General features: G+C 32.5%; 3 protein-coding genes and 1 long non-coding RNA gene across 4 annotated transcripts; 1 reads left to right on the top strand and 3 right to left on the bottom strand.

Moving 5' to 3' along the window:
* Nucleotides 1-73607: 73607 nt before the first annotated feature.
* LOC135958588 (serine--tRNA ligase, mitochondrial-like) lies at nucleotides 73608-77349 on the bottom strand. Its single transcript, XM_065509484.1, has 3 exons — nucleotides 77198-77349; nucleotides 73998-74409; nucleotides 73608-73936 (listed from the first exon to the last, which is right to left on the bottom strand). Exons 1-3 carry the CDS (start codon nucleotides 77347-77349, stop codon nucleotides 73808-73810), a joined length of 693 nt encoding a protein of 230 aa, XP_065365556.1. The 3' UTR covers nucleotides 73608-73807.
* A 9051-nt stretch (nucleotides 77350-86400) lies between these two features.
* On the bottom strand, nucleotides 86401-228465 carry LOC135958094 (serine--tRNA ligase, mitochondrial-like). The gene is made up of 4 exons (XM_065508959.1): nucleotides 228076-228465; nucleotides 155045-155217; nucleotides 86787-87156; nucleotides 86401-86725 (listed from the first exon to the last, which is right to left on the bottom strand). The coding sequence occupies exons 1-4, from the start codon at nucleotides 228298-228300 to the stop codon at nucleotides 86597-86599; spliced, it is 897 nt and encodes a 298-aa protein (XP_065365031.1). The 5' UTR covers nucleotides 228301-228465; the 3' UTR covers nucleotides 86401-86596.
* Nucleotides 176261-178688, top strand: LOC135958095 (uncharacterized). Its single transcript, XR_010576448.1, has 3 exons — nucleotides 176261-176506; nucleotides 176592-176716; nucleotides 178384-178688. It is a non-coding gene; the product is annotated as an uncharacterized LOC135958095 (long non-coding RNA).
* Nucleotides 228466-235540: 7075 nt separating the features above from the next.
* Nucleotides 235541-236377, bottom strand: RpL35 (Ribosomal protein L35). The gene is made up of 3 exons (XM_065508865.1): nucleotides 236237-236377; nucleotides 235941-236077; nucleotides 235541-235877 (listed from the first exon to the last, which is right to left on the bottom strand). Exons 1-3 carry the CDS (start codon nucleotides 236237-236239, stop codon nucleotides 235646-235648), a joined length of 372 nt encoding a protein of 123 aa, XP_065364937.1. The 5' UTR covers nucleotides 236240-236377; the 3' UTR covers nucleotides 235541-235645.
* Between the last annotated feature and the right edge of the window lie 51981 nt (nucleotides 236378-288358).

The raw sequence follows: 288358 nt of genomic DNA, 5'->3' as shown, positions 1-288358 counted from the left end.
TACGAAGCAATTGTCACCCACTTCTTGAAAAATGGGAAGAGTCGTTAAGACTTATCCAGGAAGCGATAATCACGTACGCGTCGCGGACATACGTACAGAAAACGGGATAATAAAGCGACCAATTACAAAACTGGTTGTTTTAACCAGTGAAACTGTTTAAAAATGGTTTTGTTAACCTTCACTGTTTCCTAGTATTATGGATCCTCTTACTCACTTGCCGGAAGAAGCTTTGCTTGAGGATTACGATGAGACAATGGAGGTGGACTCAGCTGCCACGACTACTACTACAGGTTCTACCAGCCAGTCTGAAGTTGTCGCTGTCATCGAGAGCTCAACAGCCATCGTGGTCACTGACCAAGAGGTCCCTTTGATCTCACCTGAGCCGGTACCTGCCCCTGCAGTGGTACCGGCTCCTGACGCCAACATAACTACAAATCCTGACCCAGTATCAGGTGCCGTGGAAGCCTCTGGTTCGAATCCGGTCGGGAATTCGCGAAACGTTGCTAAAAATTGTCGCATTTGTGATCGCAAGCATCAACTGTCTTCATGTCGTAAATTCATAAATATGACTTGTGAAAAGAGAATTAGGATGGTGTTACTACACCATTATTGCTCTCGTTGTTTTTCCGCATATCATATTTCCCGCAAATCATATTTCCCGCGATTGCTCAAGTCAAGGATGTTGTAAAACATGTAAAGGAAAGCATCACTCAATGTTACACTATGACAATAACGTCGCAGCGAAACAAATGAAATCTAAAAAACGCTCGCGAACTAGCGATCCTCGACCTGCTGTTTCGAATCAACTTCCGTCAATGCCATTGTTTCACCCCGTGTCATTTTCTCCAACGGCTACTGTTTTGCTGCTCATTTCGAACAAGAGCATTCGGGTACGGGCAGTTTTAGACCATTGCTGTAGCATGAGCTATATTTGCTCAAGTTTAGTGGCAAACCTAAAGCTGCCCGTCTCCACCGTTAATGAAGAAAAATTTTGCAAAGTCAATATATGTTCTCTTTATGAGACATCGCGACAAATTTCGTTGACGGTAAAGGTAAAAACAATGCATGGCATAAAAACTCTTGTAGAGACGGTTTCGGACACTATAAAAGATCATTTTGAGGGTCCGAGATCTGAGTTATAATATGTCCGGAAAAGTCGCGCTCGTGATTGGTCCTGAGGTAGCACCGCAAATTATGAGAGGTAAAATCTATTCGAACCCGGAACTTCCTATGGCTCAATACACCATTTTTGGTTGGGTCATTTCTGGCCAAGGCCCTCGTTAAGGGCGCAGTTCATGGTCTGATTCAAAACCATACTCTCTTGAGTGCAGTATGTAGTCTGTGTCAAACTACATCCCATAGACCTTGTTCTATGGGAACCTTTTTATTATATATATATATATATATATATATATATATATATATATATATATATATATATATATATATATATATATATATATATATATATATATGGGGCATTTCACGTCAAGTGAACCAACTTTTGAAATCGATGTCTTCCGATCGATGAAATTTGCACCAATGTTAGTTCTATTGGATAGTAATTCGGACACCATTTTTCAACAAGATCGGTCAAGAACTCTCTGAGTTATAGGAGGTCAAAATTTGACATGTTGGCCAAACAGGTGTTTTTTTTATCCATATAACTTATTACCTATTGTTCTTAGCAAAATGTGTCCCAAATAGTTTAGATAGCTATTTATGCAATCTTTCGAAAAAAAAAAAATTTAATAAAATATTTTTGATTTTTTTTTTAAATCAAAAATATTTTTGACTTTTTTTTTCAAAATGAGCCCTTTTTATTTTTTTTAAGAAAGCTTAGGACTTTTCCTAAGCGACCTATATGGTCGCTTAGTGGGATGCGAGTGGGATATCTATAAAAAAAAATATTTTGTAACTCAAGATTTAAAATTTTTGATTTTTTTTGCAAAATCAAAAACTTTGTTGACTTTTTTTAAAAAAATGGACCAATTTTTTAATTTTTTTTTGCTCAGAAGAAAGCTTATGTGTTTTCCTTTAACACCCTTTTTGTCGCTTAGTGGGATGCGAGTGGGATATCTATAAAAAAAATGTTTTGTAACTCAAGACATACAATTTTTTACTTTTTTTTGAAAAATCAAAAACCCTTTTGACTTTTTTTTTTTTCAAAAATGGACTCTTTTTTTATTAATTTTTTTTTCTCAAAAGAAAGCTTAGGTCTTTTCCTTTAAAACCTTTTTGGTCGCTTAGTGGGATGCGAGTGGGATATCTATCAAAATAAATGTTTTGTAACTCAAGACAAAGGTTTTTAAATTTGCACTATTTTAATTTTTTTCATATTTGTGTGTAAACCTTAAAAATTAAACTTACGCAGAGAAACTAGCCTTTCCGATGGTATGTAACATACCCAACTAAAATTTCATAGCCTCGATACTGTAATACCCATAATATGTTAACCTCAGGAATAAAAATCACTTTTTTTCTATGGAAATGTTGAATAATTTAATTTTGTTATTTATTTGTAATAATAATTAATTTAATATATAATAATAATAATAATAATAAAAAGATGAATAATTTAGTAAAATTTAATCTTAATCACAATAATCAATTTATATAATAACTATTTTTACACTTAATTTATGAAGTTTTTAAATTTTCAAATATCCATACTTTTATCCTCCTTATTTGTCACCTTTATTAGCTGCTTTTTTTTGTCAATCCTTTCTTGGCGTTATTAGATTCAGCTACTGATTTCGCTGCTGGCTGCTTTTTTGGCTTTGGAAAGAAATCGCATTGAGTAGATGCAGAAAACTTTTTTAATTTGAGTCTTCCATCGACAAGCGGTATGAAAGCATGGTATTGAGCAGTGCCATCGATTGTTACCGCAGCATCGAATCTGCTCTTTAGTATTTTCAATGTTTCCTCATGATCCTCTTTGCTACTAAAAACTATTTTAGTTTCTTTACAATAATTCTTTGCCCAATGGAATAAAGCAGTCGCATCTAAGATGCGATCTTGATGAGAGCACTGGAGGCTATACTTCGCTGCATTTCTTTTGAGGTTTGCTCCAATACCATCACATGCTCCTTTACCATGAGCAGTAGGATGAAAATGCCACTCAGCTGGCATTCCAAAATCTTTTTCATGAGCTGTAAGATTTGCGAAGCTACTTTTGTTTTTAAAATGTTGACGAGCTCCGTCCGAAACGTAGTATACCTTTTCTACTGTAAATTTTGATTTTAGACAATTTAGTATTATCTTCTGGTACTCATAAACTGCAACGATGTCATGTTGCCATACTTTTGTGTTCCAGGTTTTCTTCTTTCATGTAGTAAATAACTACTGTGAATATAGTTGCTTGGTCGTTATTGAAGTGGAATGCTTGTATGGAATCCTGAAGAACATATTTATAGTTCTCTGCGAAATCAAATGAAATAATTAATTCACCAGACTTTAAATGTGTTTTCAAGTCCTTGAAGAATGACCACTGCTCTTTGACTAAAAAGTCATGGGTTCTCAAATTTAGCAATCCTCTACACAGTTCTTCCACAAAATCATCCACATTTAAAATTATGGTTTTCAGTGTGCATCTTTCAGTCTGAAGCCAAGATTCAAATTTTAACTCCTCAATACATTCTCGATCAAAAGAGTTGATTAAATTTTCTTTGATGGATGTGGTTTCCGGGCAATTCGAACATTCACCTAAGTGGCAAGAAGTTGTAGCATTAGGGCACATAGTCAATTTAAGGCAATCGCGGTAATGGTGTAAATCTTCTGATGAATCATCTTTTAAGTAATTTAAGTTGATTTCCTTCAACATAAATTTAACATTTTCATGGTAAATACAAACACATACTGTGTGAGTTCCACTGCTTCCTGCCAAAACGCAATGTTTTGGCCTCAGTTGTGTAAATTTTGTGAATCCAATTTTGACATCCTCGTATTCAGATTCAAATGTTGCGAATAATTCATTCAGGTTACAGAGAACCATTCTCTTCTGCATTTGAACTTTCTTGCCATCGATTCGTACAGACATCCAGTCTTTCATCCCTGGCATCAGGCGACTCATATCATCTCGCTGATAAAACTGAGTTATTAGAGATTTAGTATCGCACTCCAAAGTTTTTCCCTTCTTTTTGTTTGGGAGTGTGAGAATCCCATGCTCAGCAACCAATTGTTTAGCAATTCTTGCTTTTCGTTGAGACGTTCCAAACTCAGTCATTGTTTTTGCAGAACTCCATGTTCTTGGAGCAAGCGTGAGAAGTTGAATTCTTTCAGCTTCATTCTCTGTCACGTTTTGTATTTCTCTTTTATTTGTTCAATAACTTCTACTGCATCCTTATGGTATTGGTTTCGACACTCATTCGTTGAATTTGAAAAGTTAGAATAACCATCATCATCAACAGTTCTGTCTTCATTCTCGGAATTACTTTTGTCTTCATCTGGAATAACTTCAACGCAAGGCTCATTACTATTCAAATTCGGTAATTCGTTCAACTTTCCGAGCTCTTTCCTGCATGATCCACAAATTTTCAATCGTTTTGACAGCGTAGGGAATTTTTTTAATAAGCCGTCGGAAATATTTCGCATATCTGATGATCTGTGCTTCATTTTGTTAAAGGGATTAAAACAAAAAGACGAATAAATTTCATTTTTAGAAGTCGTAGACATTTTGAATTTTGTAAGTATTTATATAAATAACACACGTCTTAACTTTAACGCTGTTTCTAAAAAACTGATTTCCGTATGTCTTAAGAATGACAATAAATAGTTTTTTATGATCATATAGGTAGTACGTTTTAATGAATGAGTCTAAAATCTTTTATTAGGGTCAAGAAGGGCTTACATACTAAAGTACCTAGTTTAACCAAATGTTACAAATAATAATAAAAATAAACCACCATATAAATAACCTACCTGTCAACTTCTACCTCTCCACCCACTTCTTAAAGTCAAATGTCATAAAATAATAAATAAACTGGTACTTCGGAGAAGGCCCATAAAATATTTCCACTTGATTCCAAAAATTTGTTTCTGGGGCACCTGATATTTTAACAATGAAAATCACGTGCGCTGAAAACTACCTCTAGGATTGACTAAAAAAGCCGCAAGATACAAAACTCAGACAAATTTTGGGGGTGGAAAATTAATAGCGGTCGGCCTCATATTGCACCCCTCCAGTGGCTATTATCGGTCAGTTGTTGTGGTTTTTATTTTTAAGGTTTTAGAAACACTTACACACAAATATGAAAAAAATCAATTTAAAAACATTTGTCTTGAGTTACAAAACATTTATTTTGATAGATATCCCACTCGCATCCCACTAAGCGACCAAAAAGGTTTTAAAGGAAAAGACCTAAGCTTTCTTTTGAGAAAAAAAAATTAATAAAAAAAGAGTCCATTTTGGAAAAAAAAGTCAAAAAGGTTTTTGATTTTTCAAAAAAAAAGTAAAAAATTGTATGTCTTGAGTTACAAAACATTTTTTTTATAGATATCCCACTCGCATCCCACTAAGCGACAAAAAGGGTGTAAAAGGAAAACACATAAGCTTTCTTCTGAGCAAAAAAAAAAAAATTAAAAAATGGGTCCATTTTTTTAAAAAAAGTCAACAAAGTTTTTGATTTTGCAAAAAAATTCAAAATTTTTAAATCTTGAGTTACAAAATATTTTTTTTGATAGATATCCCACTCGCATCCCACTAAGCGACCATATAGGTCGCTTAGGAAAAGACCTAAGCTTTCTTTAAAAAAATAAAAAAAAAAAATAAAAAGGGCCCATTTTGAAAAAAAAAGTCAAAAATATTTTTGATTTAAAAAAAAAATCAAAAATATTTTATTAAATTTTTTTTTCGAAAGATTGCATAAATAGCTATCTAAACTATTTGTGACACATTTTGCTAAGAACAATAGGTAATAAGTTATATGGATAAAAAAACACCTGTTTGGCCAAAATGTCAAATTTTGACCTCCTATAACTCAGAGAGTTCTTGACCTACCTTGTTGAAAAATGGTGTCCGAATTACTATCCAATAGAACTAACATTGGTGCAAATTTCATCGCGATCGGAAGACATCGATTTCAAAAGTTGGTTCACTTGACGTGAAATGCCCCATATATATATATATATATATATATATATCTACATATATACCAGCTGGTCTGGCCTGGTCGTAAGACCAACTTGTTATTTGAAAAAATAAATGAATTGAAAAAAAAAAAATTATATGATTTAAGTTTACATTTTTTATTATTATTACCTATTTAATTTAAGATTTGTTGCAACGTTTTTTGTTGTTGCAAGGTGGCCGGCAATGTTTAAGTTAGTTTTTTTGTATGTGTATACTCCCTTTTGTTCACCCTTGGGTGGGGATATTTTTTTCTAAATTGTAACGAGTAAAACCGTTAACGGTACTTTTCTTAAGCATTGTTCGCCACTTTGTTTTGCATATAATAATCTAATCGTAGCTTGATCGCTAAGACCCATACAACGTATTCTCACACATAAAGGTAATATAATAAAGAAAACGGAACTCATTTTGATGTACATATAGAAATATCCGAAAATATTCGAATCGTGAGAGGCGTTATGTTTTCTACATTAAACGAAATATTTTCCTTTACAATCCGTCATATTTAAATAAAAACAATTTTTGGATGATTTTATAATAAATAAAATTTAATATCGTACGTGACATACCGTACGTGACAAGATTTTTCTCTTATAATAAAACAATATATATTCTGTAAATATATGTATGCAAAAACTAAGAACGTGAATAGAAAATATACATTCGGTTTCAATAAACAATTCGACAATAGCAAAAAAACAATCAGAATCAAATTCATTTCATACTACAAACTAAGTGGGAGCCTAGTTTTCGCCGCAATTTTAGCCTAAAACATTAAATATAATCAGTTTAAACTATTATTTTTGTCTTTATAATGTTGTAATATGGTATAAATACTTTCACATAGTAACATTTCATTATTTCCTTCTATTCAAATCATCTTGAAAAATGTTTCAAGGGTTTTTGTGTTTTCAGTCGTGGTAGCGATTCTCGTGGAATTGCCCATATATAATAAAAATAATTGAAATTTCGTCTAATTTACAAAAAATATAAATATGAAGTTCCACCGGATATGACGAGGAAGTGACTAGGCAGATTACTAACAGTAACCAGTAGCCAGTTTCTGTATTTCTCGAATCGAAAAACTTTCCGCATGAGACGATTGAATTGCAACAAAAACAGTGTAAAATGAAACAAAATATGTTTTTTCTCGCACAAGTGTTTCTGTATCTTGACTTTGCGAGAATTATGTAATTTAAATAATTTTCCAGCAATCAGAATACGGAAATAAACAAATCGAAACGTTTGCTATCGTTTTGTTCTTTGCAGTGAGTAAAACAAAAACCAAACATAAACAATGAGAATGATTGTCCCATTTTGTTTTGTATTGTTTTTGCTCATGAGCGCAAAATGTACATTAATATAAACTACGCAGTTAGAAAAGAAAAGTGTAAGAACAATATTGAAACATTTTGATAAAAAACGTTTAACAAACGTTTGGTAATTGATTTACTCATTATAATAGAGAACACAGTACAAAAAAAAAACGAATAAAAATACGTTTCTCTATCTGTTTTGTACTCAAATCTACGATTGTAACGGTAAATTAAATAATGTAGATGAGTTAATCATTTAAAAAAAGTATTTACACCGAACACATCAAACGAAGCAATTGAGTTGCCACCTGTTGCACCCTATTTTGGAGCAGCCGTACCCCTACGTTTTGAGATTCGAGAGATCGAAAATGCTATTGCTGATTTAAATCCCAAGAAAGCGCCTGGTATGGATAAGATCAGCAACAAGATGCTTATGGAGCTACCCCGGATAGCAATAAAAATAATTCTTTTTATTTTTAATGCTATATTACGACTTGAATATTATCCTCCAGAATGGAAGGTTTCACTGGTTTCACTGGTTACCATGATACCCAAGCCGGGAAAAGATCACACAAAAGTAGAATCATACAGACCCATCAGCCTATTGTCTAATATATCAAAGCTATTTGAGAAGATACTTATGAACAAGTTGTACCCGATGTTAACTGAAAACAATTGTATTCCGAATCATCAATTTGGATTTAGAAGAAAACACAGTACTATCGAACAAACCCATAGACTTGTAAATATGGTGAGAAAAGCGTTTGAAGAAAATAAATACTGTTCTGCACTCTTCATCGACATCTCTCAAGCGTTTGATAAGGTATGGCATGCTGGATTAATATACAAATTGAGTCAAAATTTACCGGCAAACACACATAAGCTGTTGGAAAGCTATTTAACTGGTCGAACATTTAAGGTTAAAGAGGGAAACTTTTTAAGTACTGCACAACCCATTGAAGCTGGAGTCCCCCAAGGCAGTATCCTGGGACCTTTTTTATATTTGATATATTCGTCTGATATGCCAACTAACAATCGCACTCATACATCAACATTTGCTGATGATACTGCTATTCTAAGCATTCATGAAAACCCTCAAGAAGCGTCTCGTTACTTACAAAACCACATATTTGAATTAGAAAAATGGTTAAAACAATGGAAAATTAAAGTCAACGAGCAAAAATGTACACACATTACATTTACATTGCGTAGAGAATCATGCCCCCCTATTCATATCAATAACCAAACAATAATTCAACAATCGGAAGTGAAATACCTCGGAATACATCTCGATCGTCGCCTTACATGGAAAAGTCATATAGATGCAAAGTTGACTCAAATGAAATTGAAATCAATTCAAATTAATTGGCTTATTGGCAGAAACTCCACGCTTAGTTTAGATTGTAAACTTCTACTTTATAACATGATCATAAAACCGATATGGTGTTATGGCATACAGTTATGGGGCACGGCCTCAGCGTCAAATGTAGAAAAGATCCAAAGACGCCAAAACAAGTTTCTAAGAATGATCACAGTTGCCCCCTGGTATATCAAAAACGCGAATATACACAAAGATCTAAACGTGCCCATTGTAAAAACTGAAATATCGAAAAACGTACAAAAATATTTAAAAAAAACTTGAAGTTCACCCAAACCCGCTGGCCCGCAACATATTAGATAACCGTGGCCACACTCGATTAAGAAGGAGGGACACAGCAGACCTAATCTAGAAGGAAGAATGCCAATTTAACCAAAACAACCATGAACACAAAATTTTTTCGTCCGGCACTGGCTGGACTAATTAAATAATAATATTAGATATAAGATTTGAACCACTTATTGTTAGTTCATTAAATAATGAAGATACAATAAATAAATGATGAAAAAAAAAAAAAAAAAAAAAAAAGATGAGTGAAAAGCTAATCGTTTCGTTTTCTCTCTTTGTTACTTGAAAAGTTTTTGTTTTGTTTTTGCTCATGTACAATACAATATAATAATTTTGATTTGTTTTGTACATTTTGCAAACGTTTGCGAAATGTTTTGTTTGTTTTCATACTCTGCCAGCAATTATTGGAAGGATGTGAGAAAAAGTGTTTCTGTAACAATATTTTGCGAAAAGTTTCTCTCAAGAACTGTCAAAACAAGTCACATTTGAAATTGGTGTGAAAAAAACTAAATTTTAATATACAGTTTGTCAAAAATATCTTTGCACAGTAAACAATTTTTTAAAACTTTATTTTCATTTAAGAATAAATTCATTATATTTTTGTTTTTTTTTTACACATTCCGTTATTGGACCTCTTACGACTATCTGACTCCACCAACACATTTAAAATTGACAAACGCGTTACAACACCAACAACAAAACTATATGTTTTTTCAATATGAATGGTGTCAAAAAAATCTTTGCATACTGAGTGAAGAAAACAAAAAATTGGTTAAATATACTGGAATTTTGTGCAAATAGGCCTTTTTATGAATGTTATCGCATTTGAAAGAGGTTGCATAGGTTCTACAAGTGACTTTATATTTAAATAAAAATAATGGCAGGAAATCGCATTTCGAAAAGTTACTTTTTGTATTTTAATTATTATAAAGGAAAATCTGCAAGTGGAAAATGATTATGGGCTAAGAGTATCACATGAAACACTCCGAAATGTGCTACTAAAACACAAATATTCTTCAGGAATGGCTAGGAAAAAACCCCTGCTCTAAATCAAAAATATTGAGAAACGATTAAGATTTTCTATAGAGCACATTTCACTCCCTCCAGAGTGCTGGAACAACTAAATTTTTTCTGATGAGACAAAAATAATGTTGTACTGTCATGATGGAATCCAAAAAGTTTGGCAAAAACCTCTGACAGCTCTAGAAAACAAAAATTTAATTCCTATAGTTAAGTTTGGAAAGCTTTCAGTTATGGTATGGGGTTGTATATCCAATCAGGATTTTGGATAAAATATTGACGAAATAAGTTTATCTTGATGTTTTAAAAAACGATTTAACCGCTATCATTCTGAAATTCGGTTTTGTTGTCCCGGTAAATTCAAACAAGTTTTAATACAAATATTACTAGACAATGATCCCAAACATAGCTCTTATTTATTTGGTCGTGGTTACTATATATCTGTACAAAAGTTATTGATACCCCTGCCCGTAGTCCTGATATTAACCATATCGAAAATTTGTGGGTACATTTAAAGAAAAAAGTGGGAAAAATATCGCCAAAGAATCAAAACGAATAAATTAAAGAAGAATGGACAAAATACCCTTGGAATATGATATCCCTAAGCTAATTAACTCAATGGGCAGCCGTAATTGATGCTCAAGTTGGATGCTCAGTTACTAACACACTGTACGTGTGTTAGTAACTGAACTCCTCCTTAACGGCTGGGCCGATTTCGATGAAATTTGTTGTGTGTGTTTGAGTGAGTCCCTGGATGGTTTAGATTCACAATTGACCTATATAGGTACAATGGGCATGGCACCTCCCATACAAAGTAAAAATTTATTAATGCATATCTGGGGTACTATTATAGTGGGAGTCTTCAAACTTTGTGGGAGCTATGGCAGAACAACGTTGCCGGGACAGCTAGTCTATTATATTAATAAACATATGTTTATAAAAGTTATGTTCAATAACTAAAAGTTGTTACTAGTTAGTAACAATTGTTACTGGAAAAGCGTTCATTAACTCCAAAAACTTGCAAGTAGAGAAAAAATCAAATTTTAGAGAATGTTCTCTCGTTGCAAACTATTACAAGTTCTATTTTGAACTCGTAATAGTTAGCATTATTTACAATTTTATTTTTGTGGTGAAAGAATGTAAAAAAAAAGAATTTTCAATAAAATTGAAGAAAATGTGAGTATATATACATTTTAAAAGGAATAAAATAAGAAAATTCTGTGTATAAAACAATTGTTACTGGAAAATCGTTCATTTACTTTTTACTATTTTTGAGAATTTAAGAGAGTAATTTTGTAAATTTTGATTTTATTCTCTCGTTGCAAGTATTTACTGGGAAAGTAAATGAACAGACCTAAAAAGTGTGTTGAAAATAATAAAGAAGTTGATTATTTATATTAGTAATCAATGTTTTCTTTGAAATTTTGTTATTTTTTCTCTATGTGCAAAGAATTTTTTGACAAACTGTAGATATTGTTACGTTTTAACATTTTCAAAACGTTTGTTTATTTCCTTTAAATAAACCGGATTCTTTTGATTGCAAATAAAAGTCGTTTATTGTTTAAAAATTGTAATAACTCTTTATTTACTTAAAAATGTACAACAACCACAGAACTAAATAGTCACTCAATGTTTTTTTATACACGTTTATAAATTTGCAGAAATACAGACACACTTTATAATGTACACGAATTCACTTTTAAATACAGCACACTTTAAGGCAGTGATGTTCACGCCATACAACAATTGTTCAAAAAATTTACACACATTTGTTACGCTCTTTTAAAAACTCTTGTTCATTCATCGTTTAGCAAGCGATGTAAACACATGCGACGGACTATCGTCATTTTTTTCAGAAATTTGTTAAGCATTGTTGTTGGTTGTTATTGAACGAAGCATAGCAAACACACGCGTTTCAATTACAATTGAACACAAAACAACAAAGTCAGAAATAAATAAAAAATTTTAGAGAATTTCGGCCGTATAATGTGTATTCTTTTATTTCCTTAAAATTTAAATTACATTAATTTAATAAATTGGTTATATCTGGCAAAAATTCTAAATCTAAACATTCTTTATTTTGTTCTTATTTTAAGTGTTTGACATTATGTTTGCTGGGTAGCTCTCTCACCAATACATCTTCATTTTTATTTTTGAACATCACTGCTTTAAGGCACTCAGTTGATGTTTCTTCCAATAGCGTCTCTGATAAACTGACTAACGCTGCAACCTCTGCCACAATTTATAACACACAGAAAAGAGAAATTCATAATTGGAATGAATTTTGTAATAAATATTATTAATCGAACATGACTTTTTTTCCCAAACTTTTTCATTCAGAATAAGAACATGTTCATAAATATTATAAAATTGTTCATGACGGAAATTTTAGAATTTTTTGGCATAAATTTAATAATATTTTATAATAAATTGCATTATCTAATGAATTAATTCATAACTTTTTGCATAATAGCCATATATTGGCCAATATTCTATATTGAACAATATCTGAAAAATATCATTTAATATAATAAAATATCCATAACCCTTTCAGACCCAGCTATATCAATTGTGAGATCTGGCTTTTTTTAGTTAAAATTACAAGAAAAAAATATTTTTTGTCTGTTAACCTGAAAGCAATGGTTGTGTGTAGTTATTTTCTCTCTAAAAACAAAAGAAATAAAAAAGGTGAAGAATCAAATTATTTGTTTTGACTTCAGCTTGATTGTGTCTTTAAGTAAGTGTAAGCATGCGTCATTCAAATATATTAAAAATTTCACTGGTGGTAACTGTACGTTGATATTGTGCAACTATTCTGTTGTTTTTAAGTAAAAAATTACAATGTTACTATAAATTATGGTGAAAGGAAATACAGATATCACAATTGTGTCGGAATCACATTACGAAGATGTTGTAAAATACACTAAAATGTATGTAATGGGTAAGCGTAGTGAGGAAGTTCGTTATGTACCAGCAGACATTAAAAGATTCTACGGATGTTCAATTATAATGGGCTGCCTTGGTTACCCAGCCATAAGAATGTACTGGTCAAATGAATGCAAGATTCCTGCCATTTTCAACTCTATGTCCCGAGACAAATTCCTGCAACTTCGATCAGACATACATTTTCAAGACTACTCTGCACCAAACCCAACAAACAAACTTTGGAGAGTTCAATCATTCATCGATACGGTAAGAAAGCGGTGTAATGAACTAGCTACTGATATAACAAACTATTCAATTGACGAACAAATGATACCGTTTACGGGAATATGCCCTGCTCGTCAGGTAATTAGATCTAAACCACGACCTGTTGGATTAAAAAATCTAGTATGTGCAACTTCCCGTGGAGTTGTAGTAGATTTTGAAGTATTTCAAGGAGCAGGAACATTTGAAGATTGTGGTCTTGGACATGGACCTTCAATAGTTATTAGATTAGTGAAAAACTTACCAAAAGAGAGTCATGTATATTTCGACAGATTTTTTACTACAATCCCACTCATAGAAGCCTTACATCAAATGGGTTTTCTAGCAACAGGAACAATTATGGCTAATAGAATACCTAAAAGTGTTAAATTTCCTTTAGACAAAGATAGGAAACGAAGTGACATTTGTCAATTTACAAATTCTAAGAATGTAGCCGTTGTGAAGCTGTAATTGTTGCTTCCAGTGCAACCGGAAAAGATCCTATAGGTGAAATGTGGAGAAATTTCAACTGCCAAATGATTTCTATGGTACTAAATATCGCCCCCATGACGCACCTGATGACATAAGATATATGATATGACAGATTTGATCATTGGCCAACACTTTCTGACGATCCGCCAAGAATATGTCGCAATAATTGTGGAAGTCGATCAAGAGGACGATGCCAAAAATGCAAAGTAACGCTTTGTTTAGCAAAAAATAAAGACTGTTTCGAAAAATACCATTCTAAATAATGATTTAAGTATATGAATTATTATTTTAGCTTATTTATTTTTATTTTTGTTTATTGAATTTAATACGAATTGATTTCTTTGTATGTTCCTTATTATTACCAAAGTTATTTTTTTAATGCAATGAAGTACCTGCATAGTTTAAGTTAATTTATAAATAAAAATAGTTTAAAACACACATAGTTTTTGGAAAATTATTTCTGATCTTATAACCTAGACCGCACAATTGTGCGATGTCCTTGATGTGAAAAAGGACATCGTGGCAATATTTTATAGGTATAATTTATGCTAAATAAATCATTTTTTTTACAATTCAGAAAACTGTACACATTTTACAAGTAAAATAAAGCATAGGTCTGAAAGGGATAAACATTGAGCATATCATCGCCTTAAACAAATCTAATCAATTTCGCGCATATTTTCTCATTTTGTAGCTGAAAATCATAAAAATAAATAAAAAATTTTCCAAGAAAATTTCAAACATTTTTCAACAACATAAAAATATAAATGAAAATTTATATTATATTTTTCAAGCCTTCTAGATTTAATTTGAAACATAAAATATGAAAAAATCTTAATATTTAGGAAATTATTTATAAATGTGATGAATTGAAATCAATGAAATCAAATCATAATATTTATGTTGAAACTTTTTTCTGTGCACTGCCATCTGCACTCTAGATTGCTCTTTAACTGTCAAAGCTCGTATATTCTAGAGCTTTCTAATACATACGCCATCTGTGGTGTACTTTCTACAATGTTCTTTAACTGAATATTCGAATATACGGTCGCAGCAAACAGAGTTGACATACTTACGATCAATGGTCAACTGAAAGCTTTTATTCAATGTTAATAATGCCCACAGATATGTTACAGTTTGAGAGGCACTGCTATTTGAAAGCATTATGCAACTTTTAAATCAGCCGTTAAAATCGTTATATTTGAATTAAAGTACAATTTCGTGTTTGATTGAAATTGGAAGTGTTTTATTTTTACTCCGAGTTAATTTGTTATTTTAAATGATTCTTTCGGAAAATAAATATAAATTACACCTGTTTATTAATTACGCGAAAGGACGCTTTTAATTTAATAATATTATTAAATAAAAAAAAAAATCAAAACAAAAACTAAAAGACTAAAAGTGAAAATTTTTTATTTTTTTCTTTGAACCTTGTGCATTAACTAATAAATATACATCAAGAGTGTTAACTAAAGTATTTACAACTACTCTTTAATGAGTCTCTTTAACGAAAACAGTGAGCGAAGGTTAAGTGTAAACGGCAGAAATGCATACGTTACAGTTAATGCAGATGAAAAAAAACATAAACAAAACAAACAGAAGAATAGATGACAGCTTGTTTTTAACCACCAAGCCTGTTAACCGTGCTCGTTCTTGTTCCCCCGCATTGTCAACAACTAATGATTGTCAAACAAAAGAAAACCCAACAGCTGTTAATCTGGAGTTACCAAAAAATACAAATACTTTATTTACGCCTGAAAGTATGCTAGCAATATCAGCTTCAAAAACGAAATCCACCACACCGACTACAATTATAATTAACCCATTAAGCGGCGCTATACCCAAGATTAGTCAACCATTAAATAAAGATAATAAATCCCAAATACAGGTTGGAATGGACCGGTATTTTACAGTATTAAAACGGGCACGAAGTCCCAAGTCTTCGAAAGCGGCACCCTTGGCCAAATTATATGAGGATAGTGAACCTGCTAGACTACACAATGAAAATCGTTTTTCTATTCTGGAATGTGAAACAGATGAACCAGTAAATAAAATTACCTCTACAAACCACCCCCTATTTACTTGAGAGAAAATAATTCAAATTCACTGGTTCAGAGCCTGATCTCATTAATAGGAGAGAACTCTTTCTACGTTATCCCAATCAAGAAAGGCACGATTCATGAAACTCAAATACAGGTCAATAGTTTTAAACCTGAAAAAAAATGAAACACATCCTATATATAACCCGAAGTATTTATTGCATCGTAAAATTACGGTAGAAGAACCACATAAACGATTTAGCCCCGTCCAATGTATGAATTGCCAAGAATATGGACACACCAAGGCATATAGCAAACCAGTATGTGTTATTTGCGGGGAGTTGCATAACACATCCCAATGTAACAAATCCAAAGATGATCCTAAAATAAAAAAAAATGCAGCAATTGCGGAGGTAACCACACAGCAAACTACAGGGGTTGTCCTGCCTACTCAATTGTTAAAAAATCACAAAGCCAGAAACCGAAGATTTTCCCCGCTCAGCCATTAAAAAACATCAATTTGAACTACCCCCCGTTCCAACATACATACGAAAACAAAGAAACATATGCAAATGTACTAAGAAACAACCAAACTCAGACGCAAGTCCGTCAACCACATAACCAAAATATGAACCCAGAGGTAAGAGAGCAAACGCCAATTTTCAATTTTACCCGACTAGAATCTACAATAGAAACTCTTGTGCAATCGGTAAATAACTTTACAAACTCAATGATGCAAGAAATGCTTAAGATGCAATCAATGTTATTGCAGGCTGTGCTTAACAGACCATGAACTGCCTAAGAATATGTTTTTGGAACGCTAACGGCATACGCCAACATAAAAACGAACTCGAGTATTTTCTTAAAAGTCATGAAGTTGATATAATGTTAGTTTCGGAAACCCATTTGACGTCTAGAAGTTTTTTTTAAGATAAATGGATATTGTTACGAAATTGTACTTGAATTCAAATATAACGATTTTAAGGGCTGATTTAAAAGTAGCATAATGATTTCAAATAACAGTGCTGTAATAGCAAACTGTAACATTTATTTATTTTATATATTATTAACAATATAATTACAAATTATATGCTAATATTAAATGAGCAATGGCATCGTAGGGCTTCAGCTCAACAAATAACTTAAATTTAATGTTTTATCAAATAAGTAGCATTTCTTTTGAAATTGATTAATTATTTGGATATTATTTGGAGAAGGATTGGATTGATATAATTTTGGATCTGTATTTTGAAAAATGTACATTCGTGTGGTACTAAATTTTGGACAATCTAAAAGAAAATGGGATGGATTGGTTAGATTTGCAGTACAATTACAATATTGTTACGAAATTGTACTTGAATTCAAATATAACGATTTTAAGGGCTGATTTAAAAGTAGCATAATGCAGACTGTAGCATAATGGCAGACTGTAGCATATCTGTGGGCATTATTAAATAAAAGCTTTCAGTTGATTTGATCGTAAGTTTGCAACGCTGTATTCGAATATTCAGTTAAAGAACATTGTATACAGTACACCACAGATGGCGTATGTATTAGTAAGATCTAGAATATTCGAATTTTGACAGTTAAAGAGCAATCTAGAATGCAGATGACAGTGTTATAAATAGTGTCAGAGGTTGCAGTCGTGAGCAGTTTATCAGAGACGATTTTCGAATAAACATTATCTGAGTGCCTTAAAGTGTTGTGTTTTTCAAGTTGTTACCATTTTCAAACTACTAAACGGCTTTTATTTGCAATCAAAAGTATCCGGTTTATTTAAAGGAAATAAACCAAGCGTTTTGAAAAGGTTAAAACGTAACAATTGGTGTCAGAAGTGGGATTGCATAATAAGCATGAAGTTTGAGGAACTAAAAGTTGAACAACTCAAGAAAGAACTGAGTAAGTTGGAGTTACCAACAGCAGGTAATAAGGCGGAATTGCAGAAGAGGCTCGTAGATGAATTTAAGCGCAGTGATATTGACATCGGTGCTTACGAATTCGAGTATAAGGAAGAAATGGAAGTTTCTACACGTTCAACAACAAGCAGCTTAGATTTAAGCACAATGTTCGCGGCTATGATGGACAAAATGGAAACAGCCAACGAGAAACTTCTGTCTGAAGTTAAAGAAGTTCAAGAAACTTCTAAAGTAAACAACGAGAACCTGGAAGCGAAAATGAACGAAAATTCGAAACAGCTTGCGAAGGTTAAAACTGAACTTCTAGCTGAAGTCAAAGAAGAATTTCAAGAAACTTCTAGAGTCAACAATGAAAAATTATTAGCTGAAGTTCAAGTCGACAACGAGAAACTCCTAGCTGAAATGGAAGCGAAATTTCAAGAATCATCTAGAGTCACAGACAAGAAAATTCAGGAAATGTCTGAGGTTATTAACAGCAGAGTGGATGTCGTTGACAAAAAGGTGTCTGAATTAGAGAGCGACCTAGAAAAACAATCCCAAGATGTTGATAATAAATTTCTCGATCTGGAAATGAAAATTAATAATCTTCAATGCCAAGGCGGACCGGTGCGAATTATTTCAGAAACATCGAGTAGAATAAAGGCTAGTTTTGATGGCACCACACCATTTAATGTGTTCAAGTTCCAGTTTGATACAGTTGCCATTAGAAACATGTGGAACAATGAAGAAAAGCTATATAATTGATATTGGCCTTAATAGGGAATGCAGCAGTAGTTCTTGAAAGCGTGCCAGCAAGCAACAGAAATTGTTATGATGACATAATGGAGGCGCTACAACGTAAGTACGTTGGCTAACATAAAAAAGAATTATACCGAATGGAATTGCGTGGTAGAGTGAAGAATGCCAATGAGACGCTACAAGATTTTGCGATGGAAATCGAGCGTTTGCTACAGCTTATTTATCCAGGGGAGAACCATCCGATTTTGGAGCATTTGAAGATAGAGGCATTTGTGAATGGTATTCGCTATCCAGAGATAAAATATGCGGTATGTGCCACACCAAAGTCATCATTCTTTGAAACCGTCTCATTCGCGCTGGTACAAGAAACAGCAAATATTATTTCAAAGCCCCAGGTGTGTAATGTGCGGAAGATCGAGGTTGTCGCTGAAAATGATAGAAGTATGGTCAACGAATTAAAGGAATTAATAGAGGCAGTTTTAAAGGCTTTAAGTAAGAGACAAACTAAAGCCAAAGTTAAATGTTATAACTGTGGAAAAATGGGTCACATTCAGCGAAACTGCAGAGCACCAATAAAGCGAATCAGATATGTTTCAGCATCAAGAAATAACCATCATCAAGCATTACAGGAGCCACCTTTAAAGCGAGCTTGCACTGAGGGACAGGATCTGACACCCACACCTGATGGCCCTACCATCTCCATATTTTTTTTTTTTTTGTGGTATTTTATTTTTTTCGGACATTTAATATTTATTTATTTAATTAAATTCATATACATTTTAAACCTTTCGAAGCCGTTGAGGCTTGTCTACAGGTGATTGTGCGCTATGAAAGTTTAAGTAATGTTAAATGTAATAGTAAAGAGCATTCATTGCTGATTAATAAAAAAGTTTTTAATTAATTTTTTCCTTTTGTTAAGACTCGTTGTACCATTCAGGATTTCAATTGGAATTTGATTGAAGATTGTTGGTAGGGCGACTGATAGAGTACATTTCCCGTAGTTATTATTGTATTTCAGTACACTGTATCTTCCTTCAGAATTCATACGGGTTTGGTATCTGTGACTTATTTGCCATAGTTGTGTAAAAAACGATTCTGACGTCGAGGATTTGCAGATCTTTGGCTTGATTGTAGGGTCGGATGATTATGTTGTTGTTTGTAGTAGTATTAGTTGCTGGGGTTAAGTTAGTCGTATTGTTGCAAGTGGTGATGTTGAGTGTATTTTGAAGTTGTTGTTTGTAGTATCTGGAGTAGTTATGTTATTTTCTGTGTCTACATCGCCTATGTTATCTGTAGAGTTATAGTTGTTAATATTTGGTCTGGTTGTGACATTTTTGTTTCGATGTTTGATAAGTATTTTTAGCAGCTGGTTTTGACTTTTTTGTAGTTTTTTACATTCTAGTGAATTTCCCCAAGCAGTTATCCCGTGACGGATGTGAGACTCAACTAATGAAAATAGGCTTGTCTCAGCAAGGTTGCCAACTCTTCAGCTCAGAAAATGGCTAGATTTTGAATTAAAAATGGCTAGAAATGGCTAAAACCCAAAAATAACTGAATACAAATTCATAAATATTACATTTCTTATGTGTTACATTTACACTGACAGTTTTCAAAAATAATTTTTACCGACTTCGTGTTAATGGGGTTTAGCATTTTCTCAATCTCCGGTTATCGTTTTTCGTAACGATATACTTCCAGTTAATAGAATTTTTGTATGAGAACTGTCAGTATATCGTCACCATAAAAAATAACCAGAGATTGAGAAAATGGGGATAAGGATTAATATGCCTGATATGTTTGCTTTGGAAACAATTTCGAAGCCTGTTTTCATAAAATCAATAATATTCTCATCAAATCATTACTAGACGAATTTGTTTAAAAAGTTTCTTTGTCATTTGATAAAAAATATTGTTTTATTTTTAAAAAATTCCAAAAATGTTTAAGAAAATTATAAAATAAAAATGGCTAAAGGCTCCATTAGTCTTTGCGTTCTGTAATGTTTCTGTTCTGTGCCGTTCTGAATGCTGTTATATTGTAGTTAGTTTTTCCGTAAGATCGTATCAGCTGTTTTTAAAATAATAACCAAAACACCATCTTGGTGATTTTGTTACTATTTTTAGTGTTTTTTGTATTTAGACCTTCAACATATTATTGTGAACATTTTTATAAATACATGCATATATTTTTTGTTAATGATTTAATTTAAACTAATATTTTTACATACATAGTACATACATTAAAAGAAATTTATATTTATTTTATTAAATTTCCATGTTTTTTTGAAAATATTATATTTTTTATTCTTTTGTTAATAATAAAAATTTTCCTTTCACAAATGTTGGCACCACTGCTTTCATATTGGTGGCATTTTTGTGTATATATGATATCAGCTGTTTTAGCTGTCACTTAACGTTGCGGACAAAATTCAGTTTTTAACAGATTCATCCGCAACAGAACGGCAACGTTACAGAAAAACTAACGACATACACAACTTTCCCTATGCTAAAAACAAAACAGCTGATTCGGAACGGAACGTACAAACTAACTAGGCCTTAAGACAAAATAAAATGGCTAGATCTTCCGGCTAGATTAAATCTAGCCATTTTTTTATGGCTAAATGAAAATAAAATCGCTAGAACTAGCCGGAAAATGGCTAAATTGGCAACCTTGTGTCTCAGCACCATGTTTGTAGAGCAATAGCTTAGGTGGTGTAACATATATGCAGCTTTTCTTAATTTCTTACGAACTTCTTCTATATGTACTTTCCATTTGAAATTTTGATCGACATATACTCCTAGATATTTGTATGTGCTTACGATTTCTATTGTGGTAGAGCATTGATCTGATTCGTAATTAATATTCGTAACTTCATTATTATGGAGACAATCGGCGGAGTGAAATATTATTTTTATTTCAGTATATAAGAAGTGTCGTGGTTTAATGTGCATGATTTTCGTCTTGGATGCATTAATTATCAAACCGTGATCATGGCACCATTTAATTGCGATGTCGAATTCACATTGTAATATTTTTGTAGCTATATTTACATCTTTATGAGCAACTACAATAGCTGTATTATCCGCATATGCAAATGTTTTAGATGTTTTTAACGCATTAATTAGTTCGTTAGAATATATCAAGTACAAAATGGGACCTAATTTTGAGCCTTGTGGCACACCAAATTCAGTTGCAGTTTCTTCGCTCAATGTGTTGCTAACTTTCACAAAATATTTTCTTAGATTGACGTAGTTCTTAAATAGTTCCAGCGAATTTCCCCGAATTCCTATTCTTTCAAGCATTTGTAGAAGTTTTGCATGTGAAAGGGTATCAAATGCTTTGCTGAAGTCGATGAACATTGTTAGACAATGGTGATTTTTGCTCAGTTGTTCGTTGATGTAGTTCGCAAAGCTTCCCAGTAGCTTGTTAATGTTTTTCCCTTGTTGGAATCCGAATTGATTTGTATTTATTATTTTATATTTGTTTATGTAATTGTTTAGTCTTTTACATACTATTTCTTCCATAACTTTTTCGATAGCAGGTAAAATCGATATTGGCCGATAATTATTGAATTCAGTTTTGTTACCGTTTTTATAAATTGGACGAACATACGAGACTTTGAGCATTTCTGGTATAATAGATGTGTTTATCATAATGTTTATTAATTTTGTAATAATCGGTGTTATTGTACTTGCACAATTTTTTAAATCTATCGGTCTGATACCATCGAATCCCGCACTTTTCTTAACGTTAAGATTACTTAAAATACAAAAAATGTCTTCTTCGTTTGTGTTGCTGAGGTATAGAGAGTTTTGTAATACTCTCGGAAAGTGATTTATTGTTCTAATTTCACAGTTGTGTAGTATATTTTTCACATTTTGTTTAAAATTTGTTGCAAAGTTGTTGCATATATCTGTTAAATTCATATTTTGAAAGTTTTTTAATATTGTATCGTCTACATTATTTGATTTTTTGTCTAATATGTCGTTTATTATTTGCCACATTACGCGCATATTGTTTCTATTTTCGAATAATTTGTTTTTATAATACGAATTTTTAGCATAATTTAACTGTTTGTTTAATATATTTCTAAATTTCTTGTATTGGTATTCATTTGATTTATTACTTTTATTTGTTAAATATTTTTTGTAAAGTTTATCCCTGATTTCACAATTTTTTATTAAAGTATTATTCATCCATGGATTTGGTTCTCTATTTTTCCTCTTTTGCACATTTTTCTTTGAATTATTATAAATGTTTTTAAATTTTTCATAAATTGAATTATACATATCATTTGGATTTGTAATATTTTCTAATTCATGCCAATTGGTTGTACGTATTTGATTTATTACTTTATCATTACAAATTTTTGTATATTGGGTTGCTTTGTTATTGTTTTCATTTACAGCCGGGATCGGCAACTCCTATGCACAGTGCATTGTGGGCGTTACTAAATTTACACAGACTACTCACACGCATAGAAAACACAATTCAGTCTCTTATTAGTTGTCATTGAAGAAGGTTGTGTTGTCGCTCGTTTCTTGGTTTAGCACATGAATGTTTATGAATAAATGTTAAAGCAGAGGTGGATAATTCATTTTATTTTTGTACCTTTTTTAGCATCTACACTACATCTTAACTTGTTTTTAGAATTATAAACTATTTTAAATGTTTTTTCTCTCACCTTTAGATGCTTAAATGGGTTTTTAGAAGTTTCTTGTAAATTATTATTTTTTAATATACAATAATTGCTAGACAAATAGGTTAGTTAACATGTTAAGTTTTCCATGTCTGTCTTGTAGTGAAGATGAGAGTGCAACTATTTCTCATTTCTTGTTTTTTCGCTCTTACACTTATACAAGTGCAAAATGTAGTAGTAAGGAGTGAGATCGAAAAATTCTTAACACACGTTTTTCATTACATTTTTTAACCCAAGTATTATTTGAATTTTTTTTTTGATCAAGTTACCTTTGAAAAACATGTCAGTTATTATGTGTAATGTCAATTATATTAATTTTTTTGTTAATCTGATTAAAATGAGTGACCAGAAAAAAGTGCGTACTGAAATTATTAAATATTTTCAACAAAACCCAACTTGGTCTTACAAAAAGTTGGCCAAGCATACAAAGGTCTGCCGTCAAACTGTTTCCAATGTTATTAAACAGTACCGGGAGAACTTGTCAGTTGATAGAAAACCTGGTTCAGGTAGAAGGAATGGTCCACATGATGTTTCTAAAGCCAAAAAAATAGAACGCATTTTCAAAAGAGCTCCCAACACATCCGGTAGGAAAGCAGCCCGGTTAGCTCAGTGCTCGGACTATTTGGTACGAAAAGTTAAAGCTAATGCAGGTTTAAAAACATACAAGGCTCAAAAAGTTCCTGACAGGAACGCTACTATAAATTTAGAGGCCAAAAACAGAGCACGGAAATTGAAGTCAAGTTTTATAAAAAAATATTCTTGCTGCATAATGGATGACGAAACGTATGTTCTGGCAGATTTTTCGCAACTTCCAGGTCAAAAATTTTATGTTGCTGATGCTCGAGGGAATGTTGAAGAAAAGTTTAGGACCCAAAAGCAGACAAAATTTCCCAGAAAGTTCTTGGTATGGCAAGCAATATGCAGTTGCGGCAAAAGAAGCCACTCATTTGTTACAACGGGCTCTATAAATACCGAAATTTACATCAAGGAATGTTTACAAAAAAGGCTGCTTCCATTCATAAGTCCACTTATTTTTGGCCTGACTTGGCATCCTGTCACTATGGCAAACAAGCCCTTGAGTGGTACAAGAACAATAATGTGGTATTTGTACCAAGAGAGGCAAATCCTCCAAACTGCCCGGAGCTAAGGCCAGTGGAGAGATATTGGGCTCTTGTTAAAAGAGAATTGAAGAGTACAAAAAAGGTGTCCAAAAGTGTGGTAGATTTTAAACGGAGATGGACTACATGTTCGAGCAAAGTGACAGAAAGCACTATAAAAACGTTAATGGAAGGGTTTCCGAAAAAGGTTCAAAATTTCATCACTAGTGATTAAAACTATAAAAATAATTTTTTTTGTAAATTGTAATAATAATTTCAATCAAATAAAAAAAAAATTAAAGCTGTAAGTTTAGTGGTTTCTTTTTTATAAACATATATGTATGTTAAGAATTTTTCGATCTCACTCCTTATATGTCTGCCGATCCCGGATTTACACTGTAAATTTTACAGCAGTAATGCGCAGCCCATACCACAATTGTGGAAAATAAAATCACACGTATTCTTATGCTCTTACATTTTAGTAGTCGTTGTCCACTCAACGAGACAACTAGGAATACGCATGAGCACTGGTGTATGACTTTTTCTTTATTTTTTCAGTTTTTGTATTTGTGTGTTTGTAGGTGCACCAGTGTTGCCACTTCATGTGTAATTACACATATTGTGTGTAATTTTAACTTGGATGTGTAGCCCATGTGTAATTGAGTGAATGTGTAATTCATGTGTAATTTTAAATTCCAATTATATCCAAAATATATTGTCAATGTATATCTTTTATCTATATTTTAGATTTTAATTGAATGAATGAATTATGGATTGTTCAGATTTCCAAACCGATTGAAATAAATATGTACATTTATATGAGGGATAGTAGCAATATCGTCTATTTAAGTTGATAAATAAAAATCCAGTATCTCTAAATGTATTCATATTGTTACGTTTTAACATTTTCAAAACGTTGGTTTATTTCCTTTAAATAAACCGGATACTTTTGATTGCAAATAAAAGCCGTTTATAGTTTAAAAATTGTAACAACTCTTTATTTATTTAAAATGTTCAACAACAGAATTAAATAGTCACTCAATGGTTTTTTTATACACGTTTATAAATTCGCAGAAATACAGACACACTAATGTACACGACTTCACTTGAAAAACACAGCACTCAGTTGATGTTTATTCGAAAAGCGTCTCTGATAAACTCACTCACTACTGCAACCTCTGCCACCATAGAGAACATAGAGCGGAAACTCGAAAAAAACTCAAACAATAAAATTACTCAAAAAAGTTACACATACGAGTGTTGTTTTTGTTTTCACATAGTTTTTTACTAATACATTCTCACCACTTAGGTTTTTGACAACTGAATTAGGTCTTTGACAGGAGAGTTTCCGCTCTATTTGTTTTCTCTATGTATGCCACTATTTATAACACTGCCATCTGCACTCTAGATTGCTCTTTAACTGTCAAAGTTCGTATATTCTAGAGCTTTCTAATCAGTGTTGCCAATTCATGGTGAACAAAAAGGGCTAAATACTTAGAAAAAAAAGGCTAAAAAAGGGCTAAAAAAAGGCTAAAAAGGGCTAACATTTTTAATTAAAAAAATACATACATTTGACACAAAAAACAACTTAGAATGTTACATTTGGCTATGCCGAATAGACAAACAAAAATGTATGAATATAACACACGTTCAAATGCAAGAAAATAAGAATATTTATTCCTGTATGTTGATCCTTAACTTTAAAATAACTTAATATGGGGCCACACGTATATCATATGCCGATGTTTTTAAAGCCTCGTATTTATCACCTGGCCTGCAAAATGCTCCTATGCAAATTTATTAATATGACAAATTATGTATAAAGTAATCCTTTGTGATAACTTCGATGGAGAATATTTTGATAAGTGAATATATGGCAAATATGCCTCTCATGTAATGCAGAAAAAAAATATTCTAAAAATTATTCACGTCGCCGGACAGAATTGATTTTCATTGGCAAAAACATAAATTATGCCATTAGTTAGTAAACATATCAAAACTAAGGTAGCCAAAATATGTAAACATAAATATTTAATTTAAATTTAGAAAAAGTTAATTTTCTATATTTGATCAGATAAAAATGATCATACCTAAATTATTATCGATAATGAACTTTTTTTCTAAATTGGTTGGATTGTAGTCTTTGAAAACGGTATACTACATGTCATGTATTATAAAATATTTGTTAAAGTACTATATTTACGTCAATACATCGCCCAGATAAAGTTAAAAGTATTCTCTTTAACCCTATATATGATTTTATAAACGCCCGGACTCGCGCGTAAAACATTAACATATTTATTAACAATTTTTATTTAAATAACGTACATTTTCTCTATATTAGTTATGGCATGTTTTTAATGTATGGAAGGTCCAACCATTTGTATGTGCTTAAATTGTTTACTGGTTCAACATTTTTAGTTAATTTTTGACATAATATCCCTGCCAATTTTTTTGAACTGATTTTACTAATTTTCAACAGCAAAAATTTCAGATCATTAGAGTAAATATATAATTTTCATTAGAGTAAATATATATGGCTAAATGAAAATAAAAAAGGCTAGAAAAAAGGCTAAATTAATTTTTTTGTGGCTAAACAAGATTGAAAAGGGCTAAATTTAGCCCAAAAAGGGCTAAATTGGCAACACTGTATCTAATAAATACGCCATCTGTGGTGTACTTTCTACAATGTTCTTTAACTGAATATTCGAATTCGAATATACGGTCGCATCAAACAGCGTTGCCAACTTACGATCAATGGTCAACTGAAAGCTTTTATTCAATGTTAATAATGCCCACAGATATGTTACAGTTTGCTTTTACAGCACTGTTATTTAAAAGTATTCTGCTACTTTTAAATCTGCCGTTAAAATCGTTACATTTGAATTCACGTACAATTTCGTAACAATATTTATTATATTGTACTCGTTTGTTACTCAGTATAATGGAACTATATGTACTAGGATCGCCCGTGGCCGAAAAATAGGTTTGCAGAAAAATACGATAAGTAATTTGGAGATTGCTATGTTTGGTTTTCCAAGTGGACATTTCGCCGTTTGTGATAGTTTTGTTTGCGTAATATTGGTAATAGAAACTAAATTTTAGTTTATACACATATAAGACTTTTAATTTCAACATAAAAAAATACAAATACTATACAATAACTATACATTTTTACAAGTTATTACAAATTGATATTGGAAAAACGTTAATTTTCAAGATAACCCAAAATCGAAAATTTGTATTTTTATAATTTTAAATTGTTTATAGAATAAAGGTAATATCGGTAGCGGTAATTGCAGTTATTTCGGGGTAACGTTAGCCAATCTTAAGAAAAAAAAACAAGAACGTAGGAATTTGTGGGAGAAAAATTTATTTACAAATTGTTACTAGTTATTTTTTATACCTGTAAGAACTATTTTGTATTTATGCTATTGTCTGTCTGGTTTCCGGTTTGTGTTTTAAATAATAAACAATAAAACTGACTTACTATTTTGGAAGCTTTATTTCAAATTTATAACTACAAATTTTAAAAATATAAACGTTACAAGATTTTACTGGTAAAGTATTTACTGGGAAGAAAAATGATCAGAGCTATAATTTTTAAACAAATAGTAAAAAATATTTATCTTTGAAACTGAAAACAAAACTGATTTCAAAGCACTTAATATAAATTAGGAATAAATTAAAATTCGTAAGCAAACAGTGTGCTATTTTTTAAATATTGTTAAATTTTTAATAGAAATGTAATAATTTCCAATGGAACAATCTCCGAATGGACATTGATTAATATTTGTTAAATGCGTATTTGGGATTGACATATTTGACTGATCTCAAGAATTCATTAAATTATAAAAGTTCACTAAAAAAAGACATTGCTAACCTTGATTTAATACCCCTCATATATCCAATTCCTGGTTAAATTAAAATCACCGCAAGTGAAAATTGTCCATTGACAATAAAGTGATCGTATTTGGTCCAAACATCCCAGAGTCCACTGTGACAAACCTTTTATATTCATGACAATTTTAGACCATTTCTCCTATTGAAATCACGAAAATTTATTTACACGTGTAATTTTTTCCCGTATGTGTAATTTAGGCATGAGGCATGTGTAGTTTATAATTTTATTGGTGGCAACACTGAGGTGCACTGAATAAAATAAAGAATTGAATGTATTGGTGAGAGTAAGTGTATTGGTGAGAGGATTTATTTTTGCGAACCTCTGATTTACAGCATCGTTTTCACTGAGACAACATAAGAGAGTGTAATGGTCAGAGATGTTTGTTTTGATAACATACGTAGTTATTGGTGTGTGTAAATGCATGTTCGTGAGTTTCTATTTATGTCTTCTCTTGTACATTCGTTAATCGTGCATTGTAAGCCATTGGATGATAACATATCTAGATAATGAGTCGCGCTTAGATTTTTGCTTAAAATATCAATGTTAATATCACCCACTACTATAGCATGTTGTTGTTTATTTATTTTATGCAATACATTATCAAGCTCTGCTATGAATGTACTTACATGAAGGGATGGGGGACGGTAAACAGCAAAGAGAGAAATACAGTGAGTGTCACTCAAAATCGTACAACATATTTTTTTTTTTTTTTAAATATTTTGAAATTATACAGGCAATAATAGGTGATTATATAAAAAATTAAAAGTCATTTTATTAATTGGAACAAAAAATATGTATTTCAACAAAAAAGTTAACAAAACCTCAATTCGTTAAAAAAATATTGATGAAAATTAAAGAACATCACAAAATTCATATTTCACTTAAATTCGTACACTTATATTAAATTATAATTAAAACTTTAAAAATTAAAACAAATGTTAATATTAAATAATCCTAATACTTTTAGGGTATCATTTGCTATTTTTTAGTGCCTTTACGATTTTAAATTTTCTGATAGGTAATAGCACACACAATATAAAAATAGCATTTTAAAATATTTCCAAAACATCAACTTTCTAAAACTAATGAATAAAATTTGACTACGATGGTGTACGATTTTAAGTGACATTCACTGTATGTTCGGTTGTGTGTATATTTATTTGTATTAATTCAAAGGATGTTGTTGGTATTGATATGTTTGTGTAAATAATATTATCTTTGATGTATACTGCTACACCTCCCCCACCACGATCTCCTCTGTTCAAGAAAATAGAATTATATCCTTGTATACTGTAAAAGGGAGTTTCTTCGTCTTTTATATTGGTTTCAGCAAGTACGATTATTTTTATACGATTTATTACACCATGTATTGAAGCCAAAAAAGAAAAAAGTTTGTACGCAATGACCGAATATTTAAGAAAATTATTGAAAAGGGATAACTTATATGTTCCACATTTATTTGACTAAAGTTATCAACTGATTGAGAAATTATATTCAGGTATGTTCTGCAAATCACATTTTATAAAAGTGGTTTGAAATCACATAAATGGTGTTCTGAGCACATAATTTTGTGATTTTAAAACGTTCAACAAAGTCACTAATGTTTTCAAATCACTTGGTTATTTCTGCGGCTATTGAATGGAAAATATTAAAATAAATTATTTAAATAAATTAAACAATATGTCCTTTATTAATTTTCTTATAGAATTACTTGTTTTATTAAAAAAACACCTACAATTTAATAAAAATCTAGAGACACCTTTTCTGCTGTAATAAGTTTATTTGCTTTTGTGATTTCTTTTGTGGTTTCAGGTTTGTTTTCAGTTGTCAGCTGTTTATGATTTTCGAAAATACATGGAAGCTTGCCGGACTAAAATTTTTTAATGTTTGTCTAAAATATGTTCAATATCTTTAAATTAATTATAGAATTCGTCATAAAATTTATAATATTTGTTAGATTATATTATAAGTTATCAATATGCGTTAAGTTTTTTGCGCAAATTGGAAAAAAAATGCAACAAAGTTGAAGCAAGTGGTAACCAAAAGCAATTGTGTACTGTGGCAGCTTTACTGTTTTGTTTTCTTTTTGACATAGTGGTTGAGCTTGCGCCATAGTTTTTGCAAATTTTTTATAAAATGTAGTTCTATTCTTTTTAATTACATTAAAGATATAACACAAGCTCCAGGCATTTTTTTATTTTCACTTTAATATTTCTACAAAATTATTAGCAAAACAAAACATTTAAAATAAACGAATCAGCTGTTTTCTTGTGCTTTCGAAAATTTAAAATCACACCGAAAAATATAATAACAGTGTGATTTACAGAACAGGCACAAATCACATGTGTGATTTTAAAACGGTATGTGATTTGAAATCACGTGGATTACAGAACATACCTGATAATTCGAAAAAAATTTGTTTCCAAAAAATTAAAAAACAAAAAATAAAATTCCAAAAAATAACTTATTTTTTAAGCAGAAAATAAAACTCAGAGTTGAGTTTAGTTGAGTTTTTTAAGCAAATACAGTTAAATTCGGCTAAAGGAAGTCCGTCCAACAAGGATCATGTTGGTGTACTCCTTATAGACGTTCCATTTCTCTTTCAGTATGATTTTTATAGTTGTGATTCGAAAAATAATCATTAAACGAGTTAAAAGAGAAGTTGAATCTCAAATTAAAACAGATGTTTAAAAAAATTTGAAAACTGAATTTTTATTTTTTTTTTTGGTCACACAAATTTGCAAATTAAATTTTTTAAAACATTGTAATTTACAAAGTATTTGACGTTAACTTACACGAAATTTATATTATTCTCAGGGGGGTTACTCTCTATTGCGAAAGGTAAATGCGATAAGAGTACAATTTGGTACTCTGTATCGTCTACGCCAGCGCTTTCGCAAAATAAGTTGAAAATGAAGCAACACTGGCACCACAAAGTAAACAGTAGCGAAGAATGACAAAATGAAATGTCAAAACTTGTAAATAAAAACATTTAAAACAATTTTCTATTTTAATTCTAGCTTTTCTGGAGCTTGTATTTTTTTTCAAATTCAAATTTATTTTTGCAAAATGATAGCTTTTTTTCCTTTAATTCAAATTTTTTTCTATTATATCTTACTAATTCCTTCAAGGAATCCCGAACCTCACTCAAAACTTTAGTATATTCATTGTGAAATATTCCTTGGTTTTCTACTTGAGTTTTTAGCAGAATATCACGGTCGTTTTGGATTGACAGCCGAAGATTTATGGTTTGTTCCTCCATAGATGACAGTGGGCAATATTGTGAGACACCACCACCCGTGCTGGTAATGCTAATTTTATTCTTGCGCATCTTAACCTTCGTGTGAGTTTTTAAGTCAGACCAAACCTATATGCACAAATATACATATTAACACTGTGTTAGTTTCACGTTTTATACAAAAATATAATAATACATTACTTTTTTCCAACCAGCTACATCCCTTAAAGGAGGTCCATTAGAATTAAGGTCGTCTGCTAGTTTTGTCCACAAATTGTTGGCGCGTTGTTTGGCATTTCCGCACTGCAACTGTCCCTTTGCCAAATCGCTGTGTTGCTCCATAAAATCCACTAGGATTTCGAACTGCCGTTGCTGAGTCTGCAACTTTTTCGGCTTTTTCCTAAAAAATAACAATTTTGATATAAATATAAACATTTATTTGTGCTTACTTACATGATTCGTCTCCTTTGCGTTTGATATTTTGTAAGCGCAAGTTATTTTAGCTTTACGAACGATTTTGACATACGCTTTCGTATTACAGAATGAGGTGATGCCAGATTTGCGAATTAGATGCGAAAGGAAAATACGAAAACGCCATAAAGGGTACCAATTGTTCAATTAGGTACCATTTTTATTTCGCATCGCAATAGAGAGTAACCCCCCAGGTATTTTATTTAAAAATTCTAAAACGGTAGGTTTTTTTGGAATATTGCGTTCTCCCTGAGAAACAACTGGGTATACCGTATATAGCTTTGATATCAACTCCTTCCCAGCTTTCTCCCATCATGTCCAAACCCCGTTCCGGTCTGTCCTAAATGGCCCCTATAACGCTTTGAACATTAATGTTAAAAAAAGTAATTGAACAAATTGCACCCCTAGTAGCGCCCTCCCTGAGAAACAACTTTGTATACCCAATATAGTTTTGATATATACTCCCTTCCAGCTTTTACCCACCATGTCCAAACCCCATTCAGCACTGTCCTAAATGGCCCCTATAACACTTTGAACATTAATGTTAAAAAAGTAATTGAACAATATCCACCCCTCGTAGCGCCCTCCCTGAGAAACAACTGGTTGTACCGTATATAGCTTTGATATCAACTCCTTCCCAGCTTTCACCCACCATGTCCAAACCCCATTCCGGTCTGTCCTAAATGGCCCCTATAACGCTTTGAACATTAATGTTAAAAAAGTAATTGAACAAATTGCACCCCTAGTAGCGACCTTCCTGAGAAACAACTGTATATGCCCTATATAATTTTGACATCTACTCCCTCCCAGCTTTTACCCAGTATGTCGAAACCTCATTCAGGTCTGTCCTAAGTGGCCTGCCAATGAACTTGAAATTTACTTTATTTAACAGTGCTATGTTAAGTAGTTAACATATATGTGGGACGTATTTAACTTACGAATTTAACTTCACACCCTTAATAGAATTAGTATTTGAAAAGGAAAAGCCTTTTCTAAATAGGAGGAAAACCTGGGATGATCATAGGCGGATCCTTTATGGTTTACTTCCCTCACCCCCTCTCATAGGTGACACCAGGGACATTGAAAGCGTTGTGGAAAAGCTCACACTTTCTCTCAGTGAGGCCACAAGACGTACATGCACTCCCTCTGCACACAGAGGAAAGGTAAGACCTACATGGTGGTCTTTAGACATAGCGGACACTAGGCGTAGTTGTCGTAAACTATTCAACGAGGCGAAAAGATCAGGCAACTAGTCAATGTATAAGTCTATGTTGAACAAATTTAAGAATCAGGTCAGAAGCGCGAAACGCAAGTCCTGGAGGAATTTCTGCAGCGGCGTCGAAAGTTCCTCTGAGACAAATCGTCTATGCAAGATCTTGTCGAAAACAAGGTTATATTCAGGAACAGGATGGTAGGTGGACTACTGATGGACGTGAGACACTAGAAGTACTCATGGACACTCATTTTACGGGGACTTGCCTCCAAACATCGCTAGTGCATCCCAACCGAACAATCGGACAACTCCGTCAATTATAATTGACGAACATTTGATAAAATGGGCCATACGGAGTTTTGACTCTTACAAGTCTCCGGGCCCAGATGGCATAATACCCGCTGATCTACAGAATAATATAGATCTAGTCACTCCTTGGCTGATAACTATTTATCATGCCTGTCTTACATGGTCGTACATACCAAAACGGTGGACCGAATGCACTGTGACAATCATTCCGAAAGGAGGGAAAGTGTCACACACCAAGGCAAAAGATTACAGACCAATAAGTGTATCATCATTCTTGCTGAAAACCCTTGAAATAATCATCGACATCCACATACGAGTGTCTTTGAAACAAGGTTCATTATCTCCTTCTCAACAGGCCTACATGAAAGGCAAATCTGTTGAGACAGCACTTCACTCCTTAGTGGGATATATTGAGAAATCCCTTGAATTTGGTAATTTCTCATTAGTGGCCTTTCTGGATATAGAAGGGGCCTTCAATAACATAGAATCTGCAACTATTGTTTCAGCTCTACAGGATCTTGGTCTAGACCAATCAACTGTAAGGTTCATCACGAACCTTCTACGATACAAAATCCTTCGTTCCGAAAAGGGAACGGCAGTGATCACGAGAATGGCCACTAGGGGTACGCCACAGGGAGGCGTCTTATCACCTCTTCTGTGGAATCTGGCCATAAATTGTCTGCTCAGGAAATTGGATCTCATGGGTTATAAAACTGTCGCCTACGCGGATGACGTCGCGGTGGCAGTCTCTGGGATCCACTTGGACACGATATCACAATGCCTGGAACACGCACTCAGTATACTAAGTCCGTGGAGCACGGACAGTGGATTGAGTGTTAACCCAAGCAAAACTGAACTTGTGCTGTTCACAAGAAGGTACAAGATTCCTCATTTCTCGCTTCCCCGATTAAATGGTATTGAACTAAAACTATCGGACAATGCAAAATACTTAGGAGTTATTCTGGATAGTAAACTATCCTGGAAACCCAATACCCTTTCAAGGACGTCAAAAGCCTTGACGGCTATGTATGTCTGTAAGAAGACGATAGGTACGCAGTGGGGTATTAAACCCCAGTTCGTTAACTGGCTATGTGATACGGTCATTAAGCCGACACTATTTTATGGAGTTTCTGTCTGGTGGAAGGCATTAGACAGTGGCTCGACGTGCATGCTATTCGAGAGAGTCTTAAGAAGAATGGCAATCCTGATAACAGGAGCTCTAAGAACGACCGCAATAAAGTCGCTCTTTACTATATTGAACTGGATCCCTGTGGATCTAATGGCAAGAAAAATGGCATTTACTTCTGCCTTTAGGCTAAACGCGATTGGGGCGTGGAAATATGCTCCATACGGTCACGCCAGCATAATAGGTAGTATTCAGCCTCTTCCGGAGAATATTGATTACTGCATTTCATGGCCCTTCATAGCGAGGAATTTCGATTTCTCAATTCCGTGCGGTACGGAAGCAATGAACGGGCCCTTACATGACACATGTGGTCTCTCAGTCTATACGGACGGTTCTGTGAAGGGAGATCGAGTTGGCGTAGGTGTATACATTCGGGAATTCGACATTAGGTTATCTTTTAAACTTCCAAATGAATGTAGCATTATTCAGGCTGAAATATCAGCCATCAAAAGGGCGGCTAATTGGCTTAGTTATAACAACTGACAGTCGGGCCGCTATAAAATCTCTAACAGGTGTATACACAACATCTAATTTAGTCCAGGAATGCCGGGCATCCTTAAATAGGATGGCGAGACATTCAACAGTCGTACTCGAGTGAGTACGGGGATACTACGGGCAACTATGTTGCTGATGATCTGGAGAAAAAAGGCGCCATGTTACCTGACGGAGACATAGATTTCCTATGTGGGATTCCGTTATCTAAATGCAAGCTACACATTAGTAACTTCTACTATGAGCTCGCTCAGACAAGATGGAGTTGTGAACCCACATGCACTATAACCAGGACGATATGGCCCCGACTGAATCGGGGACGAACAACATATCTTCTTGGCCTTACACGCTCACAATTGAGTGGTGTAGTGGCGGTCATAACTGGACACTGCACCTTTGGTAACCACGCTTGGAGACTTGGTTTGCCATACCACGACTTCTGCAGAAGCTGTCAAAACGAGGAGGAGGATGAGACTATTTTTCATCTTCTTTGTCACTGTCCAGCATTAGGAGATCTACTCCTAAGGTTTCTGGGACATCGTTGCCTAAATAGTCTTTCTGAGCTCTCGAATATGAGGCTTGAGGGCATTAATGCCTTTATAAGAAGTAGTAATTGGTTAAAAAGACCAGGAATGGGCTGTAGTTTTAGAAAAAACAAGAAAACGAAAATAGATAAATGCTACTGCTACCGTTTGAAGCAGTAGTTTTAGCAATTGTTAAAAATTTAGTTATCGTAGCTTTATAAACACTGAACACAATACGCACTTTTGAAATTTCATAATGACATCGTTCGTCATCTGCGCGAAAAATCATGTACTGTGGCCATATCTCTTGATATTGAGAAGGCCTTTGATACTGCCTTTCATAGGGTTATTTTATACAAATTGATTGTGCTGTAAGTTGACCCATTCTTGATAAAATTATTCCAAAATTATTTCTCGAACCGTTCATTCAGAGTTCAGATAAAAAACTGCCTGTCCGACTACAGATGTTTGAAAAGTGGAGTCCCTCTGGGGAGCGTCTTGGCGCATATGTTATTTAATCTGTTTCTTTATGATTTTCCCCAACTAACAAATAATTCAACTGCAATACTATATGCTGACGATTGCCTGTTATAATCTCCGCACCGCCCACTGCTTAAAGCTGCCTCTCACCTGGAGGAGATATGTAACTACTATAAAAAATGGGGTATGAAGATAAATGCATCCAAATATGAGGCCATCTGTATTCGAAATGCCTCTGTAAAATGTGCGAGATTTGTGGTCCCGGAAAGCAAGCTTCTATATCTTTCTATGGATGACATTGAAATACAATTTATCTATAATCTATATATATATAAAAGATATAATCTATATATGGGGCGTTTCATGTCAAGTGAACCAACTTTTGAAATCGATGTCTTCCGATCGGGATGAAATTTGCACCAAGGTTAGCTCTATTGGGTAGTAACTCAGACACAATTTTTCAACAACATCGGTCGAGAACTCTCTGAGTTATAGGGGGTAAAATTTTGACAATTTGGTCAAACAGGGGTTTTTTCTTATCCATGTAACTTATTACCTATTGTTCTTAGCAACATGTGTCCCAAATAGTATAGATAGCTATTTCTTCGATCTTTCGAAAAAAAAATATTAAAAAAAAAAATAAAAAATTTTTAATATTTTTTTTCCGAAATCAAAAACTTTTTTGACTTTTTTTTAAAATGGGTCCTTTTTTTTTTTTTTTTTTTTTCTTAAAATAAAGTTTAGATATTTTCCTTGAACACCTACTTGGTCGCTTAGTGGGATGCGAGTGGGATATCTATCAAAATAAATATTTTGTAACTCAAAACATAAAATTTTTGACTTTTTTTGCAACATCAAAAACTTTGTTGACTTTTTTTTTCAAAATGGACCCTTTTTTAATCTTTTTTTTTAGGTCAAACAAAAGCTTAGATATTATCCTTGAAGACCCTTTTGGTCGCTTAGTGGGATGCGAGTGGGATATCTATCAAAATAAATATTTTTTAACTCAAGACTTACAATTTTTGACTTTTTTTTTTTGCAAATACGATTTTTTTTCCAAATGGGCCCTTTTTTTTTAAAAAAAAAAAAAAAGGACCCATTTTAAAAAAAAAAAAAAAAAGTTTTTGATTTCGGAAAAAAAATATTAAAAATTTTTTATTTTTTTTTTTTAAATATTTTTTTTCGAAAGATCGAAGAAATAGCTATCTATACTATTTGGGACACATTTTGCTAAGAACAATAGGTAATAAGTTACATGGATAAGAAAAAACCCCTGTTTGTCCAAATTGTCAAAATTTTACCCCCTATAACTCAGAGAGTTCTCGACCGATGTTGTTGAAAAATTGTGTCTGAGTTACTATCCAATAGAGCTAACCTTGGTGCAAATTTCGTCCCGATCGGAAGACATCGATTTCAAAAGTTGGTTCACTTGACATGAAATGCCCCATATATAAACGAGTAACGTGACTGACTGACTGATTCATTCATCATCGCACAGGCCAAACCGCTAAAGCTAAAATCTTGAAATTCGGGTAATGCGTTGCTTTTACAATATGTAGATCCACTAAGAAGGGATTTTTGGAAATTCGGTCGTTAAGGGGGACAAATGGGGCAAAAACGGGTAAAACCTGTACCTGTATATCTCCAAAACAAATAAACTTAGATATAATATTTTAAATGCGTCCGCCTTTAATAAAAAAAAGAGCCGACAGGTGTCTGGTACTTTTTTGAAATTCGAAATTCAAGTGGCCATATGGGGTAAAAATAGTCCCCGTAGAACCTTCTGTTAACATGTATATCTCCTACATAAATAAACATAGAAAATGCATCTGGCTAAGATCAATAAAAACTAGAAATCTTTTTGGTACTTTTTTGAAATTCGAATTCCTAAGGCCTAAAAATTGTATTCTTTTTTGGTACTTTTTTATCAAAATGTATTTTCTCACTAAAAATTCCATGAACTATTACTTTCAAATACTACGTATTACTGATAATTAATAGGTACTTTTTTGAAAATTATTTCTTCACGAGGGACAAAAAACGGGTAAAAACGGAGATTTGATATTATTTATTCAATTTAAAAATAAAAAAAAGATAAAATATTCTTACAACCACACAAAAAAGAACCCACAACATGCTATTCGGAACTCAAATACAAAGGGGTAAAAAGGGCCAAATTTCACTTTTTGAAATTCATTTCTACTATTCTATTCAATTTAAAGTAGTTTTATTTTATTTTTTTTTTTTTTTAATAAAATTTTTTTGCCTCCACTGAGATTTGAACCCATGTAGTTCGGCTACAGTTCAGTAGTCTAAACCCCTAGCCTACACCAGAATGTTTATTTTCATGTTTAGAATACTAATTTTATTTTAAAATATATATATTCACCATTAGTTGAATTTTAATGGCGTTGAAAATTCCAATAGTACAGACACAAACCTTAACCTTTTTTGTAAAAATTATTATTTTCACCTTATTCAATAAATTTAAAATTTATTCATGCTTATATGAAATGTATATGGGAATTTATGAGGGAAAATATTAATAACCGTGTTGTAAATATAGTTGGTTTAATGCTATTTGAAATGTTATAATAGTTTTATTTGATTAAAAACAACAATACAAATGAGAAATAAACAAATTATTTTGTTGAAATGTATAATAAAAAAATCACCCCTATCGGCAATAACATGTTCCCATGAAATATTTTGTTCCCATGAAATATTCATTTCCCTCGAAGGGAAAATTGCTATCGGGAATATCATGATGAACTTTACATTCACAATAGTTGATTTTGTTTGTAACAGCTGTTTATTGTTTACAAAATTCCATCTAAAAATTTCACAACAAGGGAAATTTTTTCACGTGAACAAAGTTGATGAACGAAAAAGGGAAAAGGGAAAATATTGCATGTGAAATGTTGATTCGTGATAGGGGTGAATATATTCATTAAAGCATTTCACAAAAAAAATTCACGTGTTTATTTCTATTCGTTGAAATAAGAATTCTGTTCTCGCAACATTTAATAACAATTTCATTAAATTAAGGTCCTCATTTTATAAAACAAAACGTTTGAAAGCGTAAAACTTGAATATTTTCCATAGAATTTTATTTTGACGTTTGTGGTTTCGTTTTATAAAATTAGACCCAAAAAAATAAAAATGTAAAGCACTATGTGTATCTATGAGTAAATCATTATTCATACTCTATTTATCAAAAGTTTATAAAATCAACTTATATCTCTCAAATGTAGTATTAGAAACTTTTTATAAATTTAAAAAACATAATTATCGCACTATGTGCGGCATTTTCTAATGAACTATTGAACACAACTATTGGGTGTATGACTTAAAAATTATGGATTTACAATAGATGGCGTATCTTTTGAACGTTTTTTTTTGGTTTTAATAACTTATATCTCACTCAAATTTAGTATAAGAAACTTTTTATAAATTTAAAAAAACAATTTACACACATTGTGTATCTATGATTAAAACCTTATTCATATTCAATTTATCAAAAGATTATAAAACAAATTTAGGACCTCATTTTATAAAACGCAACGACAAACGTTAAACAAATTTTGTTTAACAGTGCGAGTTCTCATAGAGAAATTTAAACTTTTCTAAAATTGAAATTTTTTGGAGGATGAATCTAAATTCTTGCTGGAATTTATAGCCAAGGTGTTTTTCTATCATAACCCATGGTCATAACCCTTAACACTGCGAGTTCTGATAGGGAAATTTAAATTTTTCGAAAATTTTATTTTTTTGTAGAATGAATCTAAATTTCTTGGAAATGGGAGAAGATGGGCGGATGAATCTTGCTGGAATATTCAGAATGGGTGTTGGTCTATCATGGTCCGTGGTCATAACAGTGCGAGTTCAGATAGAGAAATTTAATTTTTCGAAAATTGAAATTTTTTTTGGAGGATGAATCTAAATTTCTTGGAAATGAGAGAAGATGGAATTTATATTCATCCTCCAAAAAAATTCCAATTTTCGAAAATTTCTCTATCAGAACTCGCACTGTTAAAGGTTATGGCCACGGACCATGATAGACCAACACCCTATCTAAATATTCCAGCAAAGGTTAAAGGTTATGACCATGGATTACGATAGAAAAACACCTTGGCTATAAATTCCAGCAAGTTCCATCAGTCTATCTTCTCCCGTTATCCAGGAATTTAGATTCATCCTCCAAAAAATTTCAATTTTAGAAAAGTTTAAATTTCTCCAGCAGAACTCGCACTGTTAAAGGTTATGACCACGGACCATGATAGACCAACACCCTACCTAAATATTTCAGCAAAATTCATCCGCTCATCTTCTCCCATTTCCAAGAAATTCAGATTCATCATCCCAAGAAATTTAAATTTCCGAAAAATTGTAATTTCTCTAGCAAAACTCGCACTGTTAAGGGTTATGACAGAAAAACACCTTGGTTATAAATTCTTGCAAGTTCCATCTGCCGATCTTCTCCCGTTTTCCATGAATTTAGATTCGTCCATTCATTATAATAAAATTTTAAAAATTCAGAAAAAATATAAAACTATGTGTGACATTAATGATTTGACTTAGTTTTTGGGAAAAACGGGAGATTAGTTCCCGTTTCCATCATTAGTGGTTCATTGGTACAACCGTGTGGTTATTATTCCATTTTGAATACACTTTCCCTATTTTACAATGTTTAACAGTGCTATGTAAACTTTTAAACAGAACTCTGTTAACTCAACTGGTTTGTGTCTAGGGTTATAAATTTCGAAATTTAACTTCACACACATTATTAAATTAGTATATCTTTATCTATCTACTATTAATATTTGCAATTATTATTATGAATTTTCAATTACGCAAGCAGTTTTGAGATTTTTTAATACTTCAAAATATCATGGACTACAAACAATTTGTAATGTGTATTTACTTTACATAATAATTAAAATTTCTATAATAAACATTTTAAAATAATTTATGTAGTAGTTTTGTTATTTCCACATTTTTTTCGCTAACGAAGTAGCGGGTTGCATGCTAGTAATCTATAAAATCACCCCCATTATGTATGTCGTTGTCGACGTCGACATCACTTTGTAGTCGTTGTCACTTCGAGTCGACATCGACATCAACTCGACGCTAAATTGGTATTTACTAACAATGTTGTGTTGATGTCGACTCGTTATCGATAATCTAAAAGAAATAAGTATCATCCCTATGCATTTCGTGACAGCTGTTGAATTTTATTTATTATTCGTATAAAAAAATCCTTTTTCTATTGGATTCCAGTGAAAAAAACAAATCCTTAAGCTTCAATATAATGAAAAGAAGCTATGATTTGAATATTTCGAACACCGGCTTCGCTAGTAAATATTTCATATACACTATGGTAGTACGTGGCAGGACAAACTTTTTTTATTTTGTTTACAATATACATATAACTCCGCTAATAGCTAAATTTTTAAGTGATTTGAAAAGTGTCAATAGAATTGACTTAAGCCGGAGTTCATCCCTACCATCTTTAAAATTAATTGAAATAAAAAAAAAATAATTAAAAGAATAAATAAAAATAAATTGCAGCTCTAAGTTCTGCCATTACGGTTTCAAATTGCTTCCCATTGTTGATTTTATTTTTTTTAATTTCTCTAATCGCAACTATTTTTAATTTTTATATGAGTCGTTGTCAAATATCGTGTCGACAGAAAATACTCGTTTTCAGTCAATGTCGACTTTAACGCGCCTTAGAAAATTGCAAATTGCTGTCAATAGTTAACAATTGTTATCGATATTGACTTCGCAAATACCATTTTAGTGCCGTCGACGTGACTTAATGTCGACAACGACATACATAATAGGGGTGAATACCTGGGTGTTAGTTTTGATAAACTACACAAATTTAACAATCACGCCAGAACTATTCTTACGAAAGCCAAACGAATTGCTTGTATGTTCTCCATTCTGTTCAATAGTAAATATCTTCCTATTAATACATTATTATTATTATATAAAGTTACAATCAGGTCCGCCTTGGTATTTGCTTTTCCAATCTGGTTTACTATTTTGCCAATAGTGGCAAGGGAATTGGAAGTATTCGAAAGAAAATGTATAACCAGAATTATGCAAATCGTACGAAGCGTTACTCCAACTCATATATCTATGGGAAATCAGCTGCGGTGCCTTTTTGTAATTATGCAATGTCTCTCCAGAGGAGATTTGTGGATAATATGGCCGCACATGACAACATTCAACATTGTGGCAAACCCTAAAATATGGTTTCAATATTTATATTTAAAATGTACTTGTGTTTCCATTTATGTTTTCATTATTTTAAAATTTTATTAACTTAGTAACCTTTGGTTATATTTTTCTTTACTGTGAGATTATTTTCTTTATAATAAATTAATATCTATTAAACTTTTATATATCGTCGACGTGTTCTCTTTATAAAAGACAAGAATTAGTCTTTTAGATCCGAGGTGGGATTGGAATCAAATTATAAACGACATAAATATTTATATCAACGTATTAAAGATGAAAAAGCTTTCAACATTGAAAGTGGACGAGCTAAAACAGCTACTACGTGAACGAGAATTACCAACTTCGGGTTCAAAAACGGAACTTGTTCTACGTCTCTCAAGTTATCTTGGTACTGACGAAATTGGTGATAACGGTGAGGATGGTGATGTTTTTGAAGAATCAACCTCATCAATGCACAGTGGTTTAGAAACTTTTTTTTTGGAAATAATTCGGTATCTCGGGAACTATTGGAGATATTATTACAAAATTTCACATGGTTAGAGCTGAGGTGTTTTTGAGTTGAATTACATTTGTTCAGCTTCCTAGGGGTATTACGGGCCAGTTTGTGCCCCCTCAAAGTTGGTCACCTCGGGTCTCAAAATTTTTAAAAAAATCCCCAAAAATTCATTTATGATTCGAATGAGCTGAAATTTAAAATATAAATAGTCCTTGAGAAGATCTACAAAAAATACGCTTACATGTGTAGGTTATCTCCTTCAGTTGAAGAGATATTTAGGTTTATTTATTTTTTTTTTAATTTTGCTCGATTTTGTTTGTTTTTTAGATATGGCGGCCCTACGGAGGGTCGAATTTTTTTCAAAATATCAGCTATATTGGCAATAAAATTCTAAATAAAATAAAAAAAAACTTGGTAACAGTTATCTCGTCCGTGTAAAAAGTTACACGCATCCAAAGTTGGAACATGTAAAATGGGCCTAATTTTTTACGATTTTTCCTAAAAAAGTCCCTATATTTTTTCTTTTGTAGAAACAAATTTTCTTTGGGACTATATACAATTTTTATATGTTCCGGAAAGAAAACTTAATGCAAAAGCATGTAAAGTAAAATTGGGCTCACTTAAGCGGACACAGTATCCCCCAGACCTATCCAAACTTGGACAATTTTAAAAAAAATATTTAGGTTTCAGTAAAAAATTCTAAAAAGGCAAAGCACCGATCCTCGAAAAAGTTCCGTATTTGTAAATAGCGTCACAGTAGGCACTTTTCTAAAAAAACTCAGTTTTTGGAACACATTTTCCCGTTTTAGGAATTTCGGTATTTGAAAATAAAAAATGTCAAAAATTATAATGTCATTAATTTAAGGACATTTGGATCTAAATTAGTTCCCAATTTTGTTATGATATCTTTAACCGTTAAAATTTTACATTAAATCAAATTTTATATTTTTCTTCATGGAAAATCACCATATTATAATTTTTTTAGTTTTTAAGGTAAATGACGTTCAAAAAATTAATTAAATTCTTTAATTTTATTAAAATATGAATCTACAAGTCCTAAGGTTTTTACCAATATCAAATACTTATATAAAAAGCATATATCTACTACTCAGAAGCTCCACAATCCTTGCCGCCTTTGAAAAATTTAAACGTTTTTTCATATATTACATGCAAAATGTGTATACTTACATATTAAATGTAACTAATGAATTCAAACGTATACTGACCTTAAAGAAAAGTTGGTATAATGCATTTTTCGCAGTAAAAACAAATAATATTTATTTTCGTGTAGGTTAATCTTCATTTAGATATATATTATTTGAACATTTTTACCTTATATTGTAGGCCTAATATGGGTCCTACCATAAATTAGCAGTAATTGGGCCGGTTTGAATTCTATGTAATGGTTTGCATACGATATTAATTAGAGACACAATTTTTTTATTTTTAAATATGTTTTTTTTTATTTTATTTCAACAATATATTCATTTACATCGAATAGATCTAGTACTTCTTTGAGCTCTTCGTTTTCATATGATAAATTTCTGTCCCTGCTCCATTTCTTTCTAATTGAAGATAGTACAGGATCAGAAGACAACATAAGTTAATTTATGAGATCTTCGTTTTGCGACTGCCTGGAACACTTTCTTGTATTAAAAAACAGTATGTGTTTAAAATCGGAATTTCTCGCTTCCTGTGCCTCTTCAGTTAGTTCACCTAGTGGGAGAAGATTCGATTCTATAATCTCACGACCATGTCGAAGAACTTTGTGCACAGTAGGAGTAAGTTCTCTCCATTCATACAAGGAACGTAAAAGGTTAAAGGTTTCTTTGGCATAGGATTCAAATTTATCTCCATTTATATTATTTTTACTGTTTATTGCCGACAGTATAACATGACATCTTCGAAGAAGTTCCTCATTAATTCCAGTTATTGTCGATGTTATTTCATTTGTACTGCCGTATCCAATAAGTGGTTTGTCTATATTTAAGCCAGTTATCTCTTTAAACTCTTCTTGAATTCTCCGTTTGCTCTCATTTCCATGAGTTCTTTGTTATTTCTAACCATCTTCGTTTGGTTTCCAGGTATGCTTCTGTATTTTAGATCATATGCAATGTGAAGCATGTGTTCTAAAAAGCGTATCCGTGCATGTAGGGGAGATATTCCGAATTGAAGTACATCTTTGTTAATTGATGTCGTACTTGGGGTATCGTCAGAAATTTTAGAAAATTCAGATTTTTCATTCCGCATAAAAAGCATTTCCACGCGGAATCTGTTTCCGTTATTGCATTACATACTTTTCCATCAATCATCGTTAGTTGAAGCTCGAACTGTATGTTAATATAGTAACCATGGATTTCAATACAAAGGGGATGCAAATTTTCTATTAAGCGATTAATGCTATCAACCCAGTCTTTTGTAACTGACTTATTTTCTTTGAGATATTGAAATCTTATTGGTCTACAGAAAGCTTTAGATCCAGGCAACAATTGAATCATTCCTAAGGCGCAGTGGAACCAGTGATGCCATAAAGACACTTTTGTAGTCAGAAGTATGATGTGTTCCAGATACTTGTTTGTATTCCGGCAATGTTGATAAGCCCCATTTGCATATTAGTGTTAAATTGGATTTATTAAGTTCCTTCGCTTGGTTTCTCGAAAATGTTGCAAGAAGTCTTATAGCTGTATTTTCCAGGATTGCAGGCAATTCAACTATTGCTCCATCATTAGTTACTTCAACTGGCGATGGTATAATAGTCTTCTTCGTATCCCATAATGCATTATATCCTGGTAGAATCGAACATCCCTTATCAGATAATGCCTTCCTTAGTTTAATGTATTTATTTTTACTGAGTCCTAGTTCCAGCATAAGGGCAATAGCTTCATCTTCAGAAAATTCTGACTCTGGAGAAGGTGTTGGAATACTTTTAACTATTCGCTTTAGACGTTTCGGTGATGCATCAGGAAGAATGTCTGCTATTTGTGTTGCTTCTGCAGGTTGTTTATTTCTTCTCAGCAATTCTTTAAAAGAATCCTTGACTTCAGCATCCGAATGGGTAGATAATATATCTGATAGCCTCATTTTTTTAGATTTGTCTCCCAGGTCTTCGTATGATTTACAGGGTTTTTATTTCAATAAAACATTCTAACCAAGTAGCAAATTTGGATTGAAATCTTCGTATATTGTAGTTAACAGACTTCATCTTCAACTCAAATAGCTTGATGAAATTATTTACTTTATCTACTTCGGTATTAATAATTTTCGATTGGTTTTCAATTTCAACATATTGAATTATCGTTTATATTTTTTCGGCTCTCAAGGTTTTCGGAGTCTCCCACAAAACGCAGCAAAGTACTTTATGTTGCAATGTTAAAGCCATGGCGGTTAAAAAATAATGATGAATATTTTAAAAAATATTAATTTATATATTAAAAAATATTCACATAGGTAGAATAAATAATAATATTTTCTTCTATATTTATAATTCATTCATATGTTAAATCTACAGGTAAAACAGAAAATCATATAACTAAATAGGGAATTGTAGGGGCATAATGTGTAGCCTACCTAACACCTAAAAGTGCCCACTGTGACACCTCACACCTGTAGTTTATGTAATAAATGCAACCTTTATTCTACCTAATAAACTAATTTATTGTAGGTAAAAAATAGGTTCCATTACTACTCACTGTAAATTTTAGAAATTATGATAGGTACATTTAAAAAAATAAAAATCGTGTTCAATACACACTGGCCCAAATACTATATTATGGTCTACAATATAAGGATAAAAATGTTCAAATAATATATATCTAAATGAAGATTAACCTACACGAAAATAAATATTATTTGTTTTTACTGCGAAAAATGCATTATACCAACTTTTCTTTAAGGTCAGTATACGTTTGAATTCATTAGTTACATTTAATATGTAAGTATACACATTTTGCATGCAATATATGAAAAAACGTTCAAATTTTTCAAAGGCGGCAAGGTTTGTGGAGCTTCTGAGTAGTAGATATATGCTTTTTATATAAGTATTTGATATTGGTAAAAACCTTAGGACTTGTAGATCCCTATTTTAATAAAATTAAAGAATTTAATTAATTTTTTGAACGTCATTTACCTTAAAAACTAAAAAAAATATAATATGGTGATTTTCCATGAAGAAAAATATAAAATTTGATTTAATGTAAAATTTTAACGGTTAAAGATATCATAACAAAATTGGGAACTAATTTAGATCCAAATGTGCTTAAATTAATGACATTATAATTTTTGACATTTTTTATTTTCAAATACCGAAATTCCTAAAACGGGGAAAATGTGTTCCAAAAACTGAGTTTTTTTTAGAAAAGTGCCTACTGTGACGCTATTTACCGTGTGATAGTAAAACAACTTTCTAAGTATTTAAACAACATATAGGGTTATACAAATACAGAACTTTTTCGAGGATCGGTGCCTTGCCTTTTTAGAATTTTTTACTGAAACCTAAATATTTTTTTTAAAATTGTCCAAGTTTGGATAGGTCTGGGGGATACTGTGTCCGCTTAAGTGAGCCCAATTTTACTTTACATGCTTTTGCATTAAGTTTTCTTTCCGGAACATATAAAAATTGTATATAGTCCCAAAGAAAATTTATTTCTACAAAAGAAAAAATATTAAAAATTAGGCCCATTTTACATGTTCCAACTTTGGATGCGTGTAACTTTTTACACGGACGAGATAACTGTTACCAAGTTTTTTTTATTTTATTTAGAATTTTATTGCCAATATAGCTGATATTTTGAAAAAAAATTCGACCCTCCGTAGGGCCGCCATATCTAAAAACAACCAAAAATCGAGCAAAATAAAAAAAAAATAAATAAACCTAAATATCTCTTCAACTGAAGGAGAGCTCATTCGGATCATAAATGAATTTTTGGGGATTTTTTTAAAAATTTTGAGACCCGAGGTGACCAACTTTGAGGGGGCACAAACTGGCCCGTATTACCCCTAGGAAGCTGAACAAATGTAATTTTTTTTTTGTAATGATATCTCCAATAGTTCCCGAGATACCGAATTATTTCCAAAAAAAGTTTCTAAACCACTGTGCAATGTTGCCCAACATAACGATAATGTCATGGACTTGCACCGGCAGGTTGATGAGTTGAAGAAAATATTGGAAAACGCTATGAGTGTTATTCAAACGCAAACACAAATGAATTTACAAACGCAAACACAAATGAATTTAAATGCAACGTCAAACGCACAACATACAGATGGAATGCAACGTCAAAATGTTATTGGTGGAAGCAATAATATACCATCCAATGTTTACCCAAGCTCACGAATAAATAATAATTGTTCTGTACGAGAAATTGCTGAAACAATCCCCGAATTCGATCCAACAAATGAACAATTCGTGGAACGAGTAGAAAGTGCAATACAAGCATACCAATGGGAAGAAAAATGTTTACTACTTGCCGTATACAGCAGAATGAAAGGTGCTGCCCGTTTATGGTTAGACTGTCTTCCAATTTTACATTCAAACTGGAATGATTTTGCCAGAGAACTAAAGAAAGAATTTTCTTTATCTCAAGACGAAGCAGAAATACATTTTAAAATGATAAGTGCGGTACGAAAGAATGATGAAAAAGTGACGGATTATTGTTTTCGAATATGCGCGTTAGGCAAACGGTACAAATTGAGTGAAAAGGCAATTTTTAAGTACACTAGAGAAGGACTACAAAATCGCGAAATTCAATTAGCAATCGCCGCTCAGAAAATCGATTCGGTTAAACAATTAAGTGAAATTCTGTGTGTGTATGAAAGAAATGTGCCCGATAAACATGTAATAAAATCGATTGATACAAAAAGTAAAACTGATGCTGTGAATAAAAGTGTCAATTACAACAATCAAAGAAAAGAAACGTCAACCAAATCGGGAAAAGAAATTAAGTGTTATAACTGTAATGAAATGGGACACATTTCTACCAATTGCTCAAAACCTCAAAAACGTCCCCGTTGTGAAAAATGTAATAAAGTTCATTAGAAAAATGAAACTGAGTGCAAAGAGAATGTTACGGTACGAAATATGTTTTGTTGCAATGACGATACTTTTAAAGTAAATGTAAAAATAAATGACAATACCTTAAATGTTTTTGTTGATACTGGAAGTCAGTGCAGTTTAGTAAAAAAATCGGTTTGTGAACAAATTAACTCGGAACGAATTAAATGCAATATGAGAATTTCCGGTATTTGGTGTGGTATACGTGTTGCCAACGAAAAAATGTTCGCAAATTTATTAATGAATAATATCGAAATGCTAATTACATAATATCTAGTCGAAGATGAACTTTTGTTGACAGATATTTTACTCGGACAAGATATTTTTGCTAACGGTAATATAATATTGTCAGTGTAGTGTGCACATGAAGTACTTGAAATACAAATGTTCATGGTGCAACACTTGAACATGCGTGTTGTGTGTGTGGTCCCATTTTGCTTGTTGGGAAATTGAATAGCGCGGCTGATCAAGAATTAGATCAACTGTTTGGCGTTAAAATAGAATTGTGTATTGAACAAAGGGTTTAATCACTCAAGACATTTATTGAACAGTCAGCATATTTGACAATATGCTTTGTTCCAAGCACACTCAAAAACACAGACAGGCATGAGTCAATACACCAATGTGTAGAATGTAAACAATGCAAATTGTTACATTGAGTAGAATCTAAGAACCAATAGAAAATAAGATATTGAGTAGATTTAGGAATCACTCAAAAGTAGTGTTTAAGAATTTTAGGCTGAAACCAATTATTAATCTGAAACCAAGAAGACAAATCATTACATGGCGATCCTGCCGACACCGATTACTGGATGGGGGAAATCAAAAGATCCTGCCAAATTGAAAAGCCTAGATATGGAAGGAAGCTAGAACAAATGACTACCTCCGGAATAAAAACAAAAGCAAGATGTAAGAAAACAAAGAAGTAAAAAAAAAAATAATAGAATAAGTGAAAAACAAAAAAATGTTTAATAAGATAAAACCAGTAATAATTGAGCTATTTGACCAGAAAATGCATTGGCATGTTTGGCAAATATTAAAATAATAAAAATATTCAAACTATAATTAATTAATTTATCTATGTTTGACTAGAAAGTGCATTGGCATGTCTGGCAAATGATGAATTAAGAAAATAAACTAAATTTAAGTAAAAACAAAAAGGGAAAAGATTTTTTTTTTAAAATGCGGAAAATGCCTAATAGCTTGTCCAGCATACCAGAGAAGAAAATTTTCCAAAAATAAAAATTATTAATAAATTTTTTTGAATGAAACAAAAAAAAAAGATTAATGAAGTTGTAGGAGCTTCTACAAGTTCACCAAAAGCCGTAAGCGTTAGCATGGAAGTGATCATACTGATGAGCACAGTAATGACATTGATTGTAATAGTGAAATATCTAAAGAAGTATATAAAAAAAATAAATTAGACGTCAAACCGTTAGAGCTGGCGTATTACACAAATAAAAAAAAAAAATTAATTAGTAAAAGAAAAACCATTATTATGTAAACGTATTTTAATAAATATTCGAAATCATGAATTCTATTATATATTTAAGAACAATATAAATTTAAACTTATATTAATTTACAAATTGTACCTACATTTCATAATGGACGAAAGAAGAAAAGTTAGGAAGTAAATAAGATATAACAATAGAATAGATACAAAATTTTTTTAATGGATAAAATATATGAAAGAATAAATGCAATAATATCATTAAGTAAAACATACACGACAAAAACAATACAAGATAAAATAAAGGAAATTAAAGATTTGGAAAAAACTGCTATAAGCATTTTAAATGACAGTAAATTGACGTCAAAAGAAAAACAAGTACATATTAACAAGTTTAGTGAATTGCGGAAAGACGCATTAAATATTTTAAAATTGCATGAAGATAAATCCATGCAATCCAGTAGTACTGCAGTGATGACAGAGAAAAAAGAAACTATAGACAAAATGACGGAAGAGAGTCTTAACGCTGCCGAATTGGCATCTATTTCTAAACTGATAACATCTTTCAGTGGAACAAAGGAAGAATTAAATCCATTTATAGCAAATTTGGAGATTCTGAGGGACACGTTCCCACAAAGTAAAAGAAACTCATTTTTCAACTTTGTATACAAAACAAAGTTAACACTTAAAGTACAAAATAGACTCAGACAGACAGAGGTACCAACCTCTATAGACACTTTAATTTCAACATTAAAGGAAACGTATAAACCAAAAAAGTCACCAAATATAATTCTAAATGAATTGACAATATTAACACAAACGGACACAATAAGAAGGTTCTCAGACAGAATAGAGCAATTAACAATGGAATTAAATGAAATTCAAATAAGTAATTTGGGAGAAGAAAACAGAAACGTAATAAGTGAAACAAATGCAGTTATAGCATTTAACACATTCAAAAACGGATTAAAAAACAATGACATTGTTAGAACCATAGAAGCAAGCAGGGTGAAGAAGCTTAGCGAGGCTATCGAAATAGCAATAGAAGCTTCAACTGATATGAGACAGAACCAAGTAATGTTCCAGTCTATGAAACCAAGGAACAATTTTAGAAATTTTAATAATAACAACATAAGTAACTTTAACTCTAATTGTTCCCGAAATGGAAGTAACTACAATAATAATAACAACATGAATAGGAACACTAATAATAATAACAACAGATTTAACAATAACAATCAAAATAGAAGCGGATACAGTGACAGAGTAAACCGTGGTGGAATGAATAACAACAATAGAAATAATTATAGAAGAAATGAGAACAATAACAGAAACAATAACAACAACTATAACGATAACAGAAACAATAACAACAACTACAATAATAACAGAAATAATAATAACTATCGTAATAACAATAATTATCGTAATAACCAATACAGAGGTCGAAGTGCATATCATGTACAAGAACAGGGAAACTCGCAAGATCCGGAGACCATACGACAACACGGATCTCCGGAGCAGAGCGAATAAATTCAAACAGAGTATTTACCATTTCATCTGATCTTAAAAACTATATCAAATTAAATGTGCTAAACACACATCGTACACTAACTTTCCTAATTGACACAGGAGCCGATGTCTCTTTGTGCAAGGAAGATTTATTACCAAAATACGATGAAGATCCAGATGATTACTGCTGTCTAACAGGAATCACAAGGGAAGAAATAAGATCATTAGGTTCCTCAGAAATATCAATACAAATTGATGAAACAATATTCAAGCATAAAATACATATGGTAAAAGAAGACTTTCCCATTTACACTGACGGTATACTAGGACGAGATTTTCTGTTAAAATACAATTGCAACATAGACTATGAAACATTTATACTAACTATTAATGTTGAAAAAGACATTTTGACATTACCAATACATAATAACACATTCAATATAACAACAGTAAGGATACCACCAAGAAGTGAAATTATAGTACCATTTAAATTGAACATTGAAGAAGATGGAGTAATATGCAATCGAGAAATTGCAGAAGGTGTATTTCTGGCAAATGCCATAATCCCAAAAACAGGAAATAAACATATAAAACTATTGAATGTAACAGATAGAACTATAATAATAGAGAATTTGAAAGTGGAAACTACTCCACTAAAAAACTATGAAATATTTAGAACTAGCGATGTGAAAACTAAGTGTAACAGAGAACGATTCAATAGATTATTGAAAGAACTAAACGTAGACAACAATGATGATGTGGCGAAAAGGGAATTATTAAAAATACTTGAGAAATATCAGTCAATATTTCATTTAGACGGTGAGAATTTGACAACAAATAATTTCTATAATCAAACCATTCACTTGAATGACGCAAATCCAGTTTACATAAAGAACTATCGTTTACCGCAAACGCATACAGAAGAAATTAATAACCAAGTAAAAGGACTATTAAAACAAAAGATAATAGAACCGTCTATAAGCCCATACAATGCTCCACTATTGTTAGTTCCTAAAAAGGGACAGAACGATCTAAAAAAATGGAGATTGGTCGTTGATTTCAGGAAGTTAAATAACAAAATAGTAAATGATAAATTTCCTTTGACGAGATTAGACGATGTTTTGGATAGACTGGGTAGAGCAAAATATTTTTCTACATTGGATATGACAAGTTCATTCCATCAAATTGAGCTTGACCAAGAATCAAGACCTTTCACAGCTTTTTCAACTCCGAATGGTCATTACCAATACACCAGGTTACCTTTTGGATTAAAGATATCTTCAAATAGTTTCCAGAGGATGTTAACCATAGCATTATCGGGACTAGAGTCTGAAGCATTTTTGTATGTGGATGACATAATAGTTTTTGGATGTAGCTTAAAACATCACAACAGCAACTTGATTAGTGTTTTCGACAGATTGTCAAGATATAATCTAAAACTGAATGCAAGCAAATGTTGTTTCTTAAAACCGGAAGTTATATATTTGGGACATTTGATAACATCAAATGGTATCAAACCAGACCCGAGTAAGCATGAAGCAATTTTGAAATATCCAATGCCCAAGAATGCTGATGATGTGAGAAGATTCGTAGCATTTTGTAACTATTATAGAAGATTTATAAAAAATTTTGCAAATATTGCAAATTGTTTAAACAGATTACTAAAAAAAGGCACAACATTCGAATGGTCACAAGAATGCCAAATAGCATTCGAAACTTTAAAGAACAAATTAATTAGTCCACCAATTTTACAATACCCAAATTATGACGAAACTTTCGTTCTGACAACAGATGCATCAGATTTTGCACTAGGTGCAATTTTATCTCAGGGTACGATAGGTGAGGATTTACCAATATCCTATGCAAGTAGATCTCTAAATAAACATGAAAGAAACAAACCAGTAATTGAAAAAGAATTACTAGGAATTTATTGGGGTATACAATTTTACAGACCATATTTATATGGAAGAAAATTTACAGTTGTCACTGACCACAGACCATTAGTCTCGTTATTTTCACATAAAAATCCTAGTTCAAAGCTAACAAGAATAAGATTAGAGCTTTCAGAGTATGATTTTGAAATAATATACAAAAAAGGGGTAAATAATACAAATGCAGATGCATTATCCAGAATACAAATTGATTCTGAGATGTTAAGAAATATGATACCATCAGAAAATGATGATAAAATAAAGAAAACGCTAGTAGTAACAAGAGGTATGAGCAAAAAGTCATCAGAAAATAATATCATAAGCGGAACCCAAAAGGAGACTGATCAACTCTATATGTGGGACTGCACATCGATCAATGATATAAAGCGCGCAACTAAATTAAAATTTATATTAGAGAAAAGGCCTATAGAAAATAAAGAAAAGTTATATGAATATATAATTGAAAATTATAAAGATAAAAATGAAACACGTGTTAGATGTAGCGATAATCCAAGACACTTAGGTACTCTTATGGAGAAGCTATCATCTTATTTGAAGAGTTTAAAGAATATGAGTAATAAGAAATTTGCAATCGACATTAATGATGCAATATTTGATATAATTCCTGCAGATGAATTTAAGGCCAAATACAATAGAAATTGTAAAATAAATAAAGATGATGTAATAATATTGTTATATAGAAAACCTCAAAATATACTAGACGATGAGAGAAAATTAGAATTGATAAAATTATACCATGATACACCCCAAGGAGGACATTTCGGAGTAAGAAAAACTCTGTTAAAATTAAAACAAAAATACATGTGGAAAGGCATGAACAAAACTGTAAAAAATTATGTATCGAAATGTGAATTGTGTCAGAAGAATAAACAAATCAGACACACAAAAGAACCACTAAATGTGACAGATACACCGGCAAATAGTTTTAATACTATAGTGATTGACACTGTTGGTCCATTACGTCCAACAAATAACTTCAGATATATACTAACAATGCAATGCGAATTAACAAAGTATGTAGTTGCTTGTCCAATGGAGACAAAAGAGGCAAAATCAATAGCAAAAGCATTAGTAGAAAACGTAATTCTTAAATATGGACTATTTAGCGTACTCAAATCGGACAGAGGGACGGAATTTACAAATGAATTGATGAGAGAGATATGCAAATTATTGAAAATAGAACAAAAATTTTCAACTCCGTACCACCATGAGACATTGGGAACTGTTGAAAGAAATCACAGGGTACTTAATGAGTATTTTCTATCTTTTGTAGAGGATGATAATTGGGAACAATGGATTCCTTATTATACATTTGCATACAATATAACTCCTCATGTGGATACTGAGTACTCACCATTTGAACTGATTTTCGGAAAATTACCAAGTTTACCAGGGGATGAAGTCATGAATCATCTAAAGGTTTACAATTTTGAAAATTATGCAAATGAACTAAAGACAAGACTAAGATATTCCTTAGACAACGCAAAGAAAATGATAGAAAAAATAAAAAACAAAAGACAATTAGATTCATATAAGAAAATAAATAGAATAGAATTAGACATAGGAGACTTAGTGTTAGTTAAAGTAGAAAATAGGAAAAAGAATGAACCACCATATAAAGGTCCATATGAAATAATTAATATTGATGATTTAAATGTAACTGTAAAGATAAGTAATAAAACAAAAACTTTTCATAAAAATTTGTTAAAAAATACAAAAATGAACCAAATGAGTAATAAAATATTGTCATTATATGAAATTTAAACGTCAGCTAATTTATAACTAATCCATACCAAATAATAATCCACTTATGAAATTTGTAAACAAAAGAAAACAAAAATTTAATAAACAAACTATCACTATACATATAAGCTATAAATAAGTACATATTACCCAAATTTAAAAATAATTAATAAACTATTTAACTTTAAGTAAACATTTGGTCAATTATAAGATTAAGAAAACAAAACCAAAAATAAGCAACATTAATGTTATTTTAAGAATATTAAATTTCAATAAATAATTTGTAAACAATAACAATATGAAAACCAAAAAACACTTAAAAATTATCCAATTTCAGTAAACAAAAATTGTAACATTTTTTCTGAAGGGTGAGGGTGTAGTGTGCACATGAAGTACTTGAAATACAAATGTTCATGGTGCAACACTTGAACATGCGTGTTGTGTGTGTGGTCCCATTTTGCTTGTTGGGAAATTGAATAGCGCGGCTGATCAAGAATTAGATCAACTGTTTGGCGTTAAAATAGAATTGTGTATTGAACAAAGGGTTTAATCACTCAAGACATTTATTGAACAGTCAGCATATTTGACAATATGCTTTGTTCCAAGCACACTCAAAAACACAGACAGGCATGAGTCAATACACCAATGTGTAGAATGTAAACAATGCAAATTGTTACATTGAGTAGAATCTAAGAACCAATAGAAAATAAGATATTGAGTAGATTTAGGAATCACTCAAAAGTAGTGTTTAAGAATTTTAGGCTTAAGAAAAGAATTTTTAAAATAAAGAATCAATTATTAATCTGAAACCAAGAAGACAAATCATTACATCAGTTCAAAACGGTAAAATAATAACTGATAATAAAACTGATACAAAAGTGAGAATCGTTGATAATGTTATTGAAATTGATGAAAACAAAAACATTGAAATTGACGATAAATTTATAAAATGTGAATTAGACGACGAAAATACAAAAGCTAAATTAAATAAATTGATTCAAGAAAATAAAAATGTGTTTTCAAATAGTTTACAAAATCTCGGAAAAACTGATTTAGTTGAAATGAAAATAAATTTGACGAATTCAAGTTGTGACACAGGCTCCATACCGTGTTTCAGAACCAAAGAAGGCGATAATTGCAAATATGGTTCAAGAGCTTTTAGATAACGATATAATCACTTATTCAAATTCGGAATACGCAAGTCCAATTGTACTTCAAAAAAAGAAAAATGGTAGCGAGCGACTTTGCATCGATTACAGGCAATTGAATCAGTTAATGGTAAAAGAAAATTTTCCAACGCCAAATATTGAAGAGTGTTTACAAGAAGCCAAGAAATATAAATATTTTACAACGCACAGTGGTATGAGAATAAAAAAAGAGGGAAATAAATCTGTAACTTCTAAACCCTTACGCCGATTTGAATGAGGAAGTGTAGTCGCAAAGAGGAAGTGTAGTCGAGTTTAAGTTTTGAATTTGGACCTCATGACCCCACCAGGAGCGGGGTTCCCAAATTAGGACACCTCGGGTATGTTCAATTTTTAAAATTATCCTATTTCTTCGTTTGTGTTCTCATACCACTGTGCAACGTTAGATCTCAATAGTGAATATTATCAAATTTTAATCGAACCTGATAATCGAAAATATACTGCTTTCATTACCACTAATGGTCTCTTCGAATTTAAACGTGTGCCTTTCGGACTGAAAAATGCGCCTATGGTTTTCCAACGATTAATGGCAAAAATTCAAGAACGGTGTGGTAAAAAGAACATGATACACTACATGGATGACATTCTAATCGGCATTAACACGGAAGATGAAATGTTTGATAAAATCAAAATAGTTTTAAAAGTTCTACAAGATGCAAATTCAACATTCAAAAATGAGAATTCTTAAAAACTACGATTGAATTTTTAGGTCATCAGTTGACTCCTGAAGGCATTTGTCCTGGTAAAGTAAAATCTGCAGCAATAGAAACATTTAAACGTCCTGAAAATGTACACGAAATACGAAATTTTCTAGGCTTGAGTGGATATTTTCGCAAATTTATTCCAAAATATTCGATAATATCAGAACCTCTCACAAAATTACTTCGAAAAGATCAACAATTTGTTTGGGCAAATCAACAAGAAACGTCATTTAACGAATTAAAAACAAAATTGTCGAATTCAAAATTTTGATGAGTTTAGAACACCGAAAAGGTCAATGTATGGAACATGTTGATGCTTAAAGCCGAATGTCAAACGAGCCTCCTAATGACATAGATGTCGCTACTCTTAAAATTGATAAAATTAATGGCTATCTATTATGCAAATTCAAGATCAATCTATAAAAGAAATTATTATAAAACTTCAAAATAAATATAAGACCCTGTCAAAAGATTACTATTTGGAGAACGGAAGACTGAGTTATGTATGGTTTTCAAGAATGAGAAACTTTGTAAAGTCTTATATAAAAGCATGTGTTGAATGTACTTACAATAAAAACAAAGGTGGTCGAATAGAAGGTGAATACCATTTTAACCTTCGCTTTACCAATACCCACCCGGGTGACCACATCGTTTTTATTGGTTTAATATTTTTTTTAATTTTGTTTCGATTTAAATGAAATTTATACTCACTGATCAAATTTTAGTGTTCTATAGAATTTAATAGAAACATTTTAAACTTTTTATAAGGTTTTTTCAATTTTTTAAAATTTCGTTCGTCGCATATATTTATAGAAGTGTAGTGTCACCCGGGTGGGTATTGGTAAACCATGTACATAAAAAACCTTTGGTAAAGCGAAGGTTAATGATATAGAACCTGTACCATTTCACACAATTCACTTGGATCATTTGGGACCGTTCCCAAAATCAAATAAACGCAATGAACACATTTTAGTGGTGGTTGATTCCTTTACTAAATTTACTCTTATTAGAGCTGTGAAGAGTACAGCAACGAAATATGTTGTAAATGTTTTGAACGAATTTTCAAGTTACTTCGGAGTTCCAACACGCATAGTTACTGACAGAGGGACATCCTTTACATCTAATGAGTTCAAGAAATATTGTACAGATAATGACATAAAACATGTATTAAACGCGGTTAGAACACCAAGAGCTAATGGTCATGGTGAAAGAACAAATGGAACATTACTTTCAATGCTTTTACCTACAACACAAAATGATAAACCTACATTTGATGAAGACATTGCTTATGATTCTCAAGATGATGAAAGCGAGGACGCTTTGAATGCAGGATAACCGACTGTGGGAAACCCTAAAACATGGCTTCAATATTTATATTTAAAATGTATGTACATGTGTTTCCATTTATGTTTACATTATTTTAAAATTGTATTAACTTAGTAACCTTTGGTTATATTTTTCTTTACAAGAATTAGTCTTTTAAAATTGACACTTTTTTTCTGTTTAAGCCAAATTCGGCTTAAACTAATTCGGATACGCTGAATTCAGTGGTGCTAACCGTTTTTTTAGGTTAGCTCGTATTTTCGATATAATAAAATATTTGTCAGAAAATTTTCGAAATTTTTGGTTTTTAAAACGGCATTAAAATTTTAAAACGAAGTTCCAAATATAACAAGCTGTAAATAATTAAAATCTGTCTAAAACTTTTAATTTTATTCATAAAAAATAATACAAATATCCCCTAATATTTTATCAAAATACATAACTCGTAGCTACTAGGGTGATCGATTATTCGACATTTTTTAGAAACCGGATTTCGGTTTCTTCAAAAAATTGCAATTAAAATAAACCGGTTTGGATGTTTTGAAAAATATTAAAACGCCTAGAAATAAGAAGAAAAAAGTTTTATTTATTAAAATAATAGTGATTAAAACAATTTTGATTACTTCTTCTATCCCATTTGACACATTTTGAAATTAATATTTAATTTTTTCTAAAAATGAGTGGTTGATATTTCATGAATTTTATTTAATTTCAAACGTCAACAACTACGTTAGGTTTTTTAGAAAAACAAATTGGCAAAAAACTATCTATTAACTTGTTTGGACTTAAGGTCTTTTGTTACGCACAATTAAGTTACATTTTTTCAGAGCTTTGGTAGCACTACAATATATCTTTGGTAGCTCTAATATATATCTGTCTGTTTTCATCATACTTGCTGAACTACTGTTTTTCTTATCCTTCATAAGGTCTTCGGGTAAAATTTTACCCATTTTGAAATTAAAATTGAATTTTTTCTACAAATGAGTGGTTGATATTTTATGACTTTAATTTCAAGCGTCAGCAACTACGTTAGGTTTTTTTTAAAAAAATCTATTTTCTATTTAAGTCAAATTTGACCCGAAGATCGTTAACGTCAGTAAATTTGAAGACCTTATGAAGGTAAAATAATCTCTTAGGAATAAGTAAAACGCAGTTTAAATGCTTTGGAGTATATCGATTTTTTTTTGTTTTTATAAAACTAGACATCTTTTACTCGGTGTATTTGTAGGACATATAGAAAACAAAGCATTGAGTAAGTTTTCAGGCTACCAGATCACTTGTGACATTTTCTGAATATAAAAAGTCTTCTAAAATAGTTGAAGTATTTGTTTTAATTTTTTTTTTTGGGATTTTGAATATTTTTTAAAGTTTTTAATACACTAAAACTCATAAAAACACACTTGTAGAAAAAACCGGCTATTCGAGTAGAAAAACCCGGTTTCTTCGATATTCGAAATGTGAGCTTTTCAAAAAATCCGGTTATAACCGGTTAATAAAAACCGGTCCGATCACCCTATTAGCGTGCAGTGCACGGTGGTATAGAAAAAATAGAGGGAAATAAATCTAAACCCTTAGTCCGATTTGAATGAAATTTGACATGTGCAAAGAAGAATTGTTGTCGAGTTTAAGGTGCGGCCAGGGGACCCCAAACTAGGACACCTCGGGTATGTTCAATTTTTAAAACGATCCTATTTCTTCGTCTGAGTTCTGATTTCAAAAAACTTACACATATAGAATCTCCTCACCGAGCACTACAAAAAACCTATCAGCTATCAATTATCTCTTATAACTTAGGAGATATACACATTTGAAAATTAAATTTTCAACATTTTTACCCACTGTTTCGGCGTATATCCGTTTCAAATCAATAAAAACAAAAACACAAGAATTATTAAATGATTAAATTGAAAATAAAAGCAGAATCTCTTTCCTTTATTAAAAATAAAATTTTACCTTTTTTCTATGTATTAAGCACGAAGGCTTCCAAAAGACGATTGAAGCATAAACTTATTTCTAAGTAGTTGGTGACAAACAAAGTTTAAATACCGTTAACAGTTTACTCGTTGAAAATAGTTTTCCAACAATGATGTAATCTAAAGTAGTAAACCACTAGGATTTACACTTAGCAAAAAAATAACGAAAATAGCTTTGTACTTAAACATTGCCGGCCACCTTGCAACACATAAGAGTGTTGTAATTAAATAATAAATAATTTAAGCCATTAAGGACTCCTGTTGAAAAAAATTCGACGATTGAGCCATTAAGGACTCCTGTGGACTGTAATAAAATATATACAGTGACGGACAATACAATAGAATCACTACATATGAATTCGATTAAAGCTGTAAAACTACAAAATTTGATTTCAAAATTTAAAATTTGTTCATTATATATTAATGCTCATAACGTAAACAATAAATAGAAAAAAATAAAATAAAAAAATAACACATTCTTCAATTATTATCAATTATTTCTAATAACAGCATCAAATCTTTTGGGGATTGAATTTAACAAAGTTTCGCATGTAGATCGGGAAATTGCATACCATATTTCCTGAATTTTCTGACAAGTTCTTCCTTGTTTTTCAAGTCCGAGTTTGTCTTTTACTATTTTCCATTGGATTTAAGTCTGGTTATTGAGACGGCCATTCGATAACATGAATTTTGTTATATAAAAGCCATTTTTTGGCAAGACCTGACGTGTGCTTTGCGTCATTATCTTGCTGGAAGAGCCATTTCAAGGGCATATTCCATTCTGCATGTGGCTTTATAACATTCTCCAAAATATTTACATACAAGTGCTTATCCATATTTTCTTTAATCCAATAAATTGGACCAACGTAATACCAAGAAAAGCAACCCCATATTATAATATTTCCCCAACCATGTTTAAACGTTTTTGGTTTTTGCCATTTTTTGGACGTCTAACCCATGTCTTATCATCACTACCAGTTAAATTAATGGTCGTTTCGTCCGTCCACAACACATTTTGCCACTTTTTTATATTTTCTGGCCCACACCAATCCTTATGATTGCTCCTGGTTTTAAATGAAATATTGGTAGTGATTCTATTGTAATGTCCGTCACTGTATATATATATTTTTTTTTCAAATAAATGTGAGTCATTAAGGACTCCTGTTGTTTTATTAAATTTTGAGCCATTAAGGACTCCTGTTGAGATAAAAGCGACCCTTACATAAATTAATATGGGGATAATCCCGAAATAATCCATCCAAAAATGGTGTATTGAGCAAGTGGAAGCCCAGGGCTCGTATGTATTTTCCCTTTTAAAATATGCGGAGCAACTTATATAGAGGAACTCATTATCATCAATCTTAATCACTGGTAAGTGAAGTTTGGCTATCATTTCAGCATATATGTAGCTGTTTTGACAACATAAGTCTAAAACAGAACGTAATACAACTTTAGATTTTTCCAAACATAGCTTGACTTGCAAAGTCGGCGAAAATGAAACGGCCTGACGTATTGGGATCTGATTTAAATGGGAAATCGCCTTTGAGTCTTCGAGGTGTTATGAGTATGGAGTAAAAAGTTATGATTCTTTTTGCAATATTAGCAGGAGGCAATACTCTTGCAATTTTGAATTGTATGTCCACTTGACAAACAGCGAGAACAAAGTCTATGAAAAGCTACAGTGCGTAGCTTGCGTTCCATACTCATATCCCTGAATTTGTAGCAAAATCGAAGAGGGTGGTTCCTATTACAAATGGGACATATACGATTTGTTCGATTACTTATAGAACCTTGACCGGCCGAATTCGGGCCCGACGCTTCCACCTGTTCAACAGTGGGATGGTTTGGCGGTGGAACTATAGATGGTTCCATTGCAACTATTATAGTTGGCGTATTGATATCAATCACAGGTGTGACGTTTGCTTCCGAAATGGACGGAGCTGGCACAGGCTTTGTGTTATCTATCGTTGCTACTTTTATTGAATCGATGTTCGGAATCGATGCGGTATTGACGACATCCATCGCATCATCGTAGTCCAAAAGACCATCATCAAACAAATCGGTAGCAACATCCATAGGTTTAGTAGCAGCGTCCATTTTCTAGTAAAAAGAAAGGTTAGTAAAAGAAAATTTATTTAAAAGTGATAAGTGAATTAAGCATACAAAACAACAAGTTTGGTTATTGGTAGATAAACGACACCATTTGATGTGCGAACGCGACCATCAGTACCAGTATAAACATTCACAACAATGCATAACATCCACGCAGTTGCCGGTAATTGTTCATTTCTGATGACGACCAGATCATTTATAGCAATATCTTTTTGTGGATCTTGCCACTTATATCCTTTATGCAAATTCACTAAATATTCTTCTTTCCATCTTTTACAAAATTGATGAATGAATGTCTTATGTTAACGATAACGATTTCTGTTCAAATTATCCTCGGAAAGGGTGACCGTTGTTGAAAAAACATTAACAGACTTTTTTCGCGAAACATCAATAGGTCCCGTGGCTCAAATACAGTCTTCTGAGCCATTAAATTTCCAATTATATTTTTCTGAACTTCGCCAAATATTAGATGCGGGTATAAATCAGCTCCGAGTAGAATATCAACTGCCCTGCTTTGATAAAATTTACTATTTGCTAATTACAAATTAGGTAATTCACTTCTTATATCCGAAGGACAATTAAAAGAAGGCAAATTACCTGATATTGAAGGTAAAACGATAACAGAAGTCTCCAAATCAATACTTCTATCTAAAGGAGATCCAACACGAATAGTAGAAAGCTTTCTCGACGTTGCACAATAGTTCAAAATATAACTTTTTCCGTGCGAAATTCAAATTTCGAAGTTGTCATTATTCAATATTTTTTGTTGTCAACCTGTTGCTAAAACTCCAATGCAATCAAATTCGCAATTGGTGTTTGTAAAATACAAAATACGGCTTGACAGTACAGTTTCAAAGTCAAAATTTCGATACATTTTTAAAAATTTGTGAATAGTATCAACATTATAATGTAACTTTTAACCGTTAATTGTGGAAAGTGTGTGACTAATTCAAATAATGTTTAAAATGGAAAACAACGAGACGTGTAAGTACTTAATTTTTCTTTCATAAATATTTGGAAACTATTTCCCTTTTATTAAAAATTACAATTTTTAAACATATCCTTAAAGTAATTTCTTTTGATTACAAAACTTTAACTTTATAGAAGCTTTTAAAAAAATGTTAACATTTGTTAAACATGAAATAAAAAGAAATAAATATATTTAAATGTTGTGAATTCATTTCACTTTATTTCATATTGCGCATTTTTGCTCTTTCTGAGTAATTTAATTTTTTCTAGGTTACTGTGCTATAAAAAAATTAACTTTTTGAAATTTGGCTAAAAGAACACCCAAAATACACAAAGTATGATGCTATTTATGATATTAAGGCCCTAATTTTGTAAATCACGTCACCAAAGTGATATTTATGTGGAAAGCAAAAACAAAATTTCAAAAATTTTAAAAATTTGTTTTTGTTTTATATACAAAATTTTCAAATTATGAAAGGCAAATCAACGCTTGAATTTTGGTGCGTTTGTTCTGTTCAGAATTTGTACATAAAACAAAAACAAATTTTTAAAATTTTTGAAATTTTGTTTTTGCTTTCAACATAAATATCACTTGGTGACGTGATTTACAAAATTAGGGCCTAAATATATTGTGTAGAAAATTAGTGCTCCTGTTATTCCTAAGGGTTGAAAGAAATTATTGGATGCAAAAGTCCGCCTTTTTGTGTACAATTACTTAAAAGTAAAATGTCAAAAATGCGGAATAAAGGAAGATAATTTTCGAAATGAAAACACTATATGGCTTAATGGTGATATATGCTTTCAGGTTTGTATCTTTGGTTACCAATGGAATACACAGTACACAAGGTATTAATACATTCGAAGCAGATGATAGAAAACACAGACGAATAAATAGGATCGTTTTCAAAATTGAACATACACGAGGTGTCCTACAATGGGGACCGCTGGCCGCACCCCTGGTGAGCCTATGCGGTCAAAATTTAAACTCGACAACATTTTTTCTTTGCGCATGTCAAATTTCATTCAAATCGGACTAAGGATTTAGAAATTACAGATTTATTTCCTTCTTTTGTTTCTATACCACTGTGCGAAGTTTTATCTGATATTTCAATTAATATTTTGAATCAAATGTGTTTACAAAATGAATTACTGATTCAACTAATTTGACTGAAAACTAATATGAAATAAATTTGTTCTAATCAAAAGCAATGAGTTTACTTTATTTTACTCCTGATGGGTTAATGGTCGACAAAGGGTTAATTTTTTTTTAAAATTTGTTGAAAATATAGGTATTTCTACCTATGGTACAATTTTGGTATCAAACAGTAGAATACTTTAATAGTTATTAATTTCGCACGGAAAAAGTGATACTTTGAACTATAGTGCGTTGTAGAAGCTTCCTCATGAACACCGGAAATCGTTACATTCGTAGAATGTGACGGATACTTTGTTGATACTTTGTTCCCAAAGTGTAACTGTCTGAGAGGGTATTCGCTGTATACAAATAAAAACTATTATCGGATCCCAATTTTGAGTGGAAATCTCATAAACTGACATAGCAGTTAAGAAGCCATTTATTCCGCGCTGTAACTTTTTGAGTGAAGAACTAGTTTCTGTAGTTACCACATCCAAACCAAACAAACACTTCAATTGATTAACTAATATTCGTGGAATTTCGTACACCTCCCTTAAATTTCTCCATGCGATATCGAAACCTGCATTAGTCAACGGACATTTAGATACAACCTCTCTTGCCGCATCATCAGTTCTGTAGGATTGGGACAGTTAAGGACAAGACAGACAGACAAGGGTTAATAGACAGAAACAGAGAGACGGACAAACACTCATTTATCTATGGGAGAGAATGAGCTTAATATGTTTACATAGTGAACAACGGACAGACAGGGAAAGGTAGTGAGTTTAGTTTTATTGTGACGTTCGAACAAGGAAGTTCTAAAATATTAGTTTTGACGTGTTGACCGTGATGAACAAACGCGGCTGTTTATTTTAATTTCTTTTAGTTTCATACATATTTTTATTTTTACCGCCTAAGCCATTTACTTTAAATAAAATGAATTAAATTTAATATTCAAAGTGTTTTATTTAATAAAAAGAAGGAATCAACAAATTCCTACAAAATTGGGGGCTCGACCGGAATGGCCCTGGCGGAAAAGTGAATCTGTGAACTTGATTAAAAAGTGATGAAATTATGAAAAACTGTGTAAGAAACGAATAACTGCCCGAAAAGAACAACAAAAGAAAAAACGTAGTCAAACTATTTTTCTGTTGAAGTGATGTGCTGTATGTATATGAGAACAACAACAACGTGAATAAGTGCCGTATGTAAAAGGAAAAAAAAATTGTGTTGCATGAAAAGACAAAACTTCTAGAAGCCAAAAGTCGTTACTATTGAAGTGAGTGCGCGTGAAAGAGAAATTGTGAACTTTACCACTCAACTATATTCGAAAAAAAAAACTTTGAAGGTGGCAACAAGAACGATCATACAAATGTTATGTTAAGAAGGAAAGACGTTACAAAGAGATTAAATGAAAAAAAAAAAACTTTTCGAAGAACTTATGGACATAGTAACAAATAAAAAACATGAATTGATGTTGTTGTGTAGATGTTTGAACATAAGTAGTGTGTTATTATTGTTGAGACAATAAACAAATGAAGAAGAATCAATGAGAGACATATAATAGAATAATATAATAAAGCTCAACGTATTTACAAGAACAACACAGTGTGAATATGAAAACAACCCTTATTTTGAAATCAAATGAACAAGTGCTTTTGAGTGAGATGATCGGAGAATAAAGAAGCTGTTTTTTGCATTGTGAAGGAGATAAAGCGTTGTAGATGACGAAATTGGTTGCTGTAATTGTTTGAGCAGTAAACGCAGTTGCTGAGCAGTCGCAGCCGTGAAGATTTTTGTTATTGCTGTTGATGTCAACCAAGGCGTGTATTAGTAGTAATAAAGATAAGTGTGTATGTATGTAATTAGAATATTTTATGTGGAGAGGTTAATATTGTGAGGCTGAGTAAATTAGATGTTAATGGACGTTGAAGTTTTGAATTTTGAGTGCTTTGGACGTATGCATTCATTTATGACGTATAGATGTTAGTATTTTATACTAAATTTGAACTTGATGTTTTGAGTGAATTTTGTGATGTAAGAGGAAGATGGAAGATATTTGATTTTGAAATTGCATACATAGTGTGACGATAATTGGTGTTATTTGATGATAATAATTTGAGTATTTTGATTAATTAAATTGGATGTGAATTTTGATTGGATGTTTAAATTCTTTGAGGATAATTAATGTAATTTGGACTATTTTGATTGATTTTAATTAATTTGAATACGGAGTTTAATGATTAATTTTTAATGTTTAGATTATTCGATGATAATTGATGAAATTTATAATATTGTAATTAACTTTGGCGAAATTATTCCATCGAGATTTTATACGTGGATAATATTTTGGATAATACTGTATTGATATTGAATATTTTAATTGTAATAATTATTTAATTTTTATAATAATATTTAATTCTGAATTTATAAGCCGCTGACGTACAAGATGGACAGAGACGAAATTTTGGGTTTGAATTTAGAGGGCTTGAGGGCCAAATTGGACGAATTAGGACTTTCTAGGACGGGTAATAAGAATGTTTTGCAGGATAGACTTTTAGATCATTTTGGTGTCGATGTTGTGGATGATGTTTCTGATTATGGTGAAGCTACTTCTATAGTTGCCGGCAATGTTGCGACATTACCCCATAGTAGTTTTACTTTAAGGGACGTCCAGGATTCGGTTTCGGCTTTTTCAGGCGATGGTTTGCCGGAAATTGAACAATGGTTAGAAGAATTCGAAGACTGTTCATGTGCTGTGAAATGGAACGACCTTCAAAAGTACATATACGCAAAACAATTGTTGACGGGTGCTGCGAAGACTTTTGCTAGAAGCGAATCTGGTATTAAGGATTGGTGTTCCCTAAAGCAGGCTTTGAAGAAAGAATTCGGAAGAAAGCTGTCATCGTTGGAAATTCATAGAACATTGAGAAATCGGAAGAAGAAGTCGGGTGAAACATTACGCGAATATCTTTATGGTCTACGAGAGATTGGAAATCCTATTAGATTGGACGAACAGAGCTTAATTGAATACTTCATAGATGGGATAAGCGACTATAAGTCAAACAAGGCTATTTTGTACCAGTCAAGGAACTTAGACGAACTTAAGGAGAATATCGCAATTTATGAGAAGATTAGTGCATCGGACTCATCAGGGTCAAAGGGGGCACGACCCAAGAGTTTTTTGAAGAATGTGACGGAAACCAAGGATGAAAGACGATGTTTCAAGTGTGGTGATAAGGGACATTTGTCTAGTGCGTGTGCAAGTGCCCAGGTAAAATGCTTTAAGTGTCATGGTTTTGGACATAAGTCATTTGAGTGCGGACAGGAGGTCAAGAAGGAGAAGAACGAGGATAAAAAAGGAAGTGGAGGCGGAGGAAATGGCAAGAGCACCAATAATGTTCATACGTTGTCTGACGATATAATTATTCCATCAAGAAGAATATTTAAGGACATCTCGATTTTGGATAGGACAATTTCTGCTTTCGTCGATACTGGTAGCGATATTTGTGCTATTCGTTGCGATAGCCTATTGAGTTTAGGTGAGTTTGATCTCAAACCGGATGTGAGGACTTTGGTCGGAATAGGTGGAAGGAAGATTACTACGATGGGTAATTTTACTGTTAAGGTCGGTATGGATGAGGTTGAAATGGATGTAACATTCCATGTTTGTAAGGAGGGTGATATTTTGTATTCCGTTGTGTTAGGGAATGATATTTTTGATGAGGTTGATTTGGTTATTGATTCGGATGGAGCTAAATTTCGATATAAGGGGCGATCCGCGAAAGTTGAGGAAGTGAATGATACTGGGAATGACAGTTTGATGGCTGAGCTGCAGAGCGAGTGTGGTGATAAATTGGACGCTCAACACTTGGTGAAAAATATTGAATTGGAGAATTTAATTGGGACGTATGAACCAACTAGAGCTGAAGATTGCTCGATGAAGATGATGTTAAATGATGAGATTCCCGCGGCACAGATGCCGAGAAGAATGTCATATACGGATCCAATTTTGGTAGACGAACAATTGGTAGAGTTGTTTAAGGAGGGCGTAAATAAGCCGAGCTCTTCGGAATATGCTGCACCAATGGTATTAGCTGCAAAAATAGACGGAACCAAACGACTATGCTGCGATTATCGTAGACTTGATGGGACGAAGGTAAGGGACGATTTTAAAGTGGTTGTAACTGATGATGTTATACGGTGTTCGAGGGGTGTAGAGGCATTTAGGAGGTTAGAATTTGATTACATTTCTTCGGTTTTTAGAGAATTGGTGACTGAGGGATCGATGATGATTGACACGAATGATCGAGTACTTCTCTCAGGGAATGAGGAGAAGGAAATTGGGATGTTACGAGGAGTATTGAAGGTCTCGGAGCTAAACGGACTGGATATTGAATGGATGGAGTGTCAGTTTTTGAGAGGGAAGATTGATTTTCGTGGTTGTATTGTGGAGTTTTTAACGGCTAGACTTTTGGATGGATCGATGATTTATGTATTGAGTTTGAGGTTCAGGGCGATGACATATTGTGCTTCTTTCGCATTAACGATGAGGGAACAAAATGTTCTGCCGAGGATGTCTAGGAGTGATCTATTTTTACTGGAAATTTACTACGAGACGGAAAATAGTATTGTTTCGGGGATGAGATGTGTGGATGTATGGAGTCGAGCGCAATGCCCTATGATTGGGAATTCTTTCAGGTACCGTAGTGTGAGGAGGGCACGACCCCAGGATGAGCGGATAAGGGAGGTTCCAATGATTTTAAACAATGTTTTGAATATGAGGATTTGCGATGATTTTGATGTTGGAAGTTTGTTAGGTGAACTAATTCTACGAAGGTTGCATGAATTACGGATTCGGAAGGAGGAAAGGTGGATATTTGATAGGGGAAGGGTTCCGATAACAGCATATGACGGTGGTGGATTGGTCGCCATTAAGCGCACACAATTTGGTGCTGGAATGAAGTTGGAACCGAAGTTTCTTGGTCCTTATGGGGTGGTGAAGGAGCTTGACCATGGTCGTTACGAGGTGGGGAAGGTGGGGAGTTCGCAGGGAACTAGGAGATGTACGACGGTGTCGGGGTACATGAGGAGGTGGGGACAACATTCGGGACGAATGTGTGGTCAGGAATGGCCGGATGTAGGATTGGGACAGTTAAGGACAAGACAGACAGACAAGGGTTAATAGACAGAAACAGAGAGACGGACAAACACTCATTTATCTATGGGAGAGAATGAGCTTAATATGTTTACATAGTGAACAACGGACAGACAGGGAAAGGTAGTGAGTTTAGTTTTATTGTGACGTTCGAACAAGGAAGTTCTAAAATATTAGTTTTGACGTGTTGACCGTGATGAACAAACGCGGCTGTTTATTTTAATTTCTTTTAGTTTCATACATATTTTTATTTTTACCGCCTAAGCCATTTACTTTAAATAAAATGAATTAAATTTAATATTCAAAGTGTTTTATTTAATAAAAAGAAGGAATCAACAAATTCCTACAGTTCTTTTTACCAAATAACATAATATCTCAATATTACTGAGGCGGCTGTTGTTAATATACAAAGCAGTAAAAATATCCCTAAATGTAGGCCATGAAAGATAATCACCACTGAAGATGTCCGTATCACACGGCGGAAGCGGTAATTTATAACAGACGTTATCGAATTTTAATTCACTATTTTCGGCAGAGGAATCTTTGGGTTTCGACTTAGCCTCTAACTCATCAATCTTGATCTTCATTGTCTTAAGGGTACTCTGATATTTACTTTCAGCCGCTTGAATATCCTCTGGCTCTGCGGCATCAGATGATTCAAGATCATCAAAACACTTTTCGGAAGTAATCTTCACTTTTTCCCATAGTAATTTCAATTCACTATATAACACTTCTATATAGTAGACGTGATGTTCCTCTTCGCGAATTGTACTAAAATTTGCCTCAAATTCAAACAGCGTCTGATGCGCGTATAAAATGTTCAAGAGGTGTCAATGGCATTTTCAAATTCTCAAATAGAATATCAGTAAAAGATTCAACAAACACACAAACGATGAAGTGAAGTTTAAAATTTACAAAAAAAAAAGCAAAACTATATTGACCTTATAATAAAAATAATCGTAATAGTCAAATCGACCGACCGTAGAGTGACTATTGATGTATTAGCAAAAAAGGAAGAAGAAGATATGAAGCTCACAAAGCAATTACCGACACAAAAAATAATATTAATAAAATTCAAGAATATCACCGTAAAGTACAACAAACTAATATGCTCTAAAGAAATAATAAATTTTAAATTAATGAAATAAAGATAGATATGTATTTTGCAATAAATAATATCAAAATAATTTAAATTATGTGCATATAACCACTTGCCGTAATAGCATAATATATTTATCCACTTCTAACACCCACCTTAAAGTATACCGATCGACTTAGAATCACTTTCTGAGTCGATTAAGCTATTTCGATCAAATTTGGTACATATTATTTTTTCGGCTCAAGGACCAAGCCTATTGAAACTGGCTGAAATCGGTCTACTATTTCACCTAGCCCCCATTCAAATGTCCTCCCGAAATTGGACTTTATCGGTCATAAATGTTTAATTTATATATGTATCTCCACAAATTCCGCTCCAAATAAGTTTTATATACACAAAATTCATGTCACCAAATTTTGTTACGATCGGTCCATAATTAGTCATAGCTCCCATATAGACCCGCTTCCGAAAATCACTTTAACGTGCATAAATCGCTTAAAAATGTTGGTAAACACACAAAATTCAACATAGTTAACTTTAATATAGACATAAATCACACGACCTAATTTCATGGTGATCGGTCCATAATTGGTCATAGCCCCCATATAACCCCACTTCCGAAAATCACTCAAAAACATAAATTATTGAAATTTTAAAAGAAATTTTTTTTTTGCTATTTTACTTAGTGTAGGGTTTTATATGGTCGGGCTTGACCGACCATACTTTCTTACTTGTTTTTTATTTAAACTGCGGGAAGTTTTATTAATTTGTTTATTTAATTTAGTTTGTAAATGCATAACAAATTTAATTAATAATTATGGCTGTCCGTCCAAGTAAACAAACTCAGCCTTGATCAAAATGGTATCGGTCGCAAAATGTCAAAAAGTACTGTATAAATGAATACACTTTTTGGAAAAAATTAATTAATTCACAATAGTTGTGTTCGCGTACTTGATAATTTGTAATAATTTGTACAAATTATCACTGGAAGTTACGGGATTCCATTCGTTTACTTTTAAAAACTTGTAACGAGAGAGCAAGAGAGTGTTAAAAGTAACAGTTCGTAGATAGAGAAGATGATATTTTTTACTGAACATTTTTTGTCCAGTAAAAAATATCAACATAAAAAATATGTTTAAACATATTGTTGCAAATGTAAACAAAACAAAAAAGTGGAAAATTATGATAATTTATAAGTTTTGCAAAGAAAATAAGTAAAATAACACAAAACAAACGTTTTAAATTGATTTATAATAAAATACAACTTATTTTTACAAATTGTTGTTCGCGTACTTTTTTGGATATTTTTTTCAGATTGAGAGTAAATGTTTGAGTTAAATGTTAATTAAAGTTACTGGATAATTTTTACTGGAAAGTAAGCGAACACACTTAATGTAATAAATTTCCTTTTTATTTTGACAATAACTACTTTATTCTTTTTGGCAAACACACACACACACATTTCTGTATGCTTATTAGTTTCTTTATTTTGAACACTATCACTTTATTCAATTTACTAACCTTTATTTTTCAAAAGCTGGTTCTATAAATTCCAAATAAAGGGTACAAAAATTCCTTGGCAAGGAGACTTCCTTTTTTTGGTTGGAGGATGAAATTCTTTTGTGTTTTATCCGTGGGAGAAGGACCAATGTTTTGGCGTATATCCGTTTCAAATCAATAAAAATAAAAACACAAGAATTATTAAATGATTAAATTGAAAATAAAAGAGCAGAATCTCTTTCCTTTATTAAAAATCAAATTTTACCTTTTTTCTATGTATTAAGCACGAAGAGCAATAAAAGGCTTGATAAACAAAGTTTAAATACCGTTAACGGTTTACTCGTTGAAAATAGTTTTCCAACAATGATGTAAACTAATGTAGTAAACCACTAGGATTTACACTTAGCAAAAAAATAACGAAAATAATAGCTTTGTACTTAAACACCAACCCTACTCCAGTTATTTGATAACAGCGGGTCCAAATATTTCCCGATTTTTCTTTTATTAGACTAACAACGAATGTATATGTCAAATAAAAAAAAATTGTTTAAAAATCGTTACTGACTCAAAAGTTATATGCATTTGAATTTAACAATTAAGAGCGTATATGCATTTTCCAATTTTTAATGCCGTTTTAAGAACTAAAAATTTCGACTTTTCTGACTGATATTTCATTTCGAATATGGATAAGATGGGAATCTTCAACACACCAACTTAAAATTTCAAATGTTGCTACATCTTTCTTTCTACAAGCATATGTGTCCTGAATTGGCTCTTGAATCAAATATATTTTTTTATCACTTAGTGCTTCATACACATCAATTTTACTTACGCAGGGCTTGAGCTTAAAGAAGAGATAGAGGTAGAAAATGTGGAAAATCTTTTCAATCTCATCTCCTTTTTAATGAGCTTGAGTTCAGATTTATATAAACAATATTTATTTAATTGTGTAGCATATTCAGCAACAATTAACAATATATTAACACAATGTTTTTAAATAAATCGATAAACAATTTTCAAAATAAAAAAATTTTAAATAGTACAATATTTACAAACATTCACACAGTTATAGTTTTGAATTAGACTTAATATGTTTTACTAATTTAATCTCTGGAATACTTTTTTCTTTACCAACTTCGGATTTTCTTAAATAATTTAAGAGAATATTGGGCAATTTCACAGTGTTTTTATCTATCTACAAGTTGAGAAAAAATGTAAGTGAAATATTAAAAAAAAAGTAAATAATTTGTATATACCTGATTAGATTCGACCAGACTAATCAATAACCTAGGTATAGCTGATGCAGTCCCATTTACAGTATGTGCGTAAAGTACATCACCGCTATTTGCAATGTATTTTATATTAAGGCGTTTAGATTGGTAGTCTGTACAGTTACTGCAACTTGAAATTTCACCCCACAATTTCCTTCCGGGCATCCATGTTTCAATATCATATTTTTGATAAGCAGAAGCTCCTAGCTCTGTCGGTGGCATATCTAAAAGTCTAAAATTTAGATCTAGCTTTTTGAATAAATCCATTTCTAAATCTTTGAAGCTTTCCAACATATCTTCGGATTGATTTTGAGAACAGACAGAAAACATTTCGACTTTGGTGAACTGGTGAACTCTACAAAGAAAAGTAATTAAATATATATAATTTTTTTTAATTCTTTTTCAGTCTTATCTTATTTTCTAAATTTTTTGTGCTCTAAATTTTGAACATCGGTCAGTCAAAAGCAGAGTTTAAAATTACTACTATATTAGTCAAAAAATTGCAAAAAAATTCATAATTTTACATGAAAACTGCAACAAATATTTAACAAGATAATATTTCATTGTATACATACTAAAAATATAAATACTATTTACGAATTCCATATATGCACAAGCTTCATGGTAGAAATATTTGTCGCAGTTTTTCCAAAAATATTTTGCCTTACACAATATTTTACGTTGCAGCTAGAAACAAAATGAAAATTTTTCATTTTTAAAACATTTGCTGCCTAAATATATGTATATTTTTGGTTAGCAAAAACAAATGAAATTACTTGTGTATAATATACAAAAAAATTACTACAAAAACATCATACATGCAAACAAATTGCAGCGTGAAAACCATAAACTGCAAACGATATGCGCAGTGAAAAATTCAAACAATGAAAATATGGAAGATGCTAAAAGTAGACTGCCAAACCATACGAAGTTGAAAACTGTAAAATACGAAATTGTGCAAAGTTAAAAATGTTTAAAGCGAAAATGTTTATTTTTAAAATATTTCCGCCGCATATATGGTTTTGTTTTGCCGCATATAGTCATTGAGTAGAAAAATGTGAAAAAAACTATGAAGTTGATTTGGGTGTACAAAATAAAAAAATGTATTGAAATGTGTGTTAATAAAGAATTTTAGTGCAATAAAATAGAAGTTTTATTTTTTGAGGTATGTAATTGTATGTATTGTGAAAGATAGCAATGCAGTGAAAATTAAATTAAATAAGATTCTGGACAAAGGATAGCTAACGGAGGATATTATTATTGAATTTTTTGATTGATTGGCTTTTTTAATACGAATTCAAATGTATTTATGCTGGTGGTAATAGGAGTCCAGAAAAATTAGTAAGAAAAAAAATAATTTTGTATGTAAAGCGGTTAAAAAAGGATATATAATGCAACAACAAAATGTGAGAAAAACAAAATACCATAAATAACAGGATCAGTCATTTTATGAATAAAATCTTGTACATTCAAATGTTTCCTTTCGTAAAATTTGTAACAGGAGAACAAACAAAAAAATAAGCAGCATAGAAAATAATTGTGGAAGAACAATTTTATGTGTAAGATATAATGCAAAAAAGGCACAGGTATAAGTACAACCGGAGCAAAACGAAATTAACTGCAACAACATCAACTTATACACACAAGTAGGTAATTATGATATAAAATTGCTGTTTGTGTGTACATACAACAACAATTTATGCAAAAATCATAAACAAATACATAAATAGGTTCAATCGTGATCGTGAGTGATTTTGTAGCAGGAGAAAAAAGGATAAAGAGGAATGATAGAAAATGTAAGCATCAACAAAAGAAATGAAAAGAGTTAAAAAGGGATAGAAAATGCAACAACCTGTTCACCAAAAATGTTTAACCGCTTTACATACAAAATTATTTTTTTCTTACTAATTTTTCTGGACTCCTATTACCACCAGCATAAATACATTTGAATTCGTATTAAAAAAGCCAATCAATCAAAAAATTCAATAATAATATCCTCCGCTAGCTATCCTTTGTCCAGAATCTTATTTAATTTAATTTTCACTGCATTGCTATCTTTCACAATACATACAATTACATACCTCAAAAAATAAAACTTCTATTTTATTGCACTAAAATTCTTTATTAGGTTAGGTTAGGTTTAGAAGGGTGTACACAAAGTGTACTTCCACCCAGAGACCTTGAGGTCCATTGTGATTCCCTTCGATAGAGATAGAAAAAAGATAAAGATAATAGCATTAGAATAAGCAAAAAAGAAGTCCAAAATTCCGTCTGATAAGAAGAAGAAGAAAGAAAGGAAAAATTAGTCTTTTCACGGATTTGGACCTGCCGTAGAACGTCCCTTAAATAGCCACCCTATTCCCTTAATGAAACCTAGTATGTTGCTTAGTTTGCAGCCAGCAACATTACCAAGTTCATCCAGAAATCTATTTCCTAGCCATTTAAGTCTATGACCCTGTAGCATAGGGCAGTTGCACATAATGTGCTCTACTGTCTCTATCTCCTCTGCATCCCCACATACTCTACAGAAGTCCTGTGTGTCGGTATCCCACTTTCCCTTAAAGGCTCCAATTGAGCAGTGACCGGTTATCACTCCTACTAGAATCCTGAGATTGTACCTATCCAACTCTAACAGTGTCCCAGTCGCGTTCGCATTCAGTCTTGGCCATAAGGCCCTGGACACTTTGCAATCTGTTCTACTGCACCAGGATCGATTCGTGCAGTCCCGGAATCTTTCGTAGATTACCCTGTAGTAGTGACAAATGGGTGGTCTAACAGCCCGTTCCCTAGTGTCATGGTCCAAATCGGAACCATGTCTAGCAAGTTCATCTGCTACCTCGTTACCCTGTATATCACAGTGCCCTGGCACCCAACACAATCTCACTGAGTAATGTGCCAATAGCTCCTCCAGAGCTCTCCTACAGTCCTCTACTAGGTTGGAGTGTATTAAATGACATTCCAAGGCCTTCAGTGCTGCCTGACTGTCTACATATATTGTCACTGAAGACCCCCTATTTATGTGTGTCCCTATCAACTCTGTGGCTTTCCAGATCGCGAAGATCTCTGCCTGGAAGACGCTACACTCGTTAGGGAGTCTATATGAGCGCTTGATGTCTTGGTCGACCAAATATACCCCGGCCCCCGTACCAGAATCCATTTTGGAACCGTCTGTGAAAACTGCGCACCCATCAAACAGTTGATCGGATCCAGCCCACTTATCCCTGGTGGGGAATTCTACTGGGGGTGAAGCACCAAAGCTGAAGGTTGCGACCTTATAGTCAGAGATTCCAGATGGAGTAATGCCCTGACTAACAAGACCTGCTTCATACAGTATCATAGTGTGTCCCATCCGCAAGGATGTGTGGATCCACTGCATCATACGGCATATACACCGAAGCCAAAGTCAGCGTCCGCTCACCCCTGGTTTCCCTATTCACAACAGTGATGTCACCGCCCCTAAAAGAATGAGAAATTATTAGTTTGAGTTCTCTCCTTGCCAGGATACACGTTCTTACCTTGTCCTCAGTGGACGGGATAAATAACGTGTATCCCGCTATCCCTAACCCGCAAACCTTATTTTGGTTAATCCAAGGTTCTTGGATCAGGGCCACATCGGTCTGGGATTTGGTGAGAAAGTTTGCCAATTCTGTTGAGGCCGCTTCACAATGATGCAGGTTTATCTGCACCACCAGCAGCCTCTTTGGTAGTGTCATGTTTCGAATACCGAAACCTGACAGTGCCAAAACCAAAATTGACAACCCCTTTCACCTTGTCCAAAATCTCGAGGGATTTACGATCCACTGCGAACCGGAAATCCCTCCCGTTGTTCTCCTTACACACCATGGAGGCTACCGCCTTCCATTGGTCTATAGGGAGATCAACATTCTGTTTTTTCAACAGTGCCAATATGGTTTCCACCGGTCTTACGGGTGGAGGAATCCATACTGTCACTATTGACCTTAATGGTAACTCTGAAGCGCGTATCACTTCAAGTTTTAAGGCTGGATTAAGGTCGCCAAGTTTCCCAACTACGGTCCTTAAAAATTCAAATGAATTTTTATTTCCGCAGTTTATGACCTTGACTCCCTTAGCCCAGTCAGCACCTTTAAAAGATACGTCTTCAGAGCTACCACTATGGGAAGCCATCTCATCCAAGAGTCTAGCCTCAAGCAGCTGCCATTGATCGGTACTGATCTTCCCATCCGGATCATTCCGATCAATAATCGCTGCCTGAAGATATACGTCCTGACTCAGGGACTTCTTTAGCTTCTTTGTTGACGAGGAAGGCTGGTCGTCCCCAGATCTAGCCCTCTTAATGGTCTCCTTTTGGTTACCCTTAAGAGTGCTAGATGGGGTTACACCAGCATTCCCCGAAGCCTTGCTGCATCCTGGTGCCTTCGATGACGAGGTTTGAGGACCACCGGATCCGTTTCCCTTAATGTTACCCATACGGGCACCCTTAAGAGAATCGGCCGGAGGATTCTTCATTCCCTTCGCACCTGACCCCATTATGGGAGGCTTCTTGTTACCATCCACAGTTCTAGCCGAAGCACCGATTTGTAGGATGGTAGAAGAGCCCCCCTCCTTAGTTGTTACCGCACTGCTAGTGGTTGGAGCTGTCGACCTTATACCCTTTTGGGTGTCAGCCAGATCGACAGCAGCTACCACTTGCTGCTCAACAGGAGAAGACTCTCCCAAGAGTACACTAACAGGGCCGTAGATTCTTTCAAATCTAGCGACGTCCTGTCTGTGCTTCTTGAGAAGGTACTTCTCCTTTGCAGTTAATGACCCAGGATCTCTCTTTCCCATCTTTGCCAGAAAGGCAAGAGATTTCCTAGTGCCATTTTTTGCCCTATCCTCTTTCGTTCGGCCTGGCTTATCAGTGTCTCGTGGAGTGGCATTAGGCAACTCCTCCACGGCGGCCTGCCGAACAAGATTGGCGACCTTAGCGCCATGTGGATCATCTTCTGCCGAACGGCTCCTTTGGTTATCCTTGTCACTAGCAGTGGGAGGGGATGTTTCCGTTATCTGATTCTGAGCAGCAATCATAGTGATCTCATGCTCATCATCAGATAACAGAGCCAACTCCTCCAACCTCTGAGTGGCACTAGTTTCCCCAAAGGAGTCTTTCGACAGTCCCAAAAGACCATCCACATCCAGTTCACTCACCTGTCCTTCATGCTCTAGAATCCGAGCATGTACGTCTGTCAGGGTTAATTCACCCTCTAGGGTGCTGTCCGAAACCCCCCCTTCCGATTCCCTAGTTTCCCTGAAATCGGAAGTCTCCTCTGTAGTTGTATTTGAATTTTTAGGATCTATTTTGTTCCCACGAGTAGGCACGTAAAGACGGACCATCCACGCAGTGACGGCGTGCGTGGACTGGGCAACTACATTACAACAGCGTATTACCCTGACGCTGAGGGGAGCTGTTAGCGGTTAGTTTCTTTATACACTAACTAACCATCCAGGTCCTCGGCACTGCTACCACTCACCTTGACCTTAAGAGTGTATATGTTTCGTGACCCCCCAGGTAAAGCCTCTACTATACAAGTGGCGAACTCAAGCGTGGATATCACGAGACGATATATGTCATAATAATTGACGCGACAGCTACTGGACACACTATCGCCCCAATATCTTGACAAGATGAGTAACCTTTGGTTAATACGCTCCTTTGAAGTCGCGACCTCCTTTGCGAAAGTGCCAGGAAAACATGCTCAATCGCAGAGGAGGTCTAGACCACAGAGTGTATATAAGCCCTCGCATCGCTTCAAGATCGTTACCCAGGCGAAGGAAATTCTTTATTAACACACATTTCAATAAAATTTTTTATTTTGTACACCCAAATCAACTTCATAGTTTTTTTCACATTTTTCTACTCAATGACTATATGCGGCAAAACAAAACCATATATGCGGCGGAAATATTTTAAAAATAAACATTTTCGCTTTAAACATTTTTAACTTTGCACAATTTCGTATTTTACATTTTTCAACTTCGTATGGTTTGGCAGTCTACTTTTAGCATCTTCCATATTTTCATTGTTTGAATTTTTCACTGCGCATATCGTTTGCAGTTTATGGTTTTCACGCTGCAATTTGTTTGCATGTATGATGTTTTTGTAGTAATTTTTTTGTATATTATACACAAGCAATTTCATTTGTTTTTGCTAACCAAAAATATACATATATTTAGGCAACAAATGTTTTAAAAATGAAAAATTTTCATTTTGTCTTCTAGCTGCAACGTAAAATATTTTGTAAGGCAAAATATTTTTGGAAAAACTGCGACAAATATTTCTACCATGAAGCTTGTGCATATATGGCATTGATTTATAGTTTGTATATTTTCAGTATTTGTGCACATTAATATGAAAACGATTCATATTTATTGCGCAGTCGGTAGTCAAATGTAAAAAACGTTTAACTAATTTTAAACCCTGGTCAAAAGTAACTACTCTTTGAATAGTCTAATATTTCTATCGAATTATTAAATCTTTAAAACACGCTTACAAATACAAATAATAACAAACAATACGAAAATTTTTCTAAGATTAATGATAACACAGGTCAACAGCAAAAAAAGGCTTTAATAACCACTATATAGATTTGATGTACCTGACCACCTACCTAACTAATTAATTAAAATTATAAATTTAATTAAATTAATGATTAGTACGATATCATTAAAACAAATCATGAAAAATCGAAAACGGCAGATCATAAATATTGATTGACTATTTTGGATTTTTTTTCACAATTAAGTTGAGTAAAAATGTGGGAGAAATTGTTCTTATTACTTATCGCAAAGCCACATGTAATAGGAACAAAATAAGATATCGATCATAAATATCGATTGATTATTTTGGAATTTATTCACAATTAAGTGAATTCGTTCATTTTCACAAAATTTTAGTTTTTTGTTTGATATACATAAAATTGAGTACATAGTTAATGTTCTTCTTTCGATTGATTAAATTTTGAAAACATTTCCCCCATGTTGTGTACACATTTTCACATCGAAATTCATTTAATTTTTACGATTGCGATAGCAATCTAATAAACGCATGCACGCTGAATTGCTATTCTTTTAACTACAGCAAAATTAAAGTGCATTCGGATAAATATAAACCGTGCCGGAAATCGATTGAAAGTTGTAAAATTGGGTAAATAATGGTATTTTTTCGATATCTTAAAAAAATGTCCTATTTAAATAAAATTTTCTAAACATTTGAAGTAAATCTAAACTTTTAGTGAAAATTGTCTTTCTATCAAGGTATAAAACATGAATATCGAGTGAAAAATAACCAAGTTATTAGCATCTCCTAACTTTTACATGCAAACTCAATGTTTTGCATGTAAAAGTTATGTAAACAACTATGTTCTACACATAAATGCGAGTAAAATATGCGTAAACTAGTACTTTTTGCTCAATATATGGTCAGAGAAAACTCGTATAACTCGTAAATAGAATTAACTAAAAAAAACTTTTGTAATTAAGAATGTAATATTAATGTATTATTACACAAAAATGTACTGTTATACAAACGGCCTATATAACCTTACTGTGTTGTGGCCTTCCAAAACTTTTTTTCTTTATTTATTCCACTTGGGACATAGGGCTTCTACATTGAAGTTGCAACTAATTTTATCATTACAAATCACTGCTTCACAAATGCGTCGCAGTGCGCAGCTGCATAGACACCTCAACAGCATATTGAAAGACTACCTACTTTTTCCGACACTGTATATTAAAATCGAGATGCAATATAAAACAGGTGTTTTCTAAAGGCCAGCAAAGCGGACCGGGTTCAGCTTGTATTTCATAAAAATGGATGTGTGTATGTATGTTCCGTATGGACTCAAAAATGGCTGGACCGATTTTGATGAAATTTTCACGGAATCTTTAGAGAAGTCTTTTGGGTAAGTCAGTTTTTTTTTTTTATTTTCGGTCTGTGATAAACAATTTTGTTTACTCTTGTATATAAGGTGCACGAATAAGAAATTTCCTTATGAAATCTACTTTAATAAAACAAAAACGTAAAAAATACGGCCCTTTTTACAAGTTCCAACTTTGGATTCGTATAACTTTTTATAAGGAAGAGATAACTGTTAGCAAGTTTTTTTATTTTATTTATAATTTTATAGCCAATATAGCTGATATTTTAAAAATAAATTACGACCCTCCGTAGGCCCGCCATATCTAAAAAAACATAAAAAGATCGAGTACTTGTAAGCGTATTTTTAGTAGAACTTCTCAAGGACTATTTATATTTAAAATTTCAGCTCATTCGGAGCATAAATGGATTTTTGGAGGTTTTTTTTTAAAAAAAATTGAGACCCGAGGTGACCAACTTTGAGGCGCTACGCACTGGCCCCCAATATCGCTAGGAAGCTGAACAAACGTAAATCAACACATAATCACCTCAGCTCAAACTACGTGAAATTTCATAACAATATCTCCAAAGTTCCCAAGATACCGAATTGCGCGAAAATATAAGTAAATTTAGCTTAACACCCTTGCATGAATTTTATTTCAATTTTTGAAAAACAAAATAAAATTTTTCTTAAAACTATAAGTGCCATTTTTTGACTTCGTATTTAAATATGAATTATATTTAAGTTCAATTTAAATACGTAAAGTGTTTTTTTAGGTGATACTTAAATGGACATTTAGGCCCTAATTTTGTAAATCACGTCACCAAAGTGATAGTTATGTGCAAAGCAAAAACAACAATTCACACATTTCAAAAATTTGTTTGTGTGGCGCTATATTTTTTTTACAGCGCACAGTGGTATGAGAAAACAAGTAAGAAAGTATGGTCGGTCAAGCCCGACCATATAATACCCTACACCAAGTAAATGAGTAAAAATATTTTTCTTTTAAAATATCAATAATTTATATTCGTGAGTGATTTTCGGAAGTGGGCCTTATATGGGAGCTATGACCAATTATGGACCGATCACCATGAAATTAGGTCGTGTGATTTATGTCTATATTAAAGTTAACTGTGTTGAATTGTGTGTGTATACCAACATTTTTAAGCGATTTATGTACGTTATGACTAATTATTAGCTATGACTAATTATGGACCGATCGTAACAAAATTTGGTGACATGAATTTTGTATATATAAAACTTATGTGCAGCGAAATTTGTGTAGATACATAGATAAATTAAACATTTATGACCGATAAAGTCCAATTTCGAGGGGACATTTGTATGGGGGCTAGGTGAAATAATGGACAGATTTCAGCCAGTTTCAATAGGCTTGGTCCTTGGGCCGAAAAAATAATATGTACCAAATTTGATCGAAATATCTTCAAAATTGCGACCTGCACAAGGTTTACATGGACAGCCAGCCAACCAGACGGATGAACATCGTTTAATCGACTCAGAAAGTGATTCTAAGTCGATCGGTATACTTTAAGGTGAGTGTTAGACTAATATTTTTGGGCGTTACAAACATCTGCACAAATGCATAATACCCTCCCCACTATGGTGGTGTAGAGTATAAAAAAGAGAGAGAACATGCGCAAAGAAGAAATGTCGACTTTAAGTTTTGAATTTTGACCGCATGGGCCTACCAGGGATGCGGCCATTGTTCCCCAAAGTAGGACACCTCGGGTATGTTCAATTTTTAAAACGATCCTATTTCTTTGTCTGAGTTCTGATTTCAAAAAACTTACACATATAGAATCTTCTCATCGAGCACTACAAAAAAACTCGTCGAAGCTATCAATTATCTCTTATCGCATTTGAAAATTAAATTTTCAACATTTTTAACCACCCTACTCAAGTTATTTGAGTTATTTGAGATGAAGTGAAGTTTAAAATTTACAAAAAAAAAAGCAAAACTATATTGACCTTATAATAAAAATAATCGTAATAGTCAAATCGACCGACCGTAGAGTGACTATTGATGTATTAGCAAAAAAGGAAGAAGAAGATATGAAGCTCACAAAGCAATTACCGACACAAAAAATAATATTAATAAAATTCAAGAATATCACCGTAAAGTACAACAAACTAATATGCTCTAAAGAAATAATAAATTTTAAATTAATGAAATAAAGATAGATATGTATTTTGCAATAAATAATATCAAAATAATTTAAATTATGTGCATATAACCACTTGCCGTAATAGCATAATATATTTATCCACTTCTAACACCCACCTTAAAGTATACCGATCGACTTAGAATCACTTTCTGAGTCGATTAAGCTATTTCGATCAAATTTGGTACATATTATTTTTTCGGCTCAAGGACCAAGCCTATTGAAACTGGCTGAAATCGGTCTACTATTTCACCTAGCCCCCATTCAAATGTCCTCCCGAAATTGGACTTTATCGGTCATAAATGTTTAATTTATATATGTATCTCCACAAATTCCGCTCCAAATAAGTTTTATATACACAAAATTCATGTCACCAAATTTTGTTACGATCGGTCCATAATTAGTCATAGCTCCCATATAGACCCGCTTCCGAAAATCACTTTAACGTGCATAAATCGCTTAAAAATGTTGGTAAACACACAAAATTCAACATAGTTAACTTTAATATAGACATAAATCACACGACCTAATTTCATGGTGATCGGTCCATAATTGGTCATAGCCCCCATATAACCCCACTTCCGAAAATCACTCAAAAACATAAATTATTGAAATTTTAAAAGAAATTTTTTTTTTGCTATTTTACTTAGTGTAGGGTTTTATATGGTCGGGCTTGACCGACCATACTTTCTTACTTGTTTTTTATTTAAACTGCGGGAAGTTTTATTAATTTGTTTATTTAATTTAGTTTGTAAATGCATAACAAATTTAATTAATAATTATGGCTGTCCGTCCAAGTAAACAAACTCAGCCTTGATCAAAATGGTATCGGTCGCAAAATGTCAAAAAGTACTGTATAAATGAATACACTTTTTGGAAAAAATTAATTAATTCACAATAGTTGTGTTCGCGTACTTGATAATTTGTAATAATTTGTACAAATTATCACTGGAAGTTACGGGATTCCGTTCGTTTACTTTTAAAAACTTGTAACGAGAGAGCAAGAGTGTTAAAAGTAACAGTTCGTAGATAGAGAAGATGATATTTTTTACTGAACATTTTTTGTCCAGTAAAAAATATCAACATAAAAAATATGTTTAAACATATTGTTGCAAATGTAAACAAAACAAAAAAGTGGAAAATTATGATAATTTATAAGTTTTGCAAAGAAAATAAGTAAAATAACACAAAACAAACGTTTTAAATTGATTTATAATAAAATACAACTTATTTTTACAAATTGTTGTTCGCGTACTTTTTTGGATATTTTTTTCAGATTGAGAGTAAATGTTTGAGTTAAATGTTAATTAAAGTTACTGGATAATTTTTACTGGAAAGTAAGCGAACACACTTAATGTAATAAATTTCCTTTTTATTTTGACAATAACTACTTTATTCTTTTTGGCAAACACACACACACACATTTCTGTATGCTTATTAGTTTCTTTATTTTGAACACTATCACTTTATTCAATTTACTAACCTTTATTTTTCAAAAGCTGGTTCTATAAATTCCAAATAAAGGGTACAAAAATTCCTTGGCAAGGAGACTTCCTTTTTTTGGTTGGAGGATGAAATTCTTTTGTGTTTTATCCGTGGGAGAAGGACCAATGTTTTGGCGTATATCCGTTTCAAATCAATAAAAATAAAAACACAAGAATTATTAAATGATTAAATTGAAAATAAAAGAGTAGAATCTCTTTCCTTTATTAAAAATCAAATTTTACCTTTTTTCTATGTATTAAGCACGAAGAGCAATAAAAGGCTTGATAAACAAAGTTTAAATACCGTTAACGGTTTACTCGTTGAAAATAGTTTTCCAACAATGATGTAAACTAATGTAGTAAACCACTAGGATTTACACTTAGCAAAAAAATAACGAAAATAATAGCTTTGTACTTAAACACCAACCCTACTCCAGTTATTTGATAACAGCGGGTCCAAATATTTCCCGATTTTTCTTTTATTAGACTAACAACGAATGTATATGTCAAATAAAAAAAAATTGTTTAAAAATCGTTACTGACTCAAAAGTTATATGCATTTGAATTTAACAATTAAGAGCGTATATGCATTTTCCAATTTTTAATGCCGTTTTAAGAACTAAAAATTTCGACTTTTCTGACTGATATTTCATTTCGAATATGGATAAGATGGGAATCTTCAACACACCAACTTAAAATTTCAAATGTTGCTACATCTTTCTTTCTACAAGCATATGTGTCCTGAATTGGCTCTTGAATCAAATATATTTTTTTATCACTTAGTGCTTCATACACATCAATTTTACTTACGCAGGGCTTGAGCTTAAAGAAGAGATAGAGGTAGAAAATGTGGAAAATCTTTTCAATCTCATCTCCTTTTTAATGAGCTTGAGTTCAGATTTATATAAACAATATTTATTTAATTGTGTAGCATATTCAGCAACAATTAACAATATATTAACACAATGTTTTTAAATAAATCGATAAACAATTTTCAAAATAAAAAAATTTTAAATAGTACAATATTTACATTCACACAGTTATAGTTTTGAATTAGACTTAATATGTTTTACTAATTTAATCTCTGGAATACTTTTTTCTTTACCAACTTCGGATTTTCTTAAATAATTTAAGAGAATATTGGGCAATTTCACAGTGTTTTTATCTATCTACAAGTTGAGAAAAAATGTAAGTGAAATATTAAAAAAAAAGTAAATAATTTGTATATACCTGATTAGATTCGACCAGACTAATCAATAACCTAGGTATAGCTGATGCAGTCCCATTTACAGTATGTGCGTAAAGTACATCACCGCTATTTGCAATGTATTTTATATTAAGGCGTTTAGATTGGTAGTCTGTACAGTTACTGCAACTTGAAATTTCACCCCACAATTTCCTTCCGGGCATCCATGTTTCAATATCATATTTTTGATAAGCAGAAGCTCCTAGCTCTGTCGGTGGCATATCTAAAAGTCTAAAATTTAGATCTAGCTTTTTGAATAAATCCATTTCTAAATCTTTGAAGCTTTCCAACATATCTTCGGATTGATTTTGAGAACAGACAGAAAACATTTCGACTTTGGTGAACTGGTGAACTCTACAAAGAAAAGTAATTAAATATATATAATTTTTTTTAATTCTTTTTCAGTCTTATCTTATTTTCTAAATTTTTTGTGCTCTAAATTTTGAACATCGGTCAGTCAAAAGCAGAGTTTAAAATTACTACTATATTAGTCAAAAAATTGCAAAAAAATTCATAATTTTACATGAAAACTGAAACAAATATTTAACAAGATAATATTTCATTGTATACATACTAAAAATATAAATACTATTTACGAATTCCATATATGCACAAGCTTCATGGTAGAAATATTTGTCGCAGTTTTTCCAAAAATATTTTGCCTTACACAATATTTTACGTTGCAGCTAGAAACAAAATGAAAATTTTTCATTTTTAAAACATTTGCTGCCTAAATATATGTATATTTTTGGTTAGCAAAAACAAATGAAATTACTTGTGTATAATATACAAAAAAATTACTACAAAAACATCATACATGCAAACAAATTGCAGCGTGAAAACCATAAACTGCAAACGATATGCGCAGTGAAAAATTCAAACAATGAAAATATGGAAGATGCTAAAAGTAGACTGCCAAACCATACGAAGTTGAAAACTGTAAAATACGAAATTGTGCAAAGTTAAAAATGTTTAAAGCGAAAATGTTTATTTTTAAAATATTTCCGCCGCATATATGGTTTTGTTTTGCCGCATATAGTCATTGAGTAGAAAAATGTGAAAAAAACTATGAAGTTGATTTGGGTGTACAAAATAAAAAAATGTATTGAAATGTGTGTTAATAAAGAATTTTAGTGCAATAAAATAGAAGTTTTATTTTTTGAGGTATGTAATTGTATGTATTGTGAAAGATAGCAATGCAGTGAAAATTAAATTAAATAAGATTCTGGACAAAGGATAGCTAACGGAGGATATTATTATTGAATTTTTTGATTGATTGGCTTTTTTAATACGAATTCAAATGTATTTATGCTGGTGGTAATAGGAGTCCAGAAAAATTAGTAAGAAAAAAAATAATTTTGTATGTAAAGCGGTTAAAAAAGGATATATAATGCAACAACAAAATGTGAGAAAAACAAAATACCATAAATAACAGGATCAGTCATTTTATGAATAAAATCTTGTACATTCAAATGTTTCCTTTCGTAAAATTTGTAACAGGAGAACAAACAAAAAAATAAGCAGCATAGAAAATAATTGTGGAAGAACAATTTTATGTGTAAGATATAATGCAAAAAAGGCACAGGTATAAGTACAACCGGAGCAAAACGAAATTAACTGCAACAACATCAACTTATACACACAAGTAGGTAATTATGATATAAAATTGCTGTTTGTGTGTACATACAACAACAATTTATGCAAAAATCATAAACAAATACATAAATAGGTTCAATCGTGATCGTGAGTGATTTTGTAGCAGGAGAAAAAAGGATAAAGAGGAATGATAGAAAATGTAAGCATCAACAAAAGAAATGAAAAGAGTTAAAAAGGGATAGAAAATGCAACAACCTGTTCTCCAAAAATGTTCTCCTGTTACAAATTTTACGAAAGGAAACATTTGAATGTACAAGATTTTATTCATAAAATGACTGATCCTGTTATTTATGGTATTTTGTTTTTCTCACATTTTGTTGTTGCATTATATATCCTTTTTTAACCGCTTTACATACAAAATTATTTTTTTCTTACTAATTTTTCTGGACTCCTATTACCACCAGCATAAATACATTTGAATTCGTATTAAAAAAGCCAATCAATCAAAAAATTCAATAATAATATCCTCCGCTAGCTATCCTTTGTCCAGAATCTTATTTAATTTAATTTTCACTGCATTGCTATCTTTCACAATACATACAATTACATACCTCAAAAAATAAAACTTCTATTTTATTGCACTAAAATTCTTTATTAACACACATTTCAATAAAATTTTTTATTTTGTACACCCAAATCAACTTCATAGTTTTTTTCACATTTTTCTACTCAATGACTATATGCGGCAAAACAAAACCATATATGCGGCGGAAATATTTTAAAAATAAACATTTTCGCTTTAAACATTTTTAACTTTGCACAATTTCGTATTTTACATTTTTCAACTTCGTATGGTTTGGCAGTCTACTTTTAGCATCTTCCATATTTTCATTGTTTGAATTTTTCACTGCGCATATCGTTTGCAGTTTATGGTTTTCACGCTGCAATTTGTTTGCATGTATGATGTTTTTGTAGTAATTTTTTTGTATATTATACACAAGCAATTTCATTTGTTTTTGCTAACCAAAAATATACATATATTTAGGCAACAAATGTTTTAAAAATGAAAAATTTTCATTTTGTCTTCTAGCTGCAACGTAAAATATTTTGTAAGGCAAAATATTTTTGGAAAAACTGCGACAAATATTTCTACCATGAAGCTTGTGCATATATGGCATTGATTTATAGTTTGTATATTTTCAGTATTTGTGCACATTAATATGAAAACGATTCATATTTATTGCGCAGTCGGTAGTCAAATGTAAAAAACGTTTAACTAATTTTAAACCCTGGTCAAAAGTAACTACTCTTTGAATAGTCTAATATTTCTATCGAATTATTAAATCTTTAAAACACGCTTACAAATACAAATAATAACAAACAATACGAAAATTTTTCTAAGATTAATGATAACACAGGTCAACAGCAAAAAAAGGCTTTAATAACCACTATATAGATTTGATGTACCTGACCACCTACCTAACTAATTAATTAAAATTATAAATTTAATTAAATTAATGATTAGTACGATATCATTAAAACAAATCATGAAAAATCGAAAACGGCAGATCATAAATATTGATTGACTATTTTGGATTTTTTTTCACAATTAAGTTGAGTAAAAATGTGGGAGAAATTGTTCTTATTACTTATCGCAAAGCCACATGTAATAGGAACAAAATAAGATATCGATCATAAATATCGATTGATTATTTTGGAATTTATTCACAATTAAGTGAATTCGTTCATTTTCACAAAATTTTAGTTTTTTGTTTGATATACATAAAATTGAGTACATAGTTAATGTTCTTCTTTCGATTGATTAAATTTTGAAAACATTTCCCCCATGTTGTGTACACATTTTCACATCGAAATTCATTTAATTTTTACGATTGCGATAGCAATCTAATAAACGCATGCACGCTGAATTGCTATTCTTTTAACTACAGCAAAATTAAAGTGCATTCGGATAAATATAAACCGTGCCGGAAATCGATTGAAAGTTGTAAAATTGGGTAAATAATGGTATTTTTTCGATATCTTAAAAAAATGTCCTATTTAAATAAAATTTTCTAAACATTTGAAGTAAATCTAAACTTTTAGTGAAAATTGTCTTTCTATCAAGGTATAAAACATGAATATCGAGTGAAAAATAACCAAGTTATTAGCATCTCCTAACTTTTACATGCAAACTCAATGTTTTGCATGTAAAAGTTATGTAAACAACTATGTTCTACACATAAATGCGAGTAAAATATGCGTAAACTAGTACTTTTTGCTCAATATATGGTCAGAGAAAACTCGTATAACTCGTAAATAGAATTAACTAAAAAAAACTTTTGTAATTAAGAATGTAATATTAATGTATTATTACACAAAAATGTACTGTTATACAAACGGCCTATATAACCTTACTGTGTTGTGGCCTTCCAAAACTTTTTTTCTTTATTTATTCCACTTGGGACATAGGGCTTCTACATTGAAGTTGCAACTAATTTTATCATTACAAATCACTGCTTCACAAATGCGTCGCAGTGCGCAGCTGCATAGACACCTCAACAGCATATTGAAAGACTACCTACTTTTTCCGACACTGTATATTAAAATCGAGATGCAATATAAAACAGGTGTTTTCTAAAGGCCAGCAAAGCGGACCGGGTTCAGCTTGTATTTCATAAAAATGGATGTGTGTATGTATGTTCCGTATGGACTCAAAAATGGCTGGACCGATTTTGATGAAATTTTCACGGAATCTTTAGAGAAGTCTTTTGGGTAAGTCAGTTTTTTTTTTTTATTTTCGGTCTGTGATAAACAATTTTGTTTACTCTTGTATATAAGGTGCACGAATAAGAAATTTCCTTATGAAATCTACTTTAATAAAACAAAAACGTAAAAAATACGGCCCTTTTTACAAGTTCCAACTTTGGATTCGTATAACTTTTTATAAGGAAGAGATAACTGTTAGCAAGTTTTTTTATTTTATTTATAATTTTATAGCCAATATAGCTGATATTTTAAAAATAAATTACGACCCTCCGTAGGCCCGCCATATCTAAAAAAACATAAAAAGATCGAGTACTTGTAAGCGTATTTTTAGTAGAACTTCTCAAGGACTATTTATATTTAAAATTACAGCTCATTCGGAGCATAAATGGATTTTTGGAGGTTTTTTTTTAAAAAAAATTGAGACCCGAGGTGACCAACTTTGAGGCGCTACGCACTGGCCCCCAATATCGCTAGGAAGCTGAACAAACGTAAATCAACACATAATCACCTCAGCTCAAACTACGTGAAATTTCATAACAATATCTCCAAAGTTCCCAAGATACCGAATTGCGCGAAAATATAAGTAAATTTAGCTTAACACCCTTGCATGAATTTTATTTCAATTTTTGAAAAACAAAATAAAATTTTTCTTAAAACTATAAGTGCCATTTTTTGACTTCGTATTTAAATATGAATTATATTTAAGTTCAATTTAAATACGTAAAGTGTTTTTTTAGGTGATACTTAAATGGACATTTAGGCCCTAATTTTGTAAATCACGTCACCAAAGTGATAGTTATGTGCAAAGCAAAAACAACAATTCACACATTTCAAAAATTTGTTTGTGTGGCGCTATATTTTTTTTACAGCGCACAGTGGTATGAGAAAACAAGTAAGAAAGTATGGTCGGTCAAGCCCGACCATATAATACCCTACACCAAGTAAATGAGTAAAAATATTTTTCTTTTAAAATATCAATAATTTATATTCGTGAGTGATTTTCGGAAGTGGGCCTTATATGGGAGCTATGACCAATTATGGACCGATCACCATGAAATTAGGTCGTGTGATTTATGTCTATATTAAAGTTAACTGTGTTGAATTGTGTGTGTATACCAACATTTTTAAGCGATTTATGTACGTTATGACTAATTATGGACCGATCGTAACAAAATTTGGTGACATGAATTTTGTATATATAAAACTTATGTGCAGCGAAATTTGTGTAGATACATAGATAAATTAAACATTTATGACCGATAAAGTCCAATTTCGAGGGGACATTTGTATGGGGGCTAGGTGAAATAATGGACAGATTTCAGCCAGTTTCAATAGGCTTGGTCCTTGGGCCGAAAAAATAATATGTACCAAATTTGATCGAAATATCTTCAAAATTGCGACCTGCACAAGGTTTACATGGACAGCCAGCCAACCAGACGGATGAACATCGTTTAATCGACTCAGAAAGTGATTCTAAGTCGATCGGTATACTTTAAGGTGAGTGTTAGACTAATATTTTTGGGCGTTACAAACATCTGCACAAATGCATAATACCCTCCCCACTATGGTGGTGTAGGGTATAAAAAAGAGAGAGAACATGCGCAAAGAAGAAATGTCGACTTTAAGTTTTGAATTTTGACCGCATGGGCCTACCAGGGATGCGGCCATTGTTCCCCAAAGTAGGACACCTCGGGTATGTTCAATTTTTAAAACGATCCTATTTCTTTGTCTGAGTTCTGATTTCAAAAAACTTACACATATAGAATCTTCTCATCGAGCACTACAAAAAAACTCGTCGAAGCTATCAATTATCTCTTATCGCATTTGAAAATTAAATTTTCAACATTTTTAACCACCCTACTCAAGTTATTTGAGTTTTTTTGTAGTGCTCGATGAGAAGATTCTATATGTGTAAGTTTTTTGAAATCAGAAATTAGAGAGCTCGCTCTTGTTCCCCCGCTCTTCAATTATATGATGCAAATAATATGCAATCAATATCACCGAAAAGTGATTGTATAGAATATAGCACAAAAGAGAATACAAAAAATTCCAATATAAAGAACAATACGCCTGTGTTAAACACAACAACAACATCAGAGTTAAACATGTATACACAAGCTTTAAATAAACCACAGAAAACAAATTCTAGTGAGAGCGCAAGTGTAATTAACACTAATAAAACCGTAAGTAGTAACAATGGTGCATCGAAGGGTGCCATTCCAAAGGATGTAAGAAATATAACCACAACAAAACCAGCAGTATTACCAGGTATGCTTAGATACATAAGTATTAATAAAAGAATTTTAAGTCCACAAAAAAAGGAGACACCTTTTAAAAAGCAGAGACTAACTACAAGTCCCTTGAATAATAATCGTTTCGCGCTTTTGAGTGAAGATGACAATATTAAGTCTGTTAAAAATGGTAATTCTAATCAGAAACCATTAAAGCCACCACCAATCTTCCTTCGGGAACCTAGTTCTAGTAATTTGGTAAAAATATTAATTGATCTTGTTGGAAAAAATAATTTCCACATCGTCCCAATAAGAAAAGGTGGTGTGCATGAAACGAAAATAGTCATATACACTTAGGAGGATTATAGAAAAATCTCTCAATACTTAAACGACGGCAAGAAGAATTTCTACACATATCAGCTGAAAAGTAGTAAAGGGCTTATAGTGGTCATAAAGGGTATAGAGTCCAGTGTAGAACCTAACGAAATCAAGGAGGCCCTGGAAGAATTGGGCTATAAAACGAAAGTGGTAATAAATATATTTAACAGAGACAAAACTCCTCAACCAATGTTTAGAGTAGAGTTAGATCCAGATGATAAAAAACTAAAAGGGAATGAAACTCACCCAATATACTCTCTTCGTTATTTACTGAATCGTAGAATAACTATTGAGGAACCTCTCAAGCGAAATCGACCCGTCCAGTGTGGTAACTGTCAAGAGTTTGGACATACGAGAAATTATTGTACTCTACGCACTGTATGTGTTGCATGCGGAGACTTGCATTCTTCATCACAATGTGATATTATCCAAAAGGGTCTCAAAAAGAAATGTGGAAACTGTGGTGGCGACCATACGGCGAATTATCGGGGATGCCCAGTTTACAAAGAATTATTAAAAAGATTGAGAGAGAGGCGTCAACCAAAGAGAGATGACTTTTTTGTTCCATCTGCGGGTAACATAGATTTTCCTACACCAGTAAATTCAGTAGCCCGTAATAATGAAAATAAGAACTCTACGACAATGAATGCAAATTTCACACAATTAAACACGGCTAAATCTGGAACCAACTCTTACGCTGGTGTTTTGAAGTCAGAAAATAAGCAGCCTAATATACCCCAAAATACGGGAGGGTTAGAAAACCTGTTACAAGCGCTTACACAAAATATTACCTCTCTTAATGAAAACATGACTAACATAATGTCAACCATGCAAAACACAATACAAGAGCTTTTGAGAGCGCAGAACCAAATGCTTCAAATCCTCCTATCAAAAAAATGAGTTTCTTGAAAGTTTGTTTTTGGAATGCAAATGGTTTGAACCAACATAAATCTGAGGTTTATAATTTTATGATAAGTAAAGACGTCGATGTGATGTTAATTTCTGAGACACACCTTACAAATAGATACAACTTTAATATTCCAGGATTTTCATTCCATAACACAAATCATCCCGACGGAAAAGCTCATGGTGGTACTGGTATCTTGATTAAAAGCCGTTTAAAACATTATGCCCTAGATGAATTTTCAAAAGAATATATGCAAGCAACTTCCATACGACTGGAATGTTCATTTGGAAATCTTACAGTGAGTTCCATATATTGCCCCCCACGATTTTCGATGACTAAGGACAAATTTGAAGAATTCTTTGAAACTCTAGGAGATCGTTTCCTGGCATGTGGTGATTACAATGCGAAACACACATACTGGGGTTCACGGCTAATTAACCCTAGAGGAAGACAGCTCTACAAAGCCCTAGTTGACAGTAGGAATTGCCTGGATGTCATATCCCCTGGCCAACCAACATACTGGCCTACTGATCCTAGGAAAATTCCTGACCTTATAGACTTTGCCATATCCAGAAATGTAGATCGAAATTCAATATCTACGGAAATATCTTTTGATTTATCTTCCGACCATTCACCCGTAATAGTCACCTATTATGGGAAAAATATACCAAAATCTCCTGAAAATATTCCGTTTTACAAAACAAATTGGCTTAAATACAGAAAGTTTATCAGTAGCCATATCCACACAAATCCAAATATACAGTGTGAGGGAGAGATAAACGAATGCGTCAATGACTTCACGTCATTAATTATTTCGGCTCTGGATCATTCAAGGATCGAGATCTCTAGAAAGCCAAAAATGCATATTTCCAATTCAGATATTGAACGATTGCTTCTCGAAAAGAGAAAGCTTAGAAGAGAATGGCAACAAAATAGATCACCTGCTGCAAAGCAGAGGCTGTCCATCGCTACTAGAAGACTGAAGAGAGCCCTTTGTTTAGAAGAGGATCGCAGAAACGAAAGATACATTGAGAGTTTGACGAATACTACACATACGAACTTTTCTCTTTGGAAAGCCACACGTAACATCAAACCACCGGTAGAGGGAAAAACTCCGTTGAGAAAATCTGACGGTAATTGGGCAAGAAATGATAAGGACAAAGCATTAATTTTTGCCGAGCACCTACGTAATGTATTTAAGCCAAATCCACCCAACAATGATTTTGTACTGGAAAATCCTCCTGTTCACGAGACAGCGGATGATCATATCAGAGTAAGTCCCGAGGACGTTCGAAAAGTTATCAAAAATAACACAAATACAAAAAAATGTCCAGGATATGACAAAATTACGCCATCCATGATTAAAAACCTACCGAATATAGCTATAATCGTGCTATCTGTATTGTTTTCTGCGATCATTAGACTAGGCGTTTTCCCAACTAATTGGAAAATTGCTCAGATCATAATGATACCTAAACCAGGAAAAGATTTAACAATGCCGTCTTCATACAGACCTATAAGTCTACTGCCATGCATATCAAAGTTATTTGAGAAAGTATTGCAATGTAAAATTATTCCATACTTAAATAACCAAAATATTATCCCAGTTCATCAATTTGGTTTTCGTGAACAACATGGAACCATTGAACAAGTTAATCGATTGACTGGAGAGATCAGAAAATCTTTTGAAAATAAAAAATACTGCTGTGCTATCTTTTTGGACATCGCCCAGGCCTTCGACAAGGTGTGGCATAAGGGGTTAATTCACAAAATTAAGTGTCTACTGCCACCAAGTACGCATCGATTGCTGGAGTCATACATATCAGACCGAGTTTTTAGAGTGAAATATTGCGATTATGTAACAGGAAATTATGAAATTAAAGCTGGTGTTCCACAGGGAAGTGTTCTCGGACCAACACTTTATTTGATATATACTTCTGACTTGCCTGTGTGTGATAGACTTACCATATCAACTTTCGCTGATGATACGGCTCACATGCAGATCCGCAGGTAGCTTCTACGAAATTGGCAAATTATCTGAGACTCGTGGAGATATGGTTGAATAACTGGAGAATACGAGTAAATGAACTCAAAAGTAAACACATCACATTTACTCTCAGAAGGGGTGATTGTCCACCTATCACACTAAATAACATAAACATTCCACAGACAGATACTGTTACATACCTTGGTATTCACTTGGATAGACGACTTACTTGGCGTCGTCATATAGAAGCCAAGAGACTTCACATGAAGTTAAGAGCATCTAGCCTTCACTGGTTACTCAATCACCAATCAAAATTAAGCCTTGACTATAAAGTCATCCTGTATAAATGTGTTTTAAAACCAATCTGGACATATGGAATCCAATTGTGGGGAACGGCCAGTAATTCCAGTATTGAACTTATACAGAGGGCCCAATCGAGAATTCTTAGGATAATGACAGGTGCACCTTGGTACATAAGAAATGAGAACATCCATAGAGACCTACAAGTACCGTTGGTTAAAGACGAATTCAAGAATGTCCGTGAGAAATACATCATGAAATTGTGGAACCACCCGAACCCGCTTGCAAGACATCTCACACAGACCCAAACAAGATCAAGGCTTCGTAGAGCCGATCTACCACCCCGCTAAGATGTGGCCCTTATGAACATCAACGCTCCCGTCAGAGAGCATTTAGTTTTAATTTTAGTTATAAGATTTTATTACTTATTGTCAGGCCTAAGTAAGGCAGATTCGATAAATAAATAAACGTTAAAAAAAAAAAAAAAAAAAGAAATCAGAACTCAGACGAAGAAATAGGATCGCACCCCATGCGGTCAAAATTCAAAACTTAAAGTCGGCAACACTTCTTCTTTTTTGGGCATGCCTTATTTGGAATTTATTCACAATTAAGTGAATTCGTTCATTTTCACAAAATTTTAGTTTTTTGTTTGATATACATACATAAAATTGAGTACATAGTTAATGTTCTTCTTTCGATTGATTCAATTTTGAAAACATTTCCTCCATGTTATGTACACATTTTCACATCGAAATTCATTCATTGCACGCTGAATTGCTATTCTTTTAACTACAGCAAAATTAAAGTGCATTCGGATAAATATAAACCGTGCCGGAAATCGATTGAAAGTTGTAAAATTGGGTAAATAATGGTATTTTTTCGATATCTTAAAAAAATGTCCTATTTAAATAAAATTTTCTAAACATTTGAAGTAAATCTAAACTTTTAGTGAAAATTGTCTTTCTATCAAGGTATAAAACATGAATATCGAGTGAAAAATAACCAAGTTATTAGCATCTCCTAACTTTTACATGCAAACTCAATGTTTTGCATGTAAAAGTTATGTAAACAACTATGTTCTACACATAAATGTGAGTAAAATATGCGTAAACTAGTACTTTTTGCTCAATATATGGTCAGAGAAAACTCGTATAACTCGTAAATAGAATTAACTAAAAAAAACTTTTGTAATTAAGAATGTAATATTAATGTATTATTACACAAAAATGTACTGTTATACAAACGGCCTATATAACCTTACTGTGTTGGGGCCTTCCAAAACTTTTTTTCTTTATTTATTCCACTTGGGACATAGGGCTTCTACATTGAAGTTGCAACTAATTTTATCATTACAAATCACTGCTTCACAAATGCGTCGCAGTGCGCAGCTGCATAGACACCTCAACAGCATATTGAAAGACTACCTACTTTTTCCGACACTGTATATTAAAATCGAGATGCAATATAAAACAGGTGTTTTCTAAAGGCCAGCAAAGCGGACCGGGTTCAGCTTGTATTTCATAAAAATGGATGTGTGTATGTATGTTCCGTATGGACTCAAAAATGGCTGGACCGATTTTGATGAAATTTTCACGGAATCTTTAGAGAAGTCTTTTGGGTAAGTAAGTTTTTTTTTTTTTATTTTCGGTCTGTGATAAAAAATTTTGTTTACTCTTGCATATAAGGTGCACGAATAAGAAATTTCCTTATGAAATCTACTTTAATAAAACAAAAACGTAAAAAATACGGCCCTTTTTACAAGTTCCAACTTTGGATTCGTATAACTTTTTATAAGGAAGAGATAACTGTTAGCAAGTTTTTTTATTTTATTTATAATTTTATAGCCAATATAGCTGATATTTTAAAAATAAATTACGACCCTCCGTAGGCCCGCCATATCTAAAAAAACATAAAAAGATCGAGTACTTGTAAGCGTATTTTTAGTAGAACTTCTCAAGGACTATTTATATTTAAAATTTCAGCTCGTTCGGAGCATAAATGGATTTTTGGAGGTTTTTTTTTAAAAAAAATTGATACCCGAGGTGACCAACTTTGAGGCGCTACGCACTGGCCCCCAATATCGCTAGGAAGCTGAACAAACGTAAATCAACACATAATCACCTCAGCTCAAACTACGTGAAATTTCATAACAATATCTCCAAAGTTCCCAAGATACCGAATTGCGCGAAAATATAAGTAAATTTAGCTTAACATCCTTGCATGAATTTTATTTCAATTTTTCAAAAACAAAATAAAATTTTTCTTAAAACTATAAGTGCCATTTTTTGACTTCGTATTTAAATATGAATTATATTTAAGTTCAATTTAAATACGTAAAGTGTTTTTTTAGGTGATACTTAAATGGACATTTAGGCCCTAATTTTGTAAATCACGTCACCAAAGTGATGTGCAAAGCAAAAACAACAATTCACACATTTCAAAAATTTGTTTGTGTGGCGCTGTATTTTTTTTACAGCGCACAGTGGTATGAGAAAACAAGTAAGAAAGTATGATCGGTCAAGCCCGACCATATAATACCCTACACCAAGTAAATGAGTAAAAATATTTTTCTTTTAAAATATCAATAATTTATATTCGTGAGTGATTTTCGGAAGTGGGCCTTATATGGGAGCTATGACCAATTATGGACCGATCACCATGAAATTAGGTCGTGTGATTTATGTCTATATTAAAGTTAACTGTGTTGAATTGTGTGTGTATACAAACATTTTTAAGCGATTTATGCACGTTATGACTAATTATTAGCTATGACTAATTATGGACCGATCGTAACAAAATTTGGTGACATGAATTTTGTATATGGTGCATTTCATGTCAAGTGAACCAACTTTTGAAATCGATGTCTTCCGATCGGGATGAAATTTGCACCAAGGTTAGCTCTATTGGATAGTAACTCAGACACAATTTTTCAACAACATCGGTCGAGAACTCTCTGAGTTATAGGGGGTAAAATTTTGACAATTTGGTCAAACAGGGGTTTTTTCTTATCCATGTAACTTATTACCTATTGTTCTTAGCAAAATGTGTCCCAAATAGTATAGATAGCTATTTCTTCGATCTTTCGAAAAAAAATATTTAAAAAAAAAAATAAAAAATTTTTAATATTTTTTTTCCGAAATCAAAAACTTTTTTGACTTTTTTTAAAATGGGTCCTTTTTTTTTTTTTCTTAAAATAAAGTTTAGATATTTTCCTTGAACACCTACTTGGTCGCTTAGTGGGATGCGAGTGGGATATCTATCAAAATAAATATTTTGTAACTCAAAACATAAAATTTTTGACTTTTTTTGCAAAATCAAAAACTTTGTTGACTTTTTTTTCAAAATGGACCCTTTTTTAATCTTTTTTTTTAGGTCAAACAAAAGCTTAGATATTATCCTTGAAGACCCTTTTGGTCGCTTAGTGGGATGCGAGTGGGATATCTATCAAAATAAATATTTTTTAACTCAAGACTTACAATTTTTGACTTTTTTTTTGCAAATACGATTTTTTTTCCAAATGGGCCCTTTTTTAAAAATTTTTTTTGTAGTCAAAAGAAAGCTTAGGTCCATTCCTTTAAGATATTTTTAGTCCCTTAGTGGGATGCGAGTGGGATATCTATCAAAATAAATATTTTGTAACGCAAGACATACAATTTTTTAATTTTTTTTTTGCAAAATCAAAATTTTTTCCAATATGGGCCCTTTTTTAATTTTTTTTTTTGCTCAAAAGAAAGCCTAGGTCCATTCCTTTAAGATATTTTTAGTCCCTTAGTGGGATGCGAGTGGGATATCTATCAAAATAAATGTTTTAACACAAAAATTGTATGTCTTGAGTTACAAAACATTTATTTTGATATATATCCCACTCGCATCCCACTAAGCGATCAAAACCATCTTAAAGGAATAGGCCTAAGCTTTCTTTATAGCAAAAAAAAAAATTACAAAAAGGGCCCATTTTAAAAAAAAGTCAAAAAAGTTTTTGATTTTGCCAAAAAATCAAAAATTGTATATCTTGAGTTACAAAATATTTATTTTGATAGATATCCCACTCGTATCCCACTAAGGGACCTAAAATATCTTAAAGGAATGGACCTAAGCTTTCTTTTGACTAAAAAAAAATTTTTAAAAAAGGGCCCATTTTGAAAAAAAATTCGAATTTGCAAAAAAAAAGTCAATAATTGAATGTCTTGAGTTACAACATTTTTATTTTAATAGATATCCTACTCACATCTTCCTGAGTGGCAAAATAGGTCTTAAAGGAAAAGACCTAAGCTTTCTTTTGAGCAAAAAAAATTTTTAAAAAAAAAGTCCCATATTGGAAAAAAATTTCGATTTTGCAAAAAAAAAATTAAAAAATTGTTACAAAATATTTATTTTGATAGATATCCCACTCACATCCCACTAAGGGACTAAAAATATCTTAAAGGAATGGACCTAGGCTTTCTTTTGAGCAAAAAAAAAAATTAAAAAAGGGCCCATATTGGAAAAAAATTTTGATTTTGCAAAAAAAAATTAAAAAATTGTATGTCTTGCGTTACAAAATATTTATTTTGATAGATATCCCACTCGCATCCCACTAAGGGACTAAAAATATCTTAAAGGAATGGACCTAAGCTTTCTTTTGACTACAAAAAAAAATTTTAAAAAAAGGGCCCATTTGGAAAAAAAATCGTATTTGCAAAAAAAAAAGTCAAAAATTGTAAGTCTTGAGTTAAAAAATATTTATTTTGATAGATATCCCACTCGCATCCCACTAAGCGACCAAAAGGGTCTTCAAGGATAATATCTAAGCTTTTGTTTGACCTAAAAAAAAAGATTAAAAAAGGGTCCATTTTGAAAAAAAAAAGTCAACAAAGTTTTTGATTTTGCAAAAAAAGTCAAAAATTTTATGTTTTGAGTTACAAAATATTTATTTTGATAGATATCCCACTCGCATCCCACTAAGCGACCAAGTAGGTGTTCAAGGAAAATATCTAAACTTTATTTTAAGAAAAAAAAAAAAAAAAAAGGACCCATTTTAAAAAAAAGTTTTTGATTTCGGAAAAAAAATATTAAAAATTTTTTATTTTTTTTTTAAATATTTTTTTTCGAAAGATCGAAGAAATAGCTATCTATACTATTTGGGACACATTTTGCTAAGAACAATAGGTAATAAGTTACATGGATAAGAAAAAACCCCTGTTTGACCAAATTGTCAAAATTTTACCCCCTATAACTCAGAGAGTTCTCCACCGATGTTGTTGAAAAATTGTGTCTGAGTTACTATCCAATAGAGCTAACCTTGGTGCAAATTTCATCCCGATCGGAAGACATCGATTTCAAAAGTTGGTTCACTTGACATGAAATGCCCCATATATAAAACTTATGTGCAGCGAAATTTGTGTAGATACATAGATAAATTAAACATTTATGACCGATAAAGTCCAATTTCGAGGGGACATTTGTATGGGGGCTAGGTGAAATAATGGACAGATTTCAGCCAGTTTCAATAGGCTTGGTCCTTGGGCCGAAAAAATAATATGTACCAAATTTGATCGAAATATCTTCAAAATTGCGACCTGCACAAGGTTTACATGGACAGCCAGCCAACCAGACGGATGAACATCGTTTAATCGACTCAGAAAGTGATTCTAAGTCGATCGGTATACTTTAAGGTGAGTGTTAGACTAATATTTTTGGGCGTTACAAACATCTGCACAAACGCATAATACCCTCCCCACTATGGTGGTGTAGGGTATAAAAAAGAGAGAGAACATGCGCAAAGAAGAAATGTCGACTTTAAGTTTTGAATTTTGACCGCATGGGCCTACCAGGGATGCGGCCATTGTTCCCCAAAGTAGGACACCTCGGGTATGTTCAATTTTTAAAACGATCCTATTTCTTTGTCTGAGTTCTGATTTCAAAAAACTTACACATATAGAATCTTCTCATCGAGCACTACAAAAAAACTCGTCGAAGCTATCAATTATCTCTTATCGCATTTGAAAATTAAATTTTCAACATTTTTAACCACCCTACTCAAGTTATTTGAGTTTTTTTGTAGAGTTTTTGACTTCGTATTTAAATATGAATTATATTTAAGTTCTATTTAAATACGAAAATGAGTTTCTCAGTGCTTTTTTAAATGATACTTAAATGGCCATTTAAATTATATTTAAGTTTCATAAACTACCATATGTTTTTGACAGCTGACTTTTGTTGTTTGGTTTTTTTTTCACTCTATTGTAGTGAAAAAAAACCAAACTGTAAAGCTGTTTTAAGTTATTATGAATTAGACCATAGGTCAAAAACTGGGCATTATGCCCATTCCATCTTTAAACAATTCTCTACAAAACTGCATAATTTGATTTTTGAAATTAAGTGGTCGAAAAATATGGTTTTCGACCCCAAATCACTGTACGTCGTGGTGATGCTAATTGGCCGCTACGATCATGACATTTGACACCGTTTGACTGTTCTTTGCGGAAATTTAAAAGAAAAACAGTACGTCAATAAGCCAGGAACAATTCAAGAGCTAAATGATGAGATAATTCGGCACATTGAGACATAATTGAGGTTCAATGTCTGTTTAAGTTAGTTTTTTTGTATGTGTATACTACCTTTTGTTCACCCTTGGGTGGGGATATTTTTTTCTAAATTGTAACGAGTAAAACCGTTAACGGTACTTTTCTTAAGCTTTGTTCGCCACTTTGTTTTGCATATAATAATCTAATCGTAGCTTGATCGCTAAGACCCATACAACGTATTCTCACACATAAAGGTAATATAATAAAGAAAATAATTTTTTAATATAAACAAAATATCAACTGCGGGTTTGTTTACGTGGACGGACAGAATTATAGAAACTAAATTTATTTTGATAATTTGCTCATTTTTTGTGACAAAATAAAGATCTTTCGCGTTTTAAACGAAAAGAAATTTAATTAAAATTAATATTATTAATTGTGCTTATTAATAAATAACAAGTGGTGGAAATAGTGTTGTGTTTTTTTGTTGATATTAAATAAATACATAGACATTAGTGTTTGCTTTTTCTTCTTCTTCATATAAAAGTGGTCACTCTACTGTCGGTCAGTTTGACTATTATTGCGTTTGAATAAATTTGACAAAATGAATTTTGTGTAATTTAATTTATTAAAATTATTTGAAAAAATCAGTTAGATTTTTTTTTAATTTTAAAAGTAAAAAATTTTGGAAATTATTAATCAATAATAAATTAAAGTTGTTATTTTTAAACTTGTAATTTATATAAAAGAAAAAGTAATAAACATGTCTATTACACCACTTGACCGTTTTATTAGAGCTTCGGATGCTCTTATCCGTTTTGAAGCCGAATTTAATAATACTCGCGAAGAAGCACATACTGCGTTCACAATAGGGTTTCAGAGAGATGAATTGAATAAGTTGTGGGACCTTGTTAAATCCACACATGAACAATGTCTTGATTATTTGACGACCTCTGAGGACACTGAACCTGATGATACTGAGGTGACTAGCTCGAAATATCAGAATACGTATAGATCGTTTATGAACTGTTCGGGTAAAATTGCTGAGAAAATTCATCAGTTAGCTTCAGTGACTAAGTCAACTGATTCGCCAACAGTGAATTAGAATATTTGTGTAGGTCATAATAATTTAACTTTACCGCCTTGTGACGTAGATATGTTTGAGGGTAATTATCTTTCATGGCCTGCCTTAGGGATTTGTTTACGGCCTTATATAAAAATAGTTCGCGTCTTACAAATATTGAAAGATTATGCCACTTACTGCATAAGACTAGTGGCGACGCGAAGGAAATTGTTTCGAAAAGTCCGCTTTCTGATATAGGGTTTGAAATGGCATGGCGAAATTTAAAAGACGCCTATGAGAATCCGCGTATGTTGGTTAATAATCAACTAAAGACGCTTTTTAATATTCCAATACTAGAAAAAGAGTCTTTTACCGGCCTCAAAAATTTGCAAAGACGAATTAATAGTTGTCTTGCCGCGTTGTCGGTGTATAAAGTTCCGACAGAGAATTGGGATCCGATTCTAGTCTTTTTATGTGTACAGCGACTTCCTGACTGCTCTGTAACTTTATGGGAACAGAGCATGAAGGATAAATTTGCGTTATCATGTTGGAAAGACATGGATGCTTTTCTAACAGAAAGGATTCAAACTTTGGAATGTCTTCGTGATATTCGGGAAACGCCGCAGACAAAAGTACCATCGGTACAAAATGCTAATTCTGCATCAAATTCTCATTTTTGCGTTTTATGTAAGAATCAAAGCCATTTCCTACGCGATTGTAAGCGTTTCAAGAATCTTTCAGTTTTGGAAAGATTTTCTACAATTAAGAGACACCATTGTTGCGTCAATTGTTTATCAAGAACACATGAGGTTAGAAATTGCACAAGTGTTCATAGCTGTTCAACTTGTCAGAAGAGACATCACACTTTGCTGCATAGAAGTACTTCATCCTCAGACGATTCGACTGAAAATTAAAATACAGGAGCAAGTTCTGTCGTGGCATCTCCACCAACAAACTCTAGGCCTGTGGAATCTTCAGCGTCTACTTCTAGAAAAAATAACCCAGGTCCCTCAAATCGACAGGTGTTCCACTTGTCCAATAATCGGACTGTACTTTTAGGGACTGCTATGGTGAATATACGTCACCAAGGTATGACATACCCGGCTCGAGCCCTCATTGACCCTGGTTCGGAAACGTCGTTTATTTCTGAACGCGTGCAGAATCGTTTAAAGATTTCGGCGCATTTGACAAATGCTCAAATCTCCGGTGTCAACCAGACGATTACTGCAACCTCTACTAAACTTTGCTCGATCGAAATAGGCTCTCCTTTGGACACGTCGATTAATTTAAGGACTACAGCTCTTGTTTTACCAAATATATCGGGTAATTTACCATCGTTTGTTATGTCGGATGAACTTTGTGGGAATTTACCGAATCTACAATTGGCTGATTCTCAGTTTTTCAATTGCAGACCGGTTGATCTGCTTCTAGGTGCAGATTTGTATCCTCTAATTATATTAAGGGAAATTCGTACAAACTTTTTAGGGTCGTTATTAGCTCAAAACACGATATTCGGTTGGATTATTACTGGTCATGTGCCATCATCTTCTGTTCAGGTGTTTAATACCAGAGTTGAGTTTTCCGAAGAAGACAATTTAAACAGCAGCTTACTCCGCTTTTGGGAACTAGAGGAGGCGCCGAAAAGGAAAATAATGTCCCTTTATGATAGGTTTTGTGAAGAGAACTACAAGCGCACAACTCGCAGAGGAACTGATGGACGATATATAGTGACACTTCCTTTCAAGCCTGAATTTCCGGAAAAGCTTTCGTTAGGTTCTTCAAAACAAAATGTTAGGGCGCAATTTTTGAGAACGGAAGCTTCACTATTGAGGAAACCACAAATTAAAGAAATGTATGACGAAGTAGTTAAAGAATATTTGGTTTTGGGTCACATGCGGCCAATACTGGAGACATCGTCTTCCATTTCTTCATGTTATTTGCCACATCATCCTGTAATAAAACTTGATCGTAAAACTACTAAATTGAGAGTAGTTTTTATTGCGTCAAATAAAACTTCGAGTGGACTTAGTCTTAACGATTGTTTGTTTGTCGGTCCTACCCTTCAGGCAGATTTAGTCCTACTGATTTTACGTTGGAGATTTTTTCGCTATGTTTTTAATTGTGATATTACTCAAATGTATAGACAGATAAGGCTTGACCAGTCTCATACTCCTTTTCAGCGTATTTTGTTTCGCGATTCTCCTACAGAGGATTTAAAACAGTGTGAATTACAGACTGTGACCTTTGGCGTCAATTGTGCACCTTATCTGGCCATCTGTACTTTATTACAGTTGGCAGATGATTCTGAGAGTCAATATCCACTCGCATCGAAAATTCTTCGTAAAGGTATGTACGTTGACGACGTACTCACGGGGACTCATGATGTTGAAACCGCTTTGATCGCTCGTGATCAACTTGTAGCGGCATTATCATCTGCAGGGTTTAATCTTCGAAAATGGACTTCGAACGATAAGGCAATTTTAGCCGGTTTTCCCCAGAATATTTGATAGATGAGAAACTTTTGGTTTTTGTCGAATCAAGTAGTTCGAAAACGCTGGGACTCCAATGGAATGCTCATTTGGACGTTTTCTATTTTAGGGTGAATCCTATAGCGCGACGTTCGCACTACACTAAGAGGGAAGTTCTGTCAACAATCGCGAAATTATTTGACCCGGTAGGTTGGTTAGGTCCAGTTTTAGTAGTAGCAAAAATGCTAATGCAAAAAGTTTGGCAGGATCAGATAGATTGGGATGAGGATATAAAAATGTCAACACAAACCGAATGGGAGAAATTTGTGGCTTCGTATCATGAAGTCAATTGTATACAAATTCATCGATGGGTCCATTATGAACCAGAATCCTCAGTAGAGCTTCATGTTTTTTCTGATGCCTCGGAAAAGGCATATGCGGGGGTAATATATATTCGGGTGGAAACACCTAGAGGAGAAATTTTCACACATTTGCTAACATGCCGTGCTAACACGAAAGTGGCCCCTATTAAATCGGTTACTTTACCTCGTCTTGAACTTTGTGGTGCTGTATTAGCGGCAGACCTTTTGAAGGCCGTGTTGTGTGAAATTGACATTCCATTGCACCAGGTTTATTGTTGGACTGATTCTACGATCGTCCTTTCCTGGTTAAGAAAAGACCCCTGTTCTTGGGCAACCTTTGTTGCAAATCGAGTTTGCAAGATACAAGAAATTGTAGGCAAACATAATTGGCATCATGTCAGATCTGAGGAAAATCCAGCGGATTTAGGAAGTATAGGAGTTACACCTTCTCTTTTAGCTCAGAGCTCTCTTTGGTGGAATGGTCCACATTGGCTTCGGGACAAAAAGTCTACTTGGAATCTGAAAAATTTATCCATGCTTGATACCGATCTTGAGGTTCGAAATGTAAAATCTCATTTCTCTTTTTTCACGAATTACGAGGACGTTTTGGAGAGATTTTCGTTCGTAAACGCGCTTGCACTCAACTAATGGCTGCCTTACCCCCAGAACGGACGAACTTTGATCGACCGTTTACAACAACAGGAGTTAATTTCGCTGGTCCCTTCGACATGAAAAATTTGAACGGTAGGTCGCGTCAGATCTTAAAAGCATATGTCTGTATTTTTGTATGTTTCGCCACCAAAGCCGTACCCTTAGAAGTAACTTCAGATTTATCAACAGATAAATTTTTAGCGGCATTTAATCGATTTATTTCGAGACGCAGTTGTCCACGTACGATCTTTTCGGATAACGGGACGAATTTTGTAGGTGCTTCTCGAGAGTTGGAGAGAATTTAAAACCTTTTTATTGGAAAGTAGGGCTAGGATGTGTTCGACGTTTGGCATCAACGGACTTTCATGGCGTTTTATTCCTGCTGGTGCTCCCCATATGGGAGGTTTGTGGGAAGCGGGAGTTCGAAGTTTCAAACTGCACTTTCGTAAAGATGCACATTCCGGTAAATATACCTTTGAGGAACTTTCTACTGTCCTCGCTAGAATTGAGGCATGTCTAAATTCTCGACCATTATGCGCTATGAATGATAATCCTAATGAGATAGTGGCTCTTACACCAGGTCATTTCTTAATAGGGTCGCCTATACTAGCTCCACCTGAACCGTCAATTTATGACTCGCCGCTTAGTCTTCTTAATCGTTATAGGAAAGTTAAAGCACTGACTCATCACTTTTGTCGTAGATGGAAAGAAGAGTACTTGTCAGGTCTTCACAAACGATATAAGTGGAAATATCCAGAAAGAGATATAGCAGACGGAGACTTAGTTGTCATACGAAATGAGCAATTGTCACCCACTTCTTGGAAAATGGGAAGAGTCGTTAGGACTTATCCAGGAAGCGATAATCACGTACGCGTCGCGGACATACGTACAGAAAACGGGATAATAAAGCGACCAATTACAAAACTGGTTGTTTTAACCAGTGAAACTGTTTAAAAATTGTTTTGTCAACCTTCACTGTTTCCTAGTATCATGGATCCTCTTACTCACTTGTCGGAAGAAGCTTTGCTTGAGGATTACGATGAGACAATGGAGGTGGACTCAGCTGCCACGACTACTACTACAGGTTCTACCAGCCAGTCTGAAGTTGTCTCTGTCATCGAGAGCTCAACAGCCATCGTGGTCACTGACCAAGAGGTCCCTTTGACCTCACCTGAAAATTCCTCTGCCTCTGCAGTGGTACCGGCTCCTGACGCCAACATAACTACAAATCCTGACCCAGTATCAGGTGCCGTGGAAGCCTGTGGTTCGAATCCGGTCGGGAATTCGCGAAACGTTGCTAAAAATTGTCGCATTTGTGATCGCAAGCATCAATTGTCTTCGTGTCGTAAATTCATAAATATGACTTGTGAAAAGAGAATTAGGATGGTGCTACTACACCATTATTGCTCTCGTTGTTTTTCCGCAAATCATATTTCCCGCGATTGCTCAAGTCAAGGATGTTGTAAAACATGTAAAGGAAAACATCATTCATGTTACGCTATGACAATAACGTCGCAGCGAAACAAATGAAATCTAAAAAACGCTCGCGAACTAGCGATCCTCGACCTGCTGTTTCGAATCAACTTCCGTCAATGCCATTGTTTCACCCCGTGTCATTTTCTCCAACGGCTATTGTTTTGCTGCTCATTTCGAACAAGAGCATTCGGGTACGGGCAGTTTTAGACCTTTGCTGTAGCATGAGCTATATTTGCTCAAGTTTAGTGGCAAACCTAAAGCTGCCCGTCTCCACCGTTAATGAAGAAAAATTTTGCAAAGTCAATATATGTTCTATTTATGAGGCATCGCGACAAATTTCGTTGACGGTAAAGGTAAAAACAATGCATGGCATAAAAACTCCTGTAGAGACGGTTTCGGACACTATAAAAGATCATTTTGAGGGTATGCAATTGGCAGATCCGAGTTTTAATATGTCCGGAAAAGTCGCGCTCGTAATTGGTCCTGAGGTAGCACCGAAAATTATGAGAGGTAAAATCTATTCGAACCCGGGACTTCCTATGGCTCAATACACCATTTTTGGTTGGGTCATTTCTGGCCAAGCCCCTCGTTAAGGGCCCAGTTCATGGTCTGATTCAAAACCATACTCTCTTGAGTGCAGTATGTAGTCTGTGTCAAACTACATCCCATAGACCTTGTTCTATGGGAACCTTTTTATTTATATATACATATATCTACATATATACCAGCTGGTCTGGCCTGGTCGTATGACCAACTTATTTGAAAAAATAAATGAATTGAAAAAAAAAAAAAAATTGTATATAATTTAAGTTTACATTTTTTATTATTACCTATTTAATTTAAGATTTGTTGCAACGTTCTTTGTTGTTGCAAGGTGGCCGGCAATGTTTAAGTTAGTTTTTTTGTATGTGTATACTCCCTTTTGTTCACCCTTGGGTGGGGATATTTTTTTCTAAATTGTAACGAGTAAAACCGTTAACGGTACTTTTCTTATGCATTGTTCGCCACTTTGTTTTGCATATAATAATCTAATCGTAGCTTGATCGCTAAGACCCATACAACGTATTCTCACACATAAAGGTAATATAATAAAGAAAATAATTTTTTAATATAAACAAAATAAAAACACAATTTCTTTTTTTTATTTCACGCACAAACAATGTCGTTAATGTGCCGAGTCATTGAAAATATGGACCATCGGATAGAGGTATGCCACCGAAGCCTTTTTCAAATTCGTCGAGCTCCTTGCTAACTCGTTCTGTTAACGCATTTTCACGCAATTGCAATGTAACCGTGTAATTAGGTATACACCCAATTTTCTGGTCAAAAAACAGACGCAAATTCGGTCACTAAATCTTCGATTTGTTCCGAATCAGTAATAGAATTGGTCACAACAATGTTTAACTTTCTTTGATCCAATAGGCGACGTATCCATGTTCTACTTATTAGAGCCATGCAGCCACTCGGTACAACGTAAATGTCGTCAAAGATCGAAACGCTATTGAATTTGATATGCACACGAACTTTACCTTCTGGATTAAATGTATTTTGTGTATAGGAGCGGAAAACTATATTTGTTGATGTTACTAAATTAAGAAAAAAATTAAATTTTATCAATATCGTCCACGCGCAACGCCCACTGCCCATGCAATCCAAATAGATTTGTTCGCATTAAATTGTTTATATCCAAGCAAAAGTCTAGAAATTTGGTAATACATTTTTTGAAACAAAAAAAGTACACATGCCAAAATGTGCAAAAATTATAAGGAGTGGTCGTAGAGCATTGAAATTTGGCACCGAGAATTATATGGACTAAATTAAGAAAAAAATAAATTTTTATCAAAATTTCATTGTTAATATCCAAGCAAAAGTCTAGAAATTTGGTACATTCATTTGGTCGTAGAGCATTGAAATTTGGCACCGAGAATTATATGGACTAAATTAAGAAAAAAATAAATTTTTATCAAAATTTCATTGTTAATATCCAAGCAAAAGTCTAGAAATTTGGTACATTCATTTTTTGAAACAAAAAAAGAACGCATGCCGATAATAAAAATCGGTCACGACCACCGCAAGGGTTGCCAGATAACAAAAGTTAAATAACTGGACCAAAAGAAAAATTTACCTGAATTTTTAAAAAATAATTGGACAATTTAAAATTGAACTTATAGTTTAAAAAAGTTAAATTTAAGTTAAGTTTTTTTTTTACAAAAATAAATAACAAAAAATAAAGAAACGTTAAATTCAGTCCACATATATATCGCCAGCTAAAATGCAAAATAACGTATCATCAAAAAATTCGAAGTTGTTTTTATTATTTACTACCATCATATTACATATGTGTAAACAATTTTAAACTTTACTTTCAAAAATTTTCTTAAACAAAATAAAGTTTACGCTTTGAATAATTAATTAATAAATAGTATTTTACTCTATTGTAGGTAGTTTCCTTATATTTGTTAATAAATTTGTTGCAATAGAATTTTTTTGACAATATTTATGAAAATTTAATAAAGTACATTTTTTTTAATTAAGATGTTTTTTCATACAAATTTATATTGATGATTCGTTATTTTGGTTTTAGAAAACACCAATTCAAAAGATGCATATATATTATAAAGTGTACTTTGAAAAGAGTACTTTTTTATAAAATATATTTATAGTTTTATTGTAATCCAAATTTGAAAATTTTGTTTCAATATCACAAGTAGTTTTAATTTTATATCGTTTTTTGCTTCTTCTATAAACTTGTAAAAAGGTATGTTACGTTATTTTGAATTTTAGGTGAAGATACAGTAGCCCAAGAAAGTCTACATACAGGAAAAATTATTATGTTACTTTAATTTAAAGCATTTTTTTAAAAAATTTTTTATGAGATATATAATAATATATGTCTTAGGTCGATTTTAGCAAAAAAAAATTCAAATAACGCCCAAAAGTTCACCGTTATTAGAGTTATTGATTCTGAGTAAAATAACGAAAAAAATATTCTCGGCCACGCCTACTTTTGGGTGGGCGGGGCTATTAAGTTTCATAATATTTTGAACATTAAAGTCCAAAAAACCAAAAAAAAAATCGTTATTTGACTCAGAATCAAAAATTCTAATAACAGTGAAATTTTGGACGTGATAGGAAATGTTGCTAAACCCGACTTAAGTGATGTTGTTTTAATTTTTTTAGTGTGAATTTATTTTCTTAACAAATATATTTCATTACTTTTAACTTACAAGTACAGCTTTCAACGAAAGAAATTTAATTTGAATTCCTGTATGTAGACTTTATTGGGCTACTGTAGTATATTAATTTGAAATACATTAAAAAGTAGAACTATTTTATGTGCTACATATATTTTGTATATTTATTTACTAACAGTCTTATGCAAAAAAAAAACATATTGTAGATTTAAAACACAATTTTGTTAACGAACACTTAGCTTTAAAACCCATTTATAAAAGTATTGTATTCAAAAACGTTTGTTAAAGGCACAATAACTAATGTACTGATTTTTGTCTAAGCTGGCAATGCTTTTTCCCCTTTTCGTTGTTAGTGTTGCTTTCAATTAGGATAAAATATTCGTTAATTTTATTTTTTTCATTGATTGTTTTTAGTAATAATACATTTTTGAAGATAACAACTAATTTTTAGAGAAAAAATGTATATCTGATTCTAGTAAATTTATATTAAGCTAAAATGTATTAATGTACAAACTTTTTTATATAGTTCAATTCAATTATTATTAAAAGTATTCGAATGACGAATATTCTGTGATAAAATAAACATCACTGTTTTATAATTTATTTTATTAATTTATTTTTATTGACATTTTGTTAAATTTTAACAAACTTTAATGAATTTCTATGTGGAAACACACAGTTATAATTCCGGAGTGGGTATATTAGATTGTGTGGACCTTCTTCCACAATGTTTACACATTTTATTACTATATAGCGTTGCAGGTTAAAAGTAAATGACAAAAATGCCAATCAAACTCACTTGTGAACCTCATGTAGTTCACTGCCGGAGGAATATCAAACAAAATCATATGCTATTAAAATGGAACTTATTCTCCAGCGTAGTGGAAATTGTGTTTAGCAATTGCAATAGTATCGTCTATTATTTCAAATTTATCTTTAAAATCCTCTTTTTTAAGATAAAAAGTAAAAAGAATTCCTTAAAATAGGTTTAAAGTAGGGTTGAACCATTATTAATTTCATATATTTATCAATGGTTTACTACAAAGAATACTAACAAGAAGTGAAACGCTGTCAAAAAAAACCTAAGTCGGTTGTCATAAAAAACCTAACTCTATGCATGTATTGATAACATTTTGTTTATATGTATTAGTTTTCAAACCACTTAAAGCGACCTTAAAAATTATAACAAAATTTTATTACAATTAAATTTAAAAAAATCAAACAATTCTCAAATTATTTAATGTATATTTGACCTGTAAAGATATATAATTAGATTTTTATTCCATAATTTCTGCAAAAATTAAATCTATTTAATTTTATTATTAATTTTCAATACCAAATTTTACAAGTATGTTTTTTTCAGTTTTAATTTCAACACCCAAAAATTGAAAGTCAAAATAATTAAAAAAAAATATTTTTCGTTTGTGCAAAATATACATGTTTCGGTTATTTTAATGGTTTAATGTGTGGAAAAAATAAAAGAATATTATGTGTCTGTGATAAAGTGTTTTAGCATTGAAATTTTATTGCAATATTCAAGAAAAACTTTTGAAGTCAAATCTCTCTCTCAAGTGTGTTGAATTCACATACTACTTGTATGTGAGAAGAGAGAGAAGTTGTTGTTGTAGAAAAATTGAGAGGCTTCCCTTCTTGTTATTCTTTGGATTACTACATGTGTTTTAAGCTAATTTTCGTTTTTGGATATACTTTTATCGAATTAAGCTTACTAGCTTCTTTTACTCTTTTGCTTTAAAACATTGGTCTCCAGCAGTACAGCAGCTAGCACCGTCTATGTGTAAGTTTCTTATATATGTGAAACCGAAATTAAAAAACGAACATGAGTTATTTTACAAGTGTTGCCAGTGAAGGATATTTTCCAGGGTTTAAAATTAGTTAAACGTTTTTTACATTTGACTACCGACTGCGCAATAAATATGAATCGTTTTCATATTAATGTGCACAAATACTGAAAATATACAAACTATAAACCAATGCCATATATGCACAAGCTTCATGGTAGAAATATTTGTCGCAGTTTTTCCAAAAATATTTTGCCTTACAAAATATTTTACGTTGCAGCTAGAAGACAAAATGAAAATTTTTCATTTTTAAAACTTTTGCTGCCTAAATATATGTATATTTTTGGTTAGCAAAAACAAATGAAATTGCTTGTTACAAAAAATTTACTACAAAAACACCATACATGCAAACAAATTGCAGCGTGAAAAGCATAAACTGCAAACGATATGCGCAGTGAAAAATTCAAACAATAAAAATATGGAAGATGCTAAAAGTAGACTGCCAAACCATACGAAGTTGAAAAATGTAAAATACGAAATTGTGCAAAGTTAAAAATGTTTAAAGCGAAAATGATTATTTTTAAAATATTTCCGACACATATGTATATGGTTTTGTTTTGCCGCATATAGAGTAACTTCGGGTAATGTGGACTACCGTTTTGTTTTTTCTAAATTTTGGCCACAATATATATGGATATTAAAAGAGTTGTGAAGCAATAAATTAGCTAATGTATTCTCTAATGGTTTTTGCAGTTGAAAATTTTTTCCGTTAAAGGATAAAAAATTTATGTGAAAATATTATAAGGAACCCAAAAATCAGCATTAAAAAAATTGGAGGGTAATATGGACCACTATATGAGGGTAATGTGGACTAGTATTTAATACATAAAATTCATGAACCAGCTAATCATGAATGATTAAAAAATTTTATTTCAATATATTTTTATTAATACAAACTAAAAAGTCGCGTTCTTGGCTTAGATAGATTGCTTACAAAGTACATAGTTATTGTCGGGTAATATGGACCAGTAGTACATAATCAAGTAATTTAAGTGGTCCACATTACACGAACTTGGGTTACAGTGGTAAAAAGTTATTTTTACCTAATAATCTAAATGTGCTTAAATTCTTACCAAATATATGCAAAACTATGTGTCCACTTTAACTATATAAAACAACCAAACATTAAATTCTACCAAGTAACTGTACCAATTTTGTTTCTTACTTGAGCCGAAAAAAATGTTGAGCAGGCGCATTAATTTCAATACAAGAATAAAAAGTCAACATATCAATAACTCATGAAAGCAAATGTGCAATTGTCGTTTCAAACAAATTGTAAAATGTACGACAAATCAGTTTTATCATACCTTCAATAGTTTCTGAAAAAAGACACTGGTCCACATTAGACGCATAGTCCACAATACCCGAAGTTACTCTAGTCATTGAGTAGAAAAATGTGAAAAAAACTATGAAGTTGATTTGGGTGTACAAAATAAAAAATTGTATTGAAATGTGTGTTAATAAAGAATTTTAGTGCAATAAAATAGAAGTTTTATTTTTTGAGGTATGTAATTGTATGTATTGTGGACAAAGGATAGCTAGCGGAGGATATTATTATTGAATTTTTTGATTGATGGCTTTTTTAATACGAATTCAAATGTATTCATGCTGGTGGTAATAGGAGTCCAGAAAAATTAGTAAGAAAAAATAATAATTTTGTATGTAAAGCGGTTAAAAAAGGATATATAATGCAACAACAAAATGTGACAACAACAGCCATATACCATAAATAATATGAATAAAATCTATCATAAAGTGTTGTACATTCAAATGTTTCCTTTCGTAAAATTTGTAACAGGAGAACAAACAAAAAAAATAAGCAGCATAGAAAATAATTGTGCAAGAACAATTTTAAGTGTAAGATATATGTAAATGCAAAAAAGGCACAGGTATAAGTGCAACAGGAGCATAAGGAAATTAACTGCAACAACATCAACTTATACACACAAGTAGGTAATTATGATATAAAATTGCTGTATGTGTGTACATACAACAACAATTTATGCAAAAATCATAAACAAATACATACATAGGTTCAATCGTGATCGTGAGTGATTTTGTAGCAGGAGAAAAAAGGATTAAGGGGAATGATAGGAAATGCAAGCATCAACAAAAGAAAGGAAAAGAGTTAAAAAGGGATAGAAAATGCAACAACCAGATTATGGAAGGACACATGCATGAAAGCAAGAATAATTTATCACTACAAATGAATACAAAGAGGTTATAAATAACAGGAGATACGAAATTTAAGAAAGTTCCTGAAAATATAATTCTGCAATGAAGAAAATTTTACTTTTTAAATGCTCATTCATATGTATCCATTCGTAGTATTTCTAACAGGAGAACAAAAAACAAATAAGCAACAGAGAACAAATTATGCAACGAAGGCACAACAAATTTTTTACATAGGCACGAGTGCAGCAGGAGAAAAAGGAAATACAACAACTACTTAACTACTACCTCAAGTAATTTTGAAATACAACTGTTGTATGTGTGTCCTCTAGCTGCATAAAGCAACATCAACACATTCAAAAAATAGGAACAAATACAAAGCAAAGGAATTTCTAGACATGTGGTGGAGTACCGCAATTAATTGCATTTTGTTGTTTCTTTACTGTTAATGTAGAAAATTAAAAAGTCAACAACAACTTGTGCAATCTGAAATGCAAATGAGTATGATTGGCTGAGCGTTTGTAACAGGAGTAAAATAAAAAAAGTATAGAATGCTAAAAAAAATATGTATTGTGAAGGATACAAATGCATTGAAAGTACATTCAAGAAGGTTATGGGCAAAGGATAGCGGATGATATTATTATTTCATTGTTTGTGTAGAACTGATTTTTGTTGAATACCGTTACAGATCATTTTTTATTACGCATTACACAATGACAAGTGTAAAAATAATAAAAAACAAATACGCACAAAAATCCTTTACAAAAAACAACAACTCAGTGCACATGACAAAAATTCCTCGATCTAAAAATAAACCAAAATTTCACTGCATTCCTATCCTTCACAATACATATTTTTTTTAGCATGCTTTCATGCATGTGTCCTTCCATAATCTGGTTGTTGCATTTACTATCCCTTTTTAACTCTTTTCCTTTCTTTTGTTGATGCTTACATTTTCTATCATTCCCCTTTATCCTTTTTTCTCCTGCTACAAAATCACTCACGATCACGATTGAACCTATTTATGTATTTGTTTATGATTTTTGCATAAATTGTTGTTGTATGTACACACATACAGCAATTTTATATCATAATTACCTACTTGTGTGTATAAGTTGATGTTGTTGCAGTTAATTTCCTTATGCTCCTGTTGCACTTATACCTGTGCCTTTTTTGCATTTACATATATCTTACACATAAAATTGTTCTTGCACAATTATTTTCTATGCTGCTTATTTTTTTGTTTATTCTATTGTTACAAATTTTACGAAAGGAAACATTTGAATGTACAACACTTTATGATAGATTTTATTCATATTATTTATGGGATATGGCTGTTGTTGTCACATTTTGTTATTGAATTATATATCCTTTTTTAACCGCTTTACATACAAAATTATTTTTTTTCTGGACTCCTATTACCACCAGCATGAATACATTTGAATTCGTATTAAAAAAGCCATCAATCAAAAAATTCAATAATAATATCCTCCGCTAGCTATCCTTTGTCCAGAATCTTATTTAATTTAATTTTCACTGCATTGCTATCTTTCACAATACATACAATTACATACCTCAAAAAAAACTTTTATTGCACTAAAATTCTTTATTAACACATATTTCAATACAATTTTTTATTTTGTACACCCAAATCAACTTCATAGTTTTTTTTCGCATTTTTCTACTCAATGACTATATGCATATCGTTTGCAGTTTATGGTTTTCACGCTGCAATTTGTTTGCATGTATGATGTTTTTGTAGTAAATTGTTTGTATATTATACACAAGCAATTTCATTTGTTTTTGCTAACCAAAAATATACATATATTTAGGCAGCAAAAGTTTTAAAAATGAAAAATTTTCATTTTGTCTTCTAGCTGCAACGTAAAATATTTTGTAAGGCAAAATATTTTTGGAAAAACTGCGACAAATATTTCTACCATGAAGCTTGTGCATATATGGAATTCGTAAATAGTATTTATATGTTTAGTACCGGGATCGGCAACTCCTATGCACTGTGCATTGTGGGCGTTACTAAATTTACACAGACTACTCACACGCATAGAAAACACAATTCAGTCTCATATGAGTTGTCACAGAAGAAGGTTGTGTTGTCGCTAGTTTCTTGTTTTTGTTTATGAATAAATGTTAATGCAGAGGTGGATAATTCATATTATTGTTGTACCTTTTTTAGCATCTACACTACATATTAAGTAGTTTTTAGAATTATAAACTATTTTAAATGTTTTTTCTCTCACCTTTAGATGCTTAATTGGGTTTTTAGAAGTTTCTTGTAAATTATTATTTTTTAATACACAATAATTGCTATACAAATAGGTTAGTTAACATGTTCAGTTGTCCATGCCTGTTTTGTAGTGAAGATGAGAGTACAACTATTTCTCATTTCTTGTTTTTTCGCTCTTACACTTACACAAGTGCAAAATGTAGTAGTATATGTCTGCCGATCCCGGGTTTAGTATATATACCAGCGAGCTGCAGTGAGCTCTCAAATGAGCTCTCTTGTTTTTATTTTCACATGTACGCAAGCACACACATTGTATAAAAACAGTCAGTCTCGCATGAGCATTGATAGAAGCAGGTTGTGTTACGCTTTTATGTTTGTTTATTTCATTATTTCAGCTATTTGTTTTTGTTTTTGCCAGAGAATAATTATCAACTCATACAACTACAATATCTAAAAACTGTAGTGGTGTGAGTTTGCATTTCGCTGATGTATACAATGAAATATTATCTTGTTAAATATTTGTTGCAGTTTTTATGTAAAATTATGATTTTTTTTTGCAATTTTTTGACTAATATAGTAGTAATTTTAAACTCTGATATTTTCATAAGAAATTTGGTTCAGTGTACACACATCGTAACACTAGAATACGAAGCAAATCTATTGTTGTGAGAGTTTGGTTAACAATGCTTCAAAATGGTTGCAATTTTCATCAAAATTTAGCCTTATTCAAATTTTAGCCTTTATTATGTCGAAAAACATCATATTCCTTTCTTATGAGTATAGATTATTTAAAATACTCATAATTCTTTCAATCCTTTATATGGATTGTGTAAGTTATTTTTATGGCATTTTTGAAAAAAAATGGACCATATCATATCAATTGGAATATCTTGTGGCAAATTTTTAAAGGCTTCTCGCAGACAGCAAAAATCATTGTACAAGATGTCGTCAATTATATTTGACATTTCTAAAACTTTGGAAGCTCTGATAAGTTATCCCACGATAAAAAAGATTGTTTTAAATTTAAAAACAAGTAACAGAGCTATATTCGGCTGTGCCGAATCTTATATACCCTCACCAAAGTATACCTTAATATAAATACTAAATACAAGACCTACAGTGATGAAGGTTTGTGTATTGAAAAAAAAAACAACAACAAACAAATCTATATATATAAAAGAGTAACCTTACTGACTGACTGAATGACTGACTGATTCATCATCGCACAGCCCAAACGGCTGAAGCTAGAATCACGAAATTTTAACTGTGGGTTCCTCCCTCTCCAAAACGATCCGATAAGAAGGGATTTTTGGAAATTCGAACGTTTAGGGGGTAAAAAGGGTAAAAACGGGTAAATTCGGTTACCTTATATCTTCAAAACTAATAAAGATACAAAAAAACTTAAAATAGCATGTTACTCCATTTAAAAAATAAGCTGACAGGTGTTTCGTACTTTTTGGAAATTCGAAACTTTGCACCCTATGTATCTTTTAAACCAATAAACAAGTTTTAAATCGTATTCTTTAATTAACAAAAAATAAAAAATATAAGTTTGGTACTTTTTGGAAATTCGAACCCTTAAGGGATAAAAATTGTGTTTATTTTTGGTACTTTTTCATAAAATATGTTTTTCTATAATTTGACATAGACATACGAATATTTTATTATGAGCTCCCACCACTATACAGAAATTTATTTGAATTAAATTTTACCAAAGCAATGGGGATAAAAAAGGTACCAAAAAGGGGATAAATCGGGAAAATACATTTTATTGAAATTATTAAGCCAATTTTGATAATTTTTTAACATTGGTTCCTGGATTCGTACAAAAATTAACTAACAGGGTGTTATTTGGAACTCGAGTGCCAAGGTGTATATTGGGCCAAATCCGGGTAAACAGTTTGGTACTTTTTTTAAAACATATTTTTTCTTGGGCACATTAACACAGATTTTAATATTTTGAGACATGTCTGTAGCATAAAAAATTTTGGCAAAATGGAATATTTTTAAAGTTCGAACTTGATTGTTTCAAGGAAGAAAAGGGAAATTGGTACTTTTCTCCTAATGGTACTTTTTTTAATATTTTAAATTATTTCACTTATCGACATTAAAGTTAGCTGATATGTATGAGTGAAGTTTGTGTTAGGAATAGGGTACAATATTTAGGTACCAAAATGTGAGAACTGAACTATAGGTACTTTTTTATTCATCTAATGGTACTTTTTTAATTTTATATGACAATGGACTTAGAAACATGAAATTAAGCATATATGGTCCTAAGTGAGTGTAAATTTTAGGGGTAGACTTTTTGGTACTTTTTCTTTAATCGAATGGTACTTTTTGTAATTTCTTCACCAATGGACCTAGAAACATGAAATAAAGCTTACATGGGCCAGAGTGGGTGGGAATCCACAAGTGTCTGCTTTTTGGTACTTTTTCTATATTATATTGGTACTTTTTGAATTTTCTATAATAATGGACCTAGAAACATGAAATTAAGCGTATATGGTCCTATGTGAGTGAAAATTCAAGCGGATACTTCTTGGTACTTTTTATACCCTACACCACCATAGTGGGGAGGGTATTATGCGTTTGTGCAGATGTTTGTAACGCCCAAAAATATTAGTCTAACACCCACCTTAAAGTATACCGATCGACTTAGAATCTCTTTCTGAGTCGATTAAACGATGTCCGTCCGTCCGTCCGTCCGTCTGGTTGGCTGGCTGGCTGGCTGTCCATGTAAACCTTGTGCGCAGAGTACAGGTCGCAATTTTGAAGATATTTCGATCAAATTTGGTACATATTACTTTTTCGGCCCAAGGACCAAGCCTATTGAAACTGGCTGAAATCGGTCCATTATTTCACCTAGCCCCCATACAAATGTCCCCTCGAAATTGGACTTTATCGGTCATAAATGTTTAATTTATCTATGTATCTACACAAATTTCGCTCCAAATAAGTTTTATATATACAAAATTCATGTCACCAAATTTTGTTACGATCGGTCCATAATTAGTCATAGCTCCCATATAGACCCGCTTCCGAAAATCACTTTAAAGTGCATAAATCGCTTAAAAATGTTGGTATACACACAAAATTCAACATAGTTAACTTTAATATAGACATATAACATAACACGACCTAATTTTATGGTGATCGGTCCATAATTGGTCATAGCTCCCATATAAGGCCCACTTCCAAAAATCACTCAAAAATATAAATTATTGATATTTTAAAAGAAAAATATTTTTACTCATTTACTTGGTGTAGGGTATTATATGGTCGGGCTTGACCGACCATACTTTCTTACTTGTTTTTATTATAATGGTACTTTTTGTAATTTCTTCACCAATGAACCTAGAAACATGAAATAAAGCTTATATGGACCGGAGTGAGTTTGAATCCACAAGTGCCTGATTTTTGGTACTTTTTATATATTGTAGCGGTACTTTTTTGAATTTTCTGTAATAATGGACATAAAAATATGAAATGAATCGTATATGTTCTAAAGAGAGTGAGAATTCTAGGGGGAGACTTTTTGGTACTTTTTCTTTATTCTAATGGTACTTTTTTGAATTTTCTATAACAATGAACTTAGAAACATGATATTTAGCATATATGGTCCTAAGTGAGTGAGAATTCTAGAGATAGACTTTTTGGTACTTTTTCTTTATTCGACTTTTTGTAATTTCTTCACCAATTAACCTAAAACCATGGTACTTTTTGAATTTTCTGCAATAATGGACATAGAAATATGAAATTAGGCGTCTATGGTCCCAAGTGAGTGAAAATTCAAGGCCATACTTCTTGGTACTTTTTCTTTGTTCTCATAGGTACTTTTTTGATTTTACTATAATAATGGACCTAAAGATTCCAAAAAACCGAAGAATTTCAAAACCGTGGTTTCGTTTTTTTTCGGTTTTGTGATAATTTTTAAATATTAATTGTTATAGAAACAAAATTAGTTGATAATATAGGAAAGGCTATACAAATTTAAAATTCAAACTTGACGGGTTATGGTTTAGTGAGTGCGAATTCAAAAGTGATAATCAATGGTACTATTTGTTTATTGCAATGATACTTTTTGAATATTTTATAATAATAAACCTAAAAATTTAAAATTAGGCACACATGATTCTGAATGAATTTGAATTCACAAAAGGTGACTTTAGTGGTAACTTTATTTTACATTTTCTATAATAATGGACCCAGAAATATGAAATTAGACATTTACAATCAGATTCACAAAGGGAGACTTAATAGTACTATTTCACTCTTCTAATTGGGGTGGCGAAGCGCACCGGGCCAGCTAGTGTATTTATATATATATATATACGTCTTTACTCATGCAAAACTAAACAAATAAACAAAACAAGACTTGCACAATTGTATGTTGAAAAAAAAATAACAACAAAAAAAAAATAAACCAAACGCACTCAAATACATACAAATTATGCACGCGTGTGTTTGATTTGTAATTCTCATTTCATTCCACGTTGTAGAATGTTCTTATTGAGTGTTTGTGCTGTTTACGTATGATAGAGTTGCTCATATGAGAACTCATAAACAACTCTCTCTATTTTGTTAGAGAATAAGATTTACAAAGAAACAAAATAGAATTGGTGCCCAGCGGGAAAAATATGCAGTAAAGAGGCCTTCCTAAATGCCTCATATTGCAGACACAAGGACTTCTAGCCGCATGGCAAAATCATTTCAAATTTACACGGCGTGTCATTGCGAGCCAAGGCCTTGCGTACTCGCTGCTGTTAGAGGGCTGAGAGAAGGCCTATTTATGATGGGCTACTGGTAGCCCACAAGCAATTTATTGTTGAAAATTTGCAAAGAGATGCAGAGTATTTTATTTTTTGATATAGATTATTTTCATTTACTCACTTGTTATTTGAAGGGGATTCATAGGGCTTCTGGAATACCTTCTAAGAGCAGACAGAGTGGAATGAGTATCGGATCTTTTAGAATGAGTAAGTATGCCTTTTAGAAGGCCTACAAACTGAAGTTCTATCATTTTTTCCCGCTGGGTGAATATACTCAATGTGTATTACACAACTACATACATATATACACACAACTAAACATTTGTTTTCTTTTTATTATGCTATTATATATGTACATGATTTCATGAAACACTAACAAAATACATGGGTTTTTGGGTTTTTTGCTTATATCTCGGTCATTTGTGGACCAATTTTTTTTAAATAGCAACCAAGCTGGAAGAATACCGGAGATTTTGATGTATCAATCATGTTTGTAAGTTATTTAGGGGATTTGGAAAGTTGATTTCAACACACAGACGGACAGACGGACAGACGGAATATATATACTTTATGGGGTCGCAAATGAAAAATGTAGAAATTACAAATGGAATAACAAACTTATATATACCCTTGCCACTCATGGTGAAGGGTATAATTAAATTTTGCTCTAAGTACGTAATATCAATTTTTAAAAATTGATTTGGTTCTAATTTTAAAGTTTTTGTTTCGAGAGATGAAATCTTTTTTAAAATAGTTACAACTTTGCTTCCATATTTTAATCAATTCAAAAGATTACTTACTATACAGTAGGGTGGGTCAACATTTTTTTTTTTAAATTTTTTGAAAGGCTCAGCGATAAAAATGTGCCAAATGGTGTAGCTAATATTTATCTAAAAATTTTATTGCATTATTTTAAGTTTTACTGCCTCCGGATCGCGATTGAATTTTTGGAAAGAGTAAATTTTTTATATCACATTAATAACACATTTTTATGCGAAATAATATTAACTACCGATACCAATATAAAATTTTATCATTCAAATCCGGATTCTTACTGTTATATTTCAGCAGAACATATTACTTTTTTTATACAAATACCCTAAAAATCAAGTTTTCTACATATTTCGATAGATTAGGGGAAAATATTTATTTGGTTTTCATAATCTGAGAAGTGGAATAGTTGGAAGTGTCCCTTATTTTGGTGTTTTGTGTGATTTAAAAAATAATATATTGCCAACCTATGCAGATCTTATTAAATTTTATGAGTGGACCATACTTAGCATTAAATATGAGAGGGAAACTAAAAAAGACCCAACATATAAAGAAATAGAAGCCATCATTATTGGAAAACTGATATAAATATGGGAGAAATAGACAATACCTTCAGTATCTGTTAGACGAATGAAGGTTATGATACCAACATATCATTTAAAATGTAAAAATCTTTTAAAGTCTCACCCGAAAATTCTTAAAGAAAAGTTGGAAAAGATCCTTTGTGAAAGCAAGACTATGTTTGATATTTCGGCATGTAAGTGCAAAGATTTTCTGAAATGCACTTGCATTAAAAAAAAAAAATACCTGCAATAGAACGAATTTTGATAACATACCAGAGAACGGTTACACAAATGGCTATAAGTAGCCAGATACTTATATTGAGCAGTGCATCTGAATTGAATATGATCAGTCAGATTGTGAAGAAACAGAACAATTACAATTACTGCCATTAAAATATTTTTCTTGCGTAAGGGTGTATCACTAAATTTTTTAATTGTATATTCGTTTATTAGAAAAAAGATTTGTATGTTGCTTATGAATGAACTATCATTCAGACACCTGTTTCAACATATTGATGGTGGAACATCAAGACCACAAACATTTTTAGGAGAAATTGGCAAAGAACTTGAAAACTTTAAAAAAGGCCAATAGTGAAGTTTCAACCAATTCCCACGAACTTACCAGAGCTTTGCGTTGAAGGTATAAGTGCAGACCTTCATCTATATACTTCAGTTGAGAACAAACCTAATAACTCTTGCAATATATATTGTAAAGGTTTACGCTCCAGTGTGGTTTTCTATAAAAACTCTTCCCAGCTGTAAAGACGGGCCTCGACACCTTTTTGAACTAATCAAACTTAGCAGATATTTACCAACAACTTTGAAGGTTTGTCGGCCCAGTGATTCAAAGAAACAGTTATTTAGCACATCTCGAAAACTTATTAATTGTAATGTTGACATATCCCCAACAACATATTCGTGAATTAGCTGTCAATCGAATTTTTAAAAGTAGATTCACATTCGTCAAATAAATTATGGCTGTTTCAGATACCAACGATAAATTTTAATGCTACGTCATACTATGATCTTTTGAAATGGGATGAAAATATTACTGAATCACCTATATTAAAATCTGAAGATGAAAAAAATCGTCTTCTGTTTATTGAAGAAGGAAAAAAACGGAGGAATTGAGCTATTTCAGCCCCTGTCATACTCAAGCGGTAAAGAGAGCAGTCAAAGCAGAGTAAAGCGACATCAACTTTGTGCAACAAAACAACAAGAGAAAGATTCATCAAAGCTCATATAGAATCAAGAAAAGCAGCCAAACTTGGTCACATAAAAATATTTATAATTTGGCACATTTTTGTCACCGTGCCCATAAAAATATTTTAAAAAAATTTTTCTTCATACACGGGTGACCCACCCTACTGTACAGTTCTATAATAGTACAGGATTCACTTTCTAGTGCTAAATTCATGCATGAATTTATGCCTCTGACAAACCTTCATCCATATATTCTTCATCATCATTATAACAAATTCCCATGTAACTTTTCGACAAGCGTTTTGAAGAGGTATTTTTACCTTATTACTGATTGCCAAGAATATATTAATCCATCGTTTGCAGGCGGACTATACATTTGCAATCACAATTGTATAACTATACAATTTTTTTCTGTACAAAATATTAATGAATAAAAAATATATTTTCCAAATGAAAAACAATTTTTTTAACTGGACAAATTGTATTTTAGCTGCAAACTGGACAAGACACAAAAAACTTTACAGTAAAAAACAGAGAAGACTGTTAAACAAAATTAAAATTAAATAAAACAAAACTGTAAACAATATTGTCAAACAGTGAACATCGATATCACAGATTCTCTTCATAACTAATAACGAAATGTATTCACATACATTGTATGTGAAAACAAAATTCAAAACATAAAAACGGAATTTACAAAATTCAAGGTCATGATTAAACAGTTAAAGTAAAAAAAAACAGGTCAAAAAACGAAAGTACAAAATAATTCAAATATTAAAATAAATCAGTGAATCATATACAAAAATATGTGTCATCATTGCTGATGTCCTTAGAAGCCATTGCTCAAAAATATCTAACTCTATAGTAATCTTATTATTATGTAGTCATTAAATAAATAGATAAAAAATAAATAATGTGTCATCAGCCCCTATGGGGGCTGATGTATGGCCTTACAATAGAAATTCGGCAGTGTGAATGGATAGGGGTCGGTATTCAAGAGATACTTATATCTTGTCCAGTCCGTGGACTTCTCATTCTCATAGATGTCATTCATCAGGGCATTGTCATGAAGACCAAGATTCTCCACAAATTTCCTTTGGAGGTCGAAGGCATACCTGCACAAAGGTTTGACCCCCGACTGAGTATATATATACGAGTTGGAGTATCTCTTAGTCAAGGTCTGAAAATTTCTCCCAATGCATCTTCGTAATATTCCCCTCTCACATATTTCCAATTCCCTTGCGACCATAGGTGAAATAGAAAACCAGATTGGAAATGCATATATAAGGGCTGATCTGATGGCAACTTTGTACAGAAGGATCTTTGTGTGCTGGTGAATATATGGACTATTGAATAAACTGGAAAACATACCAGTTATACGTTTAGCTTTGGTAAGAAATATTCTTCCATGATTATTAAATTTTATCAGCTTATCAAAGTTGACGCCAAGGTACTTTATTCCAGATTTGAATGGAATTTCAACTCCGTTGAGAGAAAGATTCAGAAGTTTACTTTCTGGAACCACGTGATAAGGACATTTACCTGACGCATTTCTTAAGCAAATGGCCTCCGATTTTGCAGTATTTATTCTGACACCCCACATTCCATAATAATCATTGATTGTGTCAAGGTGAAGTTTTGCGTTATGTAATGCCTGTATTGGGGATGCATGGTGTGAATATATTAGGCAGTCATCCGCATATAAGATGGCCTTTGTGTTTCCTACACAGCACAGTGGTTTCCTTTATATGAACAAGCGGTCAATAATCAATATCTTCAAAACTAAAAAGGGTAGGGTCTTCAAAATTTATCACCTCATAGCATGCCCGAAGAACTTAAAGTCCGCAAATTTTTTAGAAAAAACATTAACAACTGTAGCCACAGTAGCCCTTTGATTTTTCAAGGGTTAATTGGCTTTTAGATTTGTTTTATGAATTTTTGAAATAAAATATTTCAGTATGAAAATTCGTTTGTTTTAAACAATTTTAGTTAATTTTTATTCCATTTTAATTCATTTGAATTATACACTGAAAAAAAAACTAAATTAAAAAGTTATACAAAGTTATATGCGCGATATTTTTCGGGTATGTTGCAATCTAAACTGTTTTATATGCTTATTTTTCGCTTCAGCATCTTCCTCCGACAATTCACCTATTGACACTACTACATGCTTGCTTACCTCAGCTCCATGGATCAGATTTTTATGTACGGATGCAAAAATAAGACGGCGCACAGAGGGATTTTGGTGTCAAAAAGTCAATTTTTCAAACACTTAATTTCAACAATCAAATGATGCAGTTTTGTAGAGAAATGTTTAAAGATGAAATGTACACTTATAGTTTTAAGAAAAAATTTATTTTATTTTTAAAAAAGTCCATGCTAGTAAAGTCCTCAAGGGTGTTAAGCAAAAATTTACTTACATTTTCACGCAATTCAGTGGTTTATATACCATTTACATTTAACATATTTGAAAAATATAACATTTCCACATCAATAAAAAAAATTATGGGGATACCATAAACAGTTAAAAAGATATGCCCAAATCTATAAGTCTCTAATAATTATTGTATTTTTGATTTTCCATGGAGAAAAAAAATGTAGCCCGACTTTCCCCCAAGCTCTTTTTTTAATAAAATGAAAGGTGGGAGTGTCTTGTTTCGATTAAAAAAAAATAATTGTTTTCGGAAGTTTTCGGGACAGGATGAAAACTAAAAATTTTTTGTCGAATAATAAACGAAATATCCAAAAAATTCTAATCTATGAATGAGTTTCGTGGGCGGTGGGCGTGACCGATTTTATTGAAATTCAGCATGAGTTCCTTTTTGGTTTCAATAAATGTATGTACCAAATTTCTAGACTTTTGCTTGGATATAAACAATTTTATGCGAAAAAATCAATTTGGATTGGGCGTGGACGATTTTGATAAAATTTCATTTTTTTCTTAACTTAGTCCATATAATTCTCTGTGCCAAATTTCAGCGCTCTACGACCACAGCTTATAATTTTTGCAAAAAAAATGTATGAAGCCATCCCTCTGTGGGGCGAGTTAGTATATTAAAGATTACACGCCCATCCGCAAATTTCCGCAACTAACTTCAGCACTTTTATTATCTTAAGAATCTGATAAATACAATGAAAAAAACCCTACGGGGGAATATTGGGGGAACACATCTAAAACTTTAAGTAAACATAATGAAGTTATACAAAAAAGTAACAAATATATAGGTTAACTAAAACATTAATTTCACAAGAATTACAACACAAGTTAGTTTTATTATTTTCTAAAGATAAAATAAATACCTTTAACTTCAAAATTCATCGAAAATAATTTAATTTTGTAGACTACAGCCATTGCAAGACCGTTTTGAAGTGCACGTTTGCAAATCCAGCGTTCAGCTGCGCTTTGCAAATGAATATTTGCTCATGCTTTTAATTTTATTTTTAAAAAGTCCCGTTAGATTTCCAGCAAAAACCGGTTTGCCATTTAAAAGATTGGATATCTAAGAGACAATTTTTATGCATTTTGTCTAAATATTTTGTCATCGTTTTATTTATTTTTGGCCTATGGGCGGATCCACTGTGCACAGTGAGAAAAATCGTTTAGAAAAAGATTAAACAAGTATGGTGCTAGTACATTCCCTTGGGGTACACCGCTTTTTATATTGTCAAAACCAGAAGTTGAATCGTTGATTTGTACACAAAACCTGCGATTTGTGAAATAACTTTCAAACATCTTCACAAGGAAAGGATCAACATCAAGCTCAATTAGTTTGTCGAGAATTCCCGCATGCCAAGCTGAATCAAAGGCTTTTTCAATGTCTAGGGAAATGGCGACGGTACATATCCTTTCTCTCAGGTTTTGGATGACATCATTGTGGAATTTCAAAAGAGCATGTTGTGTAGAATAATGTTTTTTAAACCCAAATTGGAATGTTGACACAGGGCCAATCACAAAACCATTTTCGAGTTTATTCTTGAGAATGTGTTCAAATACTTTTCCGATATTTGACAGCAGTGATATTGGACGAAAGTCTGCAGGGTTGTGACTGTTCTCCTTCTTCTTTATTGGCAAAATCTTAGCTGATTTCCATGCTGTAGGAAAATAATAATTGTTAAGGCAATTGTTAAATGTTATGGTTAATAATTTTAACGAAGTGTCAGGGAGCTTTTTTAATATAAAATTGGAGATTCCATCGATGCCGTAAGATTTTTTGTTATGTACTTTCTTTACAATTTGTTTAACTTCATCAAGATTGGTGAAATGGTAAGTGTCAGGATTTAATGAGTTTGAGGTTATGTCAAAAGAATAAATATATTTTTTTTTGTATCATTATTTATTTATTGTATCTTCATTATTTAATGAACTAACAATAAGTGGTTCAAATCTTATATCTAATAACACTATGGAACAAATGAAGACTTTTGGAAAAACACAAGTGACACGTTTAGAATGCATTGATATGTTCTCAAGAGTTGTTCAACTTTACCGTAGCTACAAATTTGCTAAACATTGTTAGTGAAAAATTAGGAGGCCCTGGAAATTATTCTAAAAAAAGTAAAAAAAAATGTTTCTTCCTATATTTTTTCAACAAAAGTGCACGAAAAAGCTGTTTTTTTGGGAAAACAATTTTAACAAAATTGATTTGGCAGATTCTTAGCTGATGACACCTTTTTTAGAGGCCCCACTGATTTTCAGAAACTTTAGGGGCCCATAAAAAAAATCGGTCACCAAAATGGACAAACTGAATATAGGGTTTTACTACCCTTTGGTAGTAGAGTCGAACCTATACAGTCATGAATGTGTTTTTTTCACTGTTGCACTGTGTAATTATTATTTAATTAGTCCAGCCAGTGCCGGACGAAAAAATTTTGTATTCATGGTTGTTTTGGTTAAATTGGCATTCTTCCTTCTAGATTAGGTCTGCTGTGTCCCTCCTTCTTAATCGAGTTTGGGTGAGATTTCAGTTTTTACAATGGGCACGTTTAGATCTTTGTGTATATTCGCGTTTTTGATATACCAGGGGGCAACTGTGATCATTCTTAGAAACTTGTTTGGCGTCTTTGGATCTTTTCTACATTTGACGCTGAGACCGTGTCCCATAACTGTATGCCATAACACCATATCGGTTTTATTATCAACCGAGGTATTTCACTTCCGATTGTTGAATTATTGTTTGGTTATTGATATGAATAGGGGGGGATGATTCTTTACGCAATGTAAATGTTATGTGTGTACATTTTTGCTCGTTGACTTTAATTTTCCATTGTTTTAACCATTTTTCTAATTCAAATATGTGGTTTTGTAAGTAACGAGACGCTTCTTGAGGGTTTTCATGAATGCTTAGAATAGCAGTATCATCAGCAAATGTTGATGTATGAGTGCGATTGTTAGTTGGCATATCAGACGAATATATCAAATATAAAAAAGGTCCCAGGATACTGCCTTGGGGGACTCCAGCTTCAATGGGTTGTGCAGTACTTAAAAAGTTTCCCTCTTTAACCTTAAATGTTCGACCAGTTAAATAGCTTTCCCACAGCTTATGTGTTTGCGGGTAAATTTTGACTCAATTTGTGTATTAATCCAGCATACCATACCTTATCAAACGCTTGAGAGATGTCGATGAAGAGTGCGGAACAGTATTTCTTTTCTTCAAACGCTTTTCTCACCATATTTACAAGTCTATGGGTTTGTTCGATAGTACTGTGTTTTCTTCTAAATCCAAATTGATGATTCGGAATACAAATGTTTTCAGTTAACATCGGGTACAACTTGTTCATAAGTATCTTCTCAAATAGCTTTGATATATTAGACAATAGGCTGTATGATTCTACAAAAGTAGAATCATTCAGACCGGCTTGGGTATCGTGGTAACCAGTGAAACCTTCCATTCTGGAGGATAATATTCAAGTCGTAAAATAGCATTAAAATTAAAAAGAATTATTTTTATTGCTATCCGGGGTAGCTCCATAAGCATCTTGTTGCTGATCTTGTCCATACCAGGCGATTTCTTGGTATTAGGGTTTTTAATTTCCCGGCCTTTTTTGATTCCCGGGAATCGGGAAATTTTTTTCTACATTCCCGGGTACCCGGCGATTCCCGAAATATATAATGATACTGTAAATTAGTAATATTGAGGGGTAATTTTTTTTTTTTACGTTTATTTATTTATCGAATCTGCCTTACTTAGGCCTGACAATAAGTAATAAAATCTTATAACTAAAATTAAAACTAAATGCTCTCTGACGGGAGCGTTGATGTTCATATGGGCCACATCTTAGCGGGGTGGTAGATCGGCGCTACGAAGCCTTGATCTTGTTTGGGTCTGTGTGAGATGTCTTGCAAGCGGGTTCGGGTGGTTCCACAATTTCATGATGTATTTCTCACGGACATTCTTGAATTCATCTTTAACTAACGGTACTTGTAGGTCTCTATGGATGTACTCATTTCTTATGTACCAAGGTGCACCTGTCATTATCCTAAGAATTCTCGATTGGGCCCTCTGTATAAGTTCAATACTGGAATTACTGGCCGTTCCCCACAATTGGATTCCATATGTCCAGATTGGTTTTAAAACACATTTATACAGGATGACTTTATAGTCAAGGCTTAATTTTGATTGGTGATTGAGTAACCAGTGAAGGCTAGAGGCTCTTAACTTCATGTGAAGTCTCTTGGCTTCTATATGACGACGCCAAGTAAGTCATCTATCCAAGTGAATACCAAGGTAACAGTATCTGTCTGTGGAATGTTTATGTTATTTAGTGTGATAGGTGGACAGTCACCCCTTCTGAGAGTAAATGTGATGTGTTTACTTTTGAGTTCATTTACTCGTATTCTCCAGTTATTCAACCATATCTCCACGAGTCTCAGATAATTGGCCAATTTCGTAGATGCTACCTGCGGATCTGCATGTGAGCTAAGTATTGCCGTATCATTAGCGAATGTTGATATGGTAAGTTTATCACACACAGGCAAGTCAGAAGTATATATCAAATAAAGTGTTGGTCCGAGAACACTTCCCTGTGGAACACCAGCTTTAATTTCATAATTTCCTGTTACATAATCGCAATATTTCACTCTAAAAACTCGGTCCGATATGTATGACTCCAGCAATCGATGCGTACTTGATGGCAGTAGACACTTAATTTTGTGAATTAACCGATGTCCAAAAAGATAGCACAGCAGTATTTTTTATTTTCAAAAGATTTTCTGATCTCTCCAGTCAATCGATTAACTTGTTCAATGGTTCCATGTTGTTCACGAAAACCAAATTGATGAACTGGGATAATATTTTGGTTATTTAAGTATGGAGTAATTTTACATTGCAATACTTTCTCAAATAACTTTGATATGTATGGCAGTAGACTTATAGGTCTCGTGAACAGGAGGATTTTCCAGTACAAAATCATTGTTGGGTGGATTTGGCTCAAATACACTACGTAGGTGCTCGGCAAAAATTAATGCTTTGTCCTTATCATTTCTTGCCCAATTACCGTCAGATTTTCTCAACGGAGTTTTTCCCTCTACCGGTGGTTTGATGTTACGTATGGCTTTCCAAAGAGAAAAGTTCGTATGTTTAGTATTCGTCAAACTCTCAATGTATCTTTCGTTTCTGCGATCCTCTTCTAAACAAAGGGCTCTCTTCAGTCTTCTAGTAGCGATGGACAGCCTCTGCTTTGCAGCAGGTGATCTATTTTGTTGCCATTCTCTTCTAAGCTTTCTCTTTTCGAGAAGCAATCGTTCAATATCTGAATTGGAAATATGCATTTTTGGCTTTCTAGAGATCTCGATCCTTGAATGATCCAGAGCCGAAATAATTAATGACGTGAAGTCATTGACGCATTCGTTTATCTCTCCCTCACACTGTATATTTGGATTTGTGTGGATATGGCTACTGATAAACTTTTTGTATTTAAGCCAATTTGTTTTGTAAAACGGAATATTTTCAGGAGATTTCGGTATATTTTTCCCATAATAGGTGACTATTACGGGTGAATGGTCGGAAGATAAATCAAAAGATATTTCCGTAGATATTGAATTTCGATTTACATTTCTGGATATGGCAAAGTCTATAAGGTCAGGAATTTTCTTAAGATCAGTAGGCCAGTATGTTGGTTGGCCAGGGGATATGACATCCAGGCAATTTTTACTGTCAACTAGGGCTTTGTAGAGCTGTCTTCCTCTAGGGTTAATTAGCCGTGAACCCCAGTATGTGTGTTTCGCATTGTAATCACCACATGCCAGGAAACGATCTCCTAGAGTTTCAAAGAATTCTTCAAATTTGTCCTTAGTCATCGAAAATCGTGGGGGGCAATATATGGAACTCACTGTAAGATTTCCAAATGAACATTCCAGTCGTATGGAAGTTGCTTGCATATATTCTTTTGAAAATTCATCTAGGACATAATGTTTTAAACGGCTTTTAATCAAGATACCAGTACCACCATGAGCTTTTCCGTCGGGATGATTTGTGTTATGGAATGAAAATCCTGGAATATTAAAGTTGTATCTATTTGTAAGGTGTGTCTCAGAAATTAACACCACATCGACGTCTTTACTCATCATAAAATTATAAACCTCAGATTTATGTTGGTTCAAACCATTTGCATTCCAAAAACAAACTTTCAAGAAACTCATTTTTTGATAGGAGGATTTGAAGCATTTGGTTCTGCGCTCTCAAAAGTTCTTGTATTGTGTTTTGCATGGTAGACATTATGGTAGTCATGTTTTCATTAAGAGAGGTAATATTTTGTGTAAGCGCTTGTAACAGGTTTTCTAACCCTCCCGTATTTTGGGGTATATTAGGCTGCTTATTTTCTGACTTCAAAACACCAGCGTAAGAGTTGGTTCCAGATTTAGCCATGTTTAATTGTGTGAAATTTGCATTCATTGTCGTAGAGTTCTTATTTTCATTATTACGGGCCACTGAATTTACTGATGTAGGAAAATCTATGTTACCCGCAGATGGAACAAAAAAGTCATCTCTCTTTGGTTGACGCCTCTCTCTCAATCTTTTTAATAATTCTTTGTACAATAATTTCTCGTATGTCCAAACTCTTGACAGTTACCACACTGGACGGGTCGATTTCGCTTGAGAGGTTCCTCAATAGTTATTCTACGATTCAGAAAATAACGAAGAGAGTATATTGGGTGAGTTTCATTCCCTTTTAATTTTTTATCATCTGGATCTAACTCTACTCTAAACATTGGTTGAGGAGTTTTGTCTCTGTTAAATATATTTATTACTACTTTCGTTTTATAGCCCAATTCTTCCAGGGCCTCCTTGATTTCGTTAGGTTCTACACTGGACTCTATACCCTTTATGACCACTATAAGGCCCTTACTACTTTTCAGCTGATATGTGTAGAAATTCTTCTTGCCGTCGTTTAAGTATTGAGAGATTTTTCTATAATCCTCCTCAGTGTATATGACTATTTTCGTTTCATGCACACCACCCTTTCTTATTGGGACGATGTGGAAATTATTTTTTCCAACAAGATCAATTAATATTTTTACCAAATTATTAGAACTAGGTTCCCGAAGGAAAATTCACAAATAGAATAAAATACGTCCGACTCAAATAGTTTCAAAATTAACAATCATAAAATTTTATTTAAGGAAAAATAATTATTAAAATAAAAATCAAAAGTTACTAAACAAATTTAAAAAGTTAAGAACAAAGTATAAAATTTAAATATGTGTTACAGTAAGTGCCACAATATTACAGCCAAATTTCATATGAAAACTTAGTGTTATAATCTATATATATAAAAGAGTAACGTGACTGACTGACTGATTCATTCATCATCGCACAGCCCAAACCGCTAAAGCTAGAAACTTGTAATTCGGGTTATGCGTTGCTTTTGCAATATGTAGATCCACTAAGAAGGGTTTTTGGAAATTCGGTCGTTAAGGGGGACAAATGGGGCAAAAACGGGTAAAACCTGTACCTCTATATCTCCAAAACAAATAAACTTAGATATAATATTTTAAATGCCTCCGCGTTTAATCAAAAAAAGAGGCGACAAGTGTCTAGTACTTTTTTGAAATTCGAAATTCAAGTGGCCATATGGGGTAAAAATAGTCCCCGTAGAACCCTCTGTTAACATGTATATCTCCTACATAAATAAACATAGAAATATTACATTAAATGCATCTGGCTCAGATCAATAAAAACTAGAAATCTTTTTGGTACTTTTTTGAAATTCGAATTCCTAAGGCCTAAAAATTGTATTCTTTTTTGGTACTTCTTTATCAAAATGTATTTTCTCACTGAAAATTCCATGAACTATTATTTTCAAATACTACGTATTACTGATAATTAATAGGTACTTTTTTGAAAATTATTTCTTCACGAGGGACAAAAAAGGGCCAAAAAACGGGGTAAAAACGGAGATTTGATATTATTTATTCAATTTAAAAATAAAAAAAAGATAAAATATTCTTACAACCACACAAAAAAGAACCCACAACATGCTATTCGGAACTCAAATACAAAGGGGTAAAAAGGGCCAAATTTCAGTACACTTATATTGGTACTTTTTTGAAATTCATTTCTACTATTCTATTCAATTTTAAGTAGTTTTATTTTATTTTTTTTCAATAAAATTTTCTTGCCTCCACTGAGATTCGAACCCATGTAGTTCGGCTACAGTTCAGTAGTCTAAACCCTTAGCCTACACCAGATTGTTTATTTTCATGTTTAGAATACTAATTTTATTTTAAAATATATAGTTTTTTACCCTATTCACCATTAGTTGAATTCTAATGTTGTTGAAAATTCCAATAGTACACACACAAACCTTAACCTTTTTTGTAAAAATTATTATTTTCACCTTATTCAATAAATTTAAAATTTATTCAACATAAAGTGCTTATATGAAATGTATATGGGAATTTATGAGGGAAAATATTAATAACAGTGTTGTAATGCTATTTGAAATGTTACAATAGTTTTATTTGATTTCATTTAATAACAATTTCAGTAAATTAAGGTCCTCATTTTATAAAACAAAACGTTTGAAAGCGTAAAACTTGAATATTTTCCATAGAATTTTATTTTAACGTTTGTTGTTTCGTTTTATAAAATTAGACCCAAAAAATAAAAATGTAAAGCACTATGTGTATCTATGAGTAAATCATTATTCATACTCTATTTATCAAAAGTTTATAAAATCAACTTATATCTCTCTCAAATGTACACACAAAAAAATAATCGAGGCTATATTAACTAAATAGTTAATTTCTTTTTATATGAAAATTAAAAATTAAGTTTTATTATCTATGCTAATAGGTAATTCAAACAATACACTTTACCTAAAAACTATGTTAATATAACTATTGGAATTAGTTATATGATGTTTGGTATCTTTTTCGATGTTGTTTTTGTTTATTTTATTGTCAATTGAAAATATTTTTGGTGCAAAAGGGTATGTATGAAATTATCTAAAATTTTAGTTATATTAACTAAGAAACTTTGTAAATGTCATTCTACCCTTGCGCTTAGTTAAATTTATACTCTATTCTTAGGAAATATAACCTATGGATGTTTTTGTGTGTAGTATTAGAAACTTTTTATAAATTTAAAAAACATAATTATCGCACTATGTGCGGCATTTTCTAATGAACTACTGAACACAACTATTGGGTGTATGACTTAAAAATGATGAATTTACAATAGATGGCGTATCTTTTTTTGGTTTTAATAACTTATATCTCACTCAAATTTAGTATAAGAAACTTTTTATAAATTTAAAAAAACATAATTTACACACTATGTGTATCTATGATTAAAACCATATTCATATTCAATTTATCAAAAGATTATAAAACAAATTTAGGGTCTCATTTTATAAAACGCAACGACAAACGTTAAACAAATTTTGTATGGAAAAAAATTCAAGTTTAAAACCTTATTCCCAGTATTTTTCATACAAATTGCCTACGTTTCTGAACGCTTCGTTTTATAAAATGAGGACCTTAGTATTATAAATTTTTTTTTATAAATTTAAAAAAAAACATTTTTTTAGCTAATAACAAATAAATTTTATGCAATCCCTAAATAATTTTTGGCTTAAATAAAATCGTTTATTCACACAAACATTTATTTAAATAATTTTTATTTCGATGAATAGACAACACTATTTACATATAACCTTCAACTCATTTGAAAAAATATTTGTGTGTTGTGTAATAATAAGTGCTCAAATTTTAAACAAAAAATTTTATAAATTCAATTAAAAGAAAAAATTCTACGTTAATTAGAAATGAAATTTTTTTTTATTTCATATATACATACATACAATTTAAGACAAAAATTGTTTGCTAAATTCCACGTGGTTGTTAATTATTTTTTCAAATATTTCCACAAATATGTATGCATGAGGACTGTTTTAACACACAAGTGTGTTTTATTCGACTGTGTCAATTCATACATATTCACCACGAACACATAAAATTTTTGTACAACTTGACCAAAAAATTTTTTTTTTAAATAGACATATTTTCTCACATTTATATCATTATATTTTTATTATTATAAAATATTCGGGCCAAATTTCGTATTTTTAGTTCCATTAGTTTCGGTCATATCATGTTATTAACAGCGGATGTTCGCTGAGGTGGGTCAACGTATTTCCACATATCTTTGTTCATATATGTTTTACCGATTTTTCCAAACATTTTTCAGAAACTAGAAACATTAATAATAAATTTCATACCCTTAGAGGTCCTTTTATTTTGGCTCTATCGCACTTAAAATTCAGTTGATGAAAAAAATTCAAGTATTTGTCTTAAATTGGTGGCCACCACTGTATATTAATCACCATTAAGTTTTATTTCGTTTTTATCGTGTAAATTATATACATATGTATGTATATGTACATTAGGGTGGGTCGATTGTTTTCACGAAAAATCATATAGCAGAAACGCATTCTATGGAAAATTCTAAGAAATTTTCCCCAAGAAACAATAGGTCTAAAATCAAATCCTATCTTACGCATTACGACTTTAATCAAAAAAAAAACTATTAAAAAAATATATATACTGAAATACATATCATTGAATAAAAGTCGAAATGCGCAAGATAGGATTTCATTTTAGACCTATGGTTTCTTGAGGAAACTTTCTTAGAATTTTCCGTAGATTGCGTTTCTGCTATACGATTTTTTACTTTTTTATCGCCCATACAATTCGACCCGGCCTAATGTACATACATTCTCACCACAATGTTTAAAATTTTAACAATTGGGGGATTCAAATGATCTGCTATTAGGTCATATTGTCATAATGTCCTAATATATGATAGTTTAAAAAATGTTTGTTGTGTTTCAAACAATAAGACTTTTTGAAATATGTTTATTGTTTTGTAATAAAATAATACTTTTTTTTGAAGCACAACAATTTGTTTAAACTATCATAATATATTAGTACAATCAGACCGTTGGAATCCCCAAATATGTTGAAAGTGTGTTTAAAAAATATTTTTACTGAAATTTGATGTCAACTATAGTGTATATGACTTAAAAATGTGGGATTTGCAATAGGTGGCGTATTTTTTGAACGCGTTTTTTGTTTTTAATAACTTATATATCACTCTGAAGGGTATATATCTGTCATTCATCCTCGCTTAGTTATTGAACAATATATTGTAAACAACAAAGTTTTTTTTGTCGAATTTTGTGCCAATAAAGCGTTATATGCGGAAAGTTTTGCTTTACTTCTTTCATTTGAAAAAAGTGCTGCAGAAGTACACCTATAGATCACCAAAGCTTATGGTGAACGTGTTCCATCGGTTTCAACGTGCAAGAGATGATTTGTGCATGTTCAGAAGTGGTGATTTTGAAACGGAAGACAAAAGGGAGAACCAAACAATTTGAAGACCAAGATTTGGAGGCATTAATCCGTGAATGTTGTTGTCAAACTCAACAAGAGCTTGCAAAATCATTGGGAGATATAAAATTTGGTACGGGAAAAATCAATAATATTAGTCGAAACGACTAACAGTGGGCATGCAAGGTGAAAAATAACTTGGGACTTCCGATTTAATAACTACAGTTAAATAAATGGTTGATGATTTTAGCAACAATAAAAATATAGCTGATAATGTCAACTCACCTCACGTTTAAACTTAACCCTTTATAGCCCACGATCTTAAAATTGTGTGCAATTTTTAAATAAGATGCATTTAGGTGAATAGTAAAATAATTAATTTTTAAAAGATTTTAAAAATGTATCCTTATTTATTAAGGAGTGTGCCATTTCTGTAACATTGAGTTAAAAGTTAAAAATAAATTATGTGATATGAAACTATTTGAAGCTATTATTTTGTTAGTTGTAGCATAATAATTCGCCACATTTTTCACAAATAGTTTGTGAATCGCCAGTACATTTTGGAAATTTGAAGTGTATTCGTTTTTCTACCCAAAACGGCCAGTGTCCTACTTGATCCAGGCGTAGGCTTGCCTTTATGTTTTGTAATATTTCGATATATTTTTTTGTCTTCACATAAAATTTCCGACCAATCTTACAATGAGTTTCACTCACTTCAAGTCGGAAATCTGCAGAAGACATATTTTTATGAATGATATTTTTACTTTCCTTACTATCCGGTATAGCAGCCAAGAATTTGCCGTTGTCAGATCTAATAGGTGGTAAAACATTCGTTCATCTTTTGCATCTTATATGTATTTCATATAGCGATTGTTTTCTCCAACAATGTATGGGCCACTACGTTCTCAGCTCCTGTTTCGGGTTCGATATTATAACCCGAAACTCCACTAAGGACATACATCTTATAACCCCACTTATAACGTTTATTTGGGTTGTATCTTTTCAAGTCATTTCAAGCTTTAGTTGAACAAATCTTCTCATCAACACAAAGGTATTCCTCCATTGGAATCCTACTAAAAGTAACGTTTAGTGTCTCTATAATAGGCCTAATTTTATAAAGTGTATCTACATTTGGAGCATTGCGTGGAGGCAAATGGAAATTATCGTTGAAATGAAAGAATTGTCAAATTTTTTTCAAATTTTTGTTTCGGCATTATTTCTTGGATCGGTTTGCCAATAGTTGAATTCCAATGACTGGTTACCCTTGCAGTTAGTGACATCATAAAAACTAGTCCAATAAACTTCACAATGGCAGTATCAGTTACATGAAAAGACTGAATCGAATTTTGTTGCATTGGATATAGATTTGTTTGATCAGCGATTGAAGTCATAAGTTCATTCGGAAAAAAATATAGAATGAAATTTATTGGTGTGTCCAATCCAGATCCAATGTAATATTGTTTGCTCTTTGTTAACGATAAAATTCTTTTTTTCCATGTTAATTCTCTTCTCTTTTGCTTTGTTGAATGTGGAAGGGGATACGAAGGATCAGGAATTGTTTCATTTCTTTCATTATCACTGATTGAATTTATTTCAACTTCGAAGTTATTTTCAAATCCTTCAAAGGGTAATTGAAAATCTGGGTCATCAACACTGTCAGCATCCTCATCCAATCCATTTTCAATACCTTGTTGACATAATATGATAATTATTTAATCTTCCCGTAACGATCGCAACGCCATTATTGGATAATTTGATATAATAAACCATCAACACGTACATAATTTTTTGCAATAAAAATTACCGTTTTTACTCAATGTAACAGAAATGTTACAAACAAACAAAATCACTTTTGCCGTATAAAAAATATAAAACTAATCGTTTATTTACCTAAAGGTCTACAAAAAAATAATTTAACTATTCGGCACTTTTTGTATAATTTTTAAAAATCAAAATTAGCGTAATCTTGGGATTTTATCTTTTTAGAAAACTTAAATTAAAAATGACGTTACACAAAAGCGTTGCCATCTGCAAAGTTTTACCACACATAAGTTTGTTTATTGATATGATACAAATATGTTACACTAGTTTAAATGAAATATATATGTTTATTATGTATTTTATGGCGACTTTTGTGGTATGTTACAGAAATGTCACATGGGGCTATAAAGGGTTAATTGTGTTGTGAAATGCACAATTGAGTCTATGTATATCAAAACTAAAAGATAAATGATCTGGATGATTGTTATCTCTGTTAATATTATACTAGAATAAACCACATACATGTTGCTCAATAAAACTAAAATACATTTTTTATGATTTTATACAAAAAAGTATAATTTTTACTCGACCAAATCATTACTGTATGCCAGGTATGATTCGAACAATTATGGTAAAATATATTATTTTGATATAAATATAGATTTCTGGATTTTACATTTTCTAGAGATTTTTTGAATTTGTGAAATTAAAGGTAGTTGATCTACTGATTCCCCTAAGGCTAAATCTTATTTTTTGTGTAGTCTTATTCTTTATTTATCTGTCAGTGAAAATATATTTGTGTTACCTCTCATTTGATCTCAGCTACGTATTTTTCTACAAATCTGACGTTAATGGATTAAAGAAAATACATTTTGAACATACAGAAATGAATATTCAAATTTCTTCAAATGGCGATATTTAAATAAAATAAAAATTTCAATATTTACTGATTAAATTTAGATGAATCTATTGATTTTTATACGAATCCGCCGACTATACATTTATTACTTATAATTTTAGATAATCATATATTGAAAAATGGAACAAGAGTATTTAAATATGAGTGGTGCACAATTGCCCATAGTGTTGTTCCGATTAACAAAGATGGAGCATGTCTTTTTGGATCTATATCATATATTCTGTATGATACACAAGTATTTGCTCAAGAAATTCGAGACGAAATTGTTAGACATGTGGTAGATAATTGGGAAGAATTTCAAGTTATGACGCACAATAACGACGGAGACAATTATACAACTACTTCAAACTACATTCAGGAGATGTCACTAACATCTACATATGGTAGTTTGTGTGAACTGGTTGCTGCAACACAGTTATATCCTGTTTGCATTGAAGTTTATCATAATGGTGAACTTTATGTTAGACATGGAAATAATTCCAACCCGGTTAAAAGATTGAGGTTTACAGGAAATTTATCAGGGGGCCATTTTGATGTATATATTCCCAGTGAATTACAAGTGGCTAAGCGAAAACGCCGCACAGGATTTACCGAAAATGTTAGAAGGAAACAATTAAATAATGCTGCAAAGAAATATGCAAAGAAAAATCCCGAAGTTAATAGAACAGCTGCTACTTCTTATCAAGAAAAACATCCGGAAATACATAGAGACGCGGTGGCAAACTACCAAGAAAAACATCCAGAGCAACATAGAGTAGCTGTTGCAAGATATCAGCAAAATAATCCAGAGCAACATAGACTAGCCGTGGCATACCATCAGGAAAAAAATCCAGATAAACACAGAACAGCTGTTGCATCATACCAAGATAAACATCCGGAAAGTCACAGAAAAGCTGTGGCAAACTATCAAGAGAAACATCCTGAAAATCATAGAGCAGCGGTGGCTTCTTACCAACAAAACAACGCATTTATTCACAGAACGAGCCAAGCACATTATAGAGAACGGCAGCCACTGCCATGGAGAGTTAAAGGTAATTCAGCTATGGAATACAATCCTGATATAAACTATGAAAATGACTCAGCAAGACCACAATTGAAAATGTTCCTGATCAATCAAAATCTTTTGAAGTGATTATAAATGCTGATAAAAAACCAACTGGGTCGCATTTAGGCCGTTTCAATGCGCCTACATGTAGCGAAGTGGCACTGGTAATTGTTGGGCAGCAATTTAAAAAAAGAGACATTATTATTAGAAGCCACAATAACAAATTACATAGAATAAGCGAACTTCATCGGTCTTACGATGCTTTACAATATCCGTTTATGTTCTGTCGCGGTGAAGATGGTTACTCTATAAATATAGCTTTACGAGATCCAAATACATAAGTTCCTATCTCTAAGAAGACAGTATCTGCTGCAAGCTACTATGCATATCGTTTGATGATTAGATCTGATGAATGTGATTATATTTTCCGTTACCGTTCCCTCTTTAGTCAATTTTTGGTTGACATGTATGCAAAAATTTAAACTGAGAGATTAAAATACATAAGAAATAATCAAAAAGAACTGAGATCGGAAAGCTATGTTCATTTAAGAGATGCTGTAGGAAGACAAGACACTAATGCAGCAGAAATTGGACGAAGAGTGGTTCTTCCATCAACTTTTACAGGTGGCCCACGCTATATGCATGAAAAAATACAAGATGCTATGACATACGTTCGCCATTATGGTCGGCCCGACTTATTTATTACATTCACTTGCAATCCCAAATGGAAAGACATTGTAGATGCACTTTTACCGTCACAAAAACCTCATGATCGCCACGATATTATAGCAAGAGTGTTTCATCTTAAAGTAAGAAGTTAATGGCCCTTTTAACCAAAGGTAACATTTTTGGAAAAATACGATGCTTTATATATTCGGTGGAATGGCAAAAGCGGGGACTACCTCATGTTCACATATTAGTATGGTTGGAGAGTCGAATTGTATCAAATATGATAGACAATTTTGTTTACGCCGAAATGTCAAATGCTGAAAAAGATCATCTTTTACATGAAGTAGTTAAAGGAAATATGATTCATGGACCCTGTGGTGCATTTAACAAAAATTCACCATGCATGAAGGAAGGCAAATGCAGCAAACAATATCCCCGAGCACTTATCAATGATACTCAAACAGGAGAAGATGGATATCCAAAGGAGGTTGGTTTTGGCTGGAGGTTTTACAACCAATATTAAAGAAATGGTGATTGACAATCGTTGGGTAGTTCCATATAACCCAGTTTTGTTACGTATTGTTGGTGCACATATTAATGTAGAAATATGCAACTCTGTTAAGTCCATAAAATATATTTGCAAGTACGTCAATAAGGATAGTGATCAAGCTGCTTTTGCTATAGAGTGAAAAGGATGAAATAATAGTGTATGAATCTGGTCGGTATATTAGTTCCTCTGAAGCTGTTTGGAGATTTTTTGCTTTCCCAATTCATGAGAGATATCCCCCTGTATATCATTTAGCCGTTCATCTGGAAAATGGTCAACGAGTATATTTCAACACAAATAATTTAATGCACCAAGTTGAAAATGCTCCTCAAACTACACTTTTATCATTTTTTGAATTATGCAAAATTGACGATTTTGCTAAAACGTTGCTCTATGCAGAAGTGTCTTCATATTACGTTTTAAAAAACCGCAAATTCGAAAGAAGAAAAAGGGGAAAATGTATAGACGGGTGGGATAATATCAAAAGAGACGATGTGTTGGGAAGAGTGTTTACAATCCATCCAAACAATACCGAGTGCTTCTACCTTAGAATGCTTTTGCATGTGGTTAAAGGTCCAACTTCATTTTTAGACTTAAAAACAGTAAATGGTGTAGAATATCCTACATTTCATTCTGCATGTTTGGCTTTAGGATTGCTGGAAGATGTAAACACTTTGACAATACACTTAAAGAAGCAGGTTTGAGTAATCATCCTGCTAAACTCCGTGATCTTTTCGCAATTATGTTGCTATGTAAACTTTTAAACAGAACTCTGTTAACTCAACTGGTTTGTGTCTAGGGTTATAAATTTCGAAATTTAACTTCAGACACATTATTAAATTAGTATATCTTTATCTATCTACTATTAATATTTGCAATTATTATTATGAATTTTCAATTACGCAAGCAGTTTTGAGATTTTTTAATACTTCAAAATATCATGGACTACAAACAATTTGTAATGTGTATTTACTTTACACAATAATTAAAATTTCTATAATAAACATTTTAAAATAATTTATGTAGTAGTTTTGTTATTTCCACATTTTTTCGCTAACGAAGTGTTGGGAGGAGTGTTTACAATCCATCCAAACAATACCGAGTGCTTCTACCTTAGAATGCTTTTGCATGTGGTTAAAGGTCCAACTTAATTTTTAGACTTAAAAACAGTAAATGGTGTAGAATATCCTATATTTCATTCTGCATGTTTGGCTTTAGGATTGCTGGAAGATGATAAACACTTTGACAATACACTTGAAGAAGCGGGTTTGAGTGATCATCTTGCTAAACTCCGTGATCTTTTCGCAATTATGTTGCTATGTAAACTTTTAAACAGAACTCTGTTAACTCAACTGGTTTGTGTCTAGGGTTATAAATTTCGAAATTTAACTTCACACACATTATTAAATTAGTATATCTTTATCTATCTACTATTAATATTTGCAATTATTATTATGGATTGAGATTTTTTAATACTTCAAAATATCATGGACTACAAACAATTTGTAATGTGTATTTACTTTACACAATAATTAAAATTTCTATAATAAACATTTTAAAATAATTTATGTAGTAGTTTTGTTATTTCCACATTTTTTTCGCTAACGAAGTAGCGGGTTGCATGCTAGTCATTATATAACAGAGCTTCGTGTTAATTAATTAATTATCTTAATCCGTAATTAAAAAATGTTTGCCTTTCATTCCATAAATCCATTTCCAAAATCTAATTCTTTTGTTTAAATTGAATTAATTTTGAAGTTAATTAACAGAATTTATTCAAACTTTGAATGATTAAATTTTTGTTAATTCAAATCTACTACAAATTGAGTTAAATTTATTTTTCTTCATTCAGTTTTGTTTTGATTTTAATCATTTACAAAATCCATACAGATTATAAAAAAATAAATTTTACGTAAGGTTTTTTTTTAACCCTATACCATGACCGCTATGTGTATTTCCACAATTTTCATTTGCGACCCCATAAAAAATATAAATAGGGATATAACCCAAGCACCACGGGATGGCAAATGTTGTGTTATATACGATAACATTTTTTTCGGGTCATTTTGGAATAAGAACCTCACCCACAAAACCGATTTTTTAAATTCAAAATTTTCTCAAATTTGTATTACTTTTTTTTATTTTTTTATAGTAAAACAGCAGATTCTTTCCCGTTACCGTAAATTTTAAGTATAGATTTGATCCAGGTTGATATATTTATAAAAAAAACAAAACAATTTGAGATTTTCTAAACTTTACCGCGTATTGTGGGTGAACGTTTTTGACAACCGCGAAAAAGTAATACCATTTTTTTAAATAACTTTCAGTGGTCTATTCGGCCATTTTGATATCTGCAAAACATTTAAAAAAGTTGTAGCCCGGAATAAAAACCCTACTTGTGATTTAAATCAACAATAACATTTTCGATCTCTCGAATTTCAAAACGTAGGGGTACGGCTGCTCCGTATATCGATGAAATCACTAAGTTCCGATCAAAATCATCAAGACAGATTGTAGTAGCTTGAAGATAATCTTCGCAAAAATCACACATTAAGTAGTGTTTGATTAGAGCTTTTATTAAAATTGCCGAGCCTCCTCATGCTCTACCTCTGGGATCTTTGGTGTCATATATTACATATCCATTTATTCGAAATGAACTTCTGGACGTCAAATGAGTTTCAGAAACCAGCATTACATCAATTTGTTGGTTTCTTAAAAAATATTCGAGTTCGTTTTTGTGTTGGCGTATGCCGTTTGCATTCCAAAAACATATTCTTAGGCAGTTCATGGTCTGTTAAGCACAGCCTGCAATAACATTGATTGCATCTTAAGCATTTCTTGCATCAAGTTACTCATTGAGTTTGTAAAGTTATTTACCGATTGCACAAGAGTTTCTATTGTAGATTCTAGTCGGGTAAAATTGAAAATTGGCGTTTGCTCTCTTACCTCTGGGTTCACATTTTCGTTTTGGAGTTGACGGACTTGCGTCTGAGTTTGTTTGTTTTTAAGTACATTTGCATGTTACTTTCTTGTCATATGTCTGTTGCAACAGGGGGTAGTAAAAATTGATGTTATTTAATGGCTGAGCGGGGAAAATCTTTAGTTTCTGGCTTTTTGATTTTTTAACAATTGAGTAGACAGGATAAGCACTGTAGTTTGCTGTGTGGTTACCTCCGCCATTGCTGCATTTTTTTTATTTTAGGATCATCTTTGTATTTGTTACATTGGGATGCAACTCCCCGCAAATAACACATACTGGTGGCAATTTGCAATATGCCTTCGTGTGGCAATTCATACATTGGACGGGCCCAAATCGTTTGCGTGGTTCTTCTACCGTAATTTTACGATGCAATAAGTAGTTCAGGTTATATATGGGATGTGTTTCATTTTTTTCAGGTTTATGTCACCGGGTTCAAGTTCAACACGGAAGAGTGGTTGGAGTTTTTTTTTCGCGATTTCTAATATTTATCACATTTTTTTTGTCTTAAAGCCTTTATCTTCTAAGCTTTGCTTTCTTTCGAGTGGTTCAAGATTACAGTCAATGCCCTTTATTACAACTTGTAGACCCTTGCTTCCTTTCAGCTGATTCAGCCGAGTAAATAATACAGCACAACATAGAAGTTTGGAATTGATCATACTATTTTAACAAAAAAACTTTGTTTAGCGTCGAAAAATAATAAAAACGTAAATTGTTAAGGTACAAAGTGATCTTTATGTGCTATTTAAAGTGATTAGATACGTTCAGAATGCATTGATATATTCTCAAAAGTTGTTCAACTTTTCCGTAGCTACAACTTTGCTAAATATTGTTAGTGAAAAATTAGGAGACCCTGGAAGTTATTCTAAAAAAAAGTAAAAAAAAAATTTTTCTTCCTATATTTTTTCAACAAAAGTGCACGAAAAAGCTATTTTTTGGAAAAAAATTTCAACAAAATTTATTTGGCGGACTCTTAGCTATATTATTGGCATATAAAGTTAAGCCGTATCACAATGACTGAATTAGCTGTTAACCAAAAACTGATGACACCTTTTTGAGAGGCCCCACTGATTTTCAGAAACTTTGGGGGCCCATAAAAAAAATCGGTCACCAAAATGGACAAACTGAGTATAGGGTTTTACTACCCTTTGGTAGTGTTTGGTTTGGATATGATAACTACAGAAACTAGTTCATCACTCAAAAAGTTACAGTGCGGAATAAATGGCTTCTTAACTGCTATGTCAGTTTAAGAGATTTCCACTCAAAATTGGGATCCGATAATAGTTTTTATTTGTATACAGTGACTACACTCTCAGACAGTTACACTTTGGGAACAAAGTATTAAGGATAAGACTGTCTTATCTTTATGGAAAGATTTGGACATGTTTTTAACCGAAAGAATTCAAACTTTAGATTGCATTCGCGATCTGACATGTTCCGAAACTGACAGGAAAGGAATGAACGGAAGGTAAATGCTCATGTTTCAAATACAAGTTCATCGAATACTTGTGTTTTATGTAATATCCAGGGTCATTTATTACGTTTTTGTCATCAGTTTAAAAGAATGTCTGTTTCTGAGAGATTTGCTACAGTCAAAAGGTTTCACTGTTGCGTTAATAGGCTCGCGAGGACACACGAAGTTAAGGATTGTAGGAGTGAACATAGTTGTTTTATTTGTAATAGGAGACACCATTCCCTACTTCATCGTGAAACGGTATATAAAAATTCTGCACCATCGTCACCAGCTAATAATTCTGCACCATCGTTCCCAGCTAATAATACAACATCGATACCAGTTGTTCGATCGACTGAATTGACATCACAGGGGTCAACTACTTCTGCCGCCGCTCTATCTAATGTGAATTGCCAAGCCTTTCATATATCACAAAATTCGTCAGTGTTATTGGGAACTGCTATGGTTTCCATTATTTGCAATGATACCACGTATCCGGAAAGGGCCTTTATCGACCCAGCTTCAGAAGCATCTTTCATTTCGGAACATTTGCGAAATCAACTGCGACTTCCGTCACATTCTACGAATGTAACGATTTCCGGTGTTCATGATGAAGCCTCTACAACTTCGAGAAATATTTGTACTATTCGTGTTGGTTCTCCTTTAGATAGAAGTATTGATTTGGAGACTTCTGTTATCGTTTTACCTTCAATATCTGGTAATTTGCCTTCTTTTAATTGTCCTTCGGATATAATAAGTGAATTACCTAATTTGCAATTGGCAGATAGTAAATTTTATCAAAGCAGGGCAGTTGATATTCTACTATGAGCTGATTTATACCCGCATCTAATACTTGGCGAAGTTCAGAAAAATATAATTGGAAATTTAATGGCTCAGATGACTGTATTTGGTGGGGTTCTGACGGGACCTATTGATGTTTCGCGAAACAAGTCTGTTAATGTTTTTTCAACAACGGTCACCTTTTCCGAGAAGGATAATTTGAACAGAAATCGTAATCGTAAACATAAACATAAGGCATTCATTCATCAATTTTGTAAAAGATGAAAAGAAGAATATTTAGTGAATTTGCATAAAGGATATAAGTGGCAAGATCCACAAAAGGATATTGCTATAAATGATCTAGTCGTCATCAGAAATGAGCAATTACCGGCAACTGCGAGGAAGTTAGGCATTGTTGATGGTCGAGTTCGCGTCGCGGATGTTCGCACATCAAATGGTGTCGTTTATCTACCTATAACTAAAATTGTTGTTTTGTATGCTTAATTCACTTATCACGTTTATATCAATTTTCTTTTACTAACCTTTCTTTTTGCTAGCAAATGGACGCTGCTACTAAACCTATGGATGTTGCTACCAACTTGTTTGATGATGGTCTTTTGGACTACGATGATGCGATGGATGTATCAATATATTTTTACCCTACTTTTTATTTAAAATAATTAGGCATATTAGTTTGGGTTACACTTTTCCATTTTTCTTCCACATCAAAACATTGTAATACCAAATAACAAAACCATTATATAAAAATTATATTTTTTTCCATTTTTATTTAAAATAATCAGGTATTTTAGTTTGGATTACACTCTTCCATTTCTCTTCCTCAACAAAACCTTCTAATACATTAAAAGATTTAAATACATTAGTCGGCACGTTACTCCTCATCTCATCTTCGAAGTACATCTATTGATGAAGAAACGTGCTCCAATGTAGGTATCGTCTTATTGACGTCAGCCAATACTTCACCGGGCGGTTCTTCTTCATCGTTATCTGACTCTATAAATGTAAAATTAATGTACATCACACATAGAGATGCTAATCGGGACTGATTTTTGAAAATCCCGGGGTTCGGGATTTGGTAAAGAATCCCGAAATCCCGACCCGTGGTTTCGGGATTTTCGGGAAATCAAAAATCCCGAAAATTATAAGATACGTACATAATTATGTTTTTACAATTGAAAGTAAATTTTTTATTTAGCAATTCATTTTTTCAAGAAAAATCGTATATCAGAAACGCATTTTAAGAAATTTTCCCCAACTTTCCTCAAGAAACCATAGGTTTAAAATCAAATCCTATCTTGCGCATTTCGTCTTTTATCCAATGATATTTCAATATATATTTTTTTTATTTTAATAGTTTATTGGATAAAAGTCGAAATGCGCAAGATAGGATTTTGATTTTAGTCCTATGGTTTCTTGTGGAAACTTTCTTATAATTTTCCGCAGATTTCGTTTCTGCTATACGATTTTTTACTTTTTGATCGTCCATACAAATCGACCCAGCCTAATGTACATACGAATTTTATTTCCGACATATGCTGCTGCCGAAAAACATCTTTCACATTTGCAAACCAACGGTCACCCTTTCCGAGAAGGATAATTTGAACAGAAATCGTAAACATAAACATAAGGCATTCATTCATCAATTTTGTAAAAGATGAAAAGAATATTTAGTGAATTTGCATAAAGGATATAAGTGGCAAGATCCACAAAAAGATATTGCTATAAATGATCTAGTCGTCATCAGAAATGAGCAATTACCGGCAACTGCGAGGAAGTTAGGCATTGTTGATGGTCGAGTTCGCTGTCGCGGATGTTCGCACATCAAATGGTGTCGTTTATCTACCTATAACTAAAATTGTTGTTTTGTATGCTTAATTCACTTATCACGTTTATATCAATTTTCTTTTACTAACCTTTCTTTTTACTAGAAAATGGACGCTGCTACTAAACCTATGGATGTTGCTGCCAACTTATTTGATGATGGTCTTTTGGACTACGATGATTCGATGGATGTATCAATACCTCAACGATTCCGAACATCGAATCAATAAAAGTAGCAACGCTAGATAACACAAAGCCTGTGCCAGCTCCGTCCATTTCGGAAGCAAACGTCACATCTGTGATTGATAGCAATACGCCAACTATAATAGTTGAAGTGGAACCAACCATTGTTCCACCTCCAAACCATCCCGCTGTAGAACAGGTGGAAGCTTCGGGCTCGAATTCGACCGGTCAAGGTTCTTTGAACAATCGAATAAATCGCAAATGTCCCATTTGCAATAAGAACCATCCTCTTCGATTTTTCTACAAATACAGGGATATGAGAATGGAACGCAAGCTACACACTGTAGCGTTTCATAGACTTTGTTCTCGCTGTTTGTCAAGTGAACATACAATTCAAAACTGCAAGAGTATTGCCTCCTGCAAATATTGCAAAAAGAATCATAACTCTTTACTCCATACTCATACCACCTCGAAGACTCAAAGGCGACCGATTTCCCATTTAAATCAGATCCCAATACGTCAGGAGGTTTCATTTTCGCCGACTTTGCAAGTCAAGCTATGTTTGGAAAAATCTAAAGTTGTATTACGTTCTGTTTTAGACTTATGTTGTCAAAACAGCTACATATGTGCTGAAATGATAGCCAAACTTCACTTACCAGTGATTAAGATTGATGATAATGAGTACTGTAGGGTGGAAATCGAGTCACTTCATGACTCATCTCAACGCCTCTATATAACGGCTAAAGTTCAGAAAATTAACCGCATCAAGACTCCTCCAGTATCAGTGCCAGTGCCAATGTAGCGTTAGTCTTGGGACCTGAAGTTGCTCCGCTTATTTTAAAAGTGAAAATACATACGAGCCCTGGGCTTCCACTTGCTCAATACACCATTTTTGGATGGATTATTTCGGGATTATCCCCATGTTAATTTAAGTAACGATCTATTTGATCGCAACAGGAGTCCTTAATGGCTCAAAATTTAATAAAACAACAGGAGTCCTTAATGACATTTATTTAAAAAAAAAAAATATATATAAATACATTTATTACAGTCCACAGGAGTCCTTAATGGCTCAATCGTCGAATTTATTTCAACAGGAATCCTTAATGGCTCAAATTAGTTATTATTTAATTACAACACTCTTATGTGTTGCAAGGTGGCCGGCAATGTTTAAGTACAAATCTATTATTTTCGGTATTTTTTTTTTTCTAAGTGTAAATCCTATTGGTTTACTACTTTAGTTTACACCATTGTTGGAAAACTATTTTCAACGAGTAAACCGTTAACGGTATTTAAACTTTTTTTGTCACCAACTACTTAGAAATAAGTTTATGCTTTTTTCGTCTTTTGGAAGCCTTTTATTGAACTTCGTGCTTTGTATATTGAAAAAGGTAAAATTTGATTATTAATAAAAGAAAGAGATTCTGCTCTTTTATTTTGAATTTTTAACCATTTAATAATTCTTGTGTTTTTATTGATTTGGAACGGATATACGCCGAAACAGATGATAAAGGCATTAGTATTGGGATTCTTGATAGCCATTGCTCCAACTTTACAGCTGAAGCCTCAGCAATATATACAGCAGCCGTAAATGCTTCTCAACTCTCATCAAAAGTTGTCATAAGCACCGACAGCCTTTCGGTTATCAAGGCTATAAAAAATACTTTGTATGATTCTCCGTTGATTACTCAAATTAAAAACATTTGCATTAAAAACACCAACAAAATAATATTGTTATGGATCCCCTCTCACGTCGGTATTCCAGGCAACGAATATACAGATAAAGAAGCCGCTGAAGCGTGTCAGAAAAATGTGACAAACCTAATTTTACGAATGAGAATTGGACACACCAAACAACCCATAAATACCTACTGGATAGAACCATGCCCCCAATATGCTCCACATGTAATACCCAACTCAACGTAAAACACATACTCGACGATTGCCCATCCTTCGACAGCAATAGAGTAAAAATATTTGGATCACAACAACCAACTGAATGTCTAAAAAACTTGTCAGAACACGACATTAAACAAATTTATAAATTCATCTCTGAAATTGGACTCTCTTATAATATTTAAAGTATTCTATACCAATAATATCATTTTCTTTAAAATATACCTATAATAGTCAAATCGGAGTCGAAAGCCTTAGCCGCTAGTACTTTTTAAAACTCTTTTAATTACTTAATTGTATTACTGTAATTAATAGTCATAAATAAATAAAATAAATATTTCTCAAAATATGTTAATTTTGTTCCTACATTTCTTGTTGGCCTGGCGATTTTTTAATACTTTAACATTTTTAACCAATTTTTGTCTTTTATATCTCATTAGAACGACAATTACGTACACATTTCGATTCTTTTAAATTAAACTGCAAAAGTAATTACTTAAAAGCAAAATTTTTTAAAAAAAAACTGCAAAAAATTAATTTTTCCCCTTGTAAATGCACCTCAACACTAAATCGAAAGTCGGCACGGGTTGCCCTTCTTAGAACAAGCTAAAAAAATTGTTGGTGGTATTTTAGGTCATTATGAAAGTTTTCAGGGGGTAGCGTTTCAACATTTCAAAAAATTTAATTCTAAGGGACACTAATATAGATATATAAAAAATATATCTCTATTGCACCTATCATTTTATAAAACGTTTCAATAATTTTCTTGGGTTATGTAATACATAAATGCAAATTAATCTTTAATAACAGCTTCAAACCACATAAATATGAAAAATGTTCCGAATCAAATATCAAATTTGGTGACTTACCTATAAATTCCTTTTTCTTCATTTAAACCCGATGTCTCTGCTCTATAACACCGACTTACAGCAGCATATTTTATTGGTAACTCACATTCTTTAAAAATCTTGTTAGAAAAGAAACCAGCTATAGCCATTTCAGCAGTTCCAGACAAACATTTACCAGACTCTATTTTATATACCTAAAAATATGTCAACAAATTACAAAGTGAAAAATTAGTAGCATCAGCGTGAAAAAATATGTTTAACTCTATTACAACAAAGTATTCCCTTTTAAGTTAGTTTTATATTACTCATAGTTGGGGGTAGTTCACTGTTGATTGAAATAAGTATTACACTATCACTAATTAAATTTCCAAAAATTTAGTTTGCATTATTTTTCACTATCTTTAGTGATAATAGTTATTTCTTCACTAGCACTAAAAAAAAAGTGATAGTATTGTGATTTCAATAATTGATAATTGTTTTACTATCACTAAACATAGATATAGTGCAGAAACCTACACTACAAATAATTAATTAGTGTAACATTTTAACATACAATCAACAAAAAGCTGCATTAAACATGCTCTCACTAAATTTTAAAAAATTAGTGGTCATGAAATTATTGAAGCCAAATTCGAATAATAAAAATTTTAAATTTTTTTGGTTAGTCTTAAGTTTTGAATTAGTGGACAAAAATAAAGTTAAATCATTTTGAACTTAAAATTTAGTACAAAATTTGTAGTTGCACTCAAATTAGTGCAAAAAAAAGTTGCAATAAAATAATCAAATAATTTAATTTTGAGTGCAAAATTTTTTAACTCACTAATGTTTAGTGAGGCTGCTAATTTTTAACTCAGCACTAAAACAAAATGATTGCAATAATTTTGCACTATAACTATGTATTAGTGCATACTGCAACCCATCTATGATATTACTGTATAACTTACATTCTAAAAATTTTAATCGCGTAATACACGAATTTTAGAAGAGTTGACGGTTTTTAGAAGTATTTTTGAATTTAGCAAACAAGTACAGTCGAACTTCCCTATAATGAATCTTGACGGGACCAGAAAATCACTTCATTATATAGAAACTTCATTATATTTTTACCCCACTTTTTATTTAAAATAATTAGGCATATTAGTTTGGGTTACACTTTTCCATTTTTCTTCCACATCAAAACCTTGTAATACCAAATAACAAAACCATTATATAAAAATTATATTTTTTTCCATTTTTATTTAAAATAATCAGGTATTTTAGTTTGGATTACACTCTTCCATTTCTCTTCCTCAACAAAACCTTCTAATACATTAAAAGATTTAAATACATTAGTCGGCACGTTACTCCTCATCTCATCTTCGAAGTACATCTATTGATGAAGAAACGTGCTCCAATGTAGGTATCGTCTTATTGACGTCAGCCAATACTTCACCGGGCGGTTCTTCTTCATCGTTATCTGACTCTATAAATGTAAAATTAATGTACATCACACATAGAGATGCTAATCGGGACTGATTTTTGAAAATCCCGGGGTTCGGGATTTGGTAAAGAATCCCGAAATCCCGACCCGTGGTTTCGGGATTTTCGGGAAATCAAAAATCCCGAAAATTATAAGATACGTACATAATTATGTTTTTACAATTGAAAGTAAATTTTTTATTTAGCAATTCATTTTTCTAAGACACTAAAAAGCTGAAAATACTTGCATGAGTACATTATATAAAAAGAAATAACAATAAAGTATGTATTTTTTTTCACGAAAAATCGTATATCAGAAACGCATTTTAAGAAATTTTCCCCAACTTTCCTCAAGAAACCATAGGTTTAAAATCAAATCCTATCTTGCGCATTTCGTCTTTTATCCAATGATATTTCAATATATATTTTTTTATTTTAATAGTTTATTGGATAAAAGTCGAAATGCGCAAGATAGGATTTGATTTTAGTCCTATGGTTTCTTGAGGAAACTTTCTTATAATTTTCCGCAGATTTCTTTTCTGCTATACGATTTTTTACTTTTTGATCATCCATACAAATCGACACAGCCTAAGGTACATACCGGTAAAAAATAGTGTTTATTTTAAATAGCTTCTTAGGAATACTATTGCATCTATGTTTTCATTTGCAATTCTGGAACGAATTTTATTTCCGACATATGCTGCTGCCGAAAAACATCTTTCACATTTGAAAACCCGTTTGCAAATACTTATAACAAAACTGCAAGTATTTTACTCTTGTTCCTTCAGAAATAAAATGATATATTTCTTTTGCAAGTTGAAAATCTAGATTATAATTTGGTTTCGTTATTGTTATTTGGGTTTTTTACATTTATAAATAATATCTTTTAGCCTTTTAGCAATCGAAATATTTTATTTTGTTCGAGCTCCTCATCTAAGATAAAATCAATTTCGTTTGAAGAGGATTTAAATTTAGTTTTGTTAGATAACTTACAAAAAAATGTGTAGAATTGATTTTCTAGAGCCCCACTCAAGTAAAATCAAAAATATCGTTTTCCTTTATTAAATATGTTGTAGCAGGAGTTGAGCTTAACAACTTTGCTGAACATCACTTTGAGATATTCGGGCATGTAGAATGTCAAAATGCATGAAAAAGGCACACAAAAATTACATTTTCCCCTAATTATTTTTGAAACCCCGGGCTTCGGGATTTAGGAAATCCCGAAAACCGCGGGATTTTCGGGAACGGTATTCCCCGTTTAGCATCTCTACATGTTATATATCAATGGAAACTTTTATATAACATTTGACAATTCAAAAATTCATGGAATAGTTTTTTGAAAAATATGACAAAAATTGATTTTTATTGAGTTTTTCCAAAGATACAAATTTTTCAATTGAAATTAAATTTTTATTCATTCAGTTTAGGGTATTCATTTCAAAAAAATGGAAAAGTATACTCTGATTTTTTTACATTTTAAAAAACAAACACAAGAAAAAAATTCAAAAAAAAAGTTGTATTTTTTTGTGGAATTTTGTTCATGTTTTTGTTGTGTAAAAGTGTAAAAAAAATCAGAGTGTAATTTTCCCTTTTTTTGAAATGAATTACCAAAGTGTACCAAGTAGTCCGACTCTCTATTTTTTAAAATTACTCTCTCAAATATACGGGTACGGTATGAAATCAACACCCTTGTGAGAGAATTAAACACATCAAAAGTCTCGAAATTTTAGCTTTGATTTTCCGAATAAATATATACCGAACCACTTTATTACACCACTTCTACACAATATTTGGCGAATTTTTTAAATAGTTTGCATTATACTTTTATTTCCGAAACACGCTAATTTTGCTCAAATGAAAAACAATGTATTATACCCTACACCACCATAGTGGGGAGGGTATATTGGGTTAGTGCTGATGTTTGTAACATGCCTAAATATTGTCCACTTTCTGAGTCGATTTAACAGTCACTGGTAACGTTTTTAAAAAAATCACTGGTAACAAATGGAGAAAGTAACAGTTACATTTAATGTCGTTCTTTTACGTATTTGAACCAACTGTTAAATGTCATTATTTTATATTTTTAAACATTCACTGTTAACAAGAGTTATTGCATATTTTTAGGAGAATAATTTTATTTATACTTAAATGTATGAAAATCCGTTCCATAGCTATATCTTCAACACAGTGTATGAAATAAAATGTTAAGTAACATATCAGTTAAAATTTGTTGCATTTGCTTAATTCTGTTATTTTCCTATGTTTTTTTTAACAGACGTATTAAATCAGCAAATATTAGTTTTTGGTTAACATAAGAACAGATTTAAAAATGAAAATAATACATATATGTATTCTTCTTGTTATTTTGCTTAACTTAGACAAAACGTGATCACGGTCACTGTTTAAAAGAACAGTGATTTATAAATCACATTCACTGAGAACGACGTTCTTCAAAAATCACGGGATCGCTCATCTCTACTAGGCTCTGTATCAGAATTCTCAAAAAAATCTAAACAGGCCTCATATGTTGTTTTAAATTTCTCCCATAACACTTTTATTTCAGCCCTCTGAACCTCCATGGTATAAACATTATGAATGACCTCATTAAAATTTGCCTCAAAAGCAATAAGACCATTCGATGCTCTAATGAAACTATTAAGTGGAGTGACTGGCATTTTCCTTATGCAATTTTCGATAATATATAAAAATTAATTACAAAAATATAAAAAATTTAACAAAAATATATCCCGATATATAGGGTGACCAATACAATATAAGAAGAAGAATATATGTAAACAAATATTGGCACAAAAGAAAATGTAAGAAATATTAATTTGTATGCAATAATCTTCTTATCTATAAAATACAAAAAATGTTTCTACCTATGTCCGTTATAGACTCTGAGACCATACAACCGATTAGCTCCAAACTGGTATCATTGGAAAGGAAATTTTCTGAATAAGGTTTTAGACACCTAAAATACTACATTAGGTCCATATCTCTCCCTCATACTGTATATTCGGACTTGTGTGGATATGGCTACTGATGAACTTCCTGTATTTAAGCCAATTTGTCTTGTAAAACGGAATATTTTCAGGAGATTTTGGTATATTTTTCACATAATAGGTGACTATTACGTGTGAATGGTCGGAAGATAAATCAAAAGATATTTCCGTAGATATTTCCCCTGCTGTGGGTAGTCACCTTGAGTCATCGGGCACGGTGCAGGGGCTTAAGCATCCTAAGGATGTGATCTAATAAACTACCCTCCCCATACCTCACAGCGTCTGTCCACTATGTTAAGAGCGGCTGTTGGGTAAATGACCATATTCGGTCGCCTAGCGATCACGACCTCAACTGGTAGCGTCTGTTCCCTTTGTTAGGGCGGCTAAAAATTTCCTCTGTCTGCTTCTTTGATGTCGGTCCGGGACTGTGGTTGGGTTACCTAGGCAACATAACCGTACCATCTGGCGTTTGTTCCCTATGTTAAGGGCGGCTGGAGAGTACAATCTGGTTCTGTCAGTCCGAATGTTTTTGGTAAAAAACTCAAATCCAGGATGCGTGTGACTCACATTGAGCGGCATCCTGGTCTGCGTCTGACTCCTGTGGAGCGGCAGTGTCTTTTTTCTTACCTATGGTAGAGGTAAAAATGACTACAGACAGATGGCTGCTTCTGGAGGAGAAGATCTTGCGGGCACTAGTTGACGAACACGCATGCAGTGATGATGATGATTCCTTCACTGCATTCGACGGCTCCAAATGGTTAAAAGGTGTCAAGATCATCGGGTGTGGTAACGAGAAGGCTCTAGGCTTTCTCAGAAACTGTATCCGAGGAGTTGGCGAACTCTGGCCCAATGCAAGAATCGAAATCGTCCCACTGGATCAAGTACCTTTTCGTACGACGGTGAGAGTGTGGGTTCCACGCTAACACTTAGGACTGGACGATCGAACGAGGACGCTCGAGGGACAAAGGAGAAGGCAAGGATCACTGGATCAAAATCGGTTCAGAATCCCTCCGACTCCTGCGTTTTTCGCAAGGCGTCATTAAGTACGGGCTAAACCAACTACTGTTGATCTTGCCCGCGGTGAAGCATAGTGATGAACCCAAGCGGCCTGATAGTGGTACAGATTAATCTGCACCACTCCGAAGCAGCATCGGACGATTTGCTGCGCTTCATGGAGAAGGAAGCTATCCACGTGGCCTTAATTCAAGAACCCTGGCTTGTAGCCAGTAAAGTTCGAGGCGTCCGGTCACGAAACTATGTGCTCCTTTCTCCGACCCCTGAAGGTAAAGTAAGGAGCTGTATTTTGGTCAGGAAAGACATTAAGGTTTTCCTTCTATCTAATTACAGTTCTGGTGATTTAACGGTAGTTGCTCTAGAGCGACAAGGCAAAGTGGGTTGAATGGTACCCAAAGTGGCGATTAATTCATAGAAGCCGTAGTTTTAAAATATTCTATTTTTTTATTGATGAGTTATTATAAGCACATAAAAACAAAGCATTTTACAAAAAAACGTTTTAACCCTTTAAGCGCACTATTGTTTTTTGGAAAAAAAGACCTTTTTTCACAATTTATGCTGTAACTTTGGAATGGAAAGCCATAAATTATTGAATAAAATTGGAAATTAAAGCATACTTAATGTGCTATTAAAAAATCCAAAATATTTATTGTATGTATTTATATTAGTATAAATTTAATTTAAAATCCAATTTTTGTTTTACAATTTTTTTCAAAAAAGTCATAAAAGAGAATATTATAATTTTTTAGTACTGAATAATCATAAATCCATAAAAATACAGCACTTTAGAAAAAAAAAAGTTTAAAAATTTTTTTTTTTTGAACCCGTTAAATGGAAAGCGATAAATTAATGAATAAAATTGGAAATTAAAGCATACTTCATGCTACTAAAAAAATAAAATTTTAAATTTATTATATGTATTTATATTAGTATAAATTTAATTTAAAATCCAATTTTTGTTTTACACAAAATTTTATAAATGTACAAATTTTTTTAAAAAAGTCACAAAAGAGAATATTATAATTTTTTCGTAATGAATAATCATAAATACATAAAAACACAGCATTTAAAATAAAAAAAAAATTTTAACCCGTTAAGCGCATTATTGTTTTATTTGGAAAAAAAGACCTTAGTTCGCAATTTATGCTGTAACTTTGGAATGGAAAGCGATAAATTAATGAATTAAATTGGAAATAAAAGCATACTTAATATGCTATTAAAAAATTCAAAACATAAATTTATTATATGTATTTACATTAGCATAAATTTAATTTAAAATCTAATTTTTGTTTTTCACAAAATTTTATAAATGTACAAATTTTTTTTTAAAAAAAGCCACAAAAGACAATATTATAAATTTTTGTAATGAACAATAAATACAAATACATAACAACACAACTTTAAAAAAAATGTAAGAAAAAATGTTTTAACCTATTTTGTATCAGAATATGTTTTTTAGCAAGAGGAGTTCTTTCACTATAACTTAAATAAGTAAAAAACCTCAATAAACCCGCACGATTTTTTTTCTGTATATAGAAGCTGAAAGTTCATATTTTAAGAGCATTTAATGGAATTTACCCGATCTCGCCCTGATTTTTTTTAAACTCAATCTATATATCGAAAAAACCCCAATAATGGAGAACTTTAAAAAAAATCTTAAAAAATATTTTCAAAACATTTATCTAAACAAAAATTATTTATTTATGTTCTCAAATACCGGAAGTTGATGGTTCCATTTTAATATTTCTACTTTTAACAGATTTAACAAAAAATATAAGCTCTCGAAATATCACAATTTTCAATTTTAACCACAGCACGCAAAATTTGTAAAAATTATTTGACTTTGACCGCTCACTGCCAATAAAGTAAGTTACTCACAACTGTAATTTTAGCAGTTTGTGATGTATTATTTAATGCACTTTAACCCAATACCAAACATGACTGAAACAGATAAAGTTCAGCTTTTGAATTAATCGCCACTTTTGGTACATTTCAACCCTCTATGCAAGGGTTACAACCCTAATCATATTATCTGCGTACCTACCATACGACGAAGTAAATCCGCCCTCACATGCCGTACGCACACTTGTAGACTGGTGTAACACAAGGGGCCATGATCTCATCATAGGATGCGATGCTAATGCCCATCATACTCTGTGGGGGAGCTCGGATATAAATGACAGGGGTGAGTGCTTACTTCAATATCTTCTATCTACTAACCTAAGTGTTTGCAATAGGGGTAATGGACCAACGTTCTGCAATAGGATCAGGGAGCAGGTCATTGATATTAATTTGGTAGGGAACACTGACTCAGTTAGAATTCTTGATTGGAGAGTTTCACTCGAGTGCTCATTCTCCGATCACCACAGGATAGTTTTTACGATACAGCTTACACTGGATAAGGAAAACCACTTTAGAAATCCTAGGAAAACCGACTGGGTCAAATTCAGTAATCTTAGTGACACCATACCACCTCCAGCAATGGATGGACTAAATGGCACACGGGACTTGGACGACTCGGTATATTTTCTATCCAGGTCATTAAGGGAAGCCTACTATGCTTCGTGTAGGGAGCGGCAGGGACCTATTAAATTCCGGCAACCATGGTGGAATCCTAGACTTTACTGAAAGTAGTACCGAAACTTTGGAACTGCTTATGGAGACACACTTTCCGGGTTGCAGGGATGATGAAAATGAAGGCTCCATTGTTAGCGTGGAGAAAATTTCGTGGACGGTGTCATCTTTTATGCCCTATAAATCTCCAGGGCCAGATGGCATATTCCCAGCGTTACTCCAAAAATCGATTTTAACCATCATGTCATGTCTTAAATGATATTTAGGTACGGCCTGGAAACAGGATATATTCCTAAAGAATGAAGAGAGGTTACAGTGGTATTTATCCCCAAAGCGGGAAAGGTAAACCACAGTACAGCCAAGGACTATAGACCGATCAGTCTGTCATCGTTTTTATTGAAAACACTGGAAAGATTGGTCGATATCCATGTCAGGAACATCCTCTCTCCTGATAATTTAGGGCACAGCAGGCATACCTTAAAGGGAGGTCGGTGGAGACTACCTTGCATGACGTTGTCGGTAGAGGGGACACTTGACAAAAGGGAGTATGTTATGGCATCTTTCTTGGATATAGAGGGTGCGTTTAATAATGTCAACATATCCGCAATAGTTGATGCTTTGGGTGACTTAGGTGTTGATCAGCGGATATGAAATTAGACAGAAAATATGCTTAGGAGCAGGGTCATTAACTCTAATATGGGCATTGGTAAGACAAGGAAAGTTATGACAAGAGGCACACCACAAGGTGGTGTCATCTCTCCACTTCTGTGGAATCTCGTCGTAAATAAAATCCTTTTCAGGCTCAGCAGGTTAGGTACCAAAGTAGTCGCATATGCTGACGACGTTGTTCTTCTTATTCAAGGGAAGTTTCTTCCCACAATAAGTGAACTCATGGAATCAGCTCTCAGCGTTCTGCTATCATGGGCCAAGGAAAACGGTCTAGGTGTTAACTCTAGGTGTAGACACTAAGACTCACCTTTCTATTCTAAACAAGGTGCAAAGATTAGCATGTCTTGCAATTACTGGCTCTATGAATTCCACTCCTCAGGCCAGTCTAGAGACGATGCTAAATATAACTCCCCGTGATATATATATCAAATGCATTTCTGCTAAGTCTGCTCTACGACTTAAACAGTCGAGCGGACTGAAGCATGATCGTATTGGTCATGGCACTATCCTAAAAAAGATAGGCAGGCCAATCATAGGGCGGGAAACGGACTACATAATACCTACACCGAATTTTGACAGAACATTTAAGATCAGAATACCGACAAGGGATGATTGGGCCGCGAACTCTGTCCTAAGGGATGAAGTGGTCTCAATCTACACTAATGGTTCAAAGACAGAAAGAGGCACGGGCTCGGGAATCTTCTCAAATGAGCTGGACCTTTTGATGTCTATTCGATTACCCGATACCTGCACGGTTTTCCAGGCAGAGATTTATGCGATCGATACAGCCGCGAGAAGAATCCGGGAACTGAATCTCGAAAATTCGACTATACATATCTACTTGGACAGCCTTGCATCAATCAAGGCTCTTAACTCCAACGTGATCAGGTCGAAATGTCTTCTCAATTGTATCAAATCACTGGCACAACTGACACAACATCAGGTCGAGTTGATTTGGGTTCCAGGACACGAGGGCATCCGGGGAAATGAAGTATCTGATGAGTGCGCAACCAACGGTTCGTCCCTGGACGTATCTCTAGCGCAAAGGGATATTCACACTCCCCTGGTGACAGTATCGAAATTGATAGATGAATGGGCTTTGAGCGAGACGGATCTCAGGTGGTCAAATATCATCACTTGTAGAATATCCAGAATGCTCTGGCTCAATCTGACAGAGGATAGAACTAGGACTCTTTTGTCTCTTAGCAGGAATTCCATTAGGCTTCTTACGGGTATAATTACTGGGCACTGTATGATTGGACATATGTCGGAACGTATGGGCTACCCACGTTATAGCTGTTGTAGAAGTTGTTTAGATGAAGAGGAGGAGGAATCGGTACAGCACCTTCTATGTGAATGCCCAGCCTTACAAGAGTATAGACTACTACATCTTGGTAGAGCTCTTTTCCATTATCTGGACTGTCTCAGAGATGTGTCACTAGTAAATATGATCAGATTTATTAGAAGTACCGGTTGGTTCCCACGGGGACCACAGGAATCACTATTCTCACTTTATGTACGAATTTTCAGCATAAGGGAATAGTATTTCTAAGGGTACCACAATGGGCCATACGGCCTCCGAGTGAACTCGCTAAATTGCGAGCAACCCACGTAACCTAACCTCCGTAGATATTGAATTTCGATCTACATTTCTGGATATGGCAAAGTCTATAAGGTCAGAAATCTTCCTATGATCAGTAGGCCAGTATGTTGGTTAGCCAGGGGATACGACATCCAGGCAGGATATACGACAACGTGCAATTTTGGCATAAAAAATGTATGATGTTAACAAGCTCGATGACCAAATACAATTGAAAGTGGCTGGCGAAACAATAAAATACAAATCGATTGACACAGTAATGAACGAAGAACATGTCGTCAATTATCCTACTGAATTTTTTAATTCATTGGAACCAGCCGAAATGCTACCACGTGTATTAACATTGAAGGTTGGATTACCGACTTTTTCCGACACTATCGAGATGCAATATAAAACAGGTGTTTTCTAAAGGCCAGCAACGCGGACCGGGTTCAGATAGTTGTTATATATTTAAGGCACCGTTAACAGTTTACTCGCTAGAATCTAGTAAAATACTTCCAGCAAAGTGGCATAAAAAAGCAACAATAAATAGAAGCAACTAGATTCTTAAAAATAGTATAATACGTTTAATGTAGTTATTACCAAAACGATGCAACCTAAACAATCTGCTTATAACTTTTTTAATAAGTAAAACTGATTCAAAAAACAAAAAATTTCATTGTAAATGCTATACACAAATTAAAAATTCAACTATAGCCTTAAATTTCTCAACAACTGCTGAACCGATTTTAATTAAATTAGGAGAATCCATCTTAAATTTAATCGTATTATCAGATTTACAGTATCGGCCATAACTAAAGCACCCCCTCAGTGAATTTTGTTCATATTATATTTTCTTTTATAAAAACAATGTTTTAAATTTCGATTAAGTATTATTTTCAGTTGTTAATATGTTTATTATCGATAAACAAATACTTTTAAAGTTAATCTTTCCATAAGTGGTAACTTAAAATCAAAAAATATTTTAAGGTAGAAAATGAAACGGACAAAACTAAAGCACCCCTAACTAAAGCAAACACTAATTTTAAGTACTATTTTGTTGCAAATCCTTTGCATTGGATGACACAAGCACATCACTTAGGCATAGAAGATATTAAGTTTTTTATCTTGTCTTGCAATATTCCTTCCCAGGCTATTTTAACGGCTTGAAATAAATCGTGAAAATTTCCTATCCTTATTTCGGCAATTTTCACGTTTTATTTTCATATTAACAATATCCCTCAAGTTCTCAATAGGATTGATATTGGGGGATTGAGGAGTCCAATGAATAACTTGAATATTATTGCTCTGTAGCCAAGTCTTACAAATTTTTGAGGTGTGCTTAGGATCTTTATCCTGTTGGAAGCTCCCTTTAAGTGGCATCTCTTCACTGGCATAAGGCAAAATTACATCTTTCATTATATCACGGTACATAAAATGATCCATAATCTCATTAATTTTATGAATTGGCCCAATTCCTTGACCAGAAAATCAACCCCAGACCATTACATTGCCTCCTCCATGTTTAGTTGTTCATTTACAATACTTAGGATTCAGTCTTTCTCCTTTGGTCTGCGTACACGCCTTATTCCATCGGAACTTTTTAAGTTGTATTTGGATTCGTCAGTGAACAGTACTGTCTTCCATTTTTGTACAATCTAGTCGATCTGCGCTTTGGCAAACTCCAGTCTAGCTTTCTTGTTATTAGCTGATATAATGGGTTTTTTTGCTGGTCGTCAACTGAATAATCCGACTTCTACTACTCTTCAACGGATTGTTCTTTCGCTAACGCATAATCTTAAACATGTTCATACTTGACTAGATTATGCCGTAGGATCTTTTTGAATTGCTCTTTTGATCAAGGAATCATAATATCGTGTTTATTTTCGCGGACGTCCTCCAGAATGCACCGTTGATATGCGACCAGTCTGCAATAACTTTGAAATGAGCCTGAAAAAAACTGATCTGTTAATTGAATATTATTTACTCAATTCATGTCGTGATAAGCCCGTCTTCCAGTCTTCAATAACTTTAATGTTAAATTCACTGGAGTACTTTTTCCATGCCATTGTTTTTATTACAATAAACTGTATAAAACTTAAATTATACACACTACGCCTTTCTTTATTTTTATCTTCTGGAATTTTTAAGTCCATTCGTTGTCAGTCCGGTCAACTCACAATGCAAATATACAGTGGCGTAATCAAATTTTTAAACATCTTATAAGAGGGTGCTTTTGTTTTGCGTTTTGTGTTTTTATATGATTTATCATTTTAAATTAATTGTTCATAAAATTATCTTTTACTAAATGAATGTTATATGAACATTAACAATATAAGTTAATAAAATATATACAAATCAGAATTCAAAAAGCATTTTTTATCCAAAAAATTATGTTTTGAAAAAATCTATTGAGGGGGTGCCTTAGTTATGGCCAATACTGTATATACCGATTGAGAATTAGAACTCATGTCTCTAACTTTGTTATGGATTTTATTAGGTTTACCTTTGAAGATTTCATTAAATTAAGAATGCTCTTACTATTTCGTAAATCTATTATGACGAATTGTCCGTCATGTAACTTATATACAATTATTATACTGTTTCGAAATTGTACTTGAATTCAAATATAACGATTTTAACGGCTGATTTAAAAGTAGCAGAATGCTTTCAAATAGCAGTGCCCCTCAAACTGTAACATATCTGTGGGCATTATTAACATTGAATAAAAACTTTCAGTTGAACATTGATCGTAAGTTGGCAACGCTGTTTGCTGCGACCGTATATTCGAATTCGAATATTCAGTTAAAGAACATTGTAGAAAGTACACCACAGATGGCGTATGTATTAGAAAGCTCTAGACCCATGGTAGACGTTCATATTGTTGAGGTTACGATGATTTTCGTCAAACAACCCGAATGTGAACAAAAGAGCGTAAAAATAAACACAATTCATTCAGTTTCTTTATGTTGTTGTGGATATTTTATTTTTTACCCAAAAGAGCACACAAATTAAATGCCTCTTTTTGCGTACCACTGCTCTAGACAGTTAAAGAGCAATCTAGAGAGCAGATGGCAGTGTTATAAATAGTGGCAGAGGTTGCAGTCGTGAGTGAGTTTATCAGAAACGCTTTTCGAATAAACATCAACTGAGTGCTGTTTTTTCAAGTGAATTCGTGTGCATTGTGAAGTGTGTCTGTGTTTCTGTGAATTTATAAACGTGTATAAAAAAAACATTGAGTGACTATTTAATTCTGTTGTACATTTTAAATAAATAAAGAGTTGTTACAATTTTCAAACTACTAAACGGCTTTTATTTGCAATCAAAAGTATCCGGTTTATTTAAAGGAAATAAACCAGCGTTTTAAAAAGGTTAAAACGTAACAATACTTAAGTTAATTCTCTGCGAGTTAAGTTTTCCCTAATTAATTTGCCATTAAAAAACATAAGGTAGACATGTTATATATCAATGGAAATGGGACTTTGTGTATTTTTCAAACTTTTATATAACTTTTGACAATTCAAAAATTTATGGAATAGTTTTTTGAAAAATATGACAAAAATTGATTTTATTGAGTTTTTCCAAAGATTTTTTAAATAGTTTGCATTATACTTTTATTTCCGAAACACGCTAATTTTGCTCAAATGAAAAAAATGTATTATACCCTACACCACCATAGTGGGGAGGGTATATTGGGTTAGTGCTGATGTTTGTAACATCACCCACCTTATAGTATACCAATCTGCTCAGGATCACTTTCTGAGTCGATTTAACGATGTCCGTCCGTCTGCCCGTCCATGTAAACCATGTAATCAAATTACAGGTCGCAATTTGAAAGATAATTCGACAAAATTTGGTACAAGCTCTTAAATTGCCCCAAGGACGAAGACTATTGAATTTGGTTAGAATCGGTCCATTATTTATCTTAGCCCCCATACGATTGCCCTATCTGAAAATAGCTAAGCTCTCATAAATACCTTAGTTATATAGATATGCAAACCAAACTCCGCAAAAATAAGTTTTATATAAGTCAAACTCAACTCACCAAATTTTGTGATGATCGGTCCACAATTAGATATTGCTACCATATAGGCCCATTTTCGAAAATTTCTTTAACTAGCATAAATCTCTTAAAAATATTGGAATTCGTATAAAACTCAACACAAATAATTATACACAAATATATATATACAAAAGTCATGTCACTAAATTTTATAACGATCGGTCCACAATTAGTCATAGCTCCCATATAATGCCCACTTCAGAAAATCATTTTAAAGAATGTAGATTATTTTTAAGAAATCTACATTCATTAAAATGATTTTCGGAAGTTTCTATTCTAATAAAATTCAATACAAATAGGTTTCATATATACAGAAGTCATGCAACCTAATTTTATTGCGATTGGTCCATAATTAGATTGGGTATCATATGGTCGGGCTTGACCGATTATACTTTCTTACTTGTTTTTTATTAATTTTTGACACACAATTTTATTATTATAAAATTTAAATAAATTCAAATTTAAACATTTTTATAGAACTCTGTATGTCTGGTGAAAATTAAAAAGGAACCAACACATGTATATTTTTGTTACTAACACATGTTTAGAGTTAGGTACTTTTTCGCTAACACATGTTTAGAGTTAGGTACTGCTGTCAAAGAGTCGGACTACTTGGTATACTTTGTGAATAACTGTTATGTTTTCAGTAATTCAATATATTTATTCACTTATAAAACTATAGTGTACATCAAGAAAGCTAACTGTGTAGTAACGTATTTATTATAACTAGCAAAGAATACGAATAAGAGAATACAAAGTAAAGATAGGCTGACTTCCAAAATGTTAGTTGCTTTGTATTTGAACAAAGTATACTGTTTCATAATGCCGGCATACAAAATGCTTACTGTGTATTAGAGATGAGCGATCCCGTGATTTTTGAAGAACGTAGTTCTCAGTGAACGTGATTTATAAATCACTGTTCTTTTAAACAGTGACTGTGATCACGTTTTGTCTATGTTAAGCAAAATAACAATTATGTTACGAAGAATACATTATGTATTATTTTCATTCTTAAATCTGTTCTTATGTTAACCAAAAACTAATATTTGCTGATTTAAAAACGTCTGTTAAAAAAACATAGGAAAATAACAGAATTAAGCAAATGCAACAAAATGTTAAGAGAACTGATATGTTACTAATATTTTATTTTACTTATACACTGTGTTGGAGATATATTAATTTATGCGCCTAAAATATGCAGTAACTGTTGTTACCAGTGAATGTTGAAATATATAAAAGAACGACATTTAACAGTTTGTTGAAATACGTAAAAGAACGACATTAAAAGTACCTGTTACTTTCTCCATTTGTTACCAGTGATTTTTTAAAAACGTTACCAGTGAATGTTGAATAATATAAAAGAACGACATTTAACAGTATGTTGAAAAATGTGGAGTAACGATATTAAAAGTACCTGTTACTACAGTTGTTCCAGTGATTTTTCTAAAACGTTACCAGTGAATGTTGAAAAATATTAAGGAACGATATTTAACAGTATGTTGAAAATATGAAAGAACGACTTAAATGTACCTGTTACTTGCAATATTCAGTAACTGTTGTTACCAGTGATTTTTCAATCACAGTGATTAAATCACAGGTATGGAAATATCGCTCATCTCTACTGTGTATACTATTTCAAAATGCCGAAAATGAGTATTTTGAACGCAGTAAAAAAGCTATCACGCATCGGTTTTATAGTTGACGCTTCTTTGACAATTTTTTATTTACGCACACAAATAAAAAAGAAAAGAATATAGAAAATGGCCGACTCACAAATGGAAGTAATATTATTTTTTTTTTGGATAAAAAAAACTTAATATAAACTCCAAATAAATACTTTTATATATTTTTCAGTCACAAAAATGATAATTTGCATTATGTTCATTTCATATCGTAAATATAAACAAAGTATATAGTTGCATTGTTTAGGAAGTTTAAATATGTACATAATTAAAATACAGTAGGAGAACTGCATACAAACATTGCATTGATACATTTTGGAAGTCAGCCATAATGTGCCTTGGAGTTGCCAGATGGTTGACTTCGTAACTATTGTTAGGGTTATCGTAACAATAACCTTATAGATTTTGCCATTAAAAATAGAAAACTAAAAACAAATTTTGAAATTTGTAATCAGGAATCCCGCAATTCCCAAAAATGTTTTTTTTTAGTTTTTTCGCTATAATATCCATACATATAATATCGAAACCCTTTGCAAAATTATTAAAAACATATTTGGCCATCTAAACTGGGTTACTACATTTTGATATCAAGAATGCGATTTGAGAATTTTTGCCCTAAAGTTGAATTTTAGATAAAAAATAGTTTTTTGGATGGACCTGGACCCCTCAGTATCAACAATTTTAAAATTTGTTTTCATTTAAAATATTTATTGTAAAGTTAGCTTTTCAAAAAGTATAAATTCCTGGGATCTGGCAACGCTATGACTGAATAGTGCACATTTTTGTCTTAGCTTCAATTCTGAGAAAAAAATACTTATTTAACTCATAAAAGGAGAAAGAAAATATATATTTTTGGTGATATTTGTTAATATTATCTATTGGACAATATACATATTAAATTATTATTTGTCTGCATTTGCTATTGTGTACTGCAGAATATCTAACTGTTCTAGTTATTGCTGTTGTTGTTTTGTTGCTGCTGTTTGCAAATATGCCTGTCACCAAAGTCTATAAATGTGGCTTGTGTAATGAAGCGGTTGGAAAGTCCCAAGGTAGCATACAGTGTAGAGTCTGCAAACGATGGTTGCATCTAAAATGTGCTGATGTTACTGAGAAACATTTTGCCCTTTTTAAAGAAAAACCAAAATCCTTCTCATTTGCCTGTTCCGGTTGTGGTGATGATGATGTTGATGATTGCTCTCTTCGTGAAGACGTGAGGTCTATTAAAAGCAGCTTTGATGAATTTGTTAATGCATCCAAAAATGACAATACTGAATTTAAAAATACAATGGCTCAGGACTTATCTGATTTTAAAAATGAAATATCATCATGCATGAAGCAAATGAAGACAGACATTGTCGCCTGCAGCAAATTAATAAACAATATTGATGCATCAACTACTTCTAAAATGTCAGCCCTTGAAAAGGAAATTAATGTTTTGCATCATAGATTAAATCGTTCTGATATAGTTGTGAGTGGTTTGCCATCCGGACTTAATGATTTAACATCTGTGATAATTTCCTTATGTTCATTTTATAAAATTAATATTTCTGCTCATGATTTGAATCATGTATGTTACATGAACAACAAGAATCTTTTACTGGTCAAATTTAATCATGTTGGCATTCGTGACTCACTTATGAAGGAATATTTTAGAACTAAATCGCTTAGGCTAAAAGATATATTGGGTGGTGAAATTGAAAACCGGGTATACCTCAATGACCATTTTTCTCCAGCTGCATCTAACCTCAATTCTTTATGCCGAAAAATGTTACGTCAAAAAATAATATCAAGATTTAAAATTCTTAATATGGATAAACCTAAAGCTATGCTTACCTTACGTGATGGTAAGGAGGTAGTATATGATCTGGGAGAATGTGCGGATTTGCTTGATAATTATGTTGCAGTTCCTATTTGACATTTCTTTTTTAAATTATTTTTTTTGCTAATTAGATTTATCTACACACAATGCTATGAATTAATCTAGCCTTTTAATACAGTAGCCCAAGAAAGTCTACATACAGGAGAAATTATTATGTTACTTTAATTTAAAGCAGTTTTTTTATGAGATATATAATAATACATGTCTTATGTCGATTTTAGCAAAACAAAAATTCAAATAATGCCCAAAAGTTCACCGTTATTAAGAGTTATTGATTCTGAGTAAAATAACGAAAAATTTATTCTCGGTCACACCAACTTTTGGGTGGGCGGGGCTAGTAAGTTTCATAATATTTTGAACATAAAAGCCCAAAAAACCAAAAAAAAAAATCGTTATTTGACTCAAAATCAAAAAAAAAAATAATAACGGTGAAATTTTGGACGTGATAGGAAATGTTACTAAACCCGACTTAAGTGATGTTGTTTTAATTTTTTTAGTGTGAATTTATTTTTTTAACAAAGCTTTCAACGAAAGAAATTTAATTTGAATTCCTGTATGTAGACTTTATTGGGCTACTGTATGTCCTTTTCACTGAAACTAATATGCATCGATATTTAGAATTCAATATACTTATATACCAATACATATACAGATTTCTACTTATTGATTATTGATTTTGATTGATTGATTGATTGATTGATTCTATTTATTGATCTGGCATCACCATGAGTTAATGAATGTGATTTTGGTTAGCTAAGCAAATATAATTAATGTTTTAATTGTTTAATATTAAAATTCAAAGTAGATTGCTTTATAATAATTTTGTTACTATTAAAAGTGCATTGGTGAATTGAAGTTTATTTAATTTTGGTTAAATATCTATTAAATACTTAGTTGAAGAATACTTCGTTGTGTTGCTGTTTTGTTTGCTGGTGGCCATTTTTTGTATGCTGTTGCAATAATATATATTTGCAATTCTTGATTATTATTCACCATACAATTGATCCATAATGCCGGGAAAGAAGGAGTGTTTTTTGTGTACCAGCAACAAGAATGTTACAAAAACGCAAAGCAGTGTTGGATGTTACCTTTGTGGACGTTTTTTTCATATAAACTGTGTAAATGTGACAACTGATCAGAACAAATTATTTTGTCAAAACAGAAAAGTTTTCCACTACATTTGTGATTTTTGCAGCACAAATCCAAATGATAAAAGCTCAACTAATTTGTCCATGTCTTCTGGTGATATACAGCAAGAATTACACAATATATCCATGGATATTGGAATGCAGTTTGAGGAGCACAATCGCATTTTTGCATCGCAGCTCTTGAACAAAAAATGATTGAGTTGTTTGATAAATTTCGTGCAGAACAACAGGTGAAGTTTGATAAACTTAGCAATGAGCGATTTATTGGTAATATGATTACCCAGGATAGTGCAGCAATTTATAAGCGTCTCGAAAATTTGGAGTTATACAACAGTATTCTTCAAAGAAGGCTTAACAGAGCTGATATAATAGTTAAAGGGTTGCCAAAAATATATAAAAAACTTGAGAGTTCCAATATTTAAAATTACCTCTCTTTGTGGTCTATCAATCTCGCATGCTGGTTTGGAACATTGTGCTTACATAAATAATGGTAGAGCGGTTTTAGTGAAATTAAACTCTGTTCAACAGCGCGACCAAATTATGATGAGGTTTTCCAAAAAGCGGTTTATTTTGCTTAAGGATGTTATTGGTGGTGACATAACATCTAAAATTTTCCTGTCTGACCATTTGACTCCTGAGGCGTCCAAACTATTATCAGTTTGCAGGGTTTGCAGGACAGAGAATAAAATTCTTAAGTACAAGTTTATAAATACGGATATACCTAAAGTAAGAGTTGTGTTGCCTGATAATAAACAAAAAGTATTAAACACGGAACAATGTATTGTTTTGCGAGATGAAATCACATATGTGAATGATCGTGTGTATAGTGAACAAAATAATGATAATATTGTATTGTCTTCAGTAAACTTGAGTGCATCTTCTGCTGCTGATTGTCGTTCACCTGGTGGTGTAGTACTTCTGGATAATAATGTGAACCTGATTTAATTATGTTTTTTATTATGTTTTCATAATCTATTATCTTATTTTTTTTACCTATGTACGTTTAATTTATTTTTTAATTTTTTAATTGTTTAAATTATTTGTCTTATATTATTGATCAGCCTTTATATAATTATTTGTAGTTATATATATTAATTTTTTCACTCTTGGTAGTGTCGTACCTATATTGACATTATTAATAATGCTTCTGTTCAATATCTAATGATTGTTTCTGATAATTATTTTATTGCAACAGTTATACAGTATGAAATGTAACAGCTTCCACTTTTATAGAAATATAAATGTGGTATAGAATTTGCATTTATTTACTTTAAATTATTACTGGTAGTTCGTTAATTGATTTGTTTTCTATTTGAGTCAATAATTTTCCGATTATTCAGTTTGCTCATGGAATATGTATTGTTAGCATGACTGGATTATCAATGTACTACTAAGAGTGAAATTGTTATTGTAATACATTTGTTTATTATTAATTTTTTACACGATGTCTTTTTTAAGCTTTTTCTCTCTGTTATCGCTTTGATGGTTTTTTGGGGTATAAGTTACCTAATTGAACTAGATATTTTGGTTGCCTATTTTTCTTTGCCAATGCTTTAAATATGCTGGTTTATGTATTGCTGTATTTATAATGTAAGTAAGTAAGTAAATTTTTATTAAGTCTTTTTTCTTTTCGATAACATTTTTCGTGTCTTACATACAATGAGAACAATATAATTCTTAGAGCTATATTTGTCTTACTCTAATAACAAAAATAGGATATTACACAACAATGTAGATAAATGAAATAGGATATGTATTTTCTACAAAATGAATATGAAAACAAACAAGACTTGCTTTCGGTCTTTACTTTGGCTAACAGAGCGAATGTCTGTAAATAACAAACTTAAGACTAAATAACACTTAAAAACATAAATAACAAATATTCTGTTAATAACATTGACAAACAGAATGTAAATAATATATTGTAGACGACAGCATATAAATGCAGAATTTGTGTATCAAAACAAAACATAAATGTAGACATATACTATGTAGCTAAGTGTGTAAGTTAAAAATACGAAAGCATATAAATGCAATAATTTCCAATGAGAAAAGAACATATATTCAAAATAAAAGGTAAATATTATAAATATCACAGATTAATTAAAAAAAATAATAATATATATACAACAATAATAATAGTAACAGTTACAAATAATAAAATCTTATAATAATATTTTCAGCCTCTGTGTACACCAGGTGCTGATTTCAAATAGAATGATGGCAAAGCATAAGGATCCGGATCATTATTGATGTTCTCGTGGAGAATTCCTATCGGAGAGAGGTACGGAAAGGAAGTCCAAGTTGTCAGATTCTCTTGTTGAAAGATTTGTTCAATAAGAATGTTGTCATGTGTTGAAAGCTTTTCAACAAAACTTTTTTGTTGTACCATGGCATATCGGCAAAAAGGTAGTATATCTGCATTCTTATATATGTAATTGTTTGAGAATCGTTTTGTCTCATTCTGGTAATTTTTCCCAATACACTTCCTCAGTATTACACGTTCAAAGATTTCAATCTCCTTGGCCACCGTTGGCGACATAGTGAACCAAATGGGAAACCCGTAGATGAGGACCGATCTGATTGCAACTTTATAAATTAGAAGTTTTGTCCTTATTGGTAAGTATTTGTTGTACAAAAGGCTTGAAAACATTCCTGATATTTTCCTTGCCTTTTCCAGACGATTTCTCGCATTACCATTGAATTTTAACAGTTTGTCAAATTTTATTCCCAGGTACTTTATAGTGTTTTTAAGAGGAATTTCCACACCGTTTAGAGAAAGTTGTAGTGATTTGCTCTCTGGGACCACAAACTTTGCACATTTGCCGGATGCATTTCTGATACAAATGGCTTCCGACTTCGCAGCATTAATTCTTATTCCCCATTCATTATAAAAATTGTTTATTATGCCAAGATGAATAGCTGCCCTGTTCAAAGCTTCTGATGGTGAGATGTCATGAGCATAAATGAGGCAATCATCGGCATAGAGAATAGCCTTAGAGTTGTTGTACTGATGTGGGAAATCACGGAGGAATATATTAAAAAGAAGTGGCGCTAATATGCTGCCCTGAGGAACTCCGATGTTGACGAAGCTGGTATCTGACGTGGTGTTGTTGATTTGAACGCAGAATTCTCTTTTAGTGAAAAAACTATTCAATATTTTCAGAAGATAAGGATCGATGCTAAGATTTATAAGTTTGTATATTAGACTTTTATGACAGACGGAGTCAAAAGCCTTTTCGATATCCAATGAGATAGCTAGAGAACATTTTTTCACCCTTAGATTGTGGACCACGTCATTATGAAACTTTAGCAAAGCATGTTGAGTTGAATGATGTCTTCTGAACCCAAATTGGAAATCTGGAATAGGTTCAATGATGAATTCCTTTTCCAGTTTTTCCTTCAGTATACGCTCGAATAATTTGCCAATATTAGACAATAGGGATATCGGTCGAAATTCCTCTGGCTTCTTACTGTCTCTTTTCTTTTTGATAGGCAGGATTTTGGCGGTTTTCCAGGCATTTGGAAAATATCCATTGTTAATGCAATTATTAAAGATTATCGTGAGTAGTTTTAGCGTTGTGTCAGGGAATTTTTTAATTAGGAAATTTGAGATATTGTCAAGCCCATATGATTTCTTGCAATTAATATTATTAATATGGGATCTTATGGTATCAATATTTATAAAATGAAGAGTATCAGAATTTTCGTCTGCTTTAAAATTTGTGTCAAAGGAATAAATATTACTAGGAAGATCATTGATGGATATTGCAATTTGATTTTCAACGTTAGAGGCAGACCTTACAGGATTTACCACACTAAAGACATTAGAGAAGTGGTTTTTAAAAATAACAGCAATTTCTGAATGATTTGTTGTTATACCATTATTATTAATAATTTGATGGCAAAAAGGCGATTTAGACTTTCCAGTAATTTGATATATATCTTTAAATGCTGTTGGACCAGGTTGGATTTTTGATAACCTATTGCTAAATCGTTTTGTCTCTTCCATATTAACCAGTTCATTAATAATTGTTTTGAGCAGCTGGATTTGATTTGACAATATTCTATACTCACGATTAAGTTTGTTGCCATTCCGATGGAAGATTTTTTTCAACTCCTTCTGCCATGTGTACTTTATTTTAAAAAATTTTTTAATGTTTTCTGGATAAGGTCTCTTGCGATCAGTGATTTCCATTTTTTCCGAATGAGTATTATGTACTGTAGCAACTGTTGAGTTGAATGCATTAATTAATGAGTCCAAATTTTCATTATTTAAATTACAGATGGTAGGTGGAAGAATATCACAGGATGCAGCTTCAAGGTCTCTACGAAATAAGTCCCAATTGGTGTTTTTGTAAGATGTTATTACTGACGGATTTCTAAGATGTAGATTTCCTGATCCGAATTCCAGTTTTAAATTCAGTGGAAAATGATCTGAAAAAGTTGGAAGACTTTTGACTTGATAATTAGGATGTAGACTGTCTATTATGTTCGTGCTTAATAAAAAGTGGTCAAGGTAGGACGAACCATTGGGATAGGAAGGGGATACATCGCAAACTCGTTTCACGTCTAAACAATTACCTTGTAACCAGTTACGGATTGTTCTCCCATTACCGTTATCTGAACTGTCTCCCCAAGTAGTGCTTTTAGCGTTTAGATCGCCGCCAATTACAAACCCATCAAAATTTCTGGACACATCAAGAATCTTGTTTAGGTCGTTGTGTAGCTCTTGAGCCGCATGAATGCAAGGTACGTATACTGAACCAACTAAAAACTTTTTGGTGTAATTATTAACAATGAGTTCTATTTGAATAAAAACATTACTGAGCGATGTTCCAGCAATATTAATTCTGTTGTTTTTAATTGATTTTTTTAGTACTATAGCCACTCCTATAGGTGAGTAGTCATATATAACGTTATAGCCAGGAATAGTAATTTTCTTATTCTTATGTAGGTGACATTCTTGTAAAAGGGCAATATCAATATGATTTTGATGAAGCAGACTAGAGAGTTCAGCTTGTCGACTGGTGTTTACAAGAGAACGGACATTAAAAGATACAAAATTTATGAATCTATGGCCCATATTCAGCTTTAATTTTGTTGAGGAGGCGCAAAAATTATGTTTTGGCTTCATGTTTTGTCATTGTTTTGTATTCTTTTAAGAAATTATTGATTTGTTCTTCTAACGACAATTCTGTTGATTCTAAAAACAAGCTGGCAAGTTTCAAAAAGTCCATGACGATTGGTGGTTTTTGTGTTGGCTCCTGGTTTGTATTTGCATGAAATAAACTTGCAAAAGATTTTCCTGGGGTATATTGCGAATTGCTTATGATTTTGTTTACATTGTTTTTGGCCATATTTTTCTCCTCATGAGATTTTTTAATTCGCTCCTGTCGACTATCAATAAATTTTTTGTAGGCAGTACAACCTCTCCAGTTTGCAGGATGGCCGCTTTCCCCACAGTTCACACAATACGGATCTGAGCCTTCAGACCTTGATCTTTGGCACTCGCCTGGAATGTGTTTTTTATCACATTTTACGCACTTGTACTCAGAATTACAATTTTTTGCTATATGGCCCCATCGCTGACACCTGTGACATTGTGTTTCCTTTTCTTTACTTTTCGGTCTTTCCCAAGTGATAGACTGACTAAGCAGATATTTAATATGTGAAATGTCGCTAAGTGTCTTTCCCGGTTTTAACGTGATCAAAAACAACCCGGTGTTGTATGCATTTCTGATCGAATGTGGAGTTGTAAAATGACTAACCTTTGTAACAACATCTGGAGTAATTTTATCCAGAGCGTTTTTTATTTCATCATCCTCGGTATCGAAATATAAACCTCTTAGGACAAATGACATTTGCTTCAACTCTTTTGGTGTGTAAGAGTACGACTGTATATTTTTTTCACGTAAGATCGCCATCATTTCAGTGTGTACCAATGCATCTGATAAATAAAGCTTGCTTTTATGTTTATTGACATTTCTTATTTTAAAATTAATTTTTGGTGTTTTCGCTTCTAATTGCTCAACTAGGCGCTTTATATTTACATTGTATAAAAATATTGGTGGGCAATATGGCGTATTCTTTGTTGTAGTTGTTTCAGCTTTTTCATTTCTTCCCCGCTTGGGCTGTTCCTCATTGTTCTCAATTTCCAAACCAGCTAATAAAGCAAATCTGTTTTCACCCAGATGGGAGACATCAATATTGGTAGGAGATCCATCATATCTTCTACGTTTAGAATTCAGATTTGCCTGTGATGGCTCATCAAATATTGTTGGTTGTTGGCCATTGACATTACTGTCGCCATCCGTACCGTCCTCGTCCATGTTACCTCAGGTTCCACTATCGCAATTATTGCAAAAAGTGTGCCGAAATATTCGGAAAATCGTCAAAATAAAATTAAATTGAAAAATACACAAAAAATAAAATTTGCGCTAAAAAAAACCTCCTCTGTCGTTGACAGTGATGCCGGATCTTTTCTATTTATAATGTACTTATTCATTATTGTTATTCTTGTTGGTTGTATATTTAAATTATATTGAGCTGATTGATGAAAAAGACATCGTGTAAAAATTGTTTTTTGTTATAATTATTATATATCCTGATTGATGAACAGTGGAATTTGATTATAATGGATAATTTTGGTGTGTTTCCTGTTGAATGGAGCTTAATGTGATTGTTAATTTTTAAAGTTTATATTAACTGGTGTTCTTTATATGCAAATACCACTGTTTTTTTATTTATTTTTTGTTTGTTATTAATTTTAATTATTTTACTTTATTATTTATATTTATTTGCTTAGGTAACTTTATTGATATTATATATCACAGTTATTTATTATGGTAACCGATGGTTTATAGTAATTGAAAGACTGTATATTAATTCATTAATTACAATTATATTTAATATAAATTCAAAAGTTTACAAAATGTAATGTTAACACGTGTGTTAAATAAACGAGAATGATAAAACTATGAAAGCTGTCAAATTCGTAGATACACTTGTAATTCACTGTATAAAGTTAACAACGTATGAAGTTGACAACTGTTCATAAAACAGAGATGTATATAATAATATAATAATTCTCCCACTCTTAATATGACACCATAGAGTAATCTAATCCAAGACGTAATCTTCCAAATAGGCCGGAGTCTTGCGTTGTCGTGAAGATTCCCTGTTTGAACGGGGTATTTGATGTAAATCCGGGTTTTCATTCTCATGTGGAATATAGATAGCATCATCATACACACCTGGCAAATGTTGCTGTTGGCTTGTCACTGGACCATCTTCGAAACCATTATTAGGATTAGGGTTGTAGATTGACGCTTGTTGGAACATCAGTTGTTCTGGCGAGGATTGGACATTAGTTGAGGTTTCAGCTTGAATATTGGTTGACAGTAATTGGTCTATGTGCCTCTTGAATACGTATCCATCGTCCAATTTAACTGTGTAGTGTAGACGGCCCATCTTCTTAACTATTGTACCCAGCTTCCATAACGATTTGTTGGGAGTGTAATACCGAGCTTGAACTCTTTCTCCCACTCTTAATTGTCTTGATGGAATTTGATCTTGTTGATTACCTTGTACTTTTGGAGGTTTCAAAATATCCAAACGACTTCGAATTTGTCGACCTAAGAACAATTCAGAGGGAGTTTTTCCGTTCTTCAGTGGTGTAGTTCTATATTTCAAAAGAATATCTCGTATTTTCCCCTGTATGGACGATGACTCGTTGGACATAGCTGCTAACTTATTCTTGAGGGTTTGTATGTTCCTTTCAGCTAGGCCTTCTGGAATATACCGCAATCTTGGCAAAACGATGAAAATGTATCACTTTTAAAAATTGTTGCATTGTCGGATACCATTACGTCGGGGTATCCGTTCCTTGTGAAGATGTTGAGTAGAATTTCGATTGTCGAAGCTGATGTTGGCGCTGCTGTACATATGCCCACCTCTATCCATTTTGATTTAGCATCTACTACCATTAAGAAATAGTGACCTTGATAGGGACCCGCATTATCAATATGTATACGTTCCCAGTTGTTGTCCGGCTCTTCCCAAGGGTGAAGTGGAGCTTTTACTGGGTTATTCCTGATAGAAGCTCGTACAAATTTTTCGATATCTTTATCGATCCCCATCCAATACACGTAACGTCTGGCCAATTGTTTCATCTTTGTAGTCCCGATGTGGGTGTGGTGAAGTTCTTTCAAAACTGTATCTTGTAAAGAGGATGGTATCATTATGCGTTGGCCTTTAAATAAAATGTTTCCATCAATGGTGAACTCAGAGTCAGCCGCCGCCGTATGACGCAACTCATATAGTATTTTAGAAAGTTTTTCATCATTTTGTGTCTTTTCCCGAATTGTTCCGAAACTTAACCTTTTCGAACAAATTTGATTAAGAGAAAAGTTACATAATTGATGCACTTCTTTATCAATTGAGTTTACAAAGTGCTCATTCTGAGTTACTGGTGCTCTTGAAAAGCAATCTGCACTGGCATTCTCCACACTTTTCTTATGAATAATTTGGTAATTGTAACCGCTTAAAAATGCTGCATACCTTTGTAACCTGCTTGACGTCATTTGTGGTAGTTTGTTGTTCTGATGAAATATCCTCATCAAAGGTTGGTTATCCGTAACAAGATTAAATTGTCTGCCGAAAAGATACTCGTGAAAGTGCTGAACAGCGTAATAAATAGCCAAAGCCTCTCTATCCAACTGCGAATAATTTTGTTCTGCGCTTGTAAGCGATCGCGAGGCAAATGCAATAGGCCTCTCTTCTCCATCCACTAAATGGGAAAGAACGCCAGCTATTCCAGTTGGACTAGCATCACACGCCAGCTGAAGTGGCATATCGGGATTATATGGTATTAGTACCCGATCGCTTGCGATTTCCCTTTTCAATTTGTTAAACGCTTCACGACATTCATTTGACCATTTAAACTTTGTATTTTTATGCAATAATTTCCGCAATGGAGTTGTTATTGTGGACACATTCAAAATAAATCTTGAGTAGTATGTGACCATCCCCAAAAAACGCCTGACGTCATCAACCGTTTTTGGTTCTGGCATCTGTACAATTGCATCAATCTTCGTAGCAGATTTGTTTATTTTATTGTATTCAATAGTGTGGCCTAAAACTTCTATTTTATTCTTAAAAAATGTACATTTTGAGCGATTCAAATGTAAGTCGTACTTCCTAAGTTGTTGTAAACAACATTTCAGATTTGATTTGCACTCCTCAATAGACTTACCATGTATGATAATATCGTCAAAATAGGATTCAGTGTTGGGTACTTGCCGCAAAATTTGATCTATAATACGGTTGAATTCTGCCGGAGCAGTCTTTATACCAAAAGACAATCTGTTCATGCGATAGGTTCCTCTGTGCGTAGAGATGGTCTGAATGATACTGGATGGTTCATCAACAGCTAGATGGAGGTAGGCTTTATATAAATCCAAACGGCAAAAATATTTGGCATTACGCAGACTGTTGAAAATATGTTCAATTCTCCGAATTGGGTAATGAGCGTTCACCAAACGCTGGTTTACTCCCACTTTGTAGTCCACGCACAATCGAACCCCTCCATCTGATTTTGGAACCACAACCAAAGGTGAACCCCAATCACTGTTAGAAATTTTTGTAATTATACCCGCATTCTCCAAACTGTCCAGTTCTTTATTGACGTTATCTGTTAGGGCGTAAGGAATCTGACGATCTTTTGTATAGACAGGCGTAGCATTATCTCGTAATTTTAAAGATACATTGTAATTTGGAATGCATCCGACTCTTTCCTCAAAAACATCCGAAAATTCTCTCATAATCTCTTCGATGTCGTTCTGATTATAAAAAATGTCTGTCGAACTCTTACCTGGATCCAAATTGTCCAGTTCAGTCAAGTTGATATTGAGACGTCTAATCCACGATCTCCCCACTAATGCTGCACATGTATCCGGAACGATATATACTTCGTCCGAGGTTGACACGCCATTAAATTCTATGTTGACATGTACTTTGCCATCTGGCACAAATGTATTTTGCGTGTACGATCGGAAAATTACATTTGTAGTGGTAATTTCCTTATTTAGATTCAATTCTCTGAATTGTTTCCTAGGAAGAAATGTAAAGCCAGATCCTGAATCAACCTCGAATTTTACTGGTTTTCCCTAAATGTTGATGTTTGCATAATAGCGCTCAGAATTATAATTTTGGAAATTGTTTTGATAAACATCAATTATCTTGTAAACACCGTAATCATCGTGTTTTATATTTTGAATTTGATCCGAGTTGTTGTGCGGCCGTACCACGTAGTTCTTTTTCAAAGACGTTATACACACTTTACTAACGTGTCCCTTTTTGTTGCAACTTGAACATTTGAGCTTATCATTTTTCGTGCGGCATTCTTTAGCCTGGTGGTTGTTCCTCCCACAGCGAAAACATAATCCGGCAATTCCTAAATCTTCATAATTTGCTTTTTTGCTGTTGACTTGTTGATTGGGACGTTTTTGTCTAATCTTTTTAATTTTCGAAACTTTATTTATATCCGTTGTGACGTTCGAAGCACCGGCTGTATCTGTTAGCTCTCTCGCATCAACCTTTGCCGCTTCAAGCGCTATAGCTTTTGTGACAATCTCATCAAATTTTAGTGAACCCGCCTGTAGCAATTGTTCACGCATATAATTGTCCCTCACACCTCGAATAAATTGAGCACGCAGAAAAATATCAGCTATTGAAACCTTGCAGGTACAGGGGGATGTGAAATCACACTCGCCTATTTCTGCACGAAGGGTTGCAACAAACTCGGCAATTGTCTGTTGGTCATTCTGGTATTTGGACAAAAAGCGGTGCTGTGCCACTAATAAGTTTCTTGTTGGTGAAAAATGATTTTTCAACATTTTCATTAAGTCAGCATAATCTAGTTCAGCTGGAATTTTCGGTGCTGCTAATGCTGTAATTATGTTGAACGTACTTATCCCAATTGAATTTAGTAGGAGTTTCAAGCAATAATCTTTATTAGCGCTAATGCCCTTCATTTCAATGTAATTTTGAAATCGTTGGATGTAATTTTTGTACGGCTCCTTTGTCGGGTCAAACGAATCGAAATTTGGTACCAAAATTGTGTTTGCTGTGTTACTTTGCACATGCACTTGTGCAGTATTTGATGCCATTCTCATTTGTTCAAGCATTTGCATTTGCATCTGTAAAATTTTCTCGAACTGGTCGGCGTCCATTTTGTATTGTAAAACGCATATAGACTTTTCTGTACTATTATTTGAAATGTAAATTTCCGTATGTTGTTTTTCCTTGTCGCCAATTTATGGTAACCGATGGTTTATAGTAATTGAAAGACTGTATATTAATTCATTAATTACAATTATATTTAATATAAATTCAAAAGTTTACAAAATGTAATGTTAACACGTGTGTTAAATAAACGAGAATGATAAAACTATGAAAGCTGTCAAATTCGTACATACACTTGTAATTCACTGTATAAAGTTAACAACGTATGAAGTTGACAACTGTTCATAAATCAGAGATGTATATAATGATATAATATTTATAATGGATGTTAGACCGAATTTAGGGTCGGTTGTTAGTGATAACAGTTTTATTAGATCTAAGTTAGGCCATTTAAGTTGTAATCTAGAACATTTAAATTGCACAAGTTTTAACTTGAAACCTAATTCTTCGAAGTTTTGTGAGATTAAATACATGTTGGAGGGTGGATTTTTAATTGTGTTTGGTGTTAGTGAAACGTGGTTGAAAGATTCAGTTTCTGTCGGTGTTGTTGATATTCCTGGATATGTTTGTCTTAGGAATGATAGAGTTTCTGGGAGAGGTGGTGGTGTTGCTCACTATGTTTCTAATGCTATTAGGCATAAAGTAGTTTATAGGGGGAGGGATTTTGGTGTTGTTGAGTGTTTGTTTGTTGAACTTTATTTTAGCGATGTAAAAGTTTTGGTGGGAGTGGTGTATCTACACCATGTTGACCTGGATTCCTTTGAGAGCGAATTGTCAGATTTGTTTGTCCAATATTCACACATTTTTGTTATGGGTGATTTTAATAATAATTTATTCGATCCCATTAAGTCCATGAGAGTGCGTAATATATGAGGTAGAATGGGTCTTGCTACAGTTCACAATTCGATGCCTACACATTATGATATACGTTACAATTCAACTTCTTTGTTGGATTATTTTTTGGTTTCAACGCCTGAATTAGTTGTTAAATCTGAGCAATTTCAGTGTCCTTGTATAACGCGTCATTCATTTATTTTGCTTTCTATTGCGGTTTCACAGTTGAACACTGAGCGATATTTTCAGTATTATGATTATAATGCTGTTAATATTGATTCTATTGCAGATATGGTATCTGAATGCAATTTTGATATGTATTTGACGGGCATTGTTGATGAGCAGTTATTTATACTTAATAACAATATTGAGGATAATGAACTTTTGCATGATTGTCAATCTGGTTTTAGATGTAATAGAAGTACAACTTCTCTGCTGATTGGTCTGACTGATAACATTAGAAAAAATATTTCTAGTAAGGGTGTTTGTGTTTTGCTTTCTTTAGACTTGACTAAGGCTTTTGATAGGGTAAATCATTCACTATTAATTTATAAACTAGTAGGGATATAACTATTGACAATTTTTGCAAATATGCAAATTGGCATAGCGTAGTCAAATAGAGCATTAAAAAATATAAAAAACCATGGTGTTATTTTTTCGCGGTTGTTTAAAAAGTTCACGCACCAAACGCAATAAAGTTTTTCATGAAATATTTTCAATTATTTTGAAATACAATATATTTTTTTTAATAATAATTGCGGACATACTTCAAAAGACAATTTTTAAGTAGGGAAGTATACCACACACTTGCAAAAAAAATTATGATATTATTTACATAATTTTTCAGAGAAACAAAAGTTTGGTTTATTTTAGAAATTGGTGTTGGTGCGTGATGTTTTTGATTCCAAATGACCTAAAAAAATTATTTTCATTACTTATACTACATTGGCCATCACGTGGTGGTATGCCAAAAATTTCGCCAAAATTAGTTATAAGGAGTGAGATCGAAAAATTCTTAACATACATATATGTTTATAAAAAAGAAACCACTAAACTTACAGCTTTAATTTTTTTTTTATTTGATTGAAATTATTATTACAATTTACAAAAAAAAATTATTTTTATAGTTTTAATCACTAGTGATGAAATTTTGAACCTTTTTCGGAAACCCTTCCATTAACGTTTTTATAGTGCTTTCTGTCACTTTGCTCGAACATGTAGTCCATCTCCGTTTAAAATCTACCACACTTTTGGACACCTTTTTTGTACTCTTCAATTCTCTTTTAACAAGAGCCCAATATCTCTCCACTGGCCTTAGCTCCGGGCAGTTTGGAGGATTTGCCTCTCTTGGTACAAATACCACATTATTGTTCTTGTACCACTCAAGGGCTTGTTTGCCATAGTGACAGGATGCCAAGTCAGGCCAAAAATAAGTGGACACATTATGAAGTCTTATGAATGGAAGCAGCCTTTTTTGTAAACATTCCTTGATGTAAATTTCGGTATTTATAGAGCCCGTTGTAACAAATGAGTGGCTTCTTTTGCCGCAACTGCATATTGCTTGCCATACCAAGAACTTTCTGGGAAATTTTGTCTGCTTTTGGGTCCTAAACTTTTCTTCAACATTCCCTCGAGCATCAGCAACATAAAATTTTTGACCTGGAAGTTGCGAAAAATCTGCCAGAACATACGTTTCGTCATCCATTATGCAGCAAGAATATTTTTTTATAAAACTTGACTTCAATTTCCGTGCTCTGTTTTTGGCCTCTAAATTTTTAGTAGCGTTCCTGTCAGGAACTTTTTGAGCCTTGTATGTTTTTAAACCTGCATTAGCTTTAACTTTTCGTACCAAATAGTCCGAGCACTGAGCTAACCGGGCTGCTTTCCTACCGGATGTGTTGGGAGCTCTTTTGAAAATGCGTTCTATTTTTTTGGCTTTAGAAACATCATGTGGACCATTCCTTCTACCTGAACCAGGTTTTCTATCAACTGACAAGTTCTCCCGGTACTGTTTAATAACATTGGAAACAGTTTGACGGCAGACCTTTGTATGCTTGGCCAACTTTTTGTAAGACCAAGTTGGGTTTTGTTGAAAATATTTAATAATTTCAGTACGCACTTTTTTCTGGTCACTCATTTTAATCAGATTAACAAAAAAATTAATATAATTGACATTACACATAATAACTGACATGTTTTTCAAAGGTAACTTGATCAAAAAAAAATTCAAATAATACTTGGGTTAAAAAATGTAATGAAAAACGTGTGTTAAGAATTTTTCGATCTCACTCCTTATGTATAGGTATTTCGGATTTTCTAGTTCTGCATGTAAATTGATAGCTTCTTATCTTGCGGATAGAAGGCAGTATGTTTCAAGCAGTGGTTATAGTTCGGGAATGCTTCCTGTTTTTAGTGGTGTGCCTCAAGGATCTGTACTTGGGCCTTTACTTTTTATTATGTTTGTTAATGATCTTTTTACTACATTATCTAGCAGTATGTGCCTGCCATTTTCGTATGCTGATGATGTGCAACTTTTGTTTAAAGGTGATTCATTATTTCCTGATGTCTTGCAGGCAGTGTTGCCAATTCATGGTGAGCAAAAAGGGCTAAATACTTAGAAAAAAAGGGCTAAAAAGTGGCTAACATTTTTAATTAAAAAAATACATACATTTGACACAAAAAACAACTTATAACAATATCATATGCCGATGTTTTTATCACCTCGTATTTATCACCTGGCCTGCAAAATGCTCCTAGGAAATTTTTTTTATATGAAAGACAAATTATGTATAAAGTAATCCTTTGTGATAACTTCGATGGAGAATATTTTGATAAGTGAATATATGGCAAATATGCCTCTCATGTAATGCAGAAAAAAATATATTCTAAAAATTATACACGTCGCCGGACAGAATTGATTTTCATTGGCAAAAACATAAATTTTGCCATTAGTTAGTAAACATATCAAAACTAAGGTAGCCAAAATATGTAAACATAAATATTTAATTTAAATTTGGAAAAAAGTTAATTTTTTATATTTGATCAGATATGTATAAATGATCATAGCTAAGTTATTATCGATAATGAACTGAATTTTTCTTTCTAAATTGATTGGATTGTAGTCTTTGAAAACGGTGGCATGTGTTATAAAATTTTTGTTAAAGTACTATATTTACATCAAATTTTAATTTTAGAGGAACCTAACCTTCAAAAGGATCAAAAAATACATCGCCCAGATAAAGTTAAAAGTATTCTCTTTAACCCTATATATGATTTTATAAACGCCCGGACCCGCGCGTTAAACATTAACATATTTATTAACAATTTTTATTCAAATAACGTCCATTTTCTCTATATTAGTTATGGCATTTTTTTAATGTATGGAAGGTTCAAACTATTAAATTGTTTACTGGTTCAACATTTTTAGTTAATTTTTGTCATAATATCCCTGCGAATTTTTTTGAACTGATTTTACTAATTTTCAACAGCAAATATTTCAGATCATTAGAGTAAATATATAATTTTCATTAGAGTAAATATACAGTGGTGGTCAAAACATATGCAACCAGCAACAGAATTTTACAAAAGTGGTTTAAACTACTTTAAGATGTAAACAAAAATATTCATTTGCTTATAATATTTTTTAATTTATGCTTTAAAAATAAGAATATGAAATTTAATTCAGAATTTTTTGCATTGAAAAGAAAAAAAATTTAAAAAACTACGTATGGGTTGATATTTCATTGGCCAAAACATATGCAACTAATTGCTTTTAAAACATTTCTGTCTATAAAACTTAATATTTCGTGGCAAATCCTATATTTCCAATGACGGCCTTACATCGGCAAGGCTGTGAAGCTATCAAATTGGCAATAAAATTTGCAGGAATAGCGTTCCAAGCATCTACCAATCCTTGAAACATAATATCTGAATTAGTGCAATTTTCGGTGTCGATTCTTTGATTAACGATTGCCCAAATGTTCTCAATGGGATTTAGATCTGGTAATTGTGGTGGCCATTCCATTACCGAAACTCTTTCTTGTGCTAACAACGATTTAACAACATGTGAAGAGTGCTTGGGGTCGTTATCGTACTGAATAACTCATGGAAGAGGCATATTATCCTCAGAATTTGGAAGCATTACTCTTTCCAAGATGTCTCTATAGATAAATCCATCCATTATTTCATTAATTTAGAGCGATTGGCCAACTCCAGCAGCAGAAAAACTGCCCCCATACCATTACGTTGCATCCTCCATGTTTCAGTGTCTTTTTGCAGTATGTGCTTGAAGCCGCGTGTTAAGTGGTCGTCTTACGTAACACATGAAATCACTTCCGATGATATTAAATTCGGATTCGTCGCTAAATAGGACAGTCGTCCATTTGTTTTCTGGCCAATTTAAATACTCCATAGCAAACTTCAAACTTTTCTTTTAATATAAGCGGTTTTTGTGCGTAGGGAAATCGTCGATGAAGCTTGCAGGATGCAACGTAATGGTATGGGGGTTGTTTTTCTGCTGCTGCAGTTGGCCCATCGCTCTAAATTAATGAAATAATGGATGGATTTATCTATAGAGACATCTTGGAAAGAGTAATGCTTCCAAATTCTGAGGATAATAAGCCTCTTCGATGAGTTATTCAGCACGATAACGACCCCAAGCACTCTTCACATGTTGTTAAATCGTGGTTAGCACAAGAAACAATTTCGGTAATGGAATGGCCACCACAATTACCAGATCTAAATCCCATTGAGAACATTTGGGAAATCGTTAATCAAAGAATCGACACCGAAAATTGCACTAATTCAATATTATTAATAATATTATGTTTCAAGGATTGGTAGATGCTTGGAACGCTATTCCTGCAAATTTTATTGCCAATTTGATAGCTTCACAGCCTTGCCGATGTAAGGCCGTCATTGAAAATATAGGATTTGCCACGAAATATTAAGTTTTATAGACAGAAATGTTTTAAAAGCAATTAGTTGCATATGTTTTGGCCAATGAAATATCAACCCATACGTAGTTTTTTAAATTTTTTTTCTTTTCAATGCAAAAAATTCTGAATTAAATTTCATATTCTTATTTTTAAAGCATAAATTAAAAAATATTATAAGCAAATGAATATTTTTGTTTACATCTTAAAGTAGTTTAAACCACTTTTGTAAAATTCTGTTGCTGGTTGCATATGTTTTGACCACCACTGTATATGGCTAAATGAAAATAAAAAAGGCTAAAGGCTAAATTAATATTTTTGTGGCTAAACAAGATTGAAAAGGGCTAAATTTAGCCCAAAAAGGGCTAAATTGGCAACACTGCTTGCAGGGTATGATTGATTATACTGTTGGATTGTTATGTAGCTGGATGTTTGAGAATGGTCTTTCTGTTAATGTTATAAAACTAAAGCAATGCTATTTGGTGATAGCGGTGGTAATAACTTTTCTGTTGCCTTGAATGGTGCTTTAATTGAATTTGTTGATAAACTTAAGTGTCTTGGTCTTATTATTGATACAAAATTGAGCTTTGAAAGTCACATAAATTCAATAGTTTCTAGTGTTAGTTTTACTCTGCGTAAAATATATACTTTAGATATGGTTTTACCTTTTCACATTAAACAAGTAAGAGTGCTATATTCGGCTATGCCGAATCTTATATACCCTTCACCTTTGTTGTGGATGCATTATTATTTTTTATAATTAGTATATATGTATGTACATTGCCCACTTTCAGCATACAGCTTCCTAAATTTATCAAGAAATTAAAAAAAAAAAAAAACAACAACAACGCCAAACGAAACAAAACACCAAAAGAAAAAACAAAATACGCAAGGCAATGAAACCAACACACATCCAAACATACGTTTAATTGTATAAAAACAACAACAACGCCAAAAGAAACAAAACACAAAAAAAAAAATAGCATGCACATCCAAACATACGTTTTGTTGCTTTTTTGTCAAAACAAAACCACATACGCAAAGCAAAAAAACCAACACACAACCAAACATACGTTTAGTTGTATAAAAAACAACAACGCCAAAAGAAATAAAACACAAAAAAAAAACAAAATACGCAAAGCATGCACATCCAAACATACGTTTGGTTGCTTTTTTGTCAAAGCATACATTGTGTTTTTTGATGAAATTTTCAGAGGTTGTCTCGGATTTTTGCTCATATCTCCGTTATTTATGGACGGATTTTGCTGATTTTAAATAGCAAAATTCTCGAAAGTATGTCTGACAGAATTGTTGAAGATTTGGATCCCGGAGATATCTGGGGCCTTTAGAAAATTGATTTCAACAGACAGACGGACGGACAGACAGACAGACGGACATGGCTTAATCGACTCCGCTATCTATAAGGATCCAGAATATATATACTTTATAGGGTCGGAAAATTATATTGTGGAAATTACAAACGGAATGACAAACTTATATATACCCTTCTCACGAAGGTGATGGGTATAAAAACGTGTTGTTCATGGTTTAATTATGCCAATATTTTTATATGCCTTAGAAGTGTATTCTGGTACATTGGGTTACGTAATTAAGAAGCTAAGACTTGCATTCAATAGAGTTATGAGGTATCTTTACTCTCTAAAATTGCGGCAGCATGTCTCACATTATGTTTCGAAAATCTTGGGTATGTCTTTTGATGATTTTCTTAAATTTAGAAGTTTATTGTATTTTTATAAGGCTTACAAGGTAAAAGCGCCGGTATATTTGATTGATTTATTTCAATTTGGAAGATCTAGTAGAAATAAGCAGTTGAAAATTCCGATGTTAACTCCAGTATTGGAACGTTCATTTTTTGTCAGGGTAGCAAGACTTTTTAATAATTTGCCGGCTTCATTAAAGACATTTGATTTCTCTGTTGACACTTACAGAAGGAAGCTATATCAGACTTTAGTCTAAATAACTTTTCTCTGTAGTTGTTGGTATGGGAATATGGTGTCTTTGGTGGAGTTGGTAAATTGTTTTTTTAAGATTGCTATTTTTTGCAGGAAGTGAATGCTAACTTTAATGGGTTGTTATGGAATTGTTTATCTGCTTGTTCTACGATAATCTTCTGAATTGTCATGAATTTTAATTGGGTATGAAGTATTTACTATTTATAAGTCTTATGTGACTTTTCTAATTTTTTTTATAAATTGCGAAAGAATAATTACGGATTTTTGATACATGTTGTGGGATATGTTCTGGAGTTTTAGTTGAGTATTGTGTTCCTATATTTTGTTGTATGCTGATCTTATTTTCTTCTTGCTGTTCTTCATTTTACTGCAGTGTACTTTTTAGGATTGTGTGTTGGTGTAATTAAGTATGTATAATTATTATTTATTGATGGGTACTAATTTATACGGTTTCTAATTTGTAAATTTAACTTGTTTTTATAGTGTTAATGTGAATCTTAAAAAACAATTTGGTGTCATGATTTGTTCCAAACACTTATATTTATTTACAAATTTCTTTTGATTGCCGCTTGATGTGATTTGACTACTACAACTACTACAACTCTGTAGTGTTGGTTTGTTTTTTTTTTTTGCATTAATGAAGGATAGTTTGTATCTAGCTATGTCATAATTTGGAGTATAATAATTGTGTTCTGTTTATTATTGAGTAATATTGTTTTGCTGATAAACATTTGCTGTGTTGTGTTTGTTAAGTTTATGGCCGATGCATTTTGTTTGATGGTGTTTTGAAATCATTTTAATATAGCGTATATAAGAGGTAGATCCAGTACGCACTGATGTGGAGTAACTAATGTATGGGTAGTTAACCTGGATATAGCTGCTGCTTACATGTGCTGTGTTTTTCTGGGGATATGAATATGTATGACTTATGTGTGGTACTAAATGATTGATAAACTATATTACAGTTAGTTTTTTGATAGTGATTGCTTTTCCCTATTTATAGTTTTATTCCAGTTCTAATGTTAGTATGACACATTGACTCTTTGTGGATTTTTTGTTTTGACTCAGTTTGATGTCGTTGCTTTTTGTATGCTGCCTAAATCATCTTTGCTACTACTGCTGTTTCTCCAAATATGCGAGAATTTTTTTGTGGTACTTCTTTGTTGGACTTTTGGTTGACCTTGTGTATTATTGATTTACTGAATATTGGTATTGATATTTTGATGAGCTTAGGATTTTAATTATTATTGCTGGTGGCTTTTGACTTTTTCTTTGAGGATGCTGTAAATATGTTATGGAGTTCTACTATTTTGGGTGAGAAGCTATTATTTATGTTGGTAATAATAATAATGGTATTACTGTCTTTAGATTATGTTTTGAGCATTGTTTGTATATTTGGAGCTGGTACACTTGAAATTATCTGTTTTGCCTTCAGCTCTATTATTGTTTATAATTGGATCGAGTTGCTCTATTGCCTTGTTGATATTTTGGGTATGCTGATATCTTTATAGATTTTATTTACATAACTTTCTAATTTCTATACTGGCTAAGTGTTCTGCAGTTGTCAGTTCTATTGTTTTGGTATATCTTATTTTCATTTTATCTATTTTAAACATGATATTTGTTCGCTGGATAATTTATCTAATTCATATTAGCTTTTGATATTTTTGTGTAGAGTAATTTGCAGTTTATATTTGCAGATATGATACTAATGTAATTCACGTCACCACAATATATTGAGATTGTGTGTGTTTTTGCTTTTACACAGGAGTATAGAATGGTGTTGTATTTTTTGTTTCTCCTTGATGGACCTGGGTTGTTTTGAGTGTTGTACTTCTTGAATTTTTTTCTTATTTGAACTCAATATTTTTTATTATACAATGAGTTTTGTTTGGTATAATTTGAGACTTGTAGTCACAAATTCTGTTTATTGTTTTTTTCTCTCTCAACCATATTTTACTGAACCTAATTGTATTTTTGAATTTATCATTTAATATATACTATGTATTCTCACTTTAATTTTGTTGGCTACAATTTTGTGAGGTTTTGCTTTTTGTAGTTTAAATGTCTTTATTACTATCTATTAATTTAATTGGTTATTGGCTAATCTCATTACTTTTAGTTAATTTTCAAATTATATATTGATATCTTTTAATTTTATTATTATTTTATGTATAATAAAATTGTGAGTGGTTTAATTGGAACCGATTATGACCTATTGGCTAGGATTCTGTAACTGAATGAATGAATAAAAAAATAAAAAAAAAATTATCTAAATAATTTTTTTTATGCATAAAACATTTAAAAACTACTTTAAAACAATTGTGTTTTTGGTAGTTTTTAATGGGTTTTCATCCATAACTAATTTCAAAGTAGCGTTGGATTTATATGGAATAAACTGATGAAATTTTAGTAGTTTTTCAATCAATAACTAAAAAAAAATTAGTTTTTTATTGGTGTAAAATTTGGTTTGTATTATTTATCTTCATTATACTATGATCTCATATATTATTACTTATGATAGCTAAGTTGTAATTGAATTGTTTATTATATAGAAATTTAATCAATTTTTTCTTTTATTATTATAATTATTATATTTTTGTTATGGATATATCACACTCATTTAGTTACAATTGGTTCCCTGCCGTTCGTATAATTTTTTCTTTTGATATCTATTAATGATAACAGTTTTGATCCCATTATCAGCAGTGGTTCTTTCCTAAAAACTAAATTAATTTCATATTCGGATCGACTTAAAATAGTACATATGAACTGTCAAAGTATCAGACCATTTCGAAATGCTACTAAATTTGAAGAATTTAGGAATATTGTGAGTGGCAATTTTGATATCATTGCAGTTTCTGATTCATGGCTTAAACCTTATGTGACAGACTTCTCAGTACACATTGATGGTTATAGATTGATTAGAAACGATCGGTTTGTTGGTAGGGGTGGTGGCGTTTGCATTTATATAGCCCGTGAGCTTGGGTTCAAGGTTGTTTTGAAAGTATCTACTGAGGGTTGTGAATCAATTTTTATTGAAACTGTATTTGGTGATGTTAGAGTACTTTTTGGGGTGGTCTATTTGCCGCATGGAAACTTGGAGGCCTTTGAGAATTTACATTATGAGTTACTTTTGAGGTTTTCTAATATAGTGGATGTTGGTGATTTTAATTGTAGCATGTTCAATGATTCTAGATCAGTTCGAATGAGATCTATGTGTTCACGATTTGGTATTTCTATTCATCATAACCAGGGCAACCAAAATTATGCAATATCATATTTTTTGCTGTGCGTCGTATAAACGTATGAGTTAGTTATTTATCCGTTTCAGACAATTTTAAGAATTTTGCCATCGATTTGTTAGTGCATATTTTGCTCTTTACAGCATATTTTATCATATTTTGCTTTTTATAGCATATTTGGCATATTTAGCTCATAACTGCATATTTTTGTTGCATATTTTCTTTTTTTTAATTATTTTGTTTTCTTAATATAATTTTATTGTTTGCATAAGGGTGTGAAGTTAAATTCGTAAGTTAAATACGTCCCACATATATGTTAACTACTTAACATAGCACTGTTAAATAAAGTAAATTTGAAAAACACAGTTTTTTTTGGCAAAAACATAATAAAATTAATTATTTTTATTCACCAATTAAAGAAAATACCTTAAATTTAAACTTTTAGTTAAAAAATAAAAAAAAACGCCTTCATATTAAGATTAAAATTACAGTTTGAATATGTAGTATTCAAGTTCATTGGCGGGCCACTTAGGACAGACCTGAATGGGGTTTGGATATGGTGGGTGAAAGCTGGGAGGGAGTAGATATCAAAACTGTATAGGGTATACCCAGTTGTTTCTCAGGGAGGGCGCTACTAGGGGCGGAATTTGTTCGATTACTTTGTTTACATTAATGTTCAAAGCGTTATAGGGGCCATTTAGGACAGACCTGAATGGGGTTTTGAGATACCGGGTGAAAGCTGGGAGAGAGTAGATGTCAAAATTATATAGGGCATATCCACTTCTTTCTCAGGAAGGGCGCTACGAGGGGTGCAATTTGTTCCAAAATTGTTGTAATGTTAAAAGTGTTATAGGGGCCATTTAGGACAGACCTGAATGGGGTTTGGATATGGTGGGTGAAAGCTGGGAGGGAGTAGATATCAAAACTATATAGGGTATACCCAGTTGTTTCTCAGGGAGGGCGCTACGGGGGGTGGATTTTGTTCCAAAATTGTTGTAATGTTTAAAGTGTTATAGGGGCCATTTAGAACAGACCTGAATGGGGTTTGGATATGAACTATATAGGGTATACCCAGTTGTTTCTCAGGGAGGGCGCTACGGGGGGTGGATTTTGTTCCAAAATTGTTGTAATGTTAAAAGTGTTATAGGGGCCATTTAGGACAGACCTGAATGGGGTTTGGACATGGTGGGTGAAAGCTGGGACGGAGTAGATGTCAAAACTATATAGGGTATACCCAGTTGTTTCTCAGGGAGGGCGCTACGAGGGGTGGATTTTGTTGAATTACTTTTTTAACATTTATGTTCAAAGTGTTATAGGGGCCATTTAGGACAGACCTGAATGGGGTTTGGACATGGTGGGTGAAAGCTGGGAGGGAGTAGATGTCAGAACTATATAGGGTATACCCAGTTGTTTCTCAGGGAGGGCGCTACGAGGGGTGGATTTTGTTGAATTACTTTTTTAACATTTATGTTCAAAGTGTTACAGGGGCCATTTAGGACAGACCTGAATGGGGTTTGGACATGGTGGGTGAAAGCTGGGAGGGAGTAGATGTCAAAACTATATAGGGTATACCCAGTTGTTTCTCAGGGAGGGCGCTACGAGGGGTGGATTTTGTTGAATTACTTTTTTAACATTTATGTTCAAAGTGTTATAGGGGCCATTTAGGACAGACCTGAATGGGGTTTGGACATGGTGGGTGAAAGACGGGAGGGAGTAGATATTAAAACTATACAGGGTATACCCAGTTGTTTCTCAGGGAGGGCGCTACGAGGGGTGGATTTTGTTGAATTACTTTTTTAATATTTATGTTCAAAGTGTTATCGGGGCCATTTAGGACAGACCTGAATGGGGTTTCAACATGGTGGGTAAAAGCTGGGAGGGAGTAGATGTCAAAAATATATAGGGTATACCTAGTTGTTTCTCAGGGATGGCGCTACGATGAGTGGACTTTGTTCAATTACTTTTTTAACATTTATGTTCAAAGTGTTATAGGGGCCATTTAGGACAGACCTGAATGGGGTTTCAACATGGTGGGTGAATGCTGGGAGGGAGTAGATATCAAAACTATATAGGGTATACCCAGTTCTTTCTCAGGGAGGGCGCTACGATGAATGGACTTTGTTCAATTACTTTTTTAACATTTATGTTCAAAGTGTTATAGGGGCCATTTAGGACAGACCTGAATGGGGTTTGGACATGGTGGGTGAAAGCTGGGAGGGAGTAGATATCAAAACTATATAGGGTATACCCAGTTGTTTCTCAGGGAGGGCGCTACGAGGGGTGGATTTTGCTGAATTACTTTTTTTAACATTTATGTTCAAAGTGTTATAGGGGCCATTTAGGACAGACCTGAATGGGGTTTGGACATGGTGGGTGAATGCTGGGAGGGAGTAGATGTCAAAACTATATAGGGTATACCCAGTTGTTTCTCAGGGAGGGCGCTACGATGGGTGGACTTTGTTCAATTACTTTTTTAACATTTATGTTCAAAGTGTGATAGGGCCCATTTAGGACAGACCTGAATGGGGTTTGGACATGGTGGGTGAAAGCTGGGAGGGAGTAGATACCAAAATTGTATAGGGTATATCCAGTTGTTTCTCAGGGAGGGCGCTACGAGGGGTGGACTTTGTTCAATTACTTTTTTAACATTTATGTTCAAAGTATGATAGGGGCCATTTAGGACAGACCTGAATGGGGTTTGGACATGGTGGGTGAAAGCTGGGAGGGAGTAGATATTAAAACTATATAGGGTATACCCAGTTGTTTCTCAGGGAGGGCGCTACGAGGGGTGGATTTTGTTGAATTACTTTTTTAATATTTATGTTCAAAGTGTTATCGGGGCCATTTAGGACAGACCTGAATGGGGTTTCAACATGGTGGGTAAAAGCTGGGAGGGAGTAGATGTCAAAAATATATAGGGTATACCCAGTTGTTTCTCAGGGAGGGCGCTACGATGAGTGGACTTTGTTCAATTACTTTTTTAACATTTATGTTCAAAGTGTGATAGGGGCCATTTAGGACAGACCTGAATGGTGTTTTGACATGGTGGGTGAAAGCTGGGAGGGAGTAGATATCAAAACTATATAGGGTATACCCAGTTGTTTCTCAGGGAGGGCGCTACGAGGGGTGGATTTTGTTCAAATACTTTTTTGAAGAATTTTTGTGTAGAAATACGTAAACATGTACGTATTTATTTTTGCTTACACTATAAAAAATGGAATTGTACCAAATTGCAGACTATTTTTATTTTTGTTATTGTATATTTAATATTTTTTGAACAATCTAAAAGGCCGACTTTTTTCGACTGGAAATCGCCAAATTCAAAAAATATTTAATTAAAACCATACTGCCCAGCAAAAACTTCGCTTACAAAGGCTACAATGTCTTTTTTAATAACTTACTTTTTAAGTAGTAAAGTCTAAAAAAAACAAAATAAACAAACAAAACAAAAAAACTGTTATTTTTTTTCAATTTGCCCATTTTTTTTATTGCATGTTTATTTTTAGAAAAACAGAAAAGAATATTGCATTACTGTGTGAAAACCATTATTTGATGTACAATGAAATAACTAAGCGCTGGTGTAGTGAGCACAACGGCAGACTACCAAACAGAAGGTTGCAGGTTCGAATCGGGTCTGCGACTTATTTTTTTTTTATTTTTATTTTTTTGTGTAAATAAAAATTCTATAAATAACTCTACTAACAAAACAACTTATTTCTGGCCAAAATATAAAGGGTTACTTTTGGGACATCGCGAACAAAAATAATGACTTCTTACAGTAGAAAAATAAGTAGTTGAATCGTCAAATTCCCCTTATTTTTCGGCTTATTTGTAAGAGAAGTTTTTGCTGGGATATTTTGGACGGAAATAAGTTGTTTTGTTAGTAGAGTTATTTATAGAATTTTGTATTTGCAAATAAAAAATAAAAAAAAAAATAAGTCGCAGCCAAGAGTCGAACCATCAACCATCCGTTTGCTAGTCTCTTGTTGTACTCACTACACCACTACTTAGTTATTTTATTGTGCGTCAAATAATGGTTTTCACACAGTAATGCAATATTCTTTTCTGTTCTTCTAAAAATAAACATGCAATAAAAAAATGGGCAAATTGAAAAAAAGTAACAGTTTTTTTGTTTTGTTTGTTTATTTTATAGTAAAGTCTAAAAAACAAAAACAGTATACTTAAAAAGTAAGTTATTAAAAAAGACATTATTTGTAGCTTTGTAAGCGAAGGTTTTGCTGGGTAGTTTGAGAAATTCAGCAAAAACTTCGCTTACAAAGCTACAAATAACAAAATAAACAAACAAAACAAATAATCAGTTACCATTTTGGAACAAATTCCACCCCTCGTAGCGCCCTCCCTGAGAAACAACTGGGTATACCCTATATAGTTTTAATATCTACTCCCTCCCAGCTTTCACCCACCATGTCCAAACCTCATTCAGGTCTGTCCTAAATGGCCCCTATAACACTTTGAACATAAATGTTAAAAAAAGTAATTCAGCAAAATCCACCCCTCGTAGCGCCCTCCCTGAGAAACAACTGGGTATACCCTATATAGTTTTGATATCTACTCCCTCCCAGCTTTCACCCACCATGTCCAAACCCCATTCAGGTCTGTCCTAAATGGCCCCTATAACACTTTGAACATAAATGTTAAAAAAGTAATTGAACAAAGTCCATTCATCGTAGCGCCCTCCCTGAGAAAGAACTGGGTATACCCTATATAGTTTTGACATCTACTCCCTCCCAGCTTTCACCCACCATATCCAAACCTCATTCAGGTCTGTCCTAAATGGCCCCTATAACACTTTGAACATAAATGTTAAAAAAAGTAATTGAACAAAGTCCACCCCTCGTAGCGCCCTCCCTGAGAAACAACTGGGTATACCCTATATAGTTTTGATATCTACTCCCTCCCAGCTTTCACCCACCATGTCCAAACCCCATTCAGGTCTGTCCTAAATGGCCCCTATAACACTTTGAACATAAATGTTAAAAAAGTAATTGAACAAAGTCCATTCATCGTAGCGCCCTCCCTGAGAAAGAACTGGGTATACCCTATATAGTTTTGATATCTACTCCCTCCCAGCATTCACCCACCATGTTGAAACCCCATTCAGGTCTGTCCTAAATGGCCCCTATAACACTTTGAACATAAATGTTAAAAAAGTAATTGAACAAAGTCCACTCATCGTAGCGCCATCCCTGAGAAACAACTGGGTATACCCTATATATTTTTGACATCTACTCCCTCCCAGCTTTTACCCACCATGTTGAAACCCCATTCAGGTCTGTCCTAAATGGCCCCTGTAACACTTTGAACATAAATGTTAAAAAAGTAATTCAACAAAATCCACCCCTCGTAGCGCCCTCCCTGAGAAACAACTGGGTATACCCTATATAGTTCTGACATCTACTCCCTCCCAGCTTTCACCCACCATGTCCAAACCCCATTCAGGTCTGTCCTAAATGGCCCCTATAACACTTTGAACATAAATGTTAAAAAAGTAATTCAACAAAATCCACCCCTCGTAGCGCCCTCCCTGAGAAACAACTGGGTATACCCTATATAGTTTTGACATCTACTCCGTCCCAGCTTTCACCCACCATGTCCAAACCCCATTCAGGTCTGTCCTAAATGGCCCCTATAACACTTTTAACATTACAACAATTTTGGAACAAAATCCACCCCCCGTAGCGCCCTCCCTGAGAAACAACTGGGTATACCCTATATAGTTCATATCCAAACCCCATTCAGGTCTGTTCTAAATGGCCCCTATAACACTTTAAACATTACAACAATTTTGGAACAAAATCCACCCCCCGTAGCGCCCTCCCTGAGAAACAACTGGGTATACCCTATATAGTTTTGATATCTACTCCCTCCCAGCTTTCACCCACCATATCCAAACCCCATTCAGGTCTGTCCTAAATGGCCCCTATAACACTTTTAACATTACAACAATTTTGGAACAAATTGCACCCCTCGTAGCGCCCTTCCTGAGAAAGAAGTGGATATGCCCTATATAATTTTGACATCTACTCTCTCCCAGCTTTCACCCGGTATCTCAAAACCCCATTCAGGTCTGTCCTAAATGGCCCCTATAACGCTTTGAACATTAATGTAAACAAAGTAATCGAACAAATTCCGCCCCTAGTAGCGCCCTCCCTGAGAAACAACTGGGTATACCCTATACAGTTTTGATATCTACTCCCTCCCAGCTTTCACCCACCATATCCAAACCCCATTCAGGTCTGTCCTAAGTGGCCCGCCAATGAACTTGAATACTACATATTCAAACTGTAATTTTAATCTTAATATGAAGGCGTTTTTTTTTATTTTTTAACTAAAAGTTTAAATTTAAGGTATTTTCTTTAATTGGTGAATAAAAATAATTAATTTTATTATGTTTTTGCCAAAAAAAACTGTGTTTTTCAAATTTACTTTATTTAACAGTGCTATGTTAAGTAGTTAACATATATGTGGGACGTATTTAACTTACGAATTTAACTTCACACCCTTTGTTTGCATTGTAATTTTTCATTTCTATATTTTACTACTTTTCAGGGTCCAATGATAATTGGCCTAAGTTACTTAAAGAAAAAATTAGAATACCCATAATCGCCTTATCTTCATTGAATTTTGGTGGATTTAAGGGAGCTTAATTTCCGTATATTTGAATTAAATTAAAAAAATACAAACACAAATATCAACATTTAACAAATAATAAAAAATACGTAAAAAATGTACCCAGTAAGCACCAAAGTCCCAAAAATTCAAGCACTTGAACATTTTGTTATAATTTGACTTGAATGTAAAAATAATTATGTTTTAAACTTGAAAAATATTTGAAAAATTAAATATTTTTCAAACAAAAACATATGGCTTAAATTTATATTTCCTTTTTACTGGATAATGATATTGAGATAAAGTGTAATACAACTGCAATTCAATTGTAATTCAATTGCTTGACTATAATTAAAGGCTTGAATTACACTTGCATTCAACTTGAATTCCAGCAAAAATGCTTATTGGGTAAATAAAATTTCAAAATTGTATGTATTATGGACAATTTCTTAACAAAATTTTGGATACATTTTCAAAATACAAAAAAAAAAACTTAAGTTTGCTTTAGAAAGTTATGGTTAGGCATTGACAGTTTACCATTAATATAAAATTATTAAACAAATGTTCAGAATATTAAGATCTATTGAAAACCTCGCATTCATTGTTCGTTGATAGATTTACACAAATTCTAACGAAGATATTAGATAGATAGAGGAAACAATGCTAAGCGTTTTGCTTGTCTGCTGTCTCTGACAGGAATCGAACTCGCAACTCTCAGATTGATAGTCCAGCACACTATCTTCTAGTACATCGGGTCACCCATTTTGAGTCCCAATGATAATCACCGCAGTCTTAAATAAAAAATATCATTCAACAATTGTAAGGTTTTTTGATAATTCTATTTAAATTTTTGAAGCCGAATTTATTTAGATGTTAACCTAAATACATGATGAATGCTCCAAAATCCATTTAAATTTTTTCACCAAAAAATTAAACACCCAACGAGTTTTTTTTTAAATATTTAAATGATAAAAAGGTGGTTTTTAAATCTACATGTAGAATAGAAACATTTAGAGAAATTTATGCAGAACATCCTCTCCCTACTAATCCTATACATATTGGGGCACATGAATTCAGAAAGTCAAATATTATCCTAATAATTACTAAACAAATTTGAAGTATTAGACAGTTTAAAATTGAATTGATCAATTGATTAAGATTGTCTAAGAAACTCTACGGAAATTTAAAACAAAGAATTTGAAAACTTAAGTAAATACATAGTAATTTATTGCAATAATAAAATGAATTGAATCAGACTATTTTCATGTATAATTACCAAATTTAATTTATGAGCTCAATATTTTTTTTACTTTCTACTTATTTGTTTAATAAAACTTTGAAATTCAACAAAAACCAACTATTGCATATTTTTTATATTTTAAGAGCATATTTTTCGTTTTTAAGTGCATATTTTATGCGCATAAAACACTTTTTTTAGAGCATATTTTTGGTTGCCCTGATCATAACTCTAGGCCGACTTATTTTGATGTGGCACATTATAGTACTTCTCTATTAGACTATAGGCTTGTAAGTGACCAGGCGATAATATTATTCTCGGACCAGGTACAATGTCCATCAGTTTCTCACCACTCTTTGATTTTTGCTGTTTTTGGTTTTAATATTTTGCGACGTGAATTTATCGAGTTTCGGGACTTTAATAGGATTGATTGGGATGGTCTTCTACTTGCATTGTCTGAATTTGATTTAAATAACTATTTAATGTCTAATGATGTGGAACTTCAAAGCTCAGTTTTGAGTAGTTTGATTAATTCTCTTTATAATTTTGTTCCTGTGGTGAGAAGGAGAATTCGGCAGGATGATAACAGTTGGATGAATTCAAGAGACATTTTGCTTGCTACATCATTGAGAAATTTGGCTTATTCAGCTTTTCTTTCTGATAAGTCTACCTTTAATTAGAACGTATAATGTAGGAATCGAAACAGGGCGAAGAATGTTATTCGTAGGGAAAAAAGGAGATTCTACACTAGTTTATTCTCTGGTCTTGATGGACCTGGTTTGTGGAGGGTTTTGAAAGGGTCTGGTGTCATGGGGAGTAATGTGAGGGTATGCGATTTAAGTGTAGATGATATTAACAATTACGTTGTTGATGTTATTCCTTCTAGTAATAATTACATTAATTTTGATTTTGGTTCTTTTGAAAATGTTGATGGATCATTCTCTTTTAGATGTGTAAGTGAGTATGAGTTTTATGAGGCGGTTTGTAGGGTCAAGTCTAAATCTGTTGGTGTGGATTTGATTCCTATTCGTTTTTTTAAAACTATTTATCCTTACATATCCCGCATTATTAATCATCATTTTAATACAATATTAACTACCTCAGTTTTGGAAGACAGCTCGTGTTGTGCCAATGCCTAAATCCGTAAATGGTAGAGGATTTGAAGATTTGAGACCAATTTCTATTCTTCCTTCTTTATCTAAAGCAGTGGAGCATATCATGAAAGATCAGATACTCTCATTTACTAATGAACGCATTGTTGGTTCACAATATGCTTTTCGTTGTGGCCATAATACAACATCTCTTTTGCTTAACATGACTGATGATATAAGGCTTGGTTTGAATTAGAATAAATTTGTGGCACTTATTTCTCTTGATTTGGCTAAGGCTTTCAATTCTGTGAATTATTATATCATGATAAGAAAACTAAGAAACTTTTTTAATTTTTCGATAACAGAATGTAGATTAATATTTTCATACTTATCTGATCGATATCAATTTGTGGATGTTGATGGTGATTATTCTAGGATACTTAGTCTTTTCTGAGGTGTTCCTCAGGGATCAGTTCTGGGCCCTCTTCTCTTTATTCTGTATGTAAATGACCTACCGGGTTATGTTGACAATAATTTTTGTAGATCTTATTTATTTGCTGATGATGTAATGCTGTTATTCACAGGTGTTCGGAGTAGGGATGATACTTTTCGATCTGGTATTAACCATACTCTTGAACGATTTTTATTATGGTCAACGGGGAATTGTCTTTCGGTTAATTCTTCTAAGACTAAAGCTATTTTGTTTGGAGATTCTGAGAGATATTTTCATGGCTTTGATATTTCTATTGGGGGAACTATCATTGATCTTGTTAATATGATGAGATGTTTAGGTATATATATTGACGGGCATTTAAATTTTCCTGACCATGTTGATCATATTAGTTTCCGTATTTCTGGTATTTTGCGTAGAATTTATTCAACGAGCATTTACTTGCCTTGTCGTGTTAGAACACTTTTGGCACGTACTGTGTTGATGCTGCAGATTTTATATGGCATTGAGATTGTTTCGGGTACTTTGATCTTTATTACTTCTCGATTGAATCGCATTGTAAACACGATTGTACGATATGTTTATGGTATTCGTAGACGTGACCATATATCGGGGTATGTGCAACGATTTCTTGGCTGTACTTTTGATAATTTTGTGCGTTTGCGTAATTTGCTTTTTTTCTACAGGGCCATTAGAAGGGCCATCAAGATTTAATTTTTTGCATTCGTCTAGAAACCCACAGATTTTTATACCGAGGATTAATAACTCCTTTTTTGAAAGATCATTTGTTGTAAGAGTGGCTCGTCGGTGGAACTATTTGCCCTTGGAACTCCGTGTGTTTTCTCACTCTAACAATGCTTTTCGTCTTAAGTTGTCTCAAATTCTTTCTAATTTGTAGTCAATTTTCTAATTATATCTAATATATAGTCAAATTATGATTCGGATATTGATTTTATATATACATATATTTATTTCTATTTAATTTGCCTTTTCGCTGTTTTGGGATCATTTTGCAAAGACTCTTTCATCTAACTTTTACTTTTTTAGGTTTGGGAACCAGTAAGATTAAATGTTATGTAAACTAATTATTTTTTGAATTGTTATTTATTATTTAGGAGTATATCTTTGTAATATAAGTTTATTTACCTTAAGAGGCTTTTTATATTACTGTTTGAAATAAATAAATAAATGAGGACAAGCGAAACAAATGGTTGGATCATTTGAAGAACTGCAACTTAAGTTCTGGAGTTGGCAAGTTGTGGTCCACAGTTCGGTCTCTCTCCAATCCGACTAAGAAGGATGATAGGGTTGCGATTAAGTTTGCAGATACCACCATATCCGACCCTAAACGGTGCGCGCGCGCTTTTTGCCGACAATTCATTGAGCACCCCGAGAGAGACAAAGCGAAAAGAAGTATTGTCGGCAAACTACACGATCTTCCACAGCTTTACACGCCAACTGAAGTTGCAGAAGCCATCAACACAGCTAAGCCTTCAAAGGCAATAGGACCTGATGGGATATCCATGCTGATGCTACAACACCTAGGCGAGCGGGGAGTCGAGTACCTGACAATGGTTTTTAACCTGTAAGTGAGGAGCTTAACTATACCCGATGTCTGGAAAATGGGTCGAGTGATCCCATTGCTAAAACCTGGGAAAATCGCGAGTGAGGGTCAATCGTACAGGCCGATTTCCCTCCTGTCACCTGTAGCGAAGACACTCGAAGCTCTTCTCCTCCCCCAGCTGACCCGTCAACTACCAGCTGCTCGTCACCAGCATGGATTCCGTAAAATGCACAGTACCACCACCGCATTATCCGCCATAGTCACTCAGATCTCACAAGGCTTAAACCAGCAGAGGCCTTGTGAACGGACTATCCTAGTGGCACTTGACCTGTCGAAAGCCTTCGACACTGTCAGTCACGCCATACTCTTCCAGGACATCCTGCAGTCCACAATGCCCAACAACACGAAGAGATGGATAGTGAACTATCTGAGGGGCAGGCAGTCGTTCGTGGAGTTTAGAGACAAACGCTCAAAACCCCGTAGAGTTAAACAAGGAGTTCCTCAGGGCGGGGTCCTGTCGCCACTCCTGTTTAACTTCTACCTCTCTAAACTTCCAGTGCCCCCACAGGGCGTAGAGATAATCTCGTATGCGGACAACTGCACTATATTGGCAACAGGTCACAACGTTGATGAGGTTTGCGGTATGGTAAATGGTTATCTCAATGAAATCCTCAATTTCTTCACTGCACGTAACCTGCAGTTATCACCAACGAAGTCATCGGCAACACTCTTCACCACCTGGACGAAGGAGGTAAAATTGAACTTAGGCATCATGGTCGACGGAGTACAAATTCCGACAGTGAACCACCCGAAAATCTTTGGTGTCACTTTTGATAGCCTTTTTACCTCCTCAGCACACGCCACTGCAATCACGCATAAATTGCGAAATAGGAACAAGGTCCTCAAAGCACTAGCCGGCAGTACTTGGGGTATGGACAAAGAAACCTTGCTTGCTACCTACAAGACGATTGGTCGGTCAGTGGTTAACTATGCTGCTCCAGTGTGGTCGCCTTCGTTGAGTGATACCCAGTGGAGAAATATTCAAAGCTGTCAAAACGCAGCCTTAAGGACCGTCACAGGCTGCCTTCAAATAACCTCCGAATACCACCTTCACGGTGGTATTCGGTATTCGGTGGTAGAACCTAGGTTCTACCGGTCAAGGAACACAACGTCATGTTGACACAACAGTTCCTTCTGGGATGTCATCGGAGGAGTCATCCAAACTTCAACATCACACAGTTGGAGTACAGAGGTATGTGCAGGATCCATTTGATCGCCGCTCGTATATGACAGCTTTGAACGACATTCACAGAAACGCCATCAATTCCGCGGTAGCAGGATACCGTATGAATGTCGTACTTGGAGGTCACCCAACAAGAGTCGTTCTGGCACAACTTAGATCAGGATGGAGCAACAGGCTTAATGCCTTTTGGTCCCGCATAGACCGTGCCGTCCTTAACTTATGCCCAGCATGTGGTCAGGGTCCTCATGACACCCTCCACATATTTAACTGTTCAGCCAACCCTACTTCACTCAGTCCAATGGATTTATGGGCTCATCCTGTTGAAGTAGCTCAATTTCTTGTACTTGAACAACATGCAGAACCACTAGAACATCCAGATTGATTAATGTAAAACTGTTTATGCTGCTACAACAACAACGAGGTTTTTTGTAGTGCTCGATGAGGAGATTCTATATGTGTAAGTTTTTTGAAATCAGAAGTCAGGCTGTTTGTTTTCTCTACAAACAGACGTGCATTTTATTCGCTCCGCGATTTTATTAAAAATTTTATAAAAATTAGCGATTGGACGCTTTGAAATTATATTTGTGTCTATTGATAAATATAAAAATTTGCAAAAGCAATTTTGTTTAAAAAAAAAAAGAAAAACAACTGGTTTAAAAAAAAATAAAAAGTGTTAATTCCTTTTGTTTGATTTAAAAAAGAGCAAATGAATTCTCATGATGAGAGGAGGCTCACTATGAACGGCAGAAATGCCTACATATTTCTTAACGGGGAGAGTGATCAAAACAAAAAAATAAATGACCCCAGCTACAACAAAAATTATTTAACCGCCAAACCAGCTGAGAGAGCACGCTCTTATTCCCCGTGATACAATTACACGAACAAAATAATACACAAACAATATCACCAACCAATTTATGTTTAGAACAAAGCATAAAAGAAAATATGAAAAATTTAAATACAACAACAACTATAACAGTTTTAAAATCACAGACAAATACTGTTAATAAACCAGCCTGTGATCCACTAACAAAGAATAGTGAGAGTTTGAATGTTTTTAACACTAAACAAACCACAATAAATAATGATGGTACACTGAAGGGCGCTATACCAAAAAAAAGATAAGTACATTGAAATCACCAGTACTACCAGATATGCTTATATATGTAAGTATTAATAAAAGAAATTTAAGTCCCCAAAATAATGGAACGTCTGTCAAGAAACAGAAGATAGTTGATAATCCCTTGATAGGCAATCGTTTCGCACTATTGAGAGAGGATAATAATAAGAGTATAAAAGATGGAAGCCACCACCAATATATCTGCGTGAGCCCAGCTCGAATAATTTGGTCAAAACATTTGTTGAACTCATTGGAAAAAATAATTTCAATTATATTTAACTGTTCAGCCAACCCTACTTCACTCAGTCCAATGGATTTATGGGCTCATCCTGTTGAAGTAGCTCAATTTCTTGTACTTGAACAACATGCAGAACCACTAGAACATCCAGATTGATTAATGTAAAACTGTTTATGCTGCTACAACAACAACGAGGTTTTTTGTAGTGCTCGATGGGGAGATTCTATATGTGTAAGTTTTTTGAAATCAGAAGTCAGGCTGTTTGTTTTCTCTACAAACAGACGTGCATTTTATTCGCTCCGCGATTTTATTAAAAATTTTATAAAAATTAGCGATTGGACGCTTTGAAATTATATTTGTGTCTATTGATAAATATAAAAATTTGCAAAAGCAATTTTGTTTAAAAAAAAAAGAAAAACAACTGGTTTAAAAAAAAATAAAAAGTGTTAATTCCTTTTGTTTGATTTAAAAAAGAGCAAATGAATTCTCATGATGAGAGGAGGCTCACTATGAACGGCAGAAATGCCTACATATTTCTTAACGGGGAGAGTGATCAAAACAAAAAAATAAATGACCCCAGCTACAACAAAAATTATTTAACCGCCAAACCAGCTGAGAGAGCACGCTCTTATTCCCCGTGATACAATTACACGAACAAAATAATACACAAACAATATCACCAACCAATTTATGTTTAGAACAAAGCATAAAAGAAAACATGAAAAATTTAAATACAACAACAACTATAACAGTTTTAAAATCACAGACAAATACTGTTAATAAACCAGCCTGTGATCCACTAACAAAGAATAGTGAGAGTTTGAATGTTTTTAACACTAAACAAACCACAATAAATAATGATGGTACACTGAAGGGCGCTATACCAAAAAAAAGATAAGTACATTGAAATCACCAGTACTACCAGATATGCTTATATATGTAAGTATTAATAAAAGAAATTTAAGTCCCCAAAATAATCCCTGCAAGAATTGGGCTACGAAATAAGAGCTGTAGTTAATATATTTAACAAAGATAAAATTCCTCAGCCAATGTTTAGAGTCGAGTTGGAGCCAGAAAAAAATAAATTGAGAGGAAATGAAACTCGCCCAATTTACTCAACACGATATCTGTTAAATCGTAGAATAACCATTGAGGAGCCTCTTAAAAGAAATCGTCCTGTTCAATGTGGCAATTGTCAAGAGTTTGGACATACTAAAAATTATTGTACCTTGCGAACAGTGTGTGTGGCATGCGGAGACCTTCATTCTTCATCACAATGTGATATCCTAAAGAATGGTCTCAGAAGAAACTGTGGTAACTGTGGTGGCGATCATTCAGCCAACTACCGCGGGTGCCCAGTTTATAATGAGTTATTGAACAGATTAAGAGAGGGGCAAAAGCTAATAAGAGGGAAAACATCTGAAGTACCAGCCTACAAATTTGAAAACATCTATCCACCAGTCAATTCTGAAGTTCCGCTATTGAACAAACTAGCAGCCTCAACACAATTAAATTCACAATCCACTCAAATTGATCAGCCTAGGAATGTAGCAGGTTCTTATGCCAATGTTTTGTTTTTGTTATATGAGACTATGTTTCTGGAATGCAAACGGTTTAAACCAACACAAATCAGAGGTATCCCACTTCATGCAGAATAAAAACATCGACGTGCTATTGGTTTCGGAAACTCATCTTACCAATAGGTATAACTTTTATATTTCGGGTTATACATTCTACTGTACAAATCAACCTGATGGTAAGGCACATGGTGTCACTGGTATTTCAATTAGAAATCGTTTAAAACATTATCCCCTAGATGAATTCTCAAAAGACTATATGCAGGCAACATCCATTCATCTGGAAAGCTTTGCTGGAGATTTAAATATAAGCGCGATCTATTGCCCACCACGCTTTTCAATGACCAAGGAGAAGTTTGAAGAATTCTTTAGCACGCTAGGAGGTCGCTTTCTGTCATGTGGCGACTATAATGCCAAATACACTTACTGGGGCTCTCGACTAATGAATCCCAGAGGTAGACAGCTTTATAAAGCATTAGTTGATAGCAAAAATGGCCTGGATATTGTGTCCCCTGGAAAACCAACATACTGGCCTGCTGATTCTAAAAAAAATCCTGATCTCATAGACTTTGCCATAACAAAAAATATTAATCGAAATTCAATATCTACAGAAATGTCATATGATTTATCTTCTGATCATTCCCCAATTATAGTATCTTATTACGGGAGGACTAACATTTCAAAATTTCATACTGAAACATATAACTTTAAAACAAATTGGCTTAAATATAAAAAATATATAAGCAGTCATATCCACACAGATCTTTGTATTCAGTGTGAGGAAGATGTAGATGAAAGTGTCAATGACTTTATGTCATTAATTGTATCGGCTCTAAATCATTCAAAGAGTCAAATATTTCCTAAAACTGATATGCACATTTCCAACTCAGATATTGAACGACTTCTTTTAGAAAAGAGAAAACTCAGAAGAGAATGGCAACAAAATAGATCACCTGCTGCTGCTAGTAAAAACCTGAAAAAAGCCCTTCAATTAGAAGAGGATCGCAGAAATAGAAATTACATTCAAAGTTTGACAAATACCAAACACACAAATTTTTCCATTTGGAAAGCAACGAAAAATATCAAGCCACCGGTAGAGGGGCAAAGCCCTTTAAGGAAAGCTGATGGTACCTGGGCTCGCAGCACGGCGGAAAAGGCTAAAATATTTGCCGATCACTTAAGTACAGTCTTTCAACCAAACCCGCCAACAACTGTTTTCGAACTTGAAGAGCCACCTGTGTCAACATTATCTAATGATGACATATTAGATATAAGCCCAGAAGACATTAACGAAGTAATCAAGGATAATATAATATTAAAAAAATCACCTAGAAATGATTCTGTTACACCTACTATGATTAAAAACCTACCGAGTGTGGCAATAATTGTGCTGTCTACAATATTTAATGCGATCTTTAAACATGGAGTTTTTCCGACAAATTGGAAAACTTCTCAGATAATAATGATACCAAAGCCAGGTAAGGATTTGACCATACCATCCTCCTATAGACCAATAAGCTTGCTTCCTTGCTTATCGAAACTGTTCGAAAAAGTGTTCCAAAAGAAAATCATACCATTTTTAAATGAGAAAAATATAATCCCAGTTCATCAATTTGGTTTCCGGGAACGCCACGGAACAATCGAACAAGTTAATCGTATAACCGGAGAGATAAGAAAATCCTTTGAATTAAAGAAATATTGTTCAGCTATATTTTTGGATGTCGCTGAAGCCTTCGACAAAGTATGGCACAAAGGCCTGGTATATAAAATAAAATGTTTGCTGCCATTTTATCATTTTAATAACCAATTTGGGCATATGGAATCCAATTGTGGGGAACGGCCAGTAATTCCAGTATTGAGCTTATTAGGGCCCAGTCGAAAATTCTTAGGACCATGACGGGTGCACCATGGTACATAAGAAATGAAAACATCCACAGGGACTTGGAAGTGCCACTAGTGAAGGATGAGTTTAAGAAAGTCCGAGATAAATATATACTGAAACTGCAATCCCACCCAAATCCGCTTGCTCGGCTTCTCGCACAGTGCCAAACCAGATCAAGGATTTGTAGAGGAGATCTCCCACCCCGCTAAGATGAGGTCCATGCATCAAGCAATGCTTCAAATTCAAAACTTCAACTCGACAACACTTCTTTGCGCATGTCAAATTTCATTCAAATCGGACTAAGGGTTTAAAAGTTTTGTTTCCCTCTTTTTTTTTCTCATACCACTGTGCGACTTAAAAGTGATTACATACATACGTTTCTGGATGTGGTTAGAATTGGACATAAGTAAGAGGCTTAATAATGTTAGACACACGTGGGTTGTTAAGAATGGTTGTGGTGTGGTGGTGTGTGGTTGGTTGTAAACATAATAAAAAGTAAGAATATATAAAATTAAGATTTATTATCGCTGTCTATGCTTTCATATTTTTACAAGTAAAATTTGATTGTATGTAATTCTCATTCGCTCTATAGTTTTATTTGAATAAAGTGTGTTCGCGTACTTTCCAGTAAAAATTATCCAGTAAATTTAATTTAGAGCGTAAAAATACATTAACTCTCAATCTAAAAAAAATATCCAAAAAAGTACGCGAGCAACAATTTGTAAAAATAAGTTGTATTTATTTCTTTTCTTTGCAAGACTTGTAAATTGTGTTAATTTTCATGGAATAGTTTTTTGAAAAATATGACAAAAATTGCTTTCTATTGAGTTTTTCCAAAGATACAAATTTTTCAATTGAAATTAAATTTTTATTTATATAGTTTTTAATAGAATTTTAAAGAAAAAAAATTCAAAAAAAAAGTTGTATTTTTTTGGTGAAATTTTGTTCATGTTTTTGTTGTGTAGGCGTAGATCTCCTAATGCCGGACAATGACAAAGAAGATGAAAAATAGTTTCATCCTCCTCCTCATTTTGACAACTTCTGCAGAAGTCGTGGTACGGCAAACCAAGACTCCTAGCGTGGTTACCAAAGGTGCAGTGTCCAGTTATGACCGCCACTACACCACTCAATTGTGAGCGTGTAAAGCCAAGAAGATGAATTGTCCGTCCCCGATTTAGTCGGGGCCATATCGTCCTGGTCATAGTGCATGTGGGTTCACAGTCCCATCTTGCCTGAGCGAGCTCATAGTAGAAGTTACTAATTTGTAGCTTGCATTTGGATAACGGAATCCCACATAGAAAATCTATGTCTCCGTCAGGTAACATGGCGCCTTTTTTCGCCAGATCATCGGCAACACAGTTGCCCGTAATAGTAATATCCCCGTGTCCCCGTACCCACTTGAGTACGACTATTGAATGTCTCGCCATCCTGTTTAAGGATGCCCGGCATTCCTGGACTAAGTTAGATGTTGTGTATACACCTGTCAGGGATTTTATAGCTGCCTGACTGTCAGTATATATACAAATATCCCTGTCAGATATCTTGTTATAACTAAGCCAGTTAGCCGCCCTTTTGATGGCCGATAATTCAGCCTGAATAATGCTACATTCATTCGGAAGTCTGAAAGATAACCTAATATCGAGTTCCCGAATATAGACACCTACGCCAACTCGATCTCCCTTCACAGAACCGTCCGTATAGACTGAGAGACCCGTTGTGTCATGTAAGGGCCCATTCATTGCTTCCGTACCGCACGGAATTGAGAAATCGAAATTCCTCGCTATGAAGGGCCTAGAAATGCAGTAATCGATATTCTCCGGAAGAGTCTGAATACTACCTATTATGCTGGCGTGACCATATGGAGCGTGTTTCCACGCACCAATCGCGTTTAGCCTAAAGGCAGAAGTAAGTGCCATTTTTCTTGCCATAAGATCCACAGGGATCCAGTTCAATATAGTAAAGAGCGACTTTGTTGCGGTCGTTCTTAAAGCTCCTGTTATCAGGATTGCCATTCTCCTTAACACTCTCTCGAATAGCATACACGTCGAGCCACTGTCTAGTGCCTTCCACCAGACAGAAACTCCATAAAATAGTGTCGGCTTAATGACCGCATCACATAGCCAGTTGACAAACTGGGGTCTAATACCCCATTGCGTACCTATCGCCCTCTTACAGACATACATAGCCGTCAAGGCTTTTGACGTCCTTGAAAGGGTATTGGGTTTCCAGGATAGTTTACTATCCAGAATAACTCCTAAGTATTTTGCACTGTCCGATAGTGTTAGTTCAACACCATTTAATCGGGGAAGCGAGAAATGAGGAATCTTGTACCTCCTTGTGAACAGTACAAGTTCAGTTTTGCCTGGGTTTACACTCAATCCACTGTCCGTACTCCACCGACTCAGTATACTGAGTGCATGTTCCAGGCGTTGTGATATCGTGTCCAAGTGGATCCCAGAGACTGCCACCGCGACGTCATCCGCGTAGGCGACAGTTTTATAACCTAAGAGATCCAATTTCCTGAGCAGACAATTTATGGCCAAATTCCACAGAAGTGGTGATAAGACACCTCCCTGAGGTGTACCCCTAGTGGCCATTCTCGTGATCACTGCCGTTCCCTTTTCGGAGCGAATGATCCTATATCGTAGAAGGTTTGTGATGAACCTTACAGTTGATTGGTCTAAACCAAGATCCTGTAGAGCTGAAACGATAGTTGCAGATTCTACGTTATTGAAGGCTCCTTCTATATCCAGAAAGGCCACTAACGAGAAATTACCAAATTCAAGGGATTTCTCAATATATCCCACTAAGGAGTGAAGTGCTGTCTCAACGGATTTGCCTTTCATGTAGGCGTGTTGAGAGGGAGATACTGATCCTTGTTTCAAAGACACTCTTATGTGGATGTCGATGATTCTTTCAAGGGTTTTCAGCAAGAATGATGATAGACTTATCGGTCTGAAATCTTTTGCTTTGGTGTGTGACGCTTTCCCCCCTTTCGGAATGAATGTCACAGTGCATTCGGTCCACCGTTTCGGTATGTAGGACCATGCAAGACAGGCATGATAGATAGTTATCAGCCAAGGAGTGACTAGATCTATATTATTCTGTAGATCAGCGGGTATTATACCATCTGGGCCCGGAGACTTGTAAGAGTCAAAACTCCGTATGGCCCATTTTATCAAATGTTCGTCAAGTATAATTGACGAAGTTGTCCGATTGTTCGGTTGGGATGCACTAGCAATATCTGGAGGCAAGTTCCCCGGAAAATGAGTGTCCATGAGTACTTCTAGTGTCTCACGTCCATCAGTAGTCCACCTACCATCCTGTTTCTGAATATAACCTGAATACGCCTAAGGTTTCTGGGGCATCGTTCCCTTGATAGTCTCTCTGAGCTCTCGAATATGAGGCTTGAGGGCATTAGTGCCTTTATAGGTAGAAGCAATTGGTTGAAAAGACCAGACACGGGGATCACTTTAGAGTGACCCAATGATCGCCGACTCATTGGCACGTAAATTCTCCAAGATCTCCTCCCTCTCTTTTTCTTCTTACATCTCCTCCTTAACTTCTTCAATCTTCTTCTTCTCCCTTTTTCACTTATATCTGTCCCTCTTTCTTCTTCTTTCTTCTACTTTCAGGTAACACAAAAGGACCATTGCTGGACCCATGTGAGCTGCTCCTTCTCTCTTCCTTACTTCGTGGCTGCCTGGAAAACCTAACCTAACCTTGTTGTGTAAAAGTGTAAAAAATCAGAGTGTAATTTTCCCTTTTTTTGAAATGAATAACCAAAGTATACCAAGTAGCCCGACTCTCTATTTTTTAAAATTACTCTCTCATATATACGGGTACGGTGCGAATTCAACACTCTTGTGAGAGAATTAAACACATCAAAAGTCTCGAAATTTTAGCTTAGATTTTCCGAATAAATATATACCGAACCACTTACACTTCTACACAATATTGGGCGAATTTTTTAAATAGTTTGCATTACATTTTTATTTCCGAAACACGCTAATTTTGCTCAAATGAAAAAAAATTTTTTTTATTAATTTTTGACACACAATATTATTATTATTTTATTATAAAATTTAAATAAATTCAAATTTATACATTTTTATAGAACTCTGTGTGTCTGGTGAAAATTAAAAAGGCACCAACCAACACATGTATATTTTTGTTACTAATACATGTTTAGAGTTAGGTACTTTTGCACTAACACATGTTTAGAGTTAGGTACTGCTGTCAAAGAGTCGGACTACTTGGTATACTTTGTGAATAACCTTATAGATTTTGCCATTAAAAATAGAAAACTAAAAAAAAATTTTGAAATTTGTAATCAGGAATCCCACAATTCCCAAAAATAATATCCATACATATAATATCGAAACCATTTACAAAATTATTAAAAACATATTTGGCCATCTAAACTGGGTTACTACATTTTGATATCAAGTATGCGATTTGAGAATTTTTGCCCTAAAGTTGAATTTTAGATACAAAAATAGGAGTTTTTTGGATGGATCTGGTCCCCTCGGTATCAACAATTTTTAAATTTGTTTTCATTTAAAATATTTATTGTAAAGTTAGCTTTTCAAAAAGTATAAATTCCTAAATATCCTAATATATTTTTAGAAATTTTTTAGATAACTTAAAAAGAAAAAAGTACTTTTTTCCCAAAAACTAGCGAAAAATCGATTTTTTTAAAATATAACTTTTGAGTCAGTCACGAATTTTAAATTTTTTTTTTTGACATATACATCGGGAAATATTTGGACCCGCTGTTATCAAATAACTGGAGTAGGGTGGGTAAAAATGTTGAAAATTTAATTTTCAAATACTTTTATCTCCTAAGTTATAAGAGATAATTGATAGCTACGACGAGGTTTTTTGTAGTGCTCGATGAGATTCTATATGTGTAAGTTTTTTGAAATCAGAACACTGACGAAGAAATAGGTGCGTTTTAAAAATTGAACATAACCGAGGTGTCCTACTTTGAGGAACCATGGTCTCACCCTGGTCAAAATTCAAAACTTCAACACTTCTTCTTTGCGCATGTCAAATTTCATTCAAATCGGACTAAGGGTTTAGAAGTTACAGATATATAGAAGTATACAGATATATAAAAGTGATTACATATGTTTCTGGATGTGGTTAGAATTAGACATAAGTAAGAGGCTTAATAATGTTAGACACACATGGGTTGTTAAGTGTTGTTGTAAACATAATAAAAAGTAAGTATAGGAAAAGTAAGAAAATATAAAATTAAGTTTTATTATTGTTGTCTATGCTTTCATATTTTTACAAGTAAAATTTGATTGTATGTAATTCTCATTCGTTCTATAGTTTTATTTGCATAAGGTGTGTTCGCGTACTTTTCAGTAAAAATTATCCAGTAACTTTAATTTAGAGCGTAAAAATACATTTACTCTCAATCTAAAAAAATACCCAAAAAAGTACACGAACAACAATTTGTAAAAATAAGTTGTATTTTATTTGCAAGACTTGTAAATTGTGTTAATTTTCAACTTTTTTGTTTTGTTCACATCTGCAACAATATGTTTTTAAACATATTTCATATGTTGATTTGCATCTACGAACTGTAACTTTTAACACTCTCTTGCTCTCTCGTTACAAGTATTTAAAAGTAAACGAACGGAATCCCGTAACTTCCAGTGATAATTTGTACAAATTATTACAAATTATCAAGTACGCGAACACAACTATAACATCTTTAACTTGCCGTAGGCATTTGAGTTAAGGTTTCCTTAGGTGTGGCCTAAGCATCCAGTGAAATGCGCCTATGCGCCTAACTTATACCTCAACAGTAAATATCAGTGAATTTATCCAAATTATATTTATAACTGCGAAGAAAGCACATTGTTAAATAACAAAAAGTTCCTTTCCCAGAATATTCTTTTAATGAAAAGTGTTATCATTCCTTCTTATTCAACCTGATTAACCTGATTTGGTATTGGATTTTGGGTGAGGTATATAAGTTAACACAAAATATGTTGAAATATCTAAATGCATAATTAACAAAACTAACGTTTTGTTTAAGGTGTATAAAGTTACAAACTTTGTTCCCATGAAAAATGCTGACGCTATGTCTACAAACAACACGAGCTTCATTTCAAATAATAAAACCTGTGGTGACAAGTTAGGGTAGAACGTAAGAATATTTTACTGTTAATTTGGAACTTGAATAATAAAGACAATTTAGTTGCAGCCGCAACTAAATTAAAAAAATATTTTTTTAACAGATTTAAATCTGTGTATTTTAATTGGCGCCCGAGCAGGGACCAGATAACAGTCAAGCCTTGACAGGTCCCTTAGTAGTCGTAAAGGACAAACCGGTTCGCGCGTATTTTTGCCGACGCCTGTTAAGCCCGTGTAAAGGATAACGCGGATACGTAGTTTAATAAGTGTAACAAAAATAAATGTATTGAACTAAATAAGTGTAACAAAAATAAATAAATGTATTGAACTAAATAAGTGTAACAAAAATAAATAAATGTATTGAACTAAATAAGTGTAACAAAAATAAGTGTATTGAACTAAATAAGTTTAACAAAGATAAATAATGTATTGAATTAAAAAAGTTTGACAAGGATAAATAAATAAAATAAATTGATATAAAGAAAGTTAAAAGATAAAAAAGGAAGTTTTTTTTAAAAAAAAAAAAAAAAAAAAAACGAATATCGAACGGAACATAAATTGAACTTAATAAAATTAAACATAAAGTTTTTCAAGAACAGTGAACAAATCAAATAATATTGCAGTAAATATCGTTTGTATTAATATTAAAAATAATAATTAAATAAAATTGAAAATGATAAATTCTTTTTGAACAATTCAAATAATATTATTTCAAATAAAATCAAGATAAAACGTGGACTTAATTATTTAAAACAAGAAAACCATTAATTGAAAATAATAAAATAATAAATTCGTTTCGAACAATTCAAACAATATAATTTTAAATAAAAACAAAATAAAACGTGAACGTAATAAAATTACGTTATTTAAAAAACAAGAAAACCATCAATTGAATACCTAAAATAACATCCAGCCGAACCAACTCCAACAACAAGGAAATTAAGACAGCATGAAGCAGATCCCCATCATATTGTTCATATTATTGTAAGAATCTATATATTTTAATATTATTTAATTTTGTATTAATTTACTGAATTGTTTAAGAAATTTTTGTGAAAATTTTATATTACTATATGGTATATTTTTCCTGTTGTCAGTTATAAATTTTTTTTATGCCCGATTCAATTGAAGAGATAACAGAAAAATTTAGTAAGTGGACAATGACACAACCAACTGTAGCTTCCAGCTCAGCTGGACTTCTCGGACTAAATGAATTACAAAGAAGACAGATTAAAGAAATTGTTGAAAACGTAGTACGGGCGGGAAATGACAATCCGATGGACGAAGGGGCTGATCAGCCAATAGGTAGAGTTACGGAAAAATTGGAGGAACTTGATAAGGTTCCAGATATTGTTCGCTCTATACGGGAATTCTCGGGAAAACCTGGAGAATTTAATTCATGGCGAAAATCAGTGGATAGAGTATTAGAAGTGTATGAACCTCTTCGTAATACAGGACGGTACTATGCAATTTTACATGTCATCCGTACGAAGATAATTGGTGACGCCGACATGGCTTTAGAGTCTTATAGAACACCATTGGACTGGAGTAGAATAAAAAAATGCTTAATGATGCACTATTCGGACAAACGAGACATTGGAACATTAGAGTACCAGATGACCGTTCTTTGCCAAGGCAATAAGACTATAAACGAATTCTATCAGGCAGTGTACCAACATCTGTGCCTAATACTGGATAAAGTTTCATGTCTTGACTTACAGGAGGCAAGCCTTCAAGCTATGACGAATACTTACAGAGAAAAAGCATTGGACACCTTTATAAGGGGACTCAATGGAGACTTACCTCGACTATTGAGTATTCGTGAACCGACATCATTACCACAAGCGTTACATATCTGTTTAAAGTTGGACAATATGACATTTCGGAGAAACTATGCTCACGCTCAGACCCCAAGAGCAAACATACAGAAAGATAGAACTAATGGACGTAAATTTTATCCTGAGCTTGCTCATGTTAGTGGATCAGGACAACCAAGGACATTCCGATATAGTCCCCCGGTAAATTTCAACCAAGATTTTCGAAACCCCAATTGGAAAGTAGGGTCACCCAATTATGGAAATTGGAATTCCAGACCATTTAATCCTGGGATGCAAAATGTGTTTACAGGACAATGGAATAAACCTATGCACCCAAATGAAACCAATAATTATTCGAGAGCTATCAAAGTAGAACCAATGGAAGTTGATCACACAACTCAGAGCAAACGTATTAATCAACCACAAATATTTCAAAACTCAAAAAGACCTTCAGGTAGTTCTTTCCAAGGACCAATTAACAAAATGCAGAGAAATTTCTATATGAATACTGACTATGTACCCGAAGACGAATGGTACGAATGGACAGGTTATCCCCCTGAAGGAAGTGATGTTGATGTACGTTCAGCAAATAATGAACCAGATTACGTTCAGGAATATTTCCAACAAGTACCAGAGGAACATGATTTTACCACGGAAAATCAGGACGTTCAACCAGATGATATTCAACTTCTTAATTTTTTAGATTAAACTGTTCCTCGTTGCCCTATTTCGAGGCCAAGACGAGGGACGGAAAAGTATTATCATTTTTGTTAGACACTGGTAGCAATAAGAATTATATTAGACCGGACTTAGTTGAAAATCCAAAAATTAACGAACATACTTTCTTTGCCAGATCTGCTAATGGCAAAATTAAAATATCGCAACATACCCTTTTGAATTTCTCAGGAATAGATGACATCCCTTTAAAATTTTACCTACTACCAGGTTTTGACTCATTTGATGCTATATTAGGTAATGACAGTATGAAAAAACTCCGTGCAGTAATTCACACAGCCGAAAATTATTTTATTATTGGAAATGGACAGAAGATTAATATAAAACAACGTACTTCACAGAACGTAAATTATATGGAATTACGAACACAACACTTAAGTGAAAATCAGAGAACATCCCTCAGGAATATTTTGGAACATCATAAACATTTATTCGCAGAACCAGATGAAAAATTAACGTATTCCACTGTTGTAATAGGTGATATAAGAACGGAAAATATGACACCAATATACGCCAAAAGTTACCCATACCCCATGGCATTAAGAGATGTTGTGGAAGAAGAGGTTAGTCGACTATTAAGAGATGGAATTATAAGACCATCTAGATCTCCGTATAATTCCCCAATTTGGGTAGTCCCAAAAAAGGAAGATCAATCAGCGAAAAGGAAGTACAGGCTAGTCGTCGACTTCAGAAAACTAAATGCGGTTACAATTGCGGATAAATATCCCATTCCGGAGATTAATGATTTACTTGCCAATTTAGGTGGAAATCAATATTTTACTGTTTTGGATCTTAAAAGCGGATTTCACCAAATTCTTCTGAAAGAGGAGGATAGGGAAAAGACAGCGTTTTCTATTAACAACGGAAAATTCGAATTCACCAGATTACCTTTTGGTTTGAAAAACGCTCCATCAACTTTTCAAAGGGCATTAGACGATATATTGAGACAATTCATCGGGAAAATATGTTACGTCTATGTGGACGATATTATTATTTTCAGCAAAGATGAAAAATCACACTTAGAACACTTGAAAAATATATTCGAAACTTTGGAAAGGGCACATATGAAGATACAGTTAGATAAATGCGAATTCTTTAAGCGTGAGGTGGAATTTCTAGGTTTCATCGTGTCGAAAGAAGGAATAAAAACTAATCCAAAAAAGGTGGAAACGATATTGAAATTCAACTATCCCAAGACATTGAAAGAACTACGTTCATTTTTGGGATTGTCAGGTTATTATAGGAGATTCATCAAAGGATACGCAGACATTGCGAAACCACTCACGAATCTTTTACGTGGAGAAGAAGGAAGAGTATCAAAATCAATATCAAGTCAGACTAAAATAAATTTGAATGACGCGGCAAGGAAAGCTTTTGATTATCTAAAGAATGCATTAATATCACGGGAAGTCATACTATCGTATCCCGATTTCAATAAGGAGTTTCAATTAACAACCGATGCATCGAATTTCGCTATTGGTGCGGTACTCAGTCAAGATGACAAGCCGATAACTTTTATCTACAGGTCACTAACAAAAACTGAAGAGAGTTACGCAGTAAACGAAAAAGAAATGCTCGCAATAATATGGGCATTAACTTCACTAAGGAATTACCTCTATGGATCAAAGAAAGTAATTATTTACACCGATCATCAGCCACTTACTTATGCCCTCAGTAATAACACCAACTCGAAGATGAAAAGATGGAAATGCATCTTGGAAGAATATAATTACGAACTACGATATAAACCTGGACGAACTAATTTAGTAGCCGATGCTTTATCTAGAAATCATACTGGACTGAACATGGTTCAAGATCAATCAACTCAACATAGTGCCGAGAGTTCAGCAGATAATCTCATACCTAGCGTCGAAACTCCAGTGAATGTATTTAAAAATCAATTATTTATAGGAATTGACGAAACATCTTCATATCAGTTCAAAATAGTTTTTCCAGGATATCATCGTCATATTATAATGGAGACCGAGTACGATGAACAAAAATTGATAAATACTCTGAAAAGATATCTCAACCCGTCTGTTGTAAATGGAATTAAAACTCCTGAACCTATAATGTGTAAAATTCAAACCATATATGCAATTCACTTCTCCAGTTATAAATGCAGATTTACCCAAATGGTAGTTAAGGATATAATCTCCGAGGAAGAACAGGAGAGTATAATTTTGGAAGAGCATACAAGGGCACACCGTAACGAGAAAGAAAATAGAACACAAATTTTGGAGAAATATTACTTTCCAAGAATGGCGAAAAAAATTAAGAGGATAATAAAACTATGTTCGACATGTAAAAAAAACAAATATGAACGACATCCAAATAATACAGAATTGGGAGAAACACCCATACCAACTTATCCTGGTCATACCATTCACATCGATATATTTTCAACTGATAAGAAAATGATTTTAACCTCTATTGATAAGTTCTCAAAGTATGTGCAAGTTAAACCGCTTAGTGGAAGATCAATCGAGGATATTAGAAGACCACTTAGAGAAATTTTATTTTTCTATGGAGTTCCAAAGAATGTGGTTATGGACAATGAACCTTCATTGAACTCACCCTCGATATTATTCATGATGAAAGAGGATTTGAAAATAAATATATTTACCACCCCTTCCTATAGAAGTGAACCAAACGGACAAATAGAACGTTTTCATTCTACTTTGTCGGAGATAATGCGGTGCCTTAAGGAGGAAGGAATTTCACGGGATTTTGGAGAGTTACTGGAAAGATCAGTAAATGAATACAACCATTCTATTCACAGTACAACGAACAGAAGACCAGTAGACTTATTCTTTGGACGTACAGTTGACTTTTCTCCACAAGACTATGAGACAACAAGACTCTCAAACATTGAACGACTCAAAGCTAAACAGAAAAAGGACCTTGATTACCATAATAGAAACAGAACACCAGCCAAGGAATATGTTCCTGGACAATTAGTTTACGTAAAGTGCAACAAGAGACTAGGAACAAAATTAAGTAACCGATTTAAAGAAGAAATAGTAAAAGAAAATCGTGGTACGACTATTGTGACGGAAAGTGGTCGTGTTATACATAAATGCCACATCAGAAATTAACATTATTTTTTTATTTTACCTCTAGGATAATTTGTTTTTGTACTTATTTTGCAGACTACCCTACATAGCAGTTATAGCAGACATTAACATTCTCGACTACTCTAACGCAAGACTGGTAACGATTCACACTGGAATAGCAAAAAGACAAAATGGAACATTTAAAGTTATACATTCTATTGACATAGGGAAATATAAGGATTTAGTTGACCATCTGGATTATCTTCTAAAAACAAATATTACATATAGTCATCCGCTCCGTCCGTTTCTGACACAACAAACGAATGACATAAATGGTCTTATTAAACGTCTAAGTCCAAGTAAGGTAAGAAGATCCATTGACTTCATTGGTTCCGCATGGAAGTGGATTGCCGGAACACCTGACAGTCATGATTTTGAGATTCTAAATCAGAAGATGACAAATGTACTGGAAAATAATAATAGACAGTTGATAGTAAATGAACTGACCATTAATAGAATACAAGAGATTTCGAATATTACAAATCAAATATTGAAAGTTAGAAAAGATGATTGGAATAACGAATTATCAATTGAATTGGAACATAAATTAAATTTAATAGAAAAAGAATTACAAAATATTGAATACGCCATACAATGGGCAAAGGTTAATATTGTAAATTCATTTATTTTTTCCAAAACAGAAATAGAAATTTTAAATAATGTCTTAGTAAATTACAACATACCTATATTTAGCGTAGATGAATTGTTAACTTTTGCAAATGTAAAAATTGTGACGAATGATAAAGAAATTTTGTATATTTTAAGCATCCCAATTACACAAAATGATACTTGTGAAACATATTTAGCAAAACCTATAAAATTTGGTAATTTAATAGATAAAATTGAATTTGATAAAATTTTGAATTGTAATAATGATTTATTTGCCATTAAGGAAAATTGTAAGAAATATAACGATTTAACTATATGTAATAAGAATAATTTAGTATCCTTAAGAGATGATTATTGTATAACTGGCCTATTTAAGAACAGAGTAGGGAACTGTACCCAGGTCAACAACGAACACGTAGCCACCATAGAGGAAATTGGAAGCGATATGATTTTATTAAACCAATTCTACGGCATGATTACAGCAAATTATGAGGAAATGTAGCTGAATGGAACGTATTTGATAAAATATTTCAATTTAACAATTACGATTGATGGACAAGAATATTTTTCTCATGAAATAAGCGGCAGCAAACCACTACCAGCCTCTCTACAACCTAAGGCAATTGGTGACAGAATAGAAGAAGTGCTATCGTTAAAAAGATTACAGAAATTAAATATTGGAAATATTAAAAGATTGGAACTTTTGGAAATAAGAAATAATATACTTACAATAGTAATTGTATTTATCATAATTGCTATTCTTATAATTGCTATTGGTATTAAAGTATGGAAAAAAATTAACTATCAAGAAAAGGAAATAAGAGAAGATTCTCCTGAAACAATTCAAACAGCGGATATGAAGAAAACGGCTGAAAAAAAAAAACAGGCAAGCATCTATGATCGGGACGATTGCACTTAAGGAGGGAGGAGTTAACACAAAATATGTTGAAATATCTAAATGCATAATTAACAAAACTAACGTTTTGTTTAAGGTGTATAAAGTTACAAACTTTGTTCCCATGAAAAATGCTGACGCTATGTCTACAAACAACACGAGCTTCATTTCAAATAATAAAACCTGTGGTGACAAGTTAGGGTAGAACGTAAGAATATTTTACTGTTAATTTGGAACTTGAATAATAAAGACAATTTAGTTGCAGCCGCAACTAAATTAAAAAAATATTTTTTTAACAGATTTAAATCTGTGTATTTTAATTTATATAATGCACTTTTTTCAGAAGGCAATAGAGACTAAGTTGCACTGCTTCTTTCTTATTTTTCTAAATCAATTTGCTTTATGTGCATTATAAGTTTAGTTTATTAGGGAAAAACTTATGGTATTCGTTCTGTACAGAAATGTCAAAAACTGAAAAGCAAAAACTTCACTGTGTGGACACGAATGCAGTTTCAAAGTAGAATTTAAATATGTTTTGCAGCAAATGTTTCACAGTGTGGACCGGAACAAAACCAATAAAACTTGTTTAAAATATTTCCACTAATGGATGTGGAACAAGAATGGGTATATTTCTAAATTTTAAAAATTCCTTAGTCTAGAAACATTTACCACAGGTTTGCGATGACATATATTACTTTTTGTAACAACAAGCTAATTTCCAAATCCGTGCTTTAACAAATTAAACTTGAATTTTCTCACTTGCATTAAACTTTGGTTGATTAGCTTCGCTAACGAAGTCTTTGTTAAAAATACTTTGCATACTTTGTTTTGAATTTGAATTTTAATTGTCAGGAAATTCTTGGATGAATCTTTGGATGAAAACATTTATTTTTCATTTCTACTGAAAATAGCTTAAAACTAAAAACCGAAGAAAATTTGTCGGTTTCGGTTTTAGGCCTTGAAAAACCGCGGTTTCGGTTTCGATTAAAAACGAATACCAAACTCTAAAATAAATGACAGAAAACATTTTTGGATTTGCTTTATTAGTTTTATTTTTATTCCATAAGAAGTGCACAATGTACCAACATGTACTCATTTCTGTTCCCCACTGTATATTAATATCATAATAAATTTTGAAAAAACAACGAAATATATTTTATTTTTCTAATTCCTGGAGTTACAATTCTATGTAGGATTTATTAATAGCCATATAATCGAGCATGGTTCTAAATATTTCTTCAATCGAAATAGTGGACAATTTACTCTCATAGTTTAAAAAAATTACTATAGAGAGAACATGAATTATTGAGATCGGAAATGAAGTAATTTATATTCTATAACAGTAAAAACAATAATTGAAATTAAGAACAAATATAAGATTTCTTACTTGTGTTCTGTCACCATCAGTTTGCATTCCACATCCTTCTATAACTTCTTTAGGTAAAATATCGGGCACCGATATAATATTAAAGTCGGTTTTTTTAAGTATATCAATCGAATTTTGTATTAATGCCTGCTCCATCTCCGCCAATTTTCCAAATAAATAATAACTTTTATGTCCAGTGTAGCTTCCTAAATGGTCCATTCGAAATATATTGAGATTTTTACACATTTCTGAAAACTCCAACTTTTCGTATTTGCTCTGGTTTTCAGGCGTAAACCGGTAAATTTCCTTAACTTCGTTTCCATAATTCCAAACCCGAGGATGTACGTTATTTGGCAATTTTAGTATTTCATTTTCCAATTGCCTTAGATCACCGTCATTAGCTAAATCTATACCATTTACCAATTTACGTAAATGAAAAATGTTATTTTTGAGACCCCGCAATGATAAAGATTTCTCCAATTTTGACCATTCTAAACCATTTAAATGTTGAACTATTTGATATGATTTTTGTGTACATTTTGAATGGTGCCTAAGAAATTCTTTAATTGGGAAAAACCTATAAACAAATCTTGTATTAGTGAAGCAAAACGTTAAACAATATATTTTTACCTCATTTCAATTACTGAGCAAATAATAAATAAAATAAAGGTAATACAACGCCAAGGCAGAGACCTGCGCCGACTAAATTTCACGGCGGCGGCTAGCCAGCTGTCAGCCGGCTAAAGAGTAAATACTCAAATTCTAAATAAATAAAAATTTAACAAGTGAAATTCGGAAAATTTTTTTAAATTACTAAGGAACATTTATCATAAGCGGCGGCTATGTTCAAGCCGACTTAAGCCGAAAAAAAATTCGGCAGCGGGGGCTTTAAAAATTTATCGGCGGCTTGGCTCAGCCGGCTTACAGCCGTTCGGCGCAGGTCTCTGCGCCAAGGTGAATTTAATAAGATGGCACCAGGGGTGCCATATAATTTTGAAGGAAAATCGGCAACTTTGTCAAAGTCAAATCGGCTTTGTCAAGATTTAAAAAATCGGCAAATTATCGGCAATTAAAAAAACGCTTGTTATAAATGTGTGAAATCAAACATTTTTATTAAAAAAATATATATCAAAACAAAAGAAATCAATTCAGCAATGAACATATTAATGTTATGTTATACAAAGATAACATTTTATGTCTTAATTTTCATTATTTTTAATTTTTTATTTATACATACATATGTACATTAGGCATATAACTAATTTTGGCGATATTTTTGGCATACCACCACGTGATGGCCAATGTTATATAAGTAATGAAAATCATTTTTTTAGGTCATTTGGAATCAAAAACATCACGCACCAACACCAATTTCTAAAATAAACAAAATTTGTTTTCTCTGAAAAATTATATAAATAATTTCATTTTTTTTTCCAAGTGTGGGGGATACTTCCCTTATTTAAAAATTATCTTTTGAAGTATGTCCGCAGTTATTAATAAATTAAAATATATTGTATTTCAAAATAATTGAAAAACTTTATTGCGTTTGGTGCGTGAACTTTTTTAACAACCGCGAAAAAATAATACCGTGGTTTTTTTTATTTTTTAATACTCTATACGACTATGCTATGCCAATTTGCATATTTGCAAAAATTGTAATAGTTATTTCCCTAATGTACATACATATATAATAAATATATACATTCATTAATATGAGATAAGTTCAAGTTTTTTAGTTAAATATTTAAGTGATGAAATGAAAATTGTTTTTAAATTTTTAAGAATACATGCTTAAGAGCCAGTTTTTGACTTCGTATTTAAATATGAATTATATTTAAGTTCTATTTAAATACGAAAATGAGTTTCTCAGTGCTTTTTTAAATGATACTTAAATGGCCAACGTTGGCCATTTAAATTCTATTTAAGTTTCATAAACTACCATATGTTTTTGACAGCTGACTTTTGTTGTTTGTTTTTTTTTTCACTCTATTGTAGTAAAAAAAAAAACAAACAACAGCGTCTTGCTAAAAAAAGCGTCTTGCAAAAACTACAATTCCGATGCGGGGCAATTGGAGCTTCTTTTGTGCATTTTCCTACCAATAATTTTATTGTTTAATAAACTTTTATTTCTTATTGGGCAAAATGTATCAATTTTTGTTTTGGTTGAACAGCTGTTTTAAGCAAAACTATCGATAAATTTTTGATATTTAGTAGTGCTACCATACTTTTATCTTATTTAAATAAGACAAATTATGTAGCACTGAAAAACTCAAACTGTATTTAAATACAACTTAATTTTAAGTTAAAATTAACTAAATACGTATTTAAATAACAAGTCAAAAACTGGGCATAAGTTTGTCAAGTTTAAAACATATTTCTTATAGGGTTTTTACACTAGCGCACATCTAACATCTACCATCAAAGATGTTAACATCTTCCCATAAGAATAGCACAGCGCTGAGTGCCAACATCTTTAAAAAATGTTCCTATCTCATTTCGTTCCACCTAACATCTTTCGATTATTTTAGTGTCACCACTAATAAAATGGCATTTATATTAAGAAAAAAATGTAAACAAATATAATATAATAATGAGGGGACATTTTATTTGTTTGAAATTTGCTTGTGAAATTATTTTCTTATTTAATTTGATAGTATAAAAAAGAAAACCAGTCTCAATTCATTTTGTTTTCATAAAAACAATATGATTTTTAATATTTTTGCAATTTTACTGATGGTAGATGTTAGATGTTGCAAGTGTGAACAAATCTTTCAAGTTTTCAACATCTTCCATACGTTTCGCCAAAATGTACGTAAGTGTAAAAACCCTATTAGGTTTATTGCAAAGTTTTAAAAAATTGTATTTAAATAGGGAATTCTTTTAAGACAACTTTCAATCGATTTCCGGCACGTGTTCTAGTTATCCGATTGCACTTAAATTTTGCAGTTGTTAGTTTTAGCTGCTAATGAATAAGACCCATCCAAAGCAAATCAATTTTTTAAGGGCATGTCTAGGTACATATGAAATATATTTTTAAAATGATTTCTTTAATAATATTTTAAATTTGAAAAGTATTAGTACACAGTATTGTCATCTATAAATACCTTAAAAAGTTTATTTTTTTATTTATGTATTTATTTATATTATTGAAATATTTCCACCATTTTTAGAACATTGAAAATATTTTGAGCGTTCTGTGCAAAATAAGTATTTTTTATGCAAGACTTTTAAAATCAACAAGTTGACAACACCGTTAGTAAATATTAGACATCTGCAGCGAGTAAGTTTTTTTCTTCATGTGCAAGGCGTATTTAACAAGGTGACAGCAGTGGCGAATTGAAATAAATACAGGCGAATTCACTTATTTTTTATATATAGAGTTTGACATACGGACGTACGGGCGATTATTTTTTATATATGTAGTTTGACATTTGTGCGTGCTTTTTCTATAATCAGCTGTGCTGCCGATGGCACCTTATTAAATGCACCTTGTTCATGTGTGAAACTCGCCGTCCAATGTAGTATTTATTTGTACCAAAGTAAATTAATAAAGTAGACTCAGTAGAACAGCTGACTATTTTTTTTACTTTGGTCTGAACTGTCAATTCACTTGTGGTTGTTGTGGCGAAAAATACAACAAGCCCAAAAGCAAAAACAACAACAGGCAACTTTGACAGCTCAGACCTTAAACCAAAAACAAAATTGCTTGTGGTTTTTGTAAATGTTGTATTTGTTGTAGTACTGTCGCTACTTTATTAATTTACTTTGATTTGTACTCAAGGCGTATTAACAAGGTGAGTGCATAAAATCAGCTGTTTCTTAATTCGCTGTGGTTTTATGTACACTATATGTCAAACTTTGTTTATATTTGTTATTGTAAATAACATAGTAATATTTTAATTCGCCTTGATTTTGACATTTACCGTACATTGTAACAAAAACAAATTGGCTGTTGTTTTTGCATTGTTGTATTTGTTGCCGGGACGCACTCACCTTGTTAATACGCCTTGTTTGTACTCTTACTCAGAGCACAAGTAGGGAAGTGAAAAGAATGTTTGCTTATTAAATACGAATAAGCAAGTAGCCGAAGTTAATAGAGTACCGAAAAAAAAGAACAAATGATATGTGAACAACAAAAAAAGAAGTACCTTAAAATTTATGTTCTCTTCATGTGGTACTGCAAGTATTTTTGTGTATTATACAGTAGAGATTATAGTAATGTATTAATGTAATTAACGGCATTTACATTTGTATATTGTGCATTAGAAATAAAACAAGCCAAATTTCATTAAAATCATCAGATAAATACATATTTTATTCTTGATAAAGTAAAAATAAAAAAATATTAAATTTAAATTGTATTTGCCAAACTTCACGTAGTACTGCAAGTACCTCGAGAAGTTTGGTTGTAGCCAAAGTAAATTAATAAAGTAGACTCAGTAGCAAAGTAAATTAATAAAGTAGCGACAGTACTACAACAAATACAACATTTACAAAAACCACAAGCAATTTTGTTTTTGGTTTAAGGTCTGAGCTGTCAAAGTTGCCTGTTGTTGTTTTTGCTTTTGGGCTTGTTGTATTTTTCGCCACAACAACCACAAGTGAATTGACAGTTCAGACCAAAGTAAAAAAAATAGTCAGCTGTTCTACTGAGTCTACTTTATTAATTTACTTTGCTCAGTAGAATAGCTGACTATTTTTTTTACTTTGGTCTGAACTGTCAATTCACTTGTGGTTGTTGTGGCGAAAAATACAACAAGCCCAAAAGCAAAAACAACAACAGGCAACTTTGACAGCTCAGACCTTAAACCAAAAACAAAATTGCTTGTGGTTTTTGTAAATGTTGTATTTGTTGTAGTACTGTCGCTACTTTATTAATTTACTTTGGGTTGTAGCATGGCGTAATGATTATAAGGTGTATGCGTTACGGCAACAAATACAACAATACAAAAACAAATAACTTTTATAGTGTCAAAAACAACTGACATAATGTATACAAACTACAGCAAAAAAAAAATTTGACGAGATTAAAGTTGTAAACAAACTCGAGCGAAAAAATAATCAGCTGTTTGATTAATGTCACCTTGTATATCATTACACCATGGGTTGTAGCTTGATACTCGATATCAAAGTAAATTAATAAAGTAGCGACAGTACTACAACAAATACAACATTTACAAAAACCACAAGCAATTTTGTTTTTGGTTTAAGGTCTGAGCTGTCAAAGTTGCCTGTTGTTGTTTTTGCTTTTGGGCTTGTTGTATTTTTCGCCCCAACAAAATCAAGGCGTATTTAACAAGGTGACAGCAGTGGCGAATTGAAATAAATACAGGCGAATTCACTTATTTTTTATATATAGAGTTTGATATACGGACGTACTGGCGAATATTTTTTATATATGTAGTTTGACATTTGTGCGAGCTATTTCTATAATCAGCTGTGCTGCCGATGGCACCTTATTAAATGCACCTTGATATAGTTCGAGTAAGAGCACATACTTTACAAGTACACATGTACTACTTAACTACAAATCCATTCATGCAGAGGTTTAGTAAATATCATGTAGAAACGTAAATAAATTCTGTTTTTAACAGGTTCAGACGTTACATTTTGTCACTATAACTGCTTGGAACAAATCAAGATCCGCGTAACAGTTTATATTTTCATAATTTTTTTTGTTAATATTCAAATTTTCTGTATTGCCTGCCTTCGGCCGGGTGAAGGGACTTTTTACTCTGGGGTGTATCGAATACCGGCTTCGGTAAAATCACTTTTTCTGTATATCAAAATTTTCTGAAGTACTGTCATATAAAATCAAAAAGGAATTTTTGGTTCACAATATGTATTAATAAACTGTATCATATTATATATCATATTAAAGGTATTGTGAAGCACTATTCAATGATACCCATAACGATCAGTTTGTTTTCCAAATATATGAGAAATGTACTATTATATGTATTGACTTTAAATTCATATAACTCTTAAACTAAGAGAGAGCAGGGAAAAATATTAACGTTTTTGTGCTTCTAATTATGAGATCTATCAACACAAAGAAATTATAAAAATGCAAGCTGTTTCGCTGATCTTGATTTATACCAATTCCTAAACTAAGAAAGAGCAGGCAACAATTTTAACGTTTTTTACTTACATTGTAAGCACAAAAACGTTAAAATTGTAAGCCTTACAAGTATGACCACCATTTTCTCAATCTCTGGTTATTTTTTATAGTGATGATAAATTATTTTTTATAGTGATGATACAAAAAATGTTAATTGGATGTTTATTAGGGCGGGTCAATTTTTTTGACTACTAAGCGTATAGCAAATTCCTAATCTACGGAAAATTCTAAGAACTTTTCCAGAAGAAACCATGGTTCTAAAATCAAAATCGAGCTTCCGGTTTTTTAAGAGAAGATTTGGAGCTCAAGACCTCTTTTGCTAGGAGACCTCGGGTATGTTCAATTTTAAAAATAATAATGCTATAAATCAAGATCAGCGAAACAGCTTGCATTTTTATAATTTCTTTGGTGTTGATAGCTCTCATAATTAGAAGCACAAAAACGTTAATATTTTTGGCTGCTCTTAGTTTAAGAGTTATATGAATTTAAAGTCAATACATATAATAATAGATTTCTCATATATTTGGAAAACAAACTGATCGTTATGGGTATCATTGAATACTGCTTCACAATACCTTTAATATGATATATAATATGGTACAGTTTATTAATATTGTGAACCAAAAATTCCTTTTTGATTTTATATGACAGTACTTCAGAAAATTTTGATATACAGAAAAAGTGATTTTAGCGAAGCCGGTGTTCGATACACCCCAGAGTTAAAAGTCCCTTCACCCGGACGAAGGCCGTCAATACAGAAAATGTGAATATTAACAGAAAAAAAATTATAAAAATATAAACTGTTACGGGGATCTTGATTTGTTCCGAGATAATTGATAGCTACGAGATGTTAAATGTAGTACTCGACGAGAAGATTCTATATATATGTAATTTTTTTGAAATCGGAACACAAACGAAGAAATATTATTTTTAAAATTGAACATACCCGAGGTCTCCTAGCAAAAGAGGTCTTGAGCTCCAAATCTTCTCGTAAAAAACCGGAAGCTCGATTTTGATTTTAGAACCATGGTTTCTTCTGAAAAAGTTCATAGAATTTTTCGTTGATTACGAATTTGCTATACGCTTTACCACGTTTTAACCCACCCTAATGTTTATCGTTACGAAAAACGATAACCAGATAAAACAAAATTATTAAACTGCAAGCAGTTTCGACGATCATGATTTATACCGTTTTTTTTTCTTAATTTACATTTATGAAATAGTTTTCATTGTTGATTTCTGTTTATTGATGTAAAACAAAAATCCCGAGATTTACAGTTGTAAAATCCCGAATCTAGGGATTGGTAAAACCCAGTCCCGTTTGGCATCCCTAATTGATACCCATTGTAAATGTATGTTTAAGAATTTTTTAGTTGCGACACATTTGGCTTTTTATTATTAATGAAAGAAATTAAATTGTGTTATTAAACTTCACTTATTTATTGTAATAACGTTTGTTTATACCACAAATTAAGCTTTGACAGCAAATTTTCTTTGTGGGTAAATAGACCTCTTGCGGATTTCCTTAAGGGTCTTTCTGTTGGCGTCTCTAGGTGACAAAGCCTTGCGCATAGCGCGGGTCTTCTTTTTCCTCAAATCCAATGGCTTATATTTTTTATTCTTGTATACCTTACGCAAATTTTCCTTTTGCTTTTGGTGCATCACAATATAAACACGGGCAATGGCTTTGCGTACGACACGGCTAAAATGAAAAAGTATAATTTAAAATGTATTGAATTTTTATTAATGTTCAACTTAAACATACATTTTTGAGAGCTTTGAAGGTGCTCCACCGGTAACCTTGGCTACTCGCAAGTTAAGTAACTCATTCTTCAACTCTTCGAGCTGCTTTGTGAGCTCTTTTTTGTCCTTTGTTCTTAAATCTGAGCACTTGACTTTAACCTGGAAAAAAATTAATTTTAATTAGATATTTTCACCAATGCTTAGAAAATTGCTAATTACTACATATTAATATTAAAAATATCACAGCAATTTAAAAATAATCTGTAGGATGCCACAGATATTTTAGAAAATAAATCGAAAAAAAAAAATAACACCAACCATTTTGTCTGCAGCTCACGCCAAAAAGAAACATTCAAAGTTGTTTTCTTCCGTCAAAATTTGACAGCAGAGTTTTCATAAGAAACAGTTTTCATATATATCATAATCATATAATATGGTAACACTACAAACTCTTGTTAACCAGGGACGGATAATTTGTTTAATGTGTGTTTTAGTCGTTTTTTGATAAATTCAAAAATTCATTTCGACGACTTAAATTATTTAACAAATCAATTTATTAGAAATGCATGAACATCATGACATTTTTTCGTATTTTTCCTCATGTCAAAAGCTATCGAAAAATCGATGCCACAATATCGATAGCAAAATCGACCCACCCTAATAAACATATAATTTTTTAGACAGCTAAACTTCGTAGCTTTTATTTGAAACACATGTCAGGATTAAATATTCTATATATATTGGCCCATAATCATAGCCAAACACTAAAGTCGGTTCTTTTTAAAAACAACTTTAAATTAAAAACCTGCTTTTTATTAATTTGCAACCATAGTCAAAATTAAAGTATTTTTTAAATTGAACCGACTTTAACTGGGTGCCACCGCAAATGTAGAAAATGTGTTCATACAATATACAACAAAAAACAGACAAGTGGCAACGCTGAACAGATGACATACAAAATTAAAAAAATCAAAAAAACGTAAACAATAAAAGTAACCGGGACATCTAAAGAAAGAAAGTTGTTTGTTGTGGAAAAGATAAGATTAATATCATAATTACGATATTTTGGTACTAATTTAATTGATAACTGTTCAATAATTGCAAAATCTCTACCAATATCTTGTAGCTTAAACATTTTTTACTTTGTGACGATTTTTTTTATTCGCGAAGAACAGCTGATGCTGTTGTTAAACGAGTTAAAAACAACTTCAGCTAGTTCAAGGCGTATTAACAAGGTGAGTGCATAAAATCAGCTGTTTCTTAATTCGCTGTGGTTTTATGTACACTATATGTCAAACTTTGTTTATGTTTACATTTGTTATTGTAAATAACATAGTAATATTTTAATTCGCCTTGATTTTGACATTTACCGTACATTTTAACAAAAACAAATTGGCTGTTGTTTTTGCATTGTTGTATTTGTTGCCGGGACGCACTCACCTTGTTAATACGCCTTGAGCTAGTTTTATATTTAGAGTCGACTTCAGCGTCAGAAGTATACTTTAACTTGTCTATGATAGACCTTAAGTCCACTCTTAAGTAAAGTCGAGTTTAATTCTCTTAAAATGTACTTCATTTTTGATTATGATTATGGGCCATTATTTATACTTTGATATTTTAAAATACATTATTGGCGCATATTCATAAACGATCACTAAGTGTTAACTTTTTTAAGTACATCCATACAAAAAGAAAATAATCTAGAGATGTGCTTTTTTTTGTCAACAACATTCTATTGAAAAATTAAATTTTACATGCCCTTATTTTAATTGATTTACATACAAACTATAACTATAAATTTTGTATGTACTTTTTAGATAAAAAAAATAGTTTTTTAATAGCTTTATAAGCCTTTTAATTAATTACAGTATATATCGATCAAAATATCGATATTTTGTTTTTTTGTTAAAAATTTATAACTAAAGTCGGAACTAGTAAAACAGAAACTAAAAAATAGTTCATAGATAGTTGTAGATCTTATTCACAATTCATAACTAGCTTAGTTACTGCTTTGACATATAGAGAAAACAAAATATCGATAATATTTTGATCGATATATACTGTAATTAATTAAAAGGCTTATAAAGCTATTAAGAGACTATTTTTGTTCTCTAAAAGTACAAAAAAATTTATAGTTATAGTTTGTATGTAAATCAATTCAAATAAGGGTATGTAGAATGAAATTTTTCAATAGAATGTTGTTGACAAAAAAAAAAACACATCTTTAGATTATTTTCTTTTTGTATACATGTATTAAAATGAAATCAATTGATTTCACTTTAATACCATTAATGGTTTAAATATGTGGAAAAAAATAATAAAAATATTATGTGATGGTGAAAGTGTGTGTTAACTATACTTGACAAATATTTATTATAACAATTAATGACGTTTGTTGTCAAGACAAAGTTGTCTGTGCAAAAGCACTAATAATTTTGTCATAACGAAGCAATAATACTAATAAATGGGGACTATACTGGATAATTTTTTATCATGACAACGATTTTCACATTTATCATGATACAAATTTATCAGGTATAGACAGGGGGTAAGGAACGGTCAAACACTGTTAATATTTGAAGTTTTTCGTCAAATATTTCATTGCTTGAATCTGACCACAAATAAAATTTAGAGCAAATAACAAAACAGATGATTTCAGTCAAACAAAATTATTTGACGGCAATCTAAATATTTACTTAATGTGAACATAGTGCAGCGAGCTGCAGTGAGCTCTCAAATGAGCTCTCTTGTTTTTGTTTTCACATGTACGCAAGCCAGGCCTGCCAGATTTGCCGATTTATCGGCATTTTGCCGATTTTATAACGGCCGTGAACAAAACAACCCGGAGAAAACAAACCGGAAACAGCTGATTGTTTATTGTTGCTGTAGATGTTGTACACACCATATTATTTGTTTTGTTGTGAATATAAAAAATAAAATTTGTTATTGTAATACTTTGTTAAAATGTCAAAATGAAGTTTGTTACATATGAACAAACCGCAACATAACCTTAAAATAAAATAATCATTAAAAAAATTGCAATAACTTTGATATAAGTATATAGAAAAAAAAATTGACAAATTTATACAAGACGATGGGTATCATATCGGGAAACAGGAATGATAAGTGGACACTCATATCAATCGAATGACATACTAACTTCTTTTAGAAAAACTTAAACGTAAGGGGTAGGCCCATTCAAACTTTGATGGCATAAAAAAATTTTTAAAATGGAAAAAATATTGCCACAATTATATAAGGCCTTGGGCGTCAATTCTGGGAACGGGAACGATAAGTGGATACCCATAGGAATCAAATGGCATATAAAGAATGTTTGGAAAAAGTTGAACGTAAGGAGTAGGGCCATTCAAACTTTGATGTCATAACCATTTTTCATGACCAATTTTAAATTAGAAAAAATATTGCCACAATTATACAAGGCGTTGGGCATCACATCTGGGAACGGCAACGATAAGTGGACACTCATAGGAATCGAATGGCATATAAAGAATGTTTGGAAAAACTTGAACGTAGGGAGTAGGCCCGTTCAAACTTTGATGTCATAAACATTTTTCATGAAAAATTTTAAATTAGAAAAAAAATTTCCACAATTATACAAGGCGTTGGGCATCATATCTGGGAACTGGCACGATAAGTGGACACCCATAGGAATCGAATGGCATAGAAAGAATGTTTGGAAAAACTTGAACGTGGGGGGTAGGTCCATTCAAACTTTGATGTCATGACCATTTTTCATGACCAATTTTAAATTAGAAAAAATATTGCCACAATTATACAAGGCGTTGGGCATCACATCTGGGAACGGCAACGATAAGTGGACACTCATAGGAATCTAATGGCATACAAAGAATGTTTGGAAAACTTGAACATGGGGGGTAGGTCCATTCAAACTTTGATGTCATAAACATTTTTCATGACCAATTTTAAATTAGAAAAAATGTTGCCACAATTATACAAGGCGTTGGGCATCACATCTGGGAACGACAACGATAAGTGGACACTCATAGGAATCTAATGGCATACAAAGAATGTTTGGAAAACTTGAACATGGGGGGTAGGTCCATTCAAACTTTGATGTCATAAACATTTTTCATGAAAAATTTTAAATTAGAAAAAATATTGCCACAATTATACAAGGCGTTGGGCATCATATCTGGGAACGAGAACGATAAGTGGACACCCATAGGAATCGAATGGCATATAAAGAATGTTTGGAAAAACTTGAACGTAGGGAGTAGGCCCGTTCAAACTTTGATGTCATAAACATTTTTCATGAAAAATTTTAAATTAGAAAAAAAATTTCCACAATTATACAAGGCGTTGGGCATCATATCTGGGAACTGGCACGATAAGTGGACACCCATAGGAATCGAATGGCATAGAAAGAATGTTTGGAAAAACTTGAACGTGGGAGGTAGGTCCATTCAAACTTTGATGTCATGACCAAATTTTTCATGAAAAATTGTAAATTAGAAAATATATTGCCACAATTATACAAGGCGTTGGGCATCATATCTGGGAACGGGCACGATAAGTGGACACCCGTAGGAATCTAATGGCATACAGAGAATGTTTGGAAAAACTTGAACGTGGGGGGTAGGTCCATTCAAACTTTGATGTCATAAACATATTTCATAAAAAATTTTAAATTAGAAAAAAAAAATTGCCACAATTATACAAGGCGTTGGGCATCATATCTGGGAACGGGCACGATAAGTGGACACTTGTAGGAATCGAATGGCATAATACCTTCTGTTGCATTCATTTATTAATTTGATTAATTCATGTATTAAAATTCAATCTTTTAAGAAAAATTATCAATGTGTGTTTTACAAGAAACATGAAGATAGAGATGTACAATCAAGTAAGTATTCAGATTAATAGTAATCATATGTAATTACTTGGTACATTATACATATCAAATGCTTTTGGAAAAACGTAAACGTAGGGGGATGGCAAAATTGGTACAATTGTACTTTTTTTTGGTACAATTTGATCTTATAAAGAACAATGGTACACCAATGACTCATTTGGTACAATTTGAAAATAAAATTTTTAAAATTATACTTATCAGTTTTTGAAATAAAGAAGAAATAGCGACATTTGACTAGTCTTGTCACACTCGTAATTTTAAGTGTTTTTCAAACCAAAAAGTATATAAACAAATTTAAGCCAATATTATTGACATTTTTCTGCTGTGGTTAAAAAATGTTAGATGGGTGACAAAAATTCGATAATTTTAACTACGATGCTGTATTATCAACTGAATATCTGTTGCTAGAACCAAAAGAATGAATGGATGTAATGGAATCAATCCAAATTTATTCATTGCCACTGTTCATTGTAACATTAAAAAAATCCCGAAATTTCACTGGAATTTAAAAAAAAATAAAATACATCTTTTTAATAATCAACATCATCACCGGGCCTCAAAACGATTTTAATGAAATACTCAGGGGGCAAATTGTCCCACTCGTAATCGAAATAAATTTCGAACGCAATCATTATAATTTTCTATACATTTTATTCGATATCAAATGAGAGAATACCAAAAATTAAAAAACGCACGTTCGAATAAGTATCTGATCGTGTTCGACTGCGGTAATTAGCCCCCAGATCTTTTATAAGTTGGATTTGTTACAAAATCACATGGTTTTAACAAAAAGCACCAAAAGCGCCACAAAATATGGGAAAAGCGTCAAAAAATACCCTTTTTTAAAAAAGGGTATTTGGAAAAAATAAAAGGGTAACGAGACCAAAAAAGCGTCATAAAATACCCGAAAAGCGTCAAAATGGCAACACTGACGAGTACTAATTCGCACATATGTATCAGGGATGGCAAATGGAATTTAAAAATTGTATCAATCAGCATCTGAATTGGACTCTTTCGACTGTAATTGCACCAAAACTAGGGTTCCTCCACGAAAAATTTTTTCGAGAGAATTTTTTTTTTAAATTCCAGTGAAATTTCGGGATTTTTTAATGTTACAATGAACAGTGGCAATGAATAAATTTGGATTGATTCCATTACATCCATTCATTCTTTTGGTTCTAGCAACAGATATTCAGTTGATAATACAGCATCGTAGTTAAAATTATCGAATTTTTGTCACCCATCTAATATTTTTTAACCACAGCAGAAAAATGGCAATAATATTGGCTTAAATTTGTTTATATACTTTTTGGTTTGAAAAACACTTTAAAACTAATAAGTATAATTTTAAAAATTTTATTTTCAAATTGTACCAAATGAGTCATTGGTGTACCATTGTTCTTTTTAAGATCAAATTGTACCAAAAAAAAGTACAATTGTACCAATTTTGCCATCCCCCTACGTTTACGTTTTTCCAAAAGCATTTGATTTGTATAATGTACCAAGTACTTACATATGATTACTATTAATCTGAATACTTACTTGATTGTACATCTCTATCTTCATGTTTCTTGTAAAACACATATTCTTAAAAGATTGAATTTTAATACATGAATTAATCAAATTAATAAATGAATGCAACAGAAGGTATTATGCCATTCGATTCCTACAAGTGTCCACTTATCGTGCCCGTTCCCAGATATGATGCCCAACGCCTTGTATAATTGTGGCAATTTATTTTCTAATTTAAAATTTTTTATGAAAAATGTTTATGACATCAAAGTTTGAATGGACCTTCCCCCCAAGTTCAAGTTTTTCCAAACATTCTCTGTATGCCATTAGATTCCTACGGGTGTCCACTTATCGTGCCCGTTCCCAGATATGATGCCCAACGCCTTGTATAATTGTGGCAATTTTTTTTTCTAATTTAAAATTTTTTATGAAATATGTTTATGACATCAAAGTTTGAATGGACCTACCCCCCACGTTCAAGTTTTTCAAACATTCTTTGTATGCCATTAAATTCCTATGAGTGTCCGCTTATCGTGCCCGTTCCCAAATATGATGCCCAACGCCTTGTATAATTGTGGCAATTTTTTTCTAATTTAAAATTTTTTATGAAATTTGTTCATGACATCAAAGTTTGAATGGACCTACCCCCCACGTTCAAGTTTTTCCAAACATTCTTTGTATGCCATTAGATTCCTATGAGTGTCCGCTTATCGTGTCCGTTCCCAGATATGATGCCCAACGCCTTGTATAATTGTGGCAATATATTTTCTAATTTTAAATTTTTCATGAAAAATTTGTTCATGACATCAATGTTTGAATGGACCTGTCCCCTAATTAAAAGATTTTCAAATTGAAGTTAATATGGCATTCGATTCCTACGACAGTCTATATCCCGTTTCTGTTTCCCGGTATGATGCCCATTGTCTTATATAAATTTGGCAATTCTTTTCTAAATTAATATTTCCATAGCCCTAAACTCTACTCATGAACATCCTATTTACATTCTTATTTAACTATGTGGTACGTATGTCTTGATATAATTTTTGTAAATGCATTTAAAAATTATAATTTGTCATTGTTTGTTTTTTTAGTTTATTTTAAGGTTTGTTATTTTATTTTGTTATTTTACAATAACAAATATACAGAATTTTTGTCACCACTGCGGTTTGTTAAAAACCAACAAACTATTACAATAACAACTATACAGAGTCCCAGCAAAAACTTTACTTACCTAGTAAGCCAACAAGTATAATTGGAGCAAAGCGATAACTACTTATTATTTGACTGAACACTACTTACCGTTGTTCGAGATTTTTAAAAAATTCAGGGGTCAAGCTTACAAATGTACTTACAATCAGTTGATAAATAAGTGGTAAATTCACAACAAGAATATGTAGGAAAAAAAACACACACACAAAAAATATTGCCTAGTGTGGGAATCGAACAGTCACATTATTTGCTTGTGTTTGATAGTCAAGCTGCTAACTCACTGCTCCATGTACGAGTTATTTTATTGTAAGTTAACAATAGTTTTAACATCAACATATAAATGAATATGATATGAACAAAAAAATTAATGGCTTTGACAGGTGGCGAACCACTAACCTCCCGTTTTCCAGTCAAACACACTAGATAGCTTTGGTAAATGCAAAAGTTCATTACCAGCCTGTATAAAAATAAGTACTTATTCTAGTAAATAAAATAATGTGCTGGGTAACCACCACTCCTTACAAAATAATGCATGAAATAACTAGTTGTCATTACAAAAATTCACAACATTTTTGCTGGGGTGTTATATTCACCACACAACAAATAAAGTTGTGTACAACATCAACAAGATACGTATAATCAGCTGTTTCCGGTTTGTTTTCAATTACTTCCAGGTTGTTTTGTTCACGCCGATGATTTTATACCTTAAAAATAGCAAAGTGCCGATTTCGCGATTTTTGTTCCAAAAATGCCGATTTTTTACCTAATTCTAAAAACTTGGTTACTTTATATATTTTGAATATTTTCGCAACTCTAAATACTTCAACAAAACTAACTTTTTTAAGTAGAAATTTATAACCGATTATGGCCAATAGGCTAGGTTGTTGAAAATAAAAAATAATAAAAAAAAAAAAAATACTATTTGCAAAATATGTATGTTATTTTGTTAGATAGTGAAAAGGAAATAACAATTTTAAATCTTTAAATATGATTAATCTTCAATTTATTATGGAAGGAAAATATAAATATATGATGATTTTGAAATTAATTTACCAACGTTTTGAAAAACAGTTTGTGGACAAAAGCGTGGCGGTAAAACATCTGCATTCCCATTGTTAGATAAATTTATTCAACAAATAATGATACTGCCACATTCTTCTGTGAATGTTAAACGTATTTTAGTATTAATAAAACTAAATGTCCATGTTCCCTTGTAACCGTACCTTTAGAAGGTGTTCTTTATTCTAAAGATTTTTTAAAATATAAAAATTCAAATTGTTTTGATATAGATATTAAGAAAGATATTTTAAACTTGACAAACTCAATGTAAAACCAATTTTCATTTCATCATTATTTTTACTTAAATATTTAACTAAAAAACTTGAACAAATCTCATATAATTAAAGTATATATTTACTATATATGTATGTACATTACGCCGGGTCGAATTGTATCAACGATTAAAAAGTAAAAAATCGTATAGCAGAAACACAATCTACGGAAAATTCTAAGAATGTTTCCTCAAGAAACCATAGGTCTAAAATCGAATCCTATCTTGCGCATTTCGTCTATTATCCAATAAAAATACATTAAAAAAAAATAATACTGAAATATCATGTAAATGAAATGTCAAATTTGATTGCGTCAATGAAATTTGCGAGTGTAGACCGCAAATTGCCATATGTAGCAATCCATTGCGCAATGATTGCTCTGCTGATTGTCTGAGCAATTATTGCTAAGCAATAAGCTGTCAGTTCAGTTGTCATTAATGTAAAATTTCTTCTTTCTATGATTCGATGCGATTAATTCATCCATATTTAATTTATTTAAGAACCAAAACAAACAAAAAAACAAAGAAATTAGTGAAAAAATCATTTAACGTAAAATAAAACACAGTTTTTCATAGAACTTCTCGCTTTGAAAATTTTGTATTTGTGACGAACGTTTTCTCCACCTAAAGCAATCAGCAATCACTCTGCTGTTGCTCTGCCGACGTTATTGCTTGAGCTTAGCAATAAAAATTGCTACGTGGAGACCTAGGGTTATGTACATATGTATGTATAAATAAAAATTAAAAATAATGAAAATTTAGACATAAAATTTTATCTTTGTATAACATAACATTAATATGTTGATTGCTGAATTGATTTCATTTGTTTTGATATATATTTTTTTTAATAAAAATGTTTGATTTCATACATTTATAACAAGTGTTTTTTTAATTGCCGATAATTTGCCGATTTTTTAAATCTATATGCCGATAAATGCCTATTTTTTTTGATAAAGTTGCCGATTTTCCTTCAAAATTATCTGGCACCCCTAACGCAAGCACACACATCAGGGATGGTAAATGATTTTTTCTTCCGCTATCAAAATATTTTATTGAGAGTACTTTTTTGAACCCCAGGGTACTAAAACAATTTTTTTTTAGTATTTATTAACAACAAAAAAAAACAAGAAAAACGTATAATAATTCAGTTAAAGCTTAGAAATAATAATAACTTAAAATTTAATTCAGTTCTGTTTAATTATAATTATAACATTTTTGTTTATGAAATATTCTTTTATAATTCATATAGACATAGTTTATAAAAACAAAAATTATATAAATAACATAAAACAAATTGAGATCATAAGTAGTTGTAAATATTAAATACAAATATTAAATTTGTATGTATTTTTGGATAATAACACACTATAAACGAAATTGACACTTTTTTTCTGCCAAGAGGGGCACCCAGTGGCTTAAACTAATTCGGGTACGCTGAATTCAGTGGTGCTAACCGTTTTTTTTTAGGTCGAAAATGGAGGAGGTTGCACAACATATGGTAGCATAACTCAAACACAGTTTAGTTTATTGAATAAACTGAAGAAAAACGAAATTACCTTCAAGTAAAGCTTAACATGTTTATAATCTTCGAAATATAAATTTTTTTGGCAAAAAAAATAATTTTTTAGAAAAATTTCGAAATTTTTAGCTTTATATGCATATACGATCTTAATTTTTATTACACATTTAGAAAGCGAAGTTCCAAATAAAATAAGCTCTAAATAATTAAATTCTGTCCAGAACTTTTCATTTTATTCACAAAAACTAATACAAATATCCCCTAATATTTTATTAAAATACATAACTCGTAATAATTGGCTACATCGTGCAGTGCACAGACGTATAGACAAAAAAGAGGGAAATAAATCTAAACCCTTAGTCCGATTTGAATGAAATTTGACATAGGTTAGGTTAGGTTATGAAGGCAGCTAGTTATCAGCCAGCTCACTTGGGTCCATGAAATTGGTCCCTTTGTGTTACCCTAAAGATCATGCTCAGGACCTCAAGAGATTCTTCACATGTCAGAACTGGGTTCAATGCCGAACCAACCTGACGCACGAATGAACGAATCCATCCTCCTGATATCCAGAGTAGATAGATCCGCTAGGCCGTGCAAAAATGGACTACCTATTGTCGCAGTCCGCACCCCTGCTAAGGCAGGGCAAAGACAGAGGAGATGTTCAATCGTCTCATTCTCGTCTTCATCATGGCAACTTCTACAGAAGTCATTATATGGAGTATTCATTCTCCTAGCATGCTCACCTATCAAGCAATGCCCCGTGAGCACTGACATCAGAGCTCGAAGCCTAGCCCGAGGTAGCCCCGTCAGGGACATTGACCTACGATGGTCATAAACGGGCCAGGTGAGTCTCGATATCGTGCAGTTTGTCGAGTTAGACCATCTAAGTTGAGCACACTCAAATAATTTACGCTGTATGATTGACTTACAGCAAGACAGCGGTGAACCGACCAAGTTATCGATCTCGTCAATTTGTAGACGAGAGCCTCTTTTGGCCAGTTCATCCGCAATAGCATTGCCAGGTACACCAGAGTGACCAGGCACCCAGAATAACTCCAGGTTAGAATGTCTCGCCATCTCATTAAGAGATACCCGGCATTCATATACCAATCTGGATGTCGAGTAGACGCCAGATAGGGATTTAATTGCAGGCTTACTGTCGGTACAGATTCGGATATTCACACCAAATAGCCTATAGTACTTCATCCAGTGTACCGCCCTTTTGATCGCTGAAATCTCAGCTTGAATTACACTACAATGATCATGTAGCCTGAAACACACCCTCTTCTGAAGATGGGGAATATAGAAGCCTCCACCCACCCCATCCGCAGACTTAGAGCCATCTGTGTATATGACAAACGTGTCCATGGAAGAATGAGACCCACCCGTCAATGACACAGAGAACCCAACCGCCGAATTTATGGCCAATTGTTTTGCCATCAGATCAGCCGGTAGCCAGTACATCATTACAAACAGAGCACGAGACGGAGTACTGCGTAGCGCACCCGTGATCATTAGTGCGGATATTCGCAGGATTCTCTCAATTATCCCACAGTAGGTGGATTTACTTAGAGCCTTCCACCAAACTAGTGCTCCATACATTAGTATGGGCTTAACCACCATATCGAAAAGCCATTTCGCATTCCTAGGGCTTATTCCCCAGGTACTCCCAATGGCCCTTCTGCAGGCATAGATAGCGACAGCCGCCTTGGACGCTCTCGCATGAATATTAAGGCTCCAGGATAGCTTAGAGTCTAGTATAATTCCCAGATACTTAGCACTATCCGAGAGTTTAAGTTCCACACCGTTAAGGCGCGGTAATGGGAACGGAGGGATTTTGTACCTTCTGGAGAACAGCACAAGCTCCGTTTTCCCAGGGTTCACACCTAGTCCACTTGCAGTGCTCCACTGGCTGAGTGTACTTAGTGAAGTTTGCAGGCATTGTGATAATGTGTCCAAGTGTTTCCCAGAAACAGCTACGGCAACATCATCAGCATATGCAACAGTTTTGCACATCATGGAATCTAATTTCATGAGTAACATATTGATGGCAAGATTCCACAAGAGTGGAGATAAAACCCCTCCCTGTGGAGTGCCCCGGTTCGCTAATCTAAAAATAGTAGCAGTTCCCATAGAAGAGATAATGACTCTATTAGTCAGAAGTCTACCTATGAAGCAGATAATAGATTGATCTATATCCAGACCGCCTAGAGCCGAAAGGATCGTCTCTGGCGTCACATTGTTAAAGGCCCCCTCAATATCCAAGAAGGCCACCAATGCATATTCCTTATGCTCGAGTGATTTTTCTACGAATCCCACAAGCGAATGTAAAGCAGTCTCAACAGATCTACCCTTCATATAGGCATGTTGAGACAAGGATAGTCGGTTCGGGTTAATCGATGAACGAAGGTGTAGATCAATCAACCTTTCCATAGTTTTCAAGAGGAAGGACGATAGGCTAATAGGCCTAAAGTCCTTGGGTCTAGTATGAGATGCCTTCCCTCCCTTGGGAATGAAGGCCACAGTACATCTGGTCCACGACTCCGGAATATATGACCAAGCCAAGCAGGCCGAGTATATACGAGTCAACCAGGGAATAATTAAATCCTCATTCCGTTGCAGATCCACCGGAATGATGCCATCAGGACCCGGAGATTTATATGGGTCAAAGCTACGCAGGGCCCATTTTAGTCTCTCCTCATTTATGAGAATTGTGACTTCAAAAGGCCCAGTATAAGATATCGCAGTGTTATCCTCAGATAGGGGAACACTGCCAGGGAAATGAGCGTCCATCAAAACCTCTAGGGTTTCCTTTCCGCTAGTAGTCCAGCTGTCGCTCGATTTCTGAATATAACTCGGGACAGCGGCCGAAGATGACAAGATCCTGCGCAAGCGACTCGTCTCAGAGGAACCTTCCACGCCGCTACAGAAGGACCTCCAGGATTTACGCTTCGCGTTCCTAACCAGGTTCTTGAATTTATTCACAGAGGACTTGTAAACAGACCAGTTGCCCAGTCTCTTGGCCTCATTGAAAAGTTTGCGACACTCTCTACGAGTGTTCGCTATCTCGGAAGTCCACCAAGGTGGTTTTTTCCTACCTCTGCAGATACTAGGTCTGCATGAATCTGATATCGCTCTGTCAAACGCATTAGTCAAATTGTTGACCGCAATTTCAATATCATTCCGATCACTAATGATCGGAGGGTCAGGGAGAAGGCGAGAGAGAACAGCATGTTGCCCAACCCAATCAGTCCTTCTCCTGTTTCGGATGGGCATAGCCCCCTTTTCACGAACTTCAATAACAAAGTCTATGTACATATGATCAGAGAATGAACAGTCATTCGAAACTCTCCATCCACTGATAAGATCTGAGTGCTTAGAACTAACTAGCGTTAAATCAAGAACCTCCCTTCTGTTAGTAACTACAAAGGTTGGTTCTGAACTAGTGTTGACTATGTCTATGTTATTACAAAGAATGAATTCGAAAATTGACTCACCCCTTGCGTTGGTATCCGAGCTGCCCCATACAATATGATGTGCATTGGCATCAGCTCCAATAATAACCGGCAGATTCTCAACTCTTGCCCTTTCAATTATGTCGCGAACCTTGCTGTTTGTTGGTGGTTCGCTGTGGTCATGTGCCATGTAGCTTGAGATAACTAGTATAGTTCCTACACCAGTTTCCCAGGCCGCTACCACAGTATCTTCATCGCTGTAATCAGAAAGAATGAAGATATTGAGTTTGTTGCTAGCTACTATACATGATCTAATGTTACCTGAGCCTTTCATGTATAGTAGCTTATGGCCTTTGGCACCTAGTCCGCGAACCCCTTCTCGATGGATCCAGGGTTCTTGGATGAGTGCTAGCTCCTCCCCTCTCTCGGACATCCGGAGGAGCAGGGCAGCCGAAGCTGCTTTGGAGTGGTGAAGATTAATTTGAGTTACCTTCACCATCTCCGTGTTTTTGTACGATTGTGACGTTGACGTCTTCTTGGTCCGAGGGACTCGAGTCCAAGAGGGCGTCCTCGTCAACTACATCGTCCAATGGCCCAAAAAATTCACCCACCATTTCAGAGTTGGAATGGGTGTCCTCTTGAGCAACAGAACTAGTAGTCTCATCGCAAGACATGTCCTCGGGGGTAGGTTCAATGTCATCCTGAACCAGTTTACCCCTATCGTCTCCTCGGTAAACTCTAAGAAAGATCGACTCGAAACCGTAGTAGACCTTTCCTAGATTTTTCCGAAGAGGCGCTAGGGACTCCTGGTTCATGATGACCGTGATCCTCCTGTATCCCCCTTCAGATTCGGAGACCCTGGCAACCATCCAATCATGTGTAGGGATGTCAGGATTTCCGATCCGAAGGAGCTCCAGGATTTCCTCCGGTTTCGCCGGTTCGTCGGGAACTCGGGCTGTGGATCTAGGCCGGCGTGGTATCTCGTCAACAGAGACCACATCCAGTCTAGCTCCTTCCCAAAGGCCGTCCAACAGAGCGACAGCCTGCTTAAAAAGCATGGCAGATCGCTCGTTTGAACAAGCCATTAGTTTAACCCGACAGCGATACCAACCGGCATCATCACACTGAGGGGGGGTCCCGGGTTCTCTTTGAGAACTCGCCAGAACACTCCCATCAGTTTTCTGCGCACCATATCCCAATTTGCATGGGATATAGAGCAGTCAGAGTCACTCCGATCGATGACAGCCCGAACAAGATGACCTTTGGCCACCTCGCTGAAGGATTTGTCAAACGATCGGTGAGACTTGGGACGTTTCGTCGCGGGCTGCAGGCTCTGCGATTGCGCCTCCTCCTCGGAACGTTGCCGTTTAGGCGCGTCCTTAGACGCATGAGGAGGATTCTGCAGGTCAGCTAGGATGTTCCTTGCCCAGTTGAGTGATGATAAATCATCGGACGAGAGTGACTCGGCAGGTTTGTTGCCTAACCGGTCGATAATTTTTTCGGCGGCTCGCCGTCTCAAAAAAGCCCTTCTGGCTGGTGTTACGTGCCTTGTGGGGTTGTTGTCGCCCTGTTGGGCGGGAGGCACAGCTTGGGAACCCGAAAACTTGTTCGCAGTTCCTTTACTGGCAGGGAGAGGTGTAGCTTGACATATACACAGAAGAATTGTTGACGAGTTTAAGGTTTGAATTTTGACCACATGAGTCTACCAGAGGTGCGGGTATGATAAATTTTTAAAACGATCCTCTTTTTTCGTTTGTGTTCCGATTTCAAAAAACTTACACACATAGAATAAATTGAAACAGCAAGTATTTGATGATTTAAGTAAATCCTTGGTTTGAATAAGATTATACAATGAAGTTTGTTCCTTTCTTTTGTTTTAATGTTTTGAATTGAAAATACTCTTTCGACATTAGCCGATGAATGAGGTATAGACAAAATTCCAGTCAATTCTAGAAATGTCAGGAAAAATTAATTTTAACCCGATAAATTTGCAGGTGCCCGTGCAGGGGTTATTATGTAATTCGATTCAAATCAAAACACTTTCGAAATACAAAGTATAAAGTATACAAATTCGAACGAATTTCTTTTCGAAAGGAGTTACATAATAACCCCCAGTGAAATGCGCCCAACAATAAATTTCAGTGAATTTATCAATAAAATTGGGAATTTAGCATAAAAACAATTTTACTAAAATATTAATTCATTTAATTTGTTTTTTAGTTGCGATACCATTAAACACAAATTACATATATTTTCATTAGATAATGTTTAATTTCAATTATATCAGCCCAATGCTCTATATTGAGTGTTAATTGACTCAAATATTTTTTTTTTCGTTTGGAAACATTTTCATTAAAAACGGAATAATACTATTAGTTTTTCCATTCAAAACATTTTCTGGAGAAAATTTGTTAAACCAGACGAAATCTAAACGTTCTCTTAAAATTTGACAAAACTTTTTATAAAATTTTTTGCAATTTTCTCTGAAATTATTTACAATGTCGGTATCAATATGATTTGTGCGTATCAAATGAGTCTCGGGAGTACCACGGTACTTTTGAACATCAAATAGTATCAAAAAAAGTACGATGGTATCAATTTTGCCAACCCTGACACACATTGTATAAAAACAGTCAGTCTCGCCACAGAATATACAGAAGTGTCAAATTTGACGTTTAAAAAAAGCCAAATCAGATGTTAGGGCAGTTCTCATAAAAAGAGATAGCAATATATTTTGTACTACAATATCAGTGATGTGTTAAAGCAAAACGCTATATACAACACGAATTTGGTAGACAAAGAAATGTGAACAAAACAAACAAATAAATTTGAAAGACAATTTTTTCGTAGTCTGTGGCACAAAATTTTTTAAAATGGAAAATTATAAAAATGTGTGTATTGTTTACGTGTAAATTTAAATGAAACAAAATTCTTGGTTGTTTTTTACATTTGCAAAATAAAACTCCACATGTACAATGGCAATTAAAAGTGAAATATTACAAAAAATATATTGCATCAAACTAAATCATAAAGAAATTGAATTATTGCGGCAGAAAATTAAGACTAAAACAAAATGAAAAGGGCAGTTACTAAAAATGAAACAAATATAGAACTATATTATTTTCTGTCTCGTGACGCCTCTGTATACTTTGTGGTCTCGCATGAGCATTGATAGGAGCAGGTTGTGTTACGCTTTTATGCTTGTTTATTTCATTATTTCAGCTATTTGTTTTTGTTTTTGCCGGAGAATAATACTCAACTCATACAACTACAATATCTAAAAACTGTAGTGGTGTGAATTTGCATTTCGCTGACATAGTGTGACCCCTAGCTACATAATCGGCGTGAACAAAATAAACTCTGGAATTTCATCGAACCGTAACAGCTGATTGTGCTTAGTGGTGTGGAGAGTTTTTCTGACATTATGTTGTTGTTGCCAAAAAAACACGTGCGTACACAACCATAACAATAAATGTAAATAAAATATGACAAAAATAAAGGTAACTTTCTACATTTGCCAACACGACATCTTAGGACAATTTAAATTTTTTTTAAACTGTAATCAATAGTAACACACCTCAGGAACCTAATTTTGTATTGGCCAGTTACAATATATTTAACTAATTAATGCAATATCAAACAATCAAAATAGCGATATTGTACATAGTATTTTCTAACATTTTATCTCATAAAGAAGTTTGAAAACTGGAATCAATAGCCCCTAATAATAGCTATCAAAAACAATACTGTTATAAATTAAGGGAATATTGGCTACCTCACAACAAACTTTGAAAATTATCAAAATTGCGTAAATTCCTTGTTGCGATGTAAAATCTACAAATCGAGCTGTTTAATTTTAAAACTGGAATTAATAGCCCTTAATAATAGCTATCGAAGTAGGTAACTGCCATTTACGATACATATTTTTATTTAAGTTTTTATTTTTTCATACAAATTTATATTGATGATACGTTTTTATTGTTTTAGAAAACAACAACTCAGTTTGGTATATATTACTCCTATATTCTAGTTTTTTTATATGTAATTCGATTGCTGCAGCTACTGATTCCTGCAATCCGATTTTACAGGGCAATTACTAGTGTGGTGTTCTTCTACATTTTTCATGAAACATTTTAGTTTGTTATGTTAGTACATTTTAGTTTGTTATGTATATAAAGGTAACTTTCTACATTTGCCAACACGACATCTTAGGACAATTTAAATTTTTTTAAACTGTAATCAATAGTAACACACCTCAGGAACCTAATTTTGTATTGGCCAGTTACAATATATTTAACTAATTAATGCAATATCAAACAATCAAAATAGCTATATTGTACATAGTATTTTCTAACATTTTATCTCATAAAGAAGTTTGAAAACTGGAATCAATAGCCCCTAATAATAGCTATCAAAAACAATACTGTTATAATATTAAGGGAATATTGGCTACCTCACAACAAACTTTGAAAATTATAAAAATTGCGTAAATTCCTTGTTGCGATGTAAAATCTACAAATCGAGATGTTTAATTTTAAAACTGGAATTAATAGCCCTTAATAATAGCTATCGAAGTAGGTAACTGCCACTTACGATACATATTTTTATTTAAGTTTTTATTTTTTCATACAAATTTATATTGATGATACGTTTTTATGGTTTTAGAAAACAACAACTCAGTTTGGTATATATTACTCCTATATTCTAGTTTTTTTATATGTAATTCGATTGCTGCAGCTACTGATTCCTGCAATCCGATTTTACAGTGCAATTACTAGTGTGGTGTTCTTCTACATTTTTCATGAAACATTTTAGTTTGTTATGTTAGTACATTTTAGTTTGTTATGTATATTCCAGTTTTTTATGAAAAAATATACATGTCATTCGACTACTGCAGTTATCGGCTACGGATTCCTGCAATCCGATATGACGCACAAGATCTAGTTCAGGATATATAGACGAATTACCTCAGTTACAATTTTCAAACATACATTGCATATACTAGGCTATTCTGTTATGGCACACTGGTTTGAACTACAAAATTTACTTGGTGATTCTTTTATGTTTTTCTTAACGCCCGTGAACAAAACAACCTGGAGAAAACTAAACGGAAACAGCTGATTGTTTTTTGTTGCTGTAATCGGCGTGAACAAAACAACCTGGAAGTAAAAGAAAACAAACCGGAAACAGATTTTTTTTTTTTTCAATTTTATTTTTTTATTTATTGTATCTTCATTCATGAACTAACAACAAGTACTTCAAATCTTACATCTAATAATTATAATTTAATTAGTCCAGCCAGTGCCGGACGAAAAATTGTTTATTCATTTAGCTTTTATTAAATTGGCATTCTTTCTTCTATTCTTTGGATTAGGTCTGCTGTGTCAATCCTTCTTAACCGAGTGTGGCCACGGTTATTTAATATGTTGCGGGCCAGTGGGTTTGGGTGAATTTCAAGTTTTTTTAAAATATTTTTCTGCATTTTTCGTGATCTCAGTTTTTACAAGGGGCACGTTTAGATCTTTGTGTATATTCGCGTTTTTGATATACCAGGGGGCAACTGTGATCATTCTTAAAAACTTGTTTTGGCATCTTTGGATCTTTTCAACATTTAACGCTGAGGCACCATATCGGTTTTATGATCATGTTGTAAAGTAGAAGTTTACAATCTAAACCAAGCCTAGAGTTTCTACCAATAAGCCAATTAATTTGAATTGATTTCAATTTCATTTGAATCAACTTTGCATCTTTATGACTTTTCCATGTAAGCGACGATCGAGATGTATTCCGAGGTATTTCACTTCCGATTGTTGAATTATTGTTTGGTTATTGATATGAATAGGGGGGCATGATTCTCTACGCAATGTAAATGTAATGTGTGTACATTTTTGCTCATTGACTTTAATTTTCCATTGTTTTAACCATTTTTCTAATTCAAATATGTGATTTTGTAAGTAACGAGATGCTTCTTGAGGGTTTTCATGAATGCTTAGAATAGCAGTATCATCAGCAAATGTTGATGTATGAGTACGATTGTTAGTTGGCATATCAGACGAATATATCAAATATAAAAAGGGTCCCAGGATACTGCCTTGGGGGACTCCAGCTTCAATGGGTTGGGGACTATATAAAAAGTCTCCTTCTTTAACCTTAAATGTTCGACCAGTTAAATAGCTTTCCAATAGCTTATGTGTGTTTGCGGGTAAATTTTGACTCAGTTTGTATATTAAACCATCATGCCATACTTTATCAAACGCTTGAGAAATGTCAATAAAGAGAGCGGAACAATATTTCTTTTCCTCAAACGCTTTTCTTACAATATTTACAAGTCTATGGGTTTGTTCGATAGTACTGTGTTTTCTTCTAAAACCAAATTGATGATTCGGAATACAATTGTTTTCAATTAACATCGGGTACAACTTGTTCATAAATATCTTCTCAAATAGCTTTGATATATTGGACAATAGGCTTATTGGTCTGTATGATTCTACTTTTGTGTGATCTTTTCCCGGCTTAGGTATCATGGTAACCAGTGAAACCTTCCATTCTGGAGGATAATATTCAAGGCGTAATATAGCATTAAAAATAAAAAGAATTATTTTTATTGCTATCCGGGGTAGCTCCATAAGCATCTTGTTACTGATTTTATCAATACCAGGTGCTTTCTTGGAGTTTAAATCAACAATAGCCTTTTCGATCTCTCGAATCTCAAAACGTAGGGGTACGACTGCTCCAAAATGGGGTACAACAGGTGGCAACACAATTGCTTCATTTGATGTGTTCGGTGTAAATACGTTTTTCAAATGATTAACAAACAGATTCCCTTTTTCAGTATCATTTCTTGCCCAACCACCACTTGAATTTCGCAAGGGGGGCTTACATATGACAGGTCTTTTAAGACTTTTTGTTGCTCGCCATAATGAGTAATCCGATTGCGGGGTTGCGTCCAGGCTTTCTAAATATTTATTCAATGATTCCATTTTTCGAAATTCCATGAGCTTTTTAAGTCTTTTTATACAATCTTTAAGCTTGAGTTGGGGGGATCTGTGCAATTGCCACTCTCTTCGAACTCTTCTTTTTTCATTTAAGAGCCGTTCGACATCTGCAGAATAAATTCTATTATATCTGATTTGTCGGGGGGTTTGGGTAGCATGTTGAGCAGCCAGTTTGAGATTTTTATCGAAATTGATAAGAGAGTGATCGATGTTTTCTGGTGTTCTTAGCGGTATGTTTTCCGAGCAATGTGTACTGAGGTATTTTTTATATTTGAGCCAATCAATTCTTGTGCCTGTCATCGCTAAATTACCAGTCGGGGATACAATTTCTCGGGGGCTCAATAAAGTAACAATAGTGGGTGAGTGATCTGAAGATAGTTCCATCGAGGGTTCAACTTGAATCATTTCTCCAGGGATATTTTTCATCACGCTAAAATCAATAACATACAAGTGTCCACTTATCGTGCCCGTTCCCAGATATGATGCCCAACGCCTTGTATAATTGTGGCAATTGTTTTTCTAATTTAAAATTGTTCATGAAAAATGGTTATGACATCAACCTTTCGTAAACAAAGCGGGGGATAATGAACGAGCTCGATCACTTTGTTTGGCGGTCAAATACAAGCTGTCATCAACTCTTGTATTTTTATCTTCTTTCGAATTTTCTTCAACATTCACAAACACATATGCATTTCTGCCGTTCATGCTAAGCCTGCGCTCACTATGATTACCACTTGAGAAACTCATAAAGAGTATTCTCTGTTTATTTTTTTTGCACTTGTGCTCTTTATTGGTGGAAAAAAGAAAACAAACACCAGAACGAAAATAATAAAAGATAACTTTAATTGGCACTTTTAATATTATATTTTATGACTGGCATAGAAAGAATATTTGGAAAAACTTGAACGTGGGGGGTAGGTCCATTCAAACTTTGATGTCATGAACAAATTTTTCATGAAAAATTTAAAATTATAAAATATATTGCCACAATTATACAAGGCGTTGGGCATCATATCTGGGAACGGGCACGATAAGCGGACACTCATAGGAATCTAATGGCATACATAGAATGTTTGGAAAAACTTGAACTTGGGGGTTAGGTCCATTCAAACTTTGTTGTCATAAACATTTTTCATAAAAAATTTTAAATTAGAAAATAAATTGCCACAATTATACAAGGCGTTGGGCATCATATCTGGGAACGGGCACGATAAGTGGACACTTGTAGGAATCGAATGGCATAATACCTTCTGTTGCATTCATTTATTAATTTGATTAATTCATGTATTAAAATTCAATCTTTTAAGAAAAATTATCAATGTGTGTTTTACAAGAAACATGAAGATAGAGATGTACAATCAAGTAAGTATTCAGATTAATAGTAATCATATATAAGTACTTGGTACATTATACATATCAAATGCTTTTGGAAAAACGTAAACGTAGGGGGATGGCAAAATTGGTACAATTGTACTTTTTTTGGTACAATTTGATCTTAAAAAGAACAATGGTACACCAATGACTCATTTGGTACAATTTGAAAATAAAATTTTTAAAATTATACTTATCCGTTTTTGAAATAAAGAAGAAATAGCGGCATTTGACTAATCTTGTCACACTCGTAATTTTAAGTGTTTTTCAAACCAAAAAGTATATAAACAAATTTAAGCCAATATTATTGCCATTTTTCTGCTGTGGTTAAAAAATGTTAGATGGGTGACAAAAATTCGATAATTTTAACTACGATGCTGTATTATCAACTGAATATCTGTTGCTAGAACCAAAAGAATGAATGGATGTAATGGAATCAATCCAAATTTATTCATTGCCACTGTTCATTGTAACATTAAAAAAATCCCGAAATTTTTAATAAATGAATGCAACAGAAGTTATTATGCCATTCGATTCCTACAAGTGTCCACTTATCGTGCCCGTTCCCAGATATGATGCCCAACGCCTTGTATAATTGTGGCAATTGTTTTTCTAATTTAAAATTGTTCATGAAAAATTGTTATGACATCAAAGTTTGAATGGGCCTACTCCCTACGTTCAAGTTTTTCCAAACATTCTTTGTATGCCATTCGATTCCTATGGCTGTCCACTTATCGTTCTCATTCCCAGGTGTGATGCCCAAGGCCTTATATAATTGTAGCAATATTTTTTCCAATTTAAAACATTTTTTCATGGCATCAAAGTTTGAATGGATTGTCCCCTACGTTTAAGTTATTCTAAAAGAAGTTAGTATGCCATTCGATTGCTATGAGTATCCACTTATCATTTCTGTTTCCCGATATGATGCCCATAGTCTTGTATAAATTTGGCAATTTTTTTTCTGTATATATCAAAGTTATTAAAATTTTTTTTATGATTATTTTGTTTTAAGGTTATGTTGCGGTTTGTTCATATGTAACAAACTTCATTTTGACATTTTAACAAAGTATTACAATAACAAATTTTATTTTTTATATTCACCACACCAAAACAAATAAAAACATCTATAGCAACAAAAAACAATCAGCTGTTTCCGGTTTGTTTTCTCCTGGTTGTTTTGTTCATCGGCGTGAACAAAACAACTTGGAAGTAAAAGAAAACAAATCGGAAACAGCTGAAATTCTCTGTATATTTGTTATTGTAAAAGTTTGTTGGTTTTTAACAAACCGCAGTCACAGAATATACAGAAGTGTCAAATTTGACGTTTAAAAAACGCCAAATCAGATGTTAGGGCAGTTCTCATAAAAAGGGATAGCAATATATTTTGTACTACAATATCAGTGATGTGTTAAAGCAAAACGCTATATACAACAAGAATTTGGTAGACAAAGAAATGTGAACAAAACAAACAAATAAATTTGTAAGACAATTTTTTCGTAGTCTGTGGCACAAAATTTTTTAAAATGGAAAATTATAAAAATGTGTATATTGTTTACGTGTAAATTTAAATGAAACAAAATTCTTGGTTGTTTTTTACATTTGCAAAATAAAACTCCACATGTACAATGGCAATTAAAAGTGAAATATTACAAAAATAAATGATTGCATCAAACTAAATCGGAAAGAAATTGAATTATTGCGGCAGAAAATTAAGACTAAAATAAAATGAAAAGGGCAGTTACTAAAAATGAAACAAATATAGAACTATATTATTTTCTGTCTCGTGACGCCTCTGTATACTTTGTGCCGTAGTGGTGACAAAAATTCTGTATATTTATTATTATAAAAGTTTGTTGGTTTGTAACAAACCGCTGTGGTGACAAAAATTCTTAAAATAAACTAAAAAATTAACAAACAATGACAAATAATATTTTTTGAATGCATTTACAAAAACTATGTCAAGAAATACGTGCCATAAAAAAAAATGTTTGGAAAAACTTAAACGTAGGGGGTGGTCCATTAAAACTTCGATGAAAAAATCACTTTTCATTAAAAAATTTAATTTAGGAAAAAAAATTGAAAATTGTATAAGGCAATGGACATCATATCTGGAGACAGGAATGATAAGTGGAAAGTCATAGAAATCGAATGGCATATAAACAATTTTTGGAAAAACTTAAACGTAGGCGGTAAGTCCATTAAAACTTTGATTAAACTTTGACTTCCATTAAAACTTTGATTAAACTTTGACTTCCATTAAAACTTTGATAAAAAATGATAATGACATCAAAGTTTGAATGGGCCTATTCCCTACGTTCAAGTTTTTCCAAACATTCTTTATATACCATTCGATTCCTATGAGTGTCCACTTATCGTGCCTGTTCCCAGATATGATGCCCATTTAGGGTTGCCAGACGGCCTGGAATGGCCTGGATTGTCTAGTTTTTTGTGTCTTGTCCAGTTTCCAGCTAAAATATAATTTGTCCAGTTAAAAAATAATTTCTTTCATTTCGAAAAATATTTTTTGTATTAATTATATTTTTCATTAATACATACATATTATGTACAGAAAAAAATTGTATAGTTATACAATTGTGAAATGTATAGTCAGTTGAATTTTTTCCATACAGTGATTAGTATCTAGCCAGCAACCGACCGACTAATATATTCTTGGCCAGCAGTAAATAGGTAAAAGTCATTTGAATTTGTTATAATGATGATGATGAATATATAGATGAAGGCAGAGTATGAAAAAAAACAAACAACATTTCGCAAACGTTTGCAAAATGTACAAAACAAATCAAAATATTTATATTGTATTGTACATGAGCAAAAACAAAACAAAAACTTTTCAAGTGAAAGAGAGAGAGAGAAAACGAAACGATTAGCTTTTCACTCATCTGCATTATTTAATTTACCTTTACAATCGTACATTTGAGTACAAAACAGATAGAGAAACGTATTTTTTAATGGTTTTGTTTTTTTTGTACTGTGTTCTCTATTATAATGAGTAAATCAATTACCAAACGTTTGTTAAACGTTTTTTATCAGAATGTTTCAATATTGTTCTTACTCTTTTCTTTTCTAGGTGCGTACGTTTATATTAATGCACAGTTTGCGCTCATGAGCAAAAACAATACAAAACAATATGGGACAATTCTCATTGTTTAAGTTTAGTTTTTGTTTTACTCACTGCAAAGAACAAAACAAAACGATAGCAAACGTTTCGATTTGGTTATTTCCGTACTCTGGATGAAGGTTTGTCAGAGGCATACTTGTATTTTATGTATAACGTAATGCATGAATTTAGCCCTATAAAGTTATTCCTGCATTATTATAGAACTGTACAATGAGCCAGTTATCTCTCGAAACAAAAACTTTAAAATTCGAAGCAAATCAATTTTTAAAATTTGATATTACCAGGGAAACCAAAATATGCAAATGCATGTTTTTTCTGGTGAGTCTAATGGGCACATTGATAAGATATTTACACGTTTCAGAACTATTTAAGAATTTTGGCATCGATTTGTTAGTGCATATTTTTGCATATTTTACCCTTAAATGCATATTTTTACATATATTTGTTTTATGAGCATATTTATGTCATATTTTTGCGTTTTAGAGCATATTTTACTGTTTAATATCATATTTTGACTTTATCAAAAACATATTTTGTCTTACTTATTTTTCGCTGTTGTGTTACAGGTTTTTACTTCCTTTGTTTAAAATTCAAAATTGAAAAATATATGTTTTTTTTAATATAAAATAAGCACTATTTTAATAATAGCGCCATCTAAATATAAAATTTTAGTTCTAATTCAAACTTAACCGTTTTAATTGTTAAAGAAATATTATCTTTTAAATTTCCTCCTATAACATCAATTGATGTCGAAAGAACATTTTCTATGTATAAAAATGTTTTCAGATCCAATAGACGATTTCTGTTTGAAAATTTAAGTCAACATTTTGTAATTTATTGCAATAATAACCCTAATTGAAGAAATGACTTTATATTTATATAAAATATCATCAAAAAATACCCCTCGAGGCCTTTGCATAACTTAAGTTGCTATTGTTTTTATGTTGTATTTATTTTTTGTTATACTTGTTTAGTTCTTGTTATTTTTTTTTATTTCATGTTACTTTACCATTTTAGAAATAAATTGTATTGATTTTTTAAATTAAAGTATATTTTTTGGTTATAAATTATGTAAAAGTTTGTTTTTTTAAGAGCATATTTTTAAATTTTAAGAGCATATTTTAAAGTTTTTACTGCATATTTAAAGCGCTTAAAACGCTTTTTTTAGAGCATATTTTCGGTTTCCCTGGATATTACGTACTTAGAGCAATGATATGATTTCGGAGACGAATCACTTTACTTCAAAATTTAATTTTTAAATTTAAAACAATCACTTTTATCGTGGGATAACTTATCACAGCTTACAAAGTTTTAGAAATATCAAATATAATTGACGACATGTTGTACAATGACTTTTGCTGCATTCGAGAAGCCTTTGATAATTTGCCGCAAGATATTCCAATTGATATGATATGGTCTATCTAAATTCTATTAATTAATTACTCAAAGCGTATATGTTGTTTTGTTTAAGAAAATCATGCAATTGGTGGTATGTTGTTTGAATTTTGGTTATTTTAGGAAGTAAAAGTTTAAAATTTGTATTCATACATATATGTACACACAAAAAATTAGTCGAGGTATTATTAACTAAGCTTGCATAGGTAATTTCTTTTTATATGAAAATAAAAAACTATGTTTTATTATCTAAGCCAATATATAATTTTTATAATACATTTTACCTAAAATCTATGTTAATATAACAATTGGAATAAGGTATCTTCTTCGAATTTATTTGTATAATGTTTTCTTTTTATTTTATTGACAATTGAAAATTTTCTTTTCTTTTTTTTAATAAAAAAAAATATTAATATAAATAAATTATTTTTTAGCAAAATAACACAAGAAACCGTTAATGCCAACAATCACATCAAGTAATACATCAACAGTTCTAGCAGTGATCAACCACCGATAAAACTAGATATAAATGTGCAGATATGCTGGTAAAGAAGAAACTTGTCTCATTACTATGGTTCATTTGCTGTTGAATAATAAGACAGGAGAGTTGTCATTAAAAATTGCTACAATCAAAGACAATAATGCTGAATATCTGAAAAACAAATTGGTCCTGCTCTTCTATCAGATCATAATATCTAAAATATACTTTTTTAATACCTATAATTTAATAAATATTATACACTATACAACACAATTTTATTGTTATTATTGTTAAATTTGTCCAATAAAATGGTAATTAACATAAGAAATATAACATTCGTTACATTCATTTTATCGTTGATTTACCAAAAATTAAAATATGAATTAACATTGCCATCATTGTTAATTTTTAAAAGTTTTTAAGGTATTTTAATAATTTTTTTTGTTGATTTTTCGAACAAAGAAATGATCTAAAATATTTGTTATATTAACTAAAAAACTTTGTAAATGCCATTCTACCCTTGCACTTAGTTAAATTTATACTAGATTTTTAGGAAATATAACCTATGGATTTTTTTGTGTGTAGTGAATCGTAATCTATATATATAAAAATGATATGGTCCATGTATGTAATGGCATCACGTGAGAAAGGCTGGAGCGATTTGGCTGATTTTTTTTCCACGAGATGGTTTGTAAAGAAAAAAAATTAAAAAATTCGGGGTAAAACTGCATTTTTTTTCAGTACAGTCAACGGTAATAAAAAAAGTATGCAGTACAAATTTACATATTTTATTTGCAAGTAAGAACAGGCAGGTGTATGTGGGTTGGAGAAACTTGAAGAACTAACATTAGTAAACAGCTAACGGGCCAAGCCGGGGAGGTCAACTAGTCAATAATAAAATTAATTTCGAATTTTTTGATGATACGTTGTTTTGGATTTAAGGTGGCGATATGTACATATGTAGGACTGAATTTAATGTTTCTTTATATTTTATGTTATTTTTGTAAAAAAAACTTAACTTAAATTTAACTTTTTTGAACTATAAGAGCATTTTTAAATTGTCCAGTTATTTTTTTAAAAATCCAGTTAAATTTTTCTTATGGTCCAGTTATTTGACTTTTGTTACCTGGCAACCCTATGCCCATTACCTTATATAATTGTGGCAATATTTTTTATACCCTTCACCTTCGTGAGAAGGGTATATATAAGTTTGTCATTCCGTTTGTAATTTCTACATTTTTCACTTCCGACCCTATAAAGTAAATATATTCTGGATCCTTATAGATAGCGGAGTCGATTAAGCCATGCCCGTCTGCCTGTCTGTCCGTCTGTTAGTTGAAATCAATTTTCTGAAGACCCCAGATATCTTCGGGATCCAAATCTTCAATAATTCTGTCAGACATGCTTTCGAGAAGTTTGCTATTAAAATCAGCAAAATCCGTCCATAAATAACGGAGATATGAGCAAAAAACGGGACAACCTCGATTTTTGACCTATTTTTGATCTATATATGGATTACTAAGTCATTAATATAGACAATATGGATATCTAATGATAGATATTTCAAAGTTCATTGCAACGATGTAGATATTTTTTGACCCGAATTTTTTTTTCATCAAACATTTTTTTGTAATAAATTTTTTTTCCAAAAAAAAAATTTAAAAAAAAAATTTGAAAAAAAAAATTTCTTAAAAAAAAATTAAAAAAAACAATTTCGAAAAAAAAAAATTTTAAAAACAATTAAAAACAAATTTAATTTTGTTTACCTAAAAATATTTAAAAAAATTTATTTTAAAGTATAATTTGGTGAAGGGTATATAAGATTCGGCACAGCCGAATATAGCTCTCTTACTTGTTTCAATTTAAAATTTATTTATGAAAAATTTGTTCATGACATCAAAGTATGATTGGACCTACTGCCTACGTTCAAGTTTTTCTAAACATTCTTTATATGCCATTCGATTCCTATGAGTGTCCACTTATCATTCCTATTCCCAGATATGATGCCCAACGCCTTGTATAATTGTGGCAATTTTTTTTCTAATTTAAAATTTTTTATGAAAAATTTGTTCATGACATCAAAGTTTGAATGGGCCTACTCCCTACGTTCAAGTTTTTCCAAACATTCTTTATATGCCATTCGATTCCTATGCGTGTCCACTTATCGTTCCCGTTCCTAGATGTGATGCCCAAGGCCTTATATAATTGTGGCAATATTTTTTCTAATTTAAAATTTTTTTTATGAAAAATTTTCAAGTTTTTCCAAAAGAAGTTGTTAGACCATTCGATTCCTATGAGTGTCTACTTATCGTCCCCGTTCCCTGATGTGATGCCCAACGCCTTATAATTTTGGCAATATTTTTCTAATTTAAAATTTTTCATTAAAAATGGTTATGACATCAAAGTTTGAATGGGCCTACTCGCTAAGTTCAAGTTTTTCCAAACATTCTTTATATGCCATTCAATTCCTATGAGTGTCCACTTATCGGTCCCGTACCCAGATATCATGCCCAACGCCTTGAATAATTGTGGCAATTTTTTTTCTAGCATATCATTTTTCATTAAAAAATTTTGTGACATGAAAGTTTGAATGGTCCTACTCCCTACGTTCACGTTTTTTCAAACTTTCTTTATATGCCATTCGATTCCTATGCGTATCCACTTATCGTTCCCGTTCCCACATATGATGCCCAAGGCCTTATATAATTGTGGCAATATTTTTTTTAATTTAAACATTTTTTTTTATGAAAAATTTGTTCATGACATCAATATTTGAATGGACCTACCCCCTACGATCAAGTTTTTCCAAAATAAGTTGTTATACCATTCCATTTTTATGAGTATGCACTAGAGTGCGCCTTATTTTTAAAAGTTCGAAATTGCACCTTAACTCCCCCAGAAATGTTCTCTGTAGCCAAAAAATACGTTGTGTAAAATATTAGGATGATAGGATAACGTTAACTGGTGCCGCATCGACACTGATTTTTGAGGTGCATTTACAAGGGGAAAAAATGCAATTTTTTCAGTTTTTGTAAAAATTTTGAAATTAAATAATTACTTTAGCAATTAAATTTAAAAGAATCGAAATGTGTACGTAATTGTCCTTCTAATAAGATATAAAAGACGTGTCTCAGGCCACTAGAACATGAAATATAGGAACAAAATTAAGATATTTTGAGAAATATTAAAATAAAATCATATTTTTACTTAAAATATATCCATATTTACTTGTATATGAGTTTTTGTCTCCGTAGGATACCGTTAAACTATTCTTAGATATGACCAACAAAATTTAATATTTTTAACGGCAGTTTCAAAACTCCAATTTCAAATTTTTAAAAATTTTGTTAAACAAATTTCAGCATTTTTAATCATCACATGGGGATTTATTGACAACATAATAGGGAATAAAATGTGAAAAAAGTATGACAATACCTCGTATAGTTTTTCAATATCTGCGATTTAAATTTAAAACTAATTTGTTGGCCATATTTTGGCGAATGAGCCGAATTTCCTTATTGTTGTGATTTTTAAGTAAAAGCTATTTAGAATATTATAGTCCAGGTAATTTAAAATATAGTCTGCAATTTTTGCTAAAATCGGAAAACGTTAACCCTTAAATCGTGAAGGTCAAAGGTAAATTTTTTCAATATTTGTAATTTCTCATGGAAAGATAGCGAAATGTTATATATTTTTGGGTAGATTTTAACGAAACTTAAGAAACATATAACATGAAGTCTAGTATTTATTATAACAGCACCAAAATTAAAATTAACCATTAATAGCACTTGGGGTTAAAATGACACTCAACTTTTAAAATCACGAAAAACACATTCAATATGAATGGTGCTAACTTTAATGTTTTTCAGAGTTAAATAAACTCAATCATTCAAGTTATTTTTTAAACTTAATAAATCAAAAGTACACTAAAGGGTTAAAATCAATTTTATTATTCAAAAATCCTCAATAAAATATTAATTACGTTATTAAAGCAAAAACCAGGTATAAATACAATATTTTGCCGTTTGAAAAATGTGTGGTCAAAATTGAACAAAATTGTGAACATTTTTCAAAATGGCTTCGTAATACTATTTTCTAATATACAACATAATATTTTAAAGTTTGTGGTTTATGGTTTTTTCATGCGAAAAATTTTACATACTGTTTGACAGCTAGCTGTTGGTTTTAATTTCGTGCGAAAGAAGTGCTTTTCATTCCAAATATTTTATATGGAGTTTGACAGCATTTCGCACGAAATTTTGAACAGAGTACATAGCTTATGTTTTGAATTGCATGGACTATAATATTCTGAATAGGTTTTACTTAAACTTTATAACAGTAAGGAAATTCGGAACATTCGCAAAAATATGGCCAAAAAATTAGTTTTTCTCGAAAATCGCAAAATTTAAATCGCAGGTACGGAAAAACTATAGAAGGTATTGTCATACTTTTTTCATATTTTTATTCCCTATTATGTTGTAAATAAATCCCCATGTGATGATCAAAAAATTCTGAAATTTGTTTAACAAAATTTTTAAAAATTTGAAAATGGAGTTTTGAAACGGCCGTTAAAAAATATTTTTTTTTGGTCATACCTGCGAATAGGTTAATGGTATCCTACGAAGACAAAAACTCATATACAAGTAAATATGGATATATTATAAGTAAAAATAGGCTTTTATTTTGATATTTCTCAAAATATGTCCATTTTGTTCCTACATTTCTTGTTCTAGTGGCCTGAGACACGTTAATGGCCTGGCGATTTTTTAATAACTTTAACATTTTTTAACCAATTTTTGTCTTTTATATCTTATTAGAAGGACAATTACGTACACATTTCGATTCTTTTAAATTTAATTGCTAAAGTAATTATTTAATGGCAAAATTTTTACAAAAACTGAAAAAATTGCATTTTTCCCCCTTGTAAATGCACCTCAAAACTTCTGCATCGATGCGGCACCAGTTAACGTTATCCTATCATCCTAATATTTTACACAACGTAGTTTTTGACTACGGAGAACAATTCTGGGGGGAGTTACGATCCAAATTTTACAAAAAAAATTGCCCCATACATATAAGGCGCACTCTAGTGTGCACTTATCGTTCCCGTTCCCAGATATGATGCCCATTGCCTTATATAATTGTGGCAATATTTTTTCTAATTTAAAATTTTTCATGAAAAATGGTTTTGACATCAAAGTTTTAATGGACCCCCACGTTCAAGTTTTTCCAAACATTCTTTATACGCCATTCGATTCCTATGAGTGTCCACTTATCGTACCCGTTACCAGATATGATACCCAAAGTCTTATATAATTGTGGCAATATTTTTTCTAATTTAAAATTTTTCATGAAAAATGGTTATGACATCAATGTTTGAATGGACATACCCCCCACGTTTAAGTTTTTCCAAACATTCTTTGTATGCCATTCGATTCCTATGAGTGTCCACTTATCATTCCTATTCACAGATATGATGTCCACTGCCTTATATAATTGTGGCAATATTTTTTCTAATTTACAATTTTTCATGAAAAATGGTTATGACATCAATCAAAAAAATAAGGCAATAATTTTCCTAATTTAAATTTTTTCATGAAAAATTACATCAAAGTTTGAATGGGCGTACTAACTACGTTCAAGTTTTTCCAAAAATTCTTTATATGCCATTCGATTCCTATCAGTGTCCACTTATCGTTGCCGTTCGCAAATATGATGCCCAAGGCCTTATATAATTGTGGCAATATTTAATTTTTTTATTTTATTTATTTAATTTCAATACAAAGAAGCCTTCGTGGCCAAAAAACACATGTATTGTTAAGAATATATCTATGTATGTAAGTAAAATAAGTAAATATTTAAAATAGAAAATTAAAATGCTACCCAGCCATATAAATATTGCATAAAATTTAAAATTAAAGATTTCTATAGCCAAAGTTTTGACAATATAAATGGATAATGACATAAAAATTAAGTATAGTTTAATTTTGATCTCTATTAAAGTAGTCCAAGAGTTTCTTCTTGTATGTAAGGTAAGAATACGAAAAAAGTTTGAGATCATTGGGAAGTATACTCCAAGTTCGGTGAATTCTTATCAAAAAGGAATGGTAAAAAATAGAAAGATGTCCTAGTGGAACATCAATCTGAATGTTACGTGTTGAATTAATAAAAGAAAACATATTTAAAAGTAATTGAGGTTGTCTATATCTCATGATTTTGTAGAAGTGAAGCAAAATACGTAGGTTAAGATAATCATAAAATTTACATTTCAAAAATATAGGAACAAGCGCAGAAACTCGATCATGTTCTTGTATTTTTTCTGTATATTATCAAAGTTATTGCAATTTTTTTAATGATTATTTTATTTTAAGGTTATGTTGCGGTTTGTTCATATGTAACAAACTTCATTTTGACATTTTAACAAACTATTACAATAACAAACTATTATTTTTTATATTCACTACATCAAAACAAATAATATGGTGTGTACAACATCTACAACAACAAAAAACAATCAGCTGTTTCCGGTTTGTTTACTTCGGATTGTTTTGTTCACGGGCGTATAAATGTGTTCAATTATTTGCACTGTTACTTGCATGTGTAAACGCCAGTTACACAGGGCAAGTTTTCTTGCGCAAGTCTAGAATTTATAGGTGAGAGAGGCTAAAGCAAGGCGAATTTATACAAGGTGGAGTCAGTCAAACAGCTGATAATATTTTTTTCGGTTTTTGGTTCTAACAACTTTCAAAGCTTGTTTTTATATTTAAATATCTACATATTCTAAGCTTATTAACAAAATATTTATTGTTTACATAAATAAGTAAAGCCCTCACTATTCATTTATCTACAGTGTAGATTCTACACTAGATTAGATTCTTTATTATGTCGTGTGCACCCTGTAGATGTTGGAGAAGAGGTTGGCAACGCGGAAAATGATGACAGATGTCAAAGAGGTTTTGACAGAGACAAAAAGGAAACAGACTAGAAAGGAGTGAAATAAAAAACAAACAAAATACAGGTGCCAGGCAAAAGAGATTGCTGACAAGCTATTTTGCCTGGAACAAATATAAGAACACCGAGGTGATGAGCGGAGGTTTGACCGGTGGATCGATCTCTTTTGCTGTGAATAGGATGGGTAAGTGGTTAAGTGGCGCACCGTTAAATGAAAATAACAAAGTTGTGAAAGTTTTGTGAAGCATTTTATTTTATAAAGTAAATATACAAAAAAAAGGTTTTAAGTACCATTAATTAAAAATAAAGAAAAGATTTTAAAATTAAAACTAAATATAAGAAAATAAAACCTAAAACAAAAAAAAAACTGAATAAAAACTCTAATTAATTAAAAATAAAACTCTAATTAATCTAAAATAAAAAGCTAAAACTAAAAGATGAAGCTAAAACTAAATAAATCTGAAATAAAACCTAAAAAAAAAAATCTAAAAACAACATAAAAAAAAAATCAAGCTAAAATAAAAAGTAAAAAAGACTAAAGCTGAAACAAAAGACAAAAACTAAAATAAAAAAAAAAAAAAACTAAAGCTAAAAAAATAAAAGAAGAAAAAAAAAATCTGAAAAAGAAAAGAAAAAGAAACATTAAATAAAAATTTAACAAAAAAAATTGCCACTTATCGCCAAAAATCCACTCCATCCGCATCCGTTACGCCTACGCATCATCAGCTACGCATCATCAGCATTAACACCATATTCCATCCAAGTCAGAAGTCAGTCATCCTTACATCCGCATCCATCTTCATCCGTCATCATCATTATTTCACCTAATCTAGTCTGGTCATCCTCTATCATCACTGGTCATCCGTTTCATCCTTCATCATCGGCGTTGTCAGCATCATCCAACAGAAGCACCTCAGCAACCATCATCAGCATCAACATAAAAGTCTCAGGTATCTGTAAAACAAAACAATACGTATACATATATATAAATATATAAATTTTTGATATTTTATTTTTACGTTAAGTATTAGATTTAACTTCTTATTTACCTTTTTGATTAATCCTCATTAAGTTTTATGAAGGAAAAACGTAGGGACAATAAAAAGATGAGCTCATTTTAGTAGGGTTCTTTTGTTAATTTAAGCCACGAATTGGGCATTTAAGGTATATAAAAAAGTTAGATCTAAAATAAAAATTAAAAAAAATAAATAAATGAAAGAATAGAAAGAAAATTTATGTAATTATAAATACGTGTTATTTTTTTTTTATAAATACAAGAAAAATTTAAACTGACCTGAAACTTACCTAAAACGATTTTGAAAATATATATGTAGTTTATAAATTTTACTTAACAATAAAATTACCGATTCCGAAATTGTATGTAAATGTTAAAAGAAAATTTTAGAGTTAAGTATTTTTACGGAAATTTTTCAATAAAATAATGAATTTTTATAATGTTGATGAAACAAATTGAAAGTTTTTGGAGTATTTAAGAAATATAATATATATATTATAAAAGCACTGAATATTTCTCTTGCGAAGGTTTATTTATTGAAATTGATACTGGCTCTAATTCAGTGACTATTGGCGTTGTTTATCTTCCTAGAGGAAATCTAAGCCTATTCGAGCATTCTTTTAGTGATATCTTTGTTCGTTTTAAGAACTTAATTGTAGTAGGTGATTTTAATAATGATTTATTTAATGTAACCAAATCTGCTGAAATTCGCTTGATTTGTAATCGTTATGGCCTAACCTGTTGGCATAATTCATTGCCCACCCATTTCGATACGTTTCATAATTCAGTTTCGCTTATCGATTTTTTTCTTTGCAGTCATGGAATTGTAGTCAATACATCTGCACAATTTCAAATTCCTTTCATTTCACGACACTCCTTAATATGTGCCTCTTTTCAAATCCCTGTTAACCATATATTAAGCTCCTCTTTTTTCAGAGACTACCATCGTGCTGACATTCTTGCTATTGAAAGACATATTATCCAAACTGATTTTAAACAGCTATATTCCTCTTGTGATTCTGATGATAAACTTTCTTTCTTTAATAATCTTTTTAATGACCTCTTGAATTATATTCCGGTCAAAAAAGTGCTACGTCCATTAGGTCATACTATACCTAGATTTACAAGTGAAATTAATTATTATAGATCTTTAACTAATATTGCGTTGAGAGATTTTTATGATGATAGAAGTGCTAGAAATTGGGATATTTATGCAAGACTTCGTAATATAACCAAATCAAAAATTAGAAAATTTAAAAGAACGTATAGCCAAAATATATTTAGTTCAAGGGATACTAAAAAGATGTGGAATATTTTACGGAATGCTGGTGTTACAGAAGAATTGAATGTTAACTCGGATGTTGATGTTAATGAAATAAATGAACAATTTATAAGAAGTCAATTAAGCTGTATTGATGAGGAACCCAATTTTGCATATTTTACTAATTCTACTGACCATTTTTCCTTTTCTAATATAACTGAAACTGAACTTTCTATTGCTTTGTTTAAAATAAAATCGGCATCGACTGGAGTTGATGGTGTTTCTGTGAAATTACTAAAGATAGTTTATCCTTTCATTAGTAGGCATTTGCTAAACCTCATTAATTGTGTTTTAACTTCTTCAAAATATCCTAAAAATTGGAAAATATCGCGTGTTATTCCAATTCCAAAAAGTGGACGAAAACTATCTATAAATAACATGCGACCAATTAGTATTTTACCCACTTTATCCAAAATTGTTGAAATAGTTATGAAGGAGCAAATAACGAGGTGGATTGATTCTAGAGGTATTTTTAATGAATGTCAATATGGTTTTCGCCGCGGCCGAAATACTAGTTTTCTCTTGACTGATCTTACCGATTCTATTCGCAAATATTTAAATGAGGGAAAAGTTAGTGTTTTAGTCTCTGTTGACCTATCAAAGGCGTTCGATCTGGTTGATCATTCGTGTTTGGTTAAAAAACTAAATAGCAAGTTTGGTTTCTCTATATCTGCTTGTCGTTTAATTTGGTCTTATTTGAGTGGCCGTGAGCAATTTGTATTTTTAAATGGTCTGAATTCAGATGTGTTACATGTCAGATCTGGTGTTCCTCAAGGCTCCGTGATTGGTCCTATTTTATTCACTTTGTTTCTTAACGATTTATTCTATGAACTAAATTTTTGTAAGCCATTTGCGTTTGCTGATGACATACAATTACTGTGGTCAGGAGAATTCCAATTTTCTGATGTTTTGGAAGCCACTATAAATCATGACTTATCTACCTTAAATTATTGGATGCAAGTAAATAAACTTATGGTCAATTCTGACAAAACTAAAGCCATTATTTTTAGAACAAATAGCTCTAGTTGCCTTGACCTAGATTTGAGAATATCGGGCACTGTTATTGAAGTTACTAATAACATACGATGTCTTGGTGTAGTTATTGATGACAAACTATCTTTTGAACTCCATATTGATAAAATTTGCTCACGGATTTGTCAAACCTTACGTAGATTGTATCATATGAACCTGTTTCTGCCTTTGCATGTTAGAAAATCTTTGGCTCATGCGTTGCTAATGTCACAAATAAACTATTGTATTGAGGTTTATTCGGGTTGTAACTCAGGAAACAGGAAAAAAATTAAGTCTATTGTTCATAAAATTGTGGGATTTGTTTATGGACTTAGGCTAAGGGCCCACGTTTCTAATCACTTAAAAGATTTTTTGAACCTTGCGTTTGAGGATTTTTTAAAGTTTCGTTTATTAATTTATCTCTTTAATATTGTTAAATATCAAAGGCCTCTGCATTTTATGCAGATGATATCCTTTACTAAATCACTCAGAAATCCTCAGATAATAATATCTCGTATTCATAATGTACCATTTGAACATTCACTTGTTGTACGCGCCGCACGATTGTGGAATTGCTTGCCAATAAGTTTACGTTCTTTTGCTATGTCTTTGGCAACGTTTAAGCGAAAACTTACTGATTTTTTCAATTTGACAATACTGTAGTCAATAATTAATTGGACAATATTTTAATTTCTCTTATTTGGATTATATTTTCATATGTGTATTGGAGTCGTTAAAATGTTTTAGATGTTATATTGATCTCTTTTTGTTATGTGAACTAATATTTTAAGTTTTTCATTTGCCTCATAGTATATATGTATAAATACTGGTAATATTATTTTTATTGGCCAATAGGCCACATGTATTACTAATGAAATAAATAAAAATAAAAAAAAATAAAATGGAATAATAAAGTAAAAGGTAAGTGATTGGGGTAAAATAATCTAGTGGTGTGTGTAGGGTTAGTTAGGGGCAACTACTGAACTAATTAAGTTGCCATGGAAAGGACAGTAGGGTCCCGTGGGAGGGAACAATATGTTGGCAGTCCATCGGCCAACAAGATGATTAGTTTTGACAGAAAATGGTTTATTTGAGTTTGTGTTTTTGTGTTGTTTGTTCATAACTCACTTCGGGTTCCCAAAATTTTAAATTCATAACAATTGCTGGTATATATATATTTTTTGTACACCAGAACAAGGGTACCAACGTTGGCAAGAACCACCCCATCCGGCGAGCCTCAGCCTGACATACGCCATTATAACAGCGCCGCCAAAATCTGGTAACACCAATATTACAACAGATGTTTCTGTTTGGTTTTTTTTTGTTATTTTCAATACCTGGTCAGTACAATTAATTTTTTTTCTTTAGTTTTACATTTTTATACAATAGTGCTTATATGTAATACACAAAATAATAAAGATATTACGGCATGGTTTATAACCGTCTGCCGGAAGTTTCCTATTAGAATAATAAATTAGATTTTTCTTGAAAAAGTATAAATTTATGAAGAGTTCTTAAAAACAAAAAAAAATTAAAAATTATATTCATTTATTAGTATTTTTCTGTAATTTAAGGCCTTTACTATATAATTATGTAATGGGTACCAATTTTCATTTTCCCCACCATTCAAAATTTCAAACATTTCACAATCTGCCAATCTTGAACAAGAAAATGACATATATCTAATTTCCCTTAAAACGGGACATCTACCTAAGAAATGGAGTAGTGTTTCTTCTTCATTTAGATTGCAGAGCGAACATATTCTGCTTTGTACTGACATTCTACACTATATAAAGTATAAATACTTATTTCTTTAATTTTTCATTTTGGTTTTTTGATATTTGTTAAGACTAGGGTTGCCAGATAGCAAAAGGCAAATAACTGGACCATAAGAAAAATTTACCTGGATTTTTAAAAAATAACTGGACAATTTAAAAATGCACTTATAGTTCAAAAAAGTTAAATTTAAGTTAAGTTTTTATTAGAAAAATAAATAAAAATTTAACATTTAACAGGGTTCCTCAAATCAATCACCGGAAACCCTTTCCACTTCAAAAATATCGCGATTTGAAAATTTTAAAATTTGTTACGATTGTATAAAATTTTATACACATAATTGCCCATAATATTGAAACTACTCAAAGTCCAATATAATTTTTGATCCCATTTTAAATGCAAAGATATTGTCCTTAAAATTGTGTAAATAAAATTGTTTACTTCCAAAAGGTTTAAGGTAAATTTTCGGAGTAATGTAAAAAATATCAAAGATCGCAGTGTTAAAAATTCAAAAAAAAACATGAAATATCTTGCGGCAAAAGCAACATGTCGTCAATTATATTTGATATTTATAAAACTTTGGAAGCTTTGATAAGTTATCCAACGATAAAAGGGATATTTTTAAATTTAAAAATTAAATTTTGCTGTAAAATGATTTGTCTCCGAAATCATATCATTGCTCTAAGTATGGAATATCATTTTTTAAAAATTGATTTGCTTATAATTATAAAGGTTGTGTTTCGAGAGATGAAATGTTTTTTTTAAAATAGTTAAAATTTTGTTTCCATATTTTAACCGATTTTTAAGGCAATTCAAAAGATTGCTCACTGTACAGTTCTATAATATTAAATATTTAATATTTAACCCTAGAAAGTGATTCCACTTTCTAGGGTTAAATTCATGCATTACGTTATACATAAAATACAAATAGTCCTCTGAGAAACATTCATCCATATATTCTTCATCATCATTATAACAAATTCCCATGTGACTTTTCGACAACCGTTTTGAAGAGGTATTTTTACTTCTTTACTGCTGACCAAGGATATCTTAATCGGTCGGTTGCTAGCTAGGTAGCTTAATAAAAAAAATATTTTGCAAAATGAAAGAAATTATTTTTTAACTGGACAAATTGTGTTTTAGCTGGAAACTGGACAAGACACAAAAAACTGGACAATCCAGGCCATTCCAGGCCGTCTGGCAACCCTAGTTAAGACCAATCGTTGTTTTTGTAGAACTGACACCACCTTGTATGAATTCGCCTTGGGCTAAAGTTTATAGGAGAAAGAAGAGGGGTACACACATGATTGTACTGGCAAGTCTCTTCAATTCTCTTTTGTTTTCTCATTTTCACTATGGTGTCTATGTCATTATGGTTTTGACATTCAAAATTGAACACATACTTGTTGTGTGTAAACAGACGAGCAAGTTTAAAAGGAAATCGAAAATACTTGCTTTAAATAAACTTGCTGTGTGTAAAAGCAGACATATCGTATATATGTACAATGTATATATGTACTCGACAGGTATGACAAAGTATGTATAGTATTTTTTGGTATTCGATCTTGAAAAGTACAATGGTAAACCAATGACTTATTTGGTACAATTTGAAAATATACCTATTTCACACTGAAACAAATTTTGGAATTTGCTGTTCATCATGAAGTTTTATATATTGTTTTTGTTCTCTAGCAATTTCCAAAATATCAACAAATAAACTGCTTAAAAGTATAGTTATGATATCTCTAATAATTGTTTTTTTTTAAATAATGAAATTTATATCAATCGTTTATCAAACGTTTTTGAAATAAAGAAGCAATATTGGCATTTGACCGGTCTTGTCATACTCCTAGTTTTAATCATTATTCAAATATTTCTGAAGTATATACACAAATTTAAGCCACTATTATTGTCATTATTTTCCTTAAATATGAATATCCTTAGAGGTTGTAAATATTGCTAGTTTTCACATAAATTTGAATTGTACAAACAATTTAAGTTTTATAGAAATTTGGGAAATAAAGAAAATAATAAAAATTTTCAAAAATAAAAATTTTTCTCCTATTTTGTCTTTTTTGTTATTTTTTTCACATGTTGCTCACAAAATTAAACTGATTCTTTGAATTAGTGAAAAAACTTCACGGGAATTTCTAAAAAAAATCCCGCCTAGGAATTCTAGTTTTGGTTCAATTACCCCCATTTTCTCAATCTCTGGTTATTTTTTATCGTGACGATAAACTGACAGTTCTCATACAAAAAAGAATGTTAATTGGAGGTTTATCGTTACGAAAAACGATAACCAGATATTGAGAAAATGGGGGTTAATGTCGAAAAAGTACAATTTTTAATGCTGAATGGTACAATTTTTAAATTCCATTTGCCATCCCTTGTACTCGAGTTGCAGAAACTGTTATCCCCTGTCTATACTTGACAAATATTTATTACTAGTTGACCGCCCCGGCTTCGCCCGGTAGCATTTACTAATGTTAGTTCGTCAAGTTTCTCAAACCCTGCCTGTTCTTATTTATTTGCAAATAAAATATCTAAATTTATACTGCATACTTTAGGGGCTTTTTTATTACAGTTGACTGGACTCAAAAAAGCCTGTTTTAGCCGCCATTTTTTAATTTTTTTTACAAACAATCTCCTGAAAATTTCGAATCGAATAAAAAAAAAAATCAGCCAAATCGCTCCAGCCGTTCTGACGTGATGACATTACATACATGGAACATTTCATTTTTATATATATAGAATAGATAACAATTAATGACGTTTGTTGTCAAGACAAAGTTGTCTGTGCAAAAGCACTAACAATTCTGTCATAGCGAAGCAATAATACTAATAAATGGGGACTATACTGGATAATTTTTTATCATGACAACGATTTAGTGATGGTAATGTACCCTTGTTTCAATATATTTCCCTAAAAAAGCTTTTATATGAACACAGGATATGTACTCAAAAAATCATCCTTTAATAAAGGATATCATTACTACTTTTGTTATCAAACTTATTTATATTAACCCCCGTATTCTGAACTTTAAGGCAAACTAATTAATAAAAAAATGTTTTTAATATCAATTTCCATACAAAAGTTGTAAAATTTAAATTTTGTAAGTTGTAATTTTTTAATAGATTTCTCACTGTCATAAAGTGTTACGTGACGGTTTTCGCGCTTAGGTGGTTCACCGGCTATTTTTTTTTTTACTTTTCTCGACACTCATTAGGGACGTAGTTCTCAACCCTTTCCTAAGGCTCAGCCACGCACCAATTATATATATAACACAAAGCTAACATACTATTTCAACCTAAAAACCATATTAGGGAAGTCTGGTCTTGTTCTTCCAGCCGCCCAAGTCCCTTCCATGGCCATATTTATTTTCCTTTATAATTTATTTTATAATGGCCCCACAAAAGGTAATACACACACACTAATCACCTACTTACCAATATCCCCTTCGAAATAAAATTATTCAGCCATTTCTATTTCAAAACATTATAACATCTCAATATTTATTCTCTATTAACTTAAAGCTATACATCTTTGATAATTAATTCTCTTAATCTATTCAAAATTGATAAACAAATCTTAAACTAGTTACAATTAACACTCACTATTGAACCTCTCTGTTAGATTTAAAATATTAATACAGTTTAACTAATTAACTATCTAGTTATATATATCCTTTCTCGTATTATCTGAAATATCTATTTACTATTATTTCACTACCTGAAAGAGCTCTCTAAGGTTAGTAATCGATCTGCCACTATTCAGATCAAATATAAAGTTTACTCAAAATTTCGAGAAAATCCATATACCTAAATGTTCATCAAATTTGATCATATCTTTTTTTTTTTTTTTTTTATTTATTCCTAACAGATCAGTTTCACACGACATTTAATCTTTACAAAAAAAAACTTAACACCTAACATATAAAAAGTACACTAACATAACTTAATTCTATCCTTATCTATACAAGAAACATAATATTAAACATACCAATATATATAATCTTTTATTTAGTTTGATTCACAGGAATACTCAATCTGGAACTTCAATTACGGCTTGGCAATTTCGCTGATTTTGGCTCCACGGTCTCACCTCTTTCAATATCACCAAAAGCACTCACTTTCTCTAGACTTTTGGCATTAGTTGTCTCGGCTTCAGTTTTATAGTTTGGTGTCTCGTTAGTTTTTAATTATTTCGCTTTTGTTTTATTTAGTTTGGCTTATTTGCCACTTTAATTTATTTCTTCAGGTTTCTTTTTTTTTTTTTGTAAATATGTATGTTTGTAACTTAATTAGTCTTTAATGTCTAATTACGTTTAAGTTAATAATTATACTGTTTATATGCATTAATCATGTTTAAATGTTTTTATTATTAAGAATGTTCTTATCTATTTTATATTCGGTTTAATTTTTGTTTAATAAACTGTTTTTTTTTATAACATAATAAAGTTTACTTTATCTCACAAAATTGACAATATATTTTGTCTTTGTTTGTTTTATTTCGTTTAAGTTATAATTTCAATGTTTATATGCACATATCTCACAGATTTTTATTTTAATTATTAAAATTTTTCTATCCATTTTTTTTTTATTCAGTTTCATTTTCTTTATATCATGGTAAAGTTTATTTTATTTCAAAAGAATATAACAAAATCTTTAGTTTTTAATGGAACCCGCACAAGCCGCTTTACGTCTTCAAATCTCAAAAACAATCCTTTTTTTCTCTTCTCCTTAAATTTTTCGCTTTTATACCCTCAAATCTATTTCCATTATTACGGAATACATTCCCAAATATATAATGTATTTGCTTTAAATATACTAAATTTCCAAAAAAAAATACAAACAAAATACTTTTCTAGATAGTCCGCGCGATCGACATCTTTAATCGCCATATTTATTGAAATTCCCTCAAAAAAAAATCCATATACCCTTTCCTTACTGCTCCTATCCTGTCCTATTCAATAATTCGTCTAGTATTGATGCTGACTTGCATGATCAGGCGTTCATAAAGTTAGATGGTTGAATCGGTTCATTCATAAATTTCAAATAATTTTACAAAAATATTCAATACGTTATCAACTAACATCCCTGTTATTTACGCAAATTAATTTAGTTGCCAACTTTCTTGCTGAATTTCATTCATTAAGCATACCCTAACATATAAACATATGGAATGAAAAATATAAACAAAACAAAACAAAAGAAGCAGACATGAGGTAGGTAGTTAATTGTATTCTTGCATTTATTTTTATTTTATTGTTTTAATTTATAATAATTTACATCTTTTCAGGTAATTGGACAAGGCAATAACGAATGATTTGGTAAAGTATCGTATCGTTCTAATTTTAGCAACTTTCATATTCATTAATATTTTCTTTTACTTTCTTCTCTTTTCAGGACAAATAAAGAAAATGAGCATTCATAAAATGCGGTTTTGCTCAGCCGCTAATAGAAGTTGGTCCTAAAATGGTTCCACTGCGGGAGGCCAGCCGCATGAGGGAAGTGGACCATGAAAATAAAAAACAAACAAAAATTACTAAAAATACTAACCCCCGGCAAACAAAAAAAAAAACAAATACTAACATATTAACAAAATAATAAATACATTTGAACTGGGACTTGGGCCGGAGAGTGGTTCCTCCAAATTCTGAGTGGCCCCTCCCCTATTATTTATGAGGGATTCGAGGTAATAGGTAATTTTGGCCTCCTCCCGAAGCATTCTCTAAGGTGGGGCTACGCAAAAATTTTTTTTTAGCCTCCAACTTAGAGAATTTTCTTCCCACCGCAACAAAACTCCAGTTTTGACGACAAAGGAAGGCAGAAATGGTGTGCGTGGGATAAATTTAGTGGAAAAAACTTCAACGTGGGGAACTCCCACACCCTGATTTCGTCTCATTAAAGCGCCGGGCACACGTACATAAAATATACTTGTGTTTTCGACGTACATACTGGTGATTACGGGAAGTATTTCCTTATATTATTAATAATATTAATTTTACTTTGTTTATACTTTGTTTCTTTGTTTTCAGTTTGCGGATATGGCCACTAGGTATCTAAAGCAGGAAAACGTATTCTAATCGCATATAAGGTTATATCCATCTAGTGAGTATTCCAATCTTTAATACTAAATTAACACTTGGCTAAAAAAAACGTAGTATATATTAACTCACTAGACTATAATATAAATAAATATTGCACTTATGTTGTATATTGCCCCGGGGTTTATCACAGTTTTAAGAGTCTACATTTAAAATAAAAGCAGGTACGCAGTGACATAAAGAAAAAAACTAACGTCTAAAAATATCTAAAACTTTAGTCATTAAAAATGTTTTGTTAATCCTAACATTGCACTGAACTTTGGTATTATCACAGAACTTAAAATTATACATTTAAAATCAGGTACTCAGTGAGATGAAAACAAAAACAAAACATAAAAAAAAAACTAAATTTAAGATATTCAAATCGTTTAATTAATTCTAATATTGCACTGGGTATATTGCTGTTATTAAACTTTAATGTCTTTTAGGTGAAATATCCCTATTGGCTTGCCTTGTAGATTCTCCAACTCATACATATTATTCCCTATTGGCTTTACAATTCGGCATTTTAAAAACTTGTGACAGAATTTTGCATTTCTACCTTTTTCAAAGTCACTTAGAATAGTATTCTTTCGAAAGACTTCCTGACCAGGAATTAGTTTCACAATCCGGGCTCTTTTATTATATCTTGTTGCACTTCTTTCATAGGCTTCATGCATGTTCTTGCGAACTTTTTCCCTGATTATAGCAAGTCTATCGTTATTTAATAAGCTATTAATTTCGTGATCATTTAATGATTGCAGTTTTCTTGCCAATTTATAATCGTTTCCACTGGTATACATGTGGTAACCGAAAAGAACGAAAAAGGGCGTAAATCCGGTTGCCGAATGTACAGAATTTCTTAGAGAACATTCTATTTCTGAGAGATAAAGATCCCAGTCGCGGTGATCTTCCTCCAGATACGCTCTAATTGCCGCCAAAACAGACTGATTCACCCTTTCTGAGGCATTAGCCTGTGGTGAATAAAATGCTGTTTTCAAATGTTTTATTTTATATGTATTTATCATAGCCTGAAAACTTTTGGAAATAAATTGAGAACCATTGTCGCTGTGAATAATTTCTGGGACACCAAATTTATGAAAAATCTCATGAATTAAAAACTGAATAACGTTATTAGTAGTAGCATCCCGCATAGCTTTCAAAAATGTAAATTTTGAAAAGTGATCAACTACTATAAAAATGTAGCTATTACCGCTTTTGGATCTCGGATATTTACCAAGAAAATCGATATAAAGTTTTTGAAACGGTCTGTTTGTCACAACTTCCATACCAATTTCGGGCCGCAGGTTTTGATTAGTAGGTTTTATTTCCTTACACAAATCACAGGACTTAATATATTCTTTAATTTGCACTGCCATTCTGGGCCAATAAAAGAATCTCTTGACTTTTTCTAACGTTTTTGCAATACCGCCATGAGAAGCTGTTTTTGCTGCATGGGCCTTTTCTATTATATTATTTGTCATACTGGCAGGTACCCAAAGTTTCCAAATGAACTGCTCACCAGTCTTGATCAAAATGCATTTTTTTAAAAATCAAACCATCTTGAATTTTTAGATCCGACAGCTTATCTATATTTTCAGTAACATTTCTGATAAGGTCTAAGTATTCGTCACTTTTGAATTCATCCGATTCGATATCGATTAGATCTTCAAGCTCAGCCTCACTGATTTCTTTATCTATAGGAGATCTTGACAATGTATCAGCTACGATATTTTCCGACCCTTTTCGATGCTCAATATTGAAATTAAATGTTTGTAATTGTAGGGACCATCGGGCAAGTCTACCGTTAAGATCTTTTGTTGTCATTAGCCATTTGAGGCTGGCATGATCGGTAATTATAGTGAATGGCATCAATTCAACATATGGTCTAAATTTTTGTATGGCCATCACAGCTGCTAGGCACTCCTTTTCTGTTACCGTGTAGTTTCTTTGACACGAGTTTAATTTCTGTGAATAAAACGCTATTGGGTTTTCCTCCTTTTGCTCGTTGTGTTGAAATAAAACGGCCCCGATTCCATAATCAGAGGCATCGCATTGTATATAAAAATGCTTGGAGAAATCTGCATGTTTTAATACCGGCGATGATGTAAGAGCTTTCTTTAGTTGATCAAATGCTTTTATAGCTTCTGGTGTTATTGCAAATTTTTTTGTTTTCTTTAATGTGTCCGTTAGTGGGGCGGCGATTGCTGCGAAGTCCTTAATGAACCGCCTATACCACCCTGCTGTCCCTAGGAAACTTCGTACTTCTCGTGTTGTCTTTGGTATTGGAATGTTCTTAATTGCTTCAATCTTTTCCGGATCAGTTCTTAAAATGCCACCTCCAACTATAAAGCCTAAGTATTTTAGTTCCTGGTAACAAAATTGTGATTTTTTTAACCCGATTGTTAAATTTGCATCTTTTAGGCATTTAGCAACTTGGTGTAGTAAATCCAAATGTTCTTCAAATCCTGCTGAGATGACTAGAAGATCATCGAGGTACACGAATACATTAGTCTTCAATCTATTTGGTATCACTCTGTCCATTAGTCTGCATAATCTTTGCGCGGCATTACAAAGGCCGAATGGCATGACACGAAACTGGTACAATGGACGGCCCGCCACAGTAAAAGCAGTGTACGGCTTAGACTCTTCATCCAGCTCTATTTGCCAGAAGGCGTATTTTAAGTCTACACTACTGATAAAGTACGTCTCATCTATTCGACTCAGAATACCATTTATGTTTTGTAGTGGGTAAGCATCTTTTATCGTTAACGCATTTAATTTTCGGGCATCTAGGCAAAAACGGTTTTTTCCGGGCTTTCTTACTAGCGTAGTTCGATTGCTCCATGGGCTTTCACTTTCTTCTATTACACCTAGTTTAAGCATATTATCTATTTCACTGAAAGTGATTTCCTGGACTGCGGGGGAGATAGGGTAGTATCTGTCTTTTACCGGCACTGCACCTTCTACTAGCTTTATCGTATGTTTCTCCAATTTGGTACGCCCTAGTCCCCTTTCTTCGAAAGTATAGAAACATTTAATAACTTTTTCAAGACGTTTCTGTTGATCTTCGTTTAGACAGTGAGGTTTCAATCTATGTTCCTTTTCCGTATTTGTAAAATTTTGCTGAATCTTTTCAATATTTACTTCAGCTAACTCTAGTACCTCTGGAGCCAGTTTAAATAATCTGAAGAAGTCTACACCTAAATATAGCTCTTGTTCCAGATCCGGACATAAATACAAAACCATTTGATTCACTTGGTTTTTGAATTGAATAGAAACGTCAATCTTTCCCAATATTCTATATTGGTCTCCCCCAGCTGTTTTTACGGCAGCCCACATCGGAATTATTTCAATATTGCTGTTATTAATGAATTCCCTGCAATTTCCTCCCAAAATGCTTACTGTTGCTCCAGTATCCATTAGCCCCTTTACCTGAGTTCCTTTTAATTTTAATAATTAAAAATTTCACTGTTGAGGGTATATATAACACAAAAAAAAATTACGATAACTCAAAAAAAAATAATATAAAAACTACAATAATTAATGACAATAACTAAAAACACTAAAATACAAAAAGCAATAATATCTACGTAAAATAAGTAATAAATAATTAAAATAAATGCTATAATAAAATTATTAAATAAATTGTAATAAAAAAAATATTAAATAAATAAGTTATAATAAAAATAAAATAAATATATGGTATATAAAAAAAATAAATAATAAAATAAAAAAAAACTAATCAAACAAAAAAATATATAAACTGTCAAAAAAAAACGTTAATAAATAATTTAATAAATTTTTAGATAAATTCTCTTCTAAAAAATGTTCGTGGGGATTATTGGATTCAGTAATGTGTGTGTGTATAAACCTTCTTAAATTTTGGCTTTCTCTTTACGAGAACTAATATATATGTTTTAGTTAATCAGATTTTAATAAAACTACTATAATCATAATTTCACATGTACCCTACAAATATATCCCTACTAGTAGTTGAATATGATAGGGGTAGTTTATTAATATTTTGACTCTAACTCGATTTTTACACCGATACGGCTTAACAAAATAACACCACTTTACAAGTGAAATTATTTATTTATTTACATAAAAACAACGAAGATTAGTAGGTAGTACGATTAGATTAAACTCATTATTCTAAGAACTTTTCCCACAATCCTCTTTTGTGTAAAAAAAAAAATAACATCTTAACAACATAAAATTTCTATTAATACTTTTGTACAACAGACTTTCAGATTTTTTCTGAAACGGCTACAAAAGATTTATGGATTTTTTATTGGCTTAAGATGCGTTTGGTTTATTGCTAATAATCTATTGGGCTATGGTGTTGTGTTTCGATCATCTACACAACTTGAAATAATTCTTCTTATCTTTCATTTTATATTGGGCGCCATATTGTTACGTGACGGTTTTCGCGCTTAGGTGGTTCACCGGCTATTTTTTTTTTTACTTTTCTCGACACTCATTAGGGACGTAGTTCTCAACCCTTTCCTAAGGCTCAGCCACGCACCAATTATATATATAACACAAAGCTAACATACTATTTCAACCTAAAAACCATATTAGGGAAGTCTGGTCTTGTTCTTCCAGCCGCCCAAGTCCCTTCCATGGCCATATTTATTTTCCTTTATAATTTATTTTATAATGGCCCCACAAAAGGTAATACACACACACTAATCACCTACTTACCAATATCCCCTTCGAAATAAAATTATTCAGCCATTTCTATTTCAAAACATTATAACATCTCAATATTTATTCTCTATTAACTTAAAGCTATACATCTTTGATAATTAATTCTCTTAATCTATTCAAAATTGATAAACAAATCTTAAACTAGTTACAATTAACACTCACTATTGAACCTCTCTGTTAGATTTAAAATATTAATACAGTTTAACTAATTAACTATCTAGTTATATATATCCTTTCTCGTATTATCTGAAATATCTATTTACTATTATTTCACTACCTGAAAGAGCTCTCTAAGGTTAGTAATCGATCTGCCACTATTCAGATCAAATATAAAGTTTACTCAAAATTTCGAGAAAATCCATATACCTAAATGTTCATCAAATTTGATCATATCTTTTTTTTTTTTTTTTTTATTTATTCCTAACAGATCAGTTTCACACGACATTTAATCTTTACAAAAAAAAACTTAACACCTAACATATAAAAAGTACACTAACATAACTTAATTCTATCCTTATCTATACAAGAAACATAATATTAAACATACCAATATATATAATCTTTTATTTAGTTTGATTCACAGGAATACTCAATCTGGAACTTCAATTACGGCTTGGCAATTTCGCTGATTTTGGCTCCACGGTCTCACCTCTTTCAATATCACCAAAAGCACTCACTTTCTCTAGACTTTTGGCATTAGTTGTCTCGGCTTCAGTTTTATAGTTTGGTGTCTCGTTAGTTTTTAATTATTTCGCTTTTGTTTTATTTAGTTTGGCTTATTTGCCACTTTAATTTATTTCTTCAGGTTTCTTTTTTTTTTTTGTAAATATGTATGTTTGTAACTTAATTAGTCTTTAATGTCTAATTACGTTTAAGTTAATAATTATACTGTTTATATGCATTAATCATGTTTAAATGTTTTTATTATTAAGAATGTTCTTATCTATTTTATATTCGGTTTAATTTTTGTTTAATAAACTGTTTTTTTTTATAACATAATAAAGTTTACTTTATCTCACAAAATTGACAATATATTTTGTCTTTGTTTGTTTTATTTCGTTTAAGTTATAATTTCAATGTTTATATGCACATATCTCACAGATTTTTATTTTAATTATTAAAATTTTTCTATCCATTTTTTTTTTTATTCAGTTTCATTTTCTTTATATCATGGTAAAGTTTATTTTATTTCAAAAGAATATAACAAAATCTTTAGTTTTTAATGGAACCCGCACAAGCCGCTTTACGTCTTCAAATCTCAAAAACAATCCTTTTTTTTCTCTTCTCCTTAAATTTTTCGCTTTTATACCCTCAAATCTATTTCCATTATTACGGAATACATTCCCAAATATATAATGTATTTGCTTTAAATATACTAAATTTCCAAAAAAAAAATACAAACAAAATACTTTTCTAGATAGTCCGCGCGATCGACATCTTTAATCGCCATATTTATTGAAATTCCCTCAAAAAAAAATCCTTTCCTTACTGCTCCTATCCTGTCCTATTCAATAATTCGTCTAGTATTGATGCTGACTTGCATGATCAGGCGTTCATAAAGTTAGATGGTTGAATCGGTTCATTCATAAATTTCAAATAATTTTACAAAAATATTCAATACGTTATCAACTAACATCCCTGTTATTTACGCAAATTAATTTAGTTGCCAACTTTCTTGCTGAATTTCATTCATTAAGCATACCCTAACATATAAACATATGGAATGAAAAATATAAACAAAACAAAACAAAAGAAGCAGACATGAGGTAGGTAGTTAATTGTATTCTTGCATTTATTTTTATTTTATTGTTTTAATTTATAATAATTTACATCTTTTCAGGTAATTGGACAAGGCAATAACGAATGATTTGGTAAAGTATCGTATCGTTCTAATTTTAGCAACTTTCATATTCATTAATATTTTCTTTTACTTTCTTCTCTTTTCAGGACAAATAAAGAAAATGAGCATTCATAAAATGCGGTTTTGCTCAGCCGCTAATAGAAGTTGGTCCTAAAATGGTTCCACTGCGGGAGGCCAGCCGCATGAGGGAAGTGGACCATGAAAATAAAAAACAAACAAAAATTACTAAAAATACTAACCCCCGGCAAACAAAAAAAAAACAAATACTAACATATTAACAAAATAATAAATACATTTGAACTGGGACTTGGGCCGGAGAGTGGTTCCTCCAAATTCTGAGTGGCCCCTCCCCTATTATTTATGAGGGATTCGAGGTAATAGGTAATTTTGGCCTCCTCCCGAA

The sequence above is a fragment of the Calliphora vicina genome, chromosome 4, assembly GCF_958450345.1.
Source record: "Calliphora vicina chromosome 4, idCalVici1.1, whole genome shotgun sequence".
NCBI classification, from domain to species: domain Eukaryota; kingdom Metazoa; phylum Arthropoda; class Insecta; order Diptera; family Calliphoridae; genus Calliphora; species Calliphora vicina.
The sequence above is the reverse complement of the archived record's forward strand: the minus strand, read 5'-3'. Positions and strand labels throughout refer to the sequence as shown.

What these genes read in the sequence shown, in the direction of transcription:
- LOC135958588 (XM_065509484.1), bottom strand. Translation starts at nt 77,349, where the DNA reads ATGATACTGTATGAAGCAGGTCTTGTTAGTCAGGGCATTACTCCATCT. An exon ending in TCCGATCAACTGTTTGATGG is followed by an intron (nt 74,410 to 77,197) that starts GTGCGCAGTTTT and finishes AGACTGAAAAAG; the next exon opens with AATTAAAAAAAATTATATAT. An exon ending in GTCTGGTCGAATCTAATCAG is followed by an intron (nt 73,937 to 73,997) that starts GTATATACAAAT and finishes CTCAACTTGTAG; the next exon opens with ATAGATAAAAACACTGTGAA.
- LOC135958094 (XM_065508959.1), bottom strand. Translation starts at nt 228,300, where the DNA reads ATGTGTAAAAATCTCAATATATTTCGAATGGACCATTTAGGAAGCTAC. An exon ending in CTGATGGTGACAGAACACAA is followed by an intron (nt 155,218 to 228,075) that starts GTAAGAAATCTT and finishes ACATATTTTTAG; the next exon opens with GTATATAAAATAGAGTCTGG. An exon ending in GTCTGGTCGAATCTAATCAG is followed by an intron (nt 86,726 to 86,786) that starts GTATATACAAAT and finishes CTCAACTTGTAG; the next exon opens with ATAGATAAAAACACTGTGAA.
- RpL35 (XM_065508865.1), bottom strand. An exon ending in CCTTCAAAGCTCTCAAAAAT is followed by an intron (nt 235,878 to 235,940) that starts GTATGTTTAAGT and finishes TTTTCATTTTAG; the next exon opens with CCGTGTCGTACGCAAAGCCA.